Source organism: Lissotriton vulgaris, chromosome 4_1 (assembly GCF_964263255.1).
Source record: "Lissotriton vulgaris chromosome 4_1, aLisVul1.2, whole genome shotgun sequence".
Taxonomy (NCBI): domain Eukaryota; kingdom Metazoa; phylum Chordata; class Amphibia; order Caudata; family Salamandridae; genus Lissotriton; species Lissotriton vulgaris.
This window is the reverse complement of record NC_141691.1, coordinates 1,609,797,098-1,610,085,455: the sequence shown is the minus strand read 5'-3', so window position 1 is coordinate 1,610,085,455 and position 288,358 is coordinate 1,609,797,098.

Genomic DNA, 288,358 nt, shown 5'->3' with positions numbered 1-288,358 from the left:
GTAGTTTGTAAAAATGCACTGTGATGGCATGCATTGTAAAATCATGCGTTGTAATGGATGTTGCGTTGTAAAAAATGTGTTATGAAAGCATTTGTTGTAACTGTTTGCATTGTAACCTGTCCTATTCGGGCAGACCAAGTGGCCCACTCATCCATATCCTGCAAGGAGTGGCAGGTGTGTGAGTAAAGCAGAGAAGAACTGCTACTGGTAGGGAAGGATGACAGCCACAGTGCAAAAGTAAGACTGGGAGACAAAGAAACAGAATACTGGGCTTGAAGTACCAAGAGGTTTTTGGTCACAAACCCCATGAGTGCCAAAATCACTGGGTTTGTGTCCGCACAGTGGACTTTTGGTATGGTTTCAACACTTTTTGCAAATAAGAAAGGCATTCCTGGCTCTTAAAATGGCGTATTGGCCCATACCAAATCGTAATTAGAAAGGGACGTGAAAGGGCTGTTCCCCTCCTATTTTCAATTCAGCATTTCAAGTAATAAGGTGATCCCAAACCCTTGTACACTTACCAACTCCTCAAAGGAGGTGGTAACTAATTCACAAAGGGAAAGTTTTCCTCGGACAGTTTCCCCTTTGGCTGTTGTGTTTGGTATGCTTGGGGGAGTAGGCAGTGGCCCCTTCAGTCCACTCCCCACCCCACGAAGTTGTCCCAAATAGGATTTTATTTTTAAATCCGCACCAATTCTCTGAAGAACAGGAGTTGTTTAAAAAATAACAATAACAAAGCATTTTTTTGCATAAAATGTACTGTCACACACACCATTGCCCCGTCAGCTTTTCCAGGTCTCAGCTTGTGATCTCGATTTAAAAGGGAGCTGGTAAATTGTAACAGACTTAGGTGGAATTAGATTTCGTTTTGAAATAAGCTGTCACGAAAAGGACATCGCAATTATGACTACAGAGGCATTCTAGTTTATACCCACATCTACCACATAAACAGTCAATAGATGCCTGATGTCAGAAACGTCTTTTGTTATTTAAGGGGCTTTACATCTCTCCCGCGCAAAGGCTACTCTTTCTCTCAGTTGTTCAAGATTTTTTTCCTTAAGCTTCAGCAAAACAGAAACTAGAGAATGTATATGAAAAGTGTGAGAAAAGTGTCTTAGTGGCGTTCGTGCTAATGATGTGGCCGCAATCAATACTCAGCCTGTGGTAATCTGTGAAGCTGAGGTCAGGGCCGTTTCTAGGTGTTGTGCCGCCCTAGGCGAGAATTGAAAAATGCCGCCCCCTCCCTTTTTCTACCATCACTCTCTCACCATTGCCTATGTAACGTTTGGTCTTTGAGTGTCCTCCATATATTGCAGTATTATACCTCTGTGTTTACTGTGTACGCTTTAGTAACCTGCACACATGTCACTTTTTCCTCCTGTAATGCACCATTTGCTACCTATTGTATTTTGTTGGCTCACGATTGTCACTTTTGCGGCCTCATTTAATGTAACCTTTGCTTTTGTAATTTGTTCACTTGTAATGTTCTCAAGTATCAGTTCTGTTCCTATTGTGAAGCGCTCTGACACCTTTGAGTAAAGTCTGCCCTATATTAAAACGCATAAATAAGGTAATGGGTCCTCTGCTCTTAAGTTCTGCACTGTGCACACTCTCTTCGTGCTTCCTTGCCCCCTCTCCCGTGTCCTACTACTCCTCCAGGCTCCTCCAGGCTCCAGCCTCGCTCACATGCAGAGACTCGGAGATCATAGATTCATTCCATCATCACCTCACGTCCTCAGTCACAGGCCGGAGGCCTGGACATGGGGCAGCCACCAACGTCATCTTATCTACTCTCAGATCTTTTTACCCTGCCTGGCGTGCTGCAGCAAACAGACCCGCCCCGCCCGCGCCACCACCATCCAAACCGTTCTCACTCGGACACAGGGCGTCACCCTCATCACCCCTCACAGTGCTGTCTGCTACCCAGCTCCTGCTCACTCAGTGACAGTGTTTTGCGCCACTCTCCAGCTGACCGTGAGGACGGGCTCGGTCCGGAGTAGTAGTGGAGATAACAGATAATGATTCACCCGCCCGCCTCCGACTCATTTACAACAAATTTAGGCCTGAGTGATGAACGTCTTACAATCCTTTGTCATCAACACTAATGTTGATGCCAATTTATGGAAAGTTACCAGAGAATCAGGAACAGTTCTCCAGCGCTCCGTGCAACGTACACAATTCAAGAAAAGCTGCAGCTGGTAAAAGTGAAAATTACATTATTTTACACATTATTCTATTGGGAAGTCGTAAAAAGGAAGCTGCTCCTCTTTTCCGCATTAATTAAATGTATGCGTCTGTAATGCAAATGGTGCTCATGTAAAGCACTCTGAGACCTTCGGATCAAGTTCGCTCTATATAAAATTGTGGGATATATATTTTTTTATCTATAATGTGCATACGAAGAGTAAGGTGCAACAGACACTTTCTCGTACTTGCCAAAGGCATCTAAAAGATCAGAATTCAAAAGGATTCCCTCCCTCCAGATAATAACGACTTGTAATTTCGCTAGTGCTTTGTGCACCATATGTGCAGTTTCTATGCTTTGTAAATAGCATGCGTTACCGATATGACACACCAACATCAGAAGAATGGTGCACTATGTTGCTTTTGTCAGGATACACATTTGTGGGATGCAGTTCACAGCCGATAATAGCAGGGAGCGTTTAACTCACTGAGCCCACTTGGCTCATCTCAACACCGATGTTTACTGGCAGGCAGGCTGGACAGCCCGGTCAGTAACGGTTCTCTAGTCCTGATGATCTGGGTGGGCAGCAACATCACCTCCACCAAAACCTTGTCTCGAGGGCCACACAGGCTTCTTTCTACTGGAGATTCAGGCGAGGCCAGAAATCGGATCAAGGAGCGGAAGCCTTTGCTCACTTTAGTGCAGGGGCCTGCTAGAATCCGACAAAGGACAAACCGATGCAGAAAATTACATTACACAAGGACACAATAATTTTGTTTTGCAGGCGGGGGAGAGATTAAATGTATAACTTAGTTTAGAAATGGCTAAAAATTACGACATTTTTAAACAATGGTGTGGAACGGGATAATTATAGTTTAAACAAGTTTTACCAAATAAAATGTGCTGGGTGTATTTGTATCTAAGAAAGTTAACCACTTGGGGTTTGTTTGTGACATTAGCACCACTATAAGCCAGGGTGGGAAGGGTTAATGAGTGCCGTTAAGAGAGCCAAAGACTAATTCCTTCCTGCTGGGGTGTTCCCACTGATCAAGAAGAAGCGACTGTGGGGAACAAGTTAGCCGACAGTGGAGAAGAAGAAAACACCTGGAGGAGGTCAGCTGAGAACATGAGTGTAGTTGATGCCTATAACACATAATTAACATATGATGATTCATTTACAAATAAATACTTGAATTTGCAGCATGCAATTCCGATCCGAAATATATATTTTTATCTTTATTTTCGCAGCCAGCGGCCTTCTGCCTGACTCACCGGCGGTGCGTGCACTGACTGCTCAAGTCACGACCTGCTGCTGCGTAAGTACGTCCTCAAACGACACGCGGACCACCACGGCCAGGCCTGACCACGGCTATGCTGTTTTACAGGCTCGTGGTGCTGGGGAGAGGGCCGGCGAGAAACGGAGTCGGGACCGGACAAGACTCAGTGTGGCACTGGCAGTGGCAGGTGGCAGCTGCAGACCAGTATACTAAATTATGGGCAAAGGGGGAGCAGCACGCCAGCGACACACACAGTCTGACTGTCCCCCGCGCGCGCCGAAAGAGATGGAGGCAGTGGCGCGCCATGCGCGTCACCGTCACTGGCCTGCCCTCCCTGGCCGTAGAACTGCTCGTGGATTGGCCAAGAATTTTCCCCAGGGCCGTCATTGGTAGCGCTATCCCAGCGCTACAAGATTGACGGCCCTGGGGACCCACATTTACACTAGTGTGTCCAGCACCCCGCTCTATACACACGCCATTAATCTAGGGTGTGCTGCGGCGCTCAGCAGCCACGGCTAAACGCGCAACAAGCAATTGCAAACAGACAGTCAACAGGTGCGTTTCACTTGCACAGTGCACTCCAGACTCCACTGCATGATTACAACAAAATGCCGCCCTCATCATTTTGCCGCCCTAGGCGGCCGCCTAGTCCTGCCTAATGGCCGAAACGGCACTGGCTGAGGTCACAAGACTCATAGACCATGATTATCATGTGCGAAAACTAACACCTATTGTGAGTTTGTGGGGAATAACATGCAGAATTTGTTGTTTGATACACCAAAGTTCACATGCAGTCACGGCCACTGCAGGTAAGAGCGGTTGGGCTGGCTTATTTCGAGAGACAACCAAAAGGGAAAATTAAAAGAAATCATTAATTTCCCCTCGTGGTCATCTCTCGAAATCCCCCCAGCCAGCCCCACCGCCCTTAACTGCAGCGGCTGTCCACATGGTAAGGTAAATATCGTATAATTTCCTCCATTACATTTCAGCAGCTTGCACAGTTGAAGTACTTAATGCATGCAATAATGTTATGCATGGGTCGGAAGTAACAATAGAATGCACTCCAAGTTTTACAATCTTGACCACTTTGAAAAAATGCTCTAAGGCAAGTATTTGTGTGCAGACTTGATGCATGCTCTTCCCCAGTAGCACAGATATGCTAATAAGAATATTTGGTGCGTCACTGCACTCCAGGGGCCTTATTTATGAAGGCCTTGCGTCAATTTTGCGCCGCTGGTGCGTCACTTTTTGTGACGCACCAGCGGTGTAAAAAATGCGCCTCGTTGTGCCATATTTAAAAAGTGACGCATCTAGGTAGATGCGTAACTTTTTAAACCCCTGCGCCACATTATACCTGCGTCAGGTATAATGTATGCAGAGGGGGCGTTCCCCCGCAAAAAGCCTCGTAATAGTGACGCAGTGAAATCTATGAGATTTCACTGCTCCACTTTTAGGACGCTGTTGCGTCAAAATCTTGCGCCTGCCTCACAGCAGGCGTACGACTGACGCAAAGGAAAGGACGCATTGCTGGAGTTGCGTCACTTTTGCGCTTACAGATACGTCAGAAATACTGACGTATCTGTAACTCCTTGCGACATGATGTGTCATACATTAAATATGACGCATCAGGAATGTCGTAAGGAGTGCGCAGTGAAAAGTGACGCATCGCTGTTTTCACGCAGCGATGCGTCACTTTTCATAAATGAGGCCCCAGGTTTCAAGTTGCCCAACAAGGCAAAAATGCAAATTCAAAGGAAAAGAATCCATAATTTAAGCAGGGTAATCCATATGTATTCCATGTACACCATAGTGTACGCGTTCTTATTAAAACAGCCAAAATCCCAACTTTAAATGCACAAGAAATGCCCATCCAGGGACCTATTTTTTATTTTTTTTTATTTTTTATTGGCATGTTAGATTGCTCTGTTCTTCCTGTGCAATAATGTTTAATATTCACCCAATGCATTTCGGGCAAGCAAGCCCTTTGACTTGAGTAATTAAAATAAAGAGAAAGCCCATCAAAAGTCGTAAAGAACCCCATAAAACATATTCATAAATCAATTAAAAAATGTGACGACATATACTCCATGCATGTTTGCAACCAGTAAAATGCATTTACTTATGTACCAACCCTATTTTGTTAGTCAGTAACATATTACTAGTAACAAATAGGGTTTGCAAGTCGCTATAAGGAAGGTGTGTATAAAGGGCATCCTTCCCTAATTGCGAGTCGCACTTGCATGTATGAATGTTTTGCAACCAGGAATATGATCTCAAAACATTTGCGGATTGCCAACAATTTCAGACGGGTGGTAAGCCATTCGTAAACGGGAAGGGGTCCCCAAGAGACACCGTTCCCTTTTTGAATGGGGGCGCCAGCATTTTATCAGAGCAGGCAGTGATCCCATGGATCACTGGCCACTGTAAAAAATGAAAAGAAAACTTTTACCAGAAATCATAGAAACTGTGACTGAAGATGATGGGGAAACATGTGAACTGTGTAGTAAGCAAACTGAATCTCACATGTACTCAGAAAATGTGAACTTGTCAGTGATAGAACAAAAGCCAAGGAACATCCATGCAAGAAGAGTTGGGATAAAGGATTCAGCAAAAAACACTATGTGAGTAGCACCTCTAGAGTGGAACAAGGCTCCTTTAACATCAAACTATTACTGTGGATACTAGCGGCTATCCAACAAACACCCTACCAGAGGCTACTATGAAGGAGTAGCATTTTATGGGTAAGAAAGTTGACGAATTGACGACTCAAATTGTTTAAATTGAGGAAAAAGGTAATAATCTGAATCCTGCAGTTTCAATAATAACCATAAATCAGGTCAAGTACTTCAGGAATATTTTATAAAAGTAATGAATTCTAGAACAGACCCCACAGATGAAATCTTAGGGCCTTACTCACTAATGCTATTCACAAAGTACGAGTGTAGATTTAGGTATAATATATTTATGACTGTGGAAAACTCCGCACATAAAAAGGTAGGACTGTCTCTGCAGTCGTAAATTTACTACACATAAAAAGACACTTGTAGTTTGTGAATAGCAAATAAATAGTAAACTCACACCAAAAGTGTACGTTTATTTTTGTGAATAAGACCCATAGATTTGCAGGAAGTCCCAAAGGAATGGAAGGCAACATTCTGACGATAGCCTACTTTGAATGTTGAATTAAATAAACTGTTTTTATTGATTCCTCGCAAACTATAAAATATTCGGGTATAGCCAGGGAGCATCGGGGTGCCTTTACTAATATTAATTACACTTCAATCCCTAGATCAAGCGATGCCTAATTTTAGCATTATAGTTCTAAATACCATATAGCTTCACCTTTCGCATCTTCACTAATCAGACCTTCGGGAGAGCACAAAGAGGTAATGCAATGAGACCACCGATTCTAGATCTTAAAGCTGCTAACTCACAACCTCACAACATGCACTAAATGTAGCCTTTTGTGTTACGGAAGGAGAATTCCTTACATTTGAGAAAGTCTCATGAGTTAAATATTTTTGAAAAAATCAAAACTGATAAGTCGTAGTAATTAATGTTGATGCATTATGGTAACAATACTGTACGAGATCCGGAAAAAATTATTAGATTCAATACGAGAATGGAAATAGGGCGATGCTTTAGCTATGGGTGGTGTGATCAAGCAAGGCTTGAGTCCGTAACTCCCCAGACTGGACCACCTCAATATTGAAATAAGCAAACAAGATGTCTGGGGGGGTATTTTGATTAGAGTTGTGATAAACCTTAGACCATTAATTCCAAAGTTTTCAAGCTTTATTTCACTTCTTTTTGACATTTCAACAAAGACATTCATAAATCAATAGAGCATGTCTTTTCAAAGAAACACCACAATAGTAAATTGGACAATTAAAAAAACGTTTGAAATAGAACTGTATACAACATTTACATAGTGCAAAAAAAATATTTGTGAGAAAAAATAATAATATATGGAACGTTTTTGCAAACAAATAACAACAAATCAATAATCACAAGAAAAACATCAATAACTCATGTGTGCCGGCCTGAAATTAAACCAGTCCCACATTCCTATTACCACCAGATAGACAGTTACTCATTTTCGAAACACATGTTTCCTGTCCTGCCTCTGAGAGGACGGGGATACCTAATCTACTGGTGGGTGTTGTCAGAAGCAGCTGAGGGAAATATTATTTAACATTCCTCATGACACACCCCATAAACAGTCCCCCATACTCAAAGCCAACGCATTTCGAATCCCCAACAAATCCGGGAATCACTTCAGCACTTGGACTTGATATTTTGGCTCTTAATTGTGGTGCGGAGTTGTTCCACAGGAACTGATGTCCTGAAACGTTGCTTCAAATCTTATATTGTGATCGAAGCTTCAAATGTATGTCACGTGTGGGTCAACTCAGTGGTGTCAGTCCATTATCTTAAAATTGAAAAAAAAACATAATTGATGCGGATGCTTTTAAACAGCAGCTGCTCCCAAATCACATCTGTTTCCTGTATTTCTTTCTCTATACTGCAGGAAATATCAATACAACATGCTACTCTGCTTCCAAACCGGCATTCCGAGTAGCTTATTTAGCTATGGGTGGAGCAACCACCAGAACATCTTCATGTATTGTGTGAATGAACTGGTGCTTTAATCTGGTTTTCAAAGGATGTTCAGAGAATTGTTTACAAAAGCCAGTCTAAGGGATGGGCTTGGAGAGGAGTTGTAAAAAAATATAAGGCGGCTTAGACAGGACAGTCCCTGGGAGAAAACAGACATTGTTAAGATAAAACTCCAATGAATTCCATTAATTTATTATCTCGTAATGTTACCACTATGTGATCGATTCCGATCTCGGTCGGTAAGCCCTCTGAGACGTGTCAGTAGCCCTTACCTCACGGCCGAGCCGTACCAGGAGCGAGACCGTCCGGGCGAGGAAGTACGATGCGGAAAAGTACCAAAATCCCGACCAATCCGCATGCTCCGACTCCATCATCAATCTCCGACCGAGCCTGACCCGGAAACACTCAATTTGCGTCGCACAGCAACCTAAACACTGCTGCTTCCAGCCTGTCAAGTAAAGATGCACAGTTCCTACGTTCCGGACGGGTTGCCACGTACGGGACGTCTCAGCACCCGGAAGAGCTGCATATCAAGTCCGATTCGCACCATTAACCCATTCCACGGATTCAAACTGGAGCACCTAGCAACAGCTTGAGACGGACCATGAATCCAATCGCGCAGGTCATACCAGTCCTGTACATATATGACCGGATCAGGAGCAGACACGGACAGCGCAGACGGTAAGTCGGACACCCACCCCACTAACAAATCCAGGAGGTCCAGACCCTGTCCACCAGTACCACGCCTCCTTAGGGAACCCACGGCCACCACTACTGCCACCTCACCCATAGGGGCATGTTACCTATCACTGATGCCACCCCACCCATAGGGGCCTGTTACCCACCCCCACTGCCACCCCATCCATAGGAGCATGTTACCTATCACTGATGCCACCCCACCCATATGTGTCATGTTGCCGATCACTGATGCCACCCCACCCATAGGGGCATGTTGCCTATCACTGATGCCACCCCACCCATATGTATCATATTGCCTATCACTGATGTCACCCCACCCATATGTGTTATCTTGCCTATCATTGATGCCACCCCACCCATATGTGTTATCTTGCCTATCACTGATGCCACCCCACCCATAGGGGCATGTTGCTATCACTGATGCCACCCCACCCATAGGGGCCTGTTACCTATCACTGTTGCCACCCCACCCATAGGGGCCTGTTACCTAGCACTGATGCCACCCCACCAATAGGGTCCTGTTACCTGTCACTGATGCCACCCCACCCATAGGGGCCTATTACCTATCACTGATGCCACCCCTCCCATATGTGTTATCTTGCCTATCACTGAAGCCACCCCACCCATATGTGTTATCTTGCTTATAACTGATGCCACCCCACCCATATGTGTTATCTTGCCTATCACTGATGTCACCCCACCCATATGTGTTATCTTGCCTATCACTGATGCCACCCCACCCATAGGAGCCTATTACCTATCACTGATGCCACTCCACCCATATGTGTCATGTTGCCTATCACTGATGCCACCCCACCCATATGTGTTATCTTGCCTATCACTTATGCCACCCTACCCATAGGAGCCTGTTACCTATCACTGATGCCACCCCACCCATAGGGGCCTGTTACCTATCACTGATGCCACCCCACCCATAGGGGCCTGTTACCTATCACTGATGCCACCACACCCATATGTGTCATGTTGCCTATCACTGATGCCACCCCACCAATAGGGACATGTTGCCTATCACTGATGCCACCCCACCCATATGTATCATGTTGCCTATCACTGATGCCACCCCACCCATATGTGTTATCTTGCCTATCATGGATGCCACCCCACCCATAGGGAGGATGATGCAAACACATCCATCAAACATCAGTCACAGGCAAGTCAGCCAAATACATTCCACAACAACACCACTTGTTTTTATTCGTTGTCCAAACACTCCAGAATAAAGTCTCTGAGTGAGTAGTTTTTTGGACAACTCTTAATATAACACACTCACTTAATTTCTATTTGCACATATACGAATTTAAACCAGCTCCACTGTAGTCAGGTGTCGCAGCACACCCAGATGGCACTTGGCTATCTGGGTGGGACCCCAATTATGAAGCATGCCACCAACTAGGTTGGTGAGTGAGGGGTCTTCTAAGGACAAAGGTTGTCCAGAAAAGAGGTACAATTTGTGCACCTTGAAAGCCAGAAGGTTATCATTAACCTCTAGGGGGCACTCCTCCATTTGTTATGTTATATCTAGTCTAGGGGACCAGGAGTTCCCCCCCGCCCCCCCCCACCTAACAGTGGCATACCCTTTCTCTCTCTTTTGTTTACCTACATGCAGGACAACACCTGTACAGTCAACCTCCATGTAACACCCAATGTAGGCACTGGTGACATATGCATGGGTACGGAATTTCCCTTAAGTCACCTGCACATAGACAATACATATGTCTACCAAGTTCCACAGAGGACACAGTTGACTTTACACCAATGATGTCCAGCACCTACATGTACAGTGTAGATGGCACTACAGTCAGGGAAAGTGTCACATTGGACATTGTGAAGCACATCATATGTGCATGGGTGCAAGCCACAGATGTGGCCATGCCAAAGAAATGTTAACATCCCTGTGCCAAATTAGTCAACCATGACACCCCCACTCAGCTCCAAGGGATGACATGGATACCAACCTGAACATAAAACCCATCTCATGGCCCACATGGAGTACACCACATCAACACCTCATTAACAGACATTTGTAAATCCTGCATCTCCACACCAAGGTCGGGGTAAACAGCAGCAACACAATCTACAGCTAAATCAAATGCACAAGGAGAACAAAAAATGCTTTATTCAGCAATCTGCCATCTGGAAGGCAAAATAAATAAATAAATGTGGTCCAATGTCCAGTAGAAAATCAAAAGTCCAATGATGGTGTCAGTGACACCTGTCACCCATTGCTTGCCTGCACTGATCAGGACTCGGGGACATCCACTCTGAGGGGCATACATTGGGCAGGCCAGGCACCACAGGGACAGATCAGGGTGCAGAAGGAGGTTGGGAAGGGGTGCTGGGTGCAGGAAAGTCAATGGCAACTGCAGTGGAGGGGTCTGGCATGGGTTGTGCCGTCACAACTGTGGGGCACAAGTCTGATGGGGTGGGTACTGGAACCACTGCAGTGGGCAGGTCAGGTGTAGTGGACATGGTCCCTATTGCAGTGCCCATGTCAGACTGGGTGGGCGTGGACTCCACTGCAGTGTCTAACCCCATGGGAGTGGAAAGGGGTGCAGGTGGGGTTGGCAGGACAACTGGGGGTGACAAGCTCCCCAAAGTAGCTGCAGCAACAGACAGACTGGTGGTGGTGTCAGTGGAAGAGCAAGTGGCAGGGGGGAGGGCCTGATTCTTTTGGGGATGATGTATCTGTGGGTGGGGAACCTGGGACAGGGTGTGGCGGGGGAACCTGTGGTGTGCCGACCTGGGGATGGAGGAAGGAGACTGTGCAGTGGAGCTGGAGGGAGGGGGGATGGGTCTTGCTCTTCTGGCTACAGGGATCTGTTTAAGTATGTCCACAGACTCCACACCTGGGCTGGCTTTGTGGTTCATCCTGGTCTGTGGCACTGTCTCCTGTGCCCGTGGATGTATCTGCATATAAGTAGGAAAAGAAGAACCACATTAGTTTCCTGCACTGACTGCACACAACACTGTCAATAGCCAACATTACCGGTCATGCACTGGCATCCTCAGCTGTTATTTACTAAAAATGCACACTCAGTGGTATATAGGTCAATACCCAGTATAAACATCAACCATGGCACCCATATCCCTCCTGGACAGGTACCCATATGTCTGTTGCATGCTTGCTGTCAATACCCCAAAGTGCACACATGCACCACATACATAGTTGTTGTACATGCAAATAACCATGTAGTAGTACATCACCAGTAACATACATCACATCACATGCCAATCACTCAGTACAGGTGTCTGGCACAATGAGGTCCTAACTTCCTGATACTAAATGACACAATGGGGTGCATGGAGCACCTCAGACTCCAATGTAGGATCCCTCCTAGCAAGTCAATGCCCTGGCACACACATGCATGGTAAGTCAGTCTTCACTGTCACATGTCATGGGGCAATGCATCCCAAAAGCATCAGTCTGCACTGCATCACATTCATAGGTCATGCCCATACCAAACTCTGCAGCTGGCAAGTGCACCAGTCTGTCCCCTGCCAAACACTGCTCTAGTACTATGATGATCCTACATCACTTAAATCTGACATATTAGTGACTGCAAACACAACTACCTGAACATGAGCACCACACAGTCTGCTGACAAAATACACCCAGCTGCGTGAAAGTTACTCTTGCATACAGCATTGTGCTCATTCAACTAACCACACCCTTATATGTTGCACAGATATCATCCCCATTGTCGCAGCTCAGATGTCCTGCTCACACTAAAATCCTCAACGCACCAGTTGCCACAAAATAGGAAGCCACACCACAATGAGATTGTGTCAGACACCTGATGGCACATTTCAGGAAGCACAACCAGTGGGTCCATACACATGAGTGTGAGTACTGAGACTCAATAGGCCTTGGAGTGGGCATGACAGAGCAGGTAAACCAAATACAGTGTATTGGCATGGACAGTGGGCAGGTGTCTGGGCCAGTGTGACATACTTCTTCTACATAGCCCTAAGGACACTATATGGACTCACCTGCTGCATGGGTCTGTTTTACTTACCCCACACACATGTTGCGACCCAGACCTGCAATTTGAACACAAATGAAAGGCACACACAGAACACATGTCAGAGACCAAGCATAGTGCAAAGAAGAGGCCCACCCATATGCTGTGCAGGACCATCAGCATAGCTCATTTAAGGGACACAGAACCTAAGTGGATAATAGTCACAGACTGTAGGGGCCACAACTGTGGATCAGGTGAGGAGTGTGACTTACACAATAGAGGGACACATGTCCTGGACTCCAAGACCAACGTAATGTGGGAGTATGACCAAGCCACAACACTGCACATCGCATGTCAGACATGTTCACAGACAAGGCATGGACTTACCCGCTCCTTGCTGCTGTCTGGCCTTCAGTTGCCCATCCAGGTCCGTGAAGAACACCGGCAGAATCCGGAGCATGTGGGGAGTCAGGGTCCGGTGTCCGCCCCTCCGTCGAGGAGGCGACAGCTGCAGCTGCACCCTCGCGATTCTCCGGGTCCAGCCACGTACGCCTGCCACCTCTTCTGGCAGTTGCGGATCCCTCGCTTATAGACCCCCACTGATCTGACTGCCGGGTCGATGGTCAGCCAGATATCCTGCTTCTGGATGGCATCAACCTGTGAGGATGACAAAGTGAAGAGGACATTATCACACATGCCACATAATTGTGCTGCATACAGTTGAAAATACATGTAGTCATCACAAAGCCAAAAGAGGTACACAGGTAGTGCACCCAAGGAAATGTGCATTTTTGCTGCAGGTCTGACATGGTATCATTGGCTAGGACTGCAAGGCTAGCTCTACTGCACTACTCCAGCAGGACACCTGTATAACACATGTACCCACATGAATAGGTAGTTGAAAGTAATCAGTACATATGCCACACACTGCTGTGCACACTTCCATTACTTTTAGTCAGACCACTTGCATGATATGATAGGCAGTGGGCTGCACACTCACCTGCTCCCCTGGTGTCCCATACGGCTTGCTGTACTCTGGGAGGACCCCATCCAGCAAGGCCTGGTTCTCCTCCTCAGTGAATGCTGGGGCTCTCTCCAAAGTATGTGCCATTGCAGGATCCAGAGGAAGCACAGATAGCAGCAGCAGTGGATTGTGGAAAGTGGTCCTCTAGCATGTAGTGCAGGCAAGCAAGGTCCCTGGGGGCCTACCAGTTTTAAATCATTTCTGCAGAGGCATATTCTGTGACATTGCCCCTCACTGATAGGGCAGACATGGTTGAATTCTGTGAATCTGTCCAATCCATGGAAATGAAAGACTCCTACACGTCTTCTGCATCGTTCAAAACACTCACCTTCAGGACACCCTAGAATTGCAACATTGTTGTACGCAGCCAACTGTATTTCCAGCGCACGACTCAAGCGTTTTTCAAATTTGCGTCCCTCTCCATGACAGCCCATTGCCAATGAATGCACACGGCTCGGGAAACTGACTATCCAACACGTTTATTTAAAAAAAGACGCATCCATCTGGATACGAATCTATGGGTTATGCGTGCGCACAGCTCAGTCCATGACTGTACGAAGCGTCTGCTTACGACTCACCCGCGTCGGGTCAGATTTCATACGTGTCAAACATGCATGAACCGAGCCGTGCGCACGCATCGCCCATTGGCATCAATGTGATCAGATGCGGGTGACTGTAATGCAGATGCATCGTACAGTCAATAGACAAGGTGTGTGCACAACTCGGTCCATGCATGTACGGCGCGTCTGCATACAAGTCAGCCACGTCGGATCATATTGGTGTGACTTGCAGACAGTTTTAACACTGATTTAAGTGCGCTGGCCACACCTTCAAGACCACAGCATGTACCACACTGCATCACATGGCATGTAAGGCTGTATCACCTGTGTGTGTATGGGGTGGGGCGACATTTCTATCCTTTAATGGCACTTAGGTCAACCCACTCCCAGGCTGGGCATGAGTTCATGGGGACACATTACTTTTGGTGTGGTGCACCTCGCTAATGTAAATTCAAAGTGTTGGCTTATGGGCATGAGTCATGGACACATTACCAGTTTGGAGATGTGTATGACCTGTCACATACTACATGAGTAGAGGGTTGCATGTCATGTAAGTCACACACAGAGCCATGGCTACATTCATGATCTATCCACTAAGTCTGTGTGCATTTTGTGTGTCTGATGACTGTGTTTCCATGGCCCCAATGTGAGACAGGGCCCACCATGTGCCTTGTGCATGCTATTTCATGCTGTGCGTGTAAGGGGCATCCATGTATGGCCTGCAGGGACCACAGGGCCCACTAACTGGGGGAGTCATTATTGTTTGCGGGATGTCCATGATACTATATGGCATTCCAGTGCACAGGTCGCAATACAGCGACCATGGGCATCTCCCTGACATAGAGTTGTGATGCTTGTGAAACATCTGTCATCACTTATCACAGTGTTGTATGTTTGTAATGTGGCAGCAGTCCATGGGTACTGTGCCACTGCCCAATGATTTGCCATAGCGCCACAGGGAACTCATGCACACATGTGTCAATGATATGTGAGATGATGGGCATGAAGGTGACATATGTGTCCATAACAAGAAAGCACACACCTTAGTTAATTGTGAATTGCTATGATGTATATTGTGATTTTCAGCAAGATGAGTGCTATATGGGTAGCTTAATGTATACTGTAACTTTACCCATCTCTGTACTGCAGGGCGCCAGCAGTCCATAGACCGTTCCCGGACCTCAAGACCATGATGGAACGCGACAGCATCCATTGGTACTGCTTCACCAGGAGCCTGATTGATGAGTTGGTGGAGCAGTTGGCACCACATCTGCTACCTGGCCGCACATACCCAACAGCACTGACACCAAAGGTGAAGGTGATGGCAGCCTTGCACTTCTTTGAAACAGGTACCTTCCAACACACTGTGGCTAGTTTTGGGGGTACGTCACAGACAATGTTCAGCTGTGTGCTACAGGATGTGTTGGAAGGAATGTTGCACCACCTTGACTCATACATCAAGCTTCCAACACCAGGTGAACTCGCAGGGATCAAGGATGCCTCCTATGGATTGGGGAGGATGCCAAATGTGATTGGCTCAATCAATGGCACCCATGTGGCCCTGATACCACCACGGGCACAGGAACAGACCTACCGCAACTGCAAACATTATCACTCAATAAATGCTCTGGTGGTATGTCTGGCAGACATGGTTATTTCACATGTGTGTGCACAGTGTTCCTGGTTCGGCCGACGATGCCTACATCTTGAGGAGTAGTCGCATCCTGGTGATGATGTCACAGATGCCAAACTAGCGTGCCTGGCTTGTTGGTGCGTACTGTTTAACGTTGTGTGAGTTTTGCAATGTTGTCTCGAACCCCGTTACAATACTCAACTAATGTGTGATTCTTTGTATGTAGGTGACTCTGGATACCCCAACATGCCTTGGTTGCTGACACCCCTGGGGAACCCTGTGACACCATCTGAGATGTGATACAATCGGGCACATGGCAGAACCAATGGGAGTCATCGAGCGTACCTTTGGACTCCTCAAGAGCCGCTTCCGCTGCCTGGATAAGACCGGAGGGGCACTCCCATATGAGCCTGCAAAGGTTTGTAAAATCATCATTGTCTGCTGCATGCTCCACAACAAGGCAGTAAAGAAGGAGATGCCTCTCATTCAGGACGATGACGACCAACATCCACCACCTGTGGAGGATCCTGGCTTGGGCCACAAGGCCAGTGATGATGATGTCAATATCCTGAGTGAGCCTGTAATGTGTTAGTGCAGCTCAATTGCTGTTTGTGTTTGTCTGTGTGGTACTTAACTGGAAGCGAGCTGTGATATGTCCAGTCCAATGGTCTGTAGTCCACAATTGTGTGGACATGCTAAGTTGTTACTGTGTAGGTTTCTTGTGACATGTTTATTGCATTTCCTACCTGTTCTGGTGTGCTTCTGACTGTGTCTCATTTCTGTCCTTCCCAAGGTTCTTTGCCAGTTGCTAGGGCAAGTCTGACACCAACAACAAGAATTCACCCTTACAGCGCCATTTGACGACAGTTCTTGACCATGTGTCCACTGTGATGTGGATTCACCTTGAAACTGTTGTGTAATAAACTTGTTTCTGATTTGTAATGTACCTGTGCTTCACTTAGTAATGTGCATTGTCTGTCTTCACACATCTGACTGACATTTGGTAACCTCACCTGTGGGCTTATTGGCAGTAACTGTGGAAAGGTGTGGTATCTGTGCATTCTACCGTATATCTGGCAACCATCTTTGTAGGCAATGTGTCACATGTCCATGGTGAGTATGTGTTGTGGTGCCCTATTGGTGTGTCTCCCTCACAGGTGTCACATCAACGGGATTCACATAACGGTAATGACATTGCTGTAGTAGTCGGCATGCACTGTGTGCTTCAGCATTTCATCATCTCCATGACACATACCAAGTTTGAATCACAACATAGGCAAGTATAGTGTAATGGTGAGTTTATTTACATACATGTGTGTAGATAGTGCTGGACATGAGGTTTAGAATCCACAGTTCACACATGAGTTAGAAGTATTGATAGATGAAATGTCCAGAGTGAAGTCTACATTCATCTTCTCCATTGGTACAACATGGACCCTCCATGTCATTATGGGGACCTGTCTAATGTGCAACAAGGTGAACGCTTTGCACCCAAAGACCAACATCCAAAACAGATTCTGGGTTCCTGGGGGTTGTGCGGAGACAACTGTGGCTCACTTGTCCTTCTTCGGATGACCCCTCCTCTTCTTCTGTGTGGGATCCTCAGGAGCAGGCGCCGATGGTGCATCGGAGTCTCCACCAGATTCATCATCCCTCCCTGTGACATTAGCAGATGTTGTTGCTTCAGATGTTGTGGGCACACAGGGAGATGTGGACATATTTGTGCTGATCTGGTGGAGACAGGTAAGTATGTCCATATGCACCGTCGTGAGTTTGTCCCACTTGGCCTCTGCGGGCATGATGGTCAGCCTGCTCCTGCTGCATGTCCTTGAGGACCCCCACTACCTGGCTGAATCCTCCAGTGCGATCCTGGTATGCATCTATGATGCGTACCAATTGGGGGTCATCAGGCAGTTCAGGCCCCTCTCCAGACCATGTCCTCGGCCTAACAACACTCCCATCAACCCTAGACACATGCCTGTACCTGTTGTGGCAAGCACAGTTGACCCGGGGCCCACTTGGCTGTTGCCACTGGTGTCATTGTTGCATCCTGGGTGGCCGGGGCCCCTGTGCTGCTTGAACTTGGTCTCCTAGGTTGGTCCGTGTTGGTGGGGGTGTTATGTCTGTCGGCAGATGGTGTTGACATGGCTGCAGGGGGTGCAGGTGTTTTTGATGGTGGGGCTGCCTGATGTCTCACACCGGAGGTGCCAGGTTGAGTGTCGTCATTCGAGGAGGACAGGGCCAGATCAATACCAGAGAGCTCATCCTCCACCAGAGTCTGGGCCAGGGACTCTTCTTCACTTGGTGCTGAATCCCCAGTGGCACCTGTGTTTGTAAGAGACAGGCATTGTCCTTTCTGTTACTACAGGCATCAAGGGTTGACCTATGTATAATGCAACAGGGAGGGGGAAGAGGTACTGATACATTCCTTTTGGAATGGGTATTACTAACAATGAAGGAGGGGGCAGTGGATCACTCACCCTGAGCAGTCATGATATTTACATGATTTCATGCCTTAGTAAATTCACTCCCATACGTATACAGGAATGAGGCCGTGCTACTTGGATTGCCGCCTCAGTGCACTATAGCTGCATTTACTTTGGTTCACCTTTACTGCCAATTTGATGTCCCTCCACCTGGAGGTAGACTGGCTGCTTTCCTAGTAGTGCCCAGAGTAGATATTAGGTCTAGGATCACATGGGGCTGCTACATGTTGACCAACAGTGACCAACCCTTGATGGAATGGAACCTGCACCCCCCCAGCACCCCCCCCCACACATAGCGCCTTGAGAACCTTACGGGTGAGTAGTCCTGCTTTAACAAACTCCTGATTGATTGATTGATTGATTGATTGATTGGTGGATGAGTAGCTGGGTCCAGACACAACACCTTTGTTTGTAACTTTATACATCACAATGTTCAAAATTTTTCCTTTGCGTTTGGGTGTTGTGTGTGTTTTTGACTCTCAGCACTTGAGCACAAACACACACTCTCAGTTTTCTCCTCTGGGCACTACTGGGGAACCAGCCAAGTTACCTCCAGCTGTAGGCACATCATATCTGCAACAAGGGGGAGTCAATGATGCTGCTGCTACACAACACTGATGCAGTGAAACATGATGTCACACACTACACATGTGTACATATGCGTGGCTTTCAATGGAGGCAACACAATCAGTTATGAACCAGGTTGCACAGGAGGAGTAGACCATTCACCCCTCCTTGAGCTTTGTAACAATGTTTGATATACATGACATTTGTAACATGACATCAGGATGCATGCCTGAACACTGCATTGTCTTCATTTGTCACAGACAGAGGTTGATGTTGTGGTAGTGCATTGTCCTGCCAACATGAAGCCTTTCTATGTGCATGTTGATGTGTGCATATGCCCAGCTCATGTATGGATTTCCATGTACATGGTCATTGTTAAACAAGGGCCATCAGGTGGCGGACACATGGGTGTGATCCCTGTTGACATTATATTCAGCTTCCATGTGAGGGGGTGTGCCTGTGCTGACAAGATGGCTGACAGTGGAGTTCTGGTGTTTGATGGTAGCCGAGTCCCAGCAGGGCCTTGCGCTCCCCACAACAGAGCCCAGTCCCAGAGTACTTGCCAGCCCATTTCCACCCCCTCTGATGTGAGCATGTTGCAGTGTGATCTTGCTGTGCCATGTAGGTGGCTGGGGTTTGTGAGTGACTGCAACTCCCAGCATGCTCAGGGCTACACCCCCTTCCCAGCATACCCTCACTTCCCTCCTTCTGACTCTGCCTCCCTGTGAGGGGGTGTGCCGGTGCTGACAAGATGGCTGACAGTGGAGACCTGGTATTTTTTGGTGGCCAATTCCCAGTGGAGCTTTGCACTCTCCACAACAGTGCCCAGTCACAGATTTGTTGTCAGTCCCCCCCCCCGTGAGGTGAGCATGGTTCAGTGTGAGCTTGCTGGGCCATTTGGATGGGTGGGTATTGTGAGTGACTGCAAGTCCCAGCATACTCTTGGCTACACCCCCTTCCCAGCATGCCTTCACTTCCCCCTTCTGGCTCTGCTTCCCTGTGAGGGGGTGTGCCGGTCCTGACAAGATGGCTGACAGTGGAGTTCTCGTGTTTGGTGGTGGCCAAGTCCCAGCAGGGCCTTGTGCTCCCCACAACAGAGCCCACTCCCAGGGTACTTGCCAGCCCATTTCCATGCCCCTGTGAGGTGAGCATTGTTTAGAGAGGTGTTGATGGTGCAATTGTGAGGGGGTGCATTATCTGTGAAAACAACACCATCTTGCTTTGGTATACACTCACCTCTCAAGCATACCCAGTATTCCTTCCTGTCAGTCAGCTTCACTTTGAGCTATTGGTTGTGGTGTCAGGGATGTCTGACAGTGTTAACTCAGATTAGTGCCACTGCCTTGCCCTATTTGTTGGTAGGTTTGTACATGTCATGACACAGTTACAATTCACTATGATATGGGCATTATTGTGTTTGCCTGACTGGCATAGACTTCTTGGGCTGATTGACTTATTTTTCCTATGCCTTTGCTCTCAGTGCATGGTTTCACAGTCCCCTTAACAGTGTTTTGTGTGTATTGCGACACAATATTGGGCATATTGGTTGTGTACTCACCAGGCTCTGGTAAGTCAGGTAGGCCATGGAAGCCCTCTGGTGGACGGATGTCCCGCACCTTCTCCTCCCAGGACCTGAAGTAGACTGGTTTGGCAGGAAGGCCACTGCCTGTGACCTGGCTCAAGGTGTGTTCCTTCTGGAGGAGCTTCTTGACCCTCCTGCGCACGTCATACCACCTGTCTGGATGTCGGTCTTCGTGCAATACGCTGGTGCTTGTGCGTTCACCTTGTCCACGATTCTGTCCCACATCTTGGTTTCTGTGCCATAGGGGTCCTTTGTACCAATGCACCAAACAAATGTGGCAAATGCAAAAGTAACAGTTGATGGACAGAATGCAGAACAATGTCATACATTCACCTCAGTACAGAGATCTGGGCCTAAATCCATTGTTTGTTTGCAGTCCACACAACCCCAGTTCAGACATGGCCATATGCAAATCAGCCTTGACCCTGTGCCTCATGGGAACAGTCCAGCCCGAACTGCAAAGCCATGTCTTTCCTGGACCGGAATCAAGCATCCTAGGACCGGTTTCCGGCTATCAGCCGTCTTCAGCCAGGATAGCTTGACTCCAGTGGTGTGGAGAGCATGGGACTCACATCTGAGCATACCCATCCCACTCGGGGTGACAAATGCAAAAATAACAGTTGATGGACAGAATGCAGAACAATGTCATACATTCACCCCAGTACAGAGATATGGGCCTAAATCCATTGTTTTTTTGTACTCCACACCACCCCAGTTCAGACATGGCCATATGCAAATCAGCCTTGACCCTGTGCCTCATGGGAACAGTCCAGCCTGAACTGCCAAGCCATGTCTTTTCTGGACCGGAATCAAGCATCCTAGGACCGATTTCTGGCTATCAGCCGTCTTCAGCCAGGATAGCTTGACTCCAGTGGTGTGGAGAGCATGGGACTCACATCTGAGCATACCCATCCCACTCGGGGTAACAAATGCAAAAATAACAGTTGATGGACAGAATGCAAAACAATGTCATACATTCACCCCAGTACAGATATCTGGGCCTAAATCCATTGTTTTTTTGTACTCCACACCACCCCAGTTCAGACATGACCATATGCAAATCAGCCTTGACCCTGTGCCTCATGGGAACAGTCCAGCCCGAACTGCCAAGCCATGTCTTTCCTGGACCGGAATCAAGCATCCTAGGACCGGTTTCTGGCTATCAGCCGTCTTCAGCCAGGATAGCTTGACTCCAGTGGTGTGGAGAGCATGGGACTCACGTCTGAGCTCCACTCTGAGGATCTCATCTACCAATATTTCTAACTCAGTGTCTGTGAACTGTGGATTCTTCTTAGGGGGCATGGTGATGGGCGGTGGTGAGGAGTGATGTGGATGTGCAGGTGCAAGTGAGGGTGGGTGGTGAGTGTCTGTTTTGAAAGGTGTATGTGTGAGAGCTTTTGGAGGAGTGCTGATGGTGTGTAGTTTGAGTGATGGGTGAGTTGTGTGTGTCTGCCTGTGGTGGTGTCTCAAGGTGTTCTGTGCTGGCTGCTCTGTTGTATTTGCAAAGGATCATGGTAGTGTAGTTTTGTCTTTTTATAGGTGGAGTTGGGGGTGTGTCTCTCTTTTAAAAAAAAACAAATTGTGTATTTATTGACTTTGTCATGGCTTGACTAGTCCTTTTTTTGTGTTTTTGGTGGGCATGTAGGAGACGTTCTTCTGACCAAGTTGAACTCTCATGTTGGCTTGTGCGGTCTGTTCTGTGTCTTTCATGCTGATTGTGTTCTGTGTTGCATGCGAGTCTATCGCCGTAGTCTCTCTTGCTTCACATACGTTTTCGGTTCATGTCGGTCGTGCAGTTTGGGCGCCGTGTGGCTTGGTCTGATTTTATGTATTTGGCATTGTACTGTGCGGCTCGAACGTCGCGGGTACGTATCGGTCGGGTTAATTCCGGGTTTGGTTGGGTCAGTGCGGCTCGTGTCCATTTTCCGGACGGATCGCTGAATTTTGTACGGCTCAGTCGGACGGCTTGGTTTCCGTACGGCTCGGTTGTAACACACAGGCTTTGCATCGTACTGCACAAGTTGTAGGGTGCCGGTCGTTGTTGGTTGGACTCCGTTCCAGGTACGAGTCGGTCGGGACGATTTCTGAACCGAATCGGAATCGGTCCCCTATGTGAGGAGTCTAAGGTCGCAAAATGCTTCAGAAACCCATCTTGTAATGACCAGATTTTCTTGGCTGCCATAGAAAGATACAGGAAGCTTATTCCTCAGACGCTTCTGTACGCTGATATATATAATGTGGCCCGGGGCGCATGCGGCCCTCTAGGCTTGTTTTGACGCCCTCCCTAGAGCGCGTGCACTGCTACTTTAAGTCTGAATGCAAAGCATACTCTTTCATTTCAGAGTGCTCACTGGTTTTATCTTGGAATTGTGAGCAAATTAGCAGCGTGCAATGCACAGTAGAAATATGGAGAAAACTAAAATAATTTATCATGTCAGTGTTTCAAAAATATAAATATTTTCTTATTTTAATATTGTTTTCCTAGGTGAACATGTAATAACTTTGCTTCAGTTTTCCATATTCATCTTTTTTCGTTAATTTGTTTTCTCTACTTTGTTTACTATTGAAAAGAATTGACAGAGATGAAATACAAAATACACAGAAACAATTACAGCTAAGGCTGCAGTATATCAGAGTGCACAGCAAAGCCTCCGCCCTAGAAAATCAGGCGAGATCATGATTTGTAGCAGGCCTTTCGCATCACAGTTTCTCACCTTCATTATTTTTAACATAATTATATTTGAGTGGACTACTTGCCTTTCTGTTCACCAGGTGTTAGTTTGCTGATTACCTTTCAGGCTAAACAACATCCAAGAATTCGAAGTGCTGCTATCTAACAAGACAGCAATGGCTGAGTGATGTGGCATAGGGCCACTTGGAAGGTATTGACACGCAGTGCCACCGGTGGATCATGCATGATTAAGCTGATAGATGGTTGGCGATTGAGAATACAATTGGAGGGCTTGATTTTTACTATTGTGAGTTACTGTGTCCTGTTATTGATGATTCTGAAGGGGAATTTTACTAAGAGTCTGCTCTGTGTTTGTGTCTCATACAGTGATGCAAATCGGTGCAAAATCTTTTTTCCCAATTTACTTTCCAGCGCTATTTGCTGGAAATAGAGAAAAAGTAACGCGAAAAAGCGTATGGTGCTCCTTTGCATGACTTTGCACAATGGGGGTGTACCAAGGGTGGTGCATGGGCTTTCCCATGAAAGCACCCATGGTTTCTCACGCTACGCCCAATTTGCCTAATAAAGTACATCGGGTTTAGCGTGAGAAATCTGCGCCCTTTTCAATTAGTCACACAAAAGGAGAGATGCTTTTATTTCTACTTCCTTTTCCGACTTTGCTTGTGTGCTGCCCTTTACAGCACACATACAAGGAGGGAAAATGGTTAAAGTGAGTCTTTGCATAGTACTTTGTACTGGTAGTATTCCTTCCAGGACAAAAGCTATGCTAGACTCATGGAGACATCCTTGCACCATGGCACAAAGGTGTCTCTGTGGTGCACGGCAGCTGATTTTAGTGCCGGCCCTAGTGAGAGGGGTGGAGAGTGCCTTATTTTAGTGAATAGGACACTCTCCTCCTGTCTCCTTTTCACGTTGCGCAGCACAGCATTGCTGTTGCTGCAGTGTGCTACATGAAACAGTAGTAAATCTGCCCCTGAATGTCGAGAATGGTTGATGGTGTAATTATTTATCTTTTCAAGTTCTATTAATATAAGAGGCAGATTTTAATGTGTCACTATCTTTGTTAGATCTGAACGCTAAAAAGTACCAGGTGCAATGCTGTCTCAAATGGGGACCGAAACTGCAAGCAATCAGAGTTATGCTCACTCAGGGGCCGTACAAAGCATTTTCCCGTACGAATCATATCCTCGAACGTCCCAGTACGTACGATGTAGTACGATGCATACCCAAAGCAGTTCTCCGCCCGAATCGTATCAAAGCCTGTACGACTCAATAATCCGTTCGAATAGCATTCGTAACGCCCAGTATGCGATGTCCGAACGGATCGAAGCATCATTTTCTGACCCAGCAAGTACGATTCGTCCAGTCAACAATCCGTACGACTCTTTTTTTACAAGAGCTCAAAACATCCGGAAAAGCAGAATTCGACTCGAAATGCATGCAAAGCAGACCCCATGGTATGGTTCGTACACCCCATGATCTTAGGGGTACGGTTCGTGCACATACAATCTTGGGGTACGGTTCGTACACCCCATGATCATAGGGGTACGGCTTGTACACCTACGATCATGGGGTACAGTTCGTACACCCCATGATTGTAGGTGGACGAACCGTACCCCTACGATCATGGGGTATACGAACCGTACTCCTACGATCATGAGGTGTACAAACCGTACCCCATGATCGTAGGTGTACGAACCGTACCCTATGTGATTGTGTGGCTCTCCATACGAATTGCTCATATGTTACGTTTACCGTACGAATCGGTTTGGACAGATGTGTACGATTCGTACGTAAACGGCTACGAATCCGAATCGTCGTACGGATTTGTTTCCCGAATCGGAATCGACCCCTCAAAGTTGTATGTAACAAGACACATGGCATCAGCTATGCAAGGCTTTATTGCTTTTTGGTATCCAGTCTCCTGATTTTTCGTTTTTGGTTGAGAGAGAATCTTTAAAAAGTGTCATGAGGCAATAGTTGAATATTTCTAAATCCCTCTGCTAATATAGTGAGTCCTTCATAGATTTTCTTAGAAGGGTCTTCACATCATTGGTAGGAAATAAAAAAGAAGAGAGCTAAGTATAATGAAACCTTTAAAGTGGCACATAGAATGCTTTATGTCGATCCCTGTAGATGAAGCTTAAAATTGCTACAGAACTAGCAGGAGAAAGCTGGGTTATATAGAACCATGCATGAGATAGTGAATTCAAATACTTTAAACTATGTTTTAAAGATGACAATAAAACTGCCAAAGTGCTTTCTTGGAAAATTAGAAATAAAAACAACATATAGTAAAAATTATTAATATAGTTTGGTGTGGGAAAAGTAAATGATATATTTTTAGTTTCCAGCACCTTCCCTGACTTAATATAGATGTGAGTTGGAGTAGTAAATTATATATGTTTATTGTCCAACACGTTCCCTGACTTAATATAATTTGGAGTGGGAATGGTAAATTATATATGTTTAGTATCCAGCACATTCCCTGACTTTATCTAATTTGCAGTGGGAATAGTGAATTATATATGTTTAATGTCCAGCACCTTCCCAGAGTTAATATAGTTTGAAGTGGGAATAGTAAATTATATATGTCTAGTGTCCAGCACTTTCCCCGAGTAAATATAGTTTGGAGTTGGAATAGTAAATTATATATGTTTAGTGTCCAGCACTTTCCCTGACCTAATATAAATTGCAGTGGGAATAGTAAAATATATATTTTTAGTGTCCAGCACCTTCGCAGAGTTATTATCGTTTGGAGAGGGAATAGTAAACTATATATGTTTATTGTTCAGCACTTTCCCTGTTAATATAAATTGGAGTGGAAATAGTAAATTATATATATTTACAGTCCAGCAACTTTTTACAATTAAGTGGACAGTGGGAATAGTTATTAAAAAATAATATATTTTATATTAAGAAAAATTATCTATTGTATATAAAGATTTTTATTTTTATTTTATTGATCTTTTTATTTTCCATTCATAGACTGGTAAAGAAAAAGATAAAGCAATTGATATTATTTTTTTAAGTTTACTTAATACATGTTTTTAGACAGAGACATTTTTTTTACATATTTCATATTTTGTACATATGTATACCGTTTATATAGAATATTTTTGCAAACTCAGTATTAAACAATAGTGTGCTTACTATTATAGTTATGTAAATTTTTAAACAATAAATTATGTACGTGTACATTGCTTTTTAATCAATTAAGTAAAGACATTTTTTGGGAGTAACAGTGATACAATATTTATTTATATTGTAAACATTTATTACATTATTACATATAGTGTACTTTATTAATAAAATATATGTTTTAACATCATTTTATTACTATTTGTTTTACAATTATTTTTTTTAAATATATAACGTCATATTTTAGGTAATATTATTTATATTTTAAATATAAATAATATTAATTAGTACATGAGTCATTTTTTAATACAAACATTTTTCATAACATTTATATTTTTTTAACATTACTTAAACATAGTAGTTTTAATATACATTGGACATGTAATGTATATTCTTTTAATTATAATAAAAATTATTAAATGTTTAATAATATTTATTATTATAATTTTGCATTAGGAACAATATCTCAAATAATTACTAGCGTGGAAAGCGAAGAAAGATGTCATACGTAATCATATTAAAGAGATTAAGAAATCAGACACAGAGGAAGGTATAACAGAAAGGAAACAAATTGTTGAAGCATTTCATGACTACTTTGTGAATGTGTATACAGAGGATCTTTGTCCAAATAAAGTAGAGATAGAAAGCTGGCTACCCTTAGTGAAACCACTTTCAGTGGATGATATGCGGGAGTTAAATAAGGAAATCACTCAAAAAGAGGTGAGGAAAGTGATTAAGGAGAGTAAAAGAGGGAAAGCCCCTGGGCCAGATGGCCTCCGAGGAGAAGCATACAAAGTCTTAGGAGATACAATTGCTCCCACACTATGTCATTTGTACAATAACATTTTTAGATGGGCGGTAACAATACCGAGCTCATGGAATGAGGCAACCATTATTTTAATACTTAAACCAGGGAAATCACCGAAGAGTTTGGATGCTTATAGACCTATCTCACTTTTGAATTGTGATTACAAATTGTTCTAAAAAATTTTAGCGGACAGACTCGGTAAAATTATTCATAAATTGATCCATGAAGACCAAAGGGGCTTTATCAAGATGAGATATCTAAAAGAACTTACATACTCATTGATAGGAATGATAGATATAGCTTCCAATTATGAATACCCCTTGGCAGTGATCGCGTTAGACGCTGCCAAGACTTTTGATCGTGTTAACTTTACATACTTAAAAACACTTCTGCATTATCTTAACCTAGGAGATAAATTCACGCAATCTATTTTTGCTTTATATTGCACACCAACATCGCGTGTATTGGTTAAAGGGACTCTCACACACCCTATTAAAGTTATGCGGGGCACCCGACAAGGATGCCCTTTATCACCCTTACATTTTAATTTATATATAGAGCCTCTCGCCTGCAAAATTAGAGCTTCAGAAGAAATACCCCCTTTTGGGGGGATGGACTGGTCAAAGAAACTTGGATTATATGCAGATGATATTATTGTTTATTCTTCAAATCTGGTTGGTTCTTTGGAAAATCTAGTGAAAATAACAAAGGATTTTGGAAAGATCTCTGGTTATCAGTTAAATCAAGACAAGACTGAAATAATGACCTGGAATCTTAACACAGGAGGAGTAAAAACTACAGCAGAAATGAGATACCTTGGGGTTAGGATTACACAAAAAATAGAAGATTTGGCAAAAACTAATTTTGATAGGGTCAAAAAAGAAGTTGTTGATACCCTAAAGGATGGATGAATCTACCTCTTTCAATATATGGACGATCTAATCTTGTAAAAATGGTGATTGTACCAAAAATTACTTTTCTGTTTGAGACTATCCCGTTGGGTTTTAAAAAGGAATGGCTGGTTAAGTTACAGAGCACGATAATATCATTTATTTGGGCGTCAAAGGCCTCTCGGATTTCATGGAAGAAAATAAGGAGGAAAATCAATAAAGGAGGGTTGGCGGCCCCAGATATACAAATTTATGCATGGGCTTTTTGTTTAAAAAACTGCATGATGTTGTTGGGTACCCTACCTAGTTCTCCGATTGCCGAAATGTTTGGAATACTGCTGAAAAGGTCTGGATATCATGATTTTGGTTTTCTATATGTTTGCAGACCCGACATTTTTTTAACAAGTGAGACTTAAAATTTTGGGAGATTTGGCTGAGATATGGTATAATATTAGAAAAATATCAAAATTGCCCTACTTTAGCTACATGGCTCCAATATGGGAGTCTCCTGGTGCTCCAACTTGGACAAAAGACGCGCTAGCACTACATCTGAAAAAGGAACCTGCTCTGCAAAGGTGGAAAGATTTGTTTCAAGATGGCAAACTTATAACGTGGGGTCTTTGCCAGCAATTGTGGAGACCAGTTTTTTTTTTTCAAAATATAAATATCTACAGATCCAAAGCTGGGCAAATGATTTGGAAACAGAGATTGGAATTGAAAATGAGTTTGAGTTAAAGTTGGGGACAGGGGCCTTTAAGAAGGAAGTGGCCTTTTGGTACTGGCAAATACTAGAAATGGAAGATGGACCATTTGTTTTGCCAGAGACCCTGTGGATGGATAGCTTGCCAAGGATCGCGACAGAAAACCAATGGCAAGTAACTATGTTCATGCTTTACAGTATTGTTAAACCTGCAAACCTAAGGCGAAACCTTTTATTTACCATTCACAGGGCATATTGGTCTCCGTATAGACTTTCTAAATTTAAAGCTGGAGGAATTGTTGGATGTCCAAAGTGTAAAGCTCCGAATGTGGATGATTTGCATATGTTTGTGTCCTGTCCAAAAATTAAGCAATTCTGGATAGATGTAAGTAACTCTCTCTCCAAATCTCTGAACCAACGCATTGAGGTAAGCCCTGAATTAATTATTACCGGGAGATATGATTTAGAAAACAGATTTTTGAATAACAATGTTAGGCTTATTTTTCATGCTATGTTGCTAGCACGTCGAGAAATATGTAAACTATGGGTCTCACCACTTAGTCCTAGTTTAATGGATTGGATTTTAGCTATGAGATATATGGCTAAGCTTGATATACTAGACCGTTCTAAGAGAAATAGAGGATTTTGGATACCCTTCTTGTTATGTTTTGGTTGAAATATTTATATGTTGAAGTCCAATGACTAAGCCCGTGCCTGTCTCGCTGGTATATGGTTTTTGTTCAGGACGATAAATAGAGATGGAGGAGGACACACATGTTGAGTCAGGTGGCCAAAAGGGACAGTTCAGAGGAAGGCCAGACTCAAGAATATGTGATGTTTATGCCCCACTACTCTAAACCAGCCTATGAGATATAAAAGCCCAGTGGTGGACTAAGATAGAAGTTTTGGGTGGCAAGGTGGCAAATGAGGATAAAAAAAATAAAAAATAAATATCTCAAATAATTTTTTTAACAGAAATATTGTTTTGTAGTATTTTTACAAAAAAATGTAGAACTGTATTGACAATGTACAATAAGTTTAATAAAGAAATCTATACATCTTTACTATTTAAAGCAGCAATCTTTATTTCGAATTTGTATTTTGTGATTGGTCGGTTTTGTTTAAGGTAATTTCTGAGGGGAGAAGCTTGTGGTTGGAAACTGTGTTGCATCGGGTAAGGTAAGTTTAACTTTCTTTATTAAAACTTTAATTTTGGGTTAAATTGAAGGTAGTTAAGTAGTATGTAGTGTGTGTAGTGTAAGGTTTTTAAAGTTTTGGGAGTTGTAGGTTTTAGTTATGCGTTAGCGAAATATTGTTAGTTTGCTAATCGGTTGGTAATAGAGTTTGATAGATATGTGAAATTATGTTTAAAGTATGTTTAAAGTATGGTGTTAGTGTTATATTTGTTTGTATTATGATAACATGTATATGTGTATGTGTGTGGGTAGGATTGTTTTTTATTACAGGTTGTGGTTGATTGGAATTTGCCGTTGGAAGAAGAAAACATTTTTTTATTTAAGGAAGTGTGTATTAGTTTTAGAAAACTAATAATTATTTTACACTTCCGCACACCAAATTAGGATGCGACCATCACCATGGCGGTTGCCACTTGCATTTTAACATTGCGGTGAGTGCTTCTGACAGCAGCATCCGCCGTGATGTTAAAAGAGCATGTTGTGCATTTCAGTGCTCTAGGTGACAGGCACCACACGCTGCCTGCCATTTAGTGCACTGAAATGTAGGGGGTACCATGGTTACCCCCAGTACAAATACACCTCCCCACCAACACATTGGGAGCCCACAACGGGCCCCCAAAACGAACCTTGCCAGCCTTTTCATGACGGTTTTGCCATCATGGGAAGGCTGGATCACAGCCTGCATCATAACATGGTGGACTGTGCCTGCTAGGCACCGCCACCAATTTATGCATGCAGACCGCTCCACCAGGCAATCGATCCGATTGCCTGTGGCGGTTCCGTGGCAGACGGTCTTTGCATCTGCTACGGTTGCAGTATGGATCCGCCCACCATCCTAATCTTGTGGGCGGTCAATCCACGTTTGACGGTGGACGGATCGCCTCCGCACGGCTGGCAGTGGCGGTCCATCTGCCATAATACTGACCCCCTTAGTGTAGATTTTGGAGGAGTCTCCAAATGCATTGGTTAAAGTGATATTAGCAACTTTGAATTGCTGTGTGAGAGTAGTTTTTTAGTATGGCTTTTTAGTATGACTGTTCAAAGTCAATAATTACTTCTTGGGGAAAGTAATTATTGGTTTCTTGTTTTATATTGATTAAAAGTTCAACATAGGTGGAGTTTTGCTTATTTGGTAATAGAGAATATATAAAGGGTATGTTTGTATTTTGATAGAGTCCATGTATTGTATATAACTGGTAAAATGGTTTGGGACATATTTAAAAAGTCTATCCATCATCCATGTGTTCACAGTTCTGTAGTTTTAGTTCAATTTCAGCGAGGATAGGTGGGTGGTTATGCTCTCTAACATATAGTAAAGTTGAACAAAAGTCCAGTGCATACGTTAGGTTTGGAATAATGTCAAGAGACTCATGGTAAACAAACAACCGCATCTAAGGAAACAAGGTGGACAAATCTGAATAGTTTTTTCAAATGAAATATATTGAGCCTTCCTTTTAGGTAGAGTGACATCAAAGCAAACAACCAGCGAACACGTATTTCATCATGCGGGTGCTGTACCCGTGACTCTTCAGGGCTGGGGTAAAAAATAAGAAGACATAGTACAGTTTGGAACAATACACATGACGTTAATTCGCTACAAGGTCTGCAGGAGACAAAAGTTGCTAACCCCCCACTTGAACGACCGTATCTGTGATTTTTGCTTGCATTTTCATAGTAATCTACATAACCATTCAGCGCAAACGGGTGGGGTTCCCAAGTTTCTTGTAGAAATAAGATTTGACATGGTATGGGTATACACCTTATTTGTGCGTTGGAGAGTTTGGACCCTACTCAATTTATATTCCATGAGCACATTCTCAACTCAGTTGCTTTTGATTCGGAAATGGGATTTTTAATCCTTCATTGTTCATAATTGTTATGCAGAGCCTGCACAATCCATTTTTCGTTTATTCCTGATGTGATATCATTTGTGGAAGGTGGCGGTGCCACTCTTGATGAACTAATGGATCTACCCCGTGCGTTCCTAAGTACAGTTCCTTTTTGTTTGGTATTTTGCTCTGTTTGAACCACATTTGCCTCTTTAATGAATGGAGTTGAATACACTTTTGGGGCCTGCTTTGTAATAACTATTCCCCAGGCCTTAAATGTTGGAATTTCTTTTAATATTTGCTCTGCTATTGGCATTGAATTAACCGTAACCAGTGTCATTTCTTGGGAGCTGTTCTTATCAGCAATAAATTCAATGGAGTTGATGTCATCGTTCTTGATATTGATTAATGCTGGGATTGATTTGAATAATCTGAGGATGTTCCCTCTATTCAATGTATCATATCTGCCTCTGGATTCATATTCAGGGTTAAATATCAGTTGAACTTTCTCAGCTACCACTTGATTTTCTTTACATGGTGTTTCCGTTATTTGGTTTGTTTTATATCTAATTGTTTTTTCTCCTTCTCGTTTCTCAATTATTAATTGATCCCAATACGGACGTTTAATTTTATGCTCTACTATTGCTTCTGAGTTCCATCTTGGTATATCGTTCTTGATTTCCCTCAGACATGGCTCTGTGTTTCCATTGTAAAGCCAGTCTTGTTGATCGCAGGATTTACTCATTGTTTTTAGTGACTGAGACATTCCATTCCTATGATGATGTTTAGAATCGTTCACCTGGGCTTCAACTTTCTCCATTCTATTTTGTTTTTTAACTGGAGGGTTCATTCTAGCCATCTCATTTAGTTTTATTTCATTTTGTCCTTTTTTATCCACATTATGTAATAGTTGTTCCTGAAATGGTTCTTGTGTGAATATTGAGAATACTTCTTAGGCTCCTTGATGGACAAAGGAGAACTTTTTCTTTCCTTACTTGGTTCTTCTTGTTGCAGTACTCTATTTTTTATTATACCATCAGATTTTATTGTTTCTTCATGTTCCTGCTGACTAGACTTTGTTGTTTCCTCATTTTTCTGGTGGGTAGACTTTTGATTTTTCCTTGCTTTGCGTAGTTTTTTCCTTTGCCTTTTTGACATAGTATAACCGGTTGAATCTTGTCTCTTACAATCATATTCTACTATTTCTGCTGTATTTATATCTTCTTCGTGCATTACATTCCTTTGGTTGATTTCAGATAAAAGGTCAATTACATCTTGTGTTTCTTCTTTGTCCTCTGACAACCTCACTATTACCTTTTCTTCTTTGTCCGTTTTAGGGATGATTTTGTCATCCTCCATATTAACTATATTCATATCTTTATGTTTCCTTGTACTGCAAGACCTCCGGTATTGCTGCAAGTTTTTCCAGTAGAGGGAAGGAGATACATTCCATGTCTGTTTTTTGTTTATCATTTTGGACTCTGATTATCAGATTGTTAAGCTGTGCGAGTTTGTTGTCTATTCCTGCAACTGCTGTTGCCATCATTGTGAGGAGATCAATCTGAATGTCCATCTTGTTTGATTGATATTTTAATGCCTCTAGGGTTAACGTTGATGTTTGATAGAATAGGTCCCATTTTATTCCAACAGTTGGCATTTTTGTTCCAATTGGGTTGTTTTCAAGTGGAGTTTCATTTATAGGATCTGTTAGAGAAGCAAAATCTGTTTTATGGATGATATTTGCCTTTGGGAGCACATCCTCTCTTGTGGTGTTATTTTGCCATATTTTCAGCTTTTCTTGGTTTCCATATTCGTTATTGTGATCCAGTGTATTAATTGGTCCGGTATGACTATCATCATTGTAGGACTGAGGTTTCTTCCTAATTTCTACATTTACTTCCAATGGTATTACTGTCAGTTTTGATTCCATCCTGCTGCTGGCAGTTAGTAGGTTTTGTTTTTCCAGCATTTCTGGATCCTTTAAGTTAGCTAGGTCAACATTGTTTGACTCCGGAGTGATGGTTACATTTAGGATGTCGTGATCATTAATTTGGAACTCATAGTCCTTCATTTGTAAGTCGCAATCTCTTTTTAGGGGGGTGCTTTCACTGATTTGCCTATTGTCTTTTTCAGTTGACATTGGGTTTATTGGCGTTTGTAGATTGTCCTTTTCCATATCCTTATGCATAGTAATAAGAGCACCAGCCGGGTCTTTCAGGAACTCAAATTTATCCGGTATTTTTCCTGATTTCGCAAACATTCTGGCTATTGGTGAGATTGCCGTCGCGAAGGGAACAGGGTCAAGGGCAGGGAGGTTAGCTAAGCGCTGCAGCAGTAAAACAATGAAGCAGTAAAGCAGCAAAGCAAGAGTCCTTACCTAGAGACAAGTGTCCTTGTATGCTATTAGTCCTATTCACCGGCATTCACCAGCACCAACACGCCTCCTTAATTCCTCTGTAAGTCCCACAGTCCCACAGTACCACAAGGTACTGTCAAGTAATTCAATCGCCTTCAATCTGCTTAGATCAGTATTCTCCTTGTAACAACAGTCGCCTTGGAACAGTAGTCCTCCTCCCAGTACACAAATCCACAGCAAGGCAAGCAGCACAAGGCAGCCCCCCTGCTGCGTTTGCTGCTTGCTAGGAAGTCAGCTGGTCGGCGTTAGTAGTTCTGTGGTTCTGTGATTCCTGGCCCCCTCCCGTTATTGCCTTGTTGAAATGGGGTACTGCCGGCTAGTTCGTGCCGCCGTGACCCCCTCCGGGGTACTGATGCAGCTGCCGTGGGTTAGGGGGTCAGACCTGCACCTGCGCCCGAGCCTATGCCGTCACCTGAAACCAAACCGGCTCTTGGCGCCCTCTTGGCGCCCTGCCCCCTGACCCCTGAGGTGTGAGCGCCTGGCGTACGCCTGTGGGTGGGGGGCGACACGGGAGCAACGCCGCTGCAGTGTCACTGTGGAGCCGCAGAGCCGAGGGCTTCCGCGGGTCCTGTGGCTCAAAAACTGCGGGTCTCTGTGGTCTTCTGCGGGTCTTTGCGGGGTTCGGGGATCTAGTCCTGCTCCGCCCTTCGGCTTTGGCTTTGGATCAGCTCCGCACCACGCCACACCACCACAGCTGCACCGCTTCGTGACTCTCTGGTCTGGTCTGATTCTCGCCGCTCTCGCTGCTCTTGAGTAAAAAAGTGTTATAGAGGAAAACAGGACGAATCCTACACCTTGTGTCTAACACTTACGAAAAGCGGCTTAGTAATGTATTCATTCAATGCATGAAAAAAATGTAACTTAAAACTATTAAAAACGAAACAGCTCGGCTACCCTGGAGCAATAGCAGTCCTCTGATATGTTTGCACATTCCTCAAACCCCTCTAGACCCTTAGAGAATTCCTCCAGCCCCCAACTCTTCCCACCCTGCAGAGTGTGTATGTACAGGCGGCTGAAGCAAAAGAAAGTTGTGGAACGTGAATGTCTACGGTGTAGTACGATGTGCACCCAAAGCAGTTCTCCATATGAATCGTACCAAGGACCGTACGACTCAAGAATTCATACAGGTCGCATTCGGAACATGCAGTACACGATGTCCGTACGGATCAAAGCATCATTTTCCAACCCAGAAAGACAAATCGTCTGGACAACACTCCGTACGACTCTCTTGATATGGGAGCTGAAAACACGTGGAAAATCAGATTTTGACTCGAAATGCATACGAAACGGCCCCCCGGGTACGGTGCGTACACCCCTGGATTTCAGGGGTACGGTGCATCGGGGTACGGTGCGTACACCCAGTGCATACACCCCTTGAGTTTAAAGGTATGGTGCTTATTTGAATGTGTGGCTCTCTGTACGAATTGCTTCTATGCCACGTTTCCCATACGAATCGCGTACTCAATCCCCGGTCTGGATCGTACTTGTCGGGTCGTACGGCATGTTTACGATTCGTACGGTTAACTGTGAGGGTCTATGTCGTACGGATTTCACCTCATGTTTCATACGGTTCGCAAAGATTCAGACGTATTCTTTACCTACGGATCGTACTACGCGTTTCGGACGGATCTGTATGATTCATACGTAAAAGGCTACGAATACGAATCATCGTACGGATTCGTTTCCCGAAATAGACCCCATTGTATTTTTTCTAATGATGTTCAATATTAATTTTCACGATATTTTTTGTTTCGATAATACTGATATCGTTGTGAATGTGTGATGATATTTTTTGGTCGATATTTGTGTATTTCTTTAAATAAGTATAGCTTGTCGCTATTAGAGTAATAGACATTTTTGTCTCCATATTATGGTAGGCCGATATTATGTCTGTCGATATTATATCAGTGATCTTTTTATGTTGCTTTCACTCACATTAGCCTATAGCTGTATCCATCTTGGAGGTTCACACCCACTACCCAGTCAACTTCCTACTACTTCCATCTAATTGGAAATGTCCTTATGGTGAGGTCGGGCATCCGCAATTTTAGATTGTGAAATATTGTGTTTGTGATTGTTAAGTGTGTCACCACCTCTCAAAATGGTGTATTATTTATTTCCAAATACAAAATACTAATGTTACTCATTTATTTTGACAAAAAGAGTATTATGTAGTGTGTTACTGTGGTTAAATGTGATAGTTGCCTGGTTTTATTTACACTTCCATTGACGGAATGTTTCCTAAAATAAATTTAAAAAAATTAGATTGTGAAAATAATACATTTAAAATGTATTATTTACACATTTATTTTTACCAAAAATTAGACATGTAACAAATGTACTTTAAAAAATAAATGAATTCATGTTATGTTAAATTATGCAAATAAAAATTGAAATCTAAATGAAATATGTGTTTTATTTTAAAAATATGTTTGCAAACATATATACCATTTTTTTTACTTTGAAATGCAGACATATGAACCCAGGGAGAGTGGGGAAATGGCAACCTAAAGTTCTGAGATCATTTCTAGAGCTTGCCACCATTAAAGAATGGGATATAATTTAAATAATTTAGATTAAATAGCCAAATTATTCTTGATTGATGTCATCAGCTGGAGCCAGATCTTCTGCCTCACAATTGGAATCCAACAGAAATAACACCAATAGGGAAATTAATGGTAGTACTCCATTTTGTGGAAACAGTATCATTGCAATATACTGTTGCAGTATCTGGTGGAATATCACAACCAACATTCAGTGCTTTGCTACAAGAAGTTCTTTCTTAAATGTTGAGGGACATCAACAGCTTCATACAGTTTCCATGAAATGAGGATTTTCCAAATCGGAGGTAAGATTGTTATGCTTTGGTTCAACTATTACATGTGTTTAGAGCAATTGATGGAACACATATTGCCATGAATCACCACATGACAGAGAACAAGTCCACCGCAATTGAAAAAAGTTTCATTCAATCAATGTGCAAATTGTTTTCTTACCAGATTTGTACATCATACGTGTGTTTGAGCATTTTCCAGGATCAACACATGATTCCATTGTACTAGAGAACAGTACCATATGCCTGCAATTGTCACAACTTGGACATGAGCAGGCCCAGCTTGCTAGTAAGTACAATCTTTACTCATAGAGGAAACTCAGCTTATCCTAACTGACCATGGTTGTTAGCACCGCTGAGGAATCCAACAATGCCAGAGGAAGTTCACTTCATTGAGGCCCATGAAAGAACATGGAGGCCAGTGGAGGGGGCATTTGGGTTCCTAAACATCAGATATGGAAGTCTGGATAAGACCGGTGGAGCCCCCCTCTACTCACTCGATAAGGTGTACAAAATCACCATGGCATTTTGCATGTTAAACAACATAGCCCTGTGATGGATTATCCCATACTCTGCAGAAGAAGGAAACCATGATGAGCCACTGGGTGAGGATGTTGAAATGCCAAATGAGGATGATAGTGGTGAAGAAGAAGGATTAGACTTACATCAAATTGTTATTGACAACTTCTTCACAGTGTAAGTATAAATTCACATATCATTACATTATATTTGAAACCAACTTTCATTTTAATGAGAATAAAGGCTGTGCTAGTCATTTTCCGGAAAGGGCAAGTTAAGGTAAATCCAGGTCAAAGATGTTTGTTGAGAAAAGTTTCGAAACATTGACAATGTGTTCATTTACATTGTTATTTATGATTGTTTTTAGTATTGTGTCCGAAATAGTTTACATTTGTAATGCATCTATTATGTCATGTCATACAAATAAATTATTTTGTTTTAGGTTCCTTCACCAGGTCATCTTCATTTGGACAGTTTAAAGTTGTGCCATTTGCAGTCATATGCTGCTATTGCGAAGTACAAAGGGAACATGGGTTGATCCTGTGAAAGACACACAAACCTTTGGATGTACATATCTTGTACAAAGACAACTTGCACTGTGATTTAATTGTAGTTATTAAGATTACATTATGCTTATTTTCTGTTAAGTGTTGCCACCAAGGCAATATTTACTGCTCAAAGTGCACTAACAGCATGTAGTAGGCCACCCAAAGTATACAAATCTCCCTTCACAAAGGCGACATCCACATTTTGAATTAACTGCATGAAGCTGTTGATATGTCTCATCGTTGAAGAAAGAACGTCTTGTAACACACCACTTAAAGTTGGTAGTGAAATTCCAACAGATACTGTAACAGTGTATTGGAATGATCCTGTGACCACAAAAGGGAGTACTTCCAATATTGTGACTCCTGCTGATGTTGATGTGGGATTCCTATTGTGAGGCTGAACATCTGGCTCCAGCTGACGACATAAATCAATAAGAGTTTGCCTATTTAATCTGATTTTTTTATCATATCCAGTTCGTCCATCGTGTTAAGTTCTGGAAAGTGTTTGTATTTTGCATGAGTTCAAATGTATTGGAAAGATATGAATAACACATCTTTAATAAAATGTAGACAAATACTAGTTTTTGAATTGTGGTTTTTGTTCTTCTTGTAAATTATTAAAACCTATGAAAAAATTACCTACATGGAATTTATTTATAACTAAACAATCTTTTTAATTTTAACTTTGTAAAACGTATGATAGACCAAAGAAAGTGAACAAATCCAGAAAACAAATACAAACCCAGTCTTTGAATGAATTTTGGGAGAAATTTAATTCAACAAAAACAAATAAAGTAAAACAGGATGGGTGTAAAAATCATGGTGAATGAAACTATTATTCAAGAGCCCAAATAGTTTGAAAGCCAATGTACAACATACAACTGGCATAAAAAAGGTCAATGTGTCAAGAAAATAGTCCAAAGAGTGAATGATAGTCAAACAATGGAGGATATTAGGTTCTGCGTCTCTTGTTGGTGGTGGTGGAGGTCTTGCCTTCCTCTACTGGTGGTCCTAATGAAGGGGGACTGTTGGATTCACAGTTGCAAGGATTGAGGTGGGTGCAGGTGTTTCCTCCTGTGGCAAGGCCTCACTTTCTGTAGCTGAAGCAGATGTAGTAGGCCCAGATTTGTTTGGACTAAACCCTGCATATATTGGTAAAAATTCCTGCGGCACCCCAGTGAGGGACCCCGATGATGAGCTTAGATTTTCCATCTGAACATTGTTCTCCCTATGTAATTGATTAATCTCCTGGAGCTCCTTAAGGACCTGATCTTTCATGTCTTGGGATTGATTAAGGCATCCCAAGACTAGGTTGATGGTGACCTCGGTGACAATGAACCCAGTAGCTTCCCTTTCCTGGCCCCCCAGTTTCCATCCCATGGCCCCTACCCCCACTAATCAATGCTCTTGACCCGGTGTGGCCCATCCCACTGGTTCCTGGCTGAACTAGAGGTCTTGGTGTTGGATCAACAACGGCCACGACTAGGGTTAAAGTATTGTGTGATGATCCTTTGGACACAGGAAGTGGAGGTATCCAGAGGCTGTGTTGTGGTGACAGCTAGGGTCAGAGCTGTAGGTGTGGGCCGAGTGATACTCACTGGAGCTGTCTGCCCAAGCAGACCAGATGGACCTGCCTGTTCCTCATCATCTAGACTTGCAGGAGCATATTCCTCATTGAAGGCTTATTCCTGGACTGCCCTTCTATATTCGAGATTGGCTTAGGGGAGGAGGCTAAGGGGATTCTTTCCTCGGTCCTAGAGCCCAGCTATTACAAAAAACTAAGTTTAAGGTGGTTATAGCAATGTAGTCAGTCTGGAGGAAGGTGCGACGGAAATGGCTGATCCCTAACATTAATTTTTACACACCCCTGGCAGCCGCTAGGTTATTACCCTCTATTTTTCAGGACTCAGTTACATTTAGGTGGAGATACCACTGTATTCTTACTTTTGGGGATTTAGTTAATGAGGGTAATATGGCTCCTTTTTTATCTTTGAAAGATACGTTTGGTTTGGATACGCGCACATTTTTTAAATACTTACAGTTACGCAGCTATATAGGCAACCTCCTCCAAAATTCCCCTGCTGCGCTTGTTAAAAACACACTCATGGACCTGATCCTGAGGAAGGACCGCATTGGGGCCCTTTATCAAAATCTATTAGCGGTGCTTCCCGATGATCTTTCTTCCCAAAATACAAAATTGGATACTTGATTAGGAAAAGTTGGTACAGATATTACATCTGCTATGGATCTCTCAAATAAATCAGTTTTCATTTCAGGGAGCCTTCACTCCCAAAGCTATATGGCCCTGTTTGATCTGTACTACACCCCCGCTAAAATATCTAAATGGGGAGGTGGTGGGGCTCAGGGTTGCCCAAGATGTGGCTTACTGGCAGCCAATGACATACATATGTTTTTTTATGTATCAATTTGGGTGTATTCCTTCAAGATGTACAATCATTCATTAACAGTTCTCTCAAAATATCGGTGGTACTCTCCTCTGTGTTGGTAATAACGAGTTCTGAAACACAAACTGATAGACCATCTCATGAATCTGCCTTTATCTGTATTGCAATGTCATTATTTAGTTTATGCATAACTTCTGAATAGATTAACCCGGTAACCCCCACCTTTTTGAATTGGAGAGCAAGGATCTTAGCTATCCATAATTTGGAATCTGCTGTGTTTTTGAGAAGCGGTAGGAGGAGGCGTGAGAGGGGCTTGAAAATATGGGCGCCATTTAGGTATTGGTTGAATAATTCATTTTATGCATCCCTGACCTATGTCTGCTTTTTTGTCAATATGATCTTTATTGTACATTAATTATGTATTACTTCTTCTTGTGTTATAATTGCCATGATCAAATTGTCTGTTTGTTTGGGGTTTTTTCTATGCTATCAAGCTGATAATAAAAAAAACAACACTTGCAAACTGTAATTTAAACACACCTAATAAAATATAAGCAGTGAAAATTAACAGACATTTACAATATAAAACACATATATGAAATATGTTATTAGGTGAAGTTAAATGAAGATTGAAACCTGTATTCTTAATTCTAACAAAACAGAGAAACAAGGCAAAAACAAGGCAAAAACTGAAAATGAACCCTAAAGAAAAGCACACTTTGACAACACATATTATCAATTGGTGAGACAAGAGAAACAACAGTATTGCTAGAAAATTCCTAAAAGAAATTGAAATTTCTTATTTATTTAGTGTTTTGTATAGCGCAAACATGACCTGTGAGGGTATCAGAGAGCTTTACAGCAATAGTAAATAATTACAAGAATTAGCAAGAAAAAATAGATACAAAAAGGAACATGTAGACATGAGAGAATAGTTGACAATAACGCCAGAGTTCCAGTACGAGATACAGCAAGTCGTTGAACTGCTGAAGCTGCAGAAGCATTGAGAGGGATTAGGGTAGGAATTTGCCCATTAGGAAGGTCTTCACTTCCTTTTTGAAACTTGATAGGGCAGGTATTCTTCTGATGTAAGGTGGCAGCGAGTTCCAGATTCTGGGGGCAGCTCCAGAGAAGGCTCTGTTGTATGTCTTCTTCTTCTGGAAGAGAGGTGGTTTCAACACTAAAATCCCTGGCACACCGAGAGTGCCTGCCACCTCTGGAGATTACAATTTTCTGAGCAAGGTACTAAGGAGAGCTGGAGTGTACAGCTTTATGAGTGATACTGGTCAGTTTTAATTGGATTCTGGGTTCATACGGCAGCCAATTCAACGCCTTTAGGTACGGTGTAATGTGATTGAATTTTCTTGAGCCAGTTAGGACTTGCAGCTGCTTTGAGACAGGCTTTTAGGGGAGCTGTTGAGGTCTTTGGTAGGCCAGATAAGGTTGAGTATCCATATTCGATCTTAGAGATAACTAAGTCCTGGACTGACATTTTTAGGTCCAAAGCGTCTAGGAACGGTTTGAGATTTCTCGGATAGCTGAGGTGAAACCTGGCATTTTTGGCCAGAGTGTTTATGTGGGCTTGCATGTTTCAGTTTTTGTCCAGTGAGATTCCTAGTGATTTGGCTGAGCCCACTAAGGTCGGGTGCAGTTCAGCACGGTGAACCCACCCTGACCTAGTCTGAGGTCTGCTCTCACTCCAGCAGCTCTGCTGTGCTCTGCTCCAACGCAGATCCCCTTGACCCAACCCAGGCAGGGGTTGAGCCCGCTCTGTGACTTCTGGTCATTTTTTTCCCTTGTGTAACTCTTACCAACACTGTATTTCTTTTTAATTTTGTTATTCTTTTGTTTTGTGACTCATTGTTATTTTGCATTCTTACAACTCTTGTGCCTGGTTTGTATTCAATGTTTTTGTGCACTGGCCATTGTACAGTTGCTCTTTGTTACTCTTCCCTCCTGCTTTTTCTTGCTGGTTTCCCCAATATTAGAGCCCCTGCCCCGCCTCACAGCTGCATGTTCCCACCCCTCTCTCCTACTTAATGGTGGCCGCTACAGGGGAGCGTGAGCACAACTTCTGACACAGTCTGAGGTCTGCTTTCACCCCAGCAGCTCTGCAGTGCTCTGCTCCGATGCAGATCCTCTTGTCCCAAACCAGGCAGGGTTCGAGCCCACTCTGTGGGCCTGATTCACAGAATTAACTTAAGACAAAATCCTAAACTTACTACTTTTGGTATTCACAGAATGCACTTACTACTTTTGGTAGTCACATAATGCACTTACTACATTTGGTATTCACAGAATGGATTTATGACTACTAACTTTATGTCCGAACTCGGGCCGGAGATTCCGGCCCTGAGGTGGAGATTCCGACCCAAAGTTGAGACTTCCGGCCCGGAGGTAAGGATTCCGGCCCGGCGGTAGGGATTCCAGCCAGTGGCAGAGATTTAGCCATGGCCGAAATCTCCACCTATGGGCCAGAAGTCCCACCTCCTGGCCGGAAGTCCCACCTCTGGCCAGAATCTCCACCTACGGGCCGGAATGTCCGGCCCGAGTGTAGACGTAAAGTTAGTAGTCGTAAATCCATTCTGTGAATACCAAAAGTAGTAAGTGCATCCTGTGAATACCAAAAGTAGTAAGTTTAGGATTTTGTCTTAAGTTAGTTCTGTGAATTGGGCCCACTGACTTCTAGTAGGTTTTTTTTCCCCTCATGTAACTCTTGCCATCACTGTATTTCTTTTTTCCTTTTGTTATTCTTGTGTTTTGTGCCTCGTTGTTGTTTTGCCTTCTTGCAACTCTTGTGCCTGGTTTGTATTCTGTGTTTTTGTGCACTGCCCATTGTACTGTTGTCCTCTGCTTACTCTGCACTCCTGCTTTTTCTCGCTGGTTTTCCCACTGTTACCGCCACCGCCTCCCAGCTGCATGTTGCTGCCCCTTCCCCTACATAATGGCGGCCGCTGTGTGGTCGTGCCACTGGCTTACTACTGGTGCCCCTAATGCACGCCTAAGGCAAGCCCACCTGCGCAAGTCCGTATCCCAGCATGGTGTAGTTGGTGGATGTGATGGCATGCGGGGGGATGATGGTGGTGGTATGATTGGTCTGTGTCTTGAAGTGTAGATGTTCCATCATGTCTGTGGGCTCGTCGATTCCGCCTGAGCACACTCCCCGACGAGCCCACAGACATGATAGAACATCTACACTTCAAGATACACACCAACCCTACCACCACCCTCCGAGGAACCCTCATCTAACGACCCTCTGGACCCCGCGGACCGTTCACCAACTCCATCACAGACATCATCTACCAGCATGCCATCGCATCCACCAACCACACCCTGCTGGGAGACCTCAACTACCACATTGACAACCAACTGGACCCCAACACTGCATCCCTTCTGGACAACCTCCACAACATTAGACTTCCCCAGATCGTGACCGAGCCCATGCACTCAACAGGACACACCTTAGACCCCCTCTTCACTACAGGAAACTCCCTCACCTTCAGCCAAACCACCAAACTCCCATGGACTGACCACCGTTGCGTCCACTTCACCTTCAGAATGCCCATCATCCACAGACATCAGCACCTACTCCCACAAAGAAACTAGACCAGAATCACCAACGACCAGCTCACCCCTTCACTCAGCAACTCCACCCCAACCATCATGGAAAATGATGACCCCATCACAGCAACCCAAACCGTGCACAGATGGATCTCCGACAGCACCAACACCATAGCACCCTCAAGAGAAATAACAACACCCAAGCCAAGAAAAGATGGTTCACCTCCGAACTTCGGGAGTCCAGATTAAGCATGGGCGAAAAATCCGTTCCGCTCGCGGATTTTGCGGATTTTCGGTAAATTCGCAATCCGCGAACGCTCGCGAATTTACCGAAAATCCGCAAATTCGCACGCAGCGGATTTTTTTTTCTTGGTGATACAATTTTGCGGCGTGCGGTGTAAGTTCGCAATTGCGAACATGTAGGTGGAGCGGGCAGCAACAATCTCGCACTCGCGAAATTACAAAAATTGCAATTCTGCACAAGAAATCTACTAGCAAGCAGCATAGACCTTCTGAAAATGATGATTTTTATCAGAATAACTCCTCAGGTTGACATTTGCCTGCACTTTTTTGGATTTGAGGCCTTTTGACTTTCTTTGGATCACTTTTGGATTAGAAATCAACTTTCTCAAGTAAGCTTGTTTGGGGCATTACAGTTGCTGTAATGCTGTTCTGCAGAAAAACGAGTTTTGCAAAAGTGAAAGCATTCAGCAGGTTCAAAAGTTCAAACTCATCATTAGTAACCATTCCCTGTAGTGCTTCCTGACAGGGGCCCCTCCAGAGTTCAGTTGCTAGTTGCAACAATTATATGACCCTGCTCTGACCCTCACAGCAGGCTCATAGAATAGCTACAAGTAGGCCACAAAGGTCCTGGAAAAAAAATTGCACTGCAACAGAAAGCAAATTACAGATAAGGAAGCAGGTGCCAGACTGGAATTTTAAAACAGTGACACATTAATAAATCAACCCCAAATTAATTCATGTCAGTTGAAGCAGGGCAGGTGTGCTTGCTTTTCCCCCCCATAATCTACAGTGATGATGAACCAGAGGGTGGCATTGATGTACCAGAGGGTGGCATGGGTGAAACAGAGGGTGGCAGGGGTGAAACAGAGGGTGCTGGGAACCTGTGATGATGAACCAGACGTAGAAACAACATAATTGCGACCGTTGCGAGCCGACATGTAAGTTCGCAATTGCGAACTGGTACAAAACCCTCGCGAACTGGCAGAAATCCTTGCGAACACACAAAAAAAAATTCGCGAGAATTCTCGGATTTTGCGGATTGCGAGTTCGCAAATTCGCAAAATTCGCGAACGCCAGATTTGCAAAATTCGCCCATGCTTAGTCCAGATGCGCCTGCCGCTGCCTCAAAAAGACCTGGAGGAACACCAAATCCATAGAAGCCCACAACAACTTCAAAGCCGCTACCAACACACACCACCAACTCATCTGAGAAACGAAAAAAAAGCGATTGAAGACAGAATCTCCACACATGCACACAACAGCAAAGAGCTCTTCAACATCATCAAGGAGTTTGCCCAACCCACCAGCGAATCGACTGACATCCTCCCTCACAAGACCTCTGCAACAAACTCAGCACCTTCTTTCACCACAAAATCAAGAGCATCTACGACAACTTCGACGAAGACAACGAACACAAGGAACCCCCACCAACAACCCTCAACACCCTAAAACCAACAATTGACAGCTGGACAGCCCTCACCACCTAAGACACATTGAAGATGATGAAGTCAATCCATTCCAGGGCCCCCATGGACCCCTGCCCCCACCACATCTTCAACAGAGCCGCAGACACCATTACACCCATACTCCACCACACCATCAACTGCTCTCTGGTGACCGCCTCGTTCCCCGTTGACTAGAAAAACGCCGAGGTCAACGGCCTCCTGGAGAAACCCTCAGCTAGCCCCACGACCTTGAAAACTACAGAACCATCTCCCTGATCCCGTTCCTTGCGAAAGTTATTGAGAAAGCCATCAACAACCAACTTGCCACATTCATCAAACAGCACAACATCCTCGACTTCTCCAAATCCGACTTCAGGAAAAACCACAGTACGGAAACCACACTCCTTGCCGCAACAGATGAATTATGCACCCTACTGGACAAAGGAGAAACAGGAGCCTGCATCCTCCTCGACCTCTCAGCGGTATTCAACACAGTCTCCCACTGCACCCCATTATGCAGACTTTACGACGTAAGGAATCAGGACAAGGCCCTCAACTGGATCGACTCCTTCCTCTCTGGCACAACACAGCAGGTTAGACTCCCCCATTTCCTCTCAGACCCTACGCCAACCACCTACCAAGTCTCTCAGGGATCCTCCCTCAGCCCGATGCTCTTCAACGTCTACATGGCTCCACTCACCCTCAGTGTCAAAAGCTACGGACTCAACATTGTGTCAAACGCAGATGACACCCACCTCATTCTCTCCCTATCCAACTAACCCAACACCGCCAGACACAACGTTTGAGACAGCATAGAAGCCATCCCTAAATGGTTGAAAAACAGCTGCCTACAACTAAACACCAACAAGACGGAAGTACTCATCATAGGCCCAAACCCTGACGCCTTGGAATGATGCCTGGTGGCAACCCGCCCTCGGAAACCCACCCACCCCCATGGACCACGCACGCAACCTGGGAATCATCCTTGACTTCGAGCTCAGAATGGACCACCAGATCAACTCAGTCTCATCCTCATGCCTCCACACCCTCGCCTCCTACGTAAGACTTTCAAATGGATCTCCCTCGAGCACAGAAAGACCGTCACTCAGGCTCTTGTCACAAGCAGACTCGACTATGACAATGCACTCTACGCCGGAATAAACAAAAACCTCACCCGCAAGCTACACAACAAATATTACATTTGTCATGTCTTAGGAATGCAACGCCTTCTTATGGTGTTGTGTGTGTTGATTTCTCTGTGTGTCCATACCATATGGTCCCTTATATTTCTCTTTTATTTGAATCCAAAAAGAGGAGGAAGATTAATGGTATTAGGAACAAATGTCTCTTTATCAATTTTTGCTCCTGATTGTTTACGGGGTTAAAAGTATTGACTATTACGATACATTCACTATTGCCCCGTTGGACAATACAAAGCTATTTGAAGGGCTCTACGAACAACCTTTTTTGGATATCCTCCTGCGAGAAATTATGTCTTCAATATTTTGGCTTCTTTGAAATAATCAGCCCTACAACAGCTCCTTATTTACAGAAATTGTCCGCATGTCAGGTAATCCCAGAGGGCATGGGGTGGTTACTGTCATAACTGAGTAATACATTTGTATCTGTGTTTTTATTTTGTAAAGTGTAGTATGCAAAGTACCATCTCTATGTCTTATTCCAAATACAAATAAATGATTTCTGACATTTTGAAGTAGGCTGTGACTCAGCTGCAGTCTTTGCTTCAGTTCTATTATTGCAATGAGCTATGCAATTCCTGTGACACATCTGTTGCTTTGCATGCATGTGTATTTGTATGAAAATACATCTGTTCACCCACACCTTGAGAAATAAACAATTTCTATATGGATTTTTTAGGTTTATCAGTATTGTTATTATTCATTGGCATTTTGTCGATTTGTTTACTGGCCTAATTTGTTTTCTTCAGTCGACCGGAAGGTCCTGGAGTGCTTTACATGAACACCAGCTACATTACACAATGGCAAATTCATTTTTGACATTTTTTTGGCACAGGGAGATTAAATGATTTGCCCAGAATCACAGGATGATAAGCAGATGCTGAGACTGGATTCTGGTTCCCCAGTTCTTATATCAGCAGCTGTAGCCTAATGCCACATCTTCTCCATTTCACGTCTTCGTTTATGAAACAATGAAATACATAATGCACATTCACAATGATGTAAAGAACTTCAGCCCAGATTCACAAAAGAACCACAGAATGCAGTGCAGCAGCCAAAAATGCTGTGATGCGTTGCATGACAGGGAGGGAACCAAAGCGTCATATCTACAGATATATATCTCTCCTCCTGTCTCCCTAGAGCCAGCACAGATTTCATCTGCCATGGGCCATGCACACTCCTTAGCGCCATAGTGCTAGGGTGTGTGTCTGAGGTACCCTTCCTGTGCAAAATACTATGGCTAGACAAGATTAAAACCTTTTCCTACTTTCTATGAGTGCTTTACAGCGCAGCACACATGCAAAGTCAGAAAATTTTTAATATAATATAATATAATATAATATAATATAATATAATATAATATAATATAATATAATATAATATAATATAATATAATATAATATAATATAATATAATATAATATCACTGACGGACACTCTTCCTTTGATTATTTACAACTGACTGGGGACTAAGAGTGCCCTTGAACCCTTTCTCTCCCTTTGTTGACTGAGAACATTTTTAATGCCTGCTTTTCAGCTGTGTTAATTTATGGTGGTAAACCCTTGCTTATAATGTTAGTAGATAGGGCTTAGCGTCAAAAAGCATGGGTGCCTGCATGGGAAAACCCATGTACCACCCATGTAATGCCCCCTTGACAAAAGTAATGCAAAGCAGTGTTTCGCGCTGTTTGGAGTTACTGTCCGAATACAAATCAATGCAAATACCAGTTTGCATTGGTTTGTTAATCCCCAAAAACATTAGGGGGCCAATGTTCAAGGAAGTGGAGGAGTGAGTTGTTAGACGTCATGGCATAACGACCTCACTCCGCCACTTCAGAAATGCAAGGCTGCACCATATTTACAACAATGTGGTGCAGTCTTGCGTTTCCCCCTGCGCTGGTACTACCCTTAGCAGTGCAGTGCCAACCAGGCAAGAGTGTCGATGAGCAGGGGAAAGACTGTTCATGTACAGGAAGGTCCTCCTTCCCTAACCGCTCTCAGTTATCACGTCCCAACAATAACACCCATAGTGTGGGTTATCGCTGCATGCTATTAAACACCAGGTCAGCGTGTAAACATGCGCAAGACATTTTCGAGCTCCTAGATACAGTGAAGCCACTATGTCTTATGCTTACTGAGACGTGGTGGGGTGAATTCTCCAACCCTGATGTCGTTACGGCAATCCCGCCTGATTATAACATCTTCAGGAAGGATAGAGCTAAGGGAAGGGGTGGTGGAGTGGCATTGGTGGTCAAGAAAGGCACCCCTTGTGCGATCCTGCCAGTGAAGGACATCCGAGGCTCGGAGACCCTCGCTTTTTCTATTACTTTGTCTCCACATCAATCTTTTAAGGGATTACTCGTGTATAGACCACCTGGCTCACCCGGCACGTTCTTTGAAGATCTGGACTCCGTGCTGCTGGGGCTGGCCCTGAAAGCGGAACATTGTATCGTGGCAGGGGATTTTAACTTTCGGATGGATGATCCGTCCGACCCTGCTACAATCAAACTCTCCGAGGCTATGACCCCGCTGGGACTGATCCCTCATTTGCAGGAGCCTACGCACGAGAAGGGGCACACTCTTGACCAGGTATTCTCGTCTTCCCCTCTCGAGGAGATTGAGATTACACCAGTACTATGGTCAGACCACTCGCTTGCCAAATTTACGATCAAAGGCATAGCTAAACCGGTGGCTACCCTGGCACAGCAACAGGGTCGTGTCCATAGGGCATATCATCGAGTGACCCCAGAGATGCTGGCCCAGGCTGCTGTGGATCACCCATGTCCCCTCTCGGGCGATCTGGACAGGGATCTGGAGACCCTGCAAGATTGTCTTCTAGACAGACTAAATGATCTTGCCCCGGAATTGACACCCCGCCTGACACCGAAACGGCTCTCTGCGCCTTGGTTCACCGCAGCACTGTCGGCTATGCGGCAGCAGTGTAAGGTAGCCGAAAGAGCCTGGCGGGCACAATATGATACTGTAGCCAAGCTGACCTATAAGACGGTGGTCAAGGCCTATCACCGGGACATTCGCCTGGAAAAAAAAGCATATCTAGCTAGGAGAATAGAAGCTGCTTCTAACTCCTGCAAGGAGATTTTCTCCGTTGTGAGAGAATTTATTTCCCCATGGTCTAACACCTCGGACGAAAAACCATCTGGTACCTGGGCTTCGGACCTTGCTGATTTATTTACGAGCAAGATCCAACGCATACAGGATTCTTTCCCATCGCCTGGGCCCACGGGCCAGACTAATCCTGAGACCACCTTATCCCCGCGGGCTTGGCCAGGTGTGACGCTGAGTGTGTTTCCACCGATCTCTGCCCCTGACTCTTTAGTGCTAATGAGCAATTTCAAATCGGGTTCGCCCCTCGACCCATGCCCTGCTAAATTTTTAGCGAAAGTTGCGGAGGTGATCAATCCACTGGCAAACCCGCTGTTGAATCTTTCGCTGAGTCAGGGAGTGGTCCCGCAAGCCTGGAAGCAGGCGATGGTGATTCCTTTGCTCAAAAAACCAGGCCTAGATCTGAAGGCCCCGGTTAATTATAGGCCCATCTCTCTGTTGCCGGCTCTCACGAAGATTGTGGAAAAGCACGTTCAGGTTGTGCTTTCCAATTTTCTTGAGACCAACGAGATCTTGCATGCCACCCAGTCGGGTTTTCGTCCCCATCTAAGCACAGAGACTGCGCTCCTTGAGGTCTCAGAAACCATTAAAGGGGTTCTGGACTCTGGGGGCAAAGCCATGCTGGTGATGTTGGACTTGTCGGCGGCGTTCAACACCGTCCCCCATGATGGCCTTCTCGCAAGACTCTTTGAGATAGGTCTGCGGGGGACGGTGCTCAACTGGTTTTCCTCCTTTCTAGCCGGCCGCCGGCAAACGGTCTGGGCTTCGCCAGATTCCGCCGTGATGCCGCCTCTGGGAGTCGGGGTCCCACAGGGCTCTATCTTGAGCCCGACCCTATTTAACATCTTCATGACCCCGTTTGCGGCGTTGGCGGAGTCGTATGCCGCCCAGATCGTATCCTACGCTGACGACACCCAGCTCCTCTTCTCATGTAAGAGAGGAGGAGACTTTGATGAGGAGAGTATCCGGGATTGCCTTGGGGCTGTTTTCCAATGGTTCCAACTGAACAGCCTCAAGTGCAATTCCGATAAGTCCGAGGTACTCTTCTTTGGGTGCGACACAGAGCCAGACTGGCAGGCCTGGTGGCCGATTAATTAGTTTCCTCCGTCTTGTTCTTCCCAAGTCGCCAAGAATCTGGGGGTCAAGATGGATAAGGGGCTAACATTGAAATCCCAGATCCTCGGGGTGTCGGGCACCTGCTTCGGCATCCTTAGGATGTTGCGGAGGTTCCTTCCCCTGCTGTCTGAGGAGCATAGGAAACTGACAGTGCAGGCTCTGATCGGGTCCAGGTTGGATTATTCCAACATTCTCTACCTGGGCCTACCAGAGTACTTGCTGCAGCGGCTCCAAGTGGTGCAGAACGCTGCCACGAGAGCAATCTTTGGATTAAATAGACGGGCCAGTGCATCGGGCCTGTTGAAAACCTTGCATTGGCTTCCTATCCGGAAACGGATCGCCTTCAAGGCTCTGACTCTGGCCTATAAAGCTCTCCACGCGGTGGGAGCACAGTACCTTCAAAAGAGACTGGTCTTCTATCAACCGACCAGGTCTTTGAGGTCGGAATCCCTGTTCTTGGCAGTTGTTCCGCGTGTGAAGAGAGCGCGCCTGGGAGGCCGCTCTTTTGGATTGCTGGCGCCACAGTTGTGGAACTCTCTGCCGCTTGCTCTGCGGGGAGCTACCAGCCTACTCGCTTTTAGAAAAGGCCTTAAAACCTGGCTGTTTACCCAGTAGCCTGTTTTTTTCTGTATGTATTTATTTGGCATTCTGTCCTTTCTCTTATCGGTGTTATGTTATTGTGTTGCAGCCTTCCTTTTCCAATAAAGCGCCGGGACACTCTTTTTGAGTAGCCGTGCGCTATACAAAAGAATAAATAACATAACATAACATAACATAACATCTTTAAAGGGTATTTTGTCACTTCAATGTGTGCTGCTTAATGCAGCAAACATGGAAGTCACAAAATAGCATTTTTTTTAAAAGATTGTTTATGTACAGGAAGGTAGGCTTTCCTGTACATAAACAATCCAAGGCATTTTGCTTTTTCCATGTGTGCTGCACAAGGCAGCCCACATGGAACAAGGAAAAACAAGGAGAAATAATGTATTTCTCTTCGCTTCGCAAACTTAAGACCAGGTTTTCCCTGATATTAATTTTGGCGCTGCCTCCAATTTACGCTGCCCTAGTAAATAGGAGGCAGTGTCAAAATCAATGGGTGTTACGGTGGAACACCCACCTTGACACACACTCACCACCCCTTTCACGCTAAGCATAGCATGGAAGGGGGTTGTTATTTACAAGGCAGGGTTAAGCCATGTTACGTAGCTTAAGGCTGCCTTGTAAAAAAGGCAATGCCCCTATTGCCACAAAAATGTCGTAAAAAGGGACGCTGTGGTGGAGATATGGTCTTTTACATATGCCTCTTAGTGTTAAAAAAAAGTAACGCTAACTCAACGCAAAACCTTTGTATATCTCGGCCTTCGTGTATAATCACGATTTTTTGCACAGTAATTACCTCTTGAAAGTTGCAGTCAAGGGCACCCATCACGTGGCTTCTTGTTTACAAGTTATATTGGTTCCGTATTTTTCCCATCTTGCGTCTGTAAAGCCATTTGATAGGCAGTAGTGTACCTGGGAGCTGCCTTCTGTCACAGCCATTTCATCTGATAAAGTATCAAATGGCTTGTTGATTTTTCGGACTTCAAAGGCCGCCGGTGCGGATATCTTCGAGGTGGTCCGCGCGCTCTGAGTGATGAGGCCACCTGTCATTGTGACTGCAAAATTAAAAAGGGTCTAGTGGGAGTCGCAGGGTGAACGTCCAGGTTTTCCGATCTGGCTGATAAAGCACGAACAACTTCCCTTCAGCTTCAGCTCGCTAGCGCGGCAAAGCTACAGGTGAAGGATGCCTGCCTTCTGTGCAGTGTGAGATGCAATTATCATTTAACGACTTTAAAAACAACGCATTAAAAAAAAGACTCGGACAATTGGAAGAATATTTTATAATGTTCCATTAAATTAAAAGGCAGGCCACCGAATTATATCATACCACCATAAACATGCAATTAGAGGTGAATTTAAACATTAAGGAACTGCCTTGAGCTGTATTGAACCCTTAGTGCAGTGCCTTGGTTCTCAAATAGGCGCCTTCGGTGCTTAGGCCCACATGCATCAAGCATTTTTGGAGTCGCAAACGGTGCGATTCCTTAAAATCGGCCGTTTGCGAATCCAAAAGTGCTGTTTGATATGCATCATGCTATTTTAGAAATCGCAACTTTTTTGCGATTTCTAAAATTGCGATGGCATATAAGAAATCGCAATTTTGCGATTTCTGAAATGCTATGCATCATTTAAAAAAAATGTGCGATTTTTCAAATTGGAAGTGCAAATTACCACGAAATTCAACCTCGTGGTAATTTGCGAAATTGTTTAAAAATGCACAAAAATGCATTTTTTAAACTGTTAAGTTACAGACACACATGTCCTTAGGACATGTGTGTATGTAACTTATACTGAAAAGTACATTTCATGGGTGCAGGGCCCCCCTCTCCACCCTTGAAATGCATTGATGAGTTGTGATTTCAAATTGCGAATTCGCAATTCCCATTCATTCCTACGGGCATTTTGGCCCATAGGAATGAATGGGAATTGCGAATTCGCAATTGAAAATTCACATTTTTTATGCGATTCGGTAAAAATAGCGATTTTTACCGAATTGCAAAACAAATGCGAAAATATTCATGCATAGGCTTTTGCGATTTCTAAATTGCGAATCGCTATTTTTCGCAATTTAGAAATCGCAAAAGCCGATATTGATGCATGTGGGCAATAGTACCTTCCTGGCGTTCTGTTGTTTATAGTTTTGGTTTTCCAATAATGTATATCAATTACAAAAGCCCTTCTCATTTTCCAGTTTCGTATACCAATATAAACAGACTCTCAACTTATTGCGCCCCAAAACAAATGTTCTTTCCTGTACATGCGCCAGATCGTGGATTAATTTGCCATTAACAGCATATTGAGCTGTTTTCTCTGTTCATCCTGTCCAGTTACATACGTTCTTTTCATCACTTACTGTTTTTGTCTGAAATTCTGAGAAAAAAATATGTCAAGAAGGTGACTATATCCAGGGATGATCATGCATTAGCCTGCTCTGCACTGCAGGCAATAAATTTTTTCCAGGTTAAATTACTGTCAAACCAAATTAAAGCATTTTAAGAGTACGTCTGAGTAAAAAAATGCTGGGATTACTTACTGGTAATTTTCATTTCTCCGATTCTTCCTTCCTTGTCCCAGTACTTAATGAGTGAATGTGGGTAACATCATTAGACACTTATTTGCACAAGTAAAGGGGGGAAATATTGGTGCACTAAAAGGGAAAACTGGTGCTTTTTTAAAAGATGGGAGTTAATTTTTACCTGTTTTATTGAAGTTCTGCTACCTTTAAAAAAACTGTGTCTGAAAGAAAAAGGAAATCTTGTTAATATTTCAAGTGCTGCTACTTTTTTTTTAAATGTGTGTTTTGTAAAAAAAAAAAAAGTTTGCTCATAACGGGTCTAAATTGGGCACATGAGTAGCTGCTGACTACATTCTTGGAACCGTTTGACGGCTGCAATCGTCGTCACTTGATTGGGTAAGAGTAGGCGATGAAGCTGTCTTTGAGGGCAGGAGGAGGAGCTTCTTAAGAAACCGGCTGGTGCTTCATGCAGCGGGCTTGCCATGGGCATGCCGAAGCCGCGCCAAAGGCAAGCACAATGCATCCGTCCACAGACCTACCATGCCCAGCGCTAGCCATGCTGCCGGATTGGGGTCAGAAACACACAAGCAATCGCACAGAGTGAAGCATGCAGGTACAGAGCTATTAATGGTAAGACCGAATCCAACTAAATAAAAGGGTGGGATAGATGATAGGGTGGGTAGGACACAGGAGGGTGTGTCTCCAACTAAAGTAATGGTGGGAGGTGAGAAGCTTAAATGCAGATTAATTAACGCTCATTCATTGGTGACACACTCACAGAAATTAAAGCTGCTAATGGAGTCAGACAATTGGGATATGTAGTTTGTTACAGAGACCTGGATTCATATAGACTCAGAAGGGGACCTGGGGCTGACCTGTCCCCAAGGTATTTTGGAAAAGGGGACCCTGTAATATTGTGAGTATATGTATTGTTAGGGCGGTACAACAATAATTAGTTTGCTATACAGCCTTTTTGCCTACTGTCCCCAAGGTATTAAAGCAGTCCGCAAATAAGGATATGGAAAAGAGGGGGAGATAAAGCCAATTTTTTTTAAAGAAAAGTGAGAGATAGCCTTTCTTCAAACTGATGAAATACAGGTGGCAGAACTGCTAAGTTTCTCACTAACGGTAAATTAGGGGTGTTAGACTTGGCCCTTTTTGTCAGGTTCACCCCTAAACTTTTTGCCTTTTTTGCTGACATGGTTTTGGTGGTTTTAGGCCTCTGGGCACTTTAGCACTGTTGTCCAGTGTAAAGTGCATATGGTCTCTGTGATAAATATGGTAAGATTGGCCCACACCTGTTTGGCCTTTTTAATGTACTTGTCAGTCCCTTGTAAAGTGGTATCTCATATACCCAGGGCTGGTAAATTAAATGCTACTGGTGGGCTTGCAGCGCTGATTGCACCACCACCAAAGTAGCCTTGCAAACCTATCTCAGGCCTCTGCCAGTGCAGGGCCTGGGCGCGCAGTGTCACTGCTGCTGTGACGTGGCACCTAAAGGTTGTGCCATTCTTTTTAACCCCCTTTTTACTAGAAGTCAGTCACCCCTAAGATAGGCCCTCGCTATCCCTATGGGCAGGGTGCATTGTAGGTAAAAGATAGGACATGTACCTTAAGTGGGTGACATGTCCTGGTAGTGACAAACAGCCATTTCTGGTTTCTCACTACTGTGGGGCTGCCCCCCCATAGGAATGCATTGGGTATTCCCTGATAAGTGTTTCAGTGGTAAACCCTGATATAAGAGGTGCAGCATGGTCAAGTTTAGCATAGTTGGAATAGTAATAATATATGCTACACTATGTTGTGCACACATTTATTATAACTATATTAGAAATGCCACTTTTAGAAGTTGACATTTCTGTGTGCTATGTGTCTCCCTGCCTGATGTGAATTGCATGTCTGGCTTGTGAGTGACATGGGCTGGTGAGGTGTGTGTGGCTCCAGGAGGGGCAGGGTGAGTCAGTGCTAGGCTGAATGGGACATCTACATTTTGAGTAGTAGGAGGGGAAGTCCCTGGTCCCTGAATAGGTCAGTGCCTGGCCTGTACAATGCTGGCTGCGCCACCACCCCCTATGTTGTGTGTGATGACGAGCCTCCACCTAACAATGGGTAGGAGAAGCTTATAAAACAAAGTGCTCCAATTTCTGAATCAGTTTTTTCTGGTTTCCCAAGCCCTGTGCTCTGCAGAACAAAGAGCATAAGTGGTATAAGTACTGGGGCTGTGACGACATGAAAATGTTGCTCCTGTGCCTGTCCTGTGCTTACTTGGACTAGTAGTCCAGGAGCAACCGCAGCTGGGGGTGGACTTGCTGGGCAGTTGATATCCTGCTGACCTTGGAGCCCCCAGCGTGCTTGCCTGCTTGTGTTGTATTTGCCCCACTTTTGCCCTCATCAAAGCTCCTGGACGAGGTTAACGTGATGGCACAGCAGTGCTGTGCTGCTGAAGCATCCAGAGGAAATCCCGGCATGGGGATTCCTCATCTTCATTTAAGGAAGCGGGAGCCCACCCCACTGTATAGTGCTTCTGTTGGCGGGTGCCCACCCCGCAATTGTTCTTAATCGAAGGCGGGAGCCCACCCCACGCTTCGGTGAAGGAAGGAGAGAAGCGCTGTATCCAGAAAAATCGAAGCTGAGGCCGGTCCGTAATCTGGGAAGAGCCGCTCTGCAGCTCTGCAGCCCGAGTAAAGCCAGAGTGTTGAATGGCAACCGGGACTCCCACCACCATGTCATCATGACGCAGAGCAGAGGCAGGACGTCCCGGCTCCACGGAGACTGTTCTGCAAGAGGCCCTATCCTCACTGAGGCCGTCCCAGAGGAGAAGGGCTCTGGTCTCATCAGAAGCCTGCAAAGGAAGAAGCATCTCTGCGAGCAACTCCCAGGTAAAACGGTCCCAGCCGTTTTTTGTTAGTGGGAGGCCGGGAGTGGGTGAAGAACCGGTGGGGGGGCTGTGAGTGAGCTGGCGCAAAGGTGAGATTTGAGTAGCGTCCTCGCAGCGATTCAAAAGTACAGTGAGGGCATTTCAATAGAACAGTGCCCCATTGGAGTCCAAGTGCTGCGGGACATTAAACAGGACAGCATCCTTCAGGTTATTGCCCAGACAGTGAGGGCCATAGTTAGAGGCAGTGTCCTCTTTGGTGACTGGTGTGCCCTTGCGCATTGTGAAGGGGGCTCAAGAGGCACTGTGAGTGCTTGACCTGATAGGGGCACTTTACCGGTAATTATTTACTTCCTAGCTGCACCGCAGTTAGTGGGCAGCCGCAACGTTTAGGCCCTGTTATAGGTTAAGTCCCAGAGGGGGGTTCTTATGGCCCGTTGGTGCTGGTGTCTTTGGGGTTGACCATAGCTGCCCGGCGAGAGCGCAGGCAGCTGCAACATTTGGACCCATTTGGGTTTTAGAGTCCCAGTGGGGGACAGAGCTCACAGTCATTGCCAGTGCCCATCTTTTTGATTTCACAGCTGCCCAGCAAGTAATGGGCAGCTGCTACATTTAGGCCAGGGTGTAGTGAGGAGTCCCAGGAGGGGAGCCAGGAGGCACTTTATGCCTTAGCTGCAATTGGCAGCTTAGCACCCTGACTTTGCTGGACATAGGGCGTTTGAGCACTGCAAGAAGACTATTTGGCCTGGGATCATAGATAGGATGGTGAGAGGGCGCAATCCCCAGTGTGATGTATGCACCTGGTAGTGGTGTTACTGGGGTGCACTGCTAAGTTCCTGCATGATTATTGCCAAATGTGATTCCTTCACCAGGAGTGTTGCATAATGTGTTTATGCTAATGCCTAATGTCATGCTATGATGTTTTGGGGTAGTACCTATTAGCGTGATGTGGGTATGCTTATGAGATTATTGCATAATGTGTTTATGCTGGTGAGGCCATTGTGTAATGTGTTTATGCTAATGAGGTGTGGGCCTAATGTGGGTTTATGTTAATATGATAATGCTTAGGTCATTTTGGTACCAGTAGTTACTGGGTGTGTTTTGCATTTACTTACCTGCATTTTGATGGTTCTGATCATGGCCAAATTGACCCGGTCTTGTATATAATCCCCTGTGAATATCGCCCGTGTGAGTTGGCACAGTGTAATTGTGTGATTATGTTTCTAATGTGTTTATGGCAATACAAAGGCTATTTTTATATAACCTTGTGTAGAGTTCCTTTTGTGGTGTGGCTAGTGTGTTGCTGCTTTGTGTGTGTGTTGCGCAACTGCTTTACACATTGCCTCTGGGATAAGCCTGACTGCTGCTGCCAAGCTACCAAGGGGGTGAGCAGGGATTATCTTAAGCATGTAACTCCCTTGCCCTGACTAGAGTGGTGGTTTCTGCCTTGCTCTGGCGCAAGCCTTAGCCAACCAGAAATCCCATTTCTAACAAGGGGACAGCCCTGTCGGGAGTCCTATGTTATTGTCCACCTGGTAACTTACAGGATTTCAGTCAGTCATTCCTGAGCCTAGCAACAATTCTGCCATTAACTGATGCCAATTTTTTTGTGTTTGGGGATTTTATTTTATGGGCTGAAGATATCACCCATAGTCAAGGAAGACACTTTTTAGGCTCACGTGAGACCGTGGGTCTGTCACAACAGGTAAAAGGCCCAATGCACTGGAAAGGACATCCTCTCAACCTAATTTAGCACCATTAGACATTATCTCAGTTACAGATATAATACCAGCTAGCTGGTCATATCATTCTCTAATAGCGTTCAAGCTGAAAGGACCAAAAACGAAGGCAGATTGCAAGTCACCCAAGAGTGAAGTACAGGGCAAAGTCTGGTCAAACTAAGGCATCAGAAGGAGGGATGGATATTTGATTTAAAATAACGTTTTCATGAGAATAAAACAGTGGATGTAAACTATGAACATATATAGCAATCAATAAGAGATACGCTTGAAAAAATAGCACCCCTAAAAAAATTGAGAATTAAATCTAGCTCCTCAGCACTGGTTTATGGAAATCTTGAATGAAAATACAACCAGAAGTAGGAAATATGAAAGACAATGGTGAAAGCTTACTCAGCTAATGACAAAATGAAATTAAAAAACAGGCCAAAAAACTATAAACAGGAAATTAGGAAAGCTAAGGAGTTTTTTTTAACACCAAAACTACTCCGGAAGCAGCAAATAGACCAAACAAACTATTCAGTATAGTGGAAGAATTAGCAAAACTGGTATGTCTAAAACAAGCTGTGAAACCCCCTCACAAGAGTTGTGTGACACACTCTCAGACTTCCTTAATAATAACATTTAGCTAATTTTTAAATGAGATAAAAAGGAATTCTATACCCGGTGATTTTCATTTAGATGAGATATGTAACAAGGAAATTCCAAAAGGAATGGTGATCAGCACCATCCTGGAAAATATTGAGCAAATGACAGAAAAGGAGTTTAGAACCCTGGCCTTCTCAATCTCCTCAGAATTAATATTAGACCCAATTCCACCCAGGCTAAGGAAAGAAAGAGCAGATGAACTATACCCAGGGCTATTAAAAATATATAACCAATCACTGTCTTCTGGTAAACTACCAGCTGATTGGAAGGAAGCCCTAATCACCCCCCTTTTGAAAAAACCAAGGGCGGATATAAATTACCCCAGTAACTATTGCCCTATATCACAACTTCCTTATCCAGTAACAGTACTGGAGAAATATGTCAGTAGAAAGTTAATTGGATATTTGCAAACCTACAGAATCTTGGAGAATGAGCAAATGGGCTTTAGACCAGCACATGGTACAGAAACAGCACTTATTCTGGGCCATGAACGAATTAAGGATGACGGTTGACAATAGTCTAATTAAAGTGCTGGTGTTACTAGATCTATCAGTAGGATTCATTACTGTCAACCACCATATACTAATCCTTAGATTGCAAGAGACGAAAATGGAAGCTACGTTTCTGGAGTGGATTAAATGTGGTTTTGTTCCATATTTAAATATGTATTATATATATAGAAATCTGCTTTGAAGAATGAGTGTATATATATAAATCTGGATAGTAGATTTAGTAGCAGTTTGATTGATGATTGATTGTTTACTTGAGTAATTTATAGTGTCTCACTAAATATATTGGATAGTAACTAAACTGTGTGAATATCGGTATTACTTGGTCAGTTGTTGTGTAAACTAATGCACCAGTTGGTTACTAGCTACGTGAAACTCTATATTATTATTACTTAGTTAACTGATTATTTTCAATGGAGAGTGAATGTGTGTGTGCTTCGGTGTGGAGTCTGTGACTGCCCAAAGATATCTGAATAGTTAATTGAGTAATTATATGAGGTTAAGACTACGTATTATAATACTTGTTTGGGTGACTGTATAGATAATTGCATACGTGTAATAGTGATTTCATAACACACTAAGTATGAGTTACTATTTATATGAATAAATGAAGTAATATTTGTATAAGTGTGTAGCTGAGTAAATGTAAGTAAGGTACATCGTTTGCAAAAGTGAGTAGGATGACTGCATAACTGCATAGGATGTGTGCTGGTGTGTAATGCTAATATAAGTGTTAAGTATTTTTGATAGTGTTCTATTGATCATTGACAACATGTATGAGTGAATCTGTAGGTAAGTGATTAAATGTGTGTGTAGATCTTGGAATTACTGAGTGCGCTTTTAGGTACTTGTATTGCTGAGTCAATGGATTCAAATATGCTAGTCTGTATTTTTCAGTGAGTGATGAAAGGTTATAGTAGTGTATGATGAGGTGTATCTGATTGTCACGTGGATGATGTAAACAGTGATGTCATCAGTGATGTCATTTGAGATGTCATCAGTGATGTCATCAGTGATGTCACTGACCATGTCATGAATGATGTAATATGTGACATCATCACCAGTGGATTGCGGGCACGAGAGTTACAGTTAGTACAACTAACTAAAACAGAGGAATTTCAATGGTTTTGTATGAGTGAAGTGTCTAGCTAACTATAACACCCCTGTAACCTATGTTTTTTTCAATTAATTTCTAAGGTTTTTTTATATGATAATTCCTAACTATAATCTGCTTGAAACCTATGTTTTTTCAGTGAATTTCAAAGGTTTTTGAAAAGATAATTCCTAACTATAACATGCCTGACACCTATGGTTTTTTCAGTGAATTTCAAAGGTTTTTTAAATGAAAATTCCTAATTATAATGTTGGCCACTTCCCCATATCTTCAACAAGAAACCAAATTTGTAATACTACTTAAAAAAACAGGCAATAGTTCCACTTACCATTAACAAATTAACATCAACATTTAACTAGTGTAGGGAGGGAAAACATGGCGGCCAGCTAGAGAGCCGGTCGCGGGTGCCTGAGGGAGAGGTGGCGTGTTAGGGCAGAAATACGGAGAGATACGGAGCCTCTACATAGGGGAAAAGTGTGAGTAAAGCAGTGAAAGCTGCAAGGCAGATCTTACCTGACGTGAAACGGTTGCTTAAGATGAAACCGGCGCTTAGAGCTGCGGGGCAGCAGTGGTGCATGGCGGCGCGGGAGTCAGAGTGATCATCCGATCAGGGGGGGGGGGAGGCGGGGCTGCTCATGGAGCCTCAGCAGGAGTGGGAGAGCAGGCTGTGGAGCTGTGGAGCGAAAGAGGTAGGGAGGGGGTGGAAAGCGGCGGCGAGAATTCAGTTCCACGCTGTGGGGGCCGCAGGCAGGTCCGGAGGAAGCCCCAAGGAAGGAGAAGGCAGAAAAACGGAAAGAACCCTCGCAAAGAATTTCGCAGCAAACAGTCAGGGAGGTAAGGTAGGTGAGGAAGGAAGGTTAGCTCAAGTGGGTGTAAGGGAAATAACACTGGGTCAGCTGCAGTAAAGAAGCAGGACGCAGCCAGGTGCATCTTGAGAAGTGCTGGGAGGGGGGCAGGAGAGTTGAAGGCAGGAACCACACAAAAAAAAGAGGAAATTGGAGACTGGAGTATGAGGGTGCAGAGAGAGGGTAATAAAGGAAACACAGGGGTAAAACCAAAAGTCACATCGAAAAAACATACCAGGCAAGGGAGCAAGGTACTTATTCCAGACAGAAAAAATTAAATTACTCCGTCGCTAAATTCTTTTTTTAAAACGCTACCCAAAACATTGATACTACAGAGGGACCCCATCCCTGTCCTGCCAGCCACCCCAGCTATTTCAGAAGCACTTAAGGGCGACAGTGCTAGCCGGAGTCTAATAGACTGGTCTGATCACCTGACCCCAAATAGGTATCAACTGCTGGAGACAGAGATGGAGTAAGAAAAGCAGGGTGCGACTAAGGAAACAGGGGAGCAGGAGGTGGAGGGAGGGACCATTGATGTTGTAAATGAAAACTCCACTTCCCAAGATAAGCTGAGTACTAGGGGGGAGCTAAGTAGTGGCGAGCTAAATTGTGGTGAGTCGCTACTTTTGAGTCCTCCAGTGTTTGGAGATTTAGATATTTCAGTCATTGCCCTCCTGAAGAAGCTGGACGTGGATGTTCATAAGGGCTTTGAGGAGTCTAAGGTGAATCAAGAAGGGATTTGAGAGATATGTGGCAGTCTGGAAGCCAAATTTGACAAATTAAATATGAGTACAACAGCTCTTGAATTAGAGGTGAAGGAGATCACAGCCGCGGTCAGTAGGGAAGTACCTGCTGGGGCGGTGACGTAGGGAGGGGTAGGGTGGGGGGTAGTAATCTATGGATAATGGAGGTTTACAGGTAAGTAAACATTTAAATAAATCAAATGAAGTTTGTTGTGTGCACTGCATCCCCACATGCAATGCAGTGCGCGCAACGAAATTCGTTTGATTTATTTAAATGTTTACTTACCTGTAAACCTCCATTATCCATAGATTACTACCCCCCACCCTGCCCCTCACCCTCCCTACGTCACCGCCCCGGCAGGTACTCCCCTACCGACCGAGGCTGGGAGATCAGAGAGAAAGTTGAGAAGAACCATAAGGAGTTGGAGGATGTGACATTGAGGGAAAGAGAGTATGAAGAGCGGTTAGAAAGATTGGAGAATATGCAACGCAGAAATAATCTAAAAATGTTGAAACTTCCAGATAGTAAGGAAGGTTCAGATATAAAAGGGTATGTCGTCAGGTTGTTAAAGACAGAACTACAGTTAGATGAAACTGAGAAGCAGATTGCTGCGGATAGCCAAAGGGTGCATAGGGATCCCTTCAGACTGACCCCAAACCGTGCGAAGCCCAGAAGAATATTCATAAACTTTTTATCATATAGTCTAAAGGAAAAAATCTTGGCAATGGCCCTGAAAAAAGGTGCAATAATGATGGAGGGAGGTAGAGTGGAGGTCAGGTCAGATCTGTCAACAGTAACTGTGAATAGGCAGTGGGAGCTAGGTAAGAGGATTGAGCCATTAAGGAGTTTGGGAGCAACAGTGCAATTGAAATTCCTGGCTTTTTTGAAAGTTATGTGGAAGAATAAAATGTATACCTTTCGGTTTGTTGAGGATGTGGACAGTTTCTTGGAGCAGTGTCAAAGCGGGAAGATTTAATACCAGTAGTTAAAGGAGGCTAAGCACTGTAGAGGTGTGCATTTTCTGTCCGTAGATATCTAAGAGTGAAGGTAAAAAAAGAATCCGCCGTAGGTAGCAGGCACCCGAAGGGCTAGGGAAGGCCAATAGGAAAGTTGGTTGGACTTTCCAGGGAGGGGGGTGGGCAGGGGGGCTTGGGGAGGGGAGGATTAGGGGGACAGAGGGGGTTGGCATGGGAAAAATATTTGAAAAAGTCCTCAGGAGCTATCTTCTCACCAGGGGTAGAAAGGATTTATATTGGGCATGTTATGAAAGGGGGTAGTTTGACTGAATTAAAGTGTTTATCGTGGAATGTAAATGGTGTCAGAGTCAAGTCAAGGAGGGAGCTAATTTTGAAGAATTTGAGAGATCTTTCAGTTCATATCATGATTTTACAAGAGACCCACTTAACTGGGGAAGAAAGCAAGCAATTTTTGGGGTCACAACGCTGGTTAAGTCATGTTTTCTATACACCTCAAGTTGCTGTCACGAAAGGCATTGCGCTGCTGGTAAGACAAGGGGTAGACTGTGTAGTTGAGGGCGTGGTGGCGGATGTAAAGGGTATATGGTTGATTGTGAGCCTTAAGATAAAAGCCCAGTTGTATAATAATATAGGTTATTATGGTCCAAACCAAGATGACCTGGGGCCCTTAGATGAATTGGCTAGGGAATTAATAGGCCTCTCGGGAAAAATTATTATAGCTGGTGATTTCAATACAGCATTGGATCATAAGTTAGATAGATCCTCTAATAGCAGGGTGTTAGTAAATGTTAAAATGTCGAATAGGATGAAAGATCTGATGGCCCAACTAGGGCTTTGTGATGTTTGGAGAAAAAGGTCCGGCCAGCTATTAGGGTATACCTATTATAATAAAAAGTATAGTCATAGGTCACGGATCGATTATATTTTGATAGATCTCGAGCTGGTGGACAATGTGACTCAGATAACACATGTAGGGGTTCATTTATCGGATCATTCATCGGTAAATGTGACTCTAAAGATACAAAGCAGTAATGTGGGTTCAGTCTGGAGGTTGGACCGTACAGTTTTATACGGCCATGAAGCCCTGGAGAATTTAAGCAAGGAACTGGAATTTTTTTTAGAGAAAAATGTGGGGTCAGCTAAAATTGATATAGTTTGGAAGATTTGTAAGGCTTTTCTTCGGGAAAGACTAGGAGCTTTAGGAGCAGGTAAGAGGAGAGCTTATTTTAATAAGATAGATGTTTTGGAGAAAGAAATTCGCCAGCACGAGGCAGATATAGTGACCTCAGGAGACCCTGAGTCAGAGGGAATGTTGGTCCAGGAATTGATTGAGCTAAAAGGAGAACTGACAAGGGTGCTAAGTCTTGGAGTTAAGGAAAAATGGAAAGCCAGCCAATTGCCGCATTTTGAGTATTGAGAAGGGACAGGTAAATTGCTGGCGAGGAAAGACCGGGCTCGAAATTTGATCAAGGAAGTGAAAGTGGGTGAGAAATTGGTCACTGATAATAAGGGCATCATGGGAGCTTTTCACAGGTACTTTGAGGATGTATACAGGGAAGACCTTGAACCAGATACTCAGGCAGTGGACAATGTGTTGAAACCAGTAACAGAAGAATTTCAGGACGTTTTAAATTGCGAGATTGCGCAGGGAGAAGTGGAATCGGTAATTAAGCAAGTAAAGAAAGGGAAGGCTCCGGGCCCAGACGGGCTTCCTGCAGAGGTTTATAAGGCTCTGTTAATGAGTTTAGCGCCCATACTGACCCAAGTGTTCAACAATGTTTTCCTGGGAAGGGCTGCTCTTCTGCAGTCATGGAACGAGGCAAATATTATAGTACTGCCGAAAGCGGGAAAGCCGGTGATTACAAACTTTTTGCGAAGATTATGGCAGACAGGCTTTGGAAAGTCATCCCTTATTTAATACATGATGATCAGAAGGGCTTTATTAAGGGCAGGTATCTGAAGGAGTTAACTTTATCTCTTATAGGGAGCATAGATGTCGCCTCTACCCACAACCTTCCCTTGGCGGTCATCGCGTTGGATGCCGCCAAGGAGTTTGACCGAGTTAATTGAATATACTTAAAGGCTTTGATAAAGCATTTTAACCTGGGTCTACATTTTAGTTCGGTTCTGGTGCAAATATATCAAGCTCCTACATCTAAGGTACTAGTGAATGAAACACTAACTCAGCCAATAAAAAAAATGAGAGGTACGAGACAAGGGTGCCCCCTGTCCCCCCTTTTATTCAATCTCTACATTGAACCCCTAGCCTGCAGAATCAGAGAGGCAAAGAGGATCCCTCCTTTTACATTCCAGGGATGGGCAAGGAAGATCGGGCTATATGCCGATGATATAGTCATTCTCACTTCAAAATTGCATCAGTCGTTGGAATGTCTAGAAGAAATAACTAAAGAATTTGGGAAAGCCAAAAGGGGAGCCCCTGGCATGTCCCAAATTGAAGACCTGAAGCTAAAATATGGTATTTTCATTGCCCTCCTAATTTTAATTTTGAACCAAACCGGGCAAATTTAAACGCTGAAAAGACTGAGGTTATGTCTTGGAATGTGGTAGCAGGAGGTATAGAATGTAAATCTGCGATACTCTACTTGGGGGTGAGAATAACACAGGATATAAAACAGCTTACAAAAGTTAACTTTGTCAAGGTTAGGAAAGAGATATCGCTGCTTTGCGGGGGGGGCACACCTCCTGCTAACAATATTTGGTTGAGTTAGCCTGGTAAAAATGATGATCTTACCTAAGATAACTTTTTTGTTTGACTCACTACCTCTTCTATTTGAAAAGGACTGGCTCGTCAGGCTACAGAGTAAGATAGGGTCTTTTATCTGGGCTTCAAAAGGATCATGGAAAAAGATCAGGATGAAACTGTTGAAGGGTGGACTGGCGGCCCCCGATTTCCAGATCTACGGATGGGCCTTTCTGTTGAAGAATTGTAGGATGATGTTGGATATCCCAGGAGCTGGGATATTGGGAATATGCTGAGTGCTCTGTTAAGGATGGAGAATCTGAAGCAACAGGGATACATGTATAAATTTGCCCATCCCAAATTTTTTTAAAAAGATAAGAATAAAAGTGTTGAAGGATTTAGCAACGGTTTGGTTCAAAATTAAAATTAGGAGGGCAATGAAAATACCATATTTTAGCTTCAGGTCTTCAATTTGGGACATGCCAGGGGCTCCCCTTTTGACTAAAGATGCGCTGGCACTGGTGCTAAAAACCGATGGGCCTCAGAGGTGGGGAGAACTGTTTATAGAGGGGGACCTGGTACCCTGGAGTTACTGCGAACAAGAGTGGGGGCACACATTTTAAAGGTTTAAATATTTACAGATCCAAAGGTGGGCGGCCGGCAAGGCAGATTTAATTGGACAGTATAATATGTTTGAAGAAAAGCTGGGGATGGAGAGGCCAATAAAAAAAGAAGTTGCGCTGTGGTATTGGTCAATAGTAGAGCTGGAAAATGGACCATTCACCTTGCCGGAGACCCTGTGGGGAGATTGCTTGCCGAAGATCGCATCAGCAGACCAATGGCAAGCAACGATGTTTACTTTATAAAAAGTGGTATAACCTGCAAAACTAAGAAGAAATCATTTGTTCACCCTCCACAGGGCATATTGGTCTCCCAAAAGACTTTCGAAGTTCAAGGCTGGCGGAATGGTGGCATGCCCCAAATGTAATAGCTTCAATGAAGATGATTTACATATGTCCGTCACATGCCCGGCCATAAAGACTTTCTGGGATGCCGTAAGTTCATGTTTGTCAGCTGTACTCGCCCAGCAGATTGAGGTAAGCCCTGAACTAGTCATGTCAGGAATATTGGATCTACAAGGTAAGGGCCTAGACGATAAAGCAAAATTTGTTTTTTATGCCATATTGCTGGCCCGGAGAGAGATATGTAGAAATTGGGTGTCGGTAGACCCTCCGACAGAATTGAACTGGTTGAAAGCACTGAGTGCTACTGCTAGGCTGGATATTGTGGATCGGGAAAAGAAGAGATATGAATTTTGGACTCCCTTCCTGTTATATTTTGGGTGTACGGCTGGGTAGTTATGGTAAAGTCCTATGATTAAGCCTTCTCAGATCTCGGCGGGTATAAGTCTTGTGGAAGACCGGTTAAGGTGGTATACTTCCTCCTAAGAGCTAAGAAACTCCCTATATGAGATAATTTGCCCTAGGGTGGTACCGCGAAATCAGGGGCGAGGAGTTGGCAAATGAGGACAAAAAAAACCAAAAAAACATTTCACTAGTGTAAGGACGTCGACTATGTACTGCGTGAATTACATCTAACTCACACCCATATATAAAAAGCAATATGTGATAGAGGTACTAATTTTACACTTCCGACACCCAACAAAATCACAATACCCAGTGCCACTACTGGTGAAGCCACCCCTCCTGACCCATCCCCCTCTACTACCTCAGAGGCACCGCAAAACAGGACAATGGAACTTCCCAAAATAATATATCCCCTCAAAAGCACACTAGCTCAATGTTCAGAGATGTGGCAACAAACTATGTATAAGGAAAGGAATTCGCACATCAACAATAATGTACACAATGCTAACACTACCGTTGGTATTCTATACACAACTCCCTATACAAACCAAAAACTTTTCCGTGTATAGATATACCATTGATACGTGTAGTGTACTGCACAGTGGACGCAACCATATTGTCTCAGACTCTGGGTAATATCTCGGTCATGTTGCTGTGTTGTCTCCCCCCCTTCAAGCAGAACTGAAGTGGGCTGATCCAGCGTACGCAACTTCAGTGTAAGAGTATAAATAATTAGCCCACGCCTTGGGCGTGGTTCACTTCTGCAAAGAGAAAAGACTAGCACAGCGAAGGCCCTCACCCCACCACGTTGCTCCCGCCATGACCACGTGCCTCCTCGATACAGGCCGATTGGGAACTCAACGACACAGCACCACAGACTTATGTCTGTATCAACTACTGTCTTCCATCTACACTGCGGAAGCAGGGTTCACAACTTGAATTCAGCTTTGGAACTACACTACGCACAGCATTGAAGTTATCCTTCATTTATGTAAGGCAGAGGCAATTTTCTTAAAGTTTGAACAGTAGGGAATTCAGCCTTCATTTATTTAATGCAGAGACAATTCTACTATATGTCTTCAGATTTTGTTTACATAAGTGACAAAAAGCATTCGCCCACGTCTGTCTCAACAACTGACTTCAATCTACACTACGTTCAACAGGGTTCACAACTTGAATTCAGCTTTCCATCTACACTATGGACAGCATTCAAGTTAGCCTTGATGTATGTAAGGCAGAGACAATTTTGTTAATGGATGCCAAAAAAAAACATTCCTCAATGTCTGGACAAAGTAATGCCTTCAAATGTACATTGCGATCAACAGAGTTTACTACTTGATGCCAGAAGCGGAGAAGCACTACAAACAACATTTAATTCAGTCTTGATTTATTTAAGGCAGAGACAATTGTACTGTGTCCTCAGATTCTGTTAACTGTGACAAAATAGCATTCATCGATGTTTGTGTCGACTAATGCCTTCAATCTACACTGCGTACAACTGGGTTCACAACTTGAATTCAGCCTTCCATCTACACTACGGACAGCATTCAAGTTATTCTTGATTTATGTAAGGCAAAGACTATTTTGTTAAAGGATGCCACAAGAAACATATCTCAATGACTGTAGTGAGTTCTGTTTTCAAATGTACACTGCGATCAAATGAGTTTACCACTTGATACCAGTGGTGCATAAGCACTACAGACAACATAAAATTCAGTATTGATTTATTTAAGTCAGAAAAATAGTACTGTGTCGTCAGATTTTGTTAAAGTATGTCACAAAAAAAGCATTCCTCGATGTCTGTGTCAACTACAGCCTTCGATGTACTCTGCGGACAGCAGGATTTACAACTTGAAGTCACCTTTGCATGTATACTACGGACAGTAGGAAATTCAACCTTGATTAATTTAATGCAGAGACAATTGTACTGTATGTGTTCTGATTTTTTCAGATAGAATGACGATTGTAAATGACGCATTCCACTAGACAAGAGGCATTATACCACTGCGACCCCCCGAATCATGAATTCTCACAGGGTACGCACACAATGAGTTCTTTCGGTACCACTAACTCACTGCACCACAAGTCATTTCCCCATAGCCTTATTAAAGCAGAATTCACTTGGCAAAAAACATTGCTTCCAGTACAGCCCCCCTGCATTACGCATTTTTGCAGGGTACGTACAAGCTCAGCATCAAAGATACTACTAACTCAGTGCACCATAAATCATCGGAAAGAAGAATGAACAGTTTTATGTCAGCAATGAGGCATACTATCACTTTCAAGTGGAATTCATGCAGAATCCAATTGACAAAAGACATTGCTCCACTTACTGTGCCCCTCTTCCCACAGGCCACGCATCATCACAGAATATGTACACGCTAAGCACCAAAGGTACTAGTAACTCAGTGCACCAAAAATGATTATCACATGGCCTTACTAAGGCAGCATTCACAACACAAAAAACATTACTATCAGTATGGCCTACCTGGACCAAGCATCATCGCAGGCTCCACAGAACCTTCTTGTTTTAGATACCACTAACTCAGTGTAAACCAAAATAAGTATAACACCTATCAAACCCTACACAATATCCCTTTATTATGCTTCCTTGAAAAACGTATTTTATATCACTTATAGATTTAGTTAAATAATAAAATGCACGCTGCATGCATGTTCAATCTTCTACGTCAATCATTATTGCAGATGATGCACTCCACCCTTAGATCTACACGGCTAACAACAGGGTTTACAACTTGAATTCACCTTTACATCTACACTATAGACAGTAGGAAATTCAACCTTGATTTATTTAATGCAGAGACAATTATACTGAATGTATTCAGATTTTGTTAAAATAAGTGAAAAAAACATTGTTCTATAACTGTACTGACTGCTAGCTTCTATGTACACTGTGCACAGTAGGGTTCACAACTTGAATTTACCTTTTCATCTACACTACATACAACATTAAATTCAGCATCGATTTATTTAAAGCAGAGAAAAAATAATGCTGTTGCACTGCTAGTATGTGCAAGCACCTTCAATAGCTGCATCGTGTGAACTATGATAACTAAGAATGCAGAAGATTGCGCCGTAATGTACCTCCAAAACCAGCATTACCAAGTACCTCTGGGGTATCACCTTCAACATCACCACCATACATACATCCCCAATTTGTGAAAGTTACAATGCACTGCGTGAAGAGGAATCGTTTAATTTGTTATGGGGAGCATTCAGTACACCTAGTTTGCACAGCAATTGATAACAATCAATGCTAGTTTTTTTTCCCCCCTCAAAGTACATATAGTCCAGTATGCAACAGGGAATAATTTCAGTGCAGCCCGCTCAGACCACGCATCATTGCAGGGTGAGCACACAATAAACACCAGATGTACCACTAACTCAGTACACCATAAATAATCGCCACATGCCCTTGTTAAGACAAAATTCAATAGTCAAAATACATTTTTACCAGTGAGGTCTTCCTGGACCACACATCATTGCAGGCTCCACACAAACCGCTCCTACCTCAGTGCACCACAACTCATGAACCCTTTACAATAGAATATTCTGTGTATTATTTCACATACAATGCTCCTACCTTTGGGCGGCAGAAGTCATAAACCGATTATAATAAAAAAATATTTGTATATGATATCATGATTACTATTCTACTTGTTACCAACAAAAACGTAATAATTTCAACTATCTATCTAAGTCTGTGTATTTATTGTGTTTGTAAAATGCTGCTCCTCCGCCTACCACATTAAATTGTGCTATAAATAGCGTATGTTTCAGGCATGCCTACATTACGTCATTACTCTACAATAACAGGATGTGGACGCAACTCCGAGCCTCGAACACTGATTTCCAGCACCAAGTTCTACATTGTACCTGAATAACCACATATGTATTTATAGTAGCTGCCCTTCATGTGCCAAAACTGCAACCTAAACCCTTCACAGCCCTGTATTACTACAGCTACAACACTCCACTGAATGTACAACAAACATTCATAATTGCAGAAATGTGTCATGTCCACCATCTTTTATGTGTGCAACTATGAATGAATATAGAGTCAGTAATACCCCGTACCTTCCATGTTGGCCAAGTTGTGGAACAGATATAATGACACATTTGCGTTTAAAACCCGGGTGACGTCAGCACTACAGAACGGACACTCGAATCACCGAATCACTTGATTTCTCATATAGCTCATGACAGGACCATGCCCATAGCTCCAAAATCATGGTTTAGAGCCTCGCGCAGCACTGTAATATGTCAGGCCAGCCACTCCACTTACGCTACCAGGAAAAAAAAAACGAAACATTGCCCAGATTTCCATTGTACTGATTTCTTAGTTCTAGGTCTAGTTGTCATAACGGCACACACGCTCCCTCATGGCTGGTATACACCCAAACCACACCCATCCAGCGCATGCGTCACTACACATGTGACCCTACTAATAAAAAAGAAGTTTTAAAGTTGCTCCCATCGCAAGCGCTGTGATGGCCCGTCTTAGTGGTTCGGATGCCTCATGTAGGCCTGAACCACTGAGTACAAGGGCCCACAACTGCATGCGTGGCCTCTTTAGTCACTGAGTTAGTGGTACCGCAAGGACTGAGTGGGTGAAGAACCTGCGATGATGATGGGAGCACGAGTATGTTGTTAGCCGTAGCGATATCAAGACTCAGCACCATATGTGAGACTTCTTGGTGGCAGAGTGGGACTGCATAATGTGGAAGGTGTCCTGTCCACGAAAAGGTGAGCAGTGAGGCCTGGGTGTGCATCGGAGGGAGTCGATTGGCTGCAGCAGACTGGATACAAAAAACGACGGAGCGATTTAGACGAATGCAGTCCTATATATCGAATCTTATTCCATTAATCCATTCATATATGTATATTTTACAATAGCAGGACATTTTTTATAATCGGTCAAACGTCCAGAATATAAACTGTACAAATAGTTGTTTTTAAATGCGGGAGGGAAGGTGTGTTAAAGGGCGATGTTATTGTACTCCACATTAAGATAGTAACACATATCAATTATAACATCTTTCTTTTACTATGTTTTAGATGTAGAGCTTCAGGGTGCATTATGTCCCAGCATGTGGTGAAAAACACACCAGTGACAGAAAGGTGAGCTGTGGATATTCTTTTCAGTCACTCTCTCACTTCCACTCTCCTTTCATAAAGAAATGACACACAATCTTAACTTCCTTTTTATCTTACAGGTTGTGTTTCCCAAATTGGCTTCACCCCCCCAACAAACCTACAAAGCTCTACGTTAGTGTATTCTGTGATGATGCATGGCCATCGTAGCAACTTCTGAGAAGCCTGCTTCGACACTTGGTGCACCATCTTTGAATCATGCCAATGGCACAAGGTGAGCAAAGAAACTTTTTTCCGAAACAACAACTTATCTGTGAAAAGAGAAAGTGGGTAGTCTGCAGCAGCTTCACTGCGTAGGAATGTACAATTACCTCCGAGCAGTGAGGATAGGTTACAACAGTCTGAGGGGCAGATCTACAAGCCCCTTGCACCACTTTTCTGTCACTTTAACATGAGAAAAGAGGCGCAAGGAGCTTCTAAATCTGCCTCTGACTTCCCAAGAAAAGCACTCACCTCCGGACTCTGTGAGTCAATGGGGTGCAACAGTCTAGGTACGCAATATTGAGAACTCATCGGTATGCAGTGGGAGTGCATGGGATATACAGGAGAAGTGTGGCTCAATGATTAGAGCGGCAGACCCTGGGTTCAATTCCCCGCCTCGGCGGGTCTTGGGCTCAAAAAATTTCCACGGACCTGATAGTTCTCGCCTCTGTGCCTATTCCAATCATGGAGTCCCACTCTGCAACTCTGGGCAATAGCTTACTTAATCTCCACAAAGGCCCCCACAACGCTAAGGATGCCTGGCCTCCACCTTGGGGGTGCCCAGAAGTGGACGCCTCACAGGGAAAGCCAGGATGGGTTCCACAGCGGTATTCGTACAAGCGCCTTGAGACCCTTGTGGGTGAGTAGTGCGCTATACAAGTATCATTTTTTAACATTTTACTTTAGAAGAAAAACAGCGCACAGACACCTCCTTAAATTGGAACTGGATAAAATACATTATCCTGAGTGTACAAATAAATAAAACAAAGATATACGTGTGCAGTTGTATGTACTATGCTATTACTAACTCTAAATACTATCTTTCAGATCACTAAACTAGAGGGTGCACTATGAACCGGCACGTGATTAGACACACAAAGGAGGCAAAGAGTTGAGCTATGAAGATTTTCTTCAATATTAACTACTCCATCTATAACTTTCTCTCTCTCACAGTTTTAATCTAATGTTTTTCTCTCTTTCTCTCTCTCACATTGTTTCTCTTTCTCTTTTAAAGTTATGGACGCTGCTGTCCACTCTCACGAGGCTGAATGTAATACAGTCTGCAGTGTGCAACCAAAGCTGAGTTCAAGTTGTGAACTCTGTTGACCACATGTTTACAGAAGGTAAAGCAGAGCGGCCTAGATATACAATGCCTCCGACTAAAGGCAATATGAATAAAAGAGCTTATTTACAAGCCCCTTGTGCCACTTTTGCATCACTTTCAACATGGAAAAGGTAACACAAAAGTGGCGCAAGAGTCTTGTAAATAAGCCCTAAAGAATATTGTCCTGCAACATGACTTGATCTCTCACCTAATTCTGTCTCTTCTCTGAATCAATTTAAAGACCTGTTGGTACATAGTGTAAATCTGATGCAGTAGGCACTTCCATACACACACCTCTTGAAGGCGGGCCTATAAGACAGGTGAAACATATCAGGCACACTGCAGACGTGCAAATAAGTATATTTTGCCAAGTGTTACCTTAACTTGTAATGTTTGACCTCATTTAGTCACATCGATCTAATTTTAAACACTTTTTTTCATTTTTGTTTTGCAGATTACCTACCCTACTTCTATTGGAGTCCATATCACATTTCGTTGAATTGTTTTTTTAAAGTTATGTTTCTAGTTATTTATTACATTGTTATCTTTAAGTTACATTTCCAATTATTTAATATTGTTTTATTAAAAGTTAATAAAAAAGTATATATGTCTTCTTTTTTCTGACAACTTTTAACTATTATTTAGTGTGATAATGATATAGTTTGAAAACATTTAAAAATAGAAATGATATTCATAACTTGAAGTATAATACTGAGGCTAACTCTTTACCAGATCTTTACCAGAGTCTATAGCTACGAATAACAGTTCTTATGGATACGTTTTAAAACTCCAGCACAGTAACAGTTTCGATTAGCAACATAGTGTGGTGAACTTCTAACCTCTGTGCTCATTTAAGTGTTCCATGAACTGTTACTATGGTAACAGGCAGAAAACCATTCGGGGGTAGGGTTGAAAGGAACTGGCTGTACAGAAACCGTTATATTTACCCAGGATCCTCTACATTACAGAAAGGAAAGCAAAGTAAAACAGAACACTGTGTACCAGATTTACAACCCCCTTGCGCCACTTTCGCGGCACCTTTCCGATCTTTAAGTGATGCAATAGTAGAGTAATGAAGTTGTAAATCTGCCCCTATACACATTACGAGCAAAACAAGTACACAACTCATTTAATTCTTTATCGATCACAATTAGACAGTGTTGCTTCACGATTGACAATGAACTTCAATAAATACTTCATGCCTATTTAAATGGAAGACGAGATTGTTGAGATTACAAAACTTAGTGGCATATTTACAACGACGGAGTTAAAATTGTCATTGTTTAACGCCTGCAAACTACAACAAAAAGCGGAAAATAGAATTCAAAATCCTTTTTAATCTTACTGGAAGATTTTATCAACATTGCTGTTTCCTATACAAGACTGAGAGCCACCCCCCGGGCTATAAAATAAATGGTTGTGGGGGTCTCCAAGGCCCCCCCTACAAAATTAGAAGTGTGGGGACCTTAACCACCCCCCTCAATCCCTGGGAACCACCACCCCGAGGATTTGTGCATTGTGGGAAGCAGACTGCATGGCCCTCTGCCTGGACCCCTCGAGGGCCCTGGGGACCACCATGCCCCAGGGCCGGCTCCTGCAGTGTCCAGGGATGCCTACCCCTGGACACTGCTGTTTGCTATGAGAAGGCGGTAGTCTTGTGGCTCTCGCCCTCCCATAGCAAACTAAGGGGCCTATTAGGATGGCGGACGGACCTATGTCCATCGCCCACCCAAGAGGAGGAGGGACCGTCTGCAGGGGAATTAGGATGTGACCGCCTGGCGGTCACATCCTGTATTTTTAACATTGCGGCGGGTGCTGCTTGAAGCAGCAAACGCCGCAATGTTAAAAAATGCATGTTTACCTTTGCATGCACGAAGCTGCAGGCACCGCGTGGTGCCTGCTGCTTCGTGCACGCATAGGCAGGGGGGTACCATAGGTACCCCCATGTGCACCCCCCCAACCCCCTTCACCCCTGGGGGCCCGCAACGAGCCCCGAGGAAAACACCGTATGCCTTTCCACGGCGGAAATGCCACCGTGGAAAGGCATAGGAGCGCAGCCATGTTAGAGCTTTTCCACCGTGGTCAGAAGGCGACCGCGGCGGAAAAGCGGCGGACTGAAAAAAGATGCCCCAGCCATCCTAATCTGGGGGGGGTCTTTTCTCAGTCCACAGCGGATAATCCGCATCCTCCGGGCCGGCAGTGGCTTCCGCCGGCCCGGAGGATGCGGATTATCCGGTATCATAATCGGCCCCTTAGTTTGCATTTTGAAAGACACAGCAGTGAAATCTGGTCTCACTTTCAAAATCCAAACCAGATTGGTTTTTCACATGCAAGTTAGCACCTCCCCATGCGGGAAAGCAATGCCGGCTCCCGAAGGCCGCAGGGAGCCGGCGGGACCGTGGGGGCATTGTGGCTCCACCCGCGGTCCCCAACATTTTTGATAAGCTCCGGGGGAGAGGGTCCCCGGGGATATTAGAAATTACAGATAGGCGCAAATTTTTTACGGTAAAATTAAAAGTCACACACCCAGCGCAGCTCTCAGTGCGGTTCCCTGGTGTGCATGTGCTGGATGCACAATTCATAATCTGTAGTGTGCGCAACTCCAGCACCTTTGGTGCACAGCTTCTACGCATTTGTGAGCCGGCATTGCTTTTCCACATGGAGAACTACTAACAAGCAGCTCCCCATGTGGAAAAGCAATCTGATTTAGATTTTGAAAGAGATAACAGATTTTCGTGCTATGGGGGGGGTGGGATGGACACCCCGGGACACTGCAGGAGCTGGTCCTCCCACAATACAAAAAGCCCCGGGGATTTGCGGACCTTGCAGCCCCCCAACCTTTTTTTTTGTAGCCCCAGGGGGTAACGGGGTCCTTGAGTGCTCCAGGAGGGAGGCCACGCAGTCCCCCTCCCACAATACATAAACCCTGGGGGGTGGTGGTCCCTGCGGCTTTGGGGACCTTGGACCCCTCCCCCCGCCATTTTTTTTTAGCCACTGGAGGGTGACGATCCCCGGGGCTAGGAGGCTCCCCATAACATGTATTATTTTGCCCCCAGTATTTAGCCCCCCCCCCGGAGGCTAATTATAAAAAACCTCTATTTTATTTTATTTATTTTATGGCAGAGTCTGCGCACCCTACACACACCTGAAGGGTTTTATAAATAAATAAATGTGTGGGCCCTGTGGGTCCTTCTGGGATCACCTAAGCAGGTCTAAATGGTAAAATTATTTCTACCCTACCCCCTTCCTACGTTTTGCACATATATTCCACTGACTTCCTCAGCCTCGCTTCTACCGAGGCACAAAATGGCTGCCAACAGTTCCTGGTTTCGAATGTTGACAACCACTTGACAGCCAATTAGCATTCAGCGCATGATCGGAAGGGTGCTCTTATGGTACAATGACAATGCACGCAAACTCTGTGGATCCACAGCACCCATAGATATATAAATGATTTTAACTGTAATTTTCTCAGGAACTACTGAGCAGATTGACACCATTCAAGCAAAAGGCACAAGTCTGAACTGAGGGCTACCTTTTTGCCAAATTTGGTGTAATTCCGTTCAGCAGTTCAAGCTGTAGCTGTGGCTAAAGGTCCTATGGGAAATTGCATGGGGAAAACACGTTTTAGGACCCCCTTTTTTGTCGGCCCCCACTTGACAAATCACTGTGAAACTTTCAGGATAGGAGCAGACTAGAGCTGGCCAAAAGTTTGGAACATTTCACAAAGATTCATCAATCGGCACCAAAGTTATTGGGAATAGAATGTTGCAGATTTTTTTTTTATGAAGTTTTTATTGACAAAGATTTACAATCAGAAATGCAGTCATGGCATTATTACAAAAGCAAATAATTTTGAAAGAAACCATCATATTAGATTAATTATTGGGAATAAGCAAAGTAGAGAAAAAAATTATAAAAAACACAGGAATAAGGACACAATAATTCTCCCGAACTAAAAAAAGAGAGAAAAAAAAGGGCATTTAATCATTTCCTTTGATCCAATCCTCAACCGGTGCCTAAATCTTGACTGCCATCTGTCGCCTCCTCCTACCCTTAAGAGAAAAAACTGAGAATTCAAGCCTATGGATAGCCAACAATCTAGCTCACCAATTCGAAAAGATGAGACATAGCTATAAATAACAAAGCTACTACATCGCACGTATTTCTTACAGCCTCCCCACTTCCAGGATCCCAACCAAATATCAACAGTTCTGGAGTCAGGTTACACCAGATCTTAAGCCTAGTATTAATAAAACACTCGATATCTGACAGAAAATTTGAGAGGTAGGGACAGGAATAGAACATATGAATAATATCAGCCACAAATAACCCACACCTTGGACACGAATCTCCCTTCCTACTTCCCCCATTTTGATATTTTTGCAGGTATATAATATAAGTCCAACATCGCCATATAGCTTTGGGTTCTGAGGGATCCAGAGACCAAAACCTCACTGGCAAGCTTGAGCACCGGCGTTAGATCTATGCCGGTCTTTCCCAGTTTACCTTCCCATTTAGTGCTCTGGGCAGACAAATCATCAGGAAGAACAGACAATAGATATTGATATACCTTGCCTATTCTAGCTCTTTTATGAATCAATTCTATATTAGGAATTTCATCTAGCATAGAATGTACGTCTTTCAGATGTTTATAAAGAAATCTTTGAATCTGTAAATATTTTAAAAAATCCTGTGACAACAATTGAAATTTGTCTTTTATAAGAACATAGGGTAACACTTGTCCATCACCTACCAAATCCCCTATTACTCATGCTCCCTGCATTTGCCTTCTGAACATAGTTTGATCCTGAAATATACCAGGCAGAAGTCGAGCGGCTTTAAAAGAGGTATGTATATTGATGTTTGGCATACATAGTTTCCGCCTCATTTTGTGTCAGATGGAAAATGCAGCTATAATGACATTAAATCTTGTTCTTTTATAATAGCTTGGCTCCAGCACCTCTAACAAGATACCCTTAACCCCTTCATCCAGACCTAGCTCAAAAATACTCGGGCGATTATCTAATGGGACCTCTGCTTTATCTCCAAGTAGTAGTACTCCCAGCGACTGAGCCATCACTGCCCAGTAATATAAAACCAAATTTGGCACCGACCAGCCCCAACGATCCCGTGGAAGGCACATCAACTTAGCTGCTCTGCGGGACCGTCTATACCCTCACAATAACCTACATTAAACCCTATCAGTTTTAATCAAACTACTTTGAGAACATTTTAGAGGAATAGTCCTAAATAAATATAAAAACTTAAGGAGTATTACCATTTTAAGCACACTGCGTCGCCCATAAAGAGAAAGATGAAGATGATCTAAGCGCTCTAATTTAGTGTTAGCCGCCTCTACAACCGGAAGAATGTTTAGATCCGGAATAGTTTCTGCCGCTGTTATACAGACTCCTAAATACGTAGGTGCCGCCACCACTGGGGCTTCCGATAATGGCATTTCATGTGTCTGAACCACCTGGGTTTTGGATACATTTAGCTTGTATCCAGAAACCGCCCCAAATTGCTCAGCCAGATCCTTAAGTGTACTGAAGGCCGATAAAAAAACATCAGATGTTAAAACGACTATGTCATCGGCATATGCTAGTGTGTGATAAATAGCATCTCCAGCCCTTATTGGTACTATGCCCTGATCACCCTCTATTCTACTCAAGAATGGATCGATGTATAGGGCAAACAGCAGGGGTGCCCCTATTTATAGGAAAAAAGCTAGTCTGTTGGCCAGAGATACGAAGTGTAGCTTTTGGGGAGGAATACAATGCCTGAATCGCCTGTATAAATTCGGAAGTAAATCCCTTCCACTGGAGCAGGGCCCACAAGAACCCCCAGGAGACCCTGTGGAACGCCTTCTTGGCGTCCAACAGGATAACCCCAAGGGGAGAGGCCATGACCTGCCCCCAATCTAATAATGCTATGACACGTCTAACATGGTCTGCCGTGTCCCGCCCAGGAATAAATCCATGTTGACACACGGAAACCAAAGGCATAATTACCTGGGATAGCCTGGCTGCTAAAATTTTAGAATAAATTTTAGAGTCACTATTGATTAGTGAAATTGGTCGAAAAGACGATGGTAACAGGTCTGGTTTGCCTTTTTTTTTAAAACAAAACTATAGCGGTATCTCACCAAGATTGCGGCACTATACCATTCTGCGCCGCTCTAAGCATTTTAAGCAGATCCTGTCGGATCTCACCCAAAAATACCTTATAGAACTCAAGTGGCACTGCATCAGGGCCACACGCCATACCATTTGCTAAAGACTTTACCGCAACCTCATCCTCCTCCCATTGAATAGAAGCGGAAAAGGCTTCACACTGCTACCGGGATAGCTTTGGAATGTCCACCCCCAAAAAAATCCTCCACTGCTGTCCCTATCTGGGACCCAAAAATATCCTCCTTATACAGATTGGAATAGTAATTCAAGAACACTTGATTTATACCCTCCTGAGTATCATGCAATACCCCCGTTTTATCTTGGATTTTAATGACATGACTCTGTACACTCCGCTGGTGAAGTCTCTTGGCCAGAACCCTACCAGAATTCTCACCAAACTCAAACATCTCTGTGCAGTATTGCAAATATTTCAGAGCTGGGTCTTGTCCAAAAGACTCCAACAGCGCTGCCTTTATTATTGCTACCGCCTGTTGACTAGATTCTATGTTATGACCCTGCTTGATTTTGCTAGCAAGTTCAACTTCAGCATCCCTTAGATCTTGCATTCATCTCTTGAGTTGCTCTTTGTCTGACTTCCACCTGTAAGAAGAAAAGCTTTTCATTTCTCCCAGCAAACCAGCTTTCAGAGTGTCCCACACTATCTGATCGGCTGCAGTGCCCCTATTAATTTTTAGAAATTTCTCCAACCATTTCCGAATATGGGCACAATAACCTTCATCAAATAATAAATTTCTTTCGAATGTCCATTCCCGAGGAGGTTTTCTAGTCCGTGGCCATGAACATTCAGCTACCAGTGGATTATGATTTGAAATAATCCGGGGAGAAGAAAAAATAGAAGAGACAGCTGCCACCTGCTCAGAAAGAAAAACATAATCTAGTCTAACATATTTATTGTGGGGAGCTGAGTAATATGTATATCCATCATCAGATTTGTTTTGAAGAAACCATAAATCTATAGCTCCATGTTCTTGGAGTAAGGTCTGGAATGTTCTAAAGACCTTTGGTTTCCTACCTATATAATTACAGTCCTTGGCAAGATTAAAATCACTTGGTAAAATTAATATTCATATCACCAGAGAAAAAAAGCGGACTCGGCGAGGTAGCTAATTCAACATTTAAGTGCTTCACTGCCTCAGGATCGTCTATATTGGAGCCGTAAAGTGTACAAACCGTTAATGCCCTACCACCAATTAACAATTCAGCAATGGCCCATCTGCCCATTCGATCTTCCCTAACCCTTTTACAGGCCCCAACTCCCCACCTCATCAAAATAGCTACCCCTCTAATCATTGACGACTGTTCAGAGCATACTATCAAATCAAACCCTGGCAGCTTCAGGCAACCCCGCCTCCCCCAGGGTATATGCGTCTCCTGTATACATAATATGTAAAGGTGCATAGCTTGCAATATTTTAGAAAACAGGGCCTGCTTCCTGGCATCATTGAGACCACAAACATTCCATGTACCTATAGTAAGTTTACCCGCCCCATCTAAAAAATCCATAATCAACCTGCTTTGAAACGTTCCCAATTTTTTAAATATACAACAAATTAACCATATAATCCTTTGTTTAAACTTTAATGCCATTTCTGCAATTACTTTCAAAAACCTACTTAATCTTGTCCCTGCCTCACACCCCCTACAGCAACAGCCCCCCATACCCCTAACCACCCCCCCAGACAACCCCACTCCACCTTCCTCCCCCTATCCCTGACACCCCTGACACCCCCCTTAAGTGGCAACAGGACGGATGTCCTTTTGATGGAAATAACTGGTGACTCCCTCCCACATGGATTCATTCACCCATTAAAGCTGAACAGAAAACAGGAGAGGGAAGGACTAAGGACCTCAAGCACTAGAATTGAATTAGTAAAAAAAAGATTTTGACCTGGATACCAGAGAAAAAAAAACCTCCAAAGAAGACCCCCCAAAATATTAATATCCAAATAGCCTTTAGTGCTTGCCTCATCTCCCTCCCTCTCGACCTAATATAGAAAATAAGAGCTAATGCATCCGTAGGGTAGCTACTCCAAAAAAAACACCAACATTATATCATAGTAAGAAATTCCTTAGCCTGAATTTCAGATGAGAAGAATTTTGTCTGACCTTGGTGAATAGTTTTTAACTTAGAAGAGAACAATAAAAAGGCCTGTGCCCCTTTCGCCTGAAAGGGGGTGATCAGCTGGCGGAGCTGCCACCTCCGTTCCAATGTCGCTGGACAAAAATCAGGGTGAACAAGAAAATCGCAGCCTTGCCGCGCCTTTTCCTATCATACAACATTTCCCTCTCTAGATCTCTGTACTGGGGTGAATGTATGACATTGTTCTGCATTCTGTCCATCAACTGATGTTTTGCATTTGTCACCCGAGTGGGATGGATATGCTCAGACATAAGTCCCATGCTCTCCACACCACTGGAGTCAAGCTATCCTGGCTGAAGACGGCCGATAGCCAGAAACTGGTCCTAGGATGCTTGATTCCGGTCCAGGACAGACATGGCTTGGCAGTTCGGTCTGGACTGTTCCAATGAGGCGCAGGCTCAAGGCTGATTTGCATAAGGCCATGTCTGAACTGGGGTGGTGGGGAGTGCAAAAAACTATGGATTTAGGCCAAGATCTCTGTACTGGCGGTGAATGTATGACATTGTTCTGCATTCAGTCCATCAATTGTTGTTTTGCACCAATCAGATCGATAGCTCTCTTCTGTGGCCTGAATGAATCTTCCAAATTAGAAATCCGTTCCTCCGCTTCCCCGATTCTAGCTGCTATCTCCGTGCAAGTTTTTGCGACTCTCCGAACAGAATTCTGAACTTTCCGACAAACCCCTTGAGTATGGGCGATCTCTTGGAGCAATTCTTAACGATGAGCAATGATCGTTTGATAAATAAGTGAGAGCGTAATCTCAGAGGGTGGTACATCTGATTCTTGATCTTACTTTGAGGTTAATATCCCTCCATCATTTAACAAATTATCCGTGTCTCTGAATCCTCAATCACAGGACCGCATACTCTCAGTCCATCCTTTTTCGAACTGTGCGGGGGTGCCGAGGACCCAAACCACTGCTCAAGATCTCATTCTGCCTCCAATCACCAATATCGCTGCCATCATCAGTCCAGTCAGGATCGAAATCATCCCCATCCAGATATGACCCAGTATGCCCAGGGGGCAAACTACCTTCTTTACCAAAGCGCCCAGGTACAGGAAACAAAATCATTGATGCCACCACAGTCTCTGATGCTGTGAGTTTTAACAGATCTTCAGGGGCTTGGTCTGCTTGATTGGCTGCTGCAGTATAGTTTTTGGATTTGGCATTTACCTGATTAAACAGCGCAGGTACTGTCTTCACTCTGCCTCTTAAATTAGTATCATTCCGAGCTGAACCTGCTTTCTTCTTGCTGCTACTGTTTCCCTTCGGGAGGCTGCCTAAGTCACTCCCGCCCTCTCGTCCGTTCGAAGAGGCAGCAGCTGCAGTGGAACGTGCTCTCGCCGCCAATGCCGCCTTGGAGATAACCCTTGGCTGCATGCTGAGACCGCCGATACAGAAATGCTGGGAGGACGGCACCACACACCAGACTGAGGAGCGGAACAGCCGATAACCGCTACCAACGCCGAAAATCGGAGAGCAGGTAAACAGCCTTTGCATCTCACTCAATGCACATAATGAAACTGTATAATCCGCTAGAAAGATCCATTGAGGAACCGCCTAGGATGCTTGCAATCACGGGTGAAGTCTCCGTGTGAGAGAACGCCTGCTCACACAGTCGAACGCACGGCGGCCATCTTGCCACCCGAATGTTTTGCAGATTTCCTATGGATAATAGGTCCTAACTATAACTACCTACTGGCAATCGCCAGTAGGTAATATATGTATATATATATATATACATATTTTTGGTTGTCCTCTAAAACTATATATCTCACTGTTTTAACATTGCTATTTTGTGCATTTAACAATTAGCTCAATGTGATGTTTATGTATTACTAATCATACAATGTGTTGCCATTGTCCACTTGGGCTCAATTCTAAAATTGTTTTAAAAAAACAATTATGTGTGTTCACACACATTGAACCCCGGGATTTTCAAGGTTCTTGTTTATAAAACGGGCACTAAACCCAGTATTCTGTAATCTCACGTACAACCAGGATTTTTGTACTTACACGGTAGATTGAACTGGTTTATTTGGTTTTAACACATTGCGATACATAGTGTACATGCATTCTCTTGATAATTGCGAAGGGTGTAATGTTTTTCGGTAAAAATTCATAATCGACAATGATATAAATTGTCCATTATTTACATAGCATGTAATATATGTGGTTTAACCTTTAGGTTGCTGTTAATAAGTAAGAGCAGTTGTACTACATAAAACGCTGTAACTTTCCAGTGAGTTTGTAACTGGTAACCATGACTACGGGGAAACCATTCTGAGATCCAATCAAATGTTGACATGTTTAAAAGCAATGACTCATTGTTTGCTCTGTGTTGTGAGCAAGGCGGCTTTGACCGTCGAAACGCGTCAATCCTAATGCACTAAGAAAATAAAATACTTGTTTCTGAACATGACCCCACAGAGTCAGCGCCTGATTGCTACTGTTTTCATCAGGATTGGAGAAAAAAAAAATATATATATATATATATATATATATATATATATATATATATATATATATATATATATATATATATATATATATATATGTATGTATGTAAAACAACTCCCCAGCTTCACCCGGGATACCAGTGACTTTATAACAAAAATTTCTAGCATTAAATGGGATAGTGATATGTGGCTTATCTCATTGGATGTTGAGGCACTTTATACCAGCATAGATCATGAACAAGGTCTTTCCGCAGTAAAACATTACCTCTCCAGTAGACCAATTTTGTACTATGAACACAATAAGGTCATCTTGTGCCTCATGGAATGGTGCCACCACAACAATTTCTTCTCCTTTGGTAAGGAGATTTTCAGACAGCTTAGAGGAGTGGCGATGGGGGCCTGTTTCTCTCCCAGCTATGCGTGCTTGCACGTTGGCTGGTGGGAGGAGCAGGTCCTCAATGTGCGCCACAAAGCTTGGATGGAGGGCCATGTGAGTTGCTTTCTGAGGTACATTGATGACATATTTATCGCTTGGAGAGGAAGTAAATAGGAAGCCCTTTTATTCATCCAAGATATCAATAGCAATTCACTTAATCTCAACTTCACAGCGCACATTGATAAAAATAGAATTCAATTTCTAGATGTGGAGGTGTATGTTACCAACTGCACACTTAACACCACACTACACAGAAAACCCACAGCAGGCAACGCTACATTGCATGCAACTAGTATGCATCCCAAACATACCATTTCAGGAATCCCGTATGGTGAAATTTTAAGGTTAAAAAGGATCTGTAGCTCCCCTTCAGACTACAATATTTGTCTAGGAGAACTCATGACAAGATTAAAAGCAAGGGGCTATTCTGACACAATTTTAAATGCAGCCATGAAAAAATCCTTATCCAGATCTAGGGAGAGTCTCTTTCCTACATCTACTCCTGAGACTGAAAACTTTATCAGTACTGAACCCCAATTGGATTGCCCGCGCCTGATCACAACCTATAGTAGAGAGGACAGAAAAATTAGGTCCATCATTAATAAGAACTGGCCAATCGTTCTGAGTGATCATATACTTAACACAAAATTGCCTGCTTCCCCTACTGTGACTTTTAGACGCACGAAAACTATGGGTAATTCTTTGGATAAGACAGCCCCGGAACTCAAAATGAAAACACCTTGGCTACGTCCTACCAGAGGTTTCTATAGATGCTCTAGTTGCTGTGCCTGCAAATTCGGTACCACCACTACACATTATTCCACCCCTTTTAGCACTGTTACCAAACCGATTATAGGTAACTATTCTTGTAAGACAGATCATGCTGTCTATGTCCTGACGTGCACCTGCGGGCTTAGATATGTTGGCAGCACTAAGCTCCAGGTGAATGTCCAGATATTACAGCATTTGCGGGCTATACTACACAGTGACCCGGCTTACCCGGTCGCCCGTCATTTCAAGCGGGTACATAACAATGATCTGAACTGTCTTAGTTACTTTGTTATTGGAGCAGTTCCATGCTTGAAGAGAGGGGGTGATCGTGAACTGCAGCTGAGAAAACAGGAAACCAGATTTATTCTCGAGCTCGATAGCCGTTGGCCTAATGGGCTCAACAATATTGAAGAAATGCATCATTATCTGTAAACATTTACTTGGTTGCAGCTTATCAGAGCTATCTGTACCTATCCAGCATTCTAAAAAATGTGTGGTCCTAGTTCTCCTAGTTAGGTTCCCTATTAGGAGCTACATTTTATCGAAGTACCCACATAGCTGATAACACCTGTTTTTGTACCGAATTGCTGTCTAGTGGTTTCTGTGTTTATCATATTTAAGATCTCATGTTGTGTATGCACTTTTCTAACGTACACTTCCATCTGTTTTAACGGCATTTTACAGTTCTGTATTTATTCGGGCATTTAAGTCTCTTAAATTTAGTTCCTGTCAAGTTATACATTTGAACTGTATTATTCTGAAACATGATGAAATATTTCTCACTTTTTGTATAGGTTTTTTACTGTACAGTTGATCTTGATGTGTATATATATGGGATATGGTACTATTTTTACATATTCCCAATTTTAGCTTTTTGATATAAAGTTTTACCATATTTAAATTTTAGAGAACCTTCTATTTAATAATACAGTCAGTTACGAACTCAGGAAATTGAGAGTGTAGATTAATGTATTAGGTAGCGCTGTTCCGATGGTAAAGCGGCCTATTCATGCACTTTGCACCTTTTGAGATTCTTTCACTTTTTGCACTTTTTAAACACTTTTTGCACTTTAGCTTTCGCTGCTATAATGTATAGATTTGCACATGTAACATACAATATTTAATATGGCTCATCGAGCCTTTTATATTGATCATTTACATTATGTGACATTTTGGTCTTCAATAACCAACTAAATTTAGTAGTTGGGTCATTACTTGGATTTAACCAGTAATTGTGTTTTCTCTGTGTATCATGAGCAAGAAAAGACTAACAGCGGAAGTATGTCTTCACTATTTGTTACACATGTGACACTGGTGATCACCACTAGGGGGTGGGTATGTTATCACTAAAAGTATATAAAAAGCATTATAATTCCTAACATGTTGCAGCGTGAACAAGGGCTCTTTAGCTCGAAACGCGTCGCTCGTTCTGTTGGAATAATAAAGAACACATCTTGCTGACTTTGTTGGTTCGTTCCTCATTCTTGCTGGCGTGGAAGCGGTGTCTGTGAGCGCAGAGCGTGCTGAGGAGGAGCTCTTGTTTCATATATATATATATTTTATTATGTATATATATATATATATATATATATATATATATATATATATATATATATATACATACATAATAAAATAATGAAGCCAGGTGAAAAAATTAGTACAAGACATTGTGTATGTATTAAGACATGAAAATAACTTGTCTATGTCTACTGAAAGTAAGATGCAATGGCACTTTAAATATTGGGGCTTGTCATTACACATGGTCAGGTGATCAAGGCTGCTTGGGCGGCCGAAACGCGTCTTGACTTGATGTGAGAAATAAAAAATAATGCTGAGGTAACAAAGTTGGTCTGCGCCCATGATTCCACTCTCAGGCAGTGTTTGTTGCGAGCTACTGCTGATATACATATTTATATGTATAGACACCAGACCTTTTTCTGTCTACAGTGTAGCGTCAAATCCACAAAGGATAGCCTGGGCTCAGTTTCAATAAGTGTGGTTTATTGATATTCCAGCAGCAAAAAAGGCACACGCCTCTTCGTACCCATTTTTTTTTGATTCACTGTATCATTGAATGCCTTTGTATCTTTATTCCTCATTTTTAGGAACAAGTATTTGATGACAGCAAAGTGGGTTTAAGTGCAAAGGACCAACATCTTTGGCCTATCCAAGGAAGCATTCATTGCCATGCCCTATCTCTTTCCTGAAGTGATCCTTGATATGTTTGAAAATATGGGGGCTGAATATATTTTCTATCTGAAAGGCTCCGAATGGCATTCGGTTAGTCCAAATCCGATACGTAACCCCTCTTTCTGACCGAGACTGAAAGCCTTCTGACCGACCGATAACAATAGTTGGAAACCATTCTGACTTTCTGACTCGGTTCTGAATGACATTCAGAGTAACAAAGTAATTTGGAGCAAACTTGTATGGGTCTACAGAGCGTGTGTCCGACCATTGTATTATGATGTCACAATTGGACAGTCCTTCCAAATCAGTTGGTCCAATGCCGATCGGCTGTCCGAATCTTACTTGGGTGCCCATAGCAGGCCCCCCTTCACCCAGGGCCCTACAAATGGGGCCCGTGGGGTACCCATTGGACCCCTCATCAATGCCATGCACAGTGTGGCAGACACTATGGGGTGCCTTCCACAGGGCCCACGATTTTTCCCACCAACCCTTTTTTTTCAATGGAAGCCTGTGTTGTCTGCAAGGACACAGGCTTCCATTGAAGTCAATAGGAGTCGAACTGTTTTCGGAACCATCGTAATCGATTGGTCGGACTCCCCAAATCCTAATCGGTCAGAAACCATTCCGAGACCGAGTCGGTTGGAATACTTTCAGACCAACGTCATTATGAGGCCCATGGTTGAATACTGGGATCAGGGGTGGATGGAATGTTTTGCATTTCAAGAGCCTTTTGGGGAAAAAATTCTGCTCACAGAATTGGTGGAATTTGGTGATTTCATGTTATTCTTGGGACATGGAGCTCCGGCGAAATTCTGCCAATTGCCATGTGGTTGGATTCCTTTCCCACAAGGCACCAGAAACGTGAGTGAGATTTGTGTCCCTTAGCATGATTTCGAATGCGGGTGGTCACGAGAGGTAGCAAGCAGTTGCTGCAGCTCTAGTAGATTTTCTACGTGAGTGGCAGCAAACTCAACTCGAATGGACGCGCATCTTTTACACAGCATGGTGCTGTTTACATTGATTTTTCAGAGCTGCTCATGCTACTGGTGCTAAATTGAAGTGCGAGCACCATGATGAGCATATTTCATGCCTGTTGGCAGGACTCTGCTGAATCTTGCAGAGCTTCTATGTAATTCCGTGGAATTCAGCTTCATGAATCTCCAACAGGATCTTGATTCACCTACAGCCCACTCTCATCCATACCTTCTGACAACATAAACATTGCAATACTTGCCTCAGGTATTGGGATGTATCCCCAGCAGAGCATATCAATTTATCACCATGCCACACTCATTGCTTGAAAGGCAAAGGGTGGCAAGAAAATTCTATGCCATTACCCACTGTATTAAGTGCCATTGACTGCACCAAAGTAGTACTTCAGGCACCTCACCACAGGGAACCCCTTTTCTGAAAAAGACATCACTGGTGCTCCATCAACATGCAGTTTTCCCTTGATACCAGGACCTGCTTCACTGATACATATTCTGCCTTTCCTGGATACACACATGGCAGCTATATATTTCATCAGTTACATCTTGCACATCATTTGTGTGCTGCAGATTTTGTTGACATGTGACTCAATAGTAAGTTATAACATATCACGCTGGGGCTGCAAGTGCATCAAATATACTCACTCATTATTCATTACAACATAGTTGAAACATGTTACCCTAACCGTAACTGCATACCTGCATGGGGGACATAGAACCACTGGTTACAAGATATCAAACCTTTGTTGCAGTTTATGTAGGAATTCTCTATTTCACCATCTCCTCAGACCTTCCAACCTCCAACCACACCATCTTTACAGGTATAATAGGACATACACACACAAATGAGTCATCATTGAACAGGTTTGGTATACTTAAGTTACACTCCAGATATCTAGACCTTACACGGAGTGTTGCTATACTCCCAGACATTGAGTGCAAGATAGTAGTAGCTTTTTTATGGTGCACAATATCAATATGCAACAAGGCTTACATTAGACATCACCCCTGAAATATGGCCCCATCCAGGTTCCCGGTCTACAGGTGTGTGATCAAGTAGTTGCCTTATTTTGATGGAATCTTCTAGTTTGGCAGCATTATTGTTGTTGACCAGTATCCTGGCAAAGATGAATGATAGACTATTAAAAATCTACATATATCCTAACACACTATTGTTACTCTACCATTATGTCACCATCAAACTTGATTACCTAATTTGTTGATACACTTACATACTCTTACATTTCAAGTTCACAATCATTATATCACAGCTACATATTTGAACAAAAGTAAAATCATTCACACACACATACATGCATGTCTGTATATATATATATGTGTACTTGTTTTACTCATGTTTTACTCTTGTTTCACATTATAGAAACCAACTCCTCTTAACATGTAGCCTCCTCTTACATGTTAACAGAACCAGGTATTTTATTCCATAATCGAAAAACAGAAAAGAAACCCTGAAATCGCAAGGGATCTGGGGGAAATATATAAGGTCAAAACAACAGTGGTCTCTTGTTCAAAATCATAAAAAGAAATGCTAGTATAATAACGTTTTAATGACATGATAAAAGACAAACATACGTTCACAAAACTAATCAAACGGAAATGATAAGATAAACATACTCAATGTGTAAAATGCATGACTCACAAACATTAATAAATGGCATATAAGTGGGACACACACAAGTATAATAACTACAACCCTGTACAATATGTAATGGTAACAAGGTTATTTCAATTACAACCTATACGGCACAGCTGTTCTCCCAGAGCCTGCCCTAATCCTGCATGTGGAGACAGGCTAAGCAAACCCACTCTTTTGCTGTAACATTGCAATATCCACAGAACCTTCAATTTGGGTTCCCACTTTTTTCTCACATTACTATCCTCTTTTTTACATGTTTCTCTCCATACTGTTTGAGTTCTGATGATGGTTCCTCAATGTAATGGGACTGACATTTGTGTACCCTTATTGATATTAAGGTACAGGGTCATATGGCACAGGCTTGTAATTAATGTACTTATGTGTGTCACACGTATGTGGCATTTATTAATATTTTGGTGTCACATTTTAGAACACCAAGCATGACACTCTCTTGTTTTTTCTGTTTAATTAACTTTTTTAACTCGTGTTATTGTTTTTTTTAATTTTATAAAACTTTATTATGCTAATATTGCTCCTCATGTTTTTGCAGCAGGGACTACTGTTGTTTTGACTACTTTGATTCTACTGGGCTTTTCCCTGGTAGGCTGGGGCCCATGGAGTACTGGGACAGCCCTGGGCCCTATCACTTTCCCCAGCTCCTCAAGGTTAACTGCAGCTGCAATATGGAGGTTTCTAGCAAGAGAGAAAGACAGGGATGGAGGTAGCAGGTAGAGTGAAAAAGACCAGAGAGGAAGAAGAGTAAGAAAAGAGAAGGAAAGAAAGATGATGCATGTATGGAAAAAGAGAGATAGCACAAGTAGATGATGGGAACTGGACTGGTGTGAGCTTTTAGCAAGAGATGCTTTTCGTTCCACAGTGTGGCCCTGCACAGAACCCCCCACATGCAAGCTGGAATTGAGACCTCCATTCTTGGGATGGAATTGTCCACCTATTGCAAGAAACAGGAAGGTATAAACACAAATTTAACAATTTTCTAGTCGAGCTAGACCATCATTTCACAACCATCCTCCTCCATCCTGCTGCTGTTTTGGCAATTGAAACTCTCAAAATGGCTTGAGGACAAGATGAGAGGGCCCCCAGCTATATTGATAAGGTGTTTGAGATAGTTTGTGAGGGAGTCCTCCAGAAGTACTCTGAGCTCTATGGGAATCCAGAGACCCAACCAATCATTGCAACATTGGCCCAGATTTGGGGCAATATGGACACTTGCTTCAGTGCAATGGCTGTCCAAGCCCACAGAGGATTAGACGGTTGCATACTTTGGGATGACCATGGGAACACATTACAGCCCAAGATGTTACCCCAGAATAACACCACTGCACAAGAGGGCCCTGAGAACATCTAGGCTAATCTCCACACTTGGTGCGTATGTGTTTTGAAAATCCTGTCTGGTCAAGTCTCTAGTTTATTGTTTTTTTTTAATTATGACCATTTTGCCATTACCATATATTGTCTGAATGGACTGAATGATTGTTTTTCGGTTTCATGTACTTTGTTTTGTAAACTCATTTAAGTTTTAAAGATATTATGTTGGTTCAATGGAAACATATTGTGAGCTAAGTATATTGGTTGAGTATCACCTAACTTAACTCATGTTACCTTACAGTTTTTGCCAAAATAAGTGTATGGTGTAACATTTAATTACTATTGCAAATGTAATGTTTTTTTCTAACTCCAATGAACTTTTAAAATATTTTTTGCATGTCTATTACTTTTGCAGTGTATATCCTTACATCATATGTACCAAAAACAAACCCAAGAGGTGATCTATCACATTATTTCCTTGGTAGGCAGCATGCTAGAAAGATTTTTGCCTAAATAGTAGTATTTGCAATTGAGGGCGCCTAAGTAAGCTACTGTTTACCTGATGGGGCCCCCGCCACCGAGCACTAGGCTGTAGCCCAAGAACTGAGGCATCCTGGGCCGATGGCGACTATAGTTTGCTGCACAACACGTGATCCCCAAGACGACGGATGGGGCTGCGACGGATGTGTGAATAAACAGTTCCAAGTGACACTGAGTGTCCGTTGGCAGATGAGGGCGGAACCCTGTGACTTGCAGCAGGGGCTGTGGTGGTGAACGAGGAGGCCTCATCAGCAGCATGGGGGCAATGGAGGAACAATTTGAAGCTGAGGCACCCTAGAGAGGGGCTTTTTGGGGATGGATGCCTCACCAAAATGTAGGCGGCCTGAGGGAGAAATGAGAGGAGCTCACCATGTGCAAAGAGGAGGTTAGAGAACTAACCTGGGGCAACCACAGGCCAGCAATCATTCCACAGGCGGCCTGTGATGGAACAGTGAGGTTCCTCTTTCACATTCCAGGATCCAGCGCACCTCCTTAACCCACCGCCACCCAGCCTTCTACCTCTACGGCCATCACCAGTTTGGGATCCCTCCATGCCCAAGAACTCCACCTGTGAGTGCAACAGCACCCTGAAGGCCTGGCTGAACGAGCACTGCTAGATCAAGCTGTTTAAATATGGAATATATATTTGTCCAGCCCTAATCCCTTTAACCTTTCTTAAAATGTAATCTTGAGTGAATTTGCATCTTGTAGACATGTAACTCTAACCACTAGTATCTGTAGTAGACATATGCACTTACAACCATTCTTATGTGAGTTTAGAGTTTTTTTCTGTTTGTATCGTTTATGTACTCTGACACCTTCGGGTTAAGTAAGCGCTATATAAAAATTAAGTCTGGCCGGTGAACTTCGCTCTGCTTGCGGAGTTTGTGGAGTTTTCCGCACTAAGCATTACTCGCAGCTCGCGGAGTTCTGAAAAACTCCATTCGGCGTAGCAGAGCAGAATTTTTCCTCGCTTGCGTTTGTTAATGTCCAGTTGGCGAGCAAGAGCAAGGAAAATTCACTTCCCGGCGAGATTTTTCCTTGTTTGCGATCGTCACCATCAAGTTGGCGAGCGTGGAAAATCAACCTATTGGAGAAATTTCCCAATGTGGGCGGTCAGATTTCTTATTGCGAGAGGTCATGTATAGGGGTGGGCAGAATTTGCATAATTGCGTTACGCAAATCTCTGAGAAACAGTAAAAAATCTCTGTGAACACGCAAAAATTCCGTGAACACACGGAACGCAGAATTTTGAGAACGTGAACAAGCAAAAAAGTTTGCGAAGTCGCAGAACGCAGAATTTTGGTCAATTTTGCTTTCTCCAGGGAACACAAAATTACCCAAATTCCACAAATCCCGCCAGCGGAATGGAATTTACTGCCCAGGCCTAGTCATGTATGCTCACGACCACTCGTGTTGGTGAAACTGTCTGTTTGCATTGAGAAAGCTGGCATTCAAGTAAAAATTTACTCGAGCGGCAGAAAAGGAAGCAGTGCCCGCTTGCGCTGTCCATGGTGCCATTCACGATCATTGCACAGTGTGGACAAGCACCTGGCACTGAAAATCATCGCAAACAGCATTTTCTACTGAACTCCACCACTTGCGGAGTTCTGCGTAGTGCAGAAGAGTTTCTTTTGCACTTCGTGGAGTTCTGCATAGCTGAACTCTGCAAACTCCGCCCAGGCTTCATAAAATGCATACATGAATTGCCCAATCCTATATACAAACATCTTAGTTCTAAGAAATATGCCCTGCTTGGAAGGCCTGGTTTAAACTTATAGAATCATGGCTGACTATTTGAAAAAAGGAATGCACATCCCATACTTATTTTGACAAACGTAAGGTTTAGCTCAGTCAATGTAAACTTTTCTCTTAAATAACATTTTAATGTCATTTAAAGGTATTTTGCTGTATGTAAAGTGGTGGACATATGCATGCAGCATTTGTTTATTTTGTCATTATTCTTCTGCTAAGGAGGCTGGCCAACCAACACTAGTGCAGAACCGGGGTGAAGAGCTACATTATACTCAACTTCACGGCAGGAAAGACAACTTTCAATGACCAACACAAAGGAGGGACCAAGCACTAGCAGGGAGAGTGCATCCACCCAAGGACAAACTTGCTCAGCCTCCCGGTTGAAGGCCAAAAAAATTGGAACCCACCAGGAAGCAGTGGACAGTGGGGCTCTTCCCAGCCAAAAGCAAAAGATCTCAGAGGTGCCCCACCAGCATTCCCCATGATCATCTAGGCCTATGCCCACTCCTCCTTAACTCTAGAGACCCCTATACCAATAAGACCTCCAGCTGAACCCTCTGTTCTACCTCCTCCAAGGGCTAAACTGGGAGAGCAGACATATTAGCCACAGCCACCTCTAAGGCCTAATGTATTGGCCACCCCCTTCCTCTTCAGTATGTCCTAATCTCTGCTCTCAAGAAGGTCATGAAACTACTAGAACTTAATCAGGTATGACCTATCAGGATAAGCATGAATAAAGAGGTGAAGTAAGGGCACTTGAAAGTCACTACCCAACCAACAAAGGGATTTACACACCATTTTAAGCTCTTTATTTCACAAAATTAATTTCGTCTACCTCCACAACCAACCCCACCTGCTATTTTGAGGTCTCCAAATTTGTCTGTTTTAATTGTGCAATCACTGACCCACCATGTGTATCACTTTTTCTCAGGGGGTGTTCGGTGCTTCCAGGGCTAGCCACATGTCATCATCCAAGGAGGTTATTAATGTTGCGGCAGTGAAAAGCAAACCCGAAAATGACCAGGATAGTGTGTACTCAAGCCAGGAAATTTCTTCTGATACCACACCTGGCTTGGTGGAGAGACTTTTAAAGTCATTTATAATGGTAACTTAAACTTTTAAATAATTCACACATATAATTTACTCTATTGAGTAACATTACTACACTCAAAAGTGTAAGGGTAAATTTGGCTATTCACAAAATCCGAGTTGCACACACATGGCCAACCATTGGTACTGCAACACCCTTCAACTGAAAATTTGGAGTCAGGGACTAAAATTTAAAACCCATAGGAAATTATCTTAAATTAATGAAATTATTTAAACTATTTAAATACATAAATGATTTGAACTTAATGTTAAAAATATATTAAAATTCCTATACCTGTATTATTTAGTCATGAACAATTGTGATGCTTTTTTCATTTAAAAATGAATCTAACAATACATTTTAAATTAAAATATTATTTAATTACATAACATTAAACTTCAAAAAATAAATGTAACATATTAAAATAATTATATTAATTCATTAAGATTTAGTTCAAAATTACGTTAAAAGTAAAGTGTCAGTTTTTCTTTAGTTCTTCGCTAAAAATAAATATTTGCATTAATATTTAACATAAACATGTTTTTACAAACTTTGTCCAGGTTTAGTACCTTATTTTTCCCTATTATTTACAATGCAGGGATCTCTGCCCTGACTGTGGAATCCACATCAAACTAACATAAGCAGAAAAGAGAGTGGAAGAAAAAGGGGACAAGAGGTGAGGCACCTATGCAGAAATGTTACAAATCATGAAGACTGCTCACGATGTGATCATGTGAACTATAGGACATGCCTGTGAAATACAGGAAATACAGACATAGCATGATTTATAGCAACATTTCTATCCAGCCCCTAGATTTAGCCTGCTCCTAACTTCTGTAACTCAAAAAGGCACACAAGAATTGATCCAAAAAGGTGGAATGTGGTATGACCTTCAGAATCACTTGTCAGAATACTAAGGTTGTTGTCTATTGTTCCAGCCTTTGATGTCATATCCATGGTTTGCTGCATTAGTGTCTCTCCAAGGTGATTCATGATTGGGTAGTAGTGACCAAGTCAGAAGTCTGTTTCGAGCCACTACCTGCTCTCACAAATAGAAATTGCCAGCAGGTATTTGCTGAAGACATTTTTATAATAATAGTACATTATGAAGTAGCATATTGGTTACTGGAGCATTGTCCAGTGGGGTTTAGCTCTGATATTCCAGTCTCATGGGTAGAAAGGTGAGATGGAATGCTAAAAAACTATGTTTCCATTAAGAAAACAGATTTCCATTAGTAGTTTATGAGGATCAAATGTCTCTGAATTACATTAAAATACTTTGAAAGTATGGACTGTGTCATTCAATAATATTGGTAAATACACACCCTGAGACTATTAATATTCAGCACTCATAAACAAAATTACTGCTCTCGTCAGTGCCTCCATGGGCCATATTGAAGACATCATCTTAGCAGCAGAAAAGATTCTTTATTGCAGGGCGCATGCACCATAATGCAGGTAGGTCAGTGATTGGCCAGCACTTAAAAATGCCGACAGCACTGGAATAAACAGTGGCATAATAAATACTCCAAGCACGTCAGTGACAGAAAGGTCTGAAAGCTGAAAGGCAACAAGTACCACACCTCTTCACTTACAGAAAAAAAAGAAAACTAAAAAGCAACAAACAAAGCAAAATGGAAGTGTGTAAACAAATAACATCAACAACCTATGTGAGTCAAAGAGCAGAGATTTTCAGGAAATATGTATGCTTTGCTTTCAGAATTCTCACAACAAAGCGTCTGATTTATATTTTGGTGGACAGCTCATCATCCGCCCGGGTGGCAGAGTAAATTACTCCGTCGCCTTGATGGAGGTGCAGCATGCCAAATTTTTAAACATCTGCCAGCCCAGTGGAAACTTCAAGCATTAACCGGAACAGCCATCAAGGGGGTTTCTGAAAATGGACTGTAACTTTGCCTAATGGCTCTGTCAAACTTGACAGTGCCGTACGTCCAAACGACAATTATCTGTAATTTAGAAAAAAAATCCCAATGTGTGCTTTAATTTTTGAAAATAAAAAAACAGTGCCCCTCTCGTGATGGAAGTTCCCTCCCATGGTGAGGGGGGCATTGCGCACGTTTTAAATCACTTTACTGCCACTGTTTTCCTGGAGGAGACGGGCATTGAAAAATATCTACATCCACCCATTTAAATTAGGTGGTTGGACATATAGCCAAACCTCCGACAGCCCTTACTCCGTCCGATTATCGGAGAAGTGTGATCACAGTGAAGATGGAGTAGCTCCACCGTCATCTTACTATGGTTCTCCCGCAGTTAAATTGGACGTGCAGATCATCGTCTTGGCAGAGAGGGTACACCGTCGCCATTGTGATGGAGTTCCCTCTTCACTAAGATATAAATTTGTTCCAAAATCTTTACATTTCACTGGTAAGTGGGCTTTGTGAGCCTGCAAATTGGTAAGAAGATTTCTGTAGTACTTACATTTATGCTGCTCAGCCAGTGTGTATGTGTGTATGTATGGAACCTTGGAATGCTTGATGACTGTGTGGAATGTTGGTGTGCCTGGTTGATTGGAAGAATGTCAGTTGGTGAGAGTGGGCAGAGCAGCGAAGATGCAGCTCCTGGTGGGGCTCTGAACCGGCTCTGAATTGGACTTGAATTAGCCATGAACCTGTAACTACCATCTTGGAACTTGACAAATAAACCTCTACTTTTACTTACCTCGTGACTACTATTTTACATTTCAACAATTTCCATTAGCTGATTCAACAGGTTAGTGCCGAATTTTTGCATGACATTCTGAAATGGAAATAGGAATATTCATATTCCTCCAAAAATATATTTTGCAGTTCTCATTAGAATTGCAATCTACACTGGTAACATCTGTCTCATCAAGATCATGATAGTCATTTTACCATTCATAAACACTTCACCATGTATCATTATTAAGAATGTCAGAACTTTTCCTAACACGCACAGCCATGAAAACTTTGGAGTACTTGGATTCCCCTTTATTTATCCTTGTAGGCTTCCAAATCCATACACAATATCCACATGCAAACCATGACCCTTCAACAAGCACATTTTTCTTATGTTGTTTCTCTTGGAACATTTTCTCTTGCTTCATTGTACAGGCTTTTATATGAAATTGACTAGTCATCCATTATGGATTTGAGCTAATGTGAGGATTCCTTCCTTTGAGTAACTCAAACACAGCCAATTTCATGCTGCAGTTTGATGTAAAACGATATACCCACACAAGGTTGGAAAATGTTTCTCAACATCTAAACATGACTTAAGGGCAAGCTGGATACTTACCACAACAACCCTGTCGAACCTCTACACCAAACAGTTCATGTTGCAAGAACAGAGCATGGTGAACTTATGTGCCAAGATCCTTATAAAATGTAAATCAGTGTGAAGTAAAATAGACCCTGAAAACACAGATAAAAGAAAACACTTATCTGAAAATGTTTCACACAGTCATTAATGGGATTGAGCAGCCACGTAAGTTCAACCCAATTTACAAAAAAATCTATGACAATGAAACCTTTCTAGCAGTTTGGCCTCATATGGTCTCAAAATATTGATGGCACGCTCCTCCACACAGTGCACTCAGGAAACTGAGACATAATCTTTGAATAGACCTCTTTCTTGTCAGAATTGGAATGCTGGTTTAAAACTCCTACAAATGATTTGATTATTCACATAAAGACACTAGTATCATGCTCCCACATTCTTCTTTGCACCCATCTCACCAATGTGACCAGAATGAGCTAGAGCAATAATGTGTGAGTGGATAGAAAATGAAGGAATAAAATAACTTCCCATGATCATTAATTTCCCTTCAAAACAAATCTTTTCCCTCACTTTCCACATCTCTTTGAACTCTGGACTAAGATATTTATCACTTGGCCGTTCTATAAATATAAACTTGTGTAGTTAAATCAATCAATCTTCAACCTTCGAAACTGTTTACCAAACTCCTCATCAATGAATTAATGCACCTCATACAGCATCCTTTGCCTCAGCTGCAATATACTGCTACTCATCAAGGAGAACTTTATTCTGCGTATATTGAAAAGATAAACTGGAAGGCAATTAGTGCTGAGATTATAACTGCCTGAAACACATTTCACTGTAAAATTATATTCATACAACTTAGAAAGGATCCTGCTCAAGCGAAAAGATGGTTTAGCATTCCTGTTACTGCTCAGAAAAATCAGTGGTTTGTGGTCAGCCCAAATCCAGAATAACTTAGCCCAAATATACACCCTAAAATGGTCAAAGTTCCACATTCAACAAGAGCCTCCCTCTCAATAGTGAAGTATCTAATTTTAACTTTGGTAAAGGCCCTAGCAGCAAATGCCACAGTGACCACTTTCCAATTTTTATCCTGAGTAAATACCGCCCCTAAGCCTAAAGCACTAATTCCAATATCACCATGCTCTTTGAAGAATAAGAAAACTGACAATGGAGAAACATTCACAGTGGCATCATTGATGTTTCAAAAAATAACTTCAACACCTTTGGACCAAATATACTTTCTACTTTTCTAAATAATGACCTAGGTGGCGTAGCCAACTTTAAAAAAGTGTCAGCAAAGTGTGAACATTTTACGAAAACCCAATTATCATTTTAGTAGATCTTATCTTTCGTTTGGATAAGCTCATTGATAGATTTGAGCAAACCATCTTTAGGAAAAATGCATTCAAAGAATGCCCCCCAAAAATATATGTATAAGTTTGTGGAACACCGAGACAGTGCAGGGTAATCCAAGAGGCATCCTCATGTACTCCTTTTAGCTCCATCAGATGTGATAAAAGTAGTAATTTGTCACCACTGTTTAATTAGCTGTATCTAATGGTAGGCTGGCACAATGTCTAATGTGCTAAAAAGTATGGTTCCATCCAACTTAGTCAGCTAAGGATAAAGGGTGACAATTTAACTCAATTTGTTTGTTAACAAATCAACTCATAATTAGGCCTGGGCGAAGCACTACGCTACGCTCACGGAGTTTGCGAAGTTTGCGCAACTTCGCACTACGGGAGCTGCACGTAGCACAGTGCGAACATGCGTAGTGCAGCGTAGCGTAGTGCAGCGCTCATTTTTTGCTTGTTCACGGTCCTGAACGTCATGTTAGAGACCGCGAGCAAGCAAAATTACATCCCGGCGAGATTCTCAACGCAGGGAGGTAAGGTTTCTCATTGTGAGTGGTTGTGCATGCTCGTGACCGCTCTCAATGAGAAACTACCAGTTCGCGTTGAGAAAGCTGCAGCTCGAGTAATAATCTACTCGAGCAGCAGAAAACTACAGCTCGCACTGTGCAAGATGCCGTTTTCAATGATTGCACAGTGCCGGATGCTTGTCCGCACTGTGCAATAATTGAAAACGCATCTTGCACAGTGCGAACATGCAACTACGCAGCTCGCGTAGTGCTACATGAAGTTCGCGTAGTGGGAAGTGCACTTCGCGTAGCTTCGCGTAGCGCTACTGCGCGAACTACGCCCACCCTTACTCATAATCTCAGACCACCTGTTTTTTGGTACCAAGAAAATTGGAGGCACCCACTCAGATGCATCCACAGCTGAATTACCTATGAGAGAAAGTTCTTGCCTTGCACATATATGCACATTCCTTAGCTTGTGGGTTCACTCCCTGTTTAAGCACAAAAAACAGTATTGTTAGCCCAAAAGGTATATACAAACGGAAATGGCCTGATGACATCACCTCAACAGTTGACCATCAATTGCAATGTAGGTCATTCCGACAACTGTCTGATACCAAATAGTAGAAATAAAATACCCTAACATATCATTTTTTTTCTGCTACTACATAGACTTAAATATTATGATTTGCTTTTTATATCCTTCCAATTTCCCCAAAAAATGAGCATCGGAAATGATAGTGAACAGAGAACTTGAAGAGCCACTTATGAATGGAATGCTGAACAAATCAAATATTCACTCCCAGTCACAGACCTGGTTTAAATTCATAGTTTTGTTGCACACCACGCCATTCCACTTTAGACCCAGCCATATACAAATCAGGCTTGACCCTGCTCCCCATGGGAGCAGTCCAGCCAGAACCACCAGGCCAGGTCCTTCCTGCACCAGAAACAAGCATCCTGGGCTGGTTTCGGGGTATCACCCCTCATCAACCAGGCTACCTTGAATCTGGTGGCATAGCGAGCACAGGAGCCACATCTGGGCATGCCCTTCCCACTTAGGGCGACAAATGCAAAAAGAACAGATGATGGACGGATGGCGCTCAAAAAACATTCAAACCCAGTCACAGATTTGGGTTATATCCATCTTTTTTTGCACACCTCACCATTCCAGTTTAGACACAGCCATGTGCAACTCAGTCTTGACTAGCTCTAAATGGCATGGGTCTGCCCAGATGTGGGTCCCTTGCTCGCTGTGCTACTGGATTCAAGCTAGCCTGGTTGATATGGGGTGATACTCTGAAACCGGTCCCAGGATGCTTGTTTTCGGAGTGAAAAAAGAACGATGGATTAAACCCAGATCTCTTGACTGGGGTGAAAGGTTGAAAAGTTTCAACACTCCATCCAATCATCTTGTTGTGTAGAGCTTGAATCTGCCAAAACCTCTGCTTCCTTATTGCTAATTCAAATAGAACAATTGGGCAGTTTAAAATCTTTATCAATGCCTAAAATGACTACCACAGAATCACAACTGTCATCCACACATCCTGTGCTCCTTCCACAACTCTCACTTCCACACTGTTCCTTTGTGAGCACTGAATTGCAATTACTCACCCCTGTGAGACAAACTCTTAACATTCACCTGCACTCATGATCTTTGGAATACTCCCTCATTTCCAGAGCCATGTTACTTCTTACTTCCTCTTATTGAATGTCATCTTGCAACAAAAACACTCTGTTCACAGCTCTCCATTTCAAACACACATTGGAAAATAACATTATTTCCCCAAAGGAAGATATACTTTGTAAGACCCCATATGATTCCTAGAGCCACAGCATGGGCGCCTTGTTTTTCCTCGAGATAAAGAGCACAACCCACACCTTTGACCTTGGATTTGTCATGAATGAAATTCTAATTGGAAAGCTTCCCTGTTACTGCAGCTACTTCATTCTCCACAGATTGGGTTAACGTCTTAAAAGATGAGATTGAATTCTTCACAGTCATGGTACTGTCAATCATGTCTAGCAGAGTTGGATGGTGAATCCTAAGGAGATATTCTTGACTTTTTTTGTTTGAACATTTAATGACGACTTTTGGGCTGCTTTAGACCCTGGTGATTGGCCTGCTATCTGTCGAGGGGGAAGAGGTAATTTTCTCTGCCACTCTGGCTGGACTGTCACCCACCAAATTAAGAGAATAGTCTTAGCACCGCTAGAATAAATACTATTTAGAACTTACCAAATTCTATAGGCGCCAAGTCTCCTTGGTAAGGACCCCCTATTAGTGTATTATGAATTTTCCTCATATTGCCCGTGGGGACGTTTCAGAATCTGTAGGTTTCCACAAGTTTCCTACCACTTGATATTCTCCCACATCCTGCAAGAAAAAATATATATTGCAACACTTGTGTGGGTGGGCCCAATGCACACAATATAAAAACGCAACATTTATGGATCATACTTTCCACCAAAAAACAACCTTATGTTTGCAATGTGGGTAGCTGTGGATTTTTAGCCTGGAATGGGCCACCACCCAGGGAAATCTTGACACCCAGAAGTCCTTGCAAACCTCAAACTTTGGTGAAAAGCACCAATTATCCTCTCCTTTTAGTAAGGGAATACTCTGGAGTCTGCAGGGATGCACACATTTCCTACCTCTGGATCAGACCTGGGACAATGGTGGATCATTTGTGAGCACTTTCATTGTCCCTCGTTTGATCTGTTCTTTTTGCAGGCACATGGCCCAGCCACACACGTGAGGTATTGCTTTTTATCAGAGAAGTGGAAGAGTGCTGCATGGTAAGAATTTTGTGGATTCCTGCCGATATTGAAGTTTTTGTTACAGAAATTGATGGAAAATAGGTGATTTTAGGCACAGTTTTAAGCTGGCATGGAATTGGGTAAGCAAATGTAATGGGATCCACAGAAGGCACGCCACCTTGGATTCTCATGGATGTCTCATTTTCGAAAAGGACACAATTCAGGCAATTCAATGGTCAGCCAGCAACTGTCACAGAACTCAGAATATTTATTGAAATAAACTGTGATGCATGCCAAGAGAACTGGAATAAACCATTGCATAGTAAATATTCCAAGATCATTACTTACCGAAAGGTTTTGAAAGCTTGAAGGCAAAAGGCCCTGCACAAATAATATGGTTAAGGAAACCACTGCATGCCTCAAATGGGGTCAACAAAAACGAAATATCCAGCTGCCCAGTCTCTGGGATTTCTCCTGTCTGCGCTCAAGACTGGGGTTTTAAGTCTATCATTTAGATTTTTTTATCGAAGGATTATGACATATAAAATGTGACAAGTTACAAGAGGTCTTTGCTCTTCATGGTTCAACTATCCCCATGAGAAGCAGCTCTCTCCTTCTCTGCTGATCTGATCTCAGTCTCTGGCTGCCTACACAGAATCGCTTCTCCAGGCATCTGGGTATATTCTCGAATTGTATGCTCCATTCCAGTCTCTCTGAGGGATCACACTACTACCCACCCCCCACAAATTTCACTGCAGCTTGGCCAAGTGCAGTGACTGCTCTCCTTTGGTTGATGAGCATTTGCAGCCTCACATTTTCTGTATAAGGGAGTGTTGACGTACTACAATGTTGTCTGAGGTAACAGCACCTGGCGAGCATGTTATCTTCCCTGTTCTCAGCTTTACCCTCGGTTCTAGAGTACGTATCCCTGTATTTTGGTTCGCCCATGAGATACCTGCCCTTTCCACATGTTGGTGGTATCTTCTATGGCATGCATGGAAACTGTTCAGTAGCGTTATCTCCGAACTTCACTACCCATTATCAATATCCATATCACCATCATCAATACCAAGAGCACACCATAACCATCACCACAAATATCACAGTTATTAGCATCACTGTCACAAATGCCCCCAAAATCAGCAATACCGATATCTGATTACCAATAATACCACCACCAACATCACTATTACCACTAACATCAGTATTACTAATACCATCACAAATATCAAGAATACCATCACCACGACTAATACCACCACTCCCAATATCACCAATGCCCTGCCACAATTACAATATAATCGAGACCACCAGATATACTGCACCACCACCACTAATAAAATCAGCAATATCACCACCAATAACAAATGCCACCAAAAAAAACCCAATGTATCCCCACCATTGCTACCTACAATATCACGATTAACAATATCACAGTTGCCACCACCAATATCACCATCACCGGCACCACCAATAACATGGTCCATGCCACCAACTACACGAATACAACCACCACTAATACCACCATTAACACTTACAATACCAACACTACACCAATACCACAACCAGACACCCACACAAATACCACTTGCAATAACATTAATGCCAGCAGCACCTATTACTCCACCTCCAAATACCAAAACCAATACCACCACCTAAACCACCAATGCACACCGACACAACTTCTAATGCCACAGTGCCAGCAATATCAACTGTACCACCAATGTAATTTCCACCAATAAAACTACCACTACAACAAATGCAATTATCAGCAATATCATCTTAACAATACCAATTCCACTACCACTACTACACCGCCATTGGTTTTACCACAAATATCACCACCATAAAAATTGCCAGGACCACTAACACCACCCACCATCTAAAGTACTTCCCCAACACCACTGTTGCTGCCACAACAAACAAGTGCTGGCACCATCATCCAAACCATAGAGGTTCTCCCTCACGGAAGCAAATTACACTTTCCATATTGATCTCTACAACTGGGTCCCACCTGCGCAATGTAAATAAAATGGAATGACTGTGCAAAGTTTTATTATCTATCACACTGAAGCCTTGATGTCTGGTCTTATGTAAGGTATTTCAAGCACATTTACCAAAAGGCAAGTAACTATATAGCTGGCAAATACACAACTCTATATGTATATATTTTTTTGTTTAAAGAGCTTTATTGGAGTAAATGGAAGCATAGGTACGACTTTATACAAAAATGAGACAAAGGGCAAAAAAGTAACGGCCAGAGTATACATTGTAAAGGAATGAACATCTCAAGATATCTACCAATGATAGACAATAATCCAAAAGATGAGAGCAATAATGAAAGGTTGTACCTTAAAATACAGTAGCATTTTGCATTTTTCAGAAGAGGGGGAAAGCTGGAGAAAGAAAGAAAAAGAAAAAAGGAAGAGAGGAGGGAAAAGAAGAAAGATGAAAAAGAAAAGAAGGTGATATCCTTATCTAATGTCATATTTAAGATTATCACTATTCATTTATTATACAATTTTTCTGAAAAACAGGATAGAAATCAAACCTTGTTTAATAAGAGCTACAGAAGAAAAAGAAAGAAAGAAGATACTCACAACTCTATATATTAACCCAAAAAGATTACTGTAGTATCCCAGTCTCAAAAACACCACCTGGAAATCCGGGCCGGTTTCAACATGAGCTTTGTTCCAAGAATAAACCCAGGACAGCTTCCCTGCACCTCATCAAAACACGTGACTGCAGAATGCTTACATTCTAGAAGATCCTGTCAATGCATCATTACTTCATTACATTCCGTCATATACCAAAACTATAACTATACTACTGTTACACAATGTATCTGTAATGCCAAAAGATGCTCTTCCCAATTCACTATCACACTGCAGTATTGAAAGGTCAAAGGTCAGGAGTGAATGGTAAAAGAATATCATTCACCTTGAGGTTGCAATCACATGAATTTCCCTGGGGAGGTTTTGTTTCTTTCCAGTTCTTTCCATGTTTGGCTTCTCAGTAAATGACAGGAGTCCTTTGGCATATCGGCCAGCTGAAGAGCGCCCTCTGACCTCCTGAAAGACCACGGAGATCAAAGGCAGCCCCCATGAGTGCCAGATCTTATCTCTGCCGGCCAGGGCGGGATGAATTGTGGTTGTGCAGCAGCGTGGAAAATAATAGACAAATAACCAAGCCGCATCTTGCTGGGAGAGTACTGACTGCCACTCCGACGAAGATGCACAAAGGAGGTCAAAAAAGGAACTAAGTCACTTTTAGGTCTTCACATTGGCCAGTTTATTGCGCACGGATCCTCAACTCACTGGCGTTCAGAATCGTACTAACAAAAACTCGAATTCAGACAATTGTCTTTGAAATTAACATTTAAAAGTTTCAAAAAAACTTCATTAACTTAAATTGAAATAATATAGAACCTTCTTTTACTGATTTTTTATCTGGATTTTAATGAGTATTTTCTAAAACCAGAGCTTATGCCCACTAATATCAAACCACGTTCTCTTTGAGATTTCTGTGTAAGAGAATTTGTACATTTATTTAATATACGTTTATCTCTGTAGTCTTATAATGAGAGCTCCTGGCATTTGGCGTCTTCAGTGTGTTAACCCATGTCCATTTATCATTTTTTACAAATCAATTTCAAGACGCAAAAATGTCACAAGGCGATTGTCCTGCGGGTTGACCTTGACTCGTGTAATCTGCTCTCAGGCAGCGCTGACAGGCGGCTGATGACAAACGCAGCTCCGCACATCACCAGCAGAGAGGGCTTGTTACCCATCAGCCCACGCAGCGTCAGTCATCACGCTGATCTGCTCAAGTTAAATAATTCAGCAGCCAAACTAAACCGGACAAGAACTGAGCTATAATCTACCACGCGAACTTGACCTCTGAATAATTCATCTCCTTTCAGCGCTGAAGATGGCTTAAAATCGTCCGGGCGTTTACTAGAAGTCTTCCTCCTATGGTATTATTGTTCACAATTCTGGAAATATCCAAATTTCACTTCTTCGCTAAATAGGTCCAGGTAAAATGTTAAATATGTTTGCAAAAACTTCGTACTTTCTCCTTCTGAGAAGTTCAATTTCTTTTTCGAAATTTCATATTAAGCAAATATGTGTAACTTTGTTTTTACCACACTTTTTTATAAAAAAGAATGTCGCTAGATACTCGTTCCTCCTGAAAATGTCTCGCCAAGAGATATTTTCTACTCGAAGCAGTCTCCTTCTGGTTTGATGCAAAATTGTTCACGAAAAGCGCTGTGTATAATAAGTGACATGAAATATCACCAAATCGCATTTTGCTGCAAAAGCATAATTATTGTGTCAAACCATCTCCTAATTTCACCATGATCAGGTCGTAAAGATTACGGTTGGATGTCTAATCATGTTAATGTTTTGAGAAAGGGTAATTTTGTGGATCTCTTTCTATCTAATACAAAGAGGGTTGATGAAAGCTGAGGCTCATCCAAAAAGTTAGATTTCTTCTGTTAATAGGCTGAGGAATGTAATTTATTTAGTGGTGCTGTCTCAATCATGTTAGCTACATAGGAAGAGAATTCACATTTGCTCACCTGCTGCAGAGATTAGTGATATGGGAGTAGGAACAGGATAGTGAAGCTATCACATTCCCTAACCAGCGCTGTCAAAACCAGCACCTGCTGTTAATATTGTAGACCAGGGGTCTCCACCCTTTTCTCTAAAAAGAGCTACTTATGATCAATGAAACTCACTGAGAGCTACTAATATTATTTGTTTTGTAATAGTGACCACATCAGCCAAGTTTACATTGGTAGCCACCATATGCGAGATTATTGCCTGCGATCACCTCAGTTTATCAGGCTTGGCTGCAAACAGCAATGTATAAAAAGGTTTGTCAATTTGGAATGCCCCTACATGGGTAATGCATTACATCCGCAGCTGCAATACCTCTGGCTCCAATGTAATAACATTTGTAAACAGTTTTGCCACATGGTTTGTTGTCAGCTGAGACATAAAGTTAAATCTCGATATAAATCGTTATCAATTACCATTACTTTAGTTCAGTCAATAAAGAGAGTTAATCTGAGTTAAAGGGTTTTATGTTCAAAGCTTTTCGTCAATCTTTTATTGAAATACTATTCTCAAAGTTTCATGATTAAAGGTTAACATAGCCAATCAATCAATATTTAGTAATAAGGTGAGTCAATTCAGTAAATCAAAATAAAACATCAATACAATAAATGAAATAAATGAAATAAGCGCGTTCCATAAAGAAACATCCCTATTCTGAGCTACGGCAATATAAATGTGAGAAGGATTAAAGATGTCAGTTCCGATACCCATGACTAGTTCTCATGAGAGAATCAAGCATAAACTTAGCAGAATAAACTGGAAAGTGTTCTCAGCTCAAATTATAAACATTACAAAACTAAGACTTCTCATAAACAGATGTCCAGGAGTCCCAGTGCAGAGTCTCCTCTAAGAGAATCAGTCAGGAAAAGGGAACATAATGGGATGCTGCCCTCTCTAAGGAAAAGGATGAGTGACAACTCAATCAGTCTGCTCTGCATTGGTGGAAGAATCTGCCCTAACCGAAATCTGAAGCTAGTCTAGGAACATGCACTTAATATAATCACACGCTCTCTATGTTGCAACATTAATATTCTTTCTTCTTCTTGTTAACCAACAACATTTCATCACGCTCCAGGTAACAAGTCTACTCCCCATCTTTTCATCAGAGTACAATTGTCCTTTAACCATGTGTTCTTGAATGTTGTGGCACATCCTTTCTTGTTTTCAAAAACATCTTCCAATGAATCATCCTCCCTGTCATCTACATCTTTTGCAATGTGATCCTCAATATGCTGATGACACGCAGCTCCTCTTCCCGTTCAAAACTATCTCCGCTGAAGTGAAGAGCTCCTTTTCAGCCGGTATGAAGGCAGTGGCACAATGGATGTCAGCCAACTGCCTTCAATGCAACGTCAGTAAAACTGAGGTTATGTTGTTTAGAGAAGCTAAACTGCTTTTGTCCCCGGATTGGTGGCCCAGCGACTTGGGAGTTGTTCCTGAACCCAAGTCAATTGTAAAGAATCTAGGGGTCCGTCTGGATCAAGACCTGACACTCAAGCAACATGTCAACTATATCTCAGGTTTATGCTTTCATACCATCAGCCTACTGCGCAAGGTCTTTCCTCTTCTGCCTGATTCGGTGAGGAGAACCTTAGTTCAGGCACTTGTTCTAAGCAGGATTGATTATTGCAATGGTCTACTGCTTTCTGCCAATGAAGGGGTGTTGGCCAAACTTCAAGTCATCCAGAATACTGCGGCTCGTTTGGTCCTTAATGCCCCTCCCAGAACTGCTTCCAAACCCCTTCTGGACCAACTTCATTGCCTTTCAGTCCAGCAGAGAACGAAATTTAAAACATGCTGCCTGATTCATAAGTGCTTAAATGGACAAGGGCCTGCCTATTTGGAAAAGAAATTTGTTCCATACACTCCCACTCGATCTCTTAGGTCCAGTAATAATCTTCTTTTGCTGGTGCCACGGGCCAAGAAAGCCAGACACGGGAGCAAGGCACTTTCCATAGCAGGACCTAATATATGGAACAAACTCCCCCTGTCACTTAAACAATGCACGGACCATTTAAAATTTCGGAAACAATTAAAAACCTTACTGTTCAAAAATGAAATTTAGATCCCACCCCCATCTATCTCCTGGTGTTCTTCAGGCGTCAAAGCGCAGAGATACTCCACTGTGAGTTGATTCCAGCGCTATACAAACCTACAAATAAATAAATAAACAAATAAATATCAGCCGTATAATAGAACACATGTCTAAGCAACGTCTGCAGCAAAGAGAAGAAAAACAACTTGCACAATTGTTGTTTAAAGTGAAAAACAAGCATTTTTGTAGTAATGGGCCTTTACATTAAAACATTGAGTCTCTAGTATGTAAATTTTAGAATTTGTACTATATTTCTAGGTTACAGGTATATAGGTTTTGAGTATGTCATCTACTACAATTTATGCATTAAACGTACTAAATGTAAATTCTGCACATTGTATTTTAATAAAAAAGTTTGTCAATAATTAAATTTATATTAGCGTAAGCATCCACCTCCGACATCTGAAGCACAGTAAAAAGGATACACTGGCTTGGGAGGGCAGTTCTGAGGAAATCCTGATGTGGAAATTGCTACTTCCACATTTGCAGAAGTGATGATACCCAAGCAAAAAAAAATTGCTCTTCTTGGGCTTTTTCAGGAATAGCCAAATTAACTTGTTTTCATATACTGCTTCAATCAACATGTGTATGTCTTCCAAGCACTATAAATATGAGATTCCACTATTACTTATTTTAATGTTAAATCTGCTGTAATGATTTTCCCAGTTTTCTACCTCTTTGCACTAACCCCTCTGCCTCCTTCTTCTATATTTCAATAATATGCTCGATGATAGACACACACTATTTCTATTCTATTGCTTCTTTCAGGCCTAACTTAGGATGTTGTTGCAACCATTTGTGGGCTGTTGTGGGTAAAGAACTGAGACATTTTTCCAAATAGATTTTTTTCAAAATCTGCTTCTTCAGGTGCTGTTCGTGGTTCTTATTATTGGTCCCCAAAGTCTTTTTTATTTAATTATACAATGATCTAGGGGTATTCCCTGGTTTCCACTTCTCAGCTCACAATTGCTGATGATACCATTCAGAGTCAAATCCAATTTTTTTTTTAAACTAGTCTTTTTTAATTCCTCATACAGTATGCTGCCTATGGGATTAATAGCTTCACATGATGTTTGTAACCTTCCAGTTAGTAGGAGTTCCACATATTGCCCTCATTTTTCCACCGGCTAGGCTACATTTTGAGTCAAGCACTCAACTTGGTGAAACACAAAACCGGGTCTTCTTCTGGAACATTCTTTTGTAATTTTGACACTGGTATGTTAGGGTGTGATCTTGCATTTGCCAAAAGATCCCCTAGGTGTACAATGGTGTCGACCTCTGCCTTGGAATTTTACTCTAATCTACTGGTTTGAGATTTCATTGCTTGTCAGAAAGCATCCTACGCCTATTGAATGTTTTTTATGCACTGCTCTATTGCCCTTTAAAGGTGCCTCTGACCTGCCACTTACTGCTGAATTATCCCCTAAAGCTCTCCTTAGCTTTAAAACCAGCGGATTAATTTACAAAGCAATGCCCATCACCTCTCATTATCTTGCAGGCAAGCTCACTCACCATCTGTGTTGGTTCTTGGCACAAACACACCCAGGACACCATCCAATTGTAACTATGAGGTATAAAAAAGAATGAATCAATACAACAGGTCCTTTCCATCTATGCACACAAGATCTGGAACAACATCCCTATATCTATCAGGCACACCCTAATGCAGCTTCAATTCAGCAATGAGTTAAGACTCTCCTCTTTAAGGAACACTCCATCACGATGTGTTAACAACCCACAACTCAGCTGCCTCTCCTCTTTGACCATGTACAGCAAATGACTGCAAATGACTGCCTTTGGCTAGGATCATGCCATAGAAATACCAGATACGTATATAAATACTTTTTGGCTTCATGATACCACATCTGAAACAATTTTCTTGAAGGATCGCTTATATGTCTGCAATTTCTTGAGTGACTGAAGTCTATTTGTTAAATATCCTTGGAAATAACTGTACAAATTGGATCTACTCTTTTAAATCTGTTGCCAGATAACAGTGATACTTATATATATTTTAGTCCCAATAATCTCTAGCCTAAAACCTGTGGTCTCCTTTATAGCCCCAGTTATTAATTTTGAATTCTTTCTTTTCTCTGCAAGCAACAGTAGTCCAGCATGCCCACCTTTGCCTTTTTACGGAGCCTGGTATCAACATCAAGAGAGCACTGAAAGTTCTATCATGGCGAATATAAGAAATCTCTCTCTTTATTTCTTTCTCAATAACTTTCGCTACCACTCTCTCACTTTCTCGACCTCACTTTCTCTCTCCCTATCCCTTCTTTTCTTCTTGTCTTGTATTTTCAATACTGGGCTACGTTGGCCTGCTTTGCCATTGAGGCATGACAGACTAGTAAACATGTTTTACATTTTTCAAACCCGAACCCCCCAAAAATATTTGTTTAAAAAAAAAAGTAAATCAATCTCCCTGCTGCCCTGTGAGTGTTCTCCAGTGCGTCGACTACAGTGATCCTTTTTCTTGTACTGCATGGCAGTCCCAGACAGGAAAACATTGCTGACTTTGCATCTGAAGGCCTGCCCTCAAAAGCAATTTTATTTTCTACTTATTTTGTAGCCATAACATTTTGAACAGAACCTTTACATCTAGTAATACAGTGTCAAATACAGAGAGAGAGAGATTTGTAGAGTGCTTGATATTTAGCCAACATTAACTATTTAGGTGGGGATTGTGTGTGACAATTATGTTGGTGTTAATGGTGAAAACAAAAATAATTACATATCTATATTAAACGAGGCATGACAGCCTGAAATGTTACATGTGCACAAATCCTTTGGACGAGAGAGGTGAAGATTACAACTAAACTCCTCTACTCCAGTACTTTTAATAATAAGAGATGATATTTCAAGGCTTTTTCAACTCATAGTGAAAGGGAAAGGTAGCAGTGCTTATTGCTATAGAGTTTTAGTATATAGGACCTAGAAGTTATAAGGTTCCAAACTTTAAGCTAGCACAAGTTAGCTAGGGGGACAAGGGTGATAAGGCTTCCACATCTTGGGCTCTTTTCTAGAGTACATATTTAGGGCGGGCCTTATAACACCCTCAGGTGGTTGGTGTTGGTTTTGAAAGAGGAGTTGGCTGCGGATCACTTTCAATACTGCAAAAGAAGGCAGGGAATTGAAGGCGTGGGGGACCGGGCACCTGCCAGATTTGGGTGAATATCCTGGCTAACAATCCACACATTGATTGAAGAGTGGGTACGCGCTAAAACAGTAGATTAAACAATTGCATTATCCTAAAGTGTTTTAAAACCATAGCACGTGTTACAACATACCAAGCACATCGTAATTATGAAGTCTGATTTTCTTTTTTTTGGTAATAAAAACATTTTGTTCTAAAATCCTCCGCTAGAGTAAATTCTTGCAGTACTCATCTTTTTATGCATATTCACATGCTTTAATACCTGAAAGCATTTGGCCTCCTAACTACAAAGTATTCTTAGACCGTTCTTCCAATGGATTGGACAGACATCCCTGCCCCACTCACAGCACTGTTTAATAGGAAACTGAATTTAGTCATTTACAGGCCTAATGCAATGACCATTTTCCTCTGAGAACTAGTTTTGAATCCAGCCCAAACTAAAGCAGAGGAAACGCATTTTGACTATAATGGCTACAAGTGTAATATGATTAGGTTGACAAAATCATGTTTGTTTCTTGCAGCCTAAAATATATCCTGTATGTAACACAGATTGGATTCAAAAACTCTTTCTCTGCCATGAGTGGATTAATGCAGGAGCTCTGCTTATAGGATTTTAAACTCTAATAATATAAAAAAGCTGTTTTCAATTCAAGGACTTGGATTATGATGAGCACTATTGTGTTTCACCTTGGGAAGATCAGAGCTACAAAATAGGAATTTCCTGGAAGGTCTGGGGATAAAATCAATATCTTTTTGTGATAAACCAAGCAGCATAAAATATAACTGTGTAAAACATAAAAGGCAATTATATCTTATTTCGACATCCTGTTATCAATTAATTTGATTCAAATTAAATCATCTGAATACATTTTCCTGATGACAATAAGTCCATGTCCATATTTATTAGGCCCTAAATACAAGCCTATGCTATTTAGCATTTCCTGTGATCATTGATGTAAAGCATGCTTTCTTTGGTGCACGTTTTTCATGGATTTTCATGCTGTGTACTCCGACCCAAAAACACTATATCTATATCTGACACTGTCATGTGAACAAGGCTCCTCGGAGCCGAAACGTCATGTGATGTGCTTGCACTAAATAAACGAATTGCACCTAGTTGGACCGTGTCTGCATCTTTCTGTGGTGTGGGGGAGACGCCTCACCCTGTGGAGATCGAGCGCTGATTCACTGGATATATATATATATATATATATATATATATATATATATATATATATATATATATATATATATATATATATATATATATATATATATATATATATATATATATATATATATAGATATATTACCTACTGGCGGTCACCAGTAGGTAGTTATAGTTAGGATTTTTTATAATGCAAAATCTCAAAATTCTAATGTGAATAACTTTGGCGCCGGTTGACGAATCTGCCTGAAAATATCCTAAAATTTGCCTCGCGGAGCTCCGGTCCTTCCCTGGAAGTTTCGGGGGGATTCGTCAAGCGGGGGCCGAGATAAAAGGGGGGTCCCAAAACATGTTTTTCCCATGTTAATTTCCATAGGGCGGTCGACCTCACTTTTAGCCCGAACGGCTAAATGGATTTCCACCAAACGTGGAAAAATTGTAGGGACTGGTAGCCCGATGTGCCTTTGCTATGTCTCAAGATATGTGCTCCAGTGGTTTTTACGAAAATTAACTTTGAAAAAATATATATTGGGCTACATTGGGCTATATATATGTTAGAGCCCAAATGTAGCCCAATGTAGCCCAAAGATGGCCACCAGAGACAAAAAAAAAATGTAGCCCAAATATCAGCCAGATGTAGCCCAACTATAGCCCAATGACAGAATGTCCCAGAGCGTTCTAAAGAACAACTAGAGCGCTAACAGTCTTACTTATGACAAAAGTATTGCACACCTTTAGTCATCTTGAGTGGAATACAGTGTTAACACTTAAAACATTTAATTTGCAAAGGAAGAAAATGAGGGGGTTCATTTTGCCATAGAAATTATGATTAGTGCTGCACATTTTGAGTGACTTCTCAAATCCTCTTATATTTCATTAAAAAATTCTGATATGCAGTCTCCCAAGATGGCCACCAGAGACAAAAGAGCCCAAATGTAGCCCAAATATCAGCCAGATGTAGCCCAACTATAGCCCAATGACAAAATGTCCCAGAGTGTTCTAAAGAACAACTAGAAAGCTAACAGTCTTACTTATGACAAAAGTATGGCACACCTGAAGTCATCTTGATTGGAATAAAGTGGTAACACTTAATACATTTAATTTGAAAAGGAACAAAATGAGGGGTTTCATTTTGCCATAGAAATTTTATATATATATATATATTTTCACTGAAAAAACCATAGCTTACACATCAGTTATAGTTAGCTGGAAATTTTACTGACATAAAACCATTGAAATTCCCACGTTATAGTTAGTTGGACTCACTGTAACTTGCGCGTGTAATGCACTGCTGATGACATCACATATTACATCACTCATGACATGGTCAGTGACATCACTCATGACATCACTGATGACACCATCCAGTGAATGTGTGTCTTTCTGAAAAATAAATATGTTTTATATATGTATATGTAAAGGTCGATGGAAGAATAAATGGTTAAATAAGTGTCTTAATGGATATTTTTTTTTTTAAATGATTGGTTAACTGGCTTATTAAGTGTATCATAGTTAATACATATATTAGCGAGTATTGTTTCAATATTTAAATGTTTGTATCAGTGTTTCACTTTGTATATAAGTGGGTGCATGGGTTGGTGAGTAGTTACATGTGTGTGTATATGGGTTATTAGATGTTTTTTTAGTATCAGTATAAGTGTCTGTATGATTTGGTGGGGGTGTTACTTAGCACACTGATGCATCAATGACTGACTCACTGTTTGTATGTGTTTTGAAGACAGCATATGTGCCAGACTGTATGGGTGAGTGAGTGTGTATATGTATATGTTAGTAAGTGAATGACTGTCTCACTACTGTCTTTATCAGTAACTACATATGTTTTAATCTAGTATATGTGAGTATTGGTGGATATAAGGGAGTATATGTGAGAGTGAGAGATTGAAAGAGTTCTTGTTTAAATAAGTATGTGTTTCTATAAGTGATTGTTTAAGAGAGTAAGTATGTGTAAGTTTCCTTAGAAGTAAGGTGGTAGTGTGTGTATAGCTGTGTATGCAAAACAATGGATGTTCAATAGTTTATTTGCATGTGTGAGTATGTGTGTGAGCAACTTTTGGAAGACTGTCGGTGTGTTAACGGATGTATAGGTGTCTCACTACATATGATGAGTGAGTATATGTATGAATGACTATATAGAACTGTTGGTGAATGAGTGGATGTGTATATAAATGGTGGAATTACTGAATTGGTTGTTGTAACTGGTATAGGTATCTCCACTTTTTTGAAAATGTTAGTATCTATTTTTGAATATGTGTTTCAAGGGTTACTTTACAGTGAAAGGAGGTCAGTCACTCTGTCACAAGGATGGTGTAATCAGTGATGTCATGAGTGATGTCACTGACCATGTCATGAGTGATGTACTATGTGATGTCATCAGCAGTGCATTACACGTGCAAGTTATAGTGAGTCCAACTAACTATAACGTGGGAATTTCAATGGTTTTATGTCAGTAAAATTTCCAGCTAACTATAACTGGTGTGAAACCTATGGTTTTTTCAGTGAATTTACTAGGTTTTTTAAATGCTAATTCCTAACTATAACTGGTGTGAAACCTATGTTTTTTTCGGTGAATTTCAAAGGTTTTTTAAATGCTAATTCCTAACTATATATAGGGCCTCAAACCTATTTTTTTCAGTGAATTTCAAATTTCAAATCTCTATAGGTATGAAATGTATTATTTTTTATAACGAATTTTATATTTTATAATTATGTAATATATATATATATATATTTTTTTTTTATTTGTTTGCCCCGGTGCGCTCCCGGGGCGCGTACCGATGCGCTCACCGGTAAGCGCAGTACTATGGCGCGCCCCGGGGCACGTACCGGTATGCGTCCCGTTAGTGCTATTGCCGCGAACGAAAACAACATTGTGACGTATCGCGTAGCCACGCGATGCATCATATGACGCACAGCGTAAGCGCACCCGGAAGCACGCATGCGCATACGATCGCAAAACGTTCTGACACGCTTACGCTACACGACCGGGGGCGCGACCCGCGGCGCGCCCCGGGTCGCGTAGCGTCAGCGCGTCGGGTCATGTGACCTGAAAATAACACTTTTCATTGGTTCACAACACTTTTGCTTTCAAAATGATGAAAGCCCTGTTCATGTGACTTGAAAATAACACTTTTCATTGGTTCACAACACTTTTGGTTTCCAAATGATGAAAGCCCTGGTCATGTGACTTGAAAATAACACTTCTCATTGGTCCAGAACAGTTTTTTTTCAAAATGATGAAAGACCCCTCCTTTTTTCTTTATTCTGGCTTTGTCCTTTGACTGAGGAAGACCTGTTTTGAGATCTGTCTCTAATATATTCTACTTAAAAATGGCTACATTTGCAGCAGCAGCTGGAGCATCTGCCCCACCACCACCACCACCACCATCAAAAAGACCACCAGAAGATCACATTGGTGGTCAAGAAGAAGAGGAGGAGGAGGAGGAAGAGGAGGAAGGCTCAAGGCTGTTCCTGCAAGAAGTTCATCAACCCTACAAACCAAAAGAGCACTTCGTATGGCACATCTACAAAATCCAAAGGAGTTTCAAAAAAGTCAATGCTGCGAATGTGACTTGTTTGATTTGTGATGCAGAGCTGTCCAGGGGGAACTCTAACAAAAAATATTCCTTCGGGAATCATACCATGATTCGGCACATGATCCGTTGGCACCCAATCAACTATTCTGCTGCAGAGGTAAGGGACCACTGCAGTAAGCTACCCCCATCATCATCTAGACCCTCAACATCAAAAGAACCAACTCCAATGCCTATCATACAACCCAAATTTAACGATTTTAAAATCATGTGCAAATATTGTGGTAAGTTAATTTGCTATGGTGAGCAAAGTGTTAAACTTATCATCTGTGCTGGGGATAACCATAAGTGCCCCAAAAAACCCTAATTTTTTGCAGAATTTTTTTTGCTCCAGTTGAGCCATTTACAATTCTCTGTTTTTTGTTTCTCCCCCAAGAAAATACAATATATATATATATATATATATATATATATATATATATATATATATATATATATATATATATATATATCTATATATATATATTACCTACTGGCAGTCGCAAGTAGGTAGTTATAGTTAGGTTTTTTTCAATGCTAAATCTCAAAATTCTATTTGGAATAACTTTAGCGCCGGTTGACGAATCTGCCTGAAAATGTCCTCAAAATGGCCTCGTCGAGCCCCGGTCCTTCCCTGAATGTTTGGGGGGGATGCGTCAAGCGGGGGCCGAGATAAAAGGGGGTTCCCAAAACACGTTTTCCCCATGTTAATTTCCATAGGGCGGTCAACCTCACTTTTAGCCCGAACGGCTGAATGGATTTACACCAAACTTGGCAAACTTGTAGGGACTGGTAGCCCGATGTGCCTTTGCTAGGTCTCAAGATATGTGCTCCAGTGGATTTTGAGTAATTTAGGTTAAAAAAATATATATATCTATAGCAGCGCTCCGGTACGCGCACCGGGGAGCGCTCCGGGCGCGCCACACGACTTGCGCATGGAAAGCTGATTGGCTGTCGGGGTCTGTAAACATTCGAAACAGTCCAGAGCGGCCGCCATCTTGTGTCTCTGTAAAATCGAGACACAAGAGGTGGCAAAAACAAATGTCAAAATGACCATAAGGGGGCAGGGATAGACCCCCCTGACCCCCTAGGTTTGTTGTGGGGGCTATAAAAGGGCCCCGCGGGGCATAACATTTTTTTTTTCGCGGGGGGAGCGCCCGGTACGTGCACCGGGGAGCGCACCGGGAAGCGCTCAAAAGAGAAAAAAGAATGCCAGAGTTTAAAAATGTTTAGCAATATTTTAAAAATGGGAGGTAGTTCTGAAAATAACTTTTTTTTATTCTTTTTGTTGTTTTATATTTTTTTATTTTTTTTCTGCACATTTTGTTTTTTTTGTGTGTTTTTGAACAATTTTATATTTTTTTGGTTTTTTTGAGGGAACAAACAAAAACAGGGAATTGGAAATGGCTCAACAGGAGCAAAAAAAAAGAAAAGAATTACTGCTTTTTTTCATTGCTGCATTTGTGGTTGTCTATAGCAGTATTGATTAAGGTGACGCTAAGCTCTCCATAGCATAAAGTTTTGCCACAGAAAATGCATAGAAATTTGACCTTGCCAAATTTTGGCTGAATATTTGGCACCATTTGCTGTTCTTCTGGTCCAGAAAGTGAGGGTACTAAAGAGGAAGTGCTGGCCACAGGGGGTGGGTTGTTCCGAAGTTCCCGGACTTCAGCCTGTGCCAAATTATTGGGATGCCACCTCTCCATGTGGCGGATCATGGTATAGTTACCAAAATAATATTTCTTGGAGGGATTGCCCCTGTAGAGAACTTTTTCACAAATCAGACAGGTGACTTTGGGGGCGTTCACCTTTCTTTGGTCATTTGGAAAAGAAAAAAATTTCCAAATGAAGTGCACTTTGACGTGCCTTTGTCTGGGTTCTTATGGGAGGAAGCGCCTTCGTTGTTCATACTCCTCCTCCTCTTCTTCCTCCTCTTCTTCTTTCCCTCCAAGAAACTGTGGTGGTGGACCTTCTTTTCTTGGTGGTGGGGGTGGTGGTGGGGGTGCACCAGCTGCAGCAACAAGTGAAGCCATTGTCTCCTCCAAAATAGCTCTTGCTCTCTCAATGAAGAAAGTAAGAATGAGGAAAAAAGGAGGGGGCTTTCATTATTTGGAGAAAAAAAATGATAAGAACCAATGAAAAGTGTTATTTTCAAGTCACATGACCCGATGCGCTTACATTACGCGCTCTGGTGTGCTTACGTTACGTGCTCCGGGCCGCACCGTGGAGCGCTTCCGGGTGCGTTTATGCAGCGCGTCATAAGACGCATCACGCGGCTACGCGATACGTCACGCTTACGCGACGCGTCACGATGTTGTTTTCGATCTCGACATTGGCGCTAACAGGACGCTTCCCGGTTCGCGCACCGGGGCGCTTCAAAATAGTACGCTTTCCGGGGCGCTCACCGGGGCGCGCACCGGGAGCGTTTCAAAACAACAAAAAAATAAAAAAAATTTTAGAGCCCAAATGTAGCCCAAATGTAGCCCAATGTAGCCCAATGTAGCCCAAAGATGGCCACCAGAGACAAAAAAATACAAATGTAGCCCAAATATCAGGCAGATGTAGCACAGCTATAGCCCAATGATAGTATGTACCAGAGTGTTCTAAAGAACAACTAGAGCGCTAACAGTCTTACTTATAAAGTGAGACGTATAGTTAGGAATTAGCATTAAAAAAACCTTTGAAATTCACTGGAAAAACCATAGGTTTCACACCAGTTATAGTTAGGAATTAGCATTTAAAAAACCTATGAAATTCACTGAAAAAACCATGGGCCCGATTCACAGAATGAACTTAAGACTCAATCCTAAATTTACTACTATTTTGGTATTCACAGAATGCACTTACTACTTTTGGCATTCACAGAATGCACTTACTACTTTTGGCATTCACAGAATGAACTTACTACTTTTGGTATTCAAATAAGTTAGGATTTTGTCTTAAGTTTGTCTTAAGACAGACTTAAGACAGACTTAAGACAAACTTAAGACAGACTTAAGACAGACTTAAGACAAAATCCTAACTTCTGTGAATACCAAAAGTAGTAAGTTCATTCTGTGAATACCAAAAGTAGTAAGTGCATTCTGTGAATACCAAAATAGTAGTAAGTTTAGGATTGAGTCTTAAGTTCATTCTGTGAATCGGGCCCAGAGTGACAGACCTCCTTTCAGTGTAATGTAACCCTTGAAACACATATTCAAAAATAGAAACTAACATTTTCAAAAAAATGGAGATACCCATGTCAGTTACAACAACCAATTCAGAAATTACACCATCTATATACACATCCACTCATTCACCAACAGTTCTGTATAGTCACTCATACATATACTCACTCATCATATGTAGTGATACACCTATACATCCTGTTACACACCGACAGTCATCCAAAAAATACTCACACATGCAAATAAACTATTGAGCATCCAATTATTTGCATATACAACTATACACAAACTGCCACCTTACTTCTAAGGAAACTTACACATACTTACTCACTTAAACAATCAATTATAGAAACACATACTTATTTAAACAGGAACTCTTACAATCTCTCACTCTCTCATATACTCACTTATATACATCAATACTCACATATACTAGATTAAAACATATCTTGTTACTGATAAAGACACTAGTGAGACAGTCATTCACTCACTAACACACACATATACACACTCTTCCAGCCATACAGTCCTGCACATATGCTGTCTTCAAAACACATACAAACAGTGAGTCAGTCATTGATGCATCTATGTGCTAAGTAATGCCCCCACCAAACCATAAAGACACTGATACTGATACTCAAAAAAACAACTAATAACCCATATGCACACTCATGTAGCTACTCACAAACCCATGCAGCCACTTATACACAAAGTGAGACACAGATACATATATTTAAATATTTAAACATTACTCGCTAATATATGTATTCACTAAGATACACTTAATAAGCCAGTTAACCAATCAATTTTTTTTTTAAAATATCTTTTTAGACACTTATTTAAACATTTATTCTTCCATCGACACACATTCACTGGATGGTGTCATCAGTGATGTCATGAGTGATGTCACTGACCATGTCATGAGTGATGTAATATGTGACGTCATCAGCAGTGCATTGCACGCGCAAGTTATAGTGAATCCAACTAACTATAACGTGGAATTTCAATGGTTTTATGACAGTAAAATTTCCAGTTAACTATAACTGGTGTGAAACCTATGGTTTTTTCAGTGAATATATAAATATTCACTGAAAAAACCATAGGTTTCACACCAGTTATAGTTAGGAATTAGCATTTAAAAAACCTATTAAATTCACTGAAAAACCATAGGTTTCACACCAGTTACAGTTAGGTGGAATTTTTACTTGCATAAAACCATTGAAATTCCCACGTTATAGTTAGTTGGACTCACTATAACTTGCGCATGCAATGCACTGCTGATGACATCACATATTACATCGCTCATGACATTGTCAGTGATATCACTCATGACATCACTGATGACATCTCAAATAACATCACTGATGACATCATCCAGTGAATGTGTATCTTTCCGAAAAATAAATATTTTTTATATATGCATATCTAAAGGTTGATAGAAGAATAAATGGGTAAATAAATGTCTAAATGGATTTTATTTGTGTAAAATTGATTGGTTAACTGACTTATTAAATGTATCTTAGTGAATACATATATTAGCGAGTAATGTTTAAATATTTAAATATCTGTATCTGTGTCTCACTTTGTGTATAAGTGGCTGCATGGGTTTGTGAGTAGCTACATGAGTGTGCATATGGGTTATTAGTTGTTTTTTTGAGTATCAGTATCAGTGTCTTTATGGTTCGGTGGGGGATATTACTTAGAGCACAGATGCATGAATGAGTGACTCACTATTTGTATGTATTTTGAAGACAGCATGTGTGCAAGACTTTATGGGTGGATGATTGTGTGTATGGGTGGGTTAGTGAGCATGTGTTTTTATAATTGATTGTTTAAGAGAGTAAATATGTTTCCGTTTCTGTAGAAGTATGTGTAGTGTTGTGTATATAGCAGTATAATCAAGTAAATGGTTTTTTGATAGTTTATTTACATGTGTGAATTTGTGTGTGAGTAACTATATGGATGAGTATTAGTGTGTAACAGGATGTATAGGTGTATGAGTACATATGATGAGTAAGTACATGCATGATTTACTATATAGAACTGTTGGTGAATGAGTGGATGTGTATGTAGATGTTGGAATTACCTAATAAGTTGTTGTAATTGGTATTGGTTTCTCCTTTTTTAAGAAAATGTTAGTTTCTATTTTTGAATGTGTTTGTCAAAGGTTATTTTATGCTGATAGGAGGTCTGCCACTTTGTCACAAGGATGTTGTCATCAGTGATGTCAATTGAGATGTCATCAGTGATGTCATGAGTGATGTCACTGACCATGTCATGAGTGATGTAATATGTGACGTCATCAGCAGTGCATTGCACGCGCAAGTTATAGTGAGTCCAACTAACTATAACATGGGAATTTCAATGGTTTTATGCGAGTAAAATTTTCACCTAACTATAACTGGTGTGAAACCTATGGTTTTTTCAGTGAATATATATATAATATCCGAAACAGCAATACTGCCTTTCTCCAGTGTTTTTGCCCGGAAACGGGTATACTTTTGCCTAATGAATTTTACCTCAATAAGGCCACATGGCAGTGGCACCTGAAGCACTCAGTGTGCGTGCAGGCAGCTATGATACGTGGTCGGAGCAGGCCGCACTGGGAGCAAGGTCTTTTGCCTACTGCACTGGGTCATGTGCAATCGCAATACAATCTGAATTGTGAGCCCTGCTGGCCGCAGTGTAGGCCGGAGGCAGTGGTCAGCAAGGACCCACAGCCATGTGGCATTGACTTGAGCTGCACAGTTAGAGGCACCTGAAGCACTGAGCATGTGCACATCCAGCGATGATGCGACTTGCAGGCAGGCCGCTGTGGATGCAATGTCTGTTGAATACTGGACTCTGCAATTAATAAATCAAGACTGAATTCGAATTGTGAGCCCTGCTGACCGCAGTGAAGGCGTATGGAACAAAAGATGAAATATGCATGGAATACATTGCTGAAATATGTAGGTTTCAGGGACGTTATCATTAGTTGCCTATTGGCCTCTGAAATTAATGAATCAAGACTGAATTCGAATTGTGAGCCCTACTGGCCGCAGTGTAGGCAGGAGTCAGTGGTCAGCAAGGGCCCAGAGGGATGTGGCATTGAGTTGAGCTGCACAGAGTCAGTGGTAACTGAAGCACTCAGCGTGTGCACAGCCAGCAAAGATGCATGTTCTGAGAGGGCCACACTGGGAGCAATGACTGTTGCCTACCGGACTGTGTCATCTGCAGTCGCGACTCCATCTGAATTGTCAGCCCTGCTGACCAAAGTGTAGACAGCAGTCAGCAAGGGTCAACAGCGTATGTCCGGCCCTCGAGATGATGTACTTGATGCTCCTGAAGTGCTGGGACCAGCTCCCTGGTCCCCGTGTTGCATATTTTGTTGTGCATGTCCCATCTGCCCCGTGCAAAATGTTTGGGGTGATTGTCTGGAGGTGTTTGTACATGCTTGATGTGCCATAAGAGTATTTTTTTGTCACTACCGCTAGACAAAATCCGTGGATAGAGACTACAACTGACCTTCCTTGCGTTGACTCTCTTTTCACCCTCTGGGATGGTGAAAAATTTCCACACAATGGATTCTGGTCGGTTTTTGGGAAGTGGTTCTTATATCTCTTCTTGCTGAGGATTGAAAGAAGCCATTTCCAATTCTTTTCAAAAAACACCCCAAAACTTTACAGACTAGCTGCAAAAACACAACAGCTATCTATCCTGTGAAGCTGTGGAGAGAATGACCAAAATGGGTGGGGTCCTTCAACTGTTAGAATGGGAAACCTTATTCACCAATCAAATGCTCTCTTTTAAAGTCAGATGGGATTCAGCCCTGCTGACGGCAGTGTAGGCCAGAGGCAGGGGTCAACAAGGGCGAACAGTCATGTGGTGTTCACTTGAGCTGCACAGAGTTAGTGGCACCTGAAGCACTCAGCGTGTGTGCAGCCAGCAATAATGTGTGGTACAAGCGGGCCGCACTGGCTGCAATGTCTGTTGCTTACTGGACTGTGTTGTCTGCAATTACAACTCGATCTGAATTGTGGGCCCTGCTGTCCGCAGTGTAGGCCAGAGGAAGCGGTCAGCAAGGGCCCACAGCCATGTGGTGTTGTGTTGAGCTGCACAGTTAGTGGTACCTGAAGCACTCAGCGTGTGCGCAGCCAGCAATGATGTGTGGTCCGGGCGGGCTGCACTGGCAGCAATGTCTGTGCTTACTGGACTGCGTTGTTTGCAATCACGACTCGATCTGAATTGTGGGCTATGACTTGTGATGCACTGTGTTAGTGGCACTCAGTGTGTGAAGCGTGGTCCCGGTGGCCGCACTGGGCGCAATGTCTGTTGCCTACTGGACTGCGTCATCTGTAATTGCGACTCAATCTGAATTGTGAGCCCTGTTGTCCGCAGTGTAGGCCAGAGGCATTGGTCAGCAAGGGCCCACAGTCATGTGTTGTTGAGTTGAGCTGCACAGTTAGTGCACTTGAAGCACTCAGCGTGTGCGCAGCCTGCGATGATGTGTGGTCGGAGCGAACCACTTTGGGAGCAATGTCTTTTGCCTAAGGAATTCTGCCTTAATAAGGCTACATGGCGATGACTTGTGGTGCGCTGAGTTAGTGGCACCTGAAGCACTCAGGGTGTGCGCAGCCAGCAATGATGTGTGGTCCAGGCGGGCCGCACAGGAAGCAAAGTCTGTTGCCTACTGGACTTCATTATCTCAATCTGAATTGTGAGCCCTGCTGTCCGCAGTGTAGGCCAGAGGCAGTGGTCAGCAAGGGCCCACAGCCATGTGGCGTTGAGTTGAGCTGCACAGTAAGTGCACCTGCACCACTCAACGTGTGCGCAGCCTGCGATGATGTGTGGTCCAGGCAAACTTCTTTGGGAGCAATGTCTTTTGCCTAAGGAATTCTTCCGTACTAAGGCTACATGGCAGTTACTTGTGGTGCACTGAGTTAGTGCGTGCTGAAGCACTCAGCGTGTGCATAGCCAGCGATGATGCATGTTCCGGGAGGGCCGCACTGGAAGCAATGTCTGTTGCCTACTGGACTGCGTCATCTGCAATCGCGACTCGATCTGAATTGTGAGCCCTGCTGTGCACAGTGTAGGCCGGAGGCATCAGCCAGCAAGGTCCCACAGCCTCGTGGTGTTGAGTTGAGCTGCACAGTTACTGGCCCAGAAGCATTCAATGTGTGTGCAGCCAGTGATGATGGGTGCTCCGGGCAGGCCGCACTGGTTGCAATGTCTGTTGTCTACTGGACTGTATCATCTGCAAAGGCGACTCAGTCTGAATTGTGAGCCCTGCTGTCTGCAGTGTACATTGAAGGCAGTATTCTGTACAGACATAATTCTGCAGTGCTGTGCCAGATGGGTCACGGGGACCAGTGTCGAGGAGGCCGGCGGTCACTGTGGCAGCCTCATGGCAGGGTGATACTGCTGCTCTGGCAGACGCTTTGACCTTCCCAGAAGTGAACTACACACAGAGCCCCGGCCTATTTATTCACACTCCTACGCTGGAAAGGGGTACATTGGACCATACCACTCTGCTTCTGCTTACAGGGGTGGACGACACAGCTACTTGACCGAGATCATAGAAATTCACGGAAAAAAGCATAGATTTCAGGGTTGTTATAGTTAATTGGACATTTCTCTCGTACAAAACCATAGAAATTCCCCCATTATAGTTAGTTCACCTAAATATAACTCACGCCACTGCAATGCACTTCTGATGATGATGATACATATTACATCATTCATGACATGGTCAGTGGCATCACTGATGACGTCTCAAACAGTTAGGAGTGGTTTCCATAGGAAATACGCAACATTTTATTTGGAATTACTTTAGCTCCGGTTGATGAATCTTCGTGAAATTCCCCAAAAAGATGGGGCGCTCCACTCTGCTGCTATTCTGAAAGTTTCGGGTTGATTCGTCAAGCGGGAGCCGAGAAAAAAGGTGGGTCCCAAAACGCGTTTTCCCCATGCAATTTTCCATAGGGACCTTTAAGTGACGCTACAGTCTGAACTGCTGAACGGAATTACACCAAATTTGGCAAACAGGTAGAGTTTGGTTCGCAGATCACGCTTTTTGTTAAATGGTGTAAATCCGTACAGTAGTTCCTGAGAAAATCAAAAGATATATCTATGGATGAAGTAGGGTACGCGTATCCTCCGAGGATCATACGCATACCCTTACGAGCACGAGCTACATGCTAATTGGCTGTCAACTCTCTGTCAGCACTCCAAACCAGGAAGTGTTGGCAGCCATTTTGTGTCTCGGTAGAACCGAGGCACAAGAAAACTGAAAAACAAGTGTGCAAAACGCACAAAAGGGGCAGGGTAGAAACACCCTGACCCCTAGGCCTGCTAAAAGACCCCCAATTTGATTTGTTTTTTTTATCACGGGATGTGCATAGGATACACGTATCCCGCAAACAAAAACCAAGAAGGCTGCTTTTTTTCTTATTAGCCAAGTCCCGGGGGCAATATGCTTTTTTATAATAAGGGGCCCTGACATAACGTTAAAGCCCAGGGGGTGGCGGTCCCGGGGCTTTAACCTTATGCATGCGGGGGGCTCACGGCCCCCATGGCTTCTTTTATTTATAATAATGAGGGGCCCCCCAGCCCCGGGGACAACCAAAATAAAAAAGAAAACCTTTGAGGGAGCCCCCACACGCACCGGGGACCACCAGCTCACCGGAGCACTTCATTTTTAAATTGGGGGTGCATGACGGACCGCCCAACCCTAGAGATCACCATCCCCTGGGGCTTTTAAATATTGGGAGGGGGCCATGTGACCCCCCTCCTGGAGCCTTGTGGTGTCCCTCGAGACTGTCACCCCCCAGGGCCAGCTCCTGCAGTGTCCCAGGGTGCCTACCCCCAGGACACTGTAGTTTGCTATCGTAGGGCAGGAGCCTCGCAGCTCCCGCCCTACCATAGCAAACTGCTTTGGTTTCTGGAAGAGAGAGCAGGAAACCTGCTCTCTCTTGCAAAAACCAAAGCTGATTGCTTTTCTACATGGGGAGCGGCATGTTAGCTGCTCCCCATGTAGAAAAGCAATGCCGGGGAACCGGCTGGGACAGTGGGGGATTGGGGACCCCCACGGCCCCCAACAAGGAGGGCCAGCCTGAGGATGGGGCCCCCAGGGCTAGTAGTGGGCCAAGGATGGGGTCCCCAGGGCTAGTAGTGGCCCCGGGGGGGCCGTGTGGCCCCCTCCACAAAATTGTTGTTTTTTTTTAAATAAAAAAACGGCCCTGGTGGATGGGGTCCCTGGGGCCATAAGAGGCCACAGGAGGGGGGAAAGGAAGGCCCCTCCAAAAGATATATTTTTAAAAATAAAGGCCATGCCCCGGCGATGGGGTCCCCTGGGCCAAAAAAGGCCTCAGGAGGGGGGCCACACGGCCCCCTTCCCAACATTTTTTTTAAAAATTAAAAATTTTGGGGAAGGCCCTGGGGGATGGGGTCCCCGGGCCCCAAAAAAAAGAAAAAAAAGGGGGGCTTAGAAGTAATTTTTAAAAAAACGGGATCGGGGAGGAGGCCATGCCCCCTCATTACACCTGTCTGCAAACGTGCCCCCTGGCGCGTTTGCAGAGGAGGAACTAATTCACCTTGAATACTGGGGGTCCCTGGGGGCAAACTAGCCTACCAGGAACCTCCAGTATGCGCCAGGGGGCTGCGTTGCAAAGAGGGGTGCTGCTGCTACCCGAACAGCCAGGTCTTGAGCTTCTTCCTGAAGGCGAGGTGGTCTTGGGTCAGGCGCAGGTCGGTCGGGAGGGAGTTCCAGGTCTTGGCGGCCAGGTAGGAGAAGGACCTTCCTCCTGTTGTCGTTCTTCGGATGCGGGGGACGGCGGCGAGGGCATGACTGGCTGATCGGAGGTGTCGTTTGGGAGCGTAGAAGTTGATGCGGTTGTTGAGGTAGCTCGGGCCTTGGTCGTGAAGAGCTTTGTGTGCGTGGGTAAGGAGACGGAAGGTGATTCTCTTGTTGACCGGGAGCCAGTGCAGGTCTTTTAGGTGTCCGGAGATGTGGCTGTGTCGTGGGATGTCGAGGATGAGTCTGGCTGAGGCGTTCTGGATCCGTTGGAGTCTCTTCTGGAGCTTGGCGGTGGTTCCGGCGTAGAGGGCGTTGCCGTAGTCCAGTCGGCTGGTGACGAGGGCCTGGGTGACCGTCTTCCTGGTCTCGGCGGGGATCCACCGGAAGATCTTCCGTAGCATGCGCGGGGTGTTGAAGCATGACGAGGAGACGGCGTTGACTTGCTTTGTCATGGAGAGGGAGGAGTCCAGGATGAAGCCCAGGTTGCGTGCGTGGTCTGTCGGTTTGGGTGCGGTGCCCAGGGCGGGGGGCCACCAGGAGTCGTCCCAGGCAGAGGGCGAGGATCCCAGGATGAGGACTTCCGTCTTGTCCGAGTTCAGCTTCAGGCGGCTGGTCGACATCCACTCGGCTACCTCTTTCATTCCTTCGTGAAGGTTGGCTCTGGCGGCGGCGGGGCTGTTGGTCAGGGAGAGGATCAGCTGGGTATCGTCGGCGTAGGAGATGATGTTGAGGTTGTGTTGGCGTGCGATGGCCGCGAGGGGGCTCATGTAGACGTTGAAGAGGGTTGGGCTCAGCGAGGATCCTTGAGGGACGCCGCAGATGACTTCGGTGGCCTCTGACTTGTACGGTGGTAGACGGACTCTCTGCGTTCTTCCGTCGAGGAAGGAGATGATCCATTCCAGCGCCTTCTCCTGGATTCCGACGTTGCTGAGGCGCTGCACTAGGGTGCGGTGGCAGACGGTGTCGAAGGCCGCGGAGAGGTCTAGTAGGATGAAGGCCGCTGTTTCTCCGTTGTTCATCAGGGTTCGGATGTCATCGGTGGCAGCGATGAGGGCGGTCTCGGTGCTGTGGTTGGCTCGGAAGCCAGACTGTGAGGGGTCGAGGGATCCGTTCGTCTCGAGGAAGGCGGCCAGCTGCTTGTTGACGGTCTTCTCGATAACTTTGGCTGGGAACGGGAGCAGCGAGATGGGGCGGTAATTCTTGAGTTCGGTGGGGTCCGCTGTTGGTTTCTTGAGTAGAGCGCTGAGTTCGGCATGCTTCCAGCTCTCAGGGAAGGTGGCGGTGGTGAAGGTGGCTACAGGTCGAAAGGATGAATTGAATTATCTCAAATTTGGCAGGAAGAAGGGTCTTGGTCTAGAAAGCACTCTTTTGTTCATTTGGTGTAAATCCGTTCAGTAGTTTTTGAAAAATATCGAAATTTATAGATATCGATATTTGGGAATTCTGCCATCTGATTGGCTGAGGCATTACGAGCACAAGCTTGCTGCTGATTGGCTGTGAGTGCTGTGAGTGTTTGCAACTAGGAAGTGTTGGCCGCCATTTTATGATTTCGTTGAAACGATTAAGGGGAAAAAAGGGCAAAAAATATGGGAAAGAGGAGGGTAGGAGCACTGTAACCTTTGTGGGGTGTTTAGGGTGTGCTATAGAGGGGGTGCGAAACGAAGTATTCACCCCTACCAGTGTATATATATTACCTGAAAAAACCATAGCTTTTAGACTTGTTATAAATAGGAATTAGCATTCAAAAAACCTTGGAAATTCACTGAAAAAAACATAGGTTTTAGGCTAGTTATAGTTAGCTGGACATTTCAATCGTACAAAACCATTGAAATTCTTTATGGGTGTGGTGATGAGCAAATATATCTCTCAATGGTACATGTCCAACAAACTAGAAAAAGAAAAGGCAGTGTATGTGACAGTTGTATATAAATAAGTATACATAAGAGTCAATTATTGTATGAGTGACTGTATGGATAACTGTATACTTGTAATAGTGATTTTATAACACACTAAGTATGAGTTACTATCTATATGAATAAATAAAGTGGTGTTTGTATAAGTGTGTAGCTGAGTAAATGTAAGTATGATCCATTGTTTGCATAAGTGAGTAGGACCGTGCTGATGGTTGGACCCAGATCACACATGTCTCCCCACCTTAGATCCTTGCACTGGCTTCCTCAACTTAAAATGCACCACAGAGCACATTTGCACAATGGTGAAGGAAGGGGGTGGGGCCTGAGGTACATGTGTGCAAACACGCCCTGTGGCACGTTTTAAGTAGGGGAATTAATTCCTCTTCAATCCTGATGTGCCCTGGGGTCCAACTAGTGCACTAGGTAACTCCAATAGGCGCCAGGAAGCTTCTTTTGGCTATTCACAAAATCCGAGTGTAAAGTAAAAAAAAAGTGTAAGAATAAATCATATATGAAAATTACATAAAATGCAGGTTACATTTGTGAATAACCCCTATAGTTTGTAAAAGGTTTTACAGAAACTGCATTGTTCAATGGTCTACTTCAAGGGAAAACTTAAGTTTAACTTAGTATATATACTGCTATTTTTTCCTCTCCCTTTAACACAACACAGTACAGCAATGTTTACTCCAGCAGTGCCTTCCACCAAAACTCAGTAAATCGGCACCAGCCAAAATTTGGCGGTCTGTTAGCTTATGCCAACCTGAAATTCTTGTGTTGCAGCTTGTAGTACAAGGTTTAAGAAAATACATTTTTATCAGGTTTATTTCAACAATAATTGCTCATCTGAATTAATTAATTAACAAAAATGTGCAAATAGTTTATGAATAACTAAATAACTAAAGGCCCGATGTAGGTAGGGCGTTACCGATCGGTAACGGCCGAAAATACCGATTTTTGGCCCTTACCGATCGGTAAACAGCCATCCAGATGTAGGGAACCCAAAACAGAAATAATCGGACAGTAAACCGAATCGGAATGAGTACCGAATGGGAAAGAATCCGATACGTACATACCGAAAATCGGATATGGAACGAATCGGAAAAACACCGATTCGGATGCAAATACCGATTCGGTCCATGTACCGAATCGTTAGTGACACCGAATCGGAAAATCACCGATTCGGTCCAATTCCCGATTTGTTAGTGACACCGAATCGGAAAATCACCGATTCGGTCCCATTACCGAATCGTTAGTGACACCGATTCGGAAAATCACCGATTCGGTCCCATTACCGAATCGTAAGTGACACCGAATCGGAAAATCACTGATTCGGTCCATGTACCGAATCGGTACAAATACCGAATCGGACATGAGCCGAATCGGAAAACATGCCGATTCGTATGAATCTCCGATCGGGAAATTCCCCGATTCCGACAGTTGGGGAGATGTAGGGAGGCACAGAAACACCGAAATCGGCTCGAAATCGGTAGAATTCACTCGGTATTTACCATGGATTGCAATCAGGTGGTAACCAACTCCAACCCATATAAACAGTCCCAAAATGCATTGCAACTTGCAGGATGGCAGCTTTCTATGTCATTGCGAGGCGGCTACGGCTACAGCAGGAAGGACAGAGGGAATGGCTAAGAAATGAACAGGTCTACAGACAGAGGATAACCCTGTTCATGCTCACTGAGGCTGAGATCCTACAGAGATACAGGCTGGACTCTGACACCATACTTGAGCTCATCAGGGACCTTAAGCCATACTTGGACCACCACACCCCAAGGGCACACGCCATCCCTGCGCACGTCCAGGTGCTATGCAGCCTACACCTGGTAGCGTCTGGCAGCTATCAAAGTGGAGTAGCAGCAGCAGGAGGGGTGAGCCAGAGCAGCCTGTCAAGGTTCTTCCACATATTCCTTGACGCCATGATAGACAGGATGGACCAATACATCTCTTTCCCTGCAACCCACGCAGAACTGCTACAAACTAAAGCTGACTTCTACCAGATGGCACAATTTCCCCAAATCATCGGTTGCATAGATGGCACACACATTCCGATTTGCCCACCAGCGGACACCGAATACATATACCGCAATCGGAAATCTACACACACCATCAACGTGCAGGTGATCTGCAATGCCAAGTGCACCATCACAGACCTGGTAGCAAAATTTCCGGGGAGTACCCATGACTCCTATATATTCCAACAGAGCGGCATATATGCACGGCTGATGGCAGGCGAATTTGGAGAAGGATACCTCCTAGGTGAGACACATCATCAGACCCCCATAACACATAGTAGGTAGGTGGAATACATGTATGCATGTGTCTAATGTGACCCCTTTCTCTTCCAGGCGACAGTGCATATGCCCTCCGCTCATTCATACTCACCCCCTACCTCAACCCCTCCACACCCAGCCAAAGGAGGTATAACCGGGCCCACATACGCACAAGGAATGTTGTTGAACGGACCTTTGGCATCTGGAAAAGTAGATTCAGATGCCTGCACAAGAGTGGAGGTGCAAGGCAGTATACCCCCATCACCTGCTGCAAGATCATAGCTGTATGTGCAATGTTACACAACCTTGCGGTCAAGAAGGGCACTGAGGTGGAGTTGTCTGACTACGAGGACTATGACGACGATGAAGCTGTGCCACTGACACAGCCAGCTGGGGTGTGTACGCCAAGTGATGGCAGATACAGACGTGAGGAGATCACTGAGAACTATTTCTGACTGAGTACAGATGCAAAGACAGCTAAATGTTGCTTTGAAAAAAATAAATTTTAATAGTGATGCACCACAGTTACCGCACTGATGTGCATCAAAAAATGGAGATTGTAAACTCAAATAAAGTCCAGGGTTCTGGTTTGCTCATCCCCCCTTGCCAGGCTATTTTTTGGCCCGCTTGCCAGACCCACTGGGGTGTCCCTCGGCCCCCTCCGAATGCCCAGCAGCATCAGCGGATCGCCTGGTGCTCCTCCGTGGCTCTGATGCAGCGCTGGCCGGGCTGCTGCGGCTGCTGCTGTCTCCAGCATCACCCAGGTCCAGGGCAGGATTGGAGGCGGCGTTTGATATTAACATGGCCTCCATGGCCGTGGTGATCCTGGCCATCCCCCTAGTCAGCTCAGCCGTATGCTGACTGAGCACAGATTCCTGATTAGAGCTGCGATGGCACAGTTGTGCGGTCGCCGCTGCAAGGCGGGCCATGGCCCGGTTGAGCACCCGGGCATCCCTCCTGCGCGCAACCTCCTGCTCCTCCTGTCTGGCGGATGAGTGGGTGATGGCAGTGGTCAGCCTGCCTAACCCTGCTGCCACCTCCTTGTTGCTGTCCACAACAGCCTGGAAACCCTTCACCAACTCCCCCATCTGCATGTTGTGCTGCAGGAGCTGGCGTTGGCAGGCCATGGTGGATCTGGCCTGTTGGCGCTGGATTTTAACCATCTGTCCCTCCAGGCCCAGGAACACACTGCCCTCCCATGCTGGTGCAGCAGTGGTGGTGGTGGCACGGCGTCGGGCACTGCTGCTTCCGGCCTGCAGAGTGGGCTGGGGTGCCACTGGTGGGGGTGTGGTGCTGGCCGGTCCCTGAGCCCCTGCTCCCAGGACTGGTTGGACAGGTGGCAAGGCCACGATTGTGGCAGGAGCTGGTGTAGGCGGAATGGTCTGCCTTGTAGGGGAGTTGTCTGGTGAGAATTGCAAGGGGGGTGAGCTGGGCAGTACTGGGGAGTGCACTGCATGGAAGTCAATGACCAGGTCACCCTCCATTCCTAGCCCTGGGGTGTCTCCTTCCTCATCCTCCTCCTCCTCCTGGCCAGCCTGGCTGGTGCTCGGCCCTGCGACTGCAGTGTTGGACGTTGCAGCTCCCTCTGCTGTCACAGTAGTTCCGCCTGATGGGGCCCCTAGGTACAAAGAAGCATTTGTAAACTGAGTGCCGATGTATTACAGTCAGTACAATTATAGCATTCCACATGTCCTTGCATCTCCTTACACCGTGTCACCCTGTTTCCTGTCTTGTGATTCTGCACTGACATATTTGGCTAACTTCTGCTGACTACATGTACCATGATGCTTGTCTCTTGTATGTTGGTGACAGTACAGTGCTGGTGTTTGTCTATGCATTGTGTCTAATGGGGAGGTGTCTGGTAGGGTGTGTCATGATGCGCATGATTCTTACCTGTAGCTGTGGCTCTCGCAGAGCTGTCCAGGGTCCCGATTCCTACGATGCTCTCCCTCTCGATGGTGCTGGAGACAATTTCCTCCAGATCGGTGAGGGGTGGCGCCGGGTTCTGGCCTCCTCCAGTGTGTCCAGCCTGCCTTTGAATGTCAGCCAGCTTCCTCTTCGTGAGGCTGCGGATGTCATAAAACCTTTTTTTCAGTTCCTCGATGGACCTGGGGGTGACACCCGCAGCATTCACCTTCTGGGCGATGTCGGCCCAGATTCTCCTCTTGGTGCTGTCTGGCACGTTGAGGGACAGCTTGCCAAACAGCTGGCGGTGCACCCTCACCACCTCCTCAACCAGCACCTGAAGTTCGGTGGTGGTGAACTTGGGCTTCCTCTTCTGGGAGGACTTCTGGCTTCCAGACTGATCTGCCATTTTCTCCTGTTCAGTTTGCAACCTCCTTCTCCAACTGCTGCTAACTGTGTGTGTTGGGCTCAGGCAGGCTTTCCAGATACTTCTAGAAACTTCTTAATTTGCTGCACCTGCCAGGGTTGCCACTCCCTGTTTGGGTGGGGGAGGGGGAGCCACCTCATTGGCTGAATCGCCTATTGCCGAATCGGCTTTTACCGATTCGGTAATATCCGAATCGGTGAAATCCGATTCGGTATTATCCGATTCGGTAAAAGCCGAATCGGTTCTTTCAATGCATTCCTATGGGCTTTTTCGCCATGGGTCTATGATTGCCGATTCGGATTTTACCGATTCGGCTTTTACCGAATCGGTATTCGCCGATTCGGGAATATCCGATTCGGTGGTAGACGAATCGGTGATTTCGGATTCGTTGTTGGCCGATTCGGTACTTTCCGATTCGGACCGAGCAGAATCGGAACGTACCGATTCTCATTACCGATGCCGACCGATTCGGTATTCATTCGGTATTTTTTTCCTACATCTCGTTTTCCGATTTCAGAATACCGATTCGGCCCGCCTCGGTATTTTGAAATCGGAAAATCGCGTTTACCTACATCGGGCCCATAATGCCAGAGAAAGTTCATTATGAGGTCCTCTAGTTGTTTTTTTTATAGGGAAGGATACATTTTTGGAATATTTTTCTATTACATATACCTCCCAAAAGCACCAGTTCCTTTTTAATAAGGAAGTTATGACAAAGCAACTGTTTCAGATAAACAGTTCTAGAACAGGATGGAAAGCATGGTACAGTTTAGAAGAGGTCATTATCAAACATAACACCTGGTTCACGTGGTAATTTAATTTAAATGTACACCTTTTGCACAGTGATTTTAATTTCAATTTGTGATTTGGAACAAATGCTGCATACATTTCTTGAAAAACAACAAGTTTGCGATATAGGGACTTGGCAAATGGTTTTGTGTGATGCGGAAACACTGATTAGTTTCAGACTATTGAGTTAAATGGGAATTAGAGGTGAATTTAGTTTAGCTACAGCAATATGGAAAACAGTAAATTGACTACATTTCCTCACAGTCAGAAGAGCTAACTTCAGGAGGATGTATCTTCTTTGCAAAATGTCCAGTCTATTGCATCCCTGATTTTTAAACAAGATCAATCCTAAAATGGAATTACAATAGTTTAGGTGCTAGGGTGATATGGAGCGGGACACAAGCAGCGATGCACAAATATAGGCTTCTGGAGACCAACCAATAATCAATTTTGGTACGGATTTCGTGGGTCGATGAATAGTAGGTAAACCACGCAGTATCAGGGGAACAATGCCTGTAGATAACCAGTAAGCCTAATTCTTCTATGAAGTCTGTTAACGCTCCGGCGGCACATTGGCGGTGAGGAGTGCTTTTAGATCAGTCTCTGTCAGGGTCTAAGATGCAATTGATGTACCCACCCCATATTAATGGAGTATCCACATCTTGCAATAATCGGGTATCTAATCAGGTATCCAATGTGTGGTAAAATTACGAATCTTCAATTAGTTGGAAACATATACATTAACCAACTTCACCATTAACCCTTCTTTTTGGTATCTAGCTATGTTGTATCTCAAATTTGAGTGAGTCTCAATTCCCTGTAATAAAATTCCTGATTTTGGATTTGCCCATATGAGGACACCTCTGGTATGTGATGCGTACCCAGCTACACAATACTTTCCTTGAAAATGTTTATGTGTAAGCATACTGCTAGTTAGGAACTGATGTGCCTCCTGAAGTAGTGCTACATTTATGTGGTGTCTCTTTAAGTATGTGACAACCTTCCATGCTTTTTGGGAAACATCCATCACAACGCAACTTTCACAACGCACTACCATTGCAACAAATCTTTTACAATGCAAGATCCATTACAACGCATGCTATTACAACGCATGCCTTTACAACGCAGATGCTATTGCAAAGCATGCCATTACAAAGTAAGTAGGGGTCAGTATTTAAATTAAATATTTTTGATTTAATTTTTATTTAAATATTTAATTTATAATTGTTTTAAATGTATTATATTTAATTGTAATAACATGTAATATATTAATTCCCCTACACTCATTTTGACCCCTACACTATCCAACACTTACCATACTATTAAACCTCCCTGGAGTTAGAATTTTAATACTTTAAAGAGTTTTATTTTTAAATTGTTTATTATTTAAAAAAATATAAAATTGATTTAACAGTTTTTTAAAATTACTAACTCATTCTTAAAAAAATATATATTATGGTATGATTTTTAAAAAAAATTATATTTTATTTAAATATTTTTATCATTAATTTAAAAAAAGTTCCCACGCTTTAACATTGATTTCCATGTAAAGTAATGTCCTTCCTTTATTTCCATAGATGTGTAGCTGACTGCTGCGTCTATCACATTGGAAGCTAGTTGAAGAGTAACGCCGGATGGAAAAGAAGCAAAAGGGTGCATCCTAAAGGTAAGAATATAATTTAATAAAGTAATACATTTAAAAAAAATAAGAAGAGCATTGTAAATTCAATATTTATAAATATATTCATGAAATGTGAGACAGTATTTTGTAGTTTAATATGTAACATACTTTATTTAGACAATGTAACATTTAGAAAATATATATATATATATTTTTTTAAATAATGGTAAACTTTATTTAAATAAAAAAATTGTTTTTGAATATATAATATTAATAAAAAATAATAGTATAATAATTAAATATTTTTTATTTAATTATTTAATTTATAATTGTTTTAAATGTATTATATTTAATTGTAATAAAATGTAATATAATAATTCCCCTCCACTATCCAACACTTACCCTACTATTACACCCCCCTGGAGTTAGAATAGTAATTATTACCCCTACACTATCCAACACTTACCCTACTTTTACACCCCCTGGAGTTATGATAGTAATTATTACCCCTACACTATGCAACACTTACCCTACTATTACACCCCCCTGGAGTTAGAATATAAATGTTAAACCCTGCACTATCTAACACTTACCCTACTATTACACCCAACTGGAGTTAGAATAGTAATTATAACCCCTACACTTTCCAACACTTACCCTACTATTACACCCCCCTGGAGTTAGAATAGTAATTATTACCCCTAGACTATCCAACAATTACCCTACTGTTACACCCCCTGGAGTTAGAATAGTAATTTTAACCCCTACACTATGCAACACTGGAGTTAGAATTGTAATACTTTAAAGAGTTTTATTTTTAAATTGTTTATTATTTTAAAAAATATAAAATTGATTTAACAGTTTTTTCAAAATTACTAACTCATTCTTAAAAAAATATATATGTTTTTAGCATCTCCCCAATCCTATTGTTAGTATGTGCCCACGTCGGGGCACATGTTTACTTTAGTTTTTAAAAAAAGATGTAATGTATTTACCAAGTTTATTACACTCTAAAAAATGAAATTTGGATAAAAAAAGAAAAATTATTTTGTTTGGAAAACATCGGAGATAGAAGAAGATCGATTTACGTAGATTGGATTTATAATTTCGAAAATGGTTCGTTTTTATTGGATTTTTAATGGAATCTTAGAAGACTTCGATGTAATTTTTTGGGTTGGTTTGTTTATTGGAACTTTGCCAAAATTAGTGGATTAGGAAGGATTGATGACTTCGAAAAGAGGATGAAGATGGTTGGTTACTTCCTTTTTTTTTAAGACTTCAAGATTATATCGAATTGGAGAAGATTTTTATTTATGGAATGCTTTTTGTAATTCGATCTTATTCGAATGATTCGTTTTTGGAATGAAGGAACATTTTTTTGAAATGCCTTTTTTTTAAATATGATTTTTAAAAAGAAGATTTTCTCGAATTGGATTTTTTTTACTGGTTTTTAAAAATGGAAAAATATCAAGCATGGTTTTGGATTGGATTATTGAAGAAAAGAAAAGAAAAAAGAAGACATATAAGGTAAGGTGACCCGACTTTAATTTATGAAAATAGTTTTGAAGAATGCCAATTTAAATGTGTGTTTATATAATTTAGGGCAAAACAGGAAAGTAATAGTTTAGGTTGAGGTAGTAATGTAGAATGTGTGCAACATTATCCAGGTAGTCTGAAGCCACACACAATGAAAATTGTTGTAATACACCCAATAGTCGTTCAGACATTTCTTTTGATCTTTTAGAAATGCGTGGGTTTAGACTACCTGTTAATGCTTGTGACATTTTCATTTCTTGGAAACTTTGCTCCTTCCTCAAAGTTTCCAAAAAATGATAAAAGTTAGGGTGTGGTTTTCCAATTGTGTGGTTGAAGGAGTTGTGCCATCCCTCAATGGCATTGTTTGTTTTTGCAAGAATACGGAAGAGGGACCCTGTAAACCTAAACTAAAGATAGGTAAGGGGAACAACCCACCAGGGAAGATACATATTACAAAAACATGAAAAAGGGCATTCCCAGTAAATGAAATAACATATTAATGAGGTCAACCAAAGTCACTCACAGAACAGCTGAAATAATTTTTTGAAAAATTCATTTTTAATAATTTTTTTATAAGATTCTCAGGACCAAAATAAATTTGGGTCAACTTCTAGTGCATGAAAATTCATAAAGTTATATAATCATGAAAAAACATCAGCCCAAACACTAATAAAACACTAAAAACATGTCACACAGTTCAGTCATACTGATCATTCATCCACAAAACTCTCTATCACACAAACCATATAATCATACTCAATCAGAACATCAGAACGTCATACAGTAGAGGAGAAGCGCCTTTGGTTGACCTCATTAATATTGTTTGTTTTTGCTCCTCCTTCTAAGCAGCTTGTGTAGCAGTTCCACCACTCCACATGGAAACATGGTTTGCTCCTCCGACCCGACCTGCTTAGAAGCCCAATGCATGTGTCTTCAAAATAGTTTAATATGGGTGCCAATTTTTCTTCATTTGATGTGTAAAATTCTGATTCTGTAATTGCAGTGTAGTACTCGTCTACACTATCTGGAGGAACAAAGCAAAGTGCAGTTAGATTTTTTAATACAAATTGCAGTTTGCTATCTGATACGTAATCCACAACTAGGGATGTTTTTGTATTTTGCGCCAAAATGCCTGGGAAAAATGAAAAAAACATCCCTGAATTTGGGTATTTGTGTACGTTTTAGTAATAAAATGTATCATTGTGAAATCAAAATCAATTATTATTTTACTAGGTCTTCTGTTTGATGTTTTTTTATTTAATCACTGTTAAATGTTCAGTGTACATTGTGGATTGTTTATCAGGTAGCAAACTGTAAAATAGTGGTACTACTGTATTGTTAATTTTTGCTTGAATAGTGTATATTTGGGTTAATGGATGGGGCGTGCTTTTAAACCTCCCATCCATCATCCAAATATCATTATTCTCTGTCTTGGCTAGATTACGGGGTGTGCTAAAAATAATTATTCGTTTTTGAGGGTTTTGGTTGTCATGCAGGATGAAATGTTTGTTAGATATAGAAACAGAGAGTTCAGGATGAATTAGAATATCAGAGAATGTTTGAGGTGTTACTCTTCGTGGGTTACTTGCCTGTTTTTTTGTTGAATAATTAATCTCAGATTGGGTAATATAGGCATACTGTTAGCAACATGACTAGAGACATGCGGAGCAACCTCCCTTAAAATTAAACCAGAGAAGTCTTTGGATGTGCTTGCAATATCTTTCATTTCATTTATTGTCTCTCTTACTTCAATCTCCATTGCAGAGACAGAGTGGTTATGCTCAGATGTTTTAACAATGGTGTCACCCAGAGTAACTGCTCTGCCTTTGCAATGGGTTGAGTAGTATTGTACACACCTCCAATGTCTCCTTGGTGCTGTTATTCTCTCCTTGCAATAAATATACCCTGAATGTTTCAGAAGTCGGTTTCCTTAGCTGGAGGTAATATAATGGGCTGTTTTATTTGTTGACATTACCTGAAATGATAATAAATAAATGAAAAGAATTTTAGAATTATTGTTACAGGATATTTGTAATCAGTTTGTTAGTTTTTTTCATTATTTTTTTCTTTTTTGCAGTTGGTAATAAATCTTGTAAAGTATGTTATACTAATTTTCACCTTTTTGTATGGTTGTTGGTTCGTTTAGATGTTTTTGATTTAATTTCTTGTTGCTTGGTTCAGCTTGCAATTTCTTATACTGTAAGAACAATATAAAAACATTGTTTTTATTTTTCGGTGTTGTTCTGCGATGTAACTCTATTTGGAGAAAAATTGGATAATTTATTCTTCATCATTTTTCAGAAATATATTTACCTTTAGTATTTGTTTTCGGAAGTATTGATGATGGTGGTCTTTTTTTTTAGAAGCTGTTCTGCTGATGTTGGTTGTTCTTTGTTGGTTCAGCCAAGATGACTTTTTAGATATCTGTAGTAGAATATAAGATATATAGGCTGTTGATTTTCAAATAATTAATTACCTATTTTTAGGATTTAAAAAAATTGCTGGATTTCTTTGTTAAAATGCATGACAGTTAAATTTATAATGCAATTTTGACAGCAAAATGTTTCTTAATTTGTTTTCATTTGCAAAATGCACATCAAAGTTCAGAAACAGTTGCAGAAATGTTAAACATAATTTTACAAATTTGATAAAAATAGCTAGATAATTTCTATCATTTATTGTTTTTTATCAGTTTATTTACCTTTGAAATAGATGTCGTTCTTGATAATTGGTGTTTTTTCGTCAACCAATTTTGTAGTGATATGTTCTGAAATAATTATAGTATTCTGTAAATATGTAAATGAGAAATGTATTTTTTTTAATGATATATTACTTTTCTTTGAAATGCTTTCTTTTTTGCAGTGTTAATTTTATTATAAAATCACACTTTGGTAGAAATTTAAAAAAAAACATTTAAAATTGATTCACTACATTGCATATATTGGCTTTTCGTTTTAGAAATTTTTAAAATGATTGTACTTTTAGTTCAGAGTTGCTAAACTCAATGTTGATTAGTTATCTGACTGTGACTCCTTTTGAAAATTTTGTAGGACAACTTTTGTTCATTTATTGTAGCCAAACTCTGTTTTCCAGTTATTTAAATATATATTTTGTTTCATTAATTCACTTACTTCCAATTTTGTTATTTGCTTTCTGAATTTTCTGCACATTGGTAAATTGTCTGTCAAGTCTGTCATAAACTGTAAAATAATATTTTGCTATTGTTAAATTTTTTTAAATTATTTTTCTTTTGAATTATTATTTTTAGTTAAATAATTTTTACTTACTTGATTTTTGAGAATGGTTGTAAGCCTATTTCTGTGGGAGCGTTGGAGGTTGCGTAAACTGAGTTCAAAATGGTGGGTTAGCTGTATTTATACTTTTTTTGGTGTATCACCATTATTTTCGAGAAAATCATCAATTTTATTCTCTTTTTATTGGGATTCGTTTGATGTGAGAATGTTTAATTTAATTTATTTTTATAAAAGTGACCATTTAATTTGTTTGTCTGTGTTTACTCCTCCATGTTGTTTGCTCGGGGTCCATTTCATTTAATGAAAACTGTTGTAGGACTTGTGGTTGACCAAGGTCATAAAATAGTGGCTCGTTTTTAAGTAGTTTGTTTCTTTTGTTTGTGAGCTTAGTTTTTTTGCGATTTGTAATTGTAAGATTATTAATGTTACCTTTGTTGCTGTGTTTGTTTTTGAAAATGTTTTTTCAGTAATTTTTGTTGCTCGATTAATACTCGAGTATTAATTTTAATACCTGTGTATTAACTTTGTAAAAAACGCTCGTTTTTTAAAAATAATGTTCTCAGTTGCGCTCCACATTTTAATACACTGCCACACCCAAAACCCCTATTTTCTCTGCATCCCGTGCCAGGAGTTATCTTTCAAAATTAATTATAATTTTTTTTATTTTAGCGTTGTAATGGTATGCGTAGTATCGTTTTGCATTGGTTTTTAAAAAAAACATTTATTCCCTTTAACCCCCCCCCCCCCCCCCCACCCCCACCCCCCCAGCTCAGGACAAGCTAAAATGTACAATCCAATTTCTAGGGTATTTTTATACCTTTAGTTACAATGTATTATATTGACATAACCGCAAATGCCCATTTAAGAACAACCAAAAACAACCGTCAAGGCAGCAAGAAGAACAAGGAATAGAAAGGGGAAAAAAAGGGAACGAGAAAATTCATACACATATGAGCCCAAGGATACATTATGGTTAACATTCCTACTCTAGGTTACTCACGCACTAGGCAATCCTATGGAGGTCCTATACTCACGCAATCCTATTCTTCCAATCTGCAATCGGTTTCCATATCTTTAGACCTAGTGATCTAGCCTTCTTCCCTTTTCTAGCATATATTGCCTTTTCCATATTGTTTATATGCAATAGCCTGGCCAGCCATTGCTGCATAGTGGGTGGGAGCTTATCCCGCCATGCAGAGGCTATACATAAACGTAGCACTGCCATAGCTGCAAACACAAAGTACTCAGACTGTGAATGCGGTATGGTCCCACCCAAACCCATTAGTATTACTTCAGGTGTCAGCCTTAATTTGCAGTTCAACGATCTATCCAAGAACCATCAATTTCTTTTATCAGGGGAACCAAGTTTGGACATTCAGCGAACATATGTACTATATCTCCCTCTGTGCTATCGCATCTCGGGCATGTTATCCCTTGTGAGCCTCCCCACTGCGCAATTCTGGCTGGTGTATAGTATAGCTATTAGAGGGTCTTGTAATGTTGGGCTTGTAATGCCGAAGAGCCTAGAACCTCATGTCCCAGCTCCAATGATTTCTTAAAGATCCCCTCCATTGACCCTAGCATGTCCATCCATTTTGCTTCAAACTTCCCCATATCATCTCCCCTGTGTGCTATTAGTTCAGCGTACAACCTTTTGATCGTACAACCATATCCCACTTCTATTGCTTGAAGTATTGCATTATCCTCAAATCCTGAAGGGCCCCCTCTCTTGCCGGCCAGTAGACTTCTTGTCTGTAGGTACTTGAAAAAACTCCTTGTACTGACCCCAAATTCTCGCTGTATCTCTGAGAATTGGCGCACTCCTAACGGGCCTATCAGATCCCCCATTTTTTTCACTCCTAGCTGTCCCCATTCCTTAAATACGGCATCAGCGAAAATCTGTGAGGATAGTGTGGGATCGTTCCCTAGCCTAGTATACGCATGGTATCTTCCCAATCCGAATCTTTTTTTAGAAGACTTCCACACACTATAAGCCGCCTCTAATGTCTTAAATCTGGTCCTCTTAAAGTAGCTCGGTTCCGTATATCTCAGGAACACATTCTCTGCCTCCTCCCCTAGGATCAGACCGAATAACTCTGTCGAGCCAGTGTAAAGCTCACTTTCCATCTCTGCCCCATCAAGAGCTGTTATTTGCTGTAGCACTGCTGCCCAATAATAAAGTCTCAGATCTGGTAATAACCACCCCCCCTATGTCTTGGCAATGCCATAAATGTTATTGCCCTTCTTGTTTTGCCCTGCGACCAAATAAATTGGTTGATTGTGTGCTCTATTCTACTAAACCAAACTGGACTGAAAAACAAAGGGATTGTTCTAAATAAATATAAACATGTTGGCAAAATATTAATTTTAATGAAATTTACCCTACCCACTATTGATAAGTGCAGATTGTGCACCCTATCCAAATCCTTCTTCACTTTCGTGATGATTGGGGAAATATTTAATTCCACTAATTTGCCCAAGTCAGCTGTAACTGTCACTCCTAAGTAAACCGCCTCACCAACCACCCGTGAATCCGTGCATACTGCATACCTGTTCTTTATAATTTGTGTCTTTGTTTTGTTCAGTGCATATCCCGCCACCTTCCCAAACTGCTCCGCCTCCTGCTCTATTACACTGATAGCCTCTGCTGGTGAGGGTGTGATGATCGCAGTGTCGTCTGCATACGCTAGCACCTTAATTAGCCCCATTTTAGTATCCAATGGTCTAATTCGGTCGTTCAACTCCAATTTCATAATCAGTGGGTCTATGTACATTGCAAAGAGTATGGGTGAGCACGGGCATCCCTGTCGTGTATCCCGCATAATTCTAAAGGGAGTAGTACGGCCTGTGTTCACCCTTACACAAGCAGTTGGTCCTTTATACAGCGCTTGTAGCGACTTTATAAAACCTTCTCCAATTCCCCTTTTCCTTAATACTGCCCACAAAAAGTCCAACGAAACGCGATTGAAGGTCTTTTCGGCATCTAACAGCATTGCTGCCATTGGTTTCCCCTCCACACCTTGTACATCAAATAAGGTGATCATCTTCCTACAGTGAAGTGTGGTGCCTCTTTGTGGAATAAAGCCATGTTGAATAACACTAACAAGCTGTCCTATTACCCTAGCGATTCTGCCGGCTAATACTTCAGAGAAAATGTTTAAATCTGCATTTAACAGTGTAATTGGACGGTATGAACCAGGCTCTGCGGGGGGTTTCCCCTTCTTAAGGATTATTATAATATCTGCCCCTGCCCAACTAACTGGTATGGACTGCCCTGCCTGTGCATCTCTGAGTGTTCTGACTAAGTCTAAAAAAATAGATGCAAAAAACACTTTATAAAATTCCCCAGGAATCAGGTCCGGCCCTGCAGCCTTGCCTGATGGCAAGCCCAGCATAGCCTCCTTGATTTCTTCCGCATCTAAGCAAGCCTCAAGAGAGTCTCTATCTGCCTCCTGTAGAACCTTACTTGGTAAGTCTTGCAAATACCCCTGTATTTCGGCCGCATCCCTATCTTGCTCCTGCTCGTAGAGCTTACAGTAAAACTCCCTAAAGACCTCAAGAATACCTCTACTATCCGAGACCATGTTGCCCCCACTGTCTTTTATCTCTTTAATTTCGCCTTTGGCTACCCTCTGTCTCGTACGTACGGCCAACGTCCACCCTACCCTTTCGCTGTATTCATAGCACTTCTCCCTCTTTGCGTTATATACTTTAGCCGATTTTGTTGCTATGCTCTCCTCAACCTCTGCTTTAGCCACCATGGCCTCCAGTAAACATTGCTCCACCTCCTGGCCATCTGCAATAGCTTATTCAAGTCTCTGCTCTGCATCCAACAGGTCCCTGTTTACCTGATCGGCCTTAGCTTTCTCCTGTTTCTGTTTAGCTAGGCTAAAACTCAATGTTTCGCCACGAACCCCTGCTTTAAAAGTGTCCCAGTCATTCCCTGTATTCATACTCCCCCTATATATATCCCAGAATCCCTTTATCCAAATGTGCATATGTGTGATATATTCTGCATCCATCAACAGTTCCCTTTCGAATGTCCAAGACTTAGCCTGCCTTCTAAGTCCACTACCCATAATTGTCAACAGTAGGGGATTGTGGTCTGACAGAATGCGGGGTAGCCTTGCAATTGTGAGGGTATTTAGAAGTGAGCTTGAGGTAAAGAAATTATCCAAACGAACACACTTCCTGTGGGGGGCTGAGTAATGCGTAAAACCATCCACATCCGTCTTGAGCTTCCCCCAGACATCCGTCAGGGCATTATTACTGGCCATATTTAGGATTGCTCTACACACCCTCTTTTTCCTTCCTTGATATTGCCCCCTAACGTTCAACCCTACACCTGGAGCCCCATTAATGTTAAAGTCTACGGCAAGAATCACTCTCGGTGCCCAAGTGGCCAATTCAATGTCCAGGAACTCAAATATTTCCGGGTCGTCCTCCGTTGACCCATAGATGGACCCCAGTGTAATCCAGTCTTCTCCAATCAAGCACTCTATTAGGGCCCACCTCCCCCATTGATCTTCTAGTTTCTTCCTTGTTTTAATATTAAATAATTTAGTTAGAATGGCCACTCCCCTGACCTTTGCCCCCTGTTTTGAATATGCTAAGACCCGCAGCCCTAGTTGTTCCAACAAAAAGGATTTGTTACCCTCTATATGGATCTCCTGTAGACATATGAAATCAGCATGCGAATATTTCAAAAGTAGGGCTACTCTTTGCCTTTTTAACCTGTCATTCAGCCCGCAGACGTTCATCGTTAACACCTTGACATTTGAGCTCATCCTAAGTCTTTATTGATTCCTAACACTTGATCCCAAACGACTTCTATGTCCCATTCATTACGCCCCCTACAGTGAATACCATTGGACTTTGCCCCTGATTATTGACAGTTCAAATGCCTTCTCTATAGAGAATTAGTTTCTTTGTCCCCAGTGATCCTCTAGTTTCCCTTGATTGTATCTTCTGACCATCTTGTTTAATCCCTCTGTCTTGAAATGTCCTTGTCTTTTTAAGCTGTCCTGTGCTCCCTCCCCCTGTAGCCCTCCCTCCGCACAGGCAAATAGGTCAATTCTGACCTAAGTGTGACTGTTTCCTAGCCCCTGGAGTGTCACCCCCCCTCTCTCCCTTAATACCTATTCCCTAAACCAGACTTTTAACAAGAAAAAATAAAAACCAGAAAAAAAACCTATGCAAGGTACCCAATTAAATCTAACCTTGAGACTGATCGTAATAGATAGATTATCCCTTGTCTCTACCTATATACCTATCTACTCAGTGACACCACATTCAATTAATCCCACGTTAGTTACTTAGTTATACAGAGTTACTTATTTAACAACAACTAGCCTAGTCTTTCCCCGACTTCTCTTTTCCTTTAGCTCAATCAAAAAGCCTTGTGCCTTGACTTCGGAGAAAAACATTCTGGTATGACCGTCCATTATTACTTTCAGTCTAGCTGGGAACAAAAGGTAGGCCTCGCATCATATCTTCTGAAAGGGATCAATCAGTTGCCTTAACCTCCACCTCCTCTCTACTGTAACATGGCAGAAGTCAGGCCGTGCGAAGAAGGATATTCCTTTGAAGGAGCGTTTGTCCTGTGGCTTGGCTTAGTCCATAATTTCCTGTCTAGCCAAGAAATTCCCCAAAAATACCAGCAAAGCTCTTGGTTTCTCGTTTCTGGAAGCACCATATGATTTATTTTGGGTCAGGGGAAACCTGTGAGCCTGCTTGACCTCGACAATCCAGTTCCAGCCCATAATCTCAGGGAATGCCTCTTTCAAGAGAGTGACCACAAATGCTCTGGGGTCCTGCTCCTCCGCCCCCTCCGGAATACCCAGAAGTCTAATGTTGTGGCACCTATGCCTGTTCTCGAAATCCTCGATTTTCCACTGTAAATCCTCGTTCATCCTCTCCTGCGCCGTCCTAAACTCTTGCCATCGAGTCACCTCGTCTTCAAGTTCCCCCGTTCTCTCTTCAACCTCTGTCACCCGACCAGCCATTTCAGCATATAGCTTATAAATTTTGCTGAGAGAGCTTTCAATTTTTTTGCTGACTTGCTTCGATCTTTTGGACTCTAACCTTGCCTCCCCCTGCATTTGTCTCAGGGTTGCATAAAGTAGATCCATTGTTGGAGCTTGGGATTGGGCTTGGGCTTGATTTTGCCCGCTAGTGTGGCCAGTCTGCTCGCCTAGAGCGCCCCCTTCCTCCTGATATAGGTTAGACGTCGCCAAATAATCCCAGACCAGCTTTTTAGCCATCTCTAATTGCGTCCGGCTGACCGAGCTTTGCTGCTTACGGCTCTTACGATTTCTCTGTGACTTCCTTTTCCTTTCCTGAGTTAAGGCAGGCCACTGAGAAATATCTTCAGAGGTAGACTGTGATTGTGCCTGATCAGAATCTGAAGCGCAACTAATAACAGAGATCTCAACTGAATGAGACGAGGCTGAATCTGTGCCCTCACTCCCAGAGGATATGTCCGTCTCATCGTTTACTGAATAGGACTGCTCTTCATTCGGTGAGCCCGCCCCAATGTTTCTCCTCCTGGCAGGGACTCCGCTTCCGAGGTCTCTGAGCCCTCTACAGGTTCCTGAGTGCCTCCACCCTCCTGGTTTGGGGAGCCTCCTTCCACAGAATAGTCCTCACTATTTGATTCCCTCCGTTCTTTACTACTTATGACTGGAGTTGAAATTTCCCCTGGTGCCCCATCTTCTCTCAGAACAGTATCAGTATCAGTGTCCAAAGAGACCGTAGCATTATGGGGTATGTCCGCGGGTTTATGAGATTGCAATGCCCCATCTTGCATAGTCTCAGAGCCAACCACAGAGCCAGCCATGTCAACTGGTAGGCCACCTGCTGAGCCTTCTATCCCTGCTATATGCAGATTAAGCGAGCCTCCGGTTTCTCCAGCTACCTTAATGTCCTGCACTGGCACCCCTATGTCGCCAGCCTCCTTTTCAGTGTGGCTTACCTCACTGCGCTCGCTGTTCATTTCCTGACCGCCCTCTGAGACAACTGGCACCTCTGTAAATGCAGCAGCTTGCTGCTCAATGTTCTCGCGGCTCACCTGCCTCCCTCCGACTGCCTCGCATAGCTCTACCGCATCTGCTGTCAGGTCATCAGGAATCACCCTGCTCGGTGCTCCTGGTGCGCACGCCGCCTCTCCTGCACTCGGAGCTGCCGCTTGTTGAGATGGGGATGTTAGCGCTGGTGCCGGTGAGCCCGCTGCCAATCCAGCCTGTTTCATGCCGCTTGCATTATCGCCTTGAGTAGCGGATCGCCTGCTGATTCCCGGAACCCCTGTGAGTACCTCCTCCAGCGTTGGCTGCCTTAGGGAGCTTCCCCGAGTCTTAGGGGTTACCTTAGGGGTTGCCTCTTTCTGTATTGAAGCCTATGCTTTCAGGGCTTTTTTTCTGCAGCTGCTGCTGCTGCTGCCTTTCTTCCTGCCCTCTGCTCCGCTCTTGACTCTGCGTCTCTCTCCTTCTCCTTCTTCTTTAAGTCTCTTTTTTTTGGTTTGAGGCAGAATCCATAGCTGTATCTGTGTTTTTTGCTGCTTGCTTCCTGGTCACCGTGTGTGTTTCTGTGAGCTTCCTGAGCTCATCTGCCTCTTTGTGTTTCATGCCGCGTGGAGGCATCCTGGCTTGGTCGCTTCCGGCAGGCCCGTGTCTCTGAATACTTTGCGTGTAGAGCCTCGGGACCTGGATGGCATCTAAACCAGGACTTCCACTGCAATAACGAAAATGTCTGAGAGAGTAGATTCCTTATCTTTGTCCAACTAACGCTTCATTATCTCCGTTGGTTTTCATCATTTTCTTGTTCTTTTTATCTTTTCAAAGGGAGAGAGAGTTCCTAGCGACTCACTCCTGCGGCTGGTCCACGGCCATCTTGCCTCTGACTAGGTCCACCCAACTCAGTATCGTTTTGCATTGTGATGGCACTTTTATTGAATTCTAATTATTTTGCTAGTAATGGTATTCATAGTAAAGATATTCGTTGTAATGGTATTTGCGTTGTGAAAAATGCATTTTAATGGCATGCGTTGTAAAAGTATGCACTGTATCATCATGCATTCATACTTTTCTATGTTTGTTTCACCTCCTGACATTCCATGTTAGAAATTGTACTCTATTGTACATTATCTGGTATGTCCAAAACAATTCCAACTCTGATCTATGAATGTATCACTGTGTAGGTCATGCATGTCCAGGGAAAAACAAATTCCCACATCACATATCAATGGATGAACGATCCTATCAATTATTATAAACAAACCCCCTCCCCCAATGCTATGCATTCCTAAACTATGCATAGTCAAAGTCAGCCCTGCCCACCTTACTTAAGTACCTACCTACTGAAAAACTAAACAGTAAAGCCTTGCACACCTCTTGTGGGGCACATTCAAGGGCAGATGTTGCTGAACTTATCCCGGCAGAATATATAATGTAATGCTTCCTAGGTTTATATATTGTCTTGTTAATTATGTCCTATCTTAATTATTCCTTGATGTGCCAGGATGAGTAATTTCTTATAAAGTCCATGCAAAAGTTGCCCACAGGAGCAGGTTGGTTTTATACTCGCTCCTCCAGGTATCCCAGGGGTACCTAATAATCTATGTGGTCTTCAATCAGGTGCCTTAATTCCAGGCAACTAAACTACATCCCATGGCTAAACCAGTATGCATTTAAAGTGGTTTGTCTCTAGTTCATGCTACTATTGAGGACAAGAAAAATCTTAAGTCTCGAGGTTGTGTCCAATTAGCATCCATTATGAACCTAACACTGGCACCTAAATGGATTATATGGGCTCTGTGTGGTCCTTTATTCTCCCCCTCTAAAGTATCATCCCTTCCATCAGACTGGGGACTAGATAAACCTTTTCTGGTATTAACGGCATCTCTTTTTTTTAGGAACTGCAGCGCCATGTTGTAGTCCAGTTGAAGTTTGCGGAGCTTCCTCTTGAAGGGAGCAAAAAGTAGAAGAGCTGCGTGAAGTCTGGATAGAGGAAGATGGCCATACCCTCATAGTGCAGATCCTGCAGTTCCCTCCCCTACGAAGCGCACTTTTGCGATCGCTGTAATTAAGGAGCTTTGCTATAATAGGACGTGGGGGAGTCCCAGGTACCTGTCTGTGGACCTGCGAATGCTGTGCACGGTCAAGCACAATCATATGGGAGAAGCTATCTCTGCCCAATAGTGTGAAAAGTAGCTGTTCTACAAAAAGTTCCATGCTGGGAATATTCGTGGAATGTGCTATTCCCACAATTCACAAATTATTGCACCTTTAACAGGCCTCCAAATCCTCTGCATTTGCTTGTACACTGTACAATAGTTTGTTCATTTTAGTGTGCGAGAGTGAATTTGCATTTAGAACATCCTCGGCGTCAGTGATCCTTTTTTCTACTGCATCTAAACTTTCAGTGTGCTTGTCTAACTGTTCAGACATCCTGTCCATTTAGAAGGTTAGTGCGTCGATTTTACTGTTGATTTTGTTGCACAACAGCCAAGATTTATCTTAAATCTGGTTCTGGGGATGGATTTCCTGTCTCAAATCCAGATTCTGAAGCATTTTTTTATTGGTTGTTATGCCTGGATGTTTTTCTCGGCTCAAAGTGTAATTTAGATTGGGAATTTTCAGTACTCCTCATGGTGGGATCTCTCAAAAATCTATGTGTATGCTGCAGGAAGTGTTAGTGCTTCAGTGTCAGCCATGAGTTTGTGGGTCTCCCTGGGAGTAGTGTCTACAAAAAGTCCCACTGGACCTTATTAATGCACTGGAGAACTACCAGATTGCATGGAATAGCCACATCAGTCCTGAATATTGAGGGGGAGGAAGCTGCACTTTAGCAATGCTGTGTGCTTAATTAGTTTAGCCGGTCAGCCCAATCAAGGGGGGCGGGGGGCGCTGTGCTGTTTTTCACCATGTAGCTGCCAATGGAGTGATTCCTATCACTGCCAATGTAGTGAATCCTAGGATAGACCAGAATTCAGGCACACAGTACTGCCAGTATGCCAGGTATGATATGAAGTCACACTCTAAACGATTGAAGGGGGCATAGAACACAAGTATTGCATGGCTGCACTCCGATCCAGGCCCTTCAAACACTCAAGTAAGTTAGAACCCAGGCCAGGCTCAAACGCTCACTTCCAGATACCTTTAAATATGGGTGGGTGTCCATAGGTGCCACAGGTTCAATCCATTGTCCACTGGACCGCATTCAGCCTTGGGACTGCATGCAGGCCTCTCCTCTTCTGAATGCTGCTCCCCTGCCTGCTGTAGTGTGTGGATCCCTGCTGTGCCTCAGCAGACAAGATTCACCTTCTGCAGCTACCCTCAGCAGTCTGGAAGACCCAGGCAGCCACAACGATGCAGGCCTGTACGGGCCACTGATGTGCCCGGTCCGGGCTGCATACAGGCAATCAGGACACATCAGAGCGAGCCATCAGCAGTACCAGCCCCAGACCACATGACACCAAGAGGACAGCAGCAGGCACACCCGGGTCAGCAGCTCATCCCCAGGCTGCCTCCGACACATACCACATCCGGAGCAGGCCTCCCACTGCAGACATAGACTCAGGGCAAACGCCCCAACATTATGTAGGCAGCATCTGGGCTGCCGTCGGGGCTCCACTATCCAGGGTGCTCCAGTCGCACCCCTGCCAGGATATCAATAGCCAACACACCAGGCGGTCTTCTGAGGGATGTAGAAGCTAATTGACTGAAGGAATTAATTATCTGGAATCAGGATTGTTTAGGGTTGTATGCCAGGTTTGCAGAGCTTTTCTAACTTGCCGCCATCTTGGAGCCAGGCAAAGGCCCCCCCACTTGCACAGGAAAAGGTTTGTTTGATTCCAGGGCAAAGTAGCCAATCTGACTTCCCAGCAGCATGAGAAGCTGATTCCAGTAACAAATTGGTATGGTTGAATAGGAGGGGCTGATAATTTCTCTAATCACACCCATGGGTGGGTCACCAACATTCTCCATGGACAGAAAGTTTATGTTATTTTGATTTTCCATGAGAATGGTGCACTGGAGATTTTTTAAGTGATGCAAATATGAAGGCTACGGAACGGGGAAGGTCTGCCCATGGGAATTTTTTGCTCATTGGTTAGGATTTGCCACGGAGTCAACCTCACGGAGTTAACCCCATCCAATTGCTTATGAACTGCATAATGTGGCACAGAAGAGAAATAAGCTTTCTGCCTGTGATGTGTTGACATCTTTAAAATTGGACCTACTCTCCCTTGTACCAAGGACAAAGAAGTGGACTCTAAATGTCAATTACTTAACCTCCTTTGCTGCAACTGGAGTGACCAGTTGGCCAGTAACCTGAGGTACCGGAACTGGACTGTGATAGTGGCCTCTCCTGGGGTGGGTCCTGGAACCTAAATGCTGTCCCTGAGATCCCGGGAACCATAGAAGTGAACAAATGGTGCTACTCCAATAGGTTTGAAACTTTGGGACTTGTCTGGCCTACGAAGGGCTAGAAGTATTTGTCTAAGTTGCAACCTCTGCGGTCAAGAACATCAGATGAGTTATGTTCTGAGCCTTTTTCTGCCCAAAAGAAAACTTCAGCTTCAGTATAACCAATCCAGGCAAAGCTTTCAGGCTGGAGGTTTTCCAACTTTAAATAGGTCTCAATGTAAACATCTTGACTGGGCTAATACGTGAAAAGGAATATGGCTGACAAGAGGACTTTGCTGGGAGTGGAATTTTAATTTTCTTGCTCTTAACTTTCCCCAACAAAATCATCATCTTCAGTAGGATCTCAGCCAATAGGTATCCATCATCAAGTGGACGTCATAGGATTCAGCCTTTAACTCTGCACCACTGTAAGATGTTACCTTCCATAAAAAGACTAAGGGCCTGATTTAGATCTTGGTGGACGGTATACTTCATCACAAAAGTGACAGATATCCTGTCATTCATATTATATGTGCCATAGCATATGATGCACTTATAAAACGGAAGGTGGGATATCGGGCACTACGTCAGAGGGTAAAAGATTTGACCAGAACCATCACAATAAGCCTAAACTCACGCCTAGGTCCCTCTCAAAACTGAAGAGTGACTTTTGAATAGTGCTTTATTTTTTCATGGAGATTATTGCCCTAAAACCTAAATCCCCTGATTCAATTGTACTCATTGTTATGTCATTTTTACAATTTGTAGCAGGTTTTTATTCCAGTGAACTTAAATTTTTTATTGTTTAGGTAGAGTAAATACTTTGATAATTTTTCCCTTAGGTAAGCCCTTCTGCTCGGTGACATAACCACCATGATTGAGTACCAGAAGTGGGTGGATGCCACGTATGTACAAATCAAGAATGCTGTGCGAAAGGAGTGGCAACTCTGTTTAAAAAATCTCTCAAAGCAAGGATCGAATCAGCAGAAGTAGATAAGAAGGGGAGATGGGCAATTGTAGAGTAAGAATATACAACAACCAATATACAATTGTGGGATATTATGGACCCACTACGGATGACCCTACTCGCTCCAAAAGGTTCATTCACATTTACTGGCCGTTCGGTCCCCCATATTAATGGGAGGGGATTTTAATATAATTTTAAATCTGAATGAAGATCGAGTGCCAGCTAGAAACAGTGCTAACCCGAGAGTGGGTTGGAGTATGCAATAAGGATCTAGGGATCTTAGGCATCTGGAAGGCGAAAGGGGATTTACATTTTAGATAAAAAAACTCAGACATGCATCCAGAATAGACTTTTTGTCTGAAAGACAGAAGCTTGACCAGCAATACACAACATGTGGAACATCTACTAACTCACCTGTCCGTTCACTCAGCAGTCTTGTTGCAATTCTCAACTAGAACCACTCCCCCCTCAAGGTGGACAGTGGATCGTGGTATTTTTACAGATCCCCTCAATATAGAAGCACTAGTCAAAGAGCCAGAGGTATTTTTCTACTAAACAAGGAAGGGACTTCCACACAAGTACCCTGGGATACATACAAGGCAGTCATCAGGGGAAAAGTACTAAACCTTGAGGCATATAAACATAAGAGCACAAAGACGTGCATTAATCAATTGGAAAAAGAAATAAAAGCACTGGAAACAGTAAATGACAAGATTGGTAGAAGAAAAGAAAGTAAAGAAGTAGGCTCTTTTAGACATATTAGAAGCAATAGTAAGGAATAAGTGGGAGGCAAGCAAACACTCATACTACGAATATGACAAAGTATGTGACAAGCTACTAGCGTGGAAAACAAAATTAGGAAGCATTCACATAGGAAATCAACTTACCCACAGTTCGGAAGATTCAGAAATTAAAGAGGCGTTCGTAAACTTCTTTGAAAATCCATACTTCGAAGAGACTCCGAGAACATCAGAACAAATAATTAGCTTCTTAGAAAAGATAACTCTTCCCTCCTTGTCCCAGGAACAATGAGAGGAACTTAACTGAGAAATCTCAATGGAAAAGTTGACTGAAACAATCAAGAGCCTACAAAATAGGGCTGGGTGTAGTTGGCATAGCGGGGCTACGCGGAGTGCCACGGAGACAAAACCAATCTCTGCACACTTCACGTAGCTCTGCCACGTGCCACTCGCCTCACACCCGCGCTATTAAAACATTTAACAAATCTATTTAAAAGACCCAGAAAACTCCTTACCTTATCGGCGGCATCCCCGGGCTGCCCTCTTCCACTATCACGCCTTCTTCATGAAAACCGCACAGGCGCCAGAGCATGCACATTCCTCGAGAGAAATGCGCTTACGCGGGCAAGTAAAATATTTTTTGCAGAAATGGCCATTGAAATTTGACGCCCATTACAATATGCTGCTAGAACTAATAGAATTCTGCCTGTCTAACAACATTTTTCTTTTTCAGGGAGACCTTTACAGACAGGTCTCGGGTACAGCGATGGGCACCTGCTTCGCCCCAGCTACGTGAATTAAATCGTTGGCTGGTGGAAGGATCAGGTGGCCTGGTCCCATATCAACAAGGAGTGGACCACCAATATAGTGTCATGGTATAGATATCGATGACCTCTTTTTGGTATGGAGGGCTCCGTGAGTCAGGCAGAGGAATACAGAGCACATCCAAACAAAAATGAGATTAACTTATGATTCTCAGGAGAGATTAGTTTGGTGGCAGCAAACTACCTGGAAAGGAGAGTCGAGATTCAAGAAGGGAAAATCACCACTGCTTTATTTAGGAAAATCACAGCTGGGAACAGCAGGCTACCTGCGTCGAGCAGGCATCCCCAAAACTGAAAAACAGCATTCCTTATGGGGAGTTTCTTAGATTAAAGGGTAATTGTTCTACAAAGTGCGACTTTGATCTAGCAGCCAGAGGCAGTTTTAGCCGGTTTTTAGCAAGGGGTTATGACTCAGACCTCTTGGAGAGCACTCTCAGGAGAGTAGAACTGTCACCTATAGAGGATCTGTTGAAACAGAAAAAACATAGAGAAGAAAATGGAAAATTTCGGATGATAACCGCCTTTTCCCAGGAGACTGACACATTGAGAAACATAATTAGAAGGAGTTGGCATGTGCTGAAAACTGATACCATCATTGGTGCCAATATCTCAGCGGCACCTCTGATCACTTTTCGAAAAGCACGCTCACTAAAAGACAGTTTGGTGCATAGTCCTCTGGATGCAATTTCACTGAGAAAGGGAACCTTGAATGAAATGAAAGGGTTTTACCCATGCGGGAGGTGCAAGGTTTGCGCATTCAGCAGAAGGGAATTAACCTATGAAGTTAAGGGCATGAAAGCAGGCAAAAGGATAAATAAATTCATGACCTGCCAAACAACACCCGCTGGTTATTGTTTAAAGTGCACTTGTGGATTTAGATAAATAGGGAGCACTATACATTGTGTCAAACTGAGAGTGCTGGAGCATATGCGTGCCATTGTGAAGAAGGATTTCAATTATTCAGTGGCACGTAATTTCGCCATTGAACACAAAAGTGACACAGATTTGTTACAGTATTTCAGCATCAATTGTGTACCTTTGAGTATCAGAGGAGGTGATAGAGTGTTAAAGCTGAGAAGATTGGAGTCTCGATACATCGTGGACTTACAGACAAAGTCTCCAAATGGATTAAATAGTGGGGAAGAATTGACAGTACATTTGGGAAGTTAAACATCTATAGGTATATAGTTTTTGTTAAGATTAATTTATAGAGATAGATTTTTCTATGTGAATGGATCCAACCTAGCATTTTCCTAAACATGTCATACAATGTGAGGGCCGATACACGGCAATATGTGACACAGAATGCAGTGCAATATCTGCAACCTGAAAAGGTTGCAAATGCCGATATATGGCAAGATAACGATTAGTATGTTGGCCAAAACACAGTACAATGTATAAATTGAAAGAACTGATGTCGGGTTTGTATGGTATAATAACTGTGGTTTATATGGGGACAACCTGAGATGATCACCTTCTCAAAATGGCACGCGCCATGTAGCGTTTTATCTAGCCCTTGTTTGTTTCTATGACAATATTCATGATGCTTTAAAGACGGTGCCTTGCAGCACCTTACGCAATAACACCGACAAAGGATCATTTCCGAAACGCGTCTGTTTGTACAAGATTAGACGTTGTTACGATGGCCACGCATCATAGCAGAATGCACGAACGTTGAGCTTTGGAGGTGTTTGGCGGGGGCGAACGCCAATTTGCCAATTTGTGAAACATAACCTGTAAGATAAAAAGGAAGTTAACATTGTGTGTCATTTCTTTATCAAAGGAGAGAAATAGTGAGAGAGTGACTGAAAAGAATATTCGCAGCTCACCTTTCTGTCACCAGTGTGTTTTTCACCACGTGCGGGGACATAATGCACCCTGAAGCGTCTGTTTGTACAAGATTAAATCACCGCTGAAACGAAGCCCCATTAGTGCTGTCTTCCTTTTACGAAATAGGAGGATTGTGAAGTATATATATTCACTGAAAAAAACTAGGTTATAGACCATATATAGTTAGGAATTAGCATTTACAAAACCTTGAAAATTCACTGAAAAAACCATAGGTTATAGACCATATATAGTTAGGACTTAGCATTTACAAAACCTTATTTTACTCACACAAAACCATTGAAATTCGCATATATAGTTAGTTGCACTAACTATATATCGCGCACCCGCAATAAACTGCTGATCATGTCACATATTACATCATTCATGACATGGTCAGTGACATCACTGATGACATCACTGATGACATCTCAAATGACATCACTGATGACATCACTGATGACATCTCAAATGACATCACTGATGGCATCACTGATGACATCTCAAATGACATCACTGATGATATCAATGATGACATCACTGATGACATCACTGATGACATCTCATTTGACATTACTGATCACATCACTGATGACATCATTCATGTGATAATACGATGAACCTCTTCAGACTGTAATATAACCTTAGATACACTCAGTGTAAACAGACACTCACAGACTGTCACTCATCCATGGAGTTACTCACACACCTAGTCAGTCATGTAAAGAATCAATCACACCTCCATTTCCTCAACTATACAGTTAAACACACCTTACTTATTCAAACATATACTAACACATATTTACTCTCTTATACAATCCCTGATACAAGTTCACAATGATCCATACAGCCACTCACCCATTCACTGGCTCTTATGCACAGTTATTTATATATGCCAACTCTCACATGTACTGTGTTTTACATATGTACTTACTTTGACATGTAGCACTGAGATATCCATTCACTCACCAATACACTCATGCACACAGTCAACTGCCCATACAGCTGTTTCCACATGCACTTTTGAACCCATACATCTAGTGAATCAACTGCTCACACATCTATGCACAGAGTCATACACCTCCCAGCCACCCACACACACACTCAGTCTCCCATACAAATACTTGGGCAACCAATCAATAACCCATATAGCTACTCATATAGCTACTGATCAACACATGCAGCAGTTTACAGAACAACAGACATAATGATGCACAAATTAAGACAGTTTAGTCACTAACCCATGCACTCAGTGAGACACATTTAATCACTCACTCATACAGTCAGTCATGCACCTACTAAATCCTTCATCCAGACACTTATACATCCACTCATTCTTCAATATGTAAGACATATTTTAGCTTTACAGAAACATACAGTCACTGGATGTTGTCATCAGTGATGTCATTTGAGATGTCATCAGAGATGTCATCAGTGATGTCACTGACCATGTCATGAATGATGTAATATGTGACATGATCAGCAGTGGATTGCGGGTGCGGGATATATAGTTAGTGCAACTAACTATATATGCGAATTTCAATGGTTTTGTGTGAATAAAATAAGGTTTTGTAAATGCTAATTCCTAACTATATATGGTCTATAACCTATGGTTTTTTCAGTGAATTTTCAAGGTTTTGTAAATGCTATTTCCTAACTATATATGGTCTATACCCTATGGTTTTTTCAGTGAATTTCAATGGTTTTCTAATAGCAAATATCAAAAGCTGTAAAATGTATTCTTCTTTTAAAGGAAAAATATATTTTATATGTATTTAATATAATTTTTTTATGTATATACATTTTTTGAGGGAACAAATTTATCAACTATCATGCTGAAGAAGAGTGTGGGGGAAAAAAACAAAGAGGATGACTAAGAGGAAAGAACAATCAGTTCAAAAATACAATTGCTTTAAAGCATGAAGTGCTTTTCCACCCATTTACATTTAAATAACCCATATTAGAACATACAAAATATCTACAGAGGAGACGGTGTACATTGAATTTTAGACTCTTCATTGGTACCTACATGTTGGTACTTACATCACCCACACAACACAACAGCTCTATTCAGAGCTACCCTACCTCAAAGCACTCTAAAATATTATTTTACTATTTCCCTTGGTTTTCCCCTTGTTACGCTTTCCGGAACGCTACCCGGTGCGCGGACCGGGCGCTAACCGTGAGAGAATTTGAAAAAAAAAGTGTTCTTTTTTTACATATATGGGCCTCCTCAGCCACCCTCAGAAAACCTAGGGGGTCAGGATATGTCTCCCATGCCCCCTTATACCCATTCCCAACATTGTTTATCCTCCATCTTGTGACTAAATTCGTCAGAAACACAAGATGGCGGACTCCCGTTACTCTACCGGTGAGCTACCCGGTTCGCGTACCGGGTAGCGCTTCCACCGCGAAAAATCGAAAAAAAAAATATTTTCTTTTTTTGCCCCGCGGGGCCCTTTAATAGCCCCCACATCAATCCTAGGGGGTCAGGAGGGGTCTACCTTGCCCCTTTCATTCATTTCCCCCTTCGTTTATTTCCACCTCTTGTCTCTCGATCCTACCGAGGGACAAGACGGCGGCCGCTCCGGACTGTTTAGAATGTTGAGAGTCACCGAAGAGCCAATCCACTTCTCCTCGCGAAGTTCCATTACGCGTCTGGTACGCGAACCGGGGTGCTAACCGGGACGCTGTCACAGATATATATTTTTTTTTGAACGTTAATTTCTCAAAATCCACTGGAGCACATATCTTGAGACCTAGAAAAGGCACATTGGGCAAACAGTCTCTACAATTTTGCCAAGTTTCATAGAAATCCATTCAGCCGTTCGAGCTAAAAGTGAGTCCAACCGCCCTATGGAAAACTCAATGTTAAAAACACGTTTTGGGACCCCCCTTTTTTCTCGGCCCACGCTTGAAGAAACCCCCGCAAACTTTCTGGGGACGCTCAGAAACAAAATGTGCCTTTTTCCTGAAACTTTCAGCCAATTCCGTCCATCAACACCAAAGTTATTCAACATAGAATTTTCAGAAATCCCTATTCAAAAAAATCCTAACTATATATACCTACTGGCGATCGCCAGTAGGTAATATATATATATATATATATATATATATTACCTACTGGCGGTCGCCAGTAGGTAGTTATAGTTAGGACCTAGTTTCCATAGGAAATCCTCAACATTCTATTTGGAATAACTTTGGCCCTGGTTGAAGAATCTTAGCGAATTTCTCAAAGAAGATGGCTCGGACGGCTGCGCTCCTTCCCTAAAAGTTTGGGGGGGATTGGTCAAGTGGGGGCTGAGATAAAAGGGGGGTCCCAAAACGTGTTTTCTCCATGTTTTTTTCCATAGGACCTTTAGACTCGGCTACAGGTCGAACGGGTGAATGGATTTATAAGAAATTTGGCAAAACTGTACAGTCCGGCTCGCAGATTACGCTTTTTTTGGAATGGTGTAAATCCGTTCAGTAGTTGCTGAGGAAATTAAAGTTAAAGTCAATTATATATCTATACGCGCGCACGGGTGCGCGCACTCAAGCGGCTGCGCGCACGGAATTTTGCTGCGTGACGTCTGTTAACGTTCGATTCGAAGGAAATCAGGAAGTGTTGACCGCCATTTTGTCATTGCGAGTAAATATATTGTTGATTTCAAAGCGTTGGAACATGGAAAGGGGAGAAGGTACAGATTGTTTTGCTGCGTAGGTTTTCTCAGGGTGTGCAGTAAGGCCCTTAAAGGCGAAAATATATATATATATTTTTTTTTTAAAGTTGCGTGGTGCGCGCACTCGGTCGCGCACACCTTTTTACAAGAGTGTGAAAATGGAGATAAATCAGAAGTTTGAGTGCTTAGATATAAGGTGGCTCTGAAAAGAGCCATTGTGTTAATTGAGTGTTTTCTGCATTTATAAGTAAGTACCGATGCAGAGCCTGATGTTGCAGAGAAAGATTCTGTTTCCCTCGTTCGTGAAATGAACACTGTCTCTCCTATAGACGTCTTGCATGTGGTATCGCAAGTTGTTGTGGTAAATAGAACCCATGCTATAATCTCTGAGGAACGCAGAAACAGATTTATTTACATGTCTCCTTGCTTTCTCAAATTGTGCACAATGTTGATTGGACCAATTCCATTTCTGTCTTTGGCATATATTGGAATATACTAAGGCAGATCGAGGAAAAAGTGTCATCAATTGTGGAAAGGTGTCTTTTAGAAGCATTTCCAGACCTACCCCAGTGATTGTGCCTAGATCGTTCCCACCACAGTGCACAATTATAAGGTCTTGTTCTGGGAGATGCATAAAAGTTTTCACCAATGGAATCAATTGGTGACATTTCAATCCTCTTTTGGCAATCCATGTTATGTGTACATTTGGTAAGCCGAGGTTGCAAATTCGTCTGCTATCTGCATATTTTTCACTCCAGTGAATATAACTGTGTCCTATTAGCCAGACCTTCATTTTCAAGGGATTTGTAGTCGTCCTCCGATCGGTTCTGGAAGTGGAATGGTAGTTAGAAGTTGAAATTCTAAATAAAGAAAAAGGAAGAGGCTGGGTGTGGTTTAAAAAATAAAAATGATTGGTTGATTGTAAGAAGTGGAGATTGAACAGTACGTTGCATGTTAATGTTTATGTTAAACGAAAAGTACTATTGGGTGTGAAAAAAAAAGACATGTAACAGAGCTGTGGATTGGCAGGTGTTTCTGGAGGGAAAACAGTGTTGTTACTTTGCCGTAGAACGTTGAGATATGAACTTTTGACCTGTGCCTTCAGCCAGGTGCAGAATGAGGTGTTACCATGGAAACAGCCAGAGATGGCAGTGGGTGATGGGTGACTTTTATGTGACATTGAAAATATTGTGAGGAAGAACCAACTGAAATGTAAATGCTTACGTTACACGCTCCGCGCCGCGCCCCGGATTGCTTCCAGGAAGCTGCGATTCACGCCTCGCGCACCGGAGCACTTCCAGGTGCGCTAACGCGGCGCGTCATATGACGGATTACGCAACAACGCGATACGTCGTTGGGGCTCCACCGGAACTGATCGAATTGGTAGTCTACAGTGTTTCTGGATGTTTCAGACTGAAGCTGGCGTCAGCATGAGAGCACCCCGTGGCTACGTCGTGGCCATTCCGCGAGCAATCATTGCAGTCGCTCCCCACCGGAAGTCTGCAGGAGTCGGGGGCCTCGGTGACTCTTGTAGAATCTTCAAGGCTGAGGGGACGCTTTTGGGAATGGGGCTCATGCCCTAGCAGTCAAGCGTCCGAGTTCCAGGGTTGCCCAGAGCCATCCTTGCAGGCCAGGCCCAAGTCTGTGGGGCCGACCGCCATTTCCTGAGCTCCGTGGCAGCCGCCTGTCGCTGTATCGGAAGAGTGGGTGCAATTCAGCCGGATGGCGGGTGAGACGGTGTAATAGCAAGAGCAGGCGTAATTCAGCTGGCCGAGCGAGGCACTGTGCCGCAGGAGCAGGCGCAACTCAGCTGGCCGAGTGAAGCGCTGGGGTGTAGCTAAGAAACCTCCACCTGGTGAGGTGGGAGAGGCTTGTTCGCGCCGCCTCTCCCTTCCAGTGCACCCCACGCCGTCTCCTGGCGCAGGTATATGTGATGGTCGGACCAGGGCACCGCAGGACGTGTCTTCAGGTCAAACGGATTGTGGGACAAGGTCCAGAATGGAAGAGGCATCAAAAGGCAAGAAGTTCCGCCTGACCCCGGGAGCCGGCCGCCTATGTCGGGGGCGATCTCAGGCCATACCAGGGGAACAAGCCTTGGGGAGGGGGCAGGAGCCAAGCGCCCCCTCCGAGTCCGCGTTTCTTGGACCCTGAAGTATGGCACTCAACATCCAGAACTTATGACATTTGTGCAAGGCAGGGACATCGAAGCCTCTCAGGGACCAAGCATATCCAGAGTCCTTCCTACAGAAGGTGGTGGGGGTGGCGGCATTAGCAAGGCATCCCCCCACACAACTTGTCGGACCCTGAAGTATGGCACTCAACATCCAGAACTTATGACATTTGTGCAAGGCAGGGACATCGAAGCCTCTCAGGGACCAAGCATATCCAGAGTCCTTCCTACAGAAGGTGGTGGGGGTGGCGGCATTAGCAAGGCATCCCCCCACACAACTTGTCGGACCCTGAAGTATGGCACTCAACATCCAGAACTTATGACATTTGTGCACGGCAGGGACATCGAAGCCTCTCAGGGACCAAGCATATCCAGAGTCCTTCCTACAGAAGGTGGTGGGGGTGGCGGCATTAGCAAGGCATCCCCCCACACAACTTGTCGGACATCACCTCTGGATGTACTGGGTGTTCAATTTCAGAATTGATACTACTAAGAAGCAATTAGAAGTGTTGTTTTCATGTTGCAGCAGGCTGCCATGTAAATAGTTATTTAATAAAACGTTTTATCCTGTTACTTTGCTGGTGTGTTGTATATATTTATAATATTTGCATAGTGTTTGTCGTTATTTTGGGCGGGGTGGGCGGCGGGGCCGAGCTGTCTTGCAGCCATCATGGCGTCGAGCTCGGTTCCTCTCTCTAGTTTCATGTTTTTTCTAACGATTTATATGTTATAGTTTGCTAGCACGATACAGCGGATAGTCCGCATTTTATATATATGTCCTTTTTATTAGGGGGGTCCTCCGGTGGAGTCAGACGATCTACCTGTAATAAACGGTCCGGGTTGAACCAACTACCAACAAACGGGGCAGAGATAGGCATGACGGGTTACAAAGGGGACAAAAGTGTGCACTACCTATCCTTCACTATCTGCAAAAACTAAACAGAGTATTACGACTCTGTGCTTATTTGTGAACAGAGAATGACCCAAAGAGAACCAATTTCGAACAATCATAGGCTATTGGCAGTGGGCAGAGAGGCCATGACACAGAAAATGGCTGTTACTTACGTGCATGATGGGGCCTAAAAGGGACTAGATGGCGTGGCCACTGTTTCGCGACTTTCACGTTACTTTTAACAATGGCTGTGGTGAACATAAATGAACGCCGCTTATGTATACCTAATTTTAGTCATTTTCCACAAAAAAGCTTTTGATATTTGCTATTAAAAAACCAAAGAAAATCACTGAAAAAACCATAGGTTATAGACCATATATAGTTAAATATCTGAAGTCCATCTCTGCACTCGATGGAGATACAGGTCGTCGATCAGAAGATGTGCTGGCCACCTCTAATGGTAATAGCGTGGCCAGGGCTCTTGTCGTTGCCTCTGCAAATTGCAGAGGGTGCACTTGTTTGACATGCCGCACCATGGTATGTATGGAAAAGGAATATTTTTTTGCTGGATTTCTTCTTGAGAGAACCAAGTCACATATCGTGCAGGTTACTTTTGGTGCATTCACTTTCTTTTGATCTTCAGGATAAGTGAAAAATTGCCAGATGAAAGATTTATTTTTTCTTATTAAAGGTAGTCGATCATTTTGGTCAGATTCGGAAGATGAATGAGATACGGTAGCCATTTCACCAAAGTCTTCCGAAAGATGTAGGACGTTGTTCTCTCTTGAGAGTAGAAAAGATAGTGAGGGAAGTGGGTGGAGTGCTGCGTGTAAATTCCAGAATTGAAACTATTAAGAACCAATTGAAAGTGTTGTTTTCATGTTGCAGCAGGCTGCCATGTAAATAGTTATTTAATAAAACGTTTTACCCTGTTACTTTGCTGGTGTGTTGTATATCTTTATAATATTTGTCGTTATTTTGGGTGGGGTGGGCGGCGGAGCCGAGCTGTCTTGCAGCCATCATGGCGTCAAGCTCGGTTCCTCTCACTAGTTTCATATTTCTCATGAGGGGTTGTTCCTAATTTTTCTATTTTAGCGAGGTCAAAAAAAGATCCCATCAGTGGCCTACTGATTTTGCTCGATTCCTTTTGTTTTTTCTAACGATTTATATGTTATAGTTTGCTAGCACGATACAGCGGCTAGTCCGCATTTTATATATATGTCCTTTTTATTAGGGGTGTCCTCCGGTGGAGTCGGACGATCTACCTCTAATAAACGGTCCGGGTTGAACCAACTACCATCCTGATTTTTTATATCTTCTGAGCTGGATTTAAGCACACAATTGTTAAAGTATGAAACATTTTATATTTCTAAAAAAAATACCAAGGTGTGTACATCCGGTAACGCACGAAAGTTTAAAAAGACATTCGGCTCCATTTACTGAAAAGTTTCATAAGAATAAAAAAGAAGTCTAGGTACAGTCTCTTTGACGTACTATAAGTTCTTTGAGGGGTGTATGAAGAAATTCAATACGTTCAAATTGCAAAGTTTTCACGAAATATATAGGCAGGTGCGCGCACTCGGTCGCGCACGAAAGCCTGGAAATGCGATATCCATTTTATTGACAACTGTTGCCGAGAGTGCGCACACCGGGTCGCGCACGAAAGTTTAGTAAGGCTATTTTTATTTACAGACAAATTTTAATGTGTTTAAAAAAAGGCAAGGTACAGACTTTCGAATTCTGTATCGCTTTACAAGGAGTCTCTATGCAACTTGAACAGTGAAGAAAACGGCTTGTTTTCGAAACAAATATTGCCAGAACTTTATTGACAAAAGTATAGGTTGCATACACGACATTTTTCTGAATTAGCATTTTAAAAACCAATGAAATTCACAGAAAAAACCATAGGTTTTACACATGTTATAGTTAGGAAGTAGCATTTAAAAAACCTATGAAATTCACTGAAAAAAACATAGGTTTGACACATGTTATAGTTAGCTGGAAATTTTACTGATATAAAACCAATGAAATTCCACGTTATAGTTAGTTGGACTCACTATAACTTGCGCGTGCAATGCACTGCTGATGACGTCACATATTACATCACTCATGACATGGTCAGTGACATCACTCATGACATCACTGATGACACCATCCAGTGAATATGTGTCTTTCTGAAAAATAAATATTAGTGAGTAATGTTTAAATATTTAAATATATATATTAGTGTTTCACTTTGTGTATAAGTGGCTACATGTGTTGGTAAGTAGCTACATGCGTATGTATATGGGTTATTAGATGTTTCTCTTAGTATCAGTATGAGTGTCTATATAGTTTGGTGGGGGTATTACTTAGCACATAGATGCATGAGTGACTGACTCTCTATTTGTATGTGTTATGAAGACAGCATATGTGCAGGATTGTATGGGTGGATGAGTGTGTATATGTGTTTGTTAGTGAGTGAATGACTGTCTCACTAGTGTCTTTATCAGTAGCGACATATGTTTTAATCTAGTATATGTGAATATTGATGTATATAAGTGAGTATATGTGAGAGTAAGAGATTGTAAGAGTTCCTGTTTAAATACGTATGTGTTTCTATAAGTGATTGTTTAAGAGAATAAATATGTGTAATTTTCAATAGAAGTAAGGTGGAAGTGTGTGTATAACTCTATATTCAAATAAATGGATGTTCAATAGTTTATTTGCACGTGTGAGTATGTGTGTGAGTAACTTTTGGATGACTGTCGGTGTGTAACATGATGTATAGGTGTATCACTTCATATGATGAGTGAGTATATGTATGAGTGACTATATAGAACTGTTGGTGAATGAGTGGATGTGTATATAGATGGTGGAATTACTGAATTACTTGTTGTAACTGATATGGGTATCTCCATTTTTTTTAAAATTTCAGTTTCTATTTTTGAATATGTGTTTCAAGGGTTACATTACAGTGAAAGGAGGTCTGTCACTATGTCACAAGGATGGTGTCATCAGTGATGTCATGAGTGATGTCACTGACCATGTCATGAGTGATGTAATATGTGACGTCATCAGCAGTGCATTGCACGTGCAAGTTATAGTGAGTCCAACTAACTATAACGTGGAATTTCATTTGTTTTATATCAGTAAAATTTCCAGCTAACTATAACATGTGTCAAACCTATGGTTTTTTCAGTGAATATATATATACATATATATATATATATATATATATATATATATATATATATATATATATATATATATATATATATATATATATATATATATATATGTGTATATATATATATATATATATATATATATATATATATATATATATATATATATATATATATATATATATATATATATTACCTACTGGCTATCGCCAGTAGGTATATATAGTTAGAATTTTTTCTCTATGGGACTTTTGAAAATTCTATGTCTAATAACTTTGGCGTTTGTGGACGGAATCGGCTGAAATTTTCAGGAAAATGGCACATTTTGATTCTGAGCAGCCCCTGAAAATTTGGGGGGGTTTCGTCAAGGGGGGGCCGAGAAAAAAGGGGGGTCCCAAAACGCGTTTTTTGCATTGAGTTTTCCATAGGGCGGTTGGACTCACTTTTAGCTCGAACGGCTGAATGGATTTGCACGAAACTTGCCAAAATTGTAGGGACTGTTAGCCCGATGTGCCTTTGCTAGGTCTCAATATATGTGCTCCAGTAGTTTTTGAGAAATTAACGTTCAAACCAAGATATATATCTGTAACAGCGCTCTGGGCAGCGATCCGGTCCGCTTACTTTTCGCTTATCGGAACTTTGCGCGCAGAAAGCTGATTGGCTCTCCGGTGTCTGTCAACATTCTAAACAGTCCGGAGCGGACGCCATCTTGTCTCTCGGTAGGATCGAGAGAGAAGAAGAGGTGGAAAACGAAAGGGGAATTTAATGAAAGGGGGCAAGGTATCCCCCTCTTGACCCCCTAGGAATGTTGTTGGGGTTATTAAAGGGTCCCGTGGGGAAAATAAAAAAAAAAATGATTTTTCACAGTAGAAGCGCTTCACGGGCCGCGAACTGGGCCGCAAACTGGTAGCGAAACGGGAATTCGCCATTTTGTGCTTCGTTAATTAAATTACTAGGTATAAGGGGGTGCGGGAGACGTATCCTAATCCCCTTACTAGTTATAAGTGGGTGCGGGAGACGTATCCTAATCCCCTATGTTTCCTGAGGGTGGCTGAGGAGGCTGATATATGTTGATACATCTCTTCCAGCGGCTGTGCGTGAGCTTTTTTCTTTTTTTTTGCTGCGTGACAGTCCGGAGCGGCCGCCATCTTGTCTCTCGGTAGGATCGAGAGAGAAGAAAAGGTGAAAAACTAAGGGGGAATTTAATGAAAGGGGGCAAGGTATCCCCCTCTTCACCCCCTAGGAATGTTGTTGGGGTTATTAAAGGGTCCCGTGGGGAACATAAAAAAAAAATGATTTTTCACGGTAGAAGCGCTTCACGGGCCGCGAACTGGGCCGCAAACTGGTAGCGAAACGGGAATTCGCCATTTTGTGCTTCGTTAACTAAATTACTAGGTATAAGGGGGTGCGGGAGAGGTATCCTAATCCCCTATGTTTCCTGAGGGTGGCTGAGGAGGCTGATATATGTTGATACATCTCTTCCAGCGGCTGCGCCATCTTGCCTTTTTTTCGAATGCCACAATTTTGTCGTGCACGGCAGCCATTTTAGATGCCAGGTTGGTCCCAGGATATCACCTAACCCTGCGGATGTAGTTTATGGCCCCAGCTGTAGAGAATTCAGACATGCCAATCCTCCTGATTCAGGCGTGTGACTACTGATTTCAGTGCTAGTCTCCCGCCTCCCGATTTCTGCAAGCAAAAACCCGGGGGCATATTACGAACAACTAGCGATAATTTTTGTCTCTAACTTGTTTAGAGACAAAAATTATCGCCGCACATCGGCGATTTTTATCGCAGATAAACCTTGCTATTATCGCAGAAAAGTCAGCGATATTCATGTATTATCGACCTAATGCTCTTAGCCATGTTATCCACCTCCCATTGGATAACATGGCTAAGAACTGCTCAGGGCAGGTGTTAGATTTTGGAGATATTCGCGCTTAGCGCGAATATCTCCAAAAGTTGGTAATAGAAGGTAGCGATGTTAGGGACTGTTTCCAGTCGCTAACATCTTGGCACGCCACTTTGCATGTCATTAGTGATAAATATCACTGACATGCAAAGCGGGGCCCAAGATGGTCGCTATCTCCTTTTAGCTGTCACTAACTGGTGTTAGCGACAGCTTGGTAATAGGGAGATAATTTTATCTCCGCTTTCATGGCTTTTAAAGCCAAAAAAAGCGGAGATAAACCCCCTTGATAATATGCCCCACGATTCCTTGGGGGTTTCAGCCGACAGGGCTTGGTATTGTGTTACATGGTAATTTTTCCATGAAACGTCAGAGGGTCGATGCAAGGGTTGTAGAAGAGGTGATAAACCATTTAAGCCTCATGAACAAGCGCATGGTCTTTTAAAGATTTGTGAAGTACTCGGGGCGGCGGTGTGTGTGTGCCCTCTTTCAGGAGCGGGCGGGGGGGCACTGCCAGCAACTTGCCAGGTCAGGTAGTGTTCAACACGTGCATCACCCTTTCTCTGCCTGCTATTGCGCTCCATGCTTCGGAAAGGTAAGAAAAAGAACGTGCATTTGAGTTTGAAATGTCCGATCCTGCAGCAGCACACTTCCAAAGCCCACACATGACAATAACCCGATTCAAGGCCCCATTCACCCGTTTTTAAAAAAATAGATAACACTCCAACAAAGTAAGGTTATAAAACTTTATTAACTACTAACTTTAACAAACGGAACAAAAACTAAAAACATTTAAACATTTCTGAACACAAAAAGCAACAATGGTTAGAAGCGGTCTTTTGTGCGAATAGTCCCAAGGCAGCACAACGTGCAGAGTTCTGGACGGCACCCAGGTGATGTCGCCTGGGTGCCGCACTGGTTTAGGGATCCTACAATGCTGCTCCGAAAATTGGCGTGGGGCGTCCCGGGTGGGGCGAGGGGAGGCCTCGTCAGTAGCGGTCTGTTGTGCGAATAGTCCCAAGGCAGCACAACGTGCAGAGTTCTGGACGGCACCCAGGTGATGTCGCCTGGGTGCCGCACTGGTTTAGGGATCCTACAATGCAGCACAGAAAAACAGCGTGGGGCGTCCCGGGTGGTGCGGGGGGAGGCCTCGTCAGTAGCGGTCTGTGTCCAGTGTCACATGGCTGACACAACATGTACGACAGGCACCCAGGTGATGTCCAGTAAACTGCCGCACTGGTTTTGGTATCCTACAATGCTGCTCCGAAAATTGGCGTGCGGCGGCTCGGGGGGGGGGGCGTGGGGGAGCCGGCGTGAACGGGCCTCCCCAGGTGGCGGCCATCTAGCTGAGTTGCGCTCGCTCTTGCGGCCACAGCGTCTCGCTCACCATGTTGTTGAGTTGCTCCCACTCTTGCAGTGCAGCGATAGGCGGCTGCCACATGGCTCTTAAAATGGCGGACAGCTCCTCGGTTTTAGGCCTGGTCCACTGAAATGGCCCTGGGACACTTTGGAACTCGGACGCTTGCCTGCTAGGGCTTGGGCTCCATTCTCGAAAAGCGTCCGCTCAGCCGTGAAGATTGTATAAAAGTCTTGGGGGCCCCCGACTCCCGCAGGCTTCCGGTGGGGAGCGGCTGCCATGATTGCTCGCGGAATGACCACGACGGAGCCACGAGATGGTGGTGCTCTCATGCTGACGCCAGCTTCAGTCTGAATGATCCAGAAACAAGGTGGGGCTTTCATCGTTTGGGAAAAAAAAATGTTCTAAACCAATGAAAAGTGTTATTTTTAGGTCATATGACCAAGCCTTCCATCTTTAGGAAACCAAAAGTAAAATGAACCAATGAAAAGTTTTATAAACAAGTCACATGACCTGTTATGCGACATAGGGCTACAAAAAGCGTAGAAAATCCGTTGGCACGTGAGGCGGCGTCAGTAGCGGACCGATGTGCGAATAGGCCGAAGGCAGCACAACGGGCCGAGATCCGGATGGTACCGAGGTGGTGTCCAGCAAATTGCCGCACTGGTGTGGCCATCCTACAATGCTGCGCCGAAAGACGGCGTGTCCAGCTGAATTGCGGTCACTGTTGCGGTACAGTGACTGGAACGCGCCGAGATCCGGATGGCACCGAGGTGGTGTCCAGCAAATTGCCGCACTGGTGTGGCCATCCTACAATGCTGCGCCGAAAGACGGCGTGTCCAGCTGAATTGCGGTCACTGTTGCGGTACAGTGACTCGAACGCGCCGAGATCCGGATGGCGCCGAGGTGGTGTCCAGCAAATTGCCGTACTGGTGTGGCCATCCTACAATGGTGCGCCGAAAGACGGCGTGTTCAGCTGAGTTCCGGTCACTCTTCCGGCACAGTGACTCGAACGCGCTGAGATCCGGATGGCACCGAGGTGGTGTCCAGCAAGTGGCTGCACTGGTGTGGCCATCCTACAATGCTGCGCCGAAAGTCGGCGTGGGGTGCCCCGTTGGCTTATGAGGTGATGTCAGTAGTGGACTGATGTGTGAATAGGTCGGAACCAGCACAAGGCGCCAAGATCCGAATGGCAAGTCCTGGATGTTGAGTGCCTCAGTTGAGATTTCTGAGCAGTGCTTGTAAGATTGTCTGAAGCTTATTTGCACCTGCTGCAGCTTCACTAGGTCCGGCGGAACTTTTTTCCTTTTCCTTTCTGCTTCTTTTCCTACAATGCGTTTCATCTGAAGACACGACCAGGTCCCTGAATGTGTGCAGGGGGACGCTATTGATTGAATGAAAATGGCGGCTTGACACAAAGCTGACTCAAGCGTTACTGTTGGTGCTATACAGACAAAAATTGGTTTTCAGTTTGTACATTCTTCAGGTTTTTTTTTTCCATCCAAGTCTGATTGAGAGTTTGTAGAAAAATGGCTTCAGATTTTCCACATACTACTCTTCAACATTCTTCCTAAATGTAAGAATGTGAAACTCACTAGGAGAACGGCTGTTTCTGTTTCCTTTCAAAATGCTGCCACCAATATTTTCTGAATGGAAGACACCATCTTGTAGCATAAAGGGCCGAAAGGGGTTCTGGTCTGGCCGATGGTTGGTGGAGACATTTTGACTATATCTTGGACCTGCCCGGCCTCGCCCAAAATGGCGCCGGTATAAATGGGACTCGTAACTCCTTGCCCGCAAATGTATATCTAGAAAATGTTATTGTAAGTGGCCCTGTCGTATTTTAATTACAAAATGTACGTCCACCGATTCCGCAACTGTTAGACACCTTAGTTATTGCAACCTAATGGCCCGCTCGTTACGTTCTTCTACAGTGTAAATGTCTCCTCATCATATACGATTTCAGTTTGCTCCGTGGCCGGCCCACGTGGTTGTAGGCCCGTATTTGTATACTGACATTTTTACAATAAAGGTTTTTAAAACAAAACACGGTAGTAGTATTTTCATTGGTGAAGTTTTTACTTTTAGTGACTGTTTTCGAATCAGTAAAAGGCAAGTGAAATAAAGCAGTCCAATTACATGACGGATAAAAGGTATAATATGTAGGAACGCAGTAAAGATAAATGGTCAAGGGCAGTTGTGTTTTCCACTCCTGCAACATAAAGTGATCGATAAGAATCTGATAATCAGGCGTATCGGCGACTAAGACAGCAGGCCGAATCTCTTTTAGTCAACGGCTCCGTCATGGAAGGAAGAAACGCCCTTTTTCTCGAAAAAGGAATATATTTTACTTGCAAGACAGTTGTAAATTTTCCGGGAAAGTACATTAGCCTGGAATATTATAACATATGTTTGAAAAAAAAATATTGTTCGAAAATAATAAAAAGCGTAATTTTTAGGTCATATGACCAAGCTTTTCATCATTAAATTAACAAAAGTAAAATGAACCAATGAAAAGTTTTATTAACAAGTCACATGACCTGTTATGCTTACGTTACGCGCTGCGCGCCGCGCCTCGGATCACTTCCGGGTGCGCTAACGCGGCGTGTCATAAAACGCATTACGCGACAACGTAGGTCAAGAATATAGTCAAAATGTCTCCACCAACCAGCGTTCGGAACACAACCCCTTTCAGCAGTCCAAAAAGTTCTGTTAAATGACAACAGAGGGGACAGGCAACAAGAACCATCAGTCAAAGAGGGGAGGGCAAGTTCTTCTCTTCCGGGTCATGTTGGGGCGCTACCGGAACTGATCGAATTGGTAGTCTACAGTGTTTCCTGATGTTTCAGACTAAAGCTGGCGTCAGCATGAGACCACTACCATCTCGTAGCTCCGTCGTGGCCATTCCACGAGCAATCATGGCAGCCGCTCCCCACCAGAAGCCTGCGGGAGTCAGAGGCCCCCAAGACTTTTGTAGAATCTTCACGGCTGAGGGGACTCTTTTCGAGAATGGGACCCAAGCCCTATCAGGGAAGCGTCCGAGTTCCAAGGTGTCCCAGGGCCATTTTAGTGGACCAGGCCCAAAACCGAAGAGCCGGCCGCCATTTTGAGAGTCCTGTGGCAGCCGCCTATCGCTGCACCGCAAGAGCGGGAGCAACTCAACTACATGGTGAGCGAGACGCTGTAGTCGCAAGAGCGGGCGGTAAGCAGCTGAATGGCGGAAGAGGCACAGTGTAGCAAAAGCGGGCGGAATGGCAACTAAAACGATAAAGGGGCGCCCCACTACAGCTTGTCTTCAGGTCAAACGGATTGTGGGACAAGGTCCAGAATTGAAGAGTCATCAAAAGGCAAAAAGTTCCGCCGGACCCCGGGAGCCGGCCGCCTATGTCGGGGGCGATCTCAGGCTACACCAGTGCTATAAGACTTGGGGAGGGTGTCGGAGCCAAGCGTCTTCTCCGAGTCCATGGCCATCCCACCGCCCCTCAGGGGCCTCCGTCAAGCTGTTTAGGAAGGTAACATATCACATTGTTTTCTAATGCAGTCAGGTCCACAAACGACACTCACTTACTTTGAGAATAGTGAAGCTGCAGTAGGTGGAAATAAGCTTCAGACAGTGTTACAAGCAGTGCTCAGAACTCTTAACTATGGCACCCAACATCCAGAACTTATGCTATTTGAGAATGGTAGTGACATCGAAGCATCTCAGGGACCAAAACCATTAACGTACTTTCACGTATGAAAATCTTACTTGGGGAGGGGGCAGGAGCGAAGCGCCCCCTCCCAGTCAGCGCCACCACACCGTATGTTGAAAATCTGAAGCCATCGTTCTACAAAGTCAACCAAACTTGGATTGAAAAATCTAGAAAAATGTACAAACTGAAAACCAGTTTTGGTCTGCATAGCATCAGTAGCAACGCTTGAGTCAGCTTTGTGTCAAGCCGCCATTTTGATTCAACAAAGCACAGGCATTGAAAAAGGCTGAAATTCAGAACTCTAAACTATGGCACCCAACATCCAGGAGCTTGCCATCTGGATCTTGGAGCCTTGTGCTGTTTTCGATCTATTCACACATCGGTCCACTACTGACATCATCTTATAAAACAACGTTATGTAAATAGTTTTTTAATAAAATGTTTTACCCTGTTTCTTTGCTGGTGTGTTGTCTATATTTTTAATATTTGCATAGGGTTTGTCGTTATTTTGTGCGGTATGGGTGATGGAGCCGAGCTGTCTTGCAGTCCTCATGGTGTGGAGCTCAGTTCATCTCACTATTTTCGTATTTCTCATGAAGGGTTGTTCCTAATATTTCTATTTTAGCGAGGTCAAAAAGAGATCTAATTAGTGGCCTACTGATTTTGCTCGATTACTTTTATTATTTTACACGATTTTTCACTATCTGCAAAGACTAAACAGAGTATTGCGACTTTGTGCTTGTTTGTAAATAGAGAATGATCCAAAGAGAACCAATTCTAAAACAGTAAATGCTTGGACAACAATCAATCAAATGGAGAGACAAGGAGGCACGACGGATTACAACGGGGGTAAAGGCCTGCGTTAACTACCCTTCACTATCTGCAAAGAGAGAGTACTACTAAGACAAAAGAGGGGAGGGGGGGGGGGGGTGCAGCGTTCAAAGCACATCAGCGTGCATAAATACGAAAATGTTTTTATCTATCACGTACTTGACATTTTAAAGCTTTTCATATTTGCTATTAAAAAACCAATGAAATTCACAGAAAAAACCATAGGTTATAGTGGATATATAGTTAGAAATTTGCATTTAGAAAACCTTGAAAATTCAATGAAAAAACCATTGGTTTTAGGCCATATATAGTTAGGAATTAGCATTTACAAAACCTTATTTTACTCGCATAAAACCATTGAAATTTCATATATAGTTAGAAGCGCTAACTATATATCGCGCACCCGCAATCCACTGCTGATGATGTCACATATTACATCATTCATGACATGGTCAGTGACATCACTGATGACATCACTGATGACATCTCAAATGACATCACTGATGACAACTCAAATGACATCACTGATGACATCTCAAATGACATCACTGATGACATCACTGATGACAACTCAAATGACATCACTGATGACATCTCATTTGTCATCACTGATCACATCACTTATGTGATAATACAATGAACCTCTTCAGACTCTAATATAACCTTACATACACTCAGTATAAACAGACACTCACAGACTGTCACTCATCCATGGAGTTACTCACACACCTACTCAGTCATGCAAAGAATCAATCACACCTCCATTTCCTCAACTATAAAGTTATACACATCTTACTTATTCAAACATATAATAACACATATTTATTCTCTTATATAATCCCTGATACAAGCTCACAGTGATCGATACAGCCACTCACACATTCACTGGCTCTTATGTTCAGTTATTTATATATCTCAACTCTCACATGTATTGTGTTTTACATACGTACTTACTTGCTCATGTAGCAATGAGAAATCCATTCACTCACCAACACACCCATGCATAGTCAACCGCCCATATAGCTGTTTCCACATGCACTCTTGAACTCATACTCCTAGTGAATCAACTGCTTACACATCTATGCACAGAGTCACGCACCTCCCAGCCACCCACACACACACTCAGCCTCCCATTCAAATACTTGGGCAACCAATCAATAATCCATATGGCCACTCTTATAGCTACTGATCAACACATGCAGCAGCTTACACAACAACAAACATACTGATGCACAAATTAAGACAGTTTAGTCACTAACCCATGCACTCAGTGAGATACATTTAATCACTCACTCATACAGTCAGTCATGCACCTACTAAATTCTTCATCCAGACACTTATACATCCACTCATTCTTCAATATGTAAGACATATTTTAACTTTACAGAAACATACAGTCACTGGGTGTTGTCATCAGTGATGTCATCAGTGATGTCATTTGAGATGTCATCAGTGATGTCATCAGTGATGTCACTGACCATGTCATGAATGATGTAATATGTGACATCATCAGCAGTGGATTGCAGGTGCGCGATATATAGTTAGCGCTTCTAACTATATATGAAATTTCAATGGTTTTATGCGAGTAAAATAAGGTTTTGTAAATGCTAATTCCTAACTATATATGGCCTAAAACCAATGGTTTTTTCATTGAATTTTCAAGGTTTTCTAAATGCAAATTTCTAACTATATATCCACTATAACCTATGGTTTTTTCTGTGAATATATATATAGTTAGGATTTTTTCCCTATGGGATTTCTGAAAATTATATGTCTAATAACTTTGGCGTTTGTGGACGGAATCGGCTGAAATTTTCAGGAAAATGGCACATTTTGTTTCTGAGTAGCTCCTGGAAATTTGGGGGGGGGTTCGTCAAGGGGGGCCGAGAAAAAAGGGGGGTCCCAAAACGCGTTTTTCCCATGTTAATTTCCATAGGGCGGTTGGACTCACTTTTAGCCCGAACGGCTGAATGGATTTCCACGAAACTTGGCAAAATTGTAGGGACTGTTAGCCCGATGTGCCTTTGCTAGGTCTCAATATATGTGCTTCAGTGGATTTTGAGAAATTAACGTTTAAATCAAGATATATATCTGTAACAGCGCTCCGGGCAGCGATCCGGTTCGCGTACTTTTCGCGTAACGGAACTTTGCGCACGGAAAGCTGATTGGCTCTTCGGTGTCTGTCAACATTCTAAACAGTCCGGTGCAGCCGCCATCTTGTCTCTCGGTAGGATCGAGAGACAAGAGGAGGCCAAAACAAAGGGGGAAATTTCCATAAGGGGGCATAGTAGATCCTCCCTGACCCCCTAGGTTTTATGTGGAGGTTTTAAAAGGGCCCAGCAGGGTCAAAAAATTGTTTTTTTTTTTTTTTTTTGCACGATGAGCGCCTAGTACGCGAACCGGAAAGCGTTCTGGGCAGCGTACTATAAGGATAATAGAATGATACACTTTTCAAAGACTGTATGTTAATTGTTTGTTGTTTTTGTTGGTTTTTTTTTGTTTTCTTTATTTTTAACGTTTTTTTTTATTTTGATTGTTTTTCATAATTTATTAAACTTTCTAACATTTCAGTGTCTGAAATGTCATTATTTTCTTGAAATATTGTTTGCAATCTGTGAGGTTGTAAAATGTCCTCATTTGCAAGGAGGGCATCTACTGCTTGGACACATTGCAGCAGTTCATTATCCAAGCTTTCATCCATAAATTCCATGTCAATTTGTTCAATCAATTCCTGGCTGCTCTCTTGCAGGTCCATCTCAAAAGAAACTTGGTTTTCGCCTTCCATTTTGCCTGAAATTTGGATTAAAAAAATATATATTAGTAGAGATAGGGCACTGTTGGGATTAATTTTAGATAGGCAGTTTTTATCAGTGAATTTATCTTTTGGCAGTGTATAGTATCAGAGTGGAAATAGGACTATAAAAAAGTGTATGTGATTTAACCAAGACAAGCCTAACTCCATTCATAACTATAACAGAGAAGTCTATCTAAATACATTACTACTACAGAGGGATAGTGTATATCTAGCAGAAAAAGTCTACTATATTAAGTTATAGTGCACAATATATTTCATTTTTAAAAATTATAACTTACCTTCACAAAGAAGTTGAAGTTTTTGGAAGCTATTGAAATGTGATGTACAACAAGAAGTAGTAGTCAAAATGGCTGTGTTTCCTTCTCTTCCTTTATATATATACAGGTATATAACCAATCAAATGTCAGGTAATAAAAGTAGAAAATGAAAGTAACATTTTCATTGGTTGTCAATTCCAACAGTTCAGATGTGTTTTGTGAAGTAATTTACCTCACGGTACTTGGAGAGGTCTACAGGCTAAATGGCTAAATGAAATTTCAATCAAATTTGTGAGAATGAAAGGGATTGTTATGTAGTATGAGCTAATTTATATTTGGTGAGAGTGTCTGTAGTCGTTTTTCTGTAAATTACTTTCCCACCTTTTTTTTGGACCGCTTCCCGGAAAGCGGTCCGGTCCGCGAACTAGGAGCGTAACGGGAGTCCACCATTTTGTGTTTCGGTCGAATCAAGGTATAAAATGGAGGGTAAATAATGTTCTGAATGGGTAGAAGGGGGCATGGTACAAGTATTTTGGCCCCCTACGTTTTCTGAGGGTGGCTGAGGAGGACTATATATGCGAAGAAAAAACTTTTTTTTTGAAATTTTGCGCGGTTAGCTTCCAGTTCGCGTACCGGATAGCGCTCTTTGAGCGTAGTTTGTTGAAAATTACAGAAAAAAAGTTAGAAAAAAAATAATAAAAGTGTGTGATCAGATGAAGGGTAGCTCTGAGAAGAGCTTTTGGGTTTATGGTACATTTAGGTACTTATAAGTAGGTACCAATGCACAGTCTTAAATTCAGAATGAAAATTCTGTTGCCCTCATCTGAGAAGTGAACTCCATCTCCTCTGTAGATATCTTGCATGTAGTAACGCAAGTTATTGTTGTACAGAGAGCCCATTCCATGGTCTCTCATGAAAGCTGAAACAGATTTGTTTACATGCTTCCTCGCTTTCTCAATTTGTGGAGAAAATTGGTTGGACCACCTCCATTTCTGTCTTTGGCATATATTGGAATATACCAAGGCAGTTTGAGGAAAAAGTGCCATTAATTGCTCAAAGGTGTCCTTTAAAAGCATTTCCAGACCTACCCCTGTCAAAGTGCCCAAATCATTACCTCCACAGTGCACTATTAACAGGTCAGGTTTTGGCAAATGCATAAAGGTTTTCACCAATGGTATCAATTGGTGACATTTTAATCCTCTTTGGCCCAACCACTTAATTTCCACATCTTATAAATTGAGGTTAGGTAAATTTCTGTTCTCAGCATACCTTTGAGCCCAGTGGATGTAACTATGTCCAACAATCCAGACCTTAAACATGGTGGGAGAAGGTTGTTCTGCAGTCAGATGAAGTGTGGTAATGAAAGGGCAGTTGAAACAGTAGGAGTTTCTAAAGAAAAAAAACTGTGGATTTCCAATGCTAATGAATCATTAGCAGTGATTGGTGCATTTCCATTTCTGAAAACAGAAAGTTAGGGTGCATGGATGTGTTCTTTGAAAGATGTAATTTGAATGGTCAAGGAAGAAACATTTAATGAAAGATTGCACTGGATACGCAGGTGCACTGAGAGTTCAGAGTTCAATTGAAACATTGTTGTGTGAATTTGCAAACATGAGAGGTCTTCCAGGAGGTGGTTGCTATGGAAAAAAGGCAGAGAGGGCAGAGGGGGGAAGGGTTTTGATTTGAAAAAAAGTGAGGGAAGAGTTATGATTGGCTAATATGAGAGATATGTGAAATGAATATCTGTATTTCTGTGCTTTCAATAGCTGCAGCCTTTGGAGTGCATCCTTTTTCTTCTGCTGAAGACAATTTGGTGTATTTCTGAGACTGTTTTCAAAACTCAAAAAATATTTGCTAAGGTGAGAAAAGATTTATTTAATTTAGATAGAGAATAGTATGATTTAAGGAGAAAATGATGAAGAAAGCTGTGTTTTTAAAATGTGGTTTTGTCTCTAGTGATATACAAATAGAATTAGTTTCTTTGAGAAATTGTAATTGCATATTCGGTGTAGCATTCTGGCATGCAGTAACACAAGTTATTGTGGTACATGGAGCCCATTCCATGGTCTGTTATGTAAGCTGAAACAGATATGTTGTTTTTAAAAACGATTTTAGAAATCAATTACATTTCTGGATATGTACTGCTAGAGCTTCATAGGTTGTTTTGGGCCATATTTATAAGGCATTTGAGTGTCTTTGATGTTATGTTTTCCTTTTAAAATGGAAAGTGTTCCTCATGGGGCAAGTGTCTTGTAAATACGCTCCCACTTGTGCTTTGCAAATTTAGATTTTGATTATGGGAGTTACATAGCCATGTTAATAATGTCCAAACAATGGTGGTAGGGCATTCAAGAAAACGCTTTCCTGTGTCTCTAGGACATTTTCAGTCCTTTCCTCTTGAATACAGGTATACAATTGATTTATATGCTGTGTTTAAAAACGAATTTTGAAATCAATTACATTTCTGGATATGTACTGTTAGAGCTTCATAGGTTGTTTGGGGTCATATTTAGAAGGCATTTTAGTGTCTTTGATGTTATGTTTACCTTTTTAAATGGAAAGCGTTCCTCATGGGGCAAGTGTCTTGTAAATACGCTCCCACTTGCGCTTGGCAAATTTAGATTTTGGTTATGGGAGTTACCTAGCCATGTTAATAGTGTCCCAAAAATGGTGCAAGGGTATTCCAGAAAACACTTTCATGTGTCTCAAGGACATTTTCAGTCATTTCTTCATGAATGCAGGTATACAATTGATTTATATGCTGTGTTTAAAAACGAATTTTGAAATCAATTAAATTTCTGGATATGTACTGTTAGAGCTTCATAGGTTGTTTGGGGTCATATTTAGAAGGCATTTTAGTGTCTTTGATGTTATGTTTACCTTTTTAAATGGATAGCGTTCCTCATGGGGCCCTGAGCAGTTCTTAGCCATGTTATTTAATGGGAAGTGGATAACATGGCTAAGAGCATTTGCTGGAAAATGCATGAATATCGCTGACTTTTCAGCGATATTCATGCATTGCGGCCGTTTTTTTTCGCATTTGCGAGCAGTTCTTAGCCATGTTATCCAATGGGAGGTGGATAACATGGCTAAGAGCATTTGCTGGATAATGCATGAATATCGCTGACTTTTCAGCGATATTCATGCATTGCGGCCGTTTTTTATCGCATTTGCGATAAATCTTGCTAAGGAGAAAATGATGAAGAAAGCTGTGTTTTTAAACTGTGGCTTTGTCTGTAGTGATATAGAAATAGATTTTGTTTCTTTGAGAAATTGTAATTGCATATTCGGTGTACCATTCTGGCATGCAGTAACACAAGTTATTGTTGTATATGAAGCCCATTCCATGGTCTGTTATGTAAGCTGAAACAGATATGTTGTTTTTAAAAACCATTTTTGAAATCAATTACATTTCTGGATATGTACTGCTAGAGCTTCATAGGTTGTTTTGGGTCATATTTATAAGGCATTTGAGTGTCTTTGATGTTATTTTTCCTTTTTAAATGGCAAGCATTCCTCATGGGGCAAGTGTCTTGTAAATACGCTCCCACCTGCGCTTGGCAAATTTAGATTTTGATTATGGGAGTTACATAGCCATGTTAATAATGTCCAAAAAATGGTGCTAGGGCATTCCAGAAAACGCTTTCATGTGTCTCAAGGACATTTTCAGTCATTTCCTCTTGAATGCAGGTATACAATTGATTTATATGCTGTGTTTAAAAACGAATTTTGAAATCAATTAAATTTCTGAATATGTACTACTAGAGCTTCATAGGTTGTTTGGGGTCATACACCATTTTTGGGAAATTATTAACATGCCTATGTAACTCCCATAATCAAAATCTAAATTTGCCAACCGCAGGTGGGAGCGTATTTACAAGAAATTTGCACCATGAAGAACGTAAAATAGCATAATAGACACTCAAATGCCTTATAAATATGACCCAAAACAACTTATGAAGCACTAGCAGTGCATATTTCCAGAAATGTAATGGTTTTCAAATAATGACTTACTTCATTGGTAGGCCTTCACATGTTTTTTTACCTTGGTTTTTTTCAGTGAAAATCTTATCTGCAAACATGTGTTGGCCTCACCTCAAATAAACAAAACAGGTGATGGACCGAATGTGGATCAATGACACACATTCACCCCAGTCCAAAGTTCTGGGCCTAAACAAACCTTTAGATAGGCTACATCTTATCGTCATCCTGAATTAATCATTTAAAATATTAGGGAGTGATTTATGATTGTTCTATGCCTGTTTTGTATCATTGAGTGTCATTTTTGTGATGCAGTGCTGGTGGAAAAGATTTGCTATGTTAAATAATTAGTAGGGCATTAAGTTTTAGATGACTGTTATTCATTTACTGTTTGGTAATAGTGGTTAATAACATTTTTTATTATATTTTTCCACAGATTCAACTGCAGATTCTTTCATAGTTTGGAAAATGCCTACAAAAAATAGAATTAGAAAGGCTAGAAAACGTCAAAGACAGCAGGATGATGTTTTATTGCAGCAGTCCTCTTCCCCAAATACTTGTCAAAACACCAAGAAAGGTCCGGGTAAGAGCACGAAATCATTCTTAAGAAATATTTGTAGTAAAAAAAGTATTTCTCCAAAAAATGTTTCAGTCCACAAAAAGAAAAGCAATTTAAATGGAAAGGAGAGACCCATCAAAAATGTTACTGGTAGAGGAAGAGATAACTCTGTGCATGATAGTAGAAGGAAACAACAGTTTAGGGACATTCGAAATCGAATGTTCCGTAACAGGATAATAGTTAATTTATTGAAAAATATTAAAAAAAAAGGCCAACAGAAAGCGGCATTTTATAAGAAGAAGAAAAATGTAGAGAAAATTATTGATCATGCTTTTGAAATTAAGCGAAAGTTGTTTATTTTGGTAATCAATAGAATTAGGAAACTAAGCAAGGTAATTTCTGATTTCAAAACAAAAAGTAGATGGAAGAGAGTAGTAAATCGTACTATCTTTTGTGAAGTTTTTTCCGGAGAATGGATGCATAGTTCAAGTTGTGAGGCATTTTTTAATGAGGAGAGTTATTTTCAGGATAATGATTTGGTGTTTGCAGTTGACACCAGTGGTCGAGCTTATGAAGTGAAGGATGGTTGTCCAGTTGAAAAAGAACAACTTGTGACAACAGAGACAGAAGAGGCGCTAAGTGATGAGGTTTTAGGAAGACGTCCTAAGGGTCCTGTGTACATTTGGAAGTGTAGTTCTATTTGCAGTGTGCGACAGGTTTCCATCAATTTGCTTTGTGATTTTATACGGACATTTAATAAGAAAAGTTTGAAGCAGAAAATAAAGTTGTTGCAAGATTTAGATCCTTGCAGAGTGAGACAAATGACAGGTTTGCGTGGTCATTCACTGACTTGTCTTTCCAGGAGAGTATGCCAGAGTGTTTTTCATCATTTCAGGATGCTAGCAGTGCATCATAATAAAGTGAGAAAATTAGTGAGAATGTTGTATTATGCTAAGAGTCCAGCAATTATGCTTAAACAATTATGTGCTGCTCTTTTGCATGGTTCTGAAATAGATGTGAAGAATATTTGTGAAGAAATTGAGTTTTGTTACTTTGGTAGTAGAGATGAGAATGTTCAAATTGACCCAGAAGTAGAGGGTTATGTTGAACATAATATACAGGTTTCTAGTTCAGATAATTTTCAGAAGGAAATTGCCACGTTTCAGATGAAATCAAGTGAGAGGCCTAATTTCACTTGTGTATGTTGTCGACGCACTTATTATAAGAATCAGACTAAGTTAGTGGATTTATATGCAAAAACTGAAAGGGAAAATAATAGTGAATGGAAGGATTTTGCCACATACTTGATGGTAGAAAATTATTTTGATTTGGGAGTGGACCAACGTGTGTGTACTTATTGTTGTAATAAATTAAATCAAAACCAGATGCCTGCTAGGGCAGTTCATAATAATCTGGAATTGGTTGAGATTCCTTCAGAATTGAAGGATTTAAATACTTATGAATCTATTTTGATTCAAAGTATCCATCCCTTTCAGGCTATTGTAAGAATGGAGCCAAAGACAGGGAAGTTGCCTCCAACAGATTTACAGAGAGGATTAAAGGGAAGAGTTGTTTATTTGCCTCTAGATTTGAACAAAAACATTAACACAATTGGAGTTGAGAAAGTGGAAGAGGAACCTCTGGTTATCTTGGTTAATGGGGTTCCGACAAAGAATAAGAAAATATGGCAAGATTTAGTGGATGTTAGGAAAGTGAAAAATGCAACTTTGTATTTGAAGAAAAATAATAAGTACTATAAGAATGTATATGTTGCAGAAGAGGAAGTAAGTGATGAAGAGGATAGCGTTTTGTGTGCTGGCCAAATTGAGAAAGTAGAGGTGTCTAATAGTGAAGAAATATATGAACATTATAGAGTTCATCCTTTGCATTCCAAGGAAGTCATGGGGAATGCTATTGAGTTGTTTCAAATGAAACAAGCCAAAGGGAGTCCCATTAGTGTTTGGGAGGAAAGTTTGGAAGCTCGGTGTTTCCCACAGCTATTTCCCACAGGTCAAGGAGGAAGATATGATGAGCGACCTCATCAAATTCCTGCGTCTGAATACCGGACTTTACGATTGTATGCAGAAGATCCTAGGTTTCGTCAATGCATTCCCTATTTGTTTCATCTTCTGTTTGAAAGCGATCTGTCAGGACTGTCATATGCAGTGAACCACATTTTAAAAAGTGGTATACAGATGCGAAACATCTCGGCAAGTGATTTTATGCATAAAATCAATGTCCAAGACAGTATTTTGGATTCTCACTTAATTAATCTCATGGCGTGTCAGCGTGGTACTAATGAGTACTGGTACCGTCGTCATGGTGATTTAAAATGTATGCTGAGGAACTTAGGAACTCCAACATGGTTCCTCACACTGAGCTGTGCCGAGTATGGCTGGGAAGACTTACTTGAATTTCTACGAGAGGCAAATGGAAATATTGAAAACATTGAATTCAAGACACCTGGAGAACTGTGTTCTTTGGATCCAGTGAATGTATGCAGGTACTTCAATCATAGATTTGAAGCTATGATGTCTTTCATCACAAATAAGAAGAATCCACCTCTTGGAGAGGTGTTGGATTTCTTCTGGAGAAAGGAGTACCAAGCAAGAGGTGCCCCTCATATACATATGTTGTTGTGGATCAAGGATGCACCTAAATTTGGAACAGATCCGGATGACTTAGTGATGAATTTCATAGAACAGTATTCTACGTGTGCTGTTCCAAACGCAACGGAGAAGAAAAGCCTAAGAGAACAAGTTCTACGTTTCCAAAGCCATCGTTGTGGAAAGTACTGTCGTCGTAAATTCAGAAACAAGGACAAGTTCTACACCAAATGTCGTTTCAACTTTCCACGACCGGTGATTTCTAAAGGAAGAGTGAACAGTTTGATGTCTTCGCTGCGACATAATGTGACAAGGAAATCACCCAAGAATACATACAATTTGAAAAGGAACGAAGAGTCCAAGTACATCAATGACTACAACCCAGTGATTTTGTCCATGTGGAATGCTAACATGGATATACAGTTTGTGGCTGACAACTGTATGGCTGTGGCTCGGTATGTGACATCTTACATCACCAAAAAAGAAAAGACAGAACTGAAGGATATGTGGGAGGACATTTCCCATGAAAAGAGCCTCAGCAAGAAGTTGTACAGTTTCAGTCTGAAGATGTTGTCGCATCGAGAAATCGGAGCTTACGAATGTTCTGATCGATTGTCTTCAGCAAGTCTCTATGCCACATCCAGGAGTATCGTTTGGGCGAGTCTTGGTCTTGCTGCAACGCGAAATCGAGTTCTAAAACCTGTCCGGGAAATTGAGTATTTGGCAGAAAAGGAACCAAACAGTACTGACATTTTGAAGACCAACATGTTGGATACATATTATCCAAATCGAAGCAGTCACCTTGAGAATGTTTGTCTATATGAGGTTCTACAAAATTATATATTAAAGAGGAACATCAAAGAAGATATTGAGAAAGGAGTGTATGCTGTAATTGGAAGTGAGGGATGCCTGGTCAAGCAAAGAAAATGCCAATTAGTAAACCATCGAAAATTGAGTGGTGAATCTCCAGAAAAAAAGGAGTTTTTCTATTTAGCACTTTTGCAACTTTTCAAGCCTTGGCGTGCAGAAGAGGAACTGCTTGGAGATTTCCTCTGTTACGAAGACTCTTTCAATGCAGCCAAGGAGTCCATAGAATGTCCTGCTTTTCCTAAATATCAAGAAATGCTAACTTTGGAAATTGAGCAGGAAGCAACGATTGCAGCCGAGATTGCCAGAGACAGTTCTCAGGACAGTCAGAGTTCTGTTTCATTGAGTCAAGATCCACTTGGAGGACCTATTATCGAAAATGAAGCTGCCACTGCTATGAATGAAGTGGAAAGAGCCATGGCACATGCTCAGGAGGATTCAGTTAACTTAGAAGACTTGGAAAAACAACTCAACGTTGAGCAGAGGAAAATATATGATGAAGTTACCAAGGAAATTGAGCACGGATTAAGTCATGAGAAGAAAGAGTGCTCATGTACATCGTTGAAGCCTGTCCGACTGTACGTGAGTGGAGAAGCGGGAACTGGAAAAAGTTTCCTCATTAAAGCAATTTCTTGTTATTTGCAGGAAAGGACTGAGTCATCGCTGTCTTGTGTTGTCACCGCTCCTACTGGACTGGCAGCACATAACATTAAAGGTATTACTTTGCATCGTCTACTGATGCTGCCAGTGGAGCATGACAACAAATTACAATACCACAAGTTATCTGGGGATGCTTGCTGTGAAGTTTCAAGAGTCTTGAGGAAAATGAAACTACTTATCATTGACGAAGTAAGCATGGTTTCCAATGTCATGCTTGCCTTTGTGCATTTGAGAATGCAAGAAGTACTTAAAACTGAATATGATGTGTTATTTGGTGGCAAACACATCATTGTTTTCGGAGATCTTCTGCAGCTGACACCTGTAAAAGGTCAACCTGTGTTCAAAATACTCACGCATGAAGATATCAGGAAGTGCCTAGGGAGCATTGGCAACGTCAATATATGGTTAAACTTCAATTATGCTGAACTGCATGAAAATATGCGTCAGGCAAAGGATGAAGATTACAAGAATATTCTACAAGATATTAGAATTGGAAAAGTGACCGAGCATGGGAAAGAAGCTTTAAATGCACGATTACTGTCAAATTTATATCCCAAACAAGAGATTGTGCCTGAGAATATTTTTCAGAAAATTACTGAGAAGAAATCCGGGATATGTTTGATGCCAACTCTTGCAGAATGTGCCATCTTCAACAACAAAATGTTGAATTTAGAAAAGCAAGAGATTGTGAAACTTGAAGCTATCGACAAAATAGAGCATATGGGATCAACAATTATTTTGTCAGACAATTTGAAATCAAAATTGGATTCATTAGAGAAGACTATATCTAAAACAGCGGGTTTTGAAAAGACTTTGAATGTGTGTTTAAATTGCCGAATTATTTTGAGAAGGAATTTACATGTAGAAAGAGGTCTGGTAAATGGATCAATGGGTAATGTTGTTGATTTTGAGAAATACAGAAATAGAGATGGAATAGAATTTTTAAAAATTAAATTTGATGGCATTGAGGAAGTACAGCTAATTGGTCGTTGTTCTGCTAGGTTTTTGCTTGTTAAAGACTTATATGTTCGCCGTAAACAGTTTCCTGTTTGCTTGGCATATGCGGTGACAATCCATAAATCGCAAGGTTTAAGTGTAGACAGTGCATTGGTGAATATTGGCAGTTCTGTGTTCAAGGAGGGTATGGCATATGTGGCATTGTCACGAGTTAGAACTTTATCGGGATTGTACTTGATTGACTGTGATGTCACAAACATTTGTGCGGATCTAGATTGTGTTAAGGAATACAATAGGTTAAGAAGAGAGTATGCGCCACATTTGCCTCAATATCCTTTGTTTGAGAAACGTGTGGTAGGCCGGAAACGTAGAAATATCAGTAATAGTAGGGAGGTTGTTGCAAAAAGACTAAAAGTCAATGAACCGAAAATTGTTAGCAGAAAGAAAGTGGATTCTGTTGAAGATGTTGTCGGTTTTCAATTTGAAAACAGTTCTGGTGTCAACTGCTATGCAAATGTAGTGGTTAATGTTCTCTTTTCACTAGAGAGTTTAAAAGAACAGATTCTGTTGAATTCAGAACAAATTTTATGCTGTTTGTTGAATTCTGTTTTCGAGAAATGTAGCACTGATCGAACAAAAGTAGAAAGTGTGTCTGAAGTTCGTTATCTGTTAGATGAATGTTCAGGTCAAACAGACTTCTCTGAAAATAATCAGCAAGATTGTCAGGAGTTTTTAATGCATATGCTTGATGTATTGCAAGATGAGGGTGTAGATGTAGATCACCTGTTTGGGCTTTCTTATCAATGGCAGCATGACTGCGAGAACTGTATGGTATCAAGTACTACTAGTGTAGACTCAGAAAGATTTATATATTTAACTTTGCCAGACAGTAAATCAGTGTCCTTTAATAAGCTAGTAAATGCAGCGGATCACAACATGGAGTGTAGCCAATGTAAATGTGATATGATGTCAACATTATTTATACGTAGATATGGCCAGTATGTCATTTTAATGATCCAACGATGTAAGCCTGATGGATCAAAATTGTCAACTTTAATAAAAAAAATTGTGGCTTCTCAGCTGTCAATATCAGGGAGGACTTTTGTAACTGTAGCAATTATCTATCACGATGGTCCTTCAACAACATCAGGACATTATACAGCTTACTTAAAGTCTCGAAACGGCTGGTCATTCTGCAATGATTCTGTTGTAACTTTCAAAAAAAAATTGCCGTTTGACCTTAAAAATTCTTACCTGGTGTTTTTAAAACCAAAATTTTAAAGAAAGAATTTTGGGATTTCCTGTGAGGAATTGGAAATTGTTCATCAAGTAGAGGGAATGTAAGTCTGCAATGCTGTCTAGATTATTGGTCCAAAACTTTTAATTATAATGTCAATTTTAAAATCCAACTATATAAACCTGATGTAAGTAAGTCTGCTTCATAGTAAGCAGTATCAGTGTCATAGGAAAAGGAGAACATGAGTGACAAAGAAGAGTAAGATATTAGTAGTCCAGGATTGTGAAAATAATCTCAAATGTTTTCTTTTTGAAAGATGCGAAAATAGAAAATGACGGGATTTGATTGGAAGAATTACAAGAGTTGCGAATCGCTGCAACATGATTTGGCCTAGTAGAAACATGTGATAGAATGTGAAAAGTCTTTTCTTGTATGTAACATATTTTTCGAAATGATGGAGGTTTTCTTTCAGAAAGTGGCGGGCTGAAAATATTTATAGCACAACAGAGTGGATGCTGTTCATAGGAGATCCTTTGACGTTATTGAAAGTAAGTTAATTTTAAGGAGTTTTGAATTCAGATTTCTTAGGTTGTATGGGTTTTTTAAACACAATCATTTTGATTGTGTTTTTTTTTCCCCGCTGTTACATGATGAATACCTTCAAATCACTGATTTAAGTGAAATTTGATACATTCTGGGAACAGCAAAAATAAACCATTTAACATGTATAATTAATGTTCTGCTTTTTGTACTTATGATATACATTTAGAAATGTGAGGTAGATATGGAAAAACTGAGTCTTCTGTAAGTGTCAATTCTAATGCTTACAGTGCTGTACTTCTGGGTACTGTTTTTTTTGAAAAAAAAGAAATAGGCCTCACCTCTAAGAAAGCTCTTGAAAGCACACATCTTATTTGCATCCTGAAACAATCATTTAAAATGTTAGACACAATTTTATGATGGTTTTACATCTCTTTTGCGCTGTTATTGCATCACTATTGTGAGACATAAGCAATGCAAAAGAAGCATCATGTTTCAAAATAGGCCTCATTTCATCAGCATGAAGATACTGTTTGTTTAAAATAAATATCTTTAGGATTGTGTACGGGTCGTAGAGAAGTAGAGGTTTCTGTAAGTGTCAAAGTTGTTTAAAAACTGTTTCTTCTTGAACCTTTTCCCTTCTTTTTTCTAATTTTTAAATACATGTTTTAATATTTTTGGAAATGTTTGTTCTCTCTTTTACAGATTGAATATATGAAAAATTTTCTTTAAAAGTTAACAAGAATTATAAGGTAAATGTTTTCTACTTTTTTAACCCGCATTCCACTGCTGATGATGTCACTGACTATGTTATGAATGATGTAATAAGTGGGCATGTTTTACTACAATGGTAGGTCTTCACATCTATTATCTCCTCTGTATTCTTCAACAAGCATAAATTTGATATGCAACCCAGAGTACGGTTCACCTTAAACAAACTTTTAGAGAGGACACACCTTATCGTCACCCTCAATCAATCATTTAATCTATCACATTTAACATCTATTAGTTCTACTGCTTCATTTCTTTAATCTTTACTTTCCTGTGTTTGCTACTTCTCTCATTCCTTTCTCTATTACTTAATTTTTCTACTCCTTCCAGTATTTTTCTCACTCCCTCTCTTCTCATACTTCTTCATTATTATTCACAAATTCTGTCTCTATTAATGTTACTGTTTCTGAATGATCTCCAAAAATTTTTAAAACAAGAACAGTAAGTATAAGGATAGGAAAAGACATTTATGTTACAAGAAAGACAGCTATAGGAAGTAAACAAAAAAAACTGTTACTCGCAATCCACTGCTGATGATGTCACTGACCATGTCAAAAATTATGTAATATATGACATGATCAGAAGTGAATTGCGGGTAACAGTATCTTTTCTTTACTCCCTATAGCTGTCTTTTTTGTAACATAACTGTCTGTTTCCTTTCCTTATACTTACTGTTCTTTTTTTAAAAATTTTTTTTTGGTTCGCTCAAAGTTCGCGTACCGGAGTGCGAACTGGGAGCGAACTAATAGAAATAGAGCTTGGCAGAGTTCAAAGAATTCTACCAATTTTTTTTAATAATGGGGAGGTAGTTCTGAAAAGAACTTTTTTTTTGTTTTTGTTGTTTTAAATTTTTTTTATTAGTTTTCCGAACATTTTTTATATTTTTTTGTTTTTTTCTGAACATTTTGTATTTTTTTTTATTTTTTGGGGGGAGGGGGGAAACAAAAATGATTCATCGAAGAGGGCTCAACAGGAGCAACAAAAAAAAGAAGAATTTATTTTTGGGGGCGTTTTGGACATACATGATTTTTGATGGCTCTTATTATAAGAGTTATGCTACTCTCGCGGTAGCATAATATTTGATTGCACCTCACACAAACTTGTTTCACTTCCCCCATGTCCATTTGAATATTTGGGATCAACTCCCTTGCTTCAGGTCCCGAAACTTCTGGCACGACCGATCTTCTGGCTATTGCTGGGGAATTCTGTTGTTCGTCCCGAAGCTGAGCAGCACTATAGTTATTTGGGTGCCACCTGCTCATGTGCCTGTGCATAGTGAAATTCCCATAACTATATTTTTTGTCCGTGCCTCCAGAAAGACGATCATCACAGATACGGCAAAAGACATACCTGGCGTTCACTTTCTTTTGCCCTGGTGGAAATTTAAAAAATTGCCAAATGAAATTTTCTTTCCTGTTGTACCTCCTGGGCTCCTCTGGCAAATATTCAGGTACTTCCTCCTCTTCCTCATCTTCCTCTTCTTGAAAGCTTGGTTGAGTTGGTGGTCCTTTCTTTCCATGAGGAGGTGGAGGTGGTGGTGGGGGAACACTACCAGAAGCAACAACAGAAGCCATTTCTCTGGATTGTACAAAGGTCTTTCTCTCACCAAGATGAAAGTCAGAGTGAGGAAAGAAGGAGGGGTTTTCATAATTTGGGAAAAGCCAAAGTTCTAAACCAATGAAAAGTGTTAATTTTAGATCACATGACCTAGTATTACATCATTAGGAAACCAAAAGTGAAATGAACCAATGAAAAGTGTTATTACCGAGTCACATGACCTGGTGTGTTTACGTTTCGCGCTTTGCGCCGCTTTCAGTCCGCTTCCGGGTCCGCTAACTTGGCGCGTCCGATGACGTATTACGCGACAACGCAAAACGTCATTCTAACGTAACAGTTACGCTGAAAGAACGTTTACCGGTTCGCGGACTAGGAGCGGCTTTAAATTGAGCTAACGGAAAGCTGACCGGTTCGCGAACTGGGAGCGGAACAAAAAAATATTTTTTAAAAACATGTATTAAAAACATGTAAAATATATTTAAAGATTTAAAAAAGAATAGATTTTAGAGCTACAGATATTAGCTTTCAAAAAACCATTGAAATTCAATGAAAAAACCATAGGTTATAGTCCATATATAGTTAGGAATTTGCATTTACAAAACCTTGAAAATTCAATGAAAAAACCATTGGTTATAGAACATATATAGTTAGGAATTTGCATTTACAAAACCTTATTTTACTCGCATAAAACCATTGAAATTCCATATATAGTTAGATGCGCTAACTATATATCGCGCACCCGCAATCCACTGCTGATGATGTCACATATTACATCATTCATGACATGGTCAGTGACATCACTGATGACATCACTGATGACATCACTGATGACATCTCAAATGACATCACTGATGACATCACTGATGACATCTCATTTGACATCACTGGTGACATCACTCATGATATCATTCATGTGATAATACAATGAACCTCTTCAGACTCTAATATAACCTTAGATACAATCAGTGTAAACAGACACTCACAGACTGTCACTCATCCATGGAGTTACTCACACAACTAGTCAGTCATGCAAACAATCAATCACACCTCCATTTCCTGAACTATACAGTTATACAAACTTTACTTATTCAAATATGTACTAACACATATTTTCTCTCTTATACAATCCCTGATACAAGTTCACAATGATCCATACAGCCACTCACACATTCACTGGCTCTTATGCACAGTTATTTATATATGTCAACTCTCACATGTACTGTCTTTTACATATGTACTTACTTTGACATGTAGCACTGAGATATCCATTCACTCACCAATACACTCATGCACACAGTCAACCACCCATACAGTTGTTTCCACATGCAATTTTGAACCCATACATCTAGTGAATCAGCTGTTCACACATCTATGCACAGAGTCACACACCTCCCAGCCACTCACACACATACTCAGTCTCCCATACAAATACTCGGGCAACCAATCAATAACCCATATAGTTACTCATATACCTACTGATCAACACATGCAGCAGTTTACAGAACAACAGATATAATGATGCACAAATTAATACAGTTTAATCACTAACCCATGCACTCAGTGAGACACATTTAATCACTCACTCATACAGTCAGTCATGCACCTACTAAATCCTTCATCCAGACACTTATACATCCACTCATTCTTCAATATGTAAGACATATTTTAACTTTACAGAAACATACAGTTACTGGGTGTTGTCATCAGTGATGTCATCAGTGATGTCATTTGAGATGTCATCAGTGATGTCATCAGTGATGTCACTGACCATGTCATGAATGATGTAATATGTGACATCATCAGCAGTGGATTGCGGGTGCGCGATATATAGTTAGCGCATCTAACTATATATGGAATTTCAATGGTTTTATGCGAGTAAAATAAGGTTTTGTAAATGCAAATTCCTAACTATATATGTTCTATAACCAATGGTTTTTTCATTGAATTTTCAAGGTTTTGTAAATGCAAATTCCTAACTATATATGGACTATAACCTATGGTTTTTTCATTGAATATATATATATATATATATATATATATATATATATATATATATATATATATATATATATATATATATATATATATATATATATATATATATATATATATATATATATATATATATATATATATATATATATAACATTTCTATGGCAAAATGAAACCCCTCATTTTGTTCCTTTGCAAATTAAATGTTTTAAGTGTTAACACTTTATTCCAATCAAGATGACTTCAGGTGTGCCATACTTTTGTCATAAGTAAGACTGTTAGCGCTCTAGTTGTTCTTTAGAACACTCTGGGACATTCTGTCACTGGGCTATAGTTGGGCTACATTTGGCTGATATTTGGGCTACATTTGTTTTTTTTGTCTCTGGTGGCTATCTTTGGGCTACATTGGGCTACATTGGGCTACATTTGGGCTCTAATATATATAGCCCAATGTAGCCCAATATATATTTTTCAAAGTTAATTTTCGTAAAAACCACTGGAGCATATATCTTGAGACATAGCTGTAGTATTCCATTCTGTGCTCCACTCTCTCTTTAACCATGTACCTTCCTTTCCTATGTTCCATTCAGAATTGTTTTGATTCTATTGCCTGGGGATTCTTAGGGACCCTTGGGAATGTAATATTCTATTGAGATCAGTTACATCTCTGCACCTGTTCGTGGTGGTTGTGTAAGCTGTCTCCTTGGATTAAACTGATTCAACCATCAAGAAGTCTCTTCTATTTACTACATATTCTGGCGACGAACGGGATATTAAGCCTGAACCTCAACAGGACCCGTGTTATTCTTCATTTATTTTTTTTCTTCAAAAAAAAAAAAAAGAAAATCCAGTTGAGACAGCGTTCACCGCCTACAGTGTGGATCCTTTCTAAGGTACTGTTTTAAAGCTTAATATGTGTTAAATTATAACACCAGCGGCAGTATTCCCTATATTACGTGCCTTGATTGCACCTGCGGCTGTTTCTCCACGTTGTATGCTTCTAAATTTGGGATTCTCGCTCACATTCTAGAGGATTTCATCTTGCATTTTCTTTGGTCTGTCTCCATGTGAAACTTTCTTTTCTACCAGCGTTTTCGTGGAACTAGTGATATTTTCTACGATTCTTTACTGAAGCGCATCTTTTAAAAAAAGAAGACACACGAGACTCACCTATATCTCCGCGTGCACTCCACTCGCTACCAGAATCCTGTCATCACCCTTCCGGAACGGACGCATTATTCTCACACGCTGCCTCCGTGTGCACCTACGTCATTGACAGCGTCCTTCGACGCACAGCGTTGCGTTCCAGCGGCCATTTTGAAATTGGCATGGCAACAGACTCCGATCCGAGTCCCGTTTTTTTTTTTTTTTATTATTTTCTTTATTCATTTCTGTGTAACGCTACAATCATTTATGTAATTCAACTCCTCTACATTGATATTTTCCACAGTTATCTGTATATCCCTGAGCACTGTACTTCGTAATCTATTTCCTGGTTGCGGTTTCAAGTACGTGGAAATCGTTTTAACATCTTTATTTACAGAGAAGGTACCTCAAATTTTGATGCTATTGCTATATACTGTATTTTGACAATTTATCCAGCTTAATAACTGTGACCTTTATTTACATTTTCCTTTATCTATTTTTTTTTAATACCTTTTCATAGGAAAAATGTCAAATAACATAATTTCACCTGCACATTTCCTACCCTCTGCTGGTGATCCCAAAGTAGAATGGGATCTTTGGTATCCTACCTTTTTAGCTTATGTTGATGTGGTAGAAGAAGACGGCTGTTCCCCTAAAAGGAAACTTGCCTTACTTAAAAATTGTCTAGGTGGCGCTGGTCTTAAAGAACTAGAAAGTCTTCCACCTATTGACAATTCTGGTGCCGGTGATGTAAATGTTTTTGAGGTTGTTGTCAAGCAATTAAGCATCAGATTTGGTAGAAAAATCAACACTGTGATGGAACGTTTTAAATTTTACTCTAGAATTCAAAAAGAAGATGAATCGATAGAAACATATGTAGCTGCTCTACGCACTCTAGCTAGTTCTTGTTCTTTTGAATCCATTGATTTTGACCAAGTGTTAAGGGACCAAATAATGATGCGTACTAAAAGTAAAAAGATACAGGAACGGTTGTGGATGGGCACTGAGACCTCTCTTAACGCCGTCCTCAACATTGCAAAAGGAATTGAGCAATCGGAATTGTTCGTTAATGAAATAAGAGGCCATGATGTCAAAACTAAAGTAACTATTCCTGAAGTTTCATTAGTCAGGAATCCCCCTAATTATAGAAAACCTACTTCCAATTTCACCAGAAGGGATAACTTTAGTAGGGACAACAGATCTTTTCAAAGAAGGTCCCCTATAATTTGTTATAGATGTGGCGCCAATGACCACGTGGGAAATTACAAAGGGTGTCCCGCTTGGAACAAAATTTGTGTCAAATGCAAAAAGTCAGGTCATTTCACAAAAATGTGCAAATCCATGCAGAAAGTTAATTTTTTATCACAGGATGAGTATGATGACTGTGAACAACCTTCTGAAATTAACACGATGTTGTGTGTTGGTGATACCGAGTGCAAAGGTTTTCCCAGTGACATCATTCTTATTAATGGTGTAGAAATCTCCATGCTCATTGACTCATGTGCTTGGTATACCATAATAGGCAAAGATGTTTTCGACAAGTTTTGGTCCTCAAGAGAACTGTCACCACCTGATATACATCCCGGAGGGTATACAGGGAAGAGGATAAGCCTTGAAGGTTTTATGTGGGCAGAGATCACGTTTAAAGATAGAACTATCAGGGGGAAGGTTTACGTCTCCTCGAAAGGAGCATCTATCTTATGCTGGCCCCATCAGTTTGACTTAGGAATCAAACTTGATCCCAATGCCTCCCCTCCTGTATATGTGGTTTCTCCGGAAAATGACTTCATTTCCCAATTAAAAAAAGACTTTCCATGTATCTTTAATGACAACTTGGGTGTTTTCGCTAATTTCAAACACCGCATTATCCTCAAAGAATCAGCTGTTCCTGTCCGACATAGAGTCAGAAATGTGCCCTTGGCTTACCGTGATAAATTAAAGTTAATTTTATCTGACTTAGTTTCAAAAAAAATCATTGAACCAGTTGAGTCATCCCCATGGGTTTCGCCCGTTGTTTTATCCCTTAAAAGCAACGGTGAGCTTCGTTTGTGTGTAGATCTCCGCAGCTTAAACAAGGAGATCTGGATTGACAGACATCCCTTACCCAACATACATGAGCTCATTTCCACTCTATCTGGCGCCTGTGTGTTCTCCACACTTGACCTCACCAGCGCCTACCATCAGGTAATCTTACATGAAGACTCTAAATTCTTAACCACTTTTATTACCCCTGAAGGTTTATTTCAGTACTGTCGTATGCCCTTTGGTCTAGCTAGTGCAGCGTCTGTATTCCAACGCCTCATGAAGACACTTCTGGAAGGGTGCGAAGGTGCTATCGCCTTTCAGGACGACATCCTGGTACATGGAAAAGACTTTGAGGAGCATGATAAAAATTTGGCTAAAGTTTTAAAAAGTGTACAAGATTTTGGTCTCACCCTTAAATTATCAAAATGCAAATTCAGACAAAGTCAGGTTGAATATCTCGGTCATGAGATTTCAGCCCTGGGAATCAAACCTAAACTTAATCACATCAAGAGTATATCTGAAGCCCCTGCTCCTTTGAACAAAGACCAACTTGTTTCCTTTCTAGGTCTCACAGAATTTTATAGTAAATTTGTCAAAGATTATGCTTCCAAGGTCCACCCTCTCAGAGTGTTATTGAAGAAAGATGTGAAATTTTTGTGGAATAGCGATCAGCAACGTGCTTTTGGGTTGCTTAAACAAGAAATCATTAGTGCTCCCTTCCTAAGACCTTTTGATCTAGAAAAAGAATGCATTGTGTGTGTTGATGCGAGCAATGTTGGTTTAGGTTCAGTCTTGATGCAAAAGGACAAAGGTGAAGAGTACGTTGTGTCATATGCTTCAAGAACCTTGCGGGGCGCTGAGTTCAATTACTCCACAATTGAAAAAGAGCTACTAGCTTGCACCTGGGCCTCTGAACATTTTAGGCAATTTCTTTGGGGAACCAGGTTTTGTTTAAGAACCGATCATAAACCCCTTATCAATATGCTGGCAGCTGGCGGTGGCAGGACCTTAACAGCACGCCTAGCACGTCTTGCAGCTAAGTTGCAAGAATTTCAATGTACTGTTGAATATGTCCCCGGAAGGTTAAATGTGCATGCTGACTGCATGTCCAGATTGCCTTTAGTAAATTCCATTTTTTCCGTTAGTTGGAATAATGATTTTGATGTTGTTTCTAACATCGATGATGTCAACGATTGTGGTCCGACTGGTGCTTCTCCCAGCATCTCTGAAATTGAGTGGAGGGAAGCTATGGCGAATGATTCTGATCTGGCTTCCTTAACCAGGCACTTACAATATGGTTGGCCTCATGAGCGATACCTGTCTGGGGACATCCTTTCCTTTTTTAAGGTAAATGACGAACTCATGTTTAATCAGGGTTTTGTGTTTCGTAGTGACAAAATCATTCCTCCCACCTCCTTGAGAGAAAGAATTATTTCCATGGCCCATGAAGGCCATATGGGCATGTCTGGCACTAAAAGACGCATACGTGAGTTCTACTGGTGGCCTGGTGTAGACAGAATGGTCGACAAATGGGTCCGCTCATGCTCCCCTTGCGACAAAAGCGACAAGACCGTTAAACCCTTGTCTGTCGCCACTTCTCCCATTGAATTTGTCTCTTGCCCCTGGAAAAAATTAGGCATTGACATAATCGGACCCCTTAACTTGTCTCCTCAGCAAAATGTGTTTGGTCTGGTCCTTATCGATTACTTTTCTAAGTGGCCAGAACTAAAAATTGTCGACAAAGTTGGCTCCACTCAAATTATTCAATTCCTTGATGAGGTTTTCTGCAGGGAAGGAATTCCTGCGGAGATAGTGTCGGATAATGGTCCACAATTCATAAGCAAAGAATTCTCGTCCTTTATCCAGAGATGTGGGATTGTGCACAAAAGGGTGTCAAACTATAATCCTCAAGCCAATGGTCAGACGGAACGCTTTAACCGTGTCATCAAAGAGTCTATTCAGTTGGCTGTTAAAAGCAACCTAGACTGGAAAAAAACTCTGCGTTCCACCTTACTGTCTTACCGAATTTCCCCCAATTCTGTCACAGGGTTTTCACCTTTCGAATTGCTTAGAGGCAGGAAGCCTGGTTCCAAACTTCTGCCTTGGTGGATGAAAGTTAAGATACCAGTCGATCCCTCTGTAGATCCTGCTTGTGTTAAGGACAGAGTTTTGAAGTACCAGGAAAGAATGAAAACCAATTTCCTCTCTACCAAAAACTCTGGTCAGAAAGTCAGGGTGGGTGATTTTGTCCGCGTAAAATTAGGCAGAGCCTTTGACAATAAGTGGAGTAAGTGGTCGGACCCTTGCAAGGTCATTGAAGTATTTTCTAAGGCTGTGAGAGTTGAGGATGGGAAAATTTGGAATTTTCGAAGGATTTCTCTGTGCAAAGGTTTAAATTCTTCTAAGGCTGAATCCTTCTCTGCACCATCCTCCAATGATTGTCCCACTGCTAAGCCTTTGCGTGATCAAGATGATACATCTTTTTCTCCCATGTTTAACTCTTTTGACTCTGAGAACCAGTCTGTTGATCGTGTTGTTCCTGTTTCTGGCAACTGTAGTCCATCCTTGCCTGACAATGGCAACTTGACCACTGAATCAACTCCTAGCCATGCCAATGACTGTGTTAGTGAAAATGTTCCCTTACCTTGTCATGTATCTCCTAACGATGATATTTCTTCTCTTAGGAAAAGCATTCGTGTAAAACATACTCCTGTAAAGTTACATGATTACTACCTCTAAGTTTTTTTTTTTTTCCCCTGTTTTTTTTGTTGTTTTTTTTAAGGGGGATGGTGTGTAGTATTCCATTCTGTGCTCCACTCTCTCTTTAACCATGTACCTTCCTTTCCTATGTTCCATTCAGAATTGTTTTGATTCTATTGCCTGGGGATTCTTAGGGACCCTTGGGAATGTAATATTCTATTGAGATCAGTTACATCTCTGCACCTGTTCGTGGTGGTTGTGTAAGCTGTCTCCTTGGATTAAACTGATTCAACCATCAAGAAGTCTCTTCTATTTACTACAATAGCAAAGGCACATCGGGCTACCAGTCACTACAATTTTGCCAAGTTTTGTGGAAATCCATTCAGCCGTTCGAGCTAAAAGTGAGTCCAACCGCCCTATGGAAAACTCAATGTTAAAAACACGTTTTGGGACCCCCCTTTTTTCTCGGCCCCATGTTGTCGAAACCCCCCCCAAACTTTCAGGGGACGCTCAGAAAGAAAATGTGCCATTTTCCTGACAATTTCAGCCAATTCCGTCCATCAACGCCAAAGTTATTCAACATAGAGTTTTCAGAAATCCCTATTCAAAAAAATCCTAACTATATATACCTACTGGCGACCGCCAGTAGGTAATATATATATTTATATATATATATATATATAGTCATGGTGGAAACAGCACAATAAACAAAGATATCTGAGCACTTACTTGGTGGTTTGTCTCCGTTTGTTCCAACAGGAGCGGCAGTTTTGGCAGCGGAGTCTCGTGGATATATATATATATATATATATATATATATATAAAGAAAAGAGAAACGCTTCTTCTGGGGTGCTGGGACCCATGGGAGTTGGCGCAAATGCCGGCGAAGCAATCCGGTAAATCAGTATCCAAAGAAAACCAGTTTAAAGTTGCGCTCTCAGGTAATCAGACAAACGAATCCAGAGTGTAATATGAGCAGTTTATTACACAACGCGTTTCAGCATAGAAGCCTTGTTCACGTGTAACACAACACAAGTGACTCCGGTATTTAAACATAAGTTTCAGCGTGATCTAAACAAACCAACAACATAAGTGTAGGACTAATCCACAAAAGTGTGTATAAAACTTGCCAGACATGTTGGAATTGTACAATCAACATCATTATGCTCTTTACATACATCGTATATACAAAAGGAAATAACTGTACAGCACAATAAATGTATAATACATGACGTCAACGTAAAATTCATGTTATGTATAGGTTGAGTCCTGGCTAGTACATGGATCTCCGCTAGACAAATAGTAGACATAAGTATCTGTCTAACTCGAAACAATATTGAAATATGTATACCACAAAATCAAAGTGATATTATACTATGGATTGACTGGGATCCATCGGGTTACTGATAAGCTATACACCCGACAGTAAAGAAATCAATAGGGAAAGCATGTTGCCTATATTACGCTCTGTCATAGGCAAAAGCGGGACCTGGGTGGAACCCCCTAACAATCACAGTAAAATACACGATAATGTATTACAGTCAGAAATGACGAAAAGCGGGACCTGGGTGGAACCCAAACAATCACAGTGAAATACACGATTAGAATTGATCCAGATACGAGCTTAAATCCCCATGTGATCGATAAACTGTAAGTCACTGTATCTAGTTCAAGTGGCTAAAAACTGACGTCGAATAGCCAGGAATCAATGTCTGTAGTACAGCGTTGCCAGTTAAGTAAAGTGAAACGTTTACTTATGCATGGTGGAAAAAATTGTGGGAATAGGCGCTGACTACCCGAAGAGAAATAATGCAGCCAATCGTGAGTCCCATAGTGAAAAACAGTGATTCCTGGAGTGCAAAGGGTGACTGAGTCTGTGCTGGTGAATTCAATGATAGGCCCAACCTTTCCTCCTGTGGAACAAAACAACATAAACAAATATATATAAAATTCACTATAAAATAACGTACTATATCATAAGACAGAAGAAGAGTCGTAGTTTGACATACGATCCCAAATATCCTGTTGCGCGCCACTTTGATGAACGACATTTTTCCAACATTGCAGAATTCAATTTCTTCATATTGGAACATGTTCCCAGAAACCCGAGGGGTGGTGACAGGGTATTGAGCCTCAGACAACGGGAATGCAGACTCATAATAGAGTTTCAGACAAAAGTCCCGGGAGGACTCAATATGGATGAGGAATTGGCAAGCCATTTAAGAGAGTAACTACTTGATCTGTTACCTGATCTATTAGTCACTGTTGTTTTAATCTGTGTTGACCGTTGTGCTTCAATTCTCCGAGTTGTTAACCGTATGTCAAACTACGACTCTTCTTCTGTCTTATGATATAGTACGTTATTTTATAGTGAATTTTATATATATTTGTTTATGTTGTTGTGTTCCACAGGAGGAAAGGTTGGGCCTATCATTGAATTCACCAGCACAGACTCAGTCACCCTTTGCACTCCAGGAATCACTGTTTTTCACTATGGGACTCACGATTTTCTGCATTATTTCTCTCCGGGTAGTCAGCGCCTATTCCCACAATTTTTTTCACCATGCATAAGTAAGAGTTTCACTTTACTTAACTGGCAACACTGTACTACAGACATTGATTCCTGGCTATTCGACGTTAGTTTTTAGCCACTTGAACTAGATACAGTGACTTACAGTTTATCGATCACATGAGGATTTAAGCTCGTATCTGGATCAATCCTAATCGTGTATTTCACTGTGATTGTTTGGGTTCCACCCAGGTCCCGCTTTTCGTCATTTCTGACTGTAATACATTATCGTGTATTTTACTGTGATTGTTTGGGGGTTCCACCCAGGTCCCGCTTTTGCCTATGACAGAGCGTAATATAGGCAACATGCTTTCCCTATTGATTGTGTTACTGTCGGGTGTATAGCTTATCAGTAACCAGATGGATCCCAGTCAATCCATAGTATAATATCACTTTGATTTTGTGGTATACATATTTGAATATTGTTTCGAGTTAGACAGATACTTATGTCTACTATTTGTCTAGCGGAGATCCATGTACTAGCCAGGACTCAACCTATACATAACATGAATTTTACGTTGACGTCATGTATTATACATTTATTGTGCTGTACAGTTATTTCCTTTTGTATATACGATGTCTGTAGAGAGCATAATGATGTTGATTGTACCATTCCAACATGTCTGCCAAGTTTTTTACACACTTTTGTGGATTAGTCCTACACTTATGTTGTTGGTTTGTTTAGATCACGCTGAAACTTATGTTTAAATACCGGAGTCACTTGTGTTGTGTTACACGTGAACAAGGCTTCTATGCTGAAATGTGTTGTGTAATAAACTGCTCATATTACACTCTGGATTCGTTTGTCTGATTACCTGAGAGCGCAACTTTAACCTGGTTTTCTTTGGATATATATATATATATTCACTGAAAAAACCATAGGTTATAGACCATATATAGTTAGGAATTAGCATTTACAAAACCTTGAAAACTCACTGAAAAAACCATAGGTTATAGACCATATATAGTTAGGAATTCGCATTTACAAAACCTTATTTTACTCACACAAAACCTTTAAAATTCCATATATAGTTAGTTGCACTAACTATATATCGCGCACCCGCAATCCACTGCTGATGATGTCACATATTACATCATTCATGACATGGTCAGTGACATCACTGATGACATCACTGATGACATCTCAAATGACATCACTGATGACATCTCAAATGACATCACTGATGACATCACTGATGACATCTCATTTGACATTACTGATCACATCATTGATGACATCATTCATGTGATAATACGATGAACCTCTTCAGACTCTAATATAACCTTAGATACACTCAGTGTAAACAGACACTCACAGACTGTTACTCATCCATGGAGTTACTCACACACCTAGTCAGTCATGCAAAGAATCAATCACACCTCCATTTCCTCAACTATACAGTTATACAAACTTTACTTATTCAAACATATACTAACACAAATTTACTCTCTTATACAATCCCTGATACAAGTTCACAATGATCCATACAGCCACTCACACATTCACTGGCTCTTATGCACAGTTATTTATATATGTCAACTCTCACATGTACTGTGTTTTACATATGTACTTACTTTGACATGTAGCACTGAGATATCCATTCACTCACCAATACACTCATGCACACAGTCAACCGCCCACACAGCTGTTTCCACATGCACTTTTGAAACCATACATCTAGTGAATCAACTGCTCACACATCTATGCACAGAGTCATACACCTCCCAGCCACCCACACACACACTCAGTCTCCCATACAAATACTTGGGCAACCAATCAATAACCCATATAGTTACTTATATAGCTACTTATCAACACATGCAACAGTTTACAGAACAACAGACATAATGATGCACAAATTAAGACAGTTTAGTCACTAACCCATGCACTCAGTGAGACACATTTAATCACTCAATCATACAGTCAGTCATGCACCTACTAAATCCTTCATCCAGACACTTATACATCCACTCATTCTTCAATATGTAAGACATATTTTAACTTTACAGAAACATACAGTCACTGGATGTTGTCATCAGTGATGTCATCAGTGATGTCATTTGAGATGTCATCAGTGATGTCATCAGTGATGCCACTGACCATGTTATGAATGATGTAATATGTGACATCATCAGCAGTGGATTGCGGGTGCGCGATATATAGTTAGTGCAACTAACTATATATGGAATTTTAAAGGTTTTGTGTGAGTAAAATAAGGTTTTGTAAATGCGAATTCCTAACTATATATGGTCTATAACCTATGGTTTTTTCAGTGAGTTTTCAAGGTTTTGTAAATGCTAATTCCTAACTATATATGGTCTCTAACCTATGGTTTTTTCAGTGAATTTTCAAGGTTTTGTAAATGCTAATTCCTAACTATATATGGTCTATAGCCTATGGTTTTTTCAGTGAATATATATAAATACATACATATCTAAACATATATCATCTGTATATCTATATAAATACAAACATAAATGCATGCATACATATACTTATATGCATACAGATGCATGTTATTTACATGAAAGTTGAAAAAACACTAATAAAAGCAAAGCTAAAAAGCCACCTCATTACAAACAGAATGGCTTTAACTTAAACGAGGGCGAGATCTATTGCATTTTCAATGCTTGTTTACTTTGGTTCCATCAAGAAGGCATTCAGATGTGTCACACATTTGCCATAAATTCTGAATGTTAGCACTCTAGTTGCACATTAGATCACTGTAGTAAAGCTACTGCTCACCAGGGACGTCTGCTGCTGGTATTCAAAGTGCATGTTTCAGTCTGCATGTCAGAATTTTTTTAATGAAATAGAAGAGGATTTGAGAAGTCAATCAAAATGATCCCTAATTTTTCTTTCTGAAGCACTAATCATACTTTCTATGGCAAAATTAACCCCCTCATGTTGTTCCTTTTTAAATTGAGTGTTTTCAGACTTACCACTTCATTCCAATCAAGATGGCTTCTGGTGTGCCATACTTTTGTCATAAGTAAGACTGTTAGCGCTCTAGTTGTTGTTTAGAACACTCTGGGACATTCTGTCATTGGGCTATACTTGGGGTACATCTGGGTGATATTTGGGCTACATTTAGGCTCTTTTGTCTCTGGTGGCCATCTTGGGAGACTGTATGTCAGAATTTTTTAATGAAATTGAAGAGGGTTTGAGAAGTCACTCAAAATGTGCCCTAATTTTTCTTTCTGCAGCACTAATCATAATTCATATGCCAAAATATACCCCCTCATTTTGTTCCTTTTTAAATTAAATGTTTTAAGAGTTACCACTTTATTCCAATCAAGATGGCTTCAGGTGTGCCATACCTTTGTAATAAGTAGGACTGTTAGCGCTCTAGTTGTTCTTTAGAACACTCTGGGACATTCTGTCATTGGGCTATACTTGGGCTACATCTGGGTGATATTTGGGCTACATTTGGGCTCTTTTGTCTCTGGTGGCCATTTTGGGAGACTGCATGTCAGAATTATTTAATGAAATAGAAGAGGATTTGAAAAGTCACTCAAAATGTGCCCTAATTTTTCTTTCTGCAGCACTAATAATACCTTCTATTGCATAATATACCCCCTCATTTTGTTCCTTTTTAAATTAAATGTTTTAAGAGTTACCACTTTATTCCCATCACGATGGCTCCAGGTGTGCTATACCTTTGAAATAAGTAGGACTGTTAGCGCTCTAGTTGTTCTTTAGAACACTCTGGGACATTCTGTCATTGGGCTATACTTGGGCTACATCTGGGTGATATTTGGGCTACATTTGGGCTCTTTTGTCTCTGGTGGCCATTTTGGGAGACTGCATGTCAGAATGTTTTAATGAAATAGAAAAGGATTTGAGAAGTCACTCAAAATGTGCCCTAATTTTTCATTCTGCAGCACTAATCATACTTTCTTTGGCAAAATATACCCCCTCATGTTGTTTCTTTTTAAATTAAATGTTTTAAGAGTTACCACTTTATTCCAATCAAGATGGCTTCAGGTGTGCCATACCTTTGTAATAAGTAGGACTGTTAGCGCTCTAGTTGTTCTTTAGAACACTCTGGGACATTCTGTCATTGGGCTATACTTGGGCTACATCTGGGTGATATTTGGGCTACATTTGGGCTCTTTTGTCTCTGGTGGCCATTTTGGGAGACTGCATGTCAGAATGTTTTAATGAAATAGAAAAGGATTTGGGAAGTCACTCAAAATGTGCCCTAATTTTTCATTCTGCAGCACTAATCATACTTTCTATGGCAAAATATGCCCCCTCATGTTGTTTCTTTTTAAATTAAATGTTTTAAGAGTTACCACTTTATTCCAATCAAGATGGCTTCAGGTGTGCCATGCCTTTGTAATAAGTAGGACTGTTAGCGCTCTAGTTGTTCTTTAGAACACTCTAGGAGGCTGCAGTAGAACACAAAGGAATCAACTGACAGTCTCTGTCCTTGTTGGATGTACATGTTTTACTGAGAATGTCAGACTTCATTTTCACATGACTGAGAAAGATAATGTGAATTTACAGAAAATATGCTTTCAGTTTAGCTTATAGATCCCCTTCCAAACCACTGTGGGAAAATCATGAGATATTAGTTTTCTTTCAAACAATATTCATGATATCACAGCAGAAGGTTTTTTCACATGGTAAAATCACCTTAGAACCCACCACAATTCCTAAAACGAGTATGGTACCATCAACAAATGATTTATAATGTATCTAAAGTCCTAAAACCCTCTATTAACTACAATGCTTTTTAATGAGGTGCTATCATGTATATTGGTCCCAAGATGGCTGCCAACACTTCTTGGATGAAGTGCTGACAGCCAATCAGATCAGATGTGTGGTTAGGCTCCGCCCAGATATATATCTTTTTTTGAACCTAAATTACTCAAAATCCACTGGAGCACATATATTGAGACCTAGCAAAGGCACATCGGGCTAACAGTCCCAACAATTTTGCCAAGTTTCGTGCAAATCCATTCAGCCGTTCGAGCTAAAAGTGAGGCCAACCGCCCTATGGAAATTAACATGGGAAAAACGCGTTTTGGGACCCCCCTTTTTTCTCGGCCCCCCCTTGATGAAACCCCCCCAAATTGTCAGGGGCTGCTCAGAAACAAAATGTTCCATTTTCCTGAAAATTTCAGCCAATTCCGTCCACAAACGCCAAAGTTATTAGACATAGAATTTTCAAAAATCCCATAGAGAAAAAATCCTAACTATATATACCTACTGGCGACCGCCAGTAGGTAATATATATATATATATATATATATATATATATATATATATATATATATATATATATATATATATATATATTATATATATATATATATATATATATATATTACCTACTGGCGGACATCAGTAGGTAGTTATAGTTAGGACCTTTTGATTTGCCAATGTCTTTTTTATCGTTTGATGAATCTTTGTGAAAGTTTCAAAACTAATGGCCCGCTCACGTCAGCTGCTGTGTTTAACGGTTCGGGGTGATTCATCAAGTGGGGGCCGAGAAAAAGGGGAGTACCAAAAAGCATTTTCTCCATGTCAATTTGCATAGGAAACTTTAGACAAGGCTACAGCCCGAAATGCTGAAGAGAATGACACCAAATGTGGCTCTTGTTTCAGGAAGTGTACTTTTTGTTCAATGGTGTAAATCCGTTCAGTAGTTCCTGAGAAATTTAAAGAAATTGCAAATTGTATATCTACGGACGTGAAGGATCTTGTGTCTGAGATCTGATTGGCTGCCAATAGTTTTTACCCAGGAAGTACAGACAGCCATTTTGTGACTCGTTTGAACCGAGTGACAGGAAAAAAGGTTAAAAAAAAACATTAAAAAAAAAAGGGGGCAGAGTAGAAACATCCTGACCCCCTAGGCCTGCTCAGGGTGTCCCTGTAGGCCAAAAAAAGCATTTATTTTCTTAATTTCTGGCAGGATTTGTGCTCTGTGCGCGAATCCCATGGAATTTTAAGAAAAATAACGAAACACAGTCTCCGGCAGATCATTTAATTTAAGCCACTGGCTGGGACAGGTCCCGGGGGAAATTAGTGAAATAGATGTGGGGGCATGAGCAGGCCACCGCAGCCCTGGGAACCGCCATCTCTCCAGGGCCTTTCATCATTGCATGGGGGGGCCGCGCGGGACCCCCGCAGCCCAGGGGACGCCATCTCACTGGGCTAACTTTTAAAATATAATGTGGGGGGCTCAAGCCCCCTATACTACCCAAGGGACCACCACCTCCACAGTGCACAGATTAATTAAAAACAGGTTTCTGTTGTGGACTCCCAGCCCTGGGGACCACCACCTCGCCGTGCTTTAATAGTATTGGAGGGGGGCCACATGGTCCTCCTTGTGGAGCCGTAAATTTCCCATGATGCCCACCCCCGGGACACTGCAGTTTTCTATGGGTTGAAGGGAGTTCCCATCCCAATGAAAACAAGTTCTCCACTGTGAACAAGTGAGAGCAAAAAGCTCTCACTTGTTCACAATGAAGCACTTTGCTTTTCACCTCCAGGGAGCTGCATGTCAGCTGCTTGCTGGGTGTAAAAAGCAATGCCAGCCCTCGTAGGAGGCAGGAGCTGGCCAGGACCGCGAGGGACTTCATAATTACAGTTTGATATATTCAAAATGTAAATTCAAAGTTAACCCTTTCGCTGCAGCGGCAATTCTGCTAAAGCGCTAAGGGGTGGGGGGACGCGCGGTGCTCTGACTCTTATGACAGAACCGCTCCGTCACGCCCCTCGGGTGGGCTGTGATTGTGATGGAGCGGTTCCGTCATGGCCCCGCCGGCTCAATAGAACGCACCATGCAGGCGCAAAATCAGCCCCACGCAGGCGCGGCGAGCGGGCCATGACGGAACCGCTCCATCACCAGCACAGCCCACCCGAGGGGCGTGACGGAGCGGTTCCGTCATAAGCGTGGGAGGGGTTAAATTTGAAATGTTATATGTGTTGTAGTACTTAGAATTGTTGCTTTTATTTGGGGATTCGCGATTGATTCGAGAATTTGAAAACAAACATAGTATATATGTTAAAAAATATATAACCGTCACTATTGGGTTATAAGGTGGCTCTAAGAAGAGCTGTTGTGTTTATTATGACTTTGTTGGCTTTGTTGCACCTACATATAAGTGCAGATGCACAGCTTAAGGTTGTTGAGAATGTCTCTGTTCCCTTCATCTGTGAAGTGAACTCCATCTGTTCTATAGATGTTATTCATGTCAAAACATATATTGTTTTTATAGATAGTTATGGTCTCTGAGGTAAGCAGAAACTGTTTTATTAACATTATTCCTAGCCTTCTCAATCTGTGGACAGAATTGATTTGACCACTTCCATTTCTGTCTTGCCTATATTGGAGTATACAAAGACAGTGTGAGGGAAAAGCGACATCAGTTATGCAAAGGTATCCTTACTTATTACTTTTTAAAATCTTATTTTATTGTTTTTTGAAAATTTTCAGCGTTATAATATCACAGAGTACGGTACAAATGGAGGGAACCAGTTCTGGACAATATTTAGCGGCGTCCAGTGTACATGTCCAATCAAACATGAAATACAAGAGGTACAAAGTTCCCCGAGAACGTTTAGAGAGTGAAGGAGTGTGTAGATAGGGAATCAGAGAGTGGAGTCAGGGAGCAGCAGGCTCCCTTTTTAGAACTGAGAGGCCTCACACACCCAGCGAGCTAGATGTCAAGCTTCATCATTGGCCCCTTGCTTCTCGTCAGACTGGCGCTGCAATGTCTGACGGGCGCCTTAAAGGCGCTCTTTGTCGGAGTTCTTTTGTTCAAGCCAATGGTTGGGTGCGTGTGAGGGGGAGAATTGGGGGTGTAGTCATGTGGGGATGGTGATGATAAAAAAGGTGAATCAATTCACAAGGACTTTTATTCGCGTGACTGATTCCCTTGGTTAAAAGGTGGGAGGGGAGATAGGGGCTGTAAGGGTCACAGTGGAACTACCTCGACCCTCTAATCAGGTCGACATGTTTCTTGCTTAGTTTTGCAATTCCTCAGGACCTCAAGTAAACAGTACTACACAGTGAAAAACCAAAAGTGAAGGTAAAAATGAAGGTAAAAAGAATCAATACAACCTCTTTGGGTCTGTAAGGGTGCAGGCCTAGTGGTTCTGCGGTAGAGGGTTGACCCTAAAGGAGACCCTAAAGGGCCTCGCAGTCTGTTCCCGTGGGGCAGCACAAAAAGGTATAATAACCTCTCGTAGTTGCAGCCCAAAGCTTGCAGACCTACCCGCACGCTAGGCGCTCACATAGTAGCGCGGAACAGCATTGATTTTACATACATAAACAATTGTAAAACATTAGGATTGCTTTAGTGTTTACATTGGTTAAGATATCCTTGAACATTAGTAACAGAAGAGTATAACAGCATCTTTAAATGATCAGCCTAGAGGGAGAGTGTTACTCATGTTGGCCAACTAGGGCCAGTTTCTTAGTTCTGCTGTTGTATTCATATAGTATGCAATCTTGCTATTACTGTCTCCCCGGTGTTATTTATGTCGCTAAGGGCGTGATCTGGCCGTTTCTGGTCTAGGGGCAACCTGCATGGTCCTGCCATTACTTTCACTGTTTATGTGTTTGCTAACAGATTGAACTTTTAGGAGAAATATTAAGGGGGTGGGTCATAAAAATAACCAGGAACTGGTTATATGTAAGTGGTTCTCTATAGTAAATTAATAAGTGTTGTCGCTGAGATATCCCAACCATGTGTCACGGGCCATAAAAGTGTACATGTTCGCTATGCACTACATGATGCTTTACTGGTAGAATCAGTGCAAAGGTATCCTTCATTATCATTTCCAATCCTACCCTAGTCCATGTCCCTAGGTTATTGCCACCACAGTGCACAATCATAGGGTCAGGGGGTTGGAGATGGAAAAAGGTTTTAATGAAAGGCAGCAATTGGTGCCACTTTAATCCTCTATGGGCAAAACATTTAAAATCCACATTTTGCAAACCTAGGTCTTTGTCAATACCTCTGTGTTCAGCATACCTTTTGCCCCAGAAAACATAGCTGGGTCCTACCATACATACTATTAGCATTTAGAAGAGGTGAGTGGAAGGCATCAAAAAACTCTGTAGCTGAGTAAGTCCGTTGGTACAATGAGAGGTATCTGAATTGGTGGTTAAGATGATGTTTTTGGAAAAGCAAATAACTGATTGGCTGCTCATAAACATTGTGTACTCAAAAATAGGATGCATGTTACTTTGTAAAAAAAAGTATCTTTCTGATTGGTTATAGAAAAAACTTTGAAAGGTACAGTAGACAGGATAAGCTAGTATTTGTAAGACTCAATCACACCTGCAAATTTGCATTTGTAAGCTAGTGTGCTGAACTTGAAAATATGTTGAACTTGTGACCTGCCAGTACTGTTGAATGTTGCTGAAACTCTTACTATGGAAGCTAGGATTAAGCAGAATGGGGTAAGGGATGCAAGTTAACAGTGGTTTAAAAATCTGAAACGGTAAGTTATATATAAGTGATGTGCTCTTAAAGTAAGTTTTCCCAAATCAGTACAATGTTTAAAAGTGGTATGTTTTTAAAAAGTAATACTAGTATTGTTGGGAATAGGTTTTAAACTCCTGTCATGATTCGCAACTCCTATGTGAACCTACAATATCACACCGCTGTAGAGTCGTGACTCCTATAAATTAGATAGGCAGATTGGGCACTTTTAGAATGGAGCAATAAAGGGTTAATAAGTGTATCAAATAGAAGTGGGTTTTAGAATTTGAAAAAAAATGCAGGGAGCATTTTGATTTGTTACTTAAATTCACTTGTGGGGAAAAAGGAAGGGAAACATTGCCAATACTGGTTTTACCTTCTTGTGAGTACTGCACCACATTTATTGTGTTGGAAAGATAAACGTTTTGGAATTTCATACATAGTCATATTCTGCAATAGTATTTCAGAGGTGAGTTACAAATGTGAAAGGTGTGTTATATATTGCATATGAGTGCTTCAGTGTTTGTAATGATATTTTTAAGCTTGTAATGCATTATTTGTAAAGCTAGAAAAACATTAAAGAAACATGATGTTTGAAATATATTACCAGATTTAGAAACGTGTATTGCGGTTTGTTTTATTGTACTGAAATTAATATTGAAATAGGTTATGCATACCAATGTGTGTGCTTCCTGAGTCTCTAATGATAGTAGTAGAGAAACGGAGGTTTAAAATATGTTGGCAGATGTATTAAACTGTATCCCAGTCTATATAACAATATATCCATATGCCCTGTATTATGAACAGTAATGAATAGATACACTTTCTTGTACAAATCTTCTCAGTTTTGCTATTTCATTTGGTTGCACAGGCAGTCATGTCTTATGTATATAAGTGTTATAGAGCCTCTCAGATAGACTATTTAATATACAGATGCCCTGTTTTTGTAGCAGAAAGGAATACATACACTTTCTTCTACACAAGTATAGAGCGCATGCACTGTGAAACACAGGTATTTCACTATTTGTATGTTTCTTTTTATGTCTCATGCCAATAATAAAAGGCACAGACAGACATATGCATTCCTTCAGAACCATGGTGAGACTTACAACAGTGGCTTGGGAAGGGTTGCTGTTTTAAATTTGGCTAGTCCCAAAACTCAGAGTAGTCGGTGAAAATTGAAGCTGCAAAATAAAAGTTAGCTTTAACAGATGTTGGTAGAGGGATTAGTGATTAGGTTGCTTCGTATGGAAAGGTACACTCAAAGTAGACCATATAAATGTAGGTGTCTGCTTGGAACAGGAAGAGACGTTCGACAAGGTTTAAAGGTCTGCATGATCTTGTGACTCAGTTATGTGTCTACTTGTACATGTATTCTCAAACGTGTTATGCGCCTGAAAATTCTAGACGTCTGAAACACTGTCATACAACTATTTGAATGTTTCTTTTTATGTATCATGCCACTAGCAAAAGGCACAGAGACATGCAAGCATGCTTAAAGAAATATGGTGAGCCTTACAACAGTGACATGGGAAGGATTGCTGTTTTAAGTTTGGATAGGCCCAACATTCTCAGGATTTGTTGAAAACTGAAGCTGCAAAAGAAAAGTGAACTTTAAGACATGTTGGTAGAGGGATTAGTGAATAGGCTGTTTCTTATGAGTCTGTGGAAAGGTACACTTGAAGTAGGCCATATACATTTAGGTATCTTCTTGAAATGGGAAGGGCAGTCTGTCAAGTTTAAAGGTCTGTATTCTCTTGTGACTGAGGTATGTGTCTACTTGTACGTGTATTCTCAAACGTGTTATGCAACTGAAGATGGTAGCTTGAAAACCTTGTAGCTTTTGCTACCGGTGGAGAAATCTTCTTAGCTCTGCTCTGTTATTCAGTCACACAGGCAGTCATGTCTAATGTGTGTAGGTGTTCTAGGGCTCATCAAATAGATCAGTACCCAGGTGCCCTGTTTTATGAGCCGAAAGGAATACATACACTTTCTTCTACACACATTTAGAGAGTATGCACTGTGAAAAACAGGTATTCAACTATTTGTATGTTTCTTTTTATGTTTCATGCCATTGTAAAATATTTACTGGTGAATAGAAGCACACTTCCAGTATGAGCCTTTCTTTAATGAAGAAATCTATTTTCAACAGAACACATTAGTACATGCAGTTTACACTAGTGGTCGATGTTATGAAATGAAAGATGGCTCTCCCGTTCCAAAAGAAAAAAATGGTTGCTAGCAATGTGGAAGAAGTAATACCTGAAGAAATTCAAGGGAAGCATACACAAGCTCCTGTATATAAGTGGGATTGTAGCAATATGTGCAGTATTCAAAAGGAATCTATTGACACATTACAATTTTTGTTATGAGGATATACCAAAAAAGTGCTAAACAGAAGATTAAGATGTTAAAAGGACTAGATCCATGTAAATTAAGAAAATAAACTAAGTTGCAAGGTCATTCTCTTACTTGTCTTTACAGAAAAGTGTGTCAAAGTACTTTTCATCATTTAAGATAGTTAGCTGTAGACCACTCTGAAAGGCAGAAGTTAGTAAGGAGACTCTACTATGTACAAACTCATGCATTATGTTTATGTGAAATGAACACAGCTGTTTTGCAGAGTTCTGTAAAAAATATAGAGAACGTTTTTGATGATATACAGTTTAGTTTTTTGGGATCGGAAGGTGAGTGTAGAGAAACTAAGAATGTGATAGCTGTAGGATCTTGAAGAACATGAGAAAGAGATTAGCATTGATGAGTTTGCAGAAGAAACAACAAACTTTAACACATTTTCATCTGAAAAACCAAACTATGTTTGTATTTGTTGTCAATGTACTCACTATAGAAATCAAACTAGGAATGTTGATTTACATTTAAAAAGTGAAAAAAGAAAATAATAAGTGGCAGCAATTTGGTGTTTACTCGTTGGTCGAAGGTCTGTTTGAATTGGGTAGTGAGCAAGCTATTTGTAAATACTGTTAGAACAAATTAGTAGAAAACAAAATGCCAGCTAGAGCAGTGTATAACAACTTAGAGTCAGAACCTATTCCTCAGGATCTGACAGATTTAAATACATATGAGTCTATCGTTATTCAATCTGTACACCCATTTCAGGCCATAGTTCGCATGGATCCTAAAACAGGTAAGCAGACACCAACAGATTTACAAAATGGTCTCAAAGGGAGAGTTGTGTACTTACCTTTGAATTTGAAGAAAAACATTGAAACCTTTGGTGTAGACAGAGATGAAAATGAGGAAAATGAGCCAGTAGTTATTTTAGTAAACGTGTACCAACAAATAGTCGAAAAATCTGGCAACAGTTTGTAGATGTTAATAAACGTCAATAGGCTAAATTATACCTGGTACAGAATAATATTTATTATATGAACGTAAATGTTGATGAAGAGGTAATATGCTTACAAGATGAAACAGTAATTTCAAGTGACCAAATTGAAAAGCAGGAATGAAGAGATTTATGAACATTAAAAAATATGTCCTCTGCAGTTGAAAGAATTAATAGGAAACAATATTAAATTATTTCAAACGAAAGAAGCAAAAGGAAATCTCATGAGTGTATGGTAAAAAATGTTAGAAGCTTGTTGTTTACCACACCTATTCCCCACTGGAGAAGGTAGACATATTGATGCCTGAGCTGCATGAATTCCAGCTTCAGAATACCGATGAACAAGAATTTATTGTGAAGATTAACCCCAGGTTCAGTGGGGCTACGTGGAGGGCCACGGAGTTGAGAACAAATTCTGAGGAACTCCATGGAGCTCTGCTATGCCATCCACCCTATTAACAATTTCTTACAAGTTAAATCAAATGACTTTAAAGTAAATAAAAAAACCTTACCTAGGAAGACATGGCTTGGCAGTTCGGGCTGGACTGTTCCCATGAGGCACAGGGTCAGACTGATTTGCATATGGCCATGTCTGAACTGGGGTGGCTGAGTGAGCTAAAGAATGGTAATGGAATAAACCCCGATCAGTTGACTGGGGGTGAGGTTTGATTTGATCAAACGCTCCGTACATCATCCCCTTATGTATCGCTTTACCTTAGCTACAGTGTCCCTGGGCTGCCCTCCTCTTCATCATTGCGTTCTCTAGAAAAACTGCGCATATGCGCGCACCCAAGCATGCACAGTTTTTTCCAGAGAACGAGATGAAGAGGACAGCCCAAGGATTCCACAGCTTAGGTTTATTTACTTTAAAGTTGTTTTATTGAACTTGTAAGCAATTGTTAATAGGGCAGGTGGGAGGTGGGGGCTGGCCAACCCCGCTCCGCAATGGAGTGTGCGAGTGTGTGGAGATTTGCCTACTCAACGTTCTCCACAGAACGCAGAGTAGGCAAATCTCCACACATTCTGTGGGTGGAGCAGAGGTCTCCACCCGGGGTTAGTGAAGATCCTAGATTTTGGCAGTGCATTCCATATATATTTCATCTTCTGTTTGAAAGCGATTTGTCTGCACTTTCGTAGGCAGTAAACCACATATTGAAAACTGGAGTTTATCTTCAACATGTTTCTGCAAAAGAGTTCATGGACAAAGTTGAACAAAGAGGTTAAAACATAGAATTGCAGTTAATTAATTTGATGGCATGCCAACGTGGAACCAATGAATATTGGTATTGTCGTCATGGTGAACCTAAATGCATGTTAAGAAACATAGCTACCCCTTATTAGTTTGTGACACTTAGCTGTGCTGAATATGCAAGGGAAGATTTACTTGAATTTCTACGAGAAGCAAATTCAAATATTAAAAACATTGGATGGAAGACAGCTGGAGAACTCTGTACCTTGGATCCTGTAAATGTGAGCTGGTATTTTAACCAAGGGTTTCAAGCAATAATGTCACTTATCTGCAATAAAAACATTCCACCTTTTGAAGAGGTAACAGATTTATTTTTGCGAAAGAGTACCAAGCCAGAGGTGCTCCTCATATACACATACTATTATGGATAAAGCATGCCCTACAATTTGGAACAGATAGTGATTAAACTGTTTTGTCTTTCATCGAACAGCTATTCCAAGAGATGGAGGAGAAAAAAACCTAAGGCAACACGTTTTACACTTTCAAAGTCATCAATGTGGGAAAAACTGCAGACGAAAATACAAATGTAAAGGAACATTTTATACAAAATGTCATTTTGGATTCCAACATCCTATAATTTCTAAAGGAAGAGTAAATCATTTTTTGTCAGCAGTAAGACATACAATAACTTGGAAATCTCCCAAAAATACACACAACTTAAAAAAACAAAAGCTTTAAAGTACCTAATGACTTCAATCAAGGTACTTTGAAAATGTGGAATGTAAACATGGATAATCAGCATGTTGCAAATAATTCAATTGCTGTTCGTTGCTATGTTACGATATATGTTATCAATTCTGAAAAGACAGAGATGAAACAAATGTGGGAAGAAATTTCAGCAGAGAAGAGTCTTAGCAAGAAATGGTACAGCTTCAGCTTGAAAATACTGTGCCACAAAGAGATTGGATCCTATGAATGGTTGGATCGTTTGAGCTGAGCAGTTTATATTCAAAGTCAAGAGGAATCATTTGGGTAAGCCTAGGTCTTGCCTCCAAATGAAATACAGTACTGCAATCTTTACAAGAAATCAATTACGTATCACAGTATGTACCAGAAAGTACTGATATTGTTAAAACTATTATGTTAGATACGTACTATCCCAAAAGGAGGGCCCGATTCACAGAAAGAACTTAAGACTCAATCCTAAACTTACTACTATTTTGGTATTCACAGAATGCACTTACTACTTTTGGCATTCACAGAATGCACTTACTACTTTTGGTATTCACGGAATGAACTTACTACTTTTGGTATTCACAGAAGTTAGGATTTTGTCTTAAGTCTGTCTTAAGTCTGTCTTAAGTTTGTCTTAAGTCTGTCTTAAGTCTGTCTTAAGACAAACTTAAGACAAAATCCTAACTTCTGTGAATACCAAAGTAGTAAGTTCATTCTGTGAATGCCAAAAGTAGTAAGTGCATTCTGTGAATGCCAAAAGAAGTAAGTGCATTTTGTGAATACCAAAATAGTAGTAAATTTAGGATTGAGTCTTAAGTTCATTCTGTGAATCGGGCCCGGAGTCCCTATCTTGATAACCTATGTCTGTATGAAATACTTCAACATTATAGGTTTAAAAAGAATGTTAGAGAAAATATAAAAGAGGAAACAAATTCAGTAATTGGATGTGATGGATGTTTAGTCAAACATGCCAAAGGAAATCTTATTTATCATAGAAAACTCAGTTGCTAAAGTCCAGATACAAAATAATTTTTCTATTTCGCACTGCAGCTTTTAGAGCCTTGGCATAGTGAAACAAAATTACTTGGAGATTTTGACTGCTAGTCCAAGGCTGTCCTTACTGACCCGGCAGGCCTTGTCTGCTGCAGGGACCTTTCCGACCTGCGGTCCACGCCATGTCTTCATGCCGACACCGGGACTGGGAAGACTGAGGAAGACGCTGAATCTTTGCCTTGCTTTGCGTCTCCCGGCCTGCTGCTCCCACTCTCACTGCTCCTTCGCTGACTCTCTGCTGGCCCCAGTTCCTGCTGTAGACCCGCTGGACCTTTGACTCTTCCTTTGCCGGCGGTGAGTGGCAGCGGGTTGTGGTGAGCTGCTCCAGTGGGCTGGGCTGGTGAAGCCATGGCCGTGGCTGTGTCTCGACTCCCCATAGTGCTCCTGAGTCCAATAGCGAGTGGGCCGGGACTGGTGGCTGATGCTGCTGCTGCACGGAGCAAGGAGCTGAGGTGAGGTGATTCAATTGTAAGGTCAGAAGAATTGCTATGCAGTAACCAGGAGCCTCATAGCTTTACAGCACCCATACAGCACCTGTGGAACAGAGAGAGAATAGGCGGGTCCTTGATTTTATTGTTCTGGAGTTCTGGAGCTCCGTGGTGTTTGTGCTGTTGCTGGGCGGATCACTGGCAAATGGACTATGGCTCCCAGGATACTTTATTGGCAGCAACGTCACCAGATAGCGACAGGGGCGCTTTAAAGATGCCTGCATACTCCCGCAATGCCCATCTGAGCCCATCCGAGACTGGTAGAGGCAGGCCCGGACCCATAAGAACTGGGTTTTAAATCTTAAGGTATCTGACCTTATATGTGGCTTGTATCTTGACTTGTAGCCCTATTTCTGTTTGTCCTTCTTTTGTCTGAATTTTGACTTGATCATGAGTAAATGGAAGCACACTACAGGGCAGGGGGGATGGGGATGTTAGACGCGTTCCTTTTAAGAGCTGAGTCAGTTCTGATACAGGAAATTGAGCTGACAGAACGCAGGCTTTCGCTATAATCCCAGCCACCCCTACCTAAGTTAACGCAGATTGTTCCTTTGACTAATCCTGCTCAGCCTGATAATACAACGGTCTCCCAAGTAACCTCTGAGTTAGATATTGTTACAGAATACAATTTGACATCAGAAGCTCATAACGCAGGTCATAATTCTACGACAATAGCTATAGGGCAGGAAACTGATATTGCGTATAACTCTAGCCAGGAACCACCCACTAAGAAGAGAAAGGGGAAGGGTAGGGGCGTACAGAACGCATCTCAAAAGGCAGATAGCCCAAGGATAAGTAGGGGTAAGGGTAAAAATATTGGCCCCATCAGTCAACAACAACAACCAAGGGGAACAGACAGTATATCACCGCCGACTCCGGACGACGATTTACGGAAGAAAATTGAGACAATGATATCAGTTCTTTTGGACCCCTTGGCTCAAAAATTGGCTTTAATTGAGGACAGGCTCACGGAATCGGAGGGGCCCATCACAGATATCATCTCTGATATAAATTAGATAGCTAAAGGTGGGGATGCTGGGACCACTATGGGACTTTCAGGAGATAATCTTCCTGTAGGCAATTATGCCTCTGGGCAATCTAGTAATCAAGTCAAGCTTAACTTCCGTACTAAATACTGATCCAACTAGAGTCCAGGTGCAGAGTCAACCAACCACACAAAGATCTCAGCCCCCGTACCTTTGTTATCTAATCAGTTGCCTTTTGGTGGATTTTTCCATGGAAGTGAGCAGGGCCCCATGCCCTCCACTATGGCTCCTTCTATAATGAGTGGAGGTTCTACCCTGAGACAGGGAACCAGAACACTTGCATTTAAAAACACTCCTGGGTTAACCATGGCATTCAAAATAACCCTAATATGCCTTTAGACCTTCCCTCAGAAGCCACACCATGCACGATTGTCCTAGCCAATGTTCCAGCCCTTCCTCAAAATGGCGTGGAACACTGGTCAACCTTAAGGAACAGACCACTACATCTACTATCTAATTGGACTGGGATGACAGATATTCTTTTTACAGAATTTAAGATGGTGCGGCGCATATCCTGGGTTGGTAAATGAAGGAAGGAGACTGCGTGGTTCTAACCTTTAGATCCCCCAGATTAGTACAGTCTATTCTCAGCAGAGCAGGGACACAGTTCATTTCAACACATAATATCAGTATATTGCCCTTGGGGTTCTTTTACCAACCATATCATTTCCCTGAAATATTCCAGAGGAATAGCCCCGTAGTGGAACAATACCCAAGTGAAGACTGGTGCAGCTACTCCAGCCCAGTTTTTAATCGCTATGGTGTTTTGGGTACGTTAGACAAACAAGAAAGACTTGATCATTTACTGAGTCTCATTAGGAGAAATAATTGCTGTCATGTTAATATGCATAATGGCAGAACACCATAACTGAGGTAGATCACCCCCTTTCTATTACGGAGGCACAGGATATGGTCCTTAAGAATTTAGCTAATAAGACCATTAGTGAATCTAGAACGATTAAGACACCAGATCCACCTCCATTAAATGGAGATAATGAGGATAGTGGAGTTGTGAGCCATTCAAACATCCTTGCCCATCAGATCCCGGTAGAGAAAGCATGTTGGGAAATAGTATCATGGAACATTGCTGGCTTGTCATCTAAATATTCAAACCCACTGTTTGGGGAATTTATTAGTACCTAATCTATTATATGCCTGCAAGAAACCTGGGCAATGGAGCCAATCCATATTAATGGTTTTAAGACATTTTATACCCCAGCCATAGCAGGGCTCATAGTAGGGCTCATGGGCAGAGCGAAAGGGCGTCTAGGAACATATATCTCAAATAGGAACTGAAAAAGATAGTATTTCAGGCTGAGGAACACTATTATCAAGTACTTTTACTTCATGCTGATAACACTCATTGTATACTGCTTGTGGGCCTCTATGATAACATTCCGCTTCCTCTGGTGAAAGATGTTTTAAGAAAAACCAAAGGAGTTTTAACACAACTATGTAATAATTTGCCATCCGTACATGGAAAAAATTATAGAGACATGATGTTGATTTGGTAGGAGATTTTAACTGTGTGTTGTGCTCAAATGAAGGAGACAACATTTGCGGTGTTGCATTAGAGGAGGGTATGTGCAACACGTATTTATTTCACTCCCCGCTGGGCAATCTGTATAATAATTCGATTTTCAGCATGAATGTGGGCTTTGCAAATGATTTAACTAACAAACCTGTCCCTATGCCTACCACCTGCAATGGGAGGGGAGCACACTCTACTATAGATTACATCTTAATATCTAATAGCCATGCCCAAAGAGTGAATATGTTTTATGTGGATGACAACTCTTTGAGTGACCATTTCCCATTGTGCCTCTCAATCCTATCACCATTGAACAAATCTAGCAGGCATGTTGAATCAGAGCAGATCCTTTCACAAATCTCGCTTCATAAGACTAATGGTTATAGTCTACGATGGTCAAAAGTGGACCCTGTATGCAATCACCAGCAAAGTGATAGGCAAGTGCAGACCAACTATTAACACCCCAGCTTGTATTATTTCCTCCTTTGTGTCAATTTCTGAGGCTGTTAGAGCCTTGCTATCTGTATCACTGAAGAAGAAAAAGAATTGTCGGGATGGTTTGATAAAAAGTGCTCCAAGGCTTACTCCAAATTGAAAAGGGAGCTACATAAGTTTCCTAAAAATGCTGAAAATATAAGGTTTGTTAGAAGGGAATATCAAACTGCCCTTAGAGAATGTAAAGCTACAGTTATAAATTAGACCAGGGAATTGCTCCACGAAGCATCTCTGAGGGGTGATAGCTCGGTGTTCTGGAAGGTGGTAAAAGCACCCTTCCTGAATGCGGGGGAGGGTCCATTGGTAGAGATTGCCATTTCTGAAAATGAATGGATTGAGCACTTCTCAAGGATGTATAATACAGATGAAATATTTGCCAGAAATCCTGTGGGTGCTCAGAGGGAAACTATTAGTAACCCTGAGGCCATGTATGCTGACCTTAGGTTCACACTGGAGGAGTTGAATCGCGTACTTTCTGCAAGCTCGCGGGGGAAGGCACCAGGCCATGATGGTGTCCCCATAGACCTTTTTAAATGAACGTTGATCTGTGGGGAGCAATCATTACACAGGTCTTAACAGCTAGCTGTGTTGCTCCTTTCCTGGAAACATGGATGGAATCAACTATTATTCTAATTTTTAACAAGCATTTACAATGCAATGGTCTCGGCATCATTAAAGGTGGAGCTATTGGCATTGCTCATGACATTTCTTTTTTTTCTTTAAATCATAAATAAATGGCATTGTCATTTAAATTCCCAATACACACCACTCTGCACTCAACAGCACACACCACTCTGCACTCAACAGCACACACCACTCTGCACTCAACAGCACACACCACTCTGCACTCAACAGCACACACCACGCTGCACTCAACAGCACACACCACTCTGCACTCAACAGCACACACCACTCTGCACCTGCAGTCACTACTCTGCACTCACTACTCTGCATTCCGCACTCTGCACTCACTACTCTGCACTCACTACTCTGCACTCACTACTCTGCACTCATTACTCTGCACTCTGCACTCACTACTCTGCACTCTACACTCACTACTCTGCACTCTACATTCACTACTCTGCACTATACACTCACTACTCTGCACTCTACACTCACTACTCTGCACTCTACACTCACTACTCACTACTCACTACTCTGCACTCTACACTCACTACTCACTACTCACTACTCTGCACTCTGCACTCACTACTCTGCACTCACTACTCTGCACTCACTACTCTGTACTCACTACTCACTACTCTGCACTCTACATTCAAATACTCACTACTCACTACTCTGCACTCTACACTCACTACTCTGCACTCTACACTCTACACTCACTACTCACTACTCACTACTCACTACTCTGCACTCACTACTCTGCACTCACTACTCTGCACTCTACACTCACTACTCACTACTCACTACTCACTACTCACTACTCTGCACTCACTACTCTGCACTCACTACTCTGCACTCACTACTCTGCACTCACTACTCACTACTCACTACTCTGCACTCACTACTCTGCACTCACTACTCTGCACTCACTACTCTGCACTCACTACTCACTACTCTGCACTCACTACTCTACACTCACTACTCTACACTCACTACTCACTACTCACTGCTCACTACTCAATACTCAATACTCAATACTCACTACTCTGCACTCACTACTCTGCACTCACTACTCTTCACTCACTACCCTGCACTCTACACTCACTACTCACTACTCACTACTCTGCACTCACTACTCTGCACTCACTACTCTACACTCTACACTCACTACTCACTACTCTGCACTCTACACTCACTACTCACTACTCACTACTCACTACTCACTACTCTGCACTCACTACTCTGCACTCACTACTCTGCACTCACTACTCTGCACTCACTACTCACTACTCACTACTCTGCACTCACTACTCTGCACTCACTACTCTGCACTCACTACTCTGCACTCACTACTCACTACTCTGCACTCACTACTCTACACTCACTACTCTACACTCACTACTCACTACTCACTGCTCACTACTCAATACTCAATACTCAATACTCACTACTCTGCACTCACTACTCTGCACTCACTACTCTGCACTCACTACCCTGCACTCTACACTCACTACTCACTACTCACTACTCTGCACTCACTACTCTGCACTCTACACTCACTACTCACTACTCACTACTCACTACTCTGTACTCACTACTCTGCACTCACTACTCTGCACTCACTACTCTGCACTCTACACTCACTACTCACTACTCACTACTCACTACTCTGCACTCACTACTCTGCACTCTACACTCACTACTCACTACTCACTACTCTTCACTTACTACTCTAGACTCACTACTCACTACTCACTACTCACTACTCTGCACTCACTACTCTGCACTCACTACTCTACACTCTACACTCACTACTCACTACTCTGCACTCAATACTCTGCACTCTACACTCACTACTCACTACTCTGCACTCACTTCTCTACACTCACTACTCACTACTCACTACTCACTACTCACTACTCTGCACTCACTACTCTGCACTCTACACTCACTACTCTGCACTCTACTCTCACTACTCTGCACTCTACACTCACTACTCACTACTCACTACTCTGCACTCTACACTCACTACTCACTACTCACTACTCTGCACTCACTACTCTGCACTGACTACTCTGCACTCACTACTCTGTACTCTACACTCACTACTCACTACTCACTACTCACTACTCTGCACTCACTACTCTGCACTCACTACTCTGCACTCTACACTCACTACTCACTACTCACTACTCACTACTCTGCACTCACTACTCTGCACTCTACACTCACTACTCACTACTCACTACTCTGCACTCACTACTCTACACTCACTACTCACTACTCTGCACTCACTACTCTGCACTCACTACTCTGCACTCACTACTCTGCACTCTACACTCACTACTCACTACTCACTACTCACTACTCTGCACTCACTACTCTGCACTCACTACTCTGCACTCACTACTCTGCACTCACTACTCTGCACTCACTACTCTGCACTCTACACTAACTACTCACTACTCACTACTCTGCACTCACTACTCTGCACTCTACACTCACTACTCACTACTCACTACTCACTACTCTGCACTCACTACTCTGCACTCACTACTCTGCACTCACTACTCTGCACTCTACACTCACTACTCACTACTCACTACTCTGCACTCACTACTCTGCACTCTCTACTCTGAACTCTACACTCACTACTCACTACTCACTACTCTGCACTCACTACTCTGCACTCACTACTCTGCACTCAACACTCACTACTCACTACTCACTACTCACTACTCTGCACTCACTACTCTGCACTCACTACTCAGCACTCACTACTCTGCACTCACTACTCTGCACTCACTACTCTACACTCACTACTCACTACTCTGCACTCACTATCCTGCACTAACTACTCTGCACTCACTACTCTGCACTCCGCACTCACTACTCTGCACTCTGCACTCACTACTCTGCACTCTGCACTCACTACTCTGCACTCTGCACTCACTAGTCTGCACACTCAATACTCTGCACTCACTACTCTGCACTCACTACTCTGCACTCACTACTCTGCACTCTGCATTCACACTCTGCACACTCACTCTGCACTCACTACTTCACACTCTGCACTCTGCGCACTCTGCACTCTGCACTCACACTCTGCTCACTCACTCTGCTCACTCACTACTTCACACTCTGCACTCTGCGCACTCTGAACTGTGCGCACTCTGCACTCACACTATAATAATCCTTATGCAGAATTCCTCTAAAGTATAAGCAGCTTGGGTTTTTCCTATAAGCGCCAAAGAGTCAATGATAGGAAAAGAGGGCAGAGAGTGCTAACCCCATCTCCCCACCCACAGACAACCAAACATTATCTTCTGCGTTGCTTTGTTCTAATAAATATTGAATAAGGAATTTAAAGTATATGTATGGGCGAGTGGAAGGTGATCTATCGTATTCAATATATTTTAACACAATTGGTGTTCATGGTTACCTTTACAAACGTGAGATGAAGATGATGCTCAGTTTTTAGTTATGTAAGGATATTTTGTCGAGTACATTCAAGTTCAACCCACTGGCTGTAAGCAACAAGCTGAGGATCAACGGGCGCAAAACAGCGTGGTGGGCGCGCACGAGACTCAGCGTGGGCGTGCACATCAGCTAAAGATCACCGGAGAAGACACTGAGTCTGCCTGCTGCCATGACTGACCCTGCGAGGTAAAGAGCCCGGTGAGTGGGGTTAGAGGGGGGGCGGCAGAGAGGGAGTGGGCAGAGAGGGAGGGTGTGTGTGTGTGTGTGTGTGTGTGTGTGTGTGTGTGTGTGCGTGCGTTCGTGTGTGCTTCCGTGAGTGTGAATGTGGAGCAAGAGATGTGCACGGCTCCAGGAGGCTCGGCGTGCGCGTCCACGATGTGCAATCGGTGCTCGTGCACCGCTCTGTCTCCGTTGAGAGCGAACTCCGTGACAATAGGTCTCGAAGCCGAGACCTAAAAAGGGGGATCGTCAGGAACCAAAGTGTTACAGGCCCATTTCTCTACTAGATGCCCTGACAAAAGTGGCTGGTCGTATATTGTTAGAACGATTGAATGACTGGGCTGAGGACAATAACATTCTGTCTGACATACAATATGGTTTTAGGGCAGGACTAGGTACAGTGGAGCAGAGCCTAAACCTATCTATCCTGATTGGGAAATACATGTGAGCAAAAAAAGGCAGACTTTTTCTAGCCTTTGTTGATTTAACAGCTGCTTTCAAATCTGTAAGGCATGAGGAATTGTGGGAGATACTCAAACATCTAGGGGTAGATGCACAAATCATTCTCTTCCTCAGACGCCTATATAGCGGAGTTGGGCGCGTGTATTTTCTTGGGAATGGAGGAGATCGAACGGATCCATTTCCCATTAGAAAGGCAAGGTTGTGCCCTTTTCTTTTTCATCTTTATACTAAGGGCCTCTGTGCTGCCTTAATCAAGGATAATTATGATTTCCTACAAATAGCCTCACGTCCCTTACCTGCACTTCTCTATGCAGATGATGCAGTTTTAATATCACGCACCCAAATAGGTTTGCAGAGGGTTTTAAATAGTTTCACTATGTTTATGGGCCAGTTGAATCTTAAGGTCAATACAGCAAAATCATACATTATGAGATTATGGCCGAGATACCCGCCACCCCCTCTCAACACACTCCCCAAGGATGGGAAACCGGAAACAGTTCTGAACTTTTGGAAGACGGGAGGGAGTGACCCTCCCGGCCGTATTTATTAAAATATGAAACAAAATTAAAACATTAAAATAACAGTTTCATATTATGTACAATTTCATTACCACATTGCGATGTTTGGCTAACCTTAACATATTCTCTAATACAAAGGTTCTCCTAGCCGAACTAACATTCTACAAACATTAACTTGAAAATTTTGAAATTGTACATCCTAACGTTTAAGGGCCAACGGCAAGGTCGTAACCGGTGTCAAGATCCCTAAACCAGAAATATCCCCCTCACTTATGAGGGGCGACCGCACAGAGGTGTACCTCAAGTGCAACTACCAATTTCCCTTGACTTGACGGGGGCCCCAATAAACTCGGCGCCACTTAAAGGTCGTCCGAGGACTCGTGTGAGGTATCTAGAAGGTAGCGTAGACCCCCTCCCAAACCCCACACAACTTACCACATCTGCCGTCGCAGATATCCTGGCCCCGGGAAATTCCCCAGGAGGGGGCTGTAGCCCCTCCTACCCAGGAAGGGGCCTTGACCGCCTTTCCTTTCCTTTCGGCGTCCCATCCTTAGAAGGGACCGCCTACCCGTTGAGGGGCCAATGGCCACCTCCCTCGAGCGCTCCCATCCGTAATGGGTGACGCCCACTCATAGGGATCTACCAATTAGTGCTCACCGATCATGACCTTACCGCCCGACCAAAAATAAATACGACAATTTTAACTAAAATCACTCAATTACCAACAACCATAAACATTTCACGAATGATCACTGATCATTACTAGTGCAGAATTACTTTATTCACAAAACATACTGTAGCTGACCGTTCTTTATTGCATACTCAAAATAATACGACAATCACCATCACCTGCAAGAAATAGAATCACCACATCAAAACTTTATTCAAAACAACTGGCTGTCCTCAGGGGCTGGTGGGTGGGTCAAAATTGGCTCTTCGTTCCGTCTCGAGCTCACGTGCAGCGAGGGGGTGCAGCTTCAGAGCACAGGAACAAGAGGATGCGTTCTTGGCTTGTTGCTCCTTTTATCCGTCTTCAGGGCGGGCGTAAAACCCGCCCCTGCCTGCCCCTAGGGCGTGGCGGTCCGCGTCAGTGTCTAGGCCAGCCCACTCTAGGGCGGGAAAAAGCGCGCCCCGGCTACGCCGCTTCGGGCATACCAGCCGAGGCTCGCCTCCCGCCCAAAAATGGCTTCCCGGGGGGCTCGTGGTACTCAGCCATACGTTCGGGGGGACCGAATGGTCGCCCCTTTCCATATGGCCGAGATACCCGCCACCCCCTCTCAACACACTCCCCAAGGATGGGAAACCGGAAACAGTTCTGAACTTTTGGAAGACGGGAGGGAGTGACCCTCCCGGCCGTATTTATTAAAATATGAAACAAAATTAAAACATTAAAATAACAGTTTCATATTATGTACAATTTCATTACCACATTGTGATGTTTGGCTAACCTTAACATATTCTCTAATACAAAGGTTCTCCTAGCCGAACTAACATTCTACAAACATTAACTTGAAAATTTTGAAATTGTACATCCTAACGTTTAAGGGCCAACGGCAAGGTCGTAACCGGTGTCAAGATCCCTAAACCAGAAATATCCCCCTCACTTATGAGGGGCGACCGCACAGAGGTGTACCTCAAGTGCAACTACCAATTTCCCTTGACTTGACGGGGGCCCCAATAAACTCGGCGCCACTTAAAGGTCGTCCGAGGACTCGTGTGAGGTATCTAGAAGGTAGCGTAGACCCCCTCCCAAACCCCACACAACTTACCACATCTGCCGTCGCAGATATCCTGGCCCCGGGAAATTCCCCAGGAGGGGGCTGTAGCCCCTCCTACCCAGGAAGGGGCCTTGACCGCCTTTCCTTTCCTTTCGGCGTCCCATCCTTAGAAGGGACCGCCTACCCGTTGAGGGGCCAATGGCCACCTCCCTCGAGCGCTCCCATCCGTAATGGGTGACGCCCACTCATAGGGATCTACCAATTAGTGCTCACCGATCATGACCTTACCGCCACAGGCCGGATAGTTGACTGGCTATCCGGACCCCCCACACACTCCTACCTAAAGGTCAAGTCTTAAAGTCCCCAGCCAAGCTATCAGGTCTCCTATGAGTAACTCGTTCCCCACCCGGGACAAATGAACACCATCACCCGAATACATACTGTCCCCTTTAATACAACCATGCGAAATAGAATGCAGTGTACTTGAACGGAACAATCGACTCACTTTATTATTAATCTTCCTTACTGAATGATTCAGAGCGGCAACTGAAAGAGCCCCCCGCCATACTTTTCGCGGGATCATATGGGACCATGCGATCGTGCACCCTGGAACTCTTCTCGCTAACCAACTTACAGTGGAAAGCATTGCCTCGAGAAGTAGTCGTCTACCAGTGGACACCAAATCGTTGCCCCCAAGATGTACTATGACTATAGCCGGCGGTGACCTCGTCCGCCCTAACAAACCCTCAAAAAATGATTGAAACTGGTCAATACAGAGCCCGCCCTTTCCGTAGAAGGACACACTGTACCCGTATTCCCCAGCCACGTGAATCATGTCACCCGCTTTGAATACGTCCGCGGCCCGCCTAACGTATGAGTGGCCCACGACCCACACCTCCTTTTTCACAGCCGGTGATGTCTGACCGCTGACCCGGTGTTGGGTCGACTGCACAGTCCGCCCGCCTCGTAGGCTTGCGCAACTGAAAACCAAACAAAACAAGAAGCGTGAGTACATCATTACAGCTTCACAACATGTGCAACCGCACATACCTTTTATAACAGTTCGAGGACCAACGCCCCACACGTTTAACTTGTTCGACATTCAGACCCCTGGCTGTAGCCTCTGTAGCAGCCCCTATCCGAAAGGAATGGGTCCCAAACTCGCTGGGGTTCAAGCCCGCAGCGGAAATAGACATCGCAAGCACCCGCTGAAACTGAAACCTCGTCAGTGGGGTGGTGTCAGCGTGTCTCAACAAGGTCCCCCCCCATGATGCCACCCTTCGCGCTAAATATTCCTCTACGCAACTTACCGGGCACATGGAGGACCCGGGAATCCTTTGTATGATTATGCTGTCCCCCCTCGCACCCTGGTCGGTCTTGGACCTGACAAACGAGATGGACATTGTCTCCCCTCTGACCTGAACGTGCTCTCGGCACAGTCCCCCCGTCACATCCCGCTTGTTCCTCGCCACTAGTTCGCTTACCCGCATAGCCCCATGGAATGCCAGCGCAAAAGCGGCTCGGAATAACACTGTTTCATACTGGGATGAACACGTTGAAGGGAGTACAGATAATAACAGGGCCAGCCTATCCAGACCTATCGGGCGCCTTTCATCTACTCTGCGACCCTCAAGGCGTTGCCACCCACGTAGCGCTTTTTGTACAACGAAAGACGCTGTCGGGTCCTGGATCCCGTAAGCCCTTGCCACAAAGGAAATGGCTGCCCGATGCCTCTGGGCAGTAGCCACAGATTTGCCTGCCTGATGTAAAGACAGCAGGAAATTTACCACCCCCTCCTCCTGGCCCCAAAGCTCCCCTCCAGCAGTCCCCAAAAAGGCCAAATAGGCTCGGAACGCCCCTTCATATGCCTTCCTTGTCCTGGGTGCTAAACTCTCTCCCACGAGGTTTCGTAGTTCGGGGCACCGAGAGACCAGAGAGCTTCGGGGAAGGGTGCCGCCACCGGGTCCGCTGTGGGCAGAAAACCCCAGAAGGCCTGCATACGGAAACGAGAAAGCGCATCAGCCGCTTGGTTCATCACCCCCGGCACATGTCTTGCCTTAAATAGGACATTCAATTGCATACACAACAAGACAATTTCTTTCAGCAGCCTCAGGATCCGTTTGCATCGTGCCGCCTGGCTATTGATACACTCAACCACGGTCATGTTATCAGACCAGAATACAACAGAGTGATCTCTAAACCCCTCAGGCCAAGTTTTCAGGGCCACCAGAATGGGGAACAGTTCAAGAAAAGCAATGTTACTCGTCAACCCATCCTCATGCCACCATGACGGCCATTTTTGAGCCGACCATTGTGTGCCAAAGATGGCACCAAAACCAATGCTCCCTGCCGAATCTGTCCACAGCCCCAGCTCCTCGGAGGACACCGCCGGTTTGTTCCAGACAACTCGACCATTGAACTCCGCCAGAAATGCCAACCAAATGCGCATGTCCTGGCGAACTTCGGCCGAGAGCCTCGTGCGATGGTGACCCTCCTTCAGGCCGACCATGGCCTGAGCGATCGAGCGGGAAAAGGGGCGGGCCATCGGTATTACTCTCAGGGCAAAATTCAGCTGTCCCACCAATTGTTGTAATTGCTGCAACTTAACCTTAGACTGACTAATACACGTCTCCAGGGATGCCCTGAACCTAAGCACTTTTTCTCTTGGTAAACGAAAACAACCCTCCTCCGAGTCGAGCTCGATCCCCAGAAACTCGAGGCAAGTCGAAGGACCCACCGTCTTACCGGGTGCCAGTGGCACACCAAAATGGTTCATTAAGACACAAAATTCATTCAAAGCCTGACCACATTCCGGATCCCCGGCTGCCCCTAGAAACAAAAAGTCATCGAGATAATGCATAACCTGATGAAACCCCGTCTTCCTTGTGAAGACCCATTGCAGAAAACAACTGAACTGCTCGAAATAGGAACAAGATATAGAGCACCCCATTGGCATACATCTATCCATGTAATAGTGTCCCTGAAACGTGAAACCAAGAAGACGCTGATCGTCTGGATGTACCGGGAGCAACCGGAACGCTGACTCGATATCAGATTTCGCCATCAGCGCACCGGGCCCTAGGCGATTCAAAATGGCTACGGCCCCATCGAAAGATGCATACCGTACTGAACACACTGCCGGGTCTATCGCATCGTTTATGGAAAGACCACGTGGGGCTGATAAATTATGTATCAGCCGAAACTCACCCGGGTCCTTCTTGGGGACCACCCCTAAGGGGGAACAAACAAAGTTAGCAACCGGTGGCACATTAAACGGACCGGCGACTCGACCTCGAGCCACCTCTTTCCCAATCTTCTCCTGTACCACGGTCGTGTGCTGCAAAACTGATATTTGGTTTTTACATATCGCTAAACCCTGAAACTCCCCCACTGGGATGCGGAAACCATATGAAAACCCGTTCCGCAACACCCCAGCGGAAGCGTGGTCCGGGTATTCGCTGAGCCAAGGAATCATTGCCATGGTATCAATCGGAGTAGGTAAAGGCGCCCCTCGGACTATTTCAGACCTGTTTGGCGCCTTCTCTACCCCGGTTATCACCCGTTTTGGCTCTGCACATGGACTCAGGATGGGACGCTTGCCCACACCCGCTACATTCGTGCCTAAATTTGCATGACCCCTGGGGCCTCGTACATTTACCCCTGTTAAAGTTCCAACAACTCCCCTTTTTACCTGTGGTGCCGTTCGGCCTGGACTGGTATTCGTTACTCGCGCCTGATCGAAAGGAGGTCCCAGAATATTGGCGGGAGGACTCGCCCACACTACTCCCTACTAATGGCAAATTCAACATACCAGTATCCGCCATTTTTGACCATGACACAGAATCGTAACAATCCCAAGTTAAGTTTTTATCATGTTCTTTCGCTTTTCTGAATATATTATCGTAACAGAACCATTGATTGCCCCCATGTGACACGGAATACCCCATGACCCGTGACTGATAAATCGGCAATTCAGACAGTAATTCGGGCCTACGTTCGCCCAGGATGGATGTAAAAATCCCCCACGCCTTGCCCCAATTGCCAATGTTCTCATTTACCTTGAAGGCGGCCATCTTTGCGCGCCAAACACTCGGATGCATGAGCTCCTTTTGGCTCTTAACATATTCCATCTCATAATGATCGGTAAGTAACGAGAAGATGTTTACGTACTCATCTGCCCATATCTTCTCCTTAATAGCTAGAGGGACATGTTGACCCAACTTTTCCCTTCTTGACGGGGCAGACTCATCCCTCGCAATCGGCAATGGCCGCTTACCTGAACCGGAAGCTGTATCTGCGGCTGAGCCTATCCCAGGTGGCTTTCCTCCTGCCACGGCCGGCGTGATGACTGGCGATGCTGCCTTAGCCGCCTCCCTTGTTTCGCGCAGTTGCCTCATCAAAACCCGTGCGTCGTCAGCCGTGGCGCCCTCGTTACTTTTTCCCAACCACGCTGCTAATTGTGCTGCCAGCTCGGGCGGCATATCCTCCCCGGACACGGGGGTGACCACCACGGGAATCGGATTCCCCTCCGTCGGCACCGGAGTTGGCTCTTCGAGTGGGGCACAGGGAACCGGGATGTCCCCCCCAGCTGCTCCCCTTCTGGGCCTCTTGCCTTTTCCTCCCGGAGCTGCTCCAGCCAACGGACGTTTCGGTCACTCTTCCCCATCTTTCTCCGCCATTCTCTTCTTTAAGTCGGTCACCTCTTTCATAAGAACACGCAGCATCTGGTCGGTAGTCATTCGCTTTCCAACTTTCTTAGGCATTCTCCAACAGAATATCTGTAAAACAAACAAGAAAGATTAAAACGTTCAAAATTGGCTCTTCGTTCCGTCTCGAGCTCACTTGCAGCGAGGGGGTGCAGCTTCAGAGCACAGGAACAAGAGGATGCGTTCTTGGCTTGTTGCTCCTTTTATCCGTCTTCAGGGCGGGCGTAAAACCCGCCCCTGCCTGCCCCTAGGGCGTGGCCGTCCGCGTCAGTGTCTAGGCCAGCCCACTCTAGGGCGGGAAAAAGCGCGCCCCGGCTACGCCGCTTCGGGCATACCAGCCGAGGCTCGCCTCCCGCCCAAAAATGGCTTCCCGGGGGGCTCGTGGTACTCAGCCATACGTTCGGGGGGACCGAATGGTCGCCCCTTTCCAGTGTATCTGGGAGCCAAAATGCAGGGACGTGTTCCTGGAGGGTCAGAAAATAGAACATACCCCTAGCTTTGCATACCTGGGAATACTGTTTGATCGCTGGTCTCGCGCAATTGTGGCAAAAAAACTTAAATTGGCAAGATCAACAATGGCCCTTGACAGTTTTACAAAGAAATTGGGAAAGAGACCACCACGTGAGTTACTGCAGATCTAGAAAGCAAAGTGTCTTTCTGCAGCCATGTACAGAGCGGCGGTATTGGGTTTTGTGGATACACAGTCACTCCAGACAGTGGAAAATATTTTCCTGAGATATATTTTAGCTGTCCCTAGCAGCACATTGGCATATGTCTGCCACACAGAGCTGGGCCTACCATTTATTTCAGATCTTATAAAAATGGAGCCTATCCTGCTGTGGCAGAGAATATGGTCTAAGCCAGAGACTAAGCTAATTCAGGATATTCTAACTGACAGCATGAAACTTGAAGGAGCGCAGCTGATCCCGTGGCTGAGATATATTAAAAATGTTATGTCTGAGTACTATAAGTCTCCAGGTACCATGAAATCGATCTCAAGAAAGGAACTAAAAAAACAGGGACTGATCTTTTTAGACACTATACGATTGGTTACAGAGAGTACAAAACCCTCTGTTCAGTATAACCAATTGATTTTAACTTCTTTTAATATTCAGTCGTATTTACTGTTTGTACCTGGTGGCTATGACAGACTACTACTAACTAGTTTTAGATGTAACATCTACCACAGGCTCGTGAGTTGTCCTTGTTTGAATGATTGGACACGAACCTTTGGCCCTTGTCTATGTGATAATTGTTCAGAGCAAACAACCAACACGTCTTTTTATTCTGCAGATTTTATAGCAGCTTGAGGAAAGTCTGGCTTGTCCCGATTATGAGGGAGTTGGGTCTGAGACAATGTCGTCCAGCCTTTCTCGCGCTGCAGTTAATGTACGATATCCACAGGGCCTGCAGGATATGTATGTTTTTAAAGAAAGTACTTAGTCACAGGAAAACAATTGTACTCTAATCATGGACTGTAATATGCGCTTTCTGTACGACGACTCTTAATTGTGTATTCATTTAAAAAAAATGTTATGTTCTTTCTTATTGATAATATGTACTTTTAAGATTGTCTTACAAAGCAGTCAAATAAAGTCAATTCTGATTCTGATTCTGACTGCTATGAGGATTCTTTTAATGTACAAATGTTCAATGATGAGATTCAACAAGAAATGACTATTGCAGCTGAAATAGCTAGAGAAAGTTAACAAAGCAGTCAAAGTTCAGGTCCACTGAGTCAAGATCCATTGGGAAAAGCAATTATTAAAAATGAAGCAGCAATAGCCATGAATGAGGTACAAACTGGGTATACTACCTTTACAACGAAACTTTTACAACGACCTACCATTACAACGCAACTTTTACCACGCAAACTATTACAACGCATTGCTCTGGGGGGCGCTCTAGGATAGGGAATAGGTTAATTTACTATCCAATAACCTTCCCTACTATCCACGGGGACTGGAGTTGGAATAGTAAATTAAACTATTCACTATCCAGCGCCTAAAAGCATTATGCGTTGTAGTGGTATGCGTGGTAAAAACCGCGTTGTAAAGGTAGGCGTTGTAAAAGTATGCGTTGTAACGTCATACATCCACAAACTGCAATGCAACAAGCACAACAGGATATTATTCAGTTGGAAAAGTTAGGAGAACAACTAAATATTGAACAGAAAGAAATATATCTACAAGTTAAAGAGCAGGTACAACATAGTATGCTGCACGAAAAAAAGAATGCCAATGTTCAGCACTTAATCCTATTCTATTGTACATCAGTGGTCAAGCTGGAACAGGAAAACGTTCCCAAGTAAAAATTTTGACCAGTTATCTATATAAAATACAGAATCACATTTATCTTGTGTCATAACTGCACCAACTGGATTAGCAGCACACAACTTTAAAGTTACCACTTTACGTCAATTACTTATGCTACCTGTTGAACATGAAATTAATTGGGATTTCAGAAGCTATCTGGAGAAGCTTGTTATGAAGTCTCAAGAGTACTTAAGAAACTTAAACTTTTAATCATTGATGAGGTGAGCATGGTCTCAAACTTAATGCTTGTCTGTGTACACTTGAGAATGCAACAGATTTTAAAAACAGATATGTTCTGTTTGGAGGAAAACAATTAATTGTATTTGGAGACATACTAACACTTACTCCTTTTAAAGGACAGCCTGTTCTAAAACACTTCTGCATGAGGACACAAGGGAAACTTTGGGAAGTATTAGAAATGCAAATATTTGGATACATTTTAAATATAAAGAACTTGTTAGGAATATGCAACAAGCAAATGATGAAGATTATGGAAATATTCTTAAATCCTAAGAATTGGTGTCTTGAAACATGGAAAACAACTTTTAGAAAATCGGCGACTAAGGAATTTAGGGGCTCATTATGATGGTGGGCGGACATCAGTCTGCCCACCATCATAACGGTGATGGGACCACCTGCTATACATGCGGTGGTCCCACCAGCCCAATTAGAATACGCCCATCATACTGGCGGGCGCATCCTGGCCGTTTACCATTGCGGACGGTGCTGCTGGCTGCAGCACCGTCCGCAATGGGAAAAGAGCATGCACAGCATTTCCCTGTACCGCATGGCAGGTACCACGCGATGCCTGCCACTTGGTGCATATAACTGCAGGGGGGTACCATGGGTATCCCACCAGTGTACCGCAACAGGCGTCCAAAGCCAATCTCCGCCAGCCATTCCATAGTGGCATCGCTGCCTTGGAAAGGCCTATACTCACCCACATCCTAATATGGCAGGCGATTCCTGTTAGGCACCACCACCATATTGGTCACCCAGCTCCTCCCGGCAGGCAACCGTGATGATTCCCACTGGTGGAAAAGCAGCGAACGGACTTTGCATCCGCCGCGATACCCACTACCATCCTAATATGGTGAGAGGTATTTCTCATTACGATTGCATAATGATTGCCACCGCCGGGTCGGCTGTGGCGATACTTACACCATCGTAATGAGCCCCTTATTTACAACTGGAAAACAGCAGTTGAAGTACTGTGCAATATGCTTGCAGAAAACAAGTGCATAGTTTGTCAAATGCCTGCGCTGCAAGAGTGTTCTAGATTTAATCCACTGCTTCTCAAACTGGAAAAACAACAAATTATGGAAATTGAAGCTTTTGACCAAATAAAACACCAAGAAGTGACAATTCTTCTTACTGAGACACAATAGGCTAAATTGTATTCTTTGGTAAGTCTGTATCTAAAACTGCTGGAGTAGAATAGACTTTACATGTATGCATGAACTGCCAAGTAATTTTACGGCGTAATTTGAATATAGAAGAAGAATTAGTAAATGGAGCAATGTTAAAAGTTGTTGATTTTGTACATTTTCAAAAAAGAGATGGAATAGAATTTGTGTTTATAAAATGTGTTCAGATTAATAAGGTAAAACAGATTGGGCATTGTGTTGTACGTTTTTTGCTTGTAAAAGACTTGTATGTTCGCAGACAACCGTTTCCTCTGTCTCTAGCATATACAGTAACGATTCATAATTCTCAAGGTTTAAGTTTAGATAGAGATTTAGTAAATATTGGAAGTACTATGTTCAAAGAGGGAATGGCATACGTTGCTTTGTCTCGAATAAGAACATTGTCTGGTTTGTATTTGATAGATTTTGATGAGAAAAAGTTTAGTACAAATGCAAATTGAGTACGAAAGTATAATCGTTTAAGAAGATGTTAGGCTCCTGATTTAGGTGAATCTCCCATATGTGAGAAATGTGTAGTGTGTCTAAAATGGAAATTTGTCAAACATGCAACTGAGGTTCAAAAAAAGATACCAACTGAAGCGAAAGTTGAAGCTGTAAAGAAAAGTGTTGATGACATTGTAGGATACCATTTGGAAAACAGTTCAGATATGAACTGTTATGCTAATGTGATTCTGAATGTTGTCTTTCATCTACCAGATCTTTATCATGAAATCATGGGAAAATATGAAGAAAGATTCTGTTCTGCACTACTTCATGTATTTCAAAAGTTGGTAAGTAACATACTGTTTCTGGCATTCAGCATTGTTTAGATATATGTACTGGTACATTGACATTCACTCTCAACATACAAAAAGATACACAATCATTTTTAATGCTCATGCTTGGAGTATTAGAAGATGAACGAATACACATTGAAAATGTATTTGGACTATTGCAGATGGCAGCATACCTATGAAGAGTGTTCATTTACTTCTACCACTCAAATACAAGCAGAAGAATTCTTATACTTGATAGTACCAGACTGCAAATCAGTAACTTTTAACAAATTGATAAAAACTGCAAATCACATTGTAGACCACAGATGTTGTCTACATTACATATAGAAAGATAGTACATATTTTAAAGGAAGTCAAGAATCTATTTCAGGAAAAACCTTTATGACAATGTCTATTATTTTTCATGATGGACCCACTACAACATCTGAACACTATGCAGTTTATTTAAAGTGGAACAAGGGATGGACGCTTTGCAATGATAACCACCTGGAATTCAAACCTAGATTACCTTTTCAACTACCAAATTCTTATATGGTATTTCTGCACCCAAAGTTTTGAGTACATATTTTGGCCTATTGCAGAAGATGTCAACAGAAAGTAGAGTGCACTGTAAAGTATTCCTGTTTATATTTAATGTTCTAATTATTATTTGCCCATATTGATATAACTTTTAGAAAATTGTGTTTAAAAGCAAATTGTTTACATATGTGTTGTCTATATTGTACCTGATGTAATTAAGGTTATACATTTTGTGAAATGTATTTCAGAGAATGAATACAGTTAATGTAGATGAAGGAAGTTATTAACAAACTGTAGATAGGAAAACGCAGAGCTACACATATTGATAATGATGTTCTTTGATGATTTGTTTTTTTTCTACAATCAATTTGACTGTTTTTTCCGTGCTGTTCAATGATGATGCTACATTGAAATCACTGTGTATGGTTAACTTAAGTGGAATCTGAGAATAGAAAAAAGGGAAAGTGAGAATGTTATATAATTCTAAATGTATGTAGTGCTCTCAAAAATATAATATTGTATTTTTTGAATATATTATCATTAAATAACAGTTTTTCTTTTTGTTCTTTATTACTGTTGAAGTTTGAAAACTGTTTTAATACTGTTTAGGATAATATTATTCTGAATTAGTTCTACTGAATGATGTATCTAAATTACTTGAAAGGTAAGAATACATAATATGTTATGCATGATAACCTTGAAATATGTGGAAAAGTAATTATATGTAATTTGTTTCTTTTTTTTAATTTCTTTTATTGCAAGAAGGTCAGGGTACAAACATATTTCAATATATTCACAGATAATATAAAACTACATACATCTCACTTTGTATATAAAGACAGCCAAGAGCAAAAAACAAGAATACAAACTGAAAGGGATAGAGCAAAAAAAGTAGAGCTGAAGCTATCAAGAGACCAAAAAAAGAATACTTTTACATTGGCTTCCAGTTTACCTCAATTAACAGTCATAAGTAATAAAAGAGCAAAAGAGTACAGCTATCCCAATTCCCCCAGGATCAACCGCTGAACTGGCACCCAAATGTTTTCCCCTAAAGCACTTTTTTCCGCCCCTTTGTTTTATATATGGCATCTTCTAGGTTAAACATAGCTAGGGGACGAGCCCTCAATGTGGAGAAAGATGGTGGTTCTGGGCTAATCCATTCCTGAGTAATGCAGCCCCGGAAAATCGCCATTGATATATACAGCAAGTTTCTCTTCTCATTCGCCACTGTATCTGCAGATACCCCTATTAATAATAGCTCTGCTGTTAATTCTACTGGAGATCCAAACAGTATAGATAAAAAGGATTGAATTGCCGACAATACTTGGATTAATTTAGAACAAGAGAAGAACATGTGAAGTGCATCAGCTGCAGGTAGCCCACATCTGCTACATAGCGTACCAGCTGTAGTACCCCACTTAGAAATTTTTGCAGGGGAATAGTAGAGGTCACAAAGAGCCATGTAATGCTGTGTGCGAGTTCTACCTGACAGCAAGATGGAGTTAGCCAATGAAATAAACTCCTCAACCATAACATTATCAGAATCCAACTTCTCAGCCCACCTCTCTTGAATATTCAATAAGTCATCTGGGTACAAAGTAATTAAAAAACTCTAGAAAAAACAATCCTTTTTTTATTATAGAAGCTATCAATCAAGGGGATCTTATAGAGTCCTGAGCGTTCCAAAGGTGTTAAGGTATTAAAAAAAACTATGCAACTGAAGATATTTAAAATAATCAATGTTTGTGAGACTAAACTTGAGGCAAAGATCTGTAAAGGATATCGTACAATTGTTCTGCCATAAATCACCAAGAGAGCTAATTCCAGCATTACGCCATCTAGTCATTGTGTAATCTCTAAAGATGGGGGGAAGAATATGTTGGGAGGTCAAATGAGTATATCTCAAAATTCTTGGTATCCCTACATGACGCCAAATTAAAGTCCAAGCCCGGTATGCTGCTTGCAGAATCTTAAATTTTGTTTTTTGTAGTAACTAGGCTCTACATTTTTTAACAAGCAGCCTCGGCCCTCAACACCTAGAGCAAACTCAAATATAGATGGCGAATGAGATTCTAGAATTGGAGCTTTAGCACCTATTATCAAGGGAGTAATACATTGTAATACTGATGCAAAATAATAAAAAATGAAATGTGGAATACCCCACCCCTCCTTTGCCTTCGAAAGAATCATTTTTTTATAGGCTCTGCAGTGAAGTATATAGCCCCATAAGAATCTCCCAGCCATCCTCTCTAATTGTTTTAAAAAAACTAAGAGGAAATTCAAGAGGAACAGTTCTAAATAAATATAACAGTTTCGGGAGTACAAACATCTTTAAGACATTACTCCTCCCATATAAAGACAAATGTAGGTGGTCGATACGGTCCAATGTGGAATTAGCCTTCTTAACAACTGGACCAATGTTTAATTCTGGGATAGCTGACACTGGAGTTGTAATCTTGATTCCCAAGTAGGTTGCAGCTGGTTCTATGTTAAGATGTGCAGGGGGATTCTGTCCAATATATAATGTTTGAGTCTTGGACATGTTTAGTTTATAACCTGAAAAGGCACCAAACTGAGAAGCAAGCGCCTCAATCTTTGGCAAAGCCTTTGCAATATCTGTGGTGACCACCACCACATTGTCCGCGTAGGCTAATGCTCTGTAAATGGTACCCGCTACCTCTACTGGGGTTATATCTGCCGCCTGATTCCGTTCATTCAGATAAAGATCAATGTACATAGCGAAAAGAAGCGGAGAGGAGGGACAGCCTTTCCTTGTACCACGAAAAATAGGAAACAAATCAGATTTATTTGATCCAAGTTTGATGCTAGAGCATGGTGATTCGTACAGAGCTTTCAAGGCCATAATCATACGTGGGCCAAACCCTTTGAAGGCTAGGAGATCCCAGGGATAGGGCCAGGCCACCCTGTTGAATGCCTTCTTCTCGGCATCCAACAGGGTGACCCCTATAGCTGTATTAGTGCCCTGTGCCCAATCCGTCAAAGCAATGACCCTCCGAACGTGATCAGTGGTATCCTGCTTGGGAATAAACCTGTGCTGCCATCGTGAGACTATGCAAGATATTATCCCTGCGATTCGAGAGGCTAGAATTTTTTAGAAGACTTTGCTGTCGGCATTTATTAATGAAATCGGCCTATAAGAGGCCGGATTGAGGGGAGATTTATCTTTTTTAAGAAACGCCATGATTGTAGATTGTCTCCAAGAGACTGGCGCCGCCCCTTTCTGTGCTGCCAAGAAAGTAGCCAGCAAATCCTGTTTCAATAGTATTCTAAATAATCTAAAAAATTCGAGAGGAATACCGTCAGGTCCCATGGCTTTTCCAGCCGAAAGAGACATCAGGGCCAACTCGATTTCCTCCAAAGTAATATCGCAATCCAGAATTTGTGCCTGAGCGGTGGTTAATTTCGAGATGTTATCTGCAGTGATAAAAGTCACAATTGAGTCACTATTATACCTTATAAGATCCTGCTCGTACAACTTGGAGTAAAACTGCCTAAAAACCTCAAGGATTTCTTCCGGCTTATTATGAATCGGGCGTGCCTCATCCTGTATTGCATAAATAGAGTTGAATGCCTCCTTTTGCCTTATTATTTTAGCCAAAATCCAACCAAAATGTTCCCCTATTTCGTAAACCTGTGATCTAGAGATTGCTATCTGCTACGCCAGTTTCGTCGCAAATACTTCATATAGCCCTGCTTTATGTATAGCTAAAGTATTTTGGATATGTTCTGCATCTTGGGATAGACCAGTAGCTGTCACTAACTTCTCCTCCCATTCCTGTACTGCCTTGTAGTATCCGTCCAGTTTATTCCGAATATCTCTTTGTTTCTTAATCGAGTATGCTAGTGTCTGCCCGCGGACCCCGGCTTAAAAAGCATCCCACACATTTTGGACAAAGCAGTTCCTCTGTTAAACTTAAAAAATTCCCTAATCCAGTTACCCATAGAGTCGATATATAGTGGGTCTGCCAACAGTTTCCGGTCAAACGACCACAGTCTTACTTCTGCTTTGAATCCTACCTCTGTTTTAATCTCTATCAGCACCATATTGTGGTCTGAGATTATTCTAGGAAATAACTCAAACAAAGTACAATTAATAAGCCCAGTATCTATAAAAAAATAGTCCAACCGGACAAACTTCTGGTGTGGAGCTGAGAAAAATTTATAACCTGGCGATAATGGCTGTTTTACATAGCCCACATCAGACAAACCAAAATCCAGTACCAACCCTCTCAATGCCTTATATGACTTTTTTTTAGACCAGGATATATTGACTCACCCCGTATATCCAAGCCAGCTCCCAAATGATTATTCAAATCCCCACAAATTACTAGAGGAGAAGGCAAGTCAGCTAGTTCTAAGCTTAAGAAGTTCAGAATATCGGGGTCATCCAAATTTGGGGCGTAAATTGAGCATATTGTCCAATCTTTGCTGTCTATACTGATCTCAAGAATCATCCATCGCCCATTTTGATCAGCCTTAGAGCATTTAAGACTTGGCTATTTTCATCTGCATAGGTACTACTCCCTTTTCTAGCTCACAGTCTCAGTGCCGGGACACCCCCGTCGGGGGTAGCCGCGCACTTTACAAACTTCATAAATAAATAAAATAAATACATTTAAGAAAGCCCAATCCTCTTCTCATGAGAATCGCCACCCCCTTTGTAGTGGTACCTTGGCGGGTACATCCCAATAGATACAGACCCAATTCCTTAAATAAATGCCTATTGTTCCAAGTAAGGTACGTTTCCTGAAGACATAATAAGTCTATCCTCATGGTCTGTATAATTTGAGCACAGACCCCCCCCTTTTTTTCTGTCATTGAGACCACAAATGTTTCAAGAACAGATCCTCAGGTTTCCCATCTTAATAATATCTTTTTACACCACAGCATTGATCCTCCAAATATATCTATTGAAAACTGTAACAAACCAGTCAAAAAAGTGCTCATAATCACATTCAAATTATCTATAACATTACACCCAACATTGCTCTTGGTTCCAACGATCCTGACCGTGCTTGCCCCTCCTCGTGCCTCCCGAACCACCCACACTCCCCCCTCCTCCCACTGAGACCCCACCCAAAAAAGGCAAGAGGGACTGAATAGTCCCTGACATTGATGTCGTGAGAAGCAACTTGTGTCTCGTGATTCGATTACCATCACATTACAGTGCAATAATTTCCTTTTCAACCAGATACATAACTAAGAGAGAAGCAGGAGGAGAACAAACTGTAATGATACATATCCAGCACAATCAAAAAGAGAGAAAAGGAGAAAAAAAACTGAAATACAAAGAAAAAAACAAAAAATCCTCAAGCACCATGTGCATCATGAATAAAACAAATATAAATCAAAATGAAGCCAATAATTCTTTGTCAGCCCCCTCCGATGCTAGGAAGTATGATCGCTCTTTGTATATTACTTCCAATTTTTAGGGGTTAAGGAGAAAGGCCTGGTCGCCCTTAGCCTGAAAGAGTGGAATTCATTGGCAAAATTGCCAGCGCTGTTGGACAGTGGCATGGCAGTAATCAGGGCGAACAAAAAACTCCAGATCTTTCCCCCTTCATTTCCTATCAGGTCAGGCCAAATCATAGAGAGCCTCTCTAGCCAAAAAGTTGTTTAAACAAATCAATATAGCTCTTGGTTTAGAATGTGCATGAGTTTGAATATTTCTTTGAAAGGGAAATCTGTGAGCCCTTTGAAGTTCCACATCCCATTTCCAATGAGTGAGTTCCGGAAAGGCCTCCGAAAAAAGTTCACTAACAAATTTCCTGACATCACCTCCCTCGCTCCCCTTCGGAATGCCCAGGATGCGTAGATTGTTAGGTCTATACCTATTTTCAAGGTCAACCAGCTTCCAGTTAATTTCATCCCTGAGGCCTTCCAGAGAGGATAGCTGTGATTTATGCTGAGTCATGGTGTCTTCGATCGATGAGATCCATTCTTCAACTTCGACAACTCTTGCAGTCATCTCATTACAGGATTTGGCTACACGCCTTAAGTTGTTTTGTAGCCTGCGGACTGCGCATTGCGTGCGTAGATTCTCCGCCCTTGTCTCCTCCCGATGCTGAATCATGACCTGATATAAGGTTGCCAATGTAATCTCAGGTTTCTGAGACCTGCCCGGTACTTCTACAGACCTGGATACTATCGGGGAGACCGAGGTATGGGGGGTAGAACCAGTAAAGTAATTTTGTGCTTTTAAGATTATCTTACAAAGCAATCAAATAAAGTCAATTCTGATTCTGATTCTGACTGCTATGAAGATTCTTTTAATGTACAAATGTTCAATGATGAGATTCAACAAGAAATGACTATTGCTGCTGAAATAGCTAGAGAAAGTTCACAAAGCAGTCAAAGTTCTGGTCCACTGAGTCAAGATCCATTGGGAAAAGCAATTATTAAAAATGAAGCAGCAATAGCCATGAATGAGGTAGAAAATGCAATGCAACAAGCACAACAGGATATTATTCAGTTGGAAAAGTTAGAAGAACAAATAAATATTGAAGAAATATATCTACAAGTTAAAGAGCAGGTACAACATAGTATGAAAAAAAAGAATGCCGATGTTCAGCACTTAATCCTATTCTATTGTACATCAGTGGTCAAGCTGGAACAGGAAAACGTTCCTTAGTTAATGTTTTGACCAGTTATCTATATAAAATACAGAATCACATTTATCTTGTGTCATAACTGCACCAACTGGATTAGCAGAACACAACTTAAAAGGTACCAGTTTACGTCAATTACTTATGCTACCTGTTGAACATGATAATAAATTTAAATATCAGATGGTATCTGGAGAAGCTTGTTATAAAGTCTCAAGAGTACTTAATAAACTTAAACTTTTAATCATTGATGAGATGAGCGCATGGTCTCAAACCTAATGCTTGTCTGTGTACACTTGAGAATGCAACAGATTTTAAAAACAGATTATATGTTCTGTTTGGATGAAAACAATTAATTGTATTTGGAGACATACTAACACTTACTCCCATTAAAGGACAGCCTGTTTTAAAAACTTCTGCATGAGGACACAAGGGAAACTTTGGGAAGTATTAGAATTGCAAATATTTGGATACATTTTGAATATAAATAACTTGTTAGGGATATGCAACAAGCAAATGCTGAAGATTATGGAAATATTCTTAAAAACTAAGAATTGGTGTCTTGAAACATGGAAAACAACTTTTAGAAACTCGGCAACTAAGGAATTTAGGGGCTCATTATGATGGTGGGCGGACATCAGTATGCCCACCATCATAACTGTGATGGTACCACCTGCTATACATGCGGTGGTGCCACCAGCCCAATTAGAATACGCCCAGCATACTGGCGGGCGCATCCTGGCCTTTTACATTGCGGATGGTGCTGCTGGCTGCAGCACCGTCCGCAATGGGAAAAGAGCATGCAAAGCATTTCCATGCACCACGTGGCTGGTACCACGCTGTGCCTGCCACTTGGTGAATGGAACTACAGGGGGTACCATGGGTATCCCACCAGTGCACCGCAATGGGCCTCCAAAGGCAATCTCTGCCAGCCATTCCATAGCGGCATTGCCGCCTTGGAAAGGCCTATACTGTAATGGAGGCAAAGATGGCGGCGTCAGGCTAGCCGCCGGTAGCAGCTCTGATCAGGACAGCGGAGTATGCTGAAAATAAAACCGGAGACTGACATGCGGAAATGATCTAATTGTACAGACAAAGTTGCTAACGTCTAGAGGGAAACGGAGATGTCCAATGCAGCCCTGTGAGTTAAAGTTTGTTCCTGCTGAGGACTCACCTCCAACAAGGACGCCGCCATCACTCCTCGCCTCAGCAATCGGGTTTGCTGTTCTCCACCTGCTGATCGGCAATCACCGATCAGTGAATGAACTGCGCTCCTTTTGATGGCTCGGTTTCACGAATGCTGCAGAGGTTGTGAACTCCGTGAGTGATACGGATTACAAGAGAATAACAGCAGCCCATAATAGCGAGCGGAACCTGACACCACCAATGGCCCCGAAAAACGCGGTGGCAGCAGCCGCAGCGGGAGCTAAGACAAGGGCTGCAAGACAAGCGCTACGAGATCAGGAGATGAATAAGCAGCAACAGCGTGGGGGGGTACAAGCGGTGCACACAGAGACTGCAGCAACAGCAGTGGAGAAAACGGTGGAAAAAACACCGGCCCGGAGGGGGGTCTCCAGTAAAACATCGCTAACTACTCAACCCACTAAGAATACACCAACAAATGTCACAACAGTGGTTACAATGTTCCGCGCTGCTAACCAGAGAATAGTGTCGAGAGAGACACAGCAGAGCACGGAAAAACAGCATGCGCCTGACCCCATGGTGGGGGGCACGATGTCAATAATTACGGGGGACAAAGGGAGTAACACTGCTGCAACGAGAACAGCGGGGCAGACGGGCCCCACAACGCCATTATTGGTGGGAAACAATGTTACAACCGGTCAAACAGGGGCACAGAAAGTATCAGAGTTGCAGCAGGAGCAAAGACAAGTGCCTGAGGCTGAGACTGACAACAGATCTGAAAGACCTGTCTCTACTGCCGGACAGGTAAGCCATTATACCTCTTCTGGTTCTGGTTCTGCACTCCCCAGATCTGATATAATTAATCAGGGGGGGGGGCTGATATTTTCAATGAAGAGACGGTGGATAAAAACTGCCCAGCAAGTCAAGTGGAGAATTGTAATGTAACCAATGAATATGCTCTTACAAATACTAATCAATATGTGGATCGACATGAGGCTACAAGTTTTTCTACAATACTGCCCGAAAGCATTATTGGTAACAAGAACGCTAACCAGAGTTATGCTGCAAACCCTCAAAGCACCATGGAGATGCTAGCAGACCCCTCACCTGAGAGCTTATTAACTGATATACGAGTAAACTCACTCATAGTCGAAAATCATACCCCACAAGTTGGGGTCATCAAAGCTTCAGAGAAGGGGGAAGGGACATAGACTGCAGAGACCTCAGAAACATCAAACCTAGACACAGAAATACCACAAACTAGCTCTGAAATAAATGAACACCCCATTGATGCTATAGAGGTACTAGAGACCGACAAAGACATAACGGATTTTTATTCATTATCTGAAGACATTAGCTGGTCTGGTGATACTGACGAACTAGACGAAGCAGAAGATCTGGAGAATGACTCAGACTCTAACCTAAGTTCAGAATTTGAAGCCAAAAGAGAACTATACTAAAAAAGAGGAAAACTGGACACCACGGTGCCAATGAACTAACATGGGATTACACTCCTACAGTCCTGGCACTGAATCAGAGTCATACTCCTGATCCTAGAAATCAGAGGCCACCCTCAGATCAAAATAAAGAATCTCTCGAGGCGTCAGGAACCACCCTAACACAAGTAATGGAGACAGTCCTGCAAGCTATAGCATCACACCGTGAGGAAACCTCAAAAGACAGTCGCAAAGCCCGAGCTGGGCTACAAAAGGTTCAAGGAGTGGTTCGTAAACTCTCAAAAACCATGGGCGCTTTTACAGAGAGATTAAACGCCATAGAGGATCGCATTGTGGTTAATGAAACAGAAGCCGTAGCCACAAACGAATGAGTCGAAGCTACTGAAGTACAAGTTGAGGACATTAGATGGAAGCTTGAAGATTACGAAAATAGGCTTCGCAGGAACAATCTAAGAGTGCTAGGAATTCCGGAAAAAATGGAGGGTGAGGATTGTCGCACCTTCATTATACAACTATTTCGAGATACCCTACCTGAACTAAACACCTGGGATTGGGGATACGAGGTGCAAAGAGCTCATCGGGTTCCACTATCCTTAAAACCCACGGCACCTGCAGGTAAATACCCACGAGCAATACTAGTGTACTTCGGAAATTTCCTGCTTCGACAAGCCATTGCGGAAAAAGTCACTCCCGACAAACATCGCAAAAAAGATTCAATATCATATTTCGTACGCCCTGACTTTTGCCACTGGACTGTCGAAAGGAGGTGGCGTCTTAAGCAACTCATCAAACCATTTATAGAGAAGAAGGCAGTAGTATATCTGAACAATCCAGCAAAACTAAAAATAATATACAAGGGTCAAACCAAATTTTTCACTTCCGAGGTCAAAGCTAAGGAATATCTAGAGAGCCTATGAAAGAACAATTGAAAATATATGAGAATAAGTTGGGGAGATATTTGAAGTAGACATGAAATAGATTTATGTTGTCGGTTTCTCATAAACAACTCAAAAACTGGCCTATCTGAAATAGATTAGATTAGATTTACAATCTTCAATTACTGATCCCTTTACCTTTTCATACTTTTTTCTACTCTTTAAGTCACATTTTCTCTTTTTCTCCGGTAATGTTTATTCTATTTTTAGTTTAGTACACTTAAGAATGCATGCTTCACTAGTCCTGATTGGAACATGCTAGCGCATCACTGCAGACTCTCATGGAGTCTCAATGCCTTTTCCGGGTGGTCAAGGGGAGGGGGGGGTGGAGAGGAGAGAGGAGGGTGGGGGGTGGGAACCAGGGTGCACGGGGTGCACAGGGTGCACTTGGTGTAGGTGGGGGGGCAAAAAAATATAAAATGAGCAAAAATGATACTACTGAAGGAACGCTGATTGATGAATACCACTCTAAAACTAGTATAGTTAAATGAGCAGGTTAAACATAGGATGTTGGAATGTGGCAGGTCTAAACGACAGAGGAAAGAGGGCCCAATTTTCCCAAATAATAGCTCATAGTACTTGGGACATCATCTGCATACAAGAAACCCATATCCCAATAGGAGAGATCAACCAACTGAAAGTACCAGGTTATCACATATTAATTACAACAATGCAAACCACAAGAATTAGGGGGGTCACAATTTTAGCAAGAACAAGATTAGGTCGCCCGGTACGTAAAAAAGCTGACGATCACGGACGATGGGCCATTGTCCAATTAGATCTGGGAATTACAATATGCTCCATTTATGGCCCTAATCTTGACAACCCCATATTATATAATGATTTGGAATCTGAATTAGCATTATGGCCAAGTACTCTGATTCTTTGATTCTTTGTGGCGACTTTAATTTAACATTTAATCAAACCCAGTCTCTTCAGAACCATTATACGTACATCGGGCGGAAGCCCAGAGTGTTCAGAGCTGTACTAAATCTGATCCAGACCCATAATCTTCAAGATATATGGTTGTTAAAAAATAGTAAGGATCCATGATACACTTATTTCTCCTACCCACACCGGAAATATGTTCGCATAGATTACATCTTTGCAACTCCAGACATCGCTTTGAATGCTCTGATCTTTAAGGACCCGAAGACAATCTCTGACCATAATTCTATACATACTACATTGGAAATATCTGGCTACAATCGGGTCCACACACAATGGACATTCGATAGGAAACTATTAGTCAGTCAAGAATATGTATCATACATAGCCCAATGGACCAAAGAATTTTTTGATGCAAATCAATATAGTGCTTCACGCTGTAACGTATGGGACAGTTTCAAGGCTGCATTAAGGGGGGAAACTGCTGCATTTGTTGCTAGTCGTAAGAAAGAACGAATGAAAACTCATAACCAATTGATAAACGAATTAGGACAGCTAGAATATAAACAAGCCAATACATCACGGCAAAGAGGCTGTGGATACCCTAAGAAAGATCCTAGTACTAAAGGCAGAGATAAATAATGAGCTAACGGTTAAAGCCGCCGAAACTGTCCAAGCTTATCGAAATAAGTCATATGAGATAGGGGAAAATGTTGGGAGACATCTTGCCTTAAAAACACGACAGACCCAATCTTATAACACTATACAAAGTATTGATTATGGCGGGCACAAATATACCACCCAGGAAGAAATTGCTAATTGTTTTAAAGAATATTATCAAAAATTATATCAGAACGAAGATAAACAAATGGCTGATGAAACCAGGGAGTTCTTAGTTAGCTGGCTTAGCGAGACTAACATGCTACAAACTGTTGACGACGATACAAGGAAAGAACTGGAGAAAGAAATTACTAGAACAGAGGTTGAGCTGGCAATAGCGGAACTAGCCGCAGGGAAAGCAGCAGGACCCGATAGGATACCACTAGACTTATATAAAATACTAGGTAAAATAATAATTCCATTCCTCCATGATCTATTCCTAGGCGTCCAATGGCATGGAAAACCTCCAGAGTCATGGAAACAAACAAATATAGCAGTTTTCAAGAAAAAGGACAAACCCCCTGATTCAACAACATCATACAGACCGATTTCGCTGATTAATTCAGATTCTAAAATGTATGCAAAAATTTTTGCTAACCGGCTTGCCAAGTACATAATACAACTAGTGTCTCCTTGGCAACACCGGTTTATACCAGGCAAAAGCACCACTGACCACATACGCTGAGTAATAACACTCTTTGATATTATGAAAATAGAGAAAGGCCAGATGTCTCTAATTTTACTAGATGCCGAAAAGGCTTTCGACCGGGTCTCCTGGCGGTTTCTCTGGGAGTTACTAGCCCTTAATAACATCGGCCCGGGGTTTATAAAGTCAGTAAAAGCCTTATATGTAGAACCTAAAGTTAAAATCTTGACAGGCGGTAGCGAATCCGAAAGCATAAATATCCAAAGAGGCACACGACAAGGGTGTCCGTGCTCTCCACTTTTATTCGCACTCTATATCAACCCCTTAATCATTAAATTATTAACATCACCGGCGATAATACCAATAAAAACCGGCATATATAATACTAAAATTCTTGCCTACGCTGATGACGTAGCGATTTTAACAACTAATCCAACTGAGGCATTAGTCGAAATAGAAGCAGTCACTAAAATATATGGTCACTATTCAGGCTATTCACTAAATCAGGACAAAACGATGGTTGTTTGGACCGATAACACACCATATACAAGCCAATATAGAGTGGAAAACGCGAAATACCTAGGAGTTAACATCTCACCTAATACTAACAACATCATCACGCTAAATTATGATCCCTTAATTACAAGAATAAAAAAAGATCTTCTCAGAATCAATAACCTTCACTTATCCATAAATGGTAGAAGCAATTACATAAAAATGACAATATTTCCAAAACTACTATACTTATTTCGTGCAATTCCTATTCTAATCGACAATACTTATATGAAGAAGATTGACCAAGCAATAACATCATTTATTTGGAACTATGGGAAGACAAGAAGGGCCATATCCAAGTTAGCGCTACCGATAGCCCGCGGTGCACTAGCAGTACCAAATTTATACTATTATTTGTGGGCTGCTATTCTACAACAAATGTCCTTCCTAATTACACCTAAAGGTCCAGATCAAAATACATTACTACAAAGTATCCCTTCTATCTATGAATTGACATTAGGTAATACAGCTCGAGGATTATTGTTAAGACAAATCGAGCCCTCATACTACAAACAAATTAAATTTAAAATAGTTACAGATGCCTTTAAAACTTGGACTAGTGTCACTAAATTACTATCAATACCCAAATGTACAAAATATACACCTCTATGGCGCAGTTCGATAATCCCCCAATATCTCAATGATAATATCACTAAACGATGGGAAAATTTAGGTATTATCACTATTGGCGATTTTCTAAATTCAGATGGAAGAATAACTTTTAATGAGCTACGCCTTAAATATCAAATCCATCAAGCGGATTATTTAAAATTTATCCAAATATCCACAACACTAAGACAATGCTTTACAAATATGGAGCTACAGTCGATACCACTCCTAGACTTGATGTTAAAATTATCAGTCAGAATCAGCGATATATACGGGATCCTCTTAAACAACCACCCAGATGATCTAGAAAAAATAGAAAAAAACTGGGCTGATAAATTAAACAATCCCAACGTTGACATAGATATGGTGCTACAACTATCTTCTAAAGTTTTACTAGCAAGTAATTTAAAAGCCCAAATCTATAAAACGATCTGTAATGTATATTACACACCTTGTAAACTATTCTCATGGGGTAAGATCAGCCATGACAGATGCCCTAGATGTGCACTTGGCCCCGCAGACCTAGTACACATGTTCTACGATTGCCCCAAGTTGAAACAACTAAAGGAAAGTATAGTTAAATATTGGATCGAGATCTTCGGCCGCGAGATTCAAACTTCATCAACATTGTTCTTATTAGGCTTTGATAGCTACCTAGAATTTAGTAACCCAGAAATTTACACAACTTATATATGTACCGCCATATACAGAATTATTTTAGCAGCTCGCTGGAAGGATACTGAGGCCCCCACATTCCAGGGATGGATTAATAGACTTTTAGCAACATATAAACAAGAAAAAGCTATATATGAAACTAGAGGGAAAAAATCTAGAGCTAAAGGGGAATTGATTTGGTCCCCAGTGGCTAATTGGTACGAACTGCAAAGGGTCTGAGGCTAAAATTAGCCATAGTAGCGTAATAGTGATGTCACTACTATATAGAAGTATGAAATGGAAAAAACGAGTATATATTGTATAATGCTTGTTCTTTATTTTGTTTTTATTATTATTTTTTTTTATTATTTGTTTTCTTTGTAGCTGCTTCCTGTTTAATCATCATCATACTTGCCACATCCTAAAAATGGAACTTATATTAACATTTACATTTAATTTATGTCTTTATCCTATGTGCGTTCTTATATAATGAAAAATCCATTCCATTTCTTTGTATTATAATATGTATACTATAACATATGATCAATTATGTATATTTTGAATATGCTCAATAAAAATTAAAAACAAAAAAAAAGTAAAGGCCTATACTCACCCACATCCTAATATGGCAGGCAGTGCCTGCTAGGCACTGCCACCATATTAGTGGCCCAGCTCCTCCCAGCAGGCAGCAGTGATGATTGCCACCGGTGGAAAACCAGCGGACGGACTTTGCATCTGCCGCATTACCCACTGCCATCCTAATATGGTGGGAGGTATTTCTCATTACGATGGCATAATGATTGCCACCGCCGGGTCGGGTACGCCATCGTAATGAGCCCCTTATTTACAACTGGAAAACAGCAGTTGAAGTACTGTACAATATGCTTACAGAAAGCAAGTCTATAGTTTGTCGAATGCCTACGCTGCAAGAGTGTTCTACATTTAATCCACTGCTTCTCAAACTGGAAAAACAACAAATTATGGAAATTGAAGCTTTTGACCAAATAAAACACCAAGGAGTGACAATTATTCTTACCGAGAAACAATTGGCTAAATTGCATTCTTTGGGAAGTCTGTATCTAAAACTGCAGCATTAGAATAGACTTTACATGTATGCATGAACTGCCAAATAATTTTACGGTGTAATTTGAATATAGAGAAGAATTAGTAAATGGAGCAATGTTAAAAGTTGTTGATTTTGTACATTTTCAAAAAAGAGATGGAATAGAATTTGTGTTTATAAAATGTGTTCAGATTAATGAGGTAAAACAGATTGGGCATTGTGTTGTACGTTTTTTGCTTGTAAAAGACTTGTATGTTCGCAGACAACAGTTTCCTCTGTCTCAAGCATATACAGTAACGATTCATAATTCTCAAGGTTTAAGTTTAGATAGAGATTTTGTAAATATTGGAAGTACTATGTTCAAAGAGGGAATGGCATACGTTGCATTGTCTCGAATAAGAACATTGTCTGGTTTGTATTTGATAGATTTTGATGAGAAAAAGTTTAGCACAAATGCAAATTGAGTACAATAGTACAATTGTTTAAGAAGACGTTATGCTCCTGATTTAGGTGAATCTCCCATATGTGAGAAATGTGTAGTGTGTCCAAAATGGAAATTTGTCAAACATGCAACTGAGGTTCAAAAAAAGAAACCAACTGAAGCGAAAGTTGAAGCTGTAAAGAAAAGTGTTGATGACATTGTAGGATACCAGTTGGAAAACAGTTCAGATATCAACTGTTATGCTAATGTGATTCTGAATGTTGTCTTTCATCTACCAGATCTTTCTCATGAAATCCTGGGAAATTATGAAAAAAGATTCTGTTCTGCACTACTTCATGTATTTCAACAGTTGGTAAGTAACATACTGTTTCTGGCATTCAGCATCTTTTAGATATATGTACTGGTACATTGACATTTACTCTCAACATACAACAAGATACATAATCATTTTTAATGCTCATGCTTGGAGTATTAGAAGATGAACAAATACACATTGAAAATGTATTTGGACTATTGGAGATGGGAGCATACCTATGAAGAGTGTTCATTTACTTCTACCACTCAAATACAAGCAGGATAATTTCTATACTTGATAGTACCAGACTGCAAATCAGTACCTTTTAACAAATTGATAAAAACTGCAAATCAGGATAGGACTCATTCACATTGTAGACCACAGATGTTGTCTACATTACATATAGAAAGATATTACATATTTTAAAGGAAGTCAAGAATCTATTTCAGGAAAAACCTTTATGACAATGGCTATTATTTTTCATGATGGACCCACTACAACATCTGAACACTATGCAGTTTATTTAAAGTGGAACAAGGGATGGACGCTTTGCAATGATGCCCACCTGGCATTCAAACCTAGATTACCTTTTCAACTACCAAATTCTTATATGGTATTTCTGCAGCCAAAGTTTTGAGTATATATTTTGGCCTATTGCGGAAGATGTCAACAGAAAGTAGAGTGCACTGTAAAGTATTACTGTTTATATTTAATGTTCTAATTATTATTTGCCCATATTGATATAACGTTTGGAAAATTGTGTTTAAAGCAAATTGTTTATATATGTGTTGTCTATATTGTACCTGATGTAATTAAGGTTATACATTTTGTGAAATGTATTTCAGAGAATTAATACAGTTAATGTAGATGAAGGAAGTTATTAACAAACTGTAGATCGGAAAACGCATAGCTACACATATTGATAATGATGTTCTTTGATGATTTGATTTTTTTTTCTACAATCAATTTGACTGTTTTTTCCCTGCTGTTCAATGATGATGCGACATTGAAATCACTGTGTATGGTTAACTTAAGTGGAATCTGAGAATAGAAAAAAGGGAAAGTGAGAATGTTATGTAATTCTAAATGTATGTAGTGCTCCCAAAAATATAATATTGTATTTTTTGAATATATTATCATTAAATAACAGTTTTTCTTTTTGTTCTTTATTACTGTTGAAGTTTGAAAACTGTTTTAATGCTGTTTAGGATAATAATATTCTGAATTAGCTTTACTGAATGATGTATCTAAATTACTTGAAAGGTAAGAATACATCATATGTTATGCATGATAACCTTGAAAAATGTGGAAATGTAATTATATGTAATTTGTTTCTAATATAAATAATGTTCTTCTTTTATATTACTTCTATCTAACGTATGATTACATTTCTGTGAAACACTATCACACTTACTATTTACAAAAGTGCATAGACTAACAAAAGTGCTTATTTTGGACATTATTTATTCCTCATTATACAGGACAGGTGTGTATTGAACTCTCTATCAAATGACTTTTCATATGCATACATAGATAAGACATGTCTGGTTATGTGACTCAAAGCTCTAAGAAAACTGATAAGATTTGTGCACCTGTATGATAAACTACATAGTAAGAGTCATCAGATATACAACACATGACAGAATACATATAGAAGCCTTCACATACTAGAATACATCTATTTTACACCACATGTTTTTGAAATTGACATACAAGAAGATGTATGTATTACATTCTCCTCCTTATACAGGAGGGTATTGAAAGTGCTTTTTATTATATTTGGAAATTTGACACTTTTGAAGTATGATGTATCTTCTCATTTAAAGGAGTATTTTAAGCTATATTATAAGGCTTATAGGAACAAGTTATAATTAATAGAATCTACTGTACATGGCACAATCCATGCACATCTAATCAATTAAACGCTATCCTTGCACTAATTTATTCACTCAGGCAATATCCATACAGCCATCCAATTATACATATACTACTAATGTACTCATTTAATAATCCAGACACTACTCTTGCACTCTTCCAATCACCCAGGCAGTATCTATACACTCAACCATTCACCCAGGCACTACACATGTACTGATTTATTTATCCAGGCACTAATTCTGCACTCATGGAATTACCCAGGGACTACCCATGCACTCATGCAACCAAACAGACACTATACATGCACTCATCCAATCACCTAGGGGCTACCCATACACTCATTCATTCACCCAGGTACTATCCATGCACTCATGCAATCACCCAGGCAATACCCCTGTACTCACTGGATGAGCCACATACTACCCTTGCACTAATCCATTCACTCACACACTATACATGCAGTTATCAAATCACACAGGCACTATGGTTGCACTCAACCTTCCCTCAGTCACTACCCTTGCACTCATGCAATCACTAAGCCAGTACTCTTGCATTCATCCAATCACCCAGGCACTACCCATGCACTCATGCAACCACTCAGGTACTATCCTATAAATGAACCATTCACTCGTGCAGTACCCATGAACTCATACATTTACTCAGATAGTACTTTTGCACTCATCCAATCTCTTTCATGTAGTCATCCAGTTACTAGCACTGCACTCATGGAATAACCCAGGTATTGCTCTAGCACACACTCAATCTCACAGGCATTATGCATATACTCAGCCAATCATCCAGTCACTACCCATATACTCATTGATTCACCGAGGTACTATCCATGCACTGACACAATCACCCGGGCACGGCTTTTGCACTCACCAATTCATCCAGCAACTAGTCATGTACTCATGCATCTAATCAGGCACTGTCCATGCAGCCATACAATCATTCAGACACTAACCATGCATTCATCTAATCACACAGACACTGCCCATGCACTCACCCAATGAGCCTGGCATTACCCTTCCATTTATTCATCCATTCAGGCACTACCCATGCACTCATCTAATAGCTCAGGCACCAACTATGCACTCATTTAATCACTTAGACACTATCCTTCAATTCAACCATTCACTTATGCAATACTCATGCATTCATGCATTCAATCAGATAGTGCTTATGCACTCATCCAATTACCTAGGCACTACCCATGCACTCATCCAATCACCCATGCACTCCCCATACTCTCATTCATTCATCTAGGTACTATCCATGCACTCATGGAATCACCCAGGCACTGTATTGAACTCACTAATTCATCCAGCAACTACGCTTACACTCATCCATTCACTCGCACTATCCTGCAACTGAGCCATTCTTTCATGCAGTACCCATGCACTCATACATTCACTTAGGCAGTACTTTTACTCTCACCAAATCTCACAGGCACTACCCATGCACTCATCCAATCACTACTCATTCTCTCATTTATTTATCCAGGTACTAGCCATGCACTCATGGAATAACCCAGGAATTGCTCTTGCAGTCATCCAATCTCCCAGGCACTATGCATGCACTCATCCATTCACTCAGTCACTACCCATGCACTCATGAATTCACTCAGAGAGTAAATCCAGGTAAATAGATGTCAGCTAGGTTTTAGATGTAAAGTTGGATCCTGGAACAGTGTCTTAACCTTAACTTGATTATTGGCAAATATACCATAGCTCGACACAGCCCCATTTGCCTAGCATTCATGGACCTCACCTCGGCCTTTGACTTTGTTAATAGATCTCAGCTCTGGAAATGTCTTTTAGACTATGGGTTGGATGAGGACATGGTGTACTTTTTAGCATATTTACATAGGGATCTAAGGGCACAGGTGAGAGTAAGGGCGGATGGGGTAGTTTCAGGGGACATAGTGGTCGGAAGAGGTGTCTGGCAAGGGTGCGTTTTAGCCCACTTTTATTTATTTTGTATATTAATGAGTTACATAACGTACTGTCTGACCTGACCACAGATGTCCTTATGAATAATGGCAACAAGCTGCCCGCCCTTTTTTATGCGGACAACACTGTTTTATTGGGCAGAACACCAAACGCTCTGCGCACATTAGTTAGGGGGTTTATTGATTTTATGAATGATCTGAATTTGTGCACACATTTTAAGAAATCTTTTTTAATGTGTTGTGGTCCTAAAAAATATTTTTTTAATGCTATTACTTCAGGTTCTGAAACCTTGCTATGCACACACACTTTTCCATATCTGGGTCTGCAATTTTCAGACAAATGAGCTTGGGTACCCCATTTGGTATATGGGCAGAGACATTTTTTAAAGGCAGTTTAAAATCTCCCCTAACCAAAAAAGAATTGAAGTAGTGCTGTTCCTACTCAAAATCTATTGAACACAATGTATACCTACTATAACATACGGGGCTGAAATCTGGGGCTCTATAAACATTAAAGCCGCCCAGGTCAAAGAAAATACATTTTGTAGGAGAATATTGGGGACACCCATCTCTTCTTCATTCTTTGTCTTAATGAATTAAAACTATTTTACCTAGAGGACTATATTAGGTCCTGCCCTACCATGTTTTTAGCTGAAGGTTTGGCAAAACCCTGCAGCCTCTTTGACCAGGGAAATTATAGTTGAATGTTTAAAATGCGACAAGGGCGGATACATTCTGTGGCTCCCAGAAGTGAAGGCTAGTTTAACTAGAGTAAACCTGGGGTATATTTTTCATAATAGAGACCAGATAGATGGAATAAAAAAAAGATTATTCGAAATGCCATATATAAATATTATGGGGACATAAGATATGCACAAGAGCTCTCTAAAACCTTCATTGCACGTTATATATATCATTGGTAGATGACGGGGCCCCTTCCACCTATTTACCAGCTGGTTACCTTTTAAGAGACATTACTCACTGGTAACGTAGTATGTTCTTTCACCTGGCACCTTCAAATATTTGTTGTGTTTTCGCCTAGGCCACCAACCTAATATTGAGGAATTGCTTTGCCCTTGTGGCAACTCAGGCAAGCAATCCATGTTGCATTTCCTGTTATTTTGTAATTTTTATCAAAGGTACAGTAAACATTTCATGATGCCAAATTTTTAGGACCAATGGTATAACAGATTTTAAGGTTGCCTATGGGACTATGCTCCAACTTAATGGGGAAGACGTAACACTTCGAGTATGTACTTTTTTTAATTGGCCATTTGTTTGCATGCCTCAATGAACCCCTGATAATTATATCAGATTGGATGTTTTTATTTATTAGCCTATTCTCTTCTGCTGCTATTTCTATCTGCACTTACATATAACCTGACATATCCCTGCTGCTATTTTTCTTAAAACTACCTGTATTCTGCACTTTGGAATATTATCATTCGATGCTGCTATAATTGTAATACATCTGTGAAAACTTTGTGTTGATTTATTGAATTGCCTTTAAATAGCCAAAGCTTCAAATGTTTGAAATGATTAATTTTGTGAGAATTGTTTGTGCTTTAAATGGATCTTGTACATCCGAATAATGATTATTGAATTGAATTGAATTCCAGGTACTATCCATGCACTCATGTAATCACCCAGGCACTGCTACTGCTCCTGCACTCATCCAATCTCTCAGGCACTATGCAATGCACTCATTCAATCAACCAGGCACTACCCATACACGCATTCATTGACCCAGGTACTATCCATGCACTCATGTAATCACTAAGGCCCTGCAAAAAATTTGCAACAATAGAACAATATTACAAATTAGTAAAAATTGCAACTATTCAAATAAATAATACTATAAATCTTTAATCAGCTAAGTTATATATATTTTAAAAAAGTGATTATAATTATTTTTAAAGTTTTTAAAAATACATTGAAAATCATTAAAAAAAAGAAAAAATAATGACAAACATCTTTTAATAAATATAAATGTTTACAAAACCTTAGAATTGCACTGAAAAAATCAGAGGTTTCCGGGATGTTATAGTAAGGAATTAGCATTTAAAAAACCTTAGAAATTCACTGAAAAAAACAGAGGTTTCAGGGACGCTGTACTTAGGAATTTGCATTTAAAAAAACATCTAAAAATTATAGAAAAAACATAGGTTATAGGGACGTTATAGTTAGGCTAACATGTCACTCACACAAAAACAGAGAAATGCAGCTGTTAAAGTTAGCTGAGCTTACTATAACTTCCTTGCCTGTAATGCACTACTGATGACATCACATATTACATCACTGATGACATGGTCAGTGATATCACTGAAGACATCACTGATGACATGTCAAATAACATCAGTGATGACATCACTGATTACATCATCCACATAATCTCTGATGCACCTACTCACACCCCAATATAACCTATTATACACCCACTCCAAACTTCAGACTAACATTCTTGAAACCATTGACAGACCAATACCAGTAGGTACATACCCACTCAGTGATTCATAGGTCTACATACACATCCTCTCACTCACCCATACAGGTACTCATACAGCCAGACACTCAGCAATATAGCTGCCGAGATATACACTCATACTCAGATACAGCAACTCATATACCGTCAGTCACCCATAGAGTTCCTCATACAGCTACTCACTCACCCAATTATTCAATCGCATACCCACTTACTCAAACATACAGAAACACACACACACTCACTACTGATACAGATACTAACACATACTTACTCTCCTCACAGTTGATGACATAAGCACACACTCACCCATACAGCCACTCTCAGAATCACTCACTCACACATACAGTCACTTATATACTCCAATACTCACATATTCTGCCTTTCGCATATGAACTTACTCACCCATATCCCACTGAGACATTCATACACTCATCGACAAAGCCTATGTCACAATCACTTGCCCATACAGTCCCTCACAGACACATTCATGAACCCATACACTCAAGGATTCACCCACTCATACATCCATGTAGGGAGTCACACACACTATGACCCACCCACACAGACACTCAGTCACCCATATGGGTACTCAGACAACTAATCTATAACCCATATAGACACTTATGTACCTACATACCAATCCATGCAGCCAATTACAAACCAACTGACAGACTGATACACATATTTACACAGATAAGTCACTCACCCATTCATTCACTGAGACACATTTAATCACTCACTTATACAGTCAGTCACACACCCACTAAATCACCTATACAGACACTCATACCTCCTCAAATTGTTTTAATACACCTTGGCGTACATATATATAACATTCTTAAACTTATTCGAAACACTCATTCACTGGTTGATGTCATCAGTGATGTCATCAGTGATGTCACGGACTATGTCATGAGTGATGTATTACATGACGTCATCAGCAGAGCATTGCTCAGCTAACTATAACAGTTACATTTCTCTGGTTTTGTGCAAATGAAATATCAGCCAAACCATAACGGCTCTGTAACCTTTGTTTTTTTCAATGAATATATATATATATATATATATATATATATATATATATATATATATATATATATATATATATATATATATATATATATATATATATATATTCACTGAAAAGAACATAGGTTTCAACCACGTTATAGTTAGGAATTAGCATTTAAAAAACCTTAGAAATTCACTGAAAAAACCATAGGTTTCACCCATGTAATAGTTAGCTGGACATTTCTCTCATACAAAAACATTGAAATTCCTCCGTTATAGTTAGTTCAGCTAACTATAACTCGCGCGCCAGCAATGCACTGCTGATGACGTCACATATTACCTCACTCATGACATGGTTAGTGACATCACTCATGACATCACTCATGACATCGCAAATGACATCACTGATGACATCACTGAGGACATCATCCAGTGAATGTGTGTCTTTTTTTTATTAAATGTTTTTATTAAAAAAAAAAATATTTTACAACGTTTATTCCCCTAACTCCTCCCCCCCCTGCACAGGACATGAAAAATAGCAAAAGAATACAATCAAGTTTCGTTTTTTTCCATGACATTACTATAACTCAAGTTACAATTTACAATAATTCAGACTGGCAAATTATACTGGGTAATCTAGAGCATTATTAAAAACAACTGGTCGAAACCCCTTGAAGGGCAAACATCCAAACATAACCCCATGCATACAGCTAGAATAATATTCCTGATTGCATTATACACCCGCCCTGAGACCCTATGGAAGTTCTATGTTTCCTGCCACCCTATTCTTCCAATCTGTTATTGGTTTCAAGATCTGCAGACCTAGGGATCTGCCATTCTTTCCTTTTCTGGCGTATAGCGCTTTTTCCATGTTGTATATATACAAAAGCCTGACCAACCATTGCTGCATAGTGGGGGGGGAGCTTGTCTCGCCAAGCTGAAGCTATGCATAGACGAAATACTGCCATAGCTACGAAAAGAAAGTTCTCCAACTGTGGTTGCTCTCCAGTCCCGTCCAATCCCATTAATATTACTTCGGGTGTCATTGTTAACTTACAATTCAGTGATCTATCTAAAAACCCTTCGATTTCTTTTATCAGAGGAACAAGGTTGGGGCATTCGCCAAACATGTTAGCTATGTCTGCCTCCTGGCTGTCTCATCTTGGGCATGTTATGCCTTGTGTGCCCCCCACTGTTCAATTCTGGCTGGGGTGTAGTATAGCTTGTACATGGTCTTATAGTGCTGGGTTTGCAATGAAGAAGAGCGGAGAACCTCCTGTCCGATCCGCAATGACTTCTCAACGATCCCCTCCCGAATCCCTAGCGCATCCATCCATTTTGCTTCAAATTTACCCAAGTCATCTCCCCTGTGTGCTATAAGTTCGGCATAGAACCTTTTTATCGTTCAGCTGTGTCCCCCTTCTATTATTTGTAATATTGTATTGTCTCCAAATCCTAGAGGTCCTCCTCTCATTTCAGCCATAAGCTTCTTGTCTGCAAGTGAATGTGTGTCTTTATGAAAAAATACATATTTTTATATATGTATATCTAAAGGTGGATGGAAGAATAAATAGGCAAATACGTGTTTAAATGGATTTTTTTTGTTAAATTGATTGTATAACGTACTCATTAAGTGTATCTTAGTAAATACATGTATTAGCGAGTAATGTTTAAATATGTAAATATCTGTATCAGTGTCTCACTTTGAGTATAAGTGGCTGCATAGGTTGGTGAGTAGATACATTAGTGTCTATATGGGTTATTAGTTGGTTTTTTGAGTATGAGAATGAGTTTCTGTATGGTTAGGTGGGGGTATTACTTAGCGCACAGATGCATGAATGACTGACTCACTGTATATATTTTGAAGACATCATGTGTGCAGGACTGTATGGGTGGATGAGTGTGTATATGGGTGTGTTAGTGAGTGAACGACTGTCTCAATAGTATCTTTATAAGTAACTACATATGTTTTAAACTAGTATATGTGAGCATGATGTATATAAGTGAGTATGCTTGAGAGTGTGAGATTGGAAGAGTTCCTATATAAATAAGTATGTGTTTCTATAAGTGATTGTTTAAGAGAATAAGTATGTGTATGTTTCTGTAGAAGTAAGTGTAGTGGTGTGTGTATAGCTATATATGCAAGTAAATGGATGTTTGATAGTTTATTTGCATGTGTGAGTATGTATGTGAGTAACTCTATGGATGAGTATCGTGTGTAACAGGATGTATAGGTGTATGAGAACATATGATGAGTGAGTACATGTATGTGTGACTATATAGAACTGTTGGTGAATGAGTGGATGTGTATGTAGATGGTGGAATTACTGAACAGGTTTTTATAACTGGTATTGGTATCTCTATTGTTTTGAAATTTTTAGTTTCTATTTTTCAATGTCACCCGTGGCCCATGGAGAGAGTTGCGGTGGGGCAGTCAGGCGGGGCGGGGAAGGGGCAGGATGGTGGGTGATAAACAACGGAATCTGGATGATTGCAGGTAAGTAAACAATTAAATTAATAAAAGGAATTTCGTTCCACGCCCTGCATCGCATTTTGCGATGCAGGGCGCGCTACGAAATGGTGGAAGTGTAAGGATACAAACTGGTAAATTGAACGTGTAAAAGACAGATTTGCAAGTACATAGAAGACTGCATACATCGTCTATAAGAGTTTGAAGCAGTCTATGCCCTAAGGCCTATTTTAAAGCGTGAGTACTTAGGTAGTGACTGGATGATTACAGTTCTGCAAGGAAATAACCTGATTGAATTTTTAACAGCCTCAGTTTTACCACAGTATACAGATAAAAAGATACTGCTCATTGGCTCACTACAATACTGAAACAGTAGTGTGAGAATGTTTGCTGGAAGTATAAGGATACACATTGAGGAATTGAACGTATAAAGTATAAGTTTGCTGGTGCATAGAACAGTGCATGCACAATCTATAGAGGTTTGAAACAGCATATGGACTAAGGCCCCTTTTAATCCATGTGTATCTAGATACTGACTGGATCATTACACTTCTGCAAAGTAAGTTCCTCACTAAATGTATTACAGCTTCAGTTTTACCACAGTGCAATGGAAAAGAATATACTGCTGACTGGCTCTCTACAATACTAAAACAGCAGTGTCAGAGTGTTTGGAGGAAGTCTAAGGATACAGACTGGGGAATTGAAGGCATAAAACACAAGTTTGTAGGTTCATACAAGACTGCAGGTATACTCCATACTGATCTTAAGCAATCCATACCCTCAGACCCACTTTGCATATTTTAAATCAATACAAACATTTAAAGAATAGATAACTGAATCTATAAGTGCTTCACTTTTAGTACAATAAATACATTAGTAGATAGTGCTCAAACCTTTATTATTTTTAAGCAAACATTTATTTATTCTATTAACATCTCATAATTTAACACACATTCCAATAGAAGTTCATCAGATATGTCATACAGATCAATTCCCTCGTTAGCAGTTTCTGAATTTGTTCTAAACTTTCAACATAATTTAATACTTCCAGGCGTTCCCCATCCAAGCTTTCCTCTTCGAAATCACACCTCATGTCTCCAGCACTAATTTCCCCTTCTTCACTCTAATTGCCTGGGACAGATACGATTAGTTCTTCAATTATACTCAAGGAAATATCCAAAATCTCCTCAGTATGAGGCTGTTCTCTTTCCATAATTTTTCCTTTATGTTCTCTCTCCTTTTATAAAAATATAAACAGTTAATGTTTTCACTTTTCATAATAAATAATACAAAACTACAGTTTTCACCTATTTTGGCCTCCAAAAAATACTATATAAATACTATTATCTAATAACATTCCATTAGTAGAATTTTAGTCCTTTGCAAAGTTATATAACTACAATTACTTATAAGGATATCCTGTTTTTAGCTTTTCTTAAATTTGGAAACCAGTCACTCCTTAAAACTATAGGTAAAGACTGTTATAGTAAAATACACTACTAAAAAATGTAGAATGTCTATTCACCTTACCCAATCCAAAATAGTAAATGTGTTTTACTAAAATGCAAAAGATACTATTCAATGTCCAGAATAACACTGTATTTGTGTATATTAAGACATCATTATCACACTACTTTTTGAATACTTCATATGTTTACTCTATCTCTATTCCTCATCTATAACAGTCTAACTCTACTAATAACCATCCCCTTTAACTTTCAAACTAGCCTCTCCTCTGGTATTTATATGCAACCTTGTAGCTTGCGGTTCTTTATTTTTCTCACTGCTTATAACCTATAATTACGTAATATTCATTAACGTAGGCCTCTCAGTTTATTGTCTAATTTTTATATTAATAATTTCCTTGTGTTCTTCTACTAACCTTTCTTTATGCAGTTGCTTGTTATCTATTCTGTCAATCCTTGAATATCTTGTGTTTTCTACTAATGTTCCTTCTAAATTCAAAAGTCTTTCTAGTATTCCTTACTCAATGTGTTCTTTTCCCTTAAGACCTTGCTTAACACAAATTTTATCGTTTCTTGTTTTAAGTTAGAGAAAATACATCGACTGAGTACATTCAATATTGTCTATAATGTCAGGTAAGTTTACCTACTCACTAACTTGTCATACAACATTCTTTAACTCTCACAGAAATATTTCCACTTTCTCTTCAGGAATGTCTAAGGAGCAATTGAAAACGGGTCTGAATTCCGGAACGTCTTCGGTGCAGTGCACACTTGTTAGGGAGCGCGCGCCTCACCAAGGATTCCCCACAACTCTGTGGTAAATGACTAGACCACCACCGCGTCTTTCAGCTGCGGCCCGTGGAGGGAGTGTTGCGGAGGGAAAGGCAGGCAGGACGGGGGAGGGGCAGGGTGGGGAGTGATAAACAACAGAATCTGGATGATTGCAGGTAAGTAAACAATTAAATTAACAAAAGGAATTTCGTTCCGCGCCCTGCATGGCATTTTGCGATGCAGGGCGCGCTATGAAATCATTTTATTAATTTAATTTTTTACTTACCTGCAATCATCCAGATTCCGCTCTTTATCACCACCGCCCCGCCTGCCTGCCCCACCGCAACTCCCTCCATGGGCCGCGGCTGACAGTTACTTGTACTTACCTTAAGCATAATAAATAATAAAAAAATGATATATTATAAAATTATCACCTGTGGAAGACACAAAAAATACAGTTACAATATATATTTGACAGCACAAAATATTTTGTAAACTATTTCATTTGCCTTTTTTGCTGTTTTCAGAATATATTGAATTTTACTAGAAACAGTAGGTTCAATAGTACTCATCACATAACAGCGGGCAAAAAATAGCTAATCAATAAGATTGTCTTAAAAAATACATTCAAAATTCTCATTAACAATCTAAAAAATGGACATAAAACATATCTTAAATGTTTTTTTCTAAGAGCAATTTCTTACGTAAATATGACACATCCCAAACAATCATAAAATAACAAAACATTATGGTTAATTTTTATACACTGTAAATAATGTTACTTACAAATATATGCTGACGAAATACACAACAAGTCCTTTATGGTTTCATTTACTTTTCCACACGGCCAAATAGTATGCATCAAATCCTTAGTTTGGAAATTGTTCAATAGTAATCCTGAGCGTCCGCCTCCCAGCTTTCTGATCCAAAACCACTGACATCATCTACAGGTCCCTCAGGACTCATCCATCAGTCCGACGCTGTTCAACATCTACATGACCACCCTCACACAAATAGCCCACCATCACAACTTCAACAACATCTCCTACACAAACAACACCCAGCTCATTCTCTTCCTCACCAAGAAGCCACATACCACCAAAAGCAACGTCCAAAACACAATGAAGAACGTCACTAACTACATAAAGAGAAGCACTGTTGTAAACATAAACTCACACAAGATGAAGGTACTCATCCTCACACCCACCCCCTCAGCCTCGACAACTCCTGCTACCTGACTACACTGTGAACAGCACCAAGACCTACCAACCATGTCCACAAATTAGGATTTAATCTCAACTCCTCCCTCTCCATATGTAACCAAGTCTACACCGTCTCCTCGTACTGCTATAACACCCTCCACATGCTCCGCAACATTTACAAGTGGATCCTAACCAAAAGAAGAAGAACAGTGACACAGGCCCTCATCAGCAGCGGACTACACTGTGGCAAACACTCTACACAGGAATTCCAGCTAAAAACCTACAAATACAACTAATCCAAAAGACCTCCACCTGAGTGATCATCAATGTCCCCTGCTGCAGCCACATCACCCCCCACCTGATACACCTACACTGCCTCAATATTAACAAAAGGATCACCTTCAAGCTCCTCACCCTCACTTACAAAATACTCTACAACACCAGACTAATCTACCTTAACAGCAGTAATCCTAAAGGGCAAATTTTGATCTTAAAACTTTGCCTTTAAAAATATTAGGTAAGAATTTGGTAACTTTTTGGGCAAACGTTGCTTAAAAACTAATTGACTATCATTACAATGCATCCAACCTTTCAGACATTTTAAATAAACAATGTAATGTCCAGATGTGGTAGAAGGTCCATCATGAAAAATAATTGCAACAGCTACAAAAGTTCTTCCTGATATTGAACATTGACCAGCTACAAAATTGGTAATTAAAGTTTTCAATTTTCTTCCATCAGCTCTACAACGTTGCAGCATTAAAATAACATACTGTTCATATCTTTGTATAAGTAAGGTTGATGACATTTCTGATTTACATTGGCTACACTTTATGTTTTGACTTGCTCCTCTAATTAGATTGTTAAAAGACACTAGGGCATATTATCAAGGGGGTTTATCTCTGCTTTTTGGCTTTAAAAGCCAAGAAAGTGGAGATAAAATTATCTCCCTTTTACCTAGCTGTCGCTAACACCAGTTAGCGACAGCTAGTAGGAGATAGCGACCATCTTGGGCCCCACTTTGCATGTCAGTGATATTTATCACTAATGACATGCAAAGTGGGCGTGCCAAGATGTTAGCGACTGGAAACAGTCGCTAACATCGCGATCTCCTGTTACCAACTTTTGGCGATATTCGCGCTAAGCGCGAATATCTCCAAAAGCTAACAACCACCCCTAAGCAGTTCTTAGCCATGTTATCCAGTGGTAGCTGGATAACATGGCTAAGAGCATTAGCTCGGTAATGCATGAATATCGCGGACTTTTCAGCGATATTTATGCATTTCGGCCGATTTTTATCGCTTAGGAGATATACCTTGATAATAGCAAGGTTCCTAAGCGATAAAAATCGCCGCAGCTCGGCGATAAAAATAACGCCGCTAAACCAACATAGCGATAATTATCGCTAGTTGTTGGTAATATGCCCCACTGATTCACAGTCAGGCAAAAGTCAAATATATGAATCTTTCAGTGTCTATGTTAGTGCTACATGTAAACAAACAATTTTGACAGTCATGTTGCCATTTATAAGAAAGGCCAAAAAGGTTTTCAACATCTATACCTTCATCTTCCAGTACACCAAGCAAAAACATAAAAAATTCCTGACAATCTTGCTGAATATTCTGCGTAAATTGAGTACAACCAGAACATATGTCCAAAACATTTAGAATATCAGAAACACTTTGTATTTTTTTTATCACTACTACATTTCTCATAAACAGTATTCAACAATGAACAGAATCTTTTGTCCCAATTTTCTACAATTTGCTGTTGCAAACTTTCATGAAAAAAAACAACATTAACAATTACATTGGCATAGCAGTTGACACCACAACTATTTTCAAACCGATAACCAACATTCTCTTCAACACTGTCCTTTCTCTTTTTGCTTGCAGGCGCAACTTTATCTTGTTTTTCTGTTTTCTCTACAGTTTCACTAGAGATATTCTCAAATCTTCTTCTTCTACATACCACACACTTTTCAAATACTGGATATTGACCTAAATTGTGTGCATATTCTCTTCTTAACCTATTATACTCTTTCACACAATTTGCATCTGCACTTATCTTTGTCTCATCAAAATCAATCAAGTACAATCCAGATAAAGTTCTCACTCGAGACGAAGCAACATATGCCATACCTTCTTTAAACACGGTACTTCCAATATTCACTAAAGCACTATCTACACTTAAACCTTGAGAGTTAGGAATGGTCACTGCATATGCCAAACAAACAGGAAACTGTTTTCTGCAGCCATACAAATCTTTTATAAGCAAAAATCGAGCTGGACACCACTAAGTTGTTGTACTTCAGCAATTTCATCAAATTTGATTTTTGAAAATTCTATTCCATCTCAATTTACATAATTAACAAAATCAACAATTTTACCCATTGCTCCATTTACTAAACCTTTTTCCACATTCAAATTATGTCATAAAATTACCCTACAGTTTACACATGCATACAAATTCTTTTCTAAACCAGCAGTTTTACTTATCGATTTCTCTAAAGAATCCAATTTCCTCTTCAACTTTTCACTCAACATAATAGTGATTCTTTCATGTTCTATTTTATCAATTGCTTCCAATTTTATAATTTCTTCATTTTCCAACTTTAACATTTCTTCATTGAATATAGAACATTCACGCAGTGTTGGCATTAAGCAGATTACAGATTTGTTTTCTGCAATTCTCATGTATATTTTCTCTGGGACAATATTTTCATTTGGAAACAAATTGTTCGGTCATTTTTCCAATTCTTATATCTTGAAGAATATTTCCATAATCAGCATAATTTGCTAGACGCATATTTGTAAAGGTCCTTATACTGAAAATATGACCAAATGTTTACATTTCCAATGCTCCCCAAAATATTTTCCAGTATCTTCATGCACCAGTGTTTTAAACACTGGTTGTCCTTTTACAGAAATAAGTTGTAGAAGATCTCTAAAAACGATGGCGTGTTTTCCTCCGAATAATACGTCATACTCTGTTTTAAGAATTTGCTGCATTCTTAAATGCACAAAGGCAAGCATTAAGTTTGATAGCATGCTTACCTCATCAATAATGAGAAGTTTCATTTTCCTCAACACTCTTGAAACTTCACAAGAAGCTTCTCGAGATAGCTTGTGGTATTCTAATTTGTTTTCATGCTCTACTGCTAGCATTAATAAATGATGTAAAGTAATTCCTTTAATATTGTGGGCTGCTAATCCAGTTGGAGCAGTGACAACACAAGACAAATGCTATTCAGTTCTTTTCTGTAGAAAACTTGTGATTACTTTAATTAAAAAACTTTTCCTGTTCCAGCTTCTCCACTCACATACATACGGATAGGTTCAAATGATGAGCAAGAACACTCTTTCTTCTCATGAAGTAATCCATGCTGAATCTGTTCTCTCACTTGCTCATATATTTCTTTCTGCTGAAGATTTAGTTTTTCTTCCAAATTTCCTAAGTTTGTTACATCTTCTTGAGCTTGATACATTGCTGTTTCTATGTCTTCCATAGCAGTTGCTGCTTCATTTTGAACAATTGGTTCTCTTAGTGGGTTCTGACTCAATGGAGCAGAAGTTTCACTGTCTTGAGAACTATCTCTAGCAATCTAAGCTGCAATTTTAGCTTCTTGCTCAATTTCATCGTTCAACATTTTCACATAATTAGCAAAAACAGGACATTCTATAGTACCTTTAGTTGTATTGAAGGAATCTCCATAGCTCTCAAAATCTCCAAGTAATTCCAATTCTGAACGCCACGGCTTGAAAAGTTGCAAAAGAGCTAAATAGTAAAATTCACTTCTGTCAGATGTTTTGCAACTCAGTTTACGGTGATTAATCAAATGTCCTTTTCTTATGGCCGGGATGCCTGCCACCCCCTCCCAACACCAATTCCCCAAGTGGAGGAGACAGACACTGGTTTGAGCTTTTGGAAGGCGGGGGGGAGTCACCCCCCCGGCCGTATTTATTAAAATATGAAACAAAATTTAAAACATTAAATTAAAACGTTTCATGAATTATGTACAATTTTACTTTCGTTACATTTTTGATGAAGACATGTTCTTTGGCTAACCTTAACAGCTCTCTAATACAAAGGTTTCCTAGCCGAGTCTAGCATCCTGAAAATGTATACATTCTAAATTAAAATTGTACATCCTAGCATTAAGGGCCAACGGCAAGGTCTTAACCGGTGTCAGATCCCTACTACCAAACTCCCGCCCTCACGGTGTGAGTGGCACATGCGCAGAGGACTTTACCCTTGTTGCCAACTGTAACTTCCCTTGTCGTGGGGGCCCCCTCTCACTCGACGCCATCTTAAAGGTAGTCCGAGTCCCCGTGTGAGGTATCTGTAAGAAGGACAGCGTGGACTCCCCCCTTCCCCACACTCTCTTCCGCCGTCGCGGATATCTGGCCCCCGGGAAATTTGTAGGAGGGGCATCTAGCCGTCTCCCCCCTGGGAGGGGCCTATGGCCGTCTCCCCCTAGGCGACCCATCCGTAGTGGGTGCCGCCTACCCGTGGGAGGGGCCAATGGCCGCCTCCCCCCGGGCGCTCCCATCCATTCTGGGTGGCGCCCCCCCTAGGCACCTTGAAATTACTGCTCACCGATCATGACCTTACCGCCCGACCAAAAAATAAATACGACAGTTGTTTTACCTACTAAGGGAAGAAAATTCACGTAACCTGAAACAGCTTGATGATTCATCAACTTTTCATTTCTACAAAGGGAAAAAGGTCCTAAAGTACAAGACAATTACATTACTTGATACATTCCTTTTACTTTTCTACAAAGGAAAAAAGGCCTATACACATTTATTCAATGCTGAAACCACTTGACTGCATCTCTTTAATACAATCTGATATCATCAACAAATCACTTTATTCAAAAAACATTGCAATAGGGGCTGGTGGGTGGGTCAAAATTGCCGCTTGTTCCGTCGAGGGCTCACGAGCAACGAGTGGTGCAGCCTTCAGAGCACTGGAACAAGAGGACGCTTCTTTGGATTCCCGCTCTATTATCCATCTGCGGGAGGGCAGGGACCCTCCTCAGGTACGTCCACGGGGCGCGGTCTTCTGGGTGGGTGTCTAGGACAACCCCTTCTGGGCGGGAAGGGCGTGCTCGGCTACGCCGCTTTGGGCATACCAGCCGGACCACGCCCCCCGCCCAAAATGGTTTCCCGGGGGGGATCAGGGCACCCATCCATACGTTCGGGGGGACCGAGTGGTCTTCCCTTTCCATATGGCCGGGATGCCCGCCACCCCCTCCCAACACCAATTCCCCAAGTGGAGGAGACAGACACTGGTTTGAGCTTTTGGAAGGCGCGGGGGAGTTACCCCCCCGGCCGTATTTATTAAAATATGAAACAAAATTTAAAACATTAAATTAAAACGTTCATGAATTATGTACAATTTTACTTTCGTTACATTTTTGATGAATACATGTTCTTTGGCTAACCTTAACAGCTCTCTAATACAAAGGTTTCCTAGCCGAGTCTAGCATCCTGAAAATTTATACATTCTAAATTAAAATTGTACATCCTAGCATTAAGGGCCAACGGCAAGGTCTTAACCGGTGTCAGATCCCTACTACCAAACTCCCGCCCTCACGGTGTGAGTGGCGGATGCGCAGAGGACTTTACCCTCGTTGCCAACTGTAACTTCCCTTGTCGTGGGGGACCCCTCTCACTCGACGCCATCTTAAAGGTCGTCCGAGTCCCTGTGTGAGGTATCTGTGCCTTCTGCCTGCCGCTGTGTCCCTGCGGGCCCGCCCCAGCCATTCCCATTCGCCGCCCCACTCCCGTCTCCCAGCTGCTCCTCCCACCCACAGCCCCTCATATGGAGGATACGAGGCAGGCGCTCCACTGGCGCACCAAAGGCGCGCCAAAGGCAAGACCGCCTGCGCCCATCCGTGCCTAGACCGTGCCCAGCGCCAGAAACCCTGAGATACCACTCCTCCGCATTCAACACTGGATGCCGACCCGACTGCTACAGAGCAACCCCAAAGCGAACCCAGGGACCCTTCACCTGTCAAGCCTGCAAATTCACCTGCCTCCGAACCTGCAGACATCCCACTGGACCCAACACCAACAACAACCACCTCAAGTGCATCCTCCTCAACACCCGCTCCGTCCACAAGCACGCCATCGAACTCTGGGACCTCCAACAGTTCCAGACGTCGCCTTCCTCGCGGAAACCTGGATGAACGCCTCCTCGGCCCCAGAAATCGCCATAGCCATCCCGGACGGCTACAAGATCACCCGGAAGGACCGCGTCAACCAAACCGGAGGAGGAATCGCCATCATCTACAGGAAAACCATCAACATCATGACCAACAACGAAGATACACTCTCTGCTGCCGAATACCTACACTTCCAGATTCACACCGACCCCATGACCACCCTCAGAGGAGCGCTCATCTACAGACCCCCGGGCCCGCTCACACAATTCAGCTAAACCATCGCCAACTTCATCAGCCCGCACGCCCTAGCCTCACCAGAATACATCCTCCTAGGGGACCTGAACTTCCACCTGGAGAAAAACAACAACAACAACACCACCACCCTGCTCAATAACCTCGCCAACCTCGGACTCAAGCAACTGGTGAACACCCCCACCCACCTAGCTGGCCACACGCTCGACCCCATCTTCTCCACCAGCAACCATGTCTCCATCAGCCACTCCATCGGGCTACACTGGACCAACCACAGTTGCATCTACTTCCCCTTCAAAAAGACTACATCCCACCTCTGCACGCAACAAATCCCCGCAGATGCTGGAGCAAAATCACCACAGACCAGCTCCTCTCATCACTGAGCCAGAACCCACCAGCTGACACCAACAACGCAGCCCACAACCGCACGCAGTGGATCACCAATTGCGCCGATGACCTCGCTTAATTGAAGAACTCCCCAAGCAAGTCCCGCAACAGGAAATCCTCATGGTTTACCAACACCCTCAAAAACTCAAAGAAATCCTGCTGAACCCTCGAAAAAACCTGACGTCACGATCAGACTACCGAAAACATTACTGCCCTCAAGAACGGCACTCGCGAACACCACCAGCTGATCCGCACCACCAAAAGGGCATCGTTCAATGAGCGGCTAGACAGCAACACCCACAACAGCACGGAACTCTTCAGCATCATCAAAGAGCTCTCCAACCCCAGCACCAGCAACAACAGCATCACACCATCACAAGACCTCTGCAACTCCCTTGCCACGTTCTTCCATCGCAAAATCACAGACATACAATACTGCTTCGGACCCCAGACTCTGCCTACAGCCACCAAACCACCGACCCCCACCACCATCCTCAGCACCTGGACCCCCATCAGCACTGAAGACACCTTACACATCATGAACACCATCCACTCTGGCTCCCCCTCTGACCCTTGCCCCCACCACATCTTCAACAAAGCCAACCTCATCATCGCACCCCACCTCCGGAACATCAAAAACAACTCCTTCATGTCAGTCAACTTCCCTGAGAGCTGGAAGCATGCAGAAATCAATGCCCTTCTGAAGAAACCCACAGCGGACTCCAAAGACCTCAAGAACTTCCGCCCCATCTCTCTTCTTTCCTTCCCGGCTAAAGTCATGGAGAAGACAGTCAATAAACAGCTGACTGCTTTCCTCGAGTCAAACAGCTCGCTCGACCCGTCCCAGTCCCGATTCCAAGCCAACCACAGCACCGAGACCGTCCTCATCGCAGCCACCGACGACATCAGGACCCTGATGGACAACGGAGAAACAACCGCTCTCATCCTCCTAGACCTCTCGGCTGCCTTCGACACCGTACGCTACTGCACCCTGATAACCCACCTCTTCAACACAGGGATCGAAGGAAAGGCCCTGGACTGGATCACCTCATTCCTCTCCGACAGAACCCAGAGTCTCCGCCTACCTCCTTTCCGCTCAGCGGCCAGCGAGATCATCTGCGGCGTACCCCAGAGTTCCTAGCTCAGCCCAACCCTCTTCAATATCTACATGAGCCCCCTCGCCACCATCGCACGCAAACACAACATCAACATCATTTCCTATGCAGACGACACCCAACTGATACTCTCCTCACCAAAGACCCAGCCACTGCCAAAACCAACCTCCAGGAAGGAATGAAATACGTCGCAGAATGAACTGAAGTTGACGGAGGTCCTCATCCTCGGACAATCCCCTGCCGCCTGGGACGACTCCTGGTGGCCCACAGCGCTGGGCTCCGCACCAAAACCCACGGACCACGCACGCAACCTGGGATTCATCCTGGACTCCTCCCTCACAATGACCAAGCAAGTCAACGCTGTCTCGTCATCTTGCTTTAACACCCTCGCATGCTCTGTAAGATATTTCAGTGGATCCCCACCGAAACCAGAAAAAACGTCACCCAGGCCTCGTCACCAGCCGACTGGACTACGGTAATGCCCTATAAGCAGGAACCACAGCCAAACTTCAGAAATGACTCCAGCACATACAGAACGCCTTCGCATGACTCATCCTCGACATCCCCCACCACAGCCACATATCCGCCCACCTGAGAAACCTGCACTGGCTTCCCGTCAGCAAGAGGATCACGTTCAGGCTCCTCTCCCACGCACACAAAGCACTCCACGACGATGGCATGCGCAGCCTCGTTTCGAAGTCCACGTTTTTTTCTTTTTCTTCAAGTTCAACAAGCAAACCTTTCTTTATTTCAGGTAATAAATTTGTCGCTTTCTTTTCCCGGGTCGTGTGTGTCATCCGCTGCTGTACTGCAGCACGGCACCCGCCGTTAAGTTCAACTTCAGAGCCTGAGGGCAGTGTGTTTGGCTCAGAGCGTCACCAACACTATCGACAACAGCAAGAACTGGATCATCAGCCCCAGTAAAATCGGCACAGGATTGGTATTTACAGAAAGGGCTTGCTACGTCCAGTGCTGATGCAAAGACAAAAGAGGTCAAGCAAAGGGGAGTACCTCTGAACATTGAGCAGATGATCTAGGCCTATCTGGATGACCCAACAGAGGTCTACATTGATCAAAACCATTGCAGTATTGGTATGGGAAAAGGGGCCAATGGCCAGTGCTCAGCAGGCTGGCGATAAACCATCTGGCTTGTCATATCGCAAGTGTCTCCTCTGAACGTGTTTTTAGTGCTGCTGGTGCCATTGTAACAGTGAAAAGGACCAGTCTCTTGCCCAAAAACGTGGAGAGGTTAACCATGATCAAAATGAATCAGCACTTTATACCACCGAATTACACAATACATAAATCAACACAGGAAGATAACGACAGCGACTTAGGTGACGGAAGTAGTGTGTTAGATGATTACCTACTTCTGGTTGAACCCCCAGAGTTTGAGGATGAGCTATACCTTCCTGACAACTAGGCTTGAATTTCTTACTTTCTTCCTTCCTTATTTACTTTTATTTGTGTGTATCTGTCTTTCTGGTTCAAAACTTCGAATCACAAGCAATCTATCACCACCACCTTCAAGTCTTTTTATTGCCATATTGGAGTTGTAGCTGTCTGCATTTAACTGAAGTCCAGCCCTCCAAGTCCTGCTCCTCTATCCTCCTAACTCACCCTAAATCCATTTTCCTCAAGCCAGATGATGATTGGATGTAGAACAATAGTACAAGAAAATTTTGCCTCGTTGAGTCCCTCCAAAAGAAGTGGAACATGATGACTACTATAGGTATCCTCTGTTTCGAGCCGAGAGAGACTGCTCCTTAACTTAAGATGAAAAGGAACAGGTAATGAATGATGGCATCCATTGGGCACTGACTGAGGTATTGGTGTTTGTGTTGTTGTTGTTTGTTGTGCATGAAGTAAATTCATTGTGTACTATTATTTAATCTATACACTAAAAGTAGCTCAAGTCAATGTTTCCCTTCTTGTTGTTTAATAACAAAATAGTGCTTCTATTGCAGGCCGATCCATTGCATTTTGAATATGGAATGTGGACTCGCTCTGTACACTGAGTTGGACAACACCATGATGATGACCACAGTGACATAATATCTTCGCAGTCACTCAGTAGGATCGGAGATGATTGATGGAATAACTCAGAGCGTTTCATGAGCGGCATAAAAGGTAAACAAGACAACAACAACCACAGCAGACCTACATGTATGTGTGGTGGTAGAGTTGATTCACAAGTGTAGTAGTGGTGGGAAAAACAACTCACACTCACCTACGAATCCACATCCAACAAGCAGGCAGTGGCATCCAAGATTTACGGATGCATAGTGGACAGGAGGACCAATAGGAATGTCGAGATGCAACTCCCCAATCTGACCAGGATAACATACAGTGACACTTTAGTATCAACATTCATCATCTTTTAAATAATTTGATACATTTTTTCTCTTCAATCATTAATACTGTGTGTTGTTGTTGTTTGCGCTCTGCTTATTATTGATCCCTACAGCTATTTTTTAATTTACTTTGCTAGCTTTAAAAAGTAACCCCGGTTCAACAGAAAAAGAAATATATGTAATTTGAGTCTCTCTGAGGGTAGACAGGCAAGGCAAATTGCAAAATAATTAATATTATACTTCTGACCTGTACTGTCTACTAGTCTAGTTAGTAAGTACTACTGATCATTAACCATCAAGTCATCATCATCATGCATGCATTTCCTTTTTCTCCCTTAACAGATCTATGGATATGATGGTCGTCTGCCAAGATTGTGTTTTGTTGTTTGTCCATGCACAGTGTTTTTCTTTGTCAAACCTTTCCCCAAATCCCCCTTCCTAACCATTCATCAAACTCTAACCCTCTTCTCCCAGGGTGTGTGATTTATATTGAGGTCTGACTAAATTAAATGTACACCAATAATTGATCACACGCTTGCTGGGGAGGTTATGGTGAAATCAACACTAATTCAACTTCAAGGCAGGGAGAGGATATTCTTCTGCTTGCCCACCCATGCTCAGTATATTTGCAAGTACATTTCTTTCCAAAAGAACCTAATCCATCATCATTAATTGCCAGCATCGATTGGATTTGTCATCCTCCTACACAGCTCCAAAGTTTATGCTTGTGTCAAGTGAATCGACACAACTACAGTGCGTAACTTATTGTACTAGGCTAACCCCACCACCATTATATTTTATTTTACTTTAGTATTGCTACTCAGCATTACTATTATTGTTTGGCAGTCTTCTTGTGTACTGTACTGTACTTCATTCTACTACTCCTTACAGAGTCTCTCTCAGGCGACTGACTGACTCATTTTCTTTTTTTGCAAATGCTACTGCCAGCGTCAACTAGTTTGACCACCACAAGCATGGCATGTTGGGAACCCATACATCAAAACCATGAAGACATCGCTGTGCCCAAGTTAAACATCAATCACAGGTAAGAGAGGCATAATTAATAATGGAAATTGATTCACACACCCCTTGAGTCCAGTTGCAGAATGCGAAGACTAGAAGGAGAGACTGACAGTACTAGTAAGACAAGTCACTCAGTGAGGGGTACGGTATCTGTGTGTTTCTTACAAAATCTGCAGAATATTTAAATCAAACACTGGCGGGGGCCCTGCAGCAGCAAGGAAAAAGTGTGATGTAAAATAGTAACCCCCCATAAACATTAACCTCGTCGCTGCGGGAGTAATCCCCCAATGGTTTGGGGGGACAGGGGTGACCGCCACGCCGTGATGCTCGTGATGAGCCCAGCTCATCATGAGTCACAGTGGAGCTGTGCTCATAAAGAGCTGGGCTCATCAGGACCAGCCCACTGATTAATTTGCCCGCACAGGCGGAGACTAAATCGTGTGTGGGCTTCACAGAGCCGTTATGATGAGCCCAGCTCATCATGAGCACAGCTCCATTGTGACTCATGACAAGCTGGGCTCATCATGAGCACCGAAGAGGTTAACATTGTATGTAAATATTAATTATAATTTGATCCCCTAACATAAACTATGTAAAAAAATCCCACAACAGCACCTGACCCACCCCTCTCCCTAGCCCCAACCAATGTATTTTTCTATTACGGGTTGCATTGGCCATACTGTGTCACATGAACATCAAGGGAACCAGCTCAATTTCACTTTCAACCTGCCATGACTACTACAAAAAGCAGATAATATCTGATCCAAATGATCATTGTTTATGTATGGGATGACATGAGTAACTTTGTTTTGATTGATTGTGTAATCATGCAGCTGATAGCTAGGCCACCCATGGCAGGCTGACACAGTCGAAAATAAATTAACATAGGTAGGGAGTGTACCTCAGAGTCGGAGGTATGTGCTTGATAACAACATACATACAAAATATATATGCTGTGCTTGCAAACTACTATAGGTCAAGGGTGTATTCTAAAAATACAACTTCTATTCTCCTTGGTTTTGGTTCTTTGGCTCAGTTTCTTTTACATTCTCCTTAAAGTAAGTCTCTTCATCCAGTCACAATCTCCACCTATGCTATCTATGATGAATACCATTCAGGCATCCATCCATTCAAAGTAAACATGTCTATCATTCTTCTTAATTTCTCAACAAACCTTAGTTTGTTTCACTAACAACTAACATGTATTCTTTCTTTTTAAACCACCACCCACACATCCTTCCTTCCAATCTTGCCTTGGCTTTGAGTTTGACCCATGAAACACCCCTGAGGATTCTTGCTATCTAGCCGTATAGTTTCACCCACCCAGGCAGGCATCTTTTCTTTCACCTTCCACCCATCCTTCAACCACCCATGCATCTGATTCCTATCAGCCATCTATGCATGTATCCTTCTCTGCCAGTCATAATCATAAATGATATCTCGCCCATCCTTCCTCCGTCCACCCTTCTTTTTCTCTTTGTTCAAACCCTCCATCAATGTCATCTGATCTGATTCTTAGTCTTCTCTATAAAACTTTCACAGCTGAGTTGAAATCAGATAGAAGAGGCTATTAGTTACTCAACTCCCACCGCTAATGCTATTGATAATGCTAAGTAAAGGGTGTCTCCTTCAACCGTTGTTCACAACAACTTAGTCTCTCTCAACAGTAAAGTGTCTTGCAGCGAGTGTAATGTCAACAAGTAAGGAATATAACTTACCACCTCCCGCCACTGCTGCTGGCTCATCCCTTACAGCTGCCGCATCGCCTGCTTCCTACATACTGGCTGAGCTTGTGACGCCTTCGCCGCTGGCCCAGGCACTGGTGGTCGGTACGCCTAGAAAAAACATTATATGTTTTTTAGATGCCATATACAACTCCCCCTATTTATTCTTTTTCTCTAACAAGATTGAAAAAAAAGTTAATACATACATATACAACATACATCACTAGTACAAAGCAGGTACTAGAGTACAGTAGACTAGTACTAATATTTCCTATGCTATCAAAAATAATGAAATATCTGGTTGGGCATTTTGTTGGAGGGAATTGTCGAAAAGCCTCTCTAGATTAAGAAGACTAGTAGAGGACAACCCAAAGGACTGGACTCAGTGGCTAGAGCTATTGGTTAATTTGAGTTTTAATAAAACCTTTTAAATAAAGAGTGGCCAACTGAGCAAGCTTAGCTACAGACAGACTAATAGTAGCAGTACAGAGAGACATAGAACAGTCTGATAGAGGGAGGAATAACAAGAATTTAGAAACAGATAGTCTAGATCGAAGAAGAATTGGTAAATTGAATAGCATTAGGAAACGGAAACAGTAGTTTGATAAATATAAGGTGCTGTAAAAGGTAAAAATAATTATTAATATTAACAACAGGAAGACTTACTGGGACCAGCAGTAGAGCCCTCAGTGGAGAAGCGGTCCTCGTCCTATTCTTGGTATTCTCCTTCTCCTCTTGCTGACTTAGACTGCGATTTCTTGCCCCTGGATGCTGATCGTGAAAGAAAGAGACAAACATTGATGATTGCTGTGAAGCAAATAAAATATTTTTTTAAACGGTCAAAAAACATTCATGGAATCAACAATTGCAATAAAATTGAGCTATCTAATTTGGTCGACTAGTAGTATCGTGCAATTTGTGGACCGTCTAGTTATTATTTATCAACACTAGTCCAGTGTTTCATTCTGATTCCAGAAATATTAACTAAGCCTAAGAACCAACTGACCTAGCCCACCTCTTCCAGACAGGCCAATTGTTCATTAGGTCTGCATTTCCATTTATTGTAGTCCTCAAAAATGCATAGATGGTGGACATATGCATACATTTTTGCATACACCAAATTATTGGTTGGTTGCTGCTGATGTTCTGCTACTGCTAAGCCTATTACCACTAACTAAGTAAACTACAAAAGGTTCAACTAAGGACTGGGGTAAGCAGCACTCAGCAGGACGTGACATAACAGATGATGCATCAGGCAGCCCGCAAAAAATTACCAACTCATACCAATAAGTAACTAAACATATCAATCCGCCACTATCTCTTAGTGACAGGAGGACAAAGGACGGACTAGAGTCTCTCTAGCATTGCCTAACTTAAGTTCTCTAAAAGAAACTCTTACATAAACCCGCAAAGCGATCGCAAAGTTGCAAACAAGTAAGATTAGTAGCGCCGAGCACTTGTGGCACAACAATCACAGAAGACTTTTAAACGTAATTTACCTACAATGTAAGTAGAAGCATTCTTGCTATTCGGAAAAAAGTATATTCGCAATATATAACACAGAGCAGAAGAAAACAAAGTTGTACTATTAAATAGCTACTCACCAAGTCCCGGGACCTCAACTCCTAGTAGGTCCAGCAGGTCCTGCTCCTGATCCAGGATATCGGACCACCGGTGCGTGAGCTGGTTAGGGGTGTGCCAGGCCCTAGAGCAGCGAAACACTGCCCGATGCACCGTTCCACACCGCTGGCGATGCTCCCGGAGCCCGTACCCGGACCCAGGACTGCTGCCTGCTGCCAGGGTTAAGCGGAAGTGGCCTGCACAAAAAAAACAAGGTCGGCCACTTCCACCTCACCAAAAAATTCCCGTGCCTGCCCCCCTTTTGGGCGCCGCCTTCCACAAGAAAGGCGGTCTCGGCTCTGGCTGTGGCTATGAGCCTTGCCCTTGTCCATTGCCTTTGGCATGGTTCAGTACTCTGGGGGGAGGAAAAGAAAAGGTAGGAATTAAAAAAGTAAATAAAAGACATTTTAAAAGGAAGTAATAGAAAAAGAGTGAAAAAGTAGTAAAAACACACAAAAAGTAGAAAAAAACTCAAAATATAAAATCAGGAAAATCGGGAGATAATAAATAAAAAAGATCCCAAAAAAAGTTTACAGAAACAAAGGATTGAAAAGATAGAGTTTACAACAGAACCAAAAGATAGAAGGTTTTTCACTTGCGCTCAAATGTCAAACGTATAAAAACAATTATCAAAAATTGGTACCAGGGATAATAGTGACGTCAATCTAGCGTCATAAATGTTGTAATACATTACACACGAAACATTTTTACACAATATATCCCGAGCAAGTCTGAATCGTGTACAAAACAGTAGTTCAATAAAATGACGTGTTCCAAACTTTTGTATCAAATTCTTCTTCTTTAATGTTCTTGTCAAATCACAAATATCTCCTCTGATCACTAGCCAACACGTGTTTCGTCTATTTACAGCAGTCTATGCAATTAGACTTCATCAGGGCTATAATATGCAATAAAAACAATAATTATACATTGAAAAGACTGTATATTACATATTTACAACCATTAATTTCTTAAAAAGCACTAGCCGTGCTGCGTGCGTCATCACAATGATGTTATAGTTACTGACAGGAGTTCAATAAAAATCATTCAAGAAACATTAAAATCTTTTCCAAGTGTAAAACCACCACTAAACAAATTCAGCATCTTATCAAAAACTGAAAGAAGTGCAGAAATAATTTCAAAGGCCCTCATTCCAACCACCAAGTGAAAGCCAAAGTATAAGTCTTAATCATGTCAAAAGGTGAAAAGAATACTTCCCTGAGTGTTCCAAAATAAAAGATAGTGAGTAAAGAAAACATCAGACTCCAACCCGAAACCGATCCTAAATGCAGGCATCAATAATTGCATGCATGAAAATAATCTAATTGCTCACCAATTCCATCACTTGCGATATGGTGTTTGTCATTGGCATTTTTGTCACAGCGATAATATTTATGTATTCTGTATCAAATGAAGCGACAAAAGAGAGGTTTTTTGAATTAGCTATCCAAGTTTGTAATGGTTATCGCACGCTTTCCCCCTTAGGTAAATACTCACTAAAGACGTCGAAGAATAATCTCATCATACGAATTAGCAGCACCTTAATATATTCCAATGAACACGACCCGCGTCAGGGCTGGTCCAGTTTCCACGTCTAAATGTAAAGATAATAATATCCAGTCCCTAGGTTAGGCTTTATTTAATTACTTTACCAAAGTTTCATTTATCATATATCTTGTCTTTGAGTAATAGTCAGAACGGAGTGTTCTATAATAATTGCCAATATTTGCCAGTATTGTAATCAAATGATGGACCTCCCTTATGACCCTGTCTGTATATATATCTTCCGCCGAAATTGCTCATTTTAATAAGAAACAATCAACCCCTTCATAAGTTAAAAGAAATAAAGTATGTGGGGCTAATGGTTGTGCCGAAATCTTACCCGTTAAGTTTGGAGTATTCAAGTTCACGAAAAGAAACCGAGTGCGTCGTCTAGCACCCGCGCCATCTTTACCTTCCAATTTATATTGAAATTCAGACACAAAAGAGGGACCTAGTATTCCACGATCATTTACCTTTTCCAACATGGCGCCCAAAGTTGTTTGTTTACTTTCTTTACTGAGAATGGGGAACTTTATTCGGCACTCATGAAATCATTTATAATCACGATGCCATTCATATCGAAATCTGTGTGTCCTTCTGTGGGCACATCATTACTTAAGCTAGTTTGCATCACGTTTTTAGTTCCTGGCACAATAGTGAATACAGAACTTAAAAATAAAAAAGGAAAAGTTATAAAGGGGATGCAAGAAAAACGGAAACATAATTTATAGAAAAAAATATATATATAGCCTATACATAGATAGCCACTATTTGTGTAAAAAGATTTTTTACAAATAAGGTCTATAACGTCACCATTTGAAAGAAGGGAGAGAGAGAGTAAAAGTCTTGTAAGATGTATCTTGCTATCAGCAGTCTCATAATGATTCAAACAATTTGTAATATATAGCAATACATTGCACAAAGATTGTAATAGAAGTGATACATTATACGCACAAGGCATTTAAACTGTACCTGCTCAAGCTCTACAATGAGTATAAAGATACTTAACAAGACAGTAACTAGTATGTTTACATTCTATGGTCAACAGGGGAACAACATTTAAATAATATCAACAGATGTTTACCCCAGAAAGTATTGGAGCTCATTATCAAAGTTTAAACCCCTGTCTACAGCACGAAGATTTAAAATCCAGCGTGCCTCTCTCTGCCGTAGTTTTAGTTCTCTATTTCCTCCTCTAACATCCATCTGGACATTCTCTATTCCATGAAAAGTGAATGAAGGATGAGTTCCCTGCAGTCCACATTCTGCAGCATGGGCTGCAATTGGGTATCTGGTATCCAAAGTCTCCAGAGCCCTGAAGTGTTCAGAAACTCTATCTCTGAGTCTCCTAATCGTACTCCCTATATAGATCAGTTTGCATTTACAAATCAGGCCGTATACTACATACGTAGTATTACAGTCAATATGTGTTGTTATGTTGTAATTTGGTGAGCCATTGTAATTAAAGCAACGTACACCTTGTTGCATTCTACAGCACATACTGCAGTTCCCACATCTGAATGAGCCAATACTTTTTAGATTTAACCAATTTGGAGCTCTTATTTGTTGTTTGGGATAGCTAGGGCTTAAGATGTTCTTAATTGACCTTCCTTTACGATATGTCACGGAAGGGTGATTTGAAATGTTGGGGCGTAGTCCAGGATCTGATGTTAAGAGGAACCAATATCTCTTTAGTATTTTATGTATTTTGGAGGACAGAGTATTATAGTTAGTGATCAAACGTACCATATGCATCTTATTATTTTTATTCTTAACCTTAGATTGTAAGGTATGTTCCCTCGGGAGTTTGATAATTCTTTGTTTTGCCCGTGTGACTACTTGACTGTCATATCCACGGGATAGGAATCTTTGTTCCATCTCTCCCATGCATTTCTGAAACTCCAAGTCCCTCGAGCAGTTCCTACATGCTCGATAGAGTTCCCCATAGGGTATAGAATTTACCTGTGTCCTTGGGTGGGCGCTATTATTATGCAATATTGAATTGCAGGCAGTGGATTTTCTATGGAGTTTACTACAAACTTTATTTTCCACAATAAAGAATTCAACATCAAGAAAAACCATTTTTTCATTGCTGTAATTCATAGTGAATACCATATTGGCCTCGTTGTTATTCATGTGCTCAAAAAATCGTAGTAGTTCTATCTCACCACCCGTCCAAATTAAAAAGCAATCATCAATGTATCGCCCATAGTAACAAATGCAATCATGCCATGGACAACCACCTGGGCCCCAGATTGCACTGCCTCCAGCCATCCCATAAAGAGACAGGCAAAGGACGGCGCAAATCTGTAACCCATGGCAGTCCCACACATCTGTTTGTACCATTTTCCATTGAAAAGGAACACATTTTGCTCTAATATAAGTCTAGACATCGTCAAGAGCATCTCAGTGTGTTCCAGCAATTCCACTGGTCTTCTGTATAAGAAGTGTCGTAAGGCATGTAAACCTTTTTGGTGATCTATATTAGTGTAAAGTGACACTACATCGAGTGTCACAAAGAGCATATTAGGTTCCCAAGTATATTCATTCATGATGTTAAGAATGTGCTTGGTGTCCTTGATGTTGGAAGGCAAATTTAAAACATAGGGCTGTAGGAATGAATGTACAAATTCGGACAGTCTCTCCGTCGGACCCTCAATTCCACTCACTATTGGTCTACCTGGAGGCGCAGTTGGGTTCTTGTGAACCTTTGGTAAGGTATACATACAAGGAAAACGAGGTTGATCCACCAATAGGTATTTATATTCACAATCTTTAATGATACCCAATGCATGCCATTCCTTGAGGTGTTTATTGATGATATTTGTCACCTCAAAGATGGGATTGTAAGTCAATTCCTTATACCACAAGGTGTTACTTAATTGGCTTAGTATCTCATCATCATATTTTAATTTATCCATAATGACGATGTTTCCCCCTTTGTCAGCCTCCCTAACAGTCAGAGTATTGTCATTTCTCAAACTGTTAAGGGCAAGTTTATCTTTGGCATTCAAATTATAAAGAAAGCAGGGGGGTCTTTTTCTTTT